The following is a 288,358-nucleotide window of genomic DNA, read 5'->3' on the forward strand; positions in this document are numbered from 1 at the left end:
GAGAGAACCTTTTATAATATTTTGATTAAATAAGCACGACAACTAAAAAATTCACTAAATATTAATCTCAATCTTCACAGAGATATATAACTATAGTAACCTAATAAGATTCAATGTTCACAGGAATTAAAACAATCAGCTGAAGATTCTGCGTAGAAATTAGAGGGTGCATTGGTCTGTGTCTCTTGAGTTAGCAAAAGACTATTCGACACGTTATCTGTGCCACAGAAAATAATGTCCCTTCTTTGAATTCCATATATTATTGGTCGTTTTCGTGTAGATCTAACTCTCTCATTGTAATTTTTGTGACTGCGCCATTTTCTTGTCTTGTATTACCCATGGCAGAAGTTATACAGGTAGAAGAAGCCTAACTATCATTTCCCACCAATTAAAGTTATCGATGGAGAAAATACTCAGCCTTATCCTCCTACAACTACTCACACTCCTCTTCCTCTTCCCTTTGGAAACCAATGGAGAAACCGAAGCGCAAGCCCTTTTGATATGGAAGTATAGATTGAGCAACTCTAGCTCTCTACGCTCATGGTCACTCACCAACTCCACAACCCCATGCAATTGGTTCGGCGTCAGTTGCGACTCTGTTGGCAGTGTCGTGATGCTTAATTTACCCAATTCCCAACTCAATGGTACCCTTGCTGAATTAGATTTCTCTTCTCTATCTAACCTCACCCACCTTGATCTCAGTTTCAATTATCTCTATGGACCTATTCCAGAAGAGATTGGGAGTTTGAACAACTTGGTGGAGATAAACCTCTCGTGGAATTATTTCACAGGCTCGATTCCTCGAGCAATTGGGAATCTAAAGCTCCTTACTTTCCTGGATCTCTCCGACAACAAGCTAATTGGACCTCTTCCACCGGAGATCTGGAACTTGACTAACTTGGTCGAGATGGACCTCTCAGATAACCAACTCACAGGTTCGATTCCTCAAGCCATCGGGAAATTTAAGCAGCTTACTTCCTTGCTGCTCTCCAAAAACAAGCTAACTGGACCAATTCCACAGGAGATTGGTAACTTGACTAACTTGGACGAGATGGACCTCTCAGGTAACCAATTCACAGATTCCATTCCTCGTGAAATCGGCTGTCTCAAGAAACTTACCATCCTGGTTGTAGCCACCAGCAACTTGACGGGTAGAATTCCTACAGAGATAGGAAACATGACAGCATTGCAGTACTTGAGCTTTGACACAAACCAGCTACAAGGGGAGCTACCAACCACCATCTCTCAATTGCCAAACCTCCAGGACATATTTCTACAGTCCAATCAACTCAGTGGCAGCATCACACCAGACCTTGGCAATTATAGCCTCTTATCAAACATTGATTTCTCATATAATTACTTTTCAGGCCCACTCCCAGCTAGCTTGCGGAACTGCACCAGCCTACAAGTAGTTGACTTCTCCGCAAATCACATGAGTGGAGACATATCGAAAGCTTTCAGTGTTCACCCAAATCTTATAGGATTAGATCTCAGCGGTAATCTTTTCACCGGTGAAATTCCGTCAACTTTTGGGAACATGACCAGTTTGTTCTACCTATTCCTCAGTAACAACCGCCTAACTGGAAGGATCCCACAAGAACTAGGTGGATTGGTTTCATTAAAGTACCTAAACTTGTCTAGCAACAGTATTGCAGGATCCATCCCTTCTTTCATCGGCAACCTTTCTCATCTTGAACTGCTTGACTTGTCTGACCTCAAACTCACCGGCCAAATATCAGATATGTTCCTTGATAACACCACCCATCCTTCTTCCAATTTCACTTTCTTGCCCAATATCATATCTCTATCTCTTATGAACAATCTTTTAGTTGGCACCATACCCTCATTCTTCTGTACTATGAATTCTTTGGAAGTTCTCGACTTATCAAACAATCAGTTGTCAGGACAGCTTCCTCAATGCTGGTGGGACATGAATTTTCTCCTATTCATGAATTTGGAGAACAATAATCTTTCCGGAAGGATCCCAAGTTCGAGCGCCACCAGTCCGAATCTCCAATCATTACACTTGGGTAACAATAGTTTTATAGGAGAATTTCCTTCGGCACTAAAAGCCTATAATCAATTAATTGTTCTAGACTTGGGAGAGAACATGTTTTATGGCAAGATCCCAACATGGATAGGTGATAGCTTTCCATCACTCAAGATCCTTCGCCTACGGTCCAATATGTTCAATGGCAGCATTCCTCAACAATTATCTCGTCTCAGTTCCTTACAACTATTGGACCTTGCCAACAATAATTTCATAGGAAGTATACCATATAGCTTCACACAGCTTGCTTCCATGGCCATAAGACAGCAGAAAGTGAGAAAAGAATTCAAGTCAATTCTTCGATACACAGATAGTATTCAAGTAATATGGAAGGGGGGAGACTATTCGTTCCAAAACACACTTGCACTTATGGTAGGCATCGACCTATCTTGTAATCTTCTCTCCAACGAGATCCCTATTGAGTTAACAAATCTTTTCAGTTTGCTATTCCTAAACTTATCGAGTAACTATCTGAATGGTACAATTCCATTGATGATTGGTGCAATGAAGCAGTTAGAATCTCTTGATTTGTCGAACAATTATCTCTCAGGTATAATTCCTTCTACTATCTCTGAGATAACAACTCTTGACATTTTAAATCTATCAAACAACAACTTATGGGGAAGGATACCATCAGGAAGTCAATTACAAACGTTTAGCAACCTAAGTTACATGGATAATGATGGACTTTGTGGCTTTCCATTAACCAAGAATTGTTCAACCGACGAAACTTCTACTCAACCATCAAATAAAGGCAATGGAGATGGCATGATATGGATGTATGTCTTCATTATATTTGGATTTATTTTTGGGTTTTGGTTATTTTTTGGAGTTTTGATTTTCAAAAAATCGTGGAGATTTGCATATTTTTCCTTCATTGATAATATGCAAGTTGAGATCTCCAAAAAATTGAAGATCATGTAATAAGTACCTTGGAATTAGTCATATGTTTGAGTTTCTACTATAAATGCAAGGATTAACCTAATTCCTCAAAGACTCTTTATAATTATATTCTATACAGTATTTTCATGCTTCTTATAGAAAAAAGAAGAAAAATGTTTACCACTGCAAAGCTTGTGATTGAATAATTACTCAAGATAATTATTTCCATTGCAATGCTGGCCATTCCAAGGTTAGTCTTATACGTGAACTGGCTTATTTCACAATCTCAAAATTACCTTTTAATACATATGTAATTTTTATATGGAAGAAACTGTTCAACGATGACAATGGTGTTCCATTTAGTTCCTTACATGATAGATATTACCGAAAATACAGTAGTAAGATGTCAACATACATCTTGCGTAGTCTTACATTGTTCAATTGCAACATAAAAGACTGGCAATCCTTAGCCAAACCTTTTATACCACTATGTTAACATAATAAAGGAGATAAGCCATAAGCATGTGTGTAATGTTGCATCTCAAGCAAGTCATAGATCACAAAATATCAATTAACTTGTGCTAGGAATTATAGAAACACATAAATTCAAATCTTTCTGGTAGCTATCATTCATAGCAAGTATTGAAATCATCAAGAAAACAAATGATTATCCCTTAATTGCATGCGTTTTCATCCATCCAATGAAAAATAACATATACCAAACATTCCGCCAAGCAGCTCCAAGAAACCCCTTAGTATAATCTTCGAATGTGTGACTATATCAGAAGATAACAAAAACTATCACAGAAGACATGTGGAGGCATGAAACTATTAGCTTCCACATATTGTTGAAATGTTAAGCTACCCATTTGACTAATTAATTAAATTAATGGGCTAGTGTAGAATTCAAGAATAATTTAATATTGGTGCTTTGGTTTTAAGTTCTCTATGCCTTAGAATTATGGTAAAATTTTGGTTCTCTAGAAGCTGAAAATTGAAGAGTTATGTGGTATAAATAAGAGTCATGTAATATAACTAAGAGTTGTAAGCTATTGCCTAAGAACAATCTCATCAAATATTTTAAGTTAGACAGCCACAAGCATGTGTGTAGCACTGCATCTCAAACAAGTCATGGATCACAAGATATCAATTAACTGCGATAGAAAGTTTAGAAACACATAGTGATTATATAAACTCAGATCTTGCCAGCAACCATTCACAGCAAGTTCTGAAATCATCAAGAAAACAAACCGTTACTCCTGAATTGCATGCTTTTTCATCCATCTAACAGAAAATGACATATATTAGTCATTCCACCAAGTAAAAGGGACATATGATAGAAACAACATTCCTTATACAAAACAGAAAATAGTGGAAGAAAGAAAAATTTACTCCATAGCCTACCTACGTTAGCCCCCAATTACTCTACGTATTGCAACTGACTATAGAATGTTGCTGAAACAAGATTTACTTCCACAAATCACTATCAAATAATGAAAACTACCATAGAAAATTATCATTATGTATCGTCTATTAGTTTTTTTTCTGAAATTTAGCATATAATATTAATGCATAAATTTAGTTTTATGTTTAGAAAAAAAATTTAAATTATTATTATTTATTATTAATAATGATAATAATTTAAGAAACGTAAGTTTCTTTTAACATGTGAAGCCCGCCGAAACGTAAGTTTCTTTTATAGTAGTCTAGAAAGACTTAAACACTCTTGTTGTGACTAAGATCTCTCCCCGATATCATGTCAATACCTACCAACAAATTTTCAATCCAACTAACATCCGCCCATGCCATGAGAAGAGCAAGATGGAGCAGCTTGGCCGCGGGATTCACATCATTTTCAATCTCCATCGAAGAGGGTCAATCAGCTGGAGAGGGATGAAGCCTAGGGCCCTCTAAAAGAGAGTTGCCCTTTTCACAATGGACAGGGGGCAGACTTCGAGAGACTTGAAGAGCCTTGTCGTTCCTAGTCTTCCAGATACATCACGAGTCCAAAGCGATACATTTGATCCTCTTAAGTCCAGCCACTCACTAATGGTGCAAATCCATGAATAAAGGTCAGAGGGGAGGTTCACCAATCTGCACGGCCAGTTTACTGGCAAACCATACTGCTCTTGCTAGGGGGCAAGAGATGAGCAAGCGGTCTATTGGTTCATGCTCACCCATGCAAAGAGGCACAGCTCATCAATAGAGGAAATTCTATGATGAAGGGCCAACTTAATTGGGATGATACCAAAGATGCACCGCCAGATGAAAACTTTGACACAAGATGGTAAAGATATTCCTCCATATAAGATTCCACAATATTACTGAAGAAGATGAGAAAGCAGAGCTAGTCCAAGCGTCGTTCGAAAGAACATTATAGGTTGATTACATGAGAATGCCCCCGACTTTGATGGCACCCAGACCTAGCAGTCTTGGGAGTTAATGGAAGCTAAATCAATATGCATTATGAGGACCTCCTTGCTTTAGAATCAGGGAAGAGGTTCCTGACAAGAGGCAAGTTCCATGAGGGTTTGCTCATGTCATCCTTTATTCGACTGATGTGAGGTAGGTTGACTTCCGCCAAAGTTCCCAGAAGTAACCAAGGGTTTCTTTAGGATGAATGGAGCGACATTTTCCCACCACCCATCGCACATTGGGTGAGGAGGGACTTTTTGATATGCAAGATTGCTTGCCAAGTCCAAGAAGAGTTTGCCTTAGCCGAGGAGACCCAGAAGGTGAAGTTTTTAAAGTAGATTTTCTTCAGGAGTATCCTAAGGGTTGTTTTAAGTTACTTATGAGTCTTCACGCGAGCTTTAGGATCAAAGATTTGTTTACAAACTAGAGATCCTTTAGACCCAACCTACCCTTATCGAGAAGCTTGCACAAATTGTGTCGGCTCCGAAGGTGGAGGTGGCCATTGTCACCCTCAAAGCCCCCACCTAAAATAATGATGATCGCATTGGGTTCAACAAAGAGGGTCTTGGGGAGAAGAATGGTAGACATAAAATAGACTGGTACGGAAGATAATACATACTTGATCAAAATAAGTCTACCCGCATTAGATAAGAGTCTTGATTTCCAATCGGCAAGCTTCGACCAACTTTGTTGATAAGAAATTTGAAAGCTTCTAACTTAGATTTTGGGAGGGGAGTTCCTAGATACTTTTCACTCTCAAGTTAGCTTTGAGAGTAGTAGAAATTTGAGCCCTTTGGGCAAGACCCGTCACTAAAATGTAAGGCTGATTTGTCAAGGTTGATGACTAGGCCAGAACAATTTGAGTAGAGATTGATAGTGATCGAGATGGTAATGGCTTTACCCTCAATAGCTCTGAGAGTCACAGGTCATCTACAAACATCTGATGACTAAGAGGTTGGGCACTCCAAGCCCTTTTAGATTCCCTTCCCTAAGTTTTTAGCCAAGGAGAGACAAAATATTATAGAAAATGATAAAAGAGAAGGGCGTCAGATAGCAGGCAACCTTGATGGAGACCCCGGGATGGCCGAAAGAACCCCTCAGTGCATCCATCAATCTCAATAGAGAAGCTCAAAGAAGAGATGCACTCAAAGATGACATTGATAAAGTTCGAAGGGAAACCATGAAGGAGAAGGCTATCTCTAATGAACTGACATTCCATTCTATTGAAGGTCTTCGATAGATCTGCCTTGAGTAAGAAAATTCCAGTTTTGCTTCTCAAGTTTTTAAATACCTCATGATCACTAAAGCCATGACATAGTTGTCCACTATTTATTACCCAGGAACGTTAATTTTACTCACAAAATATAGCAACAACATAATATGAATAGTGAAGCTGTTTTAAGAATGATATGGAATTCCAAATGCATTTAGTAAATACATATGCTCACTGCCATCATCACTCATCATCTTGTAACAGAGATGGCAAGAAGCCACTTGCAAATGAGGCTAACAACCACCCTTGCAACATGGGTGATTATAGGAGGTTTTACAAGAAAATTGTCAAAAAGAGTGGAGTGAGAAAAAAAATAGAAATAAGAGAGAGAGTAGGAAGGAAACATAAAACATGGGGCTCGAGATATTAGGACATCAATAATTGATGCCAAGTTAGATCCAACTTATGATGTGATTCACGATGTGGCCTAGGGACGATAAAACATGCTGATACGTCAAAAGATAACTATGTATCTAGATCCAACCCTAGAAGAAAAGATAGATAGGGCCTCTTTGAATATAATTTTCTGCTTCCAAATACCCTTTCCATACTAAAATGGATAGATAAATCGAAAAGATAAAAGATAACCCACCAAGCAATAGAGAAAAAAATATCAAACCTACCTAGTTGTAGGGGAAAAAAGATTAACCCACTTGACTGGTAGAGAAAGAAGAAAGCCCACTTAGATTGTGGGGGAATAAAAAAAGCATGAATGTACCAAAGAGAGAAAGGAGGAAAACAGGGAAGGAGGAGATGAATGTGGAATCCTCCACAAGAATGATAATTTTCAATCTTTCAATATTTTTCTCTTCATTTTCATAATTGCCATTACCTCTAAATATATAGATAAGGAGATTACATCAAAACACAACTTAAAACTTATTTGAATCTTTCATAATCTAATCTATAACAAAACTAGAATTCTTTCAACTAAAAATGAACGAAATTCTAATAAAACTTATCCAAAACCAAAATAAAAATTCAATCTCCTAGATTTTAACAACGATGGCTATACCAGTGGCACGTGCGTACCACCACCACGACACGCCCCTGTGTGCTACTGGTATACATTTAGTATAATTTTAATAAAAAATTTAGGATATTTAGAGATATTTTTGGCTCCTCGGCATGTCAATCTTTAATTTTTAATTTAAATATATATATTAAAACCTACATTATAGTATTTTATCTTTAGATTATTTTTGTAAATGACTTATATTATTAAAGATAAAACAATAGTCAAATACAAATATTATTTAAACACAATATGATTGAATATATTTATTAAAACTAATATTAAGGACTGAACATTCTATAATATGATTGAATACTCTATAATATAATTGACCGTACAATAACACTCAACATATAATATTAAAGTTAATTGATGATGATTGATGAAATTAAGAAAAAGTTTAAAAAAAAATAGACTCTACATGTCATATCATATTTGTTAAGAAAATAACTCAAATTAATTTAATTATGATTAACAAAAATTAAAAAAAAATTAAATGGCTCTACATTGGCACAGAGACCAGCACGCAGCCGCTAGACCGCCACAGCTAGACACGGGAGTATGTCACTAGCACACTACATGCCAAGTGTTATGCCACCACCGACACAACCATCCTTCGATTTTAAGAACTTTAACCAAATATAACACTCAAAAGAACAAACCTAAATTTTAACCAAAAATATATATTCAAAAATAAAAAATAAAAGAAAATTTAATTCTCATTAAATCAAATGTAGTTCACGTAAAAGGAAAACCAAAATTATGTATATAGCTAATGCAGGTAATATTAGGTTGATACGACCAATACTGATAGAGGAATCTTCAGGACAAGCTAATGTCAGAGAATCTCTCTATGGCACAAGAATCCACAACGACAGGGTCCAGTGGAGATTAGGCATTTTATTGAAGTGAAGTCAACTTCAGGTCATCAAGTCTTGAGAGCAAGGTTCTTTAGGTATATGATTCAAATCAAATATCAGAGGTCTTAGGGAAGATAGAGTTATCGTAACGTGGATTAGCAATAAAGAAAGGTTTTCAATGGATAAGATGGCTGCACTCCAGCTCTCTAAAGAATGGGATGGTTGTGGTTCGTCGACAAGCTCGTTCTAATCTTGGACGCGATGACGCCTAGGTTAATGGGATGGTTGGAGGCCCAATCATACCAATAGTGGCTAATATCGATACATAGGTATCTACCAACAGTTGGAACCATGTTTCTGAGGACTTCTGTTGCACATCTAATTACTTGAAAATATAAGATGCTTTTGAGGTCATCACTATGATCAATACGATTCAACATTGAAACCTTTGTACCAAGGATTTTCTGTGATAATCCTACAAGATATGCCATGCTAAGTGAGGGATGAAAACAGATTGTAGGCCTTTTTAGTGCCTAGATATTGATCCAACATATACAATCTGTATAGAAGTAAGAACACAAGTCTATTGACAGGGCATAAAGCATCATGTGGCTAAAAATGGAACATACTTGATTTAAATTAAAAGCCAAATTTGTGGTACTTTGAGGGTGATCAACACTAGAAGGTTGATCTATTTGAATCATACACCAAATTACTCCAATTTGAAAAAAACTTTTCTCCTTCGATAAAATTTAACTGAACTGGATGATTTTTCCCCTATATTCTTTCAGATTTTCAAATTGTAGCAGAAAATTTGGGGAAACTGACATTTTAAGGAATTTCAAACAACAAACTATAGAAGTTTGGCTTAAGATCAACCTATATGAGATAAATCTGCTTGGATTATACACCAATTAGACTCTAAAATTTGATGATTTTCCTACTTTCCTTTTGTATCTTTTTGAAATTGGGCCTAATTCCAATGAGTAATTGCAAAATTTGGATAAAGATGAAGTCAGTCATATGGAGTAGATTTATTTGATCCTATCATAATAAAGCTCCAATTTTATGATGTTTTCTTTAATTTTATATATTAAGCTTGATACCCAGCAAGATAAGGGGATTCCCTGGCATCCCCTCATGACATGTGATGGCTCCCCAAGGCATGTTATGTGCCGGTTGGCACAAGGCCCAAGGCATGTTATGTGCCGGTTGGCACATCGTGCCAACCTATATGACAATCCTTTACTACCCACCTTAGGTAGGAAGAAGAGAACGGTTTTCTAAAGAAAAGTGCCATACAGGACTCCAAATCACATCAGATGTTTGGCAAACCTGATTTTGTTGAAATATTGATTTAACATGCTGCAAATACCAGGAGAAGACAAACAAATTTGACAAGAATTGTCCCTGATACTAAAATGTCTCTAGTGAAGAAGAAACCTAAAAGTGAAGCCAGACTAGACTACTGAACTGAAAAAAACATAAGAATTGCAGACTTCCATCAAATATCTAATAGGCAATTCCAAGTAAGAGCCATTGATTTGCATGTGTTTTCCTATTTCATCATACTTAGAACAATATAGAGCAAATTTCAGATGTGAAAATGGTTTTACAGTACTTTAATTTTGGGACAAAAAGAATATTTTAAATTTGGATCAACCAAGCTGAAATTATAAATTAGACAGGAATGCTGTAAGAGTAGGTTCAAAATTAAATCAGACTTGACAAATTTTCAAAGAGGATTATCAGGTTTGCTATAAGTGCATACCAAGTTTATTTAGCAACCATGTAGCAGGTTCGAATAATTCCTAATAGAGGAGATGAGAATTCTCCATCAAGCAGGGTATCCAAGGATGCAGAGAATTGACAGGTTTACAGTTCTCACACTGGCAAGTTGGGCTTATTACCAATATTACCAGCTTATTCATGTCACATGCATAAGAGAATAAGGCCTAGATTTTCCTTTTATTGAAGCAAGCAGAATACGTCATTCATTCTAAGAAGTAGCAGTCTGAGGCCTTCTTAAGAACCAAGAAACCATAAAATCTATGCAGTGGTAGCAAGACATTCCTTAATATCCAACTACGACACTAATCCACGCATAAGTGACTCTACCGGCTAAGATTAGACAACATAGAGATAGAAATCCTGACTTCTGAAAATTCAATGGGATGAATTACATCCTGAAGATACTGAATAGTCTGAATCATATCAGTATTATGGATAACAATACATGATCAATCATATCCATTCATCATGAAGAATTGAATTCTAACATTTTGAGTATAAACTATCAAGAAAGAACTCATAAGAAACATGACCTCAAGTTTTTCATTGTCTTCCAATTATCAAAGGTTCTCAATTAAGTACCTGGAATCCGATAATCTTTATGTTTTTGGCATGAGACTTCCTCTTCTTGTTGATATTGAGCTTCCAGATAAAGTTTGCAATCTATTCATAATTAAAGACACAAAAGAAGTTGTTAGTGCATTGAAATTCACCACAGAAGTAAATGATATGCATAAATAGAGATGGCCCCACAGAAATAGAATTTTGCATATATATATATATATATATATATATATATTTGGTTAAGCAGGTTGTAGCCCTTGTTTCATTGACACTCAAAAAGGTGGTAATCCAAAGGACTAACCACATCAACCCAAAAGTTACAGATTAACCTGTTATAGTAATTGGACCCTACCACAGGTCCTAGTCTCTAAACACATCTAAAGATCTATCACAGTTAACCTGCTTATAATATCTATCACCAAAACATGCACTAACAGCAAATAAATTCTTCCAGACAACATAAAGTTTTAAACTCATTAACAAAATAACGCCAAAGTCAAAATGAGGGATCTGCTCCATCAGCGCTCTCCAGATTGACGATCTCCTGATCCAACTGAATCCATTGGCAAGCCTTCTTTGTAGCCTCCTCCCCATAAATCCCTGCCCAGCAGAAAAATAAGATAGTTACCTTGTGAGCAAAAGCCTCTCTAGATCTCATACTATTATTGAAAATCCGATTATTTCACTCGAGCCATAACTCCATAAGAAAGCACTAAGCCATATCATCCACCATCTTCTCATCTCTTTTGCCATTTTGAGGTTTAGGCTAAACCATTCTTTCACATGTTAATGTGTTTTTTAACCACAACTTTTCTTCCTCTACCTCAGTAGTTGATGCCCATATTTACATCTCAGGAATAAATGATCTACCAATTCTTCCTTTCCACAAAAAGCACAAGAGAGGCTGCCAGTCCAACCTCTTCTAATTAGATTATCTCTGGTAAGAATCCGATTATTACAAGTCAGTCAAATGAAAGCTCTTACTTTGAGAGATATTTTTATCTTCCAAATCTTCTCCAAGTCCTTAGTAATTCTTCCACCATTGTTAAGGAATCTATACAAGGATCTCACAGTGAAAATACCTCTTTTTTCAAACCAACTTATCAGTCCCCTCTTGATTTTGAAAACAATTTCCAAAAACATAGTTAATCGTTTGCTGCTCTTCCATAATCATATTCTCTGATAAAGCCCTTTTATATTTTAAGTTCCATCTTCTTCTATCAGGCCAAACCTTAGCAACAGTAATCTCTTCATCCCAAGTCACCTAAAATAATTAAGGGAATCTAGTGGCCAAAGAGCAATCACCAACCCAAATATCTTTCCAAAAATTTACTTTCTTTCCATTATGCATCTTCCAAGTTACTCCAATCTTGAACACTGTCCCAGTTTGAAGAATACCTCTCCAGAAATAAGAAATTCTGCCTAAGTTTGTCAGCTTAAACTTATGCGCTTTTAACTTCCGATAATACCGTTGCATAACAATATCTGCCCACATACTCTTCTCAAAGTTCAACAGCCTCCACCACCATTTGGCCATTAAAGACACATTTAATTCCTGAAGATTTACAATTCCCATTCCACCAAAGTCTTTCTTCCTGCAAACTCTGTCACAATTAATCAGAGCATAACCTTTCTTAGCCTCAGCTATGCCATGCCAAGAAGTCTCTACGAAGCTTATCAATTTTCTTTCTAACCTAGGCAGGCATATTGAAGAATGATAAAAAATACAGTGGCACAGCACTCAACACAGAGTTTATCAGTGTAATACGACCCCCCAGAAAAAGCATTTTTCCTTTCTATCCATCCAACCTCTTTTCCACTTTTTCAATTACAGGAGTCCAGTCTTTCCTTCTCAGTTTACTATCTCAGCACTCCACTTTGCAGTTTAATAAAGTTACCACTCCTGACCTTTTCTTTTATTTTTGCCCAGAAAAACTAAGGAGCTCTTATCAAAGTTTTTTTTAATCTAGAAACAGCTTCAAATTCATATAGTAAAAATTTCAAAACCATCACCTCCTTATTATCAGCCTTCAGAAATAGCAAAGTATCATCAGTATAATGAAGATTAATGATACCTTTCTCATAGACATCAGTTCCAAGACCAGTAATCAGTCCAAAGTGTTTTGCTTTATTAATCATCCTATTTAAACCATCCGCAATGAGCACAAAAAGGTAAGGAGACAATGGATCTCCTTATCTCAACCCTTTTTTACACTTAGAATATTTCCCAATCCCCCCATTCAGATTCACAGCAGAAGAGCCTGTTGTGACCGACTGCATCACCCATCCAATCCACTTTTTAGGAAACCCTCTACCTTTTAGAACATCGGTCAGAAATCCCATCTCACCTTATCATAAGCCTTTTCAAATCCAACTTCAAATTATGCCTTCAGTTTTCTATTTTTTTACCCCGAAAATTATTTCATGAACACTTACCATGCTATCAAGGATGAATTTACCTTTAATAAAAGCACTATGTAATTCGTGATTAACTCATTAATCACCTGACATAATCTATTAGTTAACACTTTTGAAATTATCTTATAGCTACAATTTAGTAAACTTATAAGCCTAAAATCCTCCACCTTATCAACCCCACTCTTTTAAGGAATTAGGCAAACCATAACATAATTCAGCCTATGCAAGTAACACTCTCCCTCATAAAAAACATTGAACAAATCAAGAATCTTTTTCTTAATATCATCCCAAAAGTGACGAAAAAATTTCATTCCAAAACTATCAGACCTCGGGGCTTTATTTTCAGCCATCTAGAACACAGCCTAATAAATCTCCTTCTCACTAAACGAAGCTACTAAAGCCTTAGCTTTATTTGCCTCCAATTTGTCTAAAGACCAACTCTCCTCAGTCATTGTTAGCCTCCAGGTGTTCACAGTTCCAAACAAATGCTTGTAGTAATTAGTGATATATATATATATCAAATCTAAATTAAATAACCATAGAAAAAGTAAATAACTCAGATACACCAGAGCCAATATTAGAAAAGAAAAGGGCATTGAAACAGCTTGTCGATTAAATTTAAGGGGCAATCAAATGTAGGAAGGTCTGTTGAGATCCATATGAGATCACAGATTAGGTTAGCTGGATTTGTATATAAAAAGCTGAAGTACAAGGAAAGAAATTTAAGCATAAGAAAACAGAAGTTCCTTGGTTTTGGAAGTTCAAAGAATGCAACCAGCCTCTTGGAATATGGGGTTAGGGCTGGACATATTTTGCCCCATGAAATCAGGATCTCTACAATCGATATTATAGTTCATCTATGAGAATGTCCTCCATTGTAGACTAAGATACCACAAATAAGCGCCCAGACCTAGGGGTGTAAAAGAGCCGAGCTTGAGCAAGCTGAGGTTAGATCGGCTCGGCTCGAAATTGAGAAATGTCTAGCTTGGCTCAGCTCGAGCTAGCTCGATTTTTCAAAAATATATATAATATATATACTTAATAGCTGCAATATTTATACTTTTTAAGAGGTGGGTAGATATAAAGATGATTCTTATTTCTTAGTTTCCCAACATGGGACAAAATCTGATCCAACAAATTAAAAATTAATTTTTTTACATTAAACCTAGGATTCAAGTCCAGATCATTTTATTTGACGTTAAAGCACATAACCAAGTATGCTACAATACATTAATGTATATCATTAAATAAAATATATATATTTATTATATTAAAATATATATATATATATATATATATATCGAGCTAATTCGAGCCAAGCTCAAGGAAGCTGAATCTAGCTCAGCTCAATTATTATTTTGAGTAAAAAATTGAGCTCAGCTCAGCTCATTTAGAGCTCGAGCTAAGGTCACGAGCCAGCCAGCTAGTTTGATAGCCCTACCAAGACCAAGATCACAATAACCCAAAACACTTCAGGAATATTAGGGTCAGAATTGGATATGATCTATTAAGCTTAAAAGACTATAATAAGGAACATTTGCCGGAAGGTATCTTGTAGAAAGTAGACTCCAAGTTAATGCTCTTAAACATTCAAGAGTTTATCTTGGATTCTTACATATAAAGATTAACGATTATGTCTTTTTTAATATTAAGCAAAAAGCAATTAAGTCTCCAAACTTCTATATTTCACAAGTACCTCCTTAACATTACAAATCACATCAAAGTATCAGGTACTTCAGAATTTCAATTTAATTTCTCTAAATTTGAAATTCAAGTTAGCAATTAACTTCAATTCAGCATCAAGAGAGTAACCTCTATGTTTCAGAATTCAGACAACTATAAAGATGCCCCAACAATAGTGTTGCCAATCACATTTGATACTTCCGCTAATATTAAAGCTTGTGACGAAGTTTCAAAAACTTACAAAGATCGCCATAGTTGGCAGAGTATGTTATCTACAAAATTTCAAGAAAACACTAGTTGCTGACAGAAGTATTTAATGATACGGGTTGTTGGACTGTCTGTACATAGCTTATGATTCTTCCGGGGTACTATTCAAACGTAATGTTCTCATGCCTGATAATCAGATGATGTCTGTTGTTGTGAAGTTCTTGAGTTGTTGTCAACTAGAGAAAAGTTGCAGCGGCATATCTCAAGGTATCTAATACTCAAAGGACACCACTTCAGGCATTGACTAATGATCTCTCATAAATATCCTTATGCTTCAGACCATCTGGATATTGATGAGGTAGAAACACTTTAGTATAGATAGAAGTCATTCAATACTATTGGGATTTTAAAATTTTTAATTGCTCAGGCCAAAAATTGAAAGATTTGTCACGCGCTTTAGCAGCATGGATGTAAAGACGACCTAGAAGCTGACAGAAGAATGCAGGTACCTGACATAATAGGAAGCACCAAGCCTAGCTCCAAAAGACATGGTTTTGATCTCATTTTCTACAACTTTCTTCCACATCAAGATTACAGTGAAAGGTGAACATATGCCAATATCTGCAAACATAATTCTCAACCTGCCCACTCTTCTTGAGGAAGATCTTGATAAACACTCTTATGTTTCTTCAGGCGGCTTGTGAAGAGAAAATAAGTCTTCCAAGATTCACCTATAGATCCATGATATGACTGATCTTGAGAATTCTCAAGTTTCAGGTAAGGTGAATGATGAGGATCAATGACTGAATAGAGCCAATACTATGGTTCTCCTCTTTAAGCATTCAAAAGAGTTTGGAACTTCACCCGCCTTTTGATGCTACCAAATCTATCATAACCTATACCGATTTTACTGTGTAGCAGTTTTATAGCCAGGTCAGCATTTCCAGCTTTCCTGAGTGCATTAATCATAACTGTTCTAACTCTTCCAGGAACCTCACGGCCTTTCTGCACAATATCATCAGCTAGCTTGCAAGCATGCTCATATCTATGGGCCTTGCATAATGTATTAATCATATCCTCATGAGCTGTCTCTGGGACTACACCCATAGGAGCCATTTCATCCAAAATCTTACAAGCTCTGTTAAACTTCCCAGAAAGGCAAAGTCCAGTAGAGAGGGCTCTAAAAGCAGCAATGGTAGGAGAGATACCCTTGTCAATCATTGTGTCCCACAATTTCAACGCCTCCTCATTCTTATGTCTCTTAAACAACCCATCAATGAGTATTGTATATGTGTAGACAGTCTGATAGCAACCCTCCCTTTCCATTCTCTTGAACAGAGCACAAGCATCATCAACTCTTCCAGCCTTTGCCAAGGCATCGATGATTGCATTATAACAATAAGAATCAGGAACAAACCCCTTCTCCATCATCTCTTTGAAAAGCTTTTCTGCTTGGTCAACCATTCCGGTTTTGCCAAACCCATCAATAAGGCTAGAATACAAGACGGCATTCACTGTGATGTCTTTCTCTAAACAATATCTAAACCAGTGCATTGCCTGATCCATCTTCCCACACTTGCACAAGCAGTTGATAACCACACCATAAGTAAACTCATCTGGTTCGAGCCCGGCATCATTCATTCTCTTGAAGAGTAGCATTGCCTGCTCCTCGCTACCGCACTTTGCAAATGAATCGATGAGAGCCGTATAGATGGCAACATTGGCGACACTGCCTCTCCTTAGCATGCTTTCAAACACAGTCAATCCCTCGAACGGCATGCCCCCCTTGCAGAGGGCGGCAATGACTAAGGTGTAGGCATGGGGAGGGATCTCCAACTCCCTCTCTTCCATCTCATGATAGAGGGCAAGACACTGGTGGAAGGCATTTTCGGCATAGTGACATTGGATCAGAGTCAGATAGGTGATTTTATCTGGGGCCAAGTTGTTGCTGTTCTCTGTTTGCATCTCCCTGAGCCGGTCGAGGGCCTTCTGGGTTCTGCCCACCTTGCAGTAGCCTTTAATGAGGGTGTTGTAGGAGACCACATCGGGGTGGACGCGTGCGTCGGCGTGCGCTTTCATGACGTCGAAGACCTTCTCGGCGGATTCGACGAAGCCGGACTTGACAAGACCGTCGAGTAAGCAGTTGTAGGTCATGAGGGAGGGCTCAACCCGGCTCTCTTTCATCTGGCGCCAGACCCAGAGCATCTCCTCTACGAAGCCCAGGGCGCCGAGGCTTCGGATCAGAGACGAGTAAGCGGAAGGCGCGAGGAGGACGAGATCCTCTCGGTTTCTAATCTCAGCCAATAGCTCCCGGACGCGATCATTGGCCGGGGAAGTTGAAGTAGACGAGGCGGAGTGGGAAAAGGCATCGATGAGAGAGATGTAGCAATCGAGGGCGCAGTGGTTCGTCTTCAGTTGGTGCTGCTGCCTCGTTAAGGCCCATCGGAAGAAGCGGAGGGCGGACTCCGGGTGGCGGCGGAGGTCGGTGGAGCGAAGGGCGTGGGAGATGAAGGCAGGGGAGGGACGAATGAGGAAGGTGCGGCAAAAGTCGTCGAGTTGGGAATGGAGGGAGTGGGAGGGTGATTGGATGACAAGGGCGACGATCCGAGTGAGCCATGGGGATGGGGACCGCTGCTCTCCTCCTCCTCCACCTCCTCCAGTAGGGTAAGGGTGGGGATGAGGAGTGAGGTCGGAGAGGTCGATGAACGGTTCAACCCATTCGGGAGGAGGAGGAGGAGGAGGGAGGTGAAATGTGGAGGAGGAAGAAGATGAGGTTAAAGGTCGGTCGCCGTAGCAGCAGGAATGAGAAAGGGAGAGGGAAAGAAGGTCAATGATTAGGTGAGGTCGTGGCCGGAGGAGGAGGAGGAGGTTGCTGCGGCGGAGGGCAAGGTCCATCGGCACCGTATCAGTATGTTAGAAATGGGATTTTGGGAATTGGTTGAAAACGTGGCATGATAAAATCTGAATTTTGTTTTTCTTTTATAAAATTAAACGAACATTAATTAAATGGTACTTCAATTACAAAAGGTAGGAGGTCAAAAACTCAAGCAAAAAAAAAGGGGAAAGCTCTAAGTACAACCAAAACCTTAGCTACTTCTAAAGTTTGCAAGAAAGTCAATAGCGAGATTTACATCTTAGTAAGTGTGAGAGATTTTAAAAGACTAGAATCTTCTTAAAGAGTCTAAGATATCACTAATGATTGCTCTAATTTCCTAAGGTGATTTGGATAACTCTATTAAGCACTTTAGTTAAAATCTAAGAGTCGGCTTCTATTCATATTTTGGTAATACTCAAGTAAAAATAATTGAGCCAAATTTGCGATATTTGCAACCACTAAGAATAGGAGAATCATCAAGTAACCTAGCCACAAAAGTGACTCCACTTGACATTTGCAACCAGCAAGAAGTAGTCGTCCGTATTGATTTTGACCCAATCTATTGGTGGGGAAAACCATCAATGTGGGGGGCTAAGTGTGGTTGGTTTTGTGACTATTAACGACTTTTATTTGAAATATTCAAGAGGTAGAGTTGAGAATTATTTTCAAACCTTATATGCAGTCTCTTTGAGGTTGTTAAACAACATATTGTTTCTCCTTCTTCATATCTGCTAGTGAATGATAGCAATAACCACCTTGAAAAAATCTTAATTAACCCAACCAGACTCTCGTCCTTGAAGAGCCAATATTCATTTCCCTATATTTGCACATTGAGCAAGTTAACTTAGAACCTAATAGCATTCCACATATTAGTGGCAAAAGTAAAATCATAAAAAGATAGGAAATAGATTCTCTGAAAAGGCCACAATTTGGGCAGTCTTAGTCAAGGTCAAGGCCTATTTGAAAAATAATATCACGAGTCTGGATTTTGCTCCGGCAAACTTTCCAAAAAAAAATTCGACAGGATACTTAATTTTTAGAGGTAGTTCCACCATTTTCAAGGATGCTCAAAGGTAGATGGATAACACAAAAGAGCATAAACACTTTTGACTATAGCCAACCCACTACGATGGGAGGCCCAACCCTAGATATCCAACTTATTCATCTTAGAACAATAGATGTCAAAAAATTTCTCACTGATATTTTGGTTAAAAGTGGTATAAATTTAATCAACATCTCAAATATCATTCATCATGATGTCACTAACTTTCTTAATATATTGACCTTATCAATTTTCACATAATTGGGCCACCTATTAATAGAAATATAACCCAGTCACGGATCGTCCCATAGATTAGTGGGCTACCATTATGGATCACTTTAAAGAGGCCACCCCTAATAGCCCTCATAGAATCGAAGATTAACTTCCAGCTCTAAGAGCTTTTTTTAGGCTTACTATTCCTCCAATGGTGGAGACAACCATATTTAGCAATGAAAATATTTGTCCAAGGTAAGTTATCCTTATTAAGGATGTTAAGAACATTTTTAGCAACCAAAGACAATATAACAATCTGGAGGTTCCTAATGGCGAGCTCATCTTTTTTTTTAGACTTAGTAATATTGTCCCACTGAATTAAGTTAAGACCTCGAGTATGGTTTGACTTATCCTACAGGAACGTACGAGAAAGCTTAGTAATCCAATCCACCATCTCAAAAAGGTCTAAGAGGAAGAGAGCAAATGCACACGTATAGAATTTAGGCATGGCCTTTTTCCATCTCAAAATTTTGGCATTAATTTTGGCAAGGAACCCCTTATGCTGATTAAGGAACAATTGCTAAGGCGAGATTTTAGCTCCAAAATATTTGAAAGGAAAATTTCTCTTTGCCATATTGAGAATGCACAAAAGGGGATTCTTCTGAGAGACTAGGAGGGAAGAACACCTCTAACTTACTATAATTTATGCACAAATTTATAATACCCTTATACTTTCTAAGAATATTCATAAGATTATTATAAGATAACTAACTGACATTAATGCAAATCAGTAGATCATTGGCATACATAAGATGGCTAACAGCAATATCTTATGAATTTTAAAAGGTTAAATATATAAGTTTAAAATGGCATCATTTATAAGAGCATAAAAAATCTTGAATACTAGGACTAAAAGGTATGGGGATAAAGGATCCCCCTGTCTGATATCTCTATTGTTTTGTATATTTAGATGAAAAATTATTTATCAAAACAGTGAAAGACGGCAATGAAATCCAAGCTGAAATCCAATCAACAAAAACTTTCGGAAAATCCATTCGAGCCATAGTGGTTGTGACAGCCAACTTTAATGACGATGTAATTTTTGGTCATAGAGGCGAGTGGACTACTTTCTAAGCTAAAATAATATTGTTATAGATGTATCTACCAACAATAAAGGCTGTTTGCTCAGGTCCTATCAAAGAGGTAAAGATAAGCTTTATCTTATTTACAAGGATTTTAGCCAACACTCTATGGTTTACATTAAAAGGAAAATGGGTTTATAATTCACAACATTAGTAGGATATATTTTTTTAGGGATAAAAGTAATGTAGGTATGACCCCAAGTCAAAGAAATAGCAGTAGTGTGCTGAATCTGTAACATAGACTTATACAAACCTCACATATGATATTCTAATATTTACCTCACATATGATATTCTAATATTTTAAAAAAAATTCATATGAAAACTATCTAGATCAAGGGCTTTTCTACTAGGCATGGACCACAGAATCGCTTTAACCTCCATAATATCAACATCGTGATTAAAATCATCATTGCAGATAGTCCTAAGATATAGAACTATTGGCTAGTCATTCAAGGATAGATACTCCTCGACCTCCTTGCACTAAATATTCCTATAGAAACCAAGAAATTGATTTTCAATGTCATAGGATCTATTGATTATGTCACCTACTGAATTGGTAATATTTAAGATTTGATTTCTCTGTTGACGAATTTTGGTAGAAGCATGAAATTTTTTTAGATTTAACATCCCCATTTATAAGCCAAGCCAACCTAGACTTGCACTACTAATTTAAACTAATCTATCTAAGCAAGGCAATATACTTACGGTTTAGGATAACAAGATTTGTACCGTCAACCTCAATGAATAGCCCCAGGCCCGCTTTGACCTCAAGCTTAGTGATACTAGCCCTAGTGGATAAGAGATAGGTTTTCAACCTACCAAAACAATGCATATTCTAATTTAACACAGAGTATCTAAGTTTGACTAAATTATTGTTTAAGTTGGAAGAGGGATTAGAGCCCTCATTAGGAGCAGAAAGAACCCAAATTTGCTCAATAATATTTTTAACCTTGAGGTGTTCAACCCAAAATCACTCAAATCTAAAGAGAATATGGTGCATTTAAGATCCATACCAAAATTTATTACCACAGGGGCATGATTAGAAGCAACCCTAGGAAGATGATTAACAAAAAGTTTGGAAAACATATTCATGATAGCATGATTACCAAAAAAAACTCTATTCAACCAAACTAAAGTCCTAGCAGCATTATGATGATTGTTACACCAAGTTAAATCACAAAAATTAAAGTCAATTAAAACAGCTTTAGAAATAAAATTACGTAAAGTCTTAACATAATAAGTCTAAATAACTTGCCACTATATTTGTCTTTGGGAATTAAAATGCAGTTAAAATCACTCATGATTTACCAATGCAGATCACCATAGTCCAGATAACCAAGTTCATGCCAAATCTAATTTCTATCAACCACTATGGTGCTAGCGTAAATAACAAAAAGAAGCTAAGGAGACTTACTTATCTCAGACGCTTTACAATGTGGAGCCTTGAGGGAGAAGCTAACAACAACAATCATAATTTAATCGACATTAAAGCAGATCATAATGTCCCTTATCACACCCAAATCTGCCACAAACAATTCATCCCAAGTAAGCCGCATTCTATAAATTAAACCCAAGAATTTAGTATCATTAGTATGAGTTTCCAATAAAATAAACATATCAAAATTATAATGGTTTTATAAATTGAACAGAGAAGTATGCCCTTCTCTCCTCATGAGCCCCATATAGTTCTAGAATATGACTTATGTTAGAAAACCATAGGGGATGTGTTGCTTACCTCGAGAGCAGCCTTACCACATTTGCTCTTACTTGAATTGGCTAGGCTTGCTAAGACCACTGGTTTTTGGATCTTGATATTGCGAATTATCAAACCTTAGAGTCCTGGATACATATTGTGATCCCAAGTTTTCTCGGGTATATCAATGTCAGTAGAGCTCGCCTGCTAGGAGGCAGTCTGAAGCATAGTTACCATGGTACAAGCGGGCTCCTTGAAGTTAGCGAGAGCCATGGTGGAGATAGAGAAATTAGAATGAACATGATGATACAATCTCCCTTTTAGGCTAAGACTCGATCTATCCAATTTTTCAGATTTGGACAGGATCTGACACGAAATTTGGAAAAGGATCTCAAAAGATGCAATTGTCGGATCGACGTGAAATTTTGATATGTTGTAGCCCTAAAAAAGATTTTTCTAACAAATCTAGTTTTAGGCAAATCAGACGATAGGATCTCAAGATATCCCCCAATAAGTAGACGAACATTTGAGAGTCTGTCTATGGATCCATGAATGGAGGCACGAGATCCTAGGTGATGGTGGGTGGTGGTAGACGGGTGGTAATGGGGTGGCACCGGTGGATAAGTGGTGGTGGAAGGGTTATGAGTGATGGAAGGGATTAGGGCAAGGTGATAGATAGATTGGAAAAAGGGGGAAGAGTGGGCCGCCCCTAAGAGACTAGGATGAGTGGCCGATCGAGGGAGGTTAGAAGCGGCGACGCCGGGGAGCGAGAGAATGAGAGAGAAGAAGATAAAGGAGACTAGGGCAAAATTTAAGTCATTCAATAATGATTCTATGGTTGCCATCCACACCTTTAGAGGCTAATCAAACAATTCAAAATTGACAATTATTAATCCTAAGAATAGTAGATTTTTGCCGACTGCATTCGAACGTGCCCGATCGCGTTCGAATGCACATTTTGCGTTCTCTGTATGTGCGAACTTGATGCAGGCATTCGCAGGCGCGTTCAAATGCACATTTTGCACTTTCTGTATTTGCGAATCTGATGTAGGCATTCGCAAACGCGTTCGAACGCACTCTACCCGCGTTCGAACGCGATATACAGAAAACTTATTTTTCTGTGAATTAAACACTAAAACAAGAATAAAAGACACCCCTAAAGTGTATCCATACTCGAGACGATATTGGTGAACCCGAATCATATACATGAGTGGATTTGGTAGTTATGAAAGGTGTGGAAGAACGAAGAGAAGAATAAGTTAAGGGTGAAGGGTTTAAAACGAATGCAAAAGCTAAGAGGTTACTAGGAGGAAAAAAAATCCAACGACCCCAACATGATTAAGAGGAGTCAAAGTGATAGTATGTCCATCAATAACTATTAATTCTCCCTAACAAGGATTATCACAATCATTAGAAGGGTCAGTAAAAAATTTAGGATAAATGATGATATTGGTAGCAGTGTTAGCCTCATGAAAAGTCATCTACATTAGCATTTACAACTAGCACACGATCCACTCCATTAAAGGCCACATCAAAATGGTTTGGAGTGAGAGGAGCATTTAAATTCCCCTCCCATATGAGGTCACACCTTGAAAGGACGAGTCGCCCATTGACAAGATCTTAGAAGATCTAGCATTTGGGGAAGGGTCCTAAGGCAAGAAATCCTTAGGTACACCCTTGCCCTTAGGCCTCTTTCCCGAGATCTACTATAGTGTAACTATTTAGGCCGATCTAGATTAGATTGAGTGGAATTTGATCTGGTGTGTTTTGGACTAAAGTTGGACCCGATAGGTTTAACCACTTGGACATGGTGCAATTTCAAACCGTCTCTTTGATACGTTTACCGGTGTCTCTTTGACCCATGGTAGGCTTTCCACTTTGGTTAGCAAAGGGTAAGTAAACCACTGGTTGGTAACCTTACCACCCTTATCAGGCTCACTCGCCTTCTTTAACAGCACCACTAATAGATGAAATGGTGGCACCACCTGAGTTGTGAGGTTTTTTCCTTTGTTCTGGATATTTATCCAAAGACCAAAAAAATCTTAACTAGCAGCAGGTGGGTCAGTGTCATTTTCATTATTACCCTTGGATATACCCCCTACTTAGGGCTGAGCCACCCCCTTTCTAGCATATCACTGCTATCCAGCTTTAGACTATCGCATGCGCTAAATTCTGCCCGATCCCCTACACATTAAAAACACATTATGGAGGAGGTTTTCATAAAGCCACGGCTTGAAAAAAGATTCATTTGATGGGCCGACCTTGGTGGATTGCTTTAGAGGGGCGAACATATCTATTTTGATATAAACTCATGCGAAGCATCCCATCACCTTGGTAAAGTATGAGCATCGTCGATCTATAAAGGATGGCTAGAGGCCATCTCCACAAGGAGATACTTTTGGCCAATATTCAATCGGTAAGTCAAAAAATTGAACCTAAGCTAGGGTTGATTTGATCTTCTCCATTAAAGGTTGAAAATTTGGGCGCCAAGGAATTAAATTTAACACTAAACCTCTAAAAGTCCAAGGCTCTCCTGTATGAACATGTCAAGTTCAAAACTAAATTTTAAAATGAAAAAAACCTATTGCCATGTCGAGGACTTATAGGATTCACGGCAATTTCCATCATTTCATTATTTCCTTAATCAAATAGGCCAATGGAATCCGAATGGAGTTACATGTGGAGGTATCAAGTATAAGAAAACTATATATATATTATTTTGTCACTCGAATGCGCACTTGACTTGCTAATATATGAGTATGTATGTGTATGTATGTTAAACTCATGTCATAGTGTGCTCTCCAATGTTTTGATACAAAATCAATAATTAATAACTACGAAATCTAGTGTTAGTATATATATAGAATTTAAAATTAGTATATATATATATATATATATAGAATCCGAAGTAACTAATTATAGAATTATATAGATTGTATGTCAAAATATTTTATCGTTGTACACAAATATTTAAGAAAATATATTAAATGTTCGCCCTTGGTCTACGCAGATCTATGAATTATATATGTTGTATGTTAAATACTCCGGTATTATACACAAAGAAATACATATTGATCTACATTTCAAATATTCTAGTGTTATATGTCAAAATAAAATGTTATCCTTCCACAAGACACCAAAATTCAAATTGTTCAAATACAATTTAATTGTAACAAATCAATATGTGGGCTTGATTTATTTAGTACTCTATGGAAGAGTTGTCAAGTGAGGTATTGGTTGTCTTAGGATGATAGTTGTAGCTAGGGTACTTATGACCACTTAGATTCCCTCCCTTTATTGACCTCTTATGATGATCATTTCTTTTTTTGATTCCATCAATTATAATTTTTACCATGATTTCTACATGTGTCATAATTTGCATCTAATAATTTACAGATTATGTCCGTAGAATATTTATGAGTAACTAATAGATCAGGAATATATACCCATAAATTCCGTTAATATATTTATAGATTACAGAAATAGTATTTATGGATTCCCTAGTTAAATGTATGCTGAAATTATGTACCATAAATAATATTAGGCACCACTTAATGAGTTGTGATGCATTCATATTTCATACCTAATATAAATTATTAGTGATATCACCATTAAGCATTATATTAAAATGTGATTTTACACTCATTACAAATCTTGTTACAAACCGCAAAGAACACAAATATTCACAAGTCAAAAGATATGGAATCTAGTTTATGTACAAAAAAGGAATGCTTTTACATAATTTACCAGCATAAAAGAATAGTAGAATTTAAATACAAGAAAATATTAAAAGAATATTTTGATCACGATCATTGTAGATTACTAAAAATATTTCCAAATAACTAATAACGGAGGCAAGTCATCCACATAAAAGATACCTCAAAAATCTAAGAAAGACTTAATTTTGATTTTTTATCGACCTACATAGTAATAACAAAATTATAAATTGATATATTTGAATAGCAATAAGTGTTAAATCTAAGAACTTTGATCTCTTTGTTCTAATATTTTATTTGGAAGCTACTTTAATACAATAAGATAGGAAAAGATTTTGTTTAGCAAAACCTCTATTTCTTACCGACGATAAAGAAGAACGAAGGAGATCAACGATTAAGAATCGAGCCTTAAAGATCTTAGTGGAGCATGCTTGAAGTTCTTGCCAAATAGAAAGATAGTAAGATTGCGAAAAAATAAGGGGTTTTAGAAAGGTGAAAAATTTTAGTTTTTTGTCATCAAATTAAAAATTTTGATTGGAGAAAATGAGTTAAGAAAAAAAAATCAAGATCTACTAATATTTAATGCTAGAGAAGGAAGAGAAGTAGAAAAAAATTGTTTATACTTTCTAAAGGTTATAAGATCTCTATGCATTAAATAGAAGGAGATATTTTCAAATTTGGTGCAAGGGTAATCTTAGTATTTTGAGAAAAAATTGGGTGAAACTATAAAGTAAAAGTAGAATGAGTATGAGTGCAGAAACCTAAATTATATTGATTTATGATGAAAATTGCTTGTTTTTATCATTTAAACCTATTTTAGATTTTCTTATAAATTAGACTTTTTTATTTCCAAATTTATTCTTTTACCACTTCGTGCAACATATGATAAAATAAGAAAATAAATCATTCGTCACTCTCCGAAATTTACCCTTTTGCTACTTCGTTGCCCAATTTGGGCTACTATAGTAGCTAATCATTATGCGCCCTACTAAGCCATCGGCTCACCAAGAGGCAAGAGGTTGGACGAAACCCCAACCCCAGCGCAATTTTCTCTCTCCCCATTGTCCATTTTTTCTTACGGTGGACATGATTAGAATATAAAATATAAAAATTAATATTATCTAACAGCTTAAGTTTTTAACGTAGTTGATGAGTTAACATAATACTAGAGGTCATGAGTTCAAGTCTTATCCTACCCATATTTGTCTGAAATATAAAACTCTACTAATTTAAATTAAATCTATTTTTTGGGCTCGACAACTTTTTTAATTTAGATTTTATTAACTAATGAGCTGTTGTTCCAGCACCTTTTTAACATACAATTAGTTTACATTTCATTGACTAAACATAGAATAATCCTTATATCAAACAACCCTATTGGTTCAAAGGAGCAAGGGACTATTAATAAAGAGGCTTTTCTTCTTATGATGTTAGGATGCAACAATTCTAGGATAAAAAAAACTTTAATTTAACTTGCCATAACGAGAAGTTCCAATTTCCAATATGATACTTTTTTTAATCGCATAGAGATAATTATTTTTCAATCAGTTTGATGAACTTCTAACGGTTAAGATTCTCAAGGTATAATATGAAAGCAAAAAGTTTAAAAGGTAACTATTATTTTTTAAATATATTACCTTGCATGTTAATTTTTGACAATTATATTATCTTAATAATTTATCAAGTAAAAGATAAATATATCCTTAACTGAGAGTAATATATATATATATATCATAATAAAAGTATTGATGTCCTTTTATAATTAACTTATAAAAGTTTAATTAAATTTTATCTCTTTGATTATTTTTTATTATTTACATATATCTCTCATTAGTTAAGGATTGATTTAAATTAAATTTAATAAAATAGATAGAGATAAAATATCATATTTAAATTGAAGTCTATCTCCAAAGAATCAAATTTAAATTGTTTAGTATTAAATGATATCTCCTATAATTAGGATATAATTATATCAATCACAATCATATTTAAGAGAGAGAAATCTTAACGGTACAAAGAAAGTGTAATTTGAAAGTTAGGCATATGTAATTAAATTTTTTTAACTTATATATTATTTTTTTTACATAATGCGATTTTAGAATAAGTACCAAAAAATTGGTACTGGGTATGAAATTTGGCTATTATATCCATAAAATTATAAATTTTAGACTGGTAGTAAATTATTTGCCATATAATATATATATATATATATATATATATATATATATATATATATAGAAAAAGAAAAGAAAAGAGAAAACTGTCTACAGAGACACCAAATTCCATATATAGAACAAGTATACCAGAGAGGGTGGGAGGAAAGACGAAGCCAAGCAATTAAAGATCGCCGATGAGCGGCACGAGAAGTAACCTCTACAAGACTCCCTCCTCCGCCTACAACAAACACTTGAGCCTCTCCTCCGTCCTCCAAAACCTTCGAGGTCCTCTCCTCTCTCTCTCTCTCTCTCTCTCTCTCTCTCTCTCTCTCTCTCTCTCTCTCTCTCTCTCTCTCTCTCTCTCGGCTTCCAACTCGTTCTCTCTTGGTTCCAGCATACAACGCCGCTGTTGGGAACGCTCCACCCACCACAACCAACGAACGGCCTCTCAAGGAGAACCCAGAAAGTGGGGCCTCATCCCAGTTTCAGCGTCCAAAGAAGAGGAAACATGGAGAAGGAAGCCATCGGAATGCGGGTACCGCAGAAGAAGAAGAAGAATGTTCGAGTTTTTCTCATCAGGGATATATCGAGAAGATAAGGTAAAGCCGTCCTAATTGATCTATCTTCTCCTAGTCTTTCGTTATTTTTGGTAAAAAAGATTGAGTCTTTGGTAGGTAAAGATCTTGCTTCGTGCTTCCATCTGTGATTTATATTTGATTCCGGGTTTCCTGATCCACGGTGTCGAGAACATTTATTGGGTGACAAATGAAGCATCAAGCAGAAATCTGCGATACATTATGAAATAGATGTCCTTAGCTGCTCGGATGAACTATAAGTAAAATATCTTCTGCAATTAGATCGAGGGTACTTGATTGGGTTGGGTTGGCACTTAGTTGCAACTATTAATTTAAATACTTTATCAAGATCGGAGACTTACATGTGACATTGTAGATAGGATGTCAATAAACAAATAGAATGAATGATATATTTAGCAATGAAACTGACATACAATGCCAATAACCAAATATCACATCAATTATCCCAATATGAAATCAGACCTATGTTCCTAACATGTTTTTTTATATAACCCAAGTGCTAGCCCCTTGGTCATGTAAGCTGCGCGGGTCGTCGGAGTGCCCATGTGAAGAACTGACACAGAACCTTTATTTATTGTCTCTTTAACAATATAATACTGGACTTTTGTGAAGCATGAATACGGATAGAAATTCGGAGATATGGAGATGCGGATGGGGGGATACGATAAATTCTTAAAAGTACGATACTTATTCGGCATGGATAGGCCATTAAATAAATAAAGAATATGTTATTAATTTGTTGTCAACAATAACTATTCAAAAAATAATAAGATAAAAGGAAAGAAACTATAGAAATAGTATATACGTGCCTAAAACTTTAGAAGGCATAATGTCAGTGAAACATTGAAACCTTATTTAACTATCAATCTACAATTAATTTGGATCTTTAAATGGCTTTTAAGTTATATGTTTAATTCATTATCAAATAAGCAAAGTCTTAAAGTATCATGAAGGATTAGATAATCACATTTGCATAAAGTATATGTTTTATATCATCTTTTAGCACAAAAAGAAAAAAGAAAAAGTATTGGATGATCAAGAAATGTATGGAAGTTGTATTTCACTGTATACTGCTGTATTGGATCCGTATCGGCGTCATATTGGAAAAGTAATTTTTTAAATTTAAATACTCTTTTAGCCGTAACTGATACGTATTGAGCTGTATCGGTACCGTATCAGTATTTGATGTGTATCAGGTACTAGTATGGAGGGGCAAATAAAGTATCCTTGCTTCATAGCTTGACTTTGATATGTCATAGGCTTTTGTATATCTTTTTGTTGTTAGCAAAGAGGACAACTGCCGAATTATCACAATACATCTTTAGTGGTTTGGAAATGGAATCATTTATTTGAAGTTTCGTGATAAAATATCTCAATGACAGTGCATGAGATGTAGCTTCATGGCAAGCAATATACTCTGCGTGCATTATGGATAAGGTGGTTGATTTTTTGCTTCACACTCATCTAGGAAATTGCATCCTCAGCGAGCATAAATATATATCCCCATCTAGACATCCAGCAAGATCTAAATCTGTGTATCCAATGACTTCAAGATTATATGATCTTCTGTATGTGGGCAGTTAGTCTCTAGTCCCCTAAAGATACCTTATAATCTTTTTAATTGTTTTCCAATGTGCTATGCTTGGGTTATTTTGAAATCTACTGAGTGCTCCCACTACATAAGTGATATCTGGACGAGTACATGCTTGAGTATATATTAGGCTACGAATAGCAAAAGCATATGGAATATATCAATCATATTCCTTAGACACTGTGATTCATTGAGTTTGTCACCTTTTTGAATAGGAGCTATACCAAATTTACATGTACTCATACCAAATCTTTCAAGAACTGCAAAGATGTAAGTCCATTGGAATAGTCTAAGCATATTAGACCTATCACTATGAATCTTTATGCCTAAACCTAGGACGCTTCACCTATATTCTTCATCTCAAAGTTTTTATTAAGAAATAACTTGGTGTCTTGTAAAAGCCCTAGATCATTATTAGCAAGCAGATGCCATCAACATATGTAAGTAAAATAATGAATTAAGCAATTAGTCCCCACTGACCTTTATGTATATACATTGATCAACAATATTTTCCTTAAAACTAGAGGTCATGATTACTTTATTGAATATGAGATATTATTGGGCGGCTTATATAAGCCGTATATTGATTTCTTTAGTCTGTATACAAAATGCTCTTTATTTTTATGTGGAAATCCTTTTGATTGATTCGCATAAACTTGTTCATCAAGATCACCATTGAGATAAATTATTTTCACGTCCATCTGGTATAGCTCTAAGTCAAAATGAGCTACTAATGTCATGACTATTCTGAGTGAGTCCTTTTGAAAAACTAGAGAGAAGGTCTCATTGTAATCAATGCCTTCTATTTGAGTGAATTCTTTTGCCAAAAGCCTTGTTTGATGCCTCTCTATGTTTTCTTTAGAGTCTCTTTTTGTCTTACGGACTCATTTGCACCTTAGGGGTTTGACTCCTTTAGGTAATTCAACAAGTTTCCGGGCATTGTTTTTTTGCATAGAATTCATCTCTTCTAATATGACATTGTATTACTCAGATGAATTTCTACTATTCATGGCTTGAGAAAAAGTTACGAGATCTTCCAATATGAGCACTTCTTTTGTACCGTAGAGGTATGTTTGTCAATCGGTTTGATGAAAATCTAATAGTTAAGATTCTTAAGGATATAATAGGAATAAAAAAATTTAAAAGATATTATTGGTTTAATAGGTAATTATTAATTTTTAAATATATTATCTTGCTCATTATTTTTTGATAATTATGTTATCTTAATAATTTATCAAGTAAAAGATATATATCCTTAATTGGGAGTAATGTATAGATATCATAATAAGGGTATTGATGTCTTTTTATAATTAACTTGATGAAAGTTTAATTAAATTTTATATTTTGATTATTTTTTATTATTTACATATATCTCTCGTTAGTTTAAGACTAATTTAAATTAAATTTAATAACATATAGAGATAGAGAATCATATTTAAATTGAAGTCTATCTCCAAAGAATCAAATTTAAATGGTTTAATATTAAATAATATCTTCTATAATTAAGGCATAATCATATCTAAGAGAGAAATCTTAAGAACGTGTAGTCCGAAAGTTAGATACACGTAATCAAATCTTCTTGACTAATATGTCTTTTTTTTACGTAATGTGGTTTTGGAACCGGTACCGAGGAACTGGTACCGGGTATAAAAACTGGCTATTATAGCCGTTAGATTAAGATTATAAATTTTAAAGGGGTATTGAAATATTTGCTTTGTTCTTTTGCATAGAATTCATCTCTTCTAATATGATATTGTATTACTCAGATGAATTTCTACTATTTAAGACTTGAGAAGAAGTTATGAGATCTTCTAATTGGTGGCCCTCATGTAGATTCACCAAGTATTCATCTAATATAGCAGGCCTTCTGTCTCTTGAGAATGTTGTTAATGTCATTTGACCTTCATCCTGACTAAAGTAGGAAGAGGATCAATTACTTGATCTCCTAGTGTAGTTGCATCTTCACCCTAATTAAGGGGATTGGTGTCAGTAACTTCTTAATCAAATTGGCTAAGATAGGTTCATATATTGGGAGATGAGTCTCTATATGTGAAATTATTAAATTATCAAAAGGTACTATTGGTTCCACGATTTCCTCGAAAGTTATGTTTTGAGGTTCAATACTCCCACTGTCTAAGCCATCCTCAATAAATTTAGCTATATCAGTTTCTGCAATTCGGATTAGGAGTGAAGGACAATAGAATGCATACTCTTTGGGTATTCGAATCTCTCTGAATATCTAATAAAATATGCGTTTGCTGTGCTAGGGTCCAACTTCTTCTCATGTGGATTATATAGCTTAGCCTTTGCTAGATACCCCTATGCATGCATGAAGGTAGTATAAACTATGTTCCTTCCTATCCATTACTCATAAGGAGTTTTAGGTACAACCTTAGAAGGAATCTGGTTTAACAAATAAATAGCAATTTTTAAGGCTTCGCTCCCCAAATACAAAGGAAGTGAATTACTTATCATACTCCTAACCATGTCTATTAGGATTCTGTTCATTCTTTCAACAACACTATTTGGATTTAGTTTGCCAAGCATGGAATACTAGGCTTTAATGTCATACTCCTCTAGGAATTTCCCAAAAGGACCTGTAGCTCTACCTCTATTGGTGTGTCTACCATAAATTTCACCGCCTCAATTTGATCTGACTACTTTGATCCTTTTACCTAGTTGGTTTTCAACACTCCCTTTGAAAACTTTAAAGGCTCTAAGAGCGTTTGATTTTTCAGAGAGTAAATATATGCAACCATATTTGGAGTAGTCATCTGTAAATGTGATGAAATATCTTTCCCCACTTATACAACAAGGAAATGGGCACAAGTATCTGTGTGAATCAACTCGAATGTTCTATTACTCTGTTTTTGCACTTCTCTTGAATGCTTTGTGTTGCTTATCATTATGCGATCTACACATGTCCTAAAATCAGAGAAGTCAAAAGGTCAAATTCCCTCTTTGACCAATCACTGCATTCTTTTTTCTGAGACATGGCCTAAGCCTTCTTTGCCATATCATGAAAGTTTTCTCATTTATTCTTCCATGCTTAGCATTTCTATGCAGGGTTAAATAGGTTTGGTGATAGGAACTATCAAGATGCAATCCATAAAGGCCATAAATCATAATGGAGAGTAAAACCATAACTATTGAAATTAAATGAGTAACCAACTTGGTCCAATTTTGGCAATAGAAATTAGGTTTTTGGAATACTTGAGAATATAAAAGGTGTTCTCAAGATCTAAATGAAAGCTTGTGTCCAAAATAAGTCTAAGCGACCTTACAAACTCCACATGCGAACGCATTCCATTTCCAGATTTAATGCATTAGTTACTTTCTGTTGGAGTTCTTTGGGACAAAAAAATTCCTACATAGTTATAGAAACGTGGATTGTTGCTCCTCAATCAATCTACTAAGGGTACTATGGAATATATACCATATTTAGTTTACACACGAGATCTATTGACTATATGATCTCTTAATGCCACTTTAGGTTTAGGGATATTTGAGACATTAACATTAGGAATATCGTTATTAGTACCAGGGGAAAAGGTTGAAAGAAAAATAAATTAAAGATCAGATAATCATTACCTATTATAATTAGCCACATATGTATGCAATTTTATTCATTCATTTTAAAATCTCAGGTCATGTATTGACAAACATTCCAAAGAAATCCAATTATACATAAGAAAACTTTATTTATTTAGGTTTGGTGAGTAGCTAGATAACGACATTCTATACCCCTTATTTCAGACTAAGTAGTAAACGATATTAAGCCTATTCAACTTGATGGTATGGTTCTACTTGTAGAAATTAGTAACAAATCCCACGTCTTTGGCTAAAGAGAATGACACTTTTGGTTCACCTAATTCTCTTAGGGCAAAGAATGTCGAACTATTATTATAGTACTCTACCCTAAGCCTAAATCACGTTAGTTTTCTTATGAGACAAACCTTTGTGTTGTTCATATAGTTTGAAAATTATCAATGCCATTGTTATTTGATATAATTCTATATTTTGACACTTGAGGCCACTTTGGTGCACACACAAATATCAAAATATGAATAAAATTCAACTTTATGCAATGATAATAATTTTCCAACGTTACTAGATATGGAAAATTAAAATTTATATTTGATACACAAAATTGTATGCAATTAGATATGGAAATCACTTCATGTTTATAAATAATTCTCTATGTACACATGTTTTATAATCACCATTAACTGTCATGATCAATTATGCTAATCATATATACATATTATAACAATACTCAAAATTGTAATTATATTAAATATACTGCATGCGAATAAATTACATTAAGAAACAAAACTTATGTTTGCAGTAATTTCCTTTTGTATGCATAATACCCAAAGCTAGATGATTTTCTTAATATCATGCTAAAAATTTAGCATAATGATCTTATCTTATGTCTTACGGTAAACCATAACAAAATTTACATGTATACGATATTTTAATGCAGACAGAACATGTAACACATTTTAAAAAAAAATTACTGTCTAAATAATTTGTAGACAGTCCATTTACGCATGCATTAATTTAATTTTATAATCAGTAATTAGCTTAATGATTAATGATGCATTAAAGTCCACATTGATGTCATGGATCAAAAAATTGAATAGGACAAAAGCATGAAGATAATGCAATAAGCTAAATCATATTAACAAAAAATCATATGATATTATGATAATAGATTATGCATCAAGGAAAAAATTTGTTGCGAGTAAGACAACATGCCTCAAGCTTACTAATGCAATAACTATGCCAAATATAATTATGCATCTACTATTTAAAAAACATTCACGGTAGAGATTCCTAGATTTAATTCTTATTCACAAATATATTACTTAGATCTCCTCAAAATAATTCTTCACATAACCCAGAATAGTTGACTGAAAATTATGAAGTCCATATAAGGAGATGTGCACAATTGGGAAAACAAGAACCCATAATAAATAAATTCAATATAAACAAAATAGCTTGAAATAAAATTAAGAATCCTTGTTTGTGATAACTCTATAAAATGAGATGAAGGAAATCCCAAAAAGAAATATACCGCAAGGAAATCCAAATTTTTCTACAAACAAATTTAAGAAACTAAGCAACTACCAAAATCTTTAAACAAGAGACTGAGAACTCAAAACTCTAATGCTAATTGTTAATTTAAATACTTTATTAGGGTTGGAGACTTATGTGTCAACATGGTAAATAATATATCGATCCACACTAACTCTTTAGGCAGAGCCACGGAGGTCATTGTCTCCATGTTTTGGATCTCCACGTACTAGGGATTGTTGAGCTTCCTTCCTCTCATTTTTACCTAATCGGATATGATTAATAATGATGGGATATGGGCTCTCTATTTATTGGTGAGGGAGAGGTTAGATTTTTTATCATCACAACCTTTTATATTTATCGTATCCTACCCATCATAGATACGTAGGAAATCCTTAACCAAATAGGAATATCCTTAATAGATTAGGAAACTATAACTAACTCAAATGGATTGAGTTTAATGAACGTGGGATAATAGGCCACCAAAGGGATAAGTTGATTAGATAGCAATTATGTTGTATACTAAATGAAAATTATTCAACTAACAAATATTATGTACGTGAATTTCTCAAATAAATCTCACTTAATGTGGGAACCACGGCAAAAATAATACCCACTTCACTTGTAGCAATGAATAAAGCTAGACTTGTAGCAAAATGATTCACTCAAATAGAAGACATTAATTACAATGAGACCTACTCTCTAGTCTTTCAGAATGACTCACTCAGAATAGTCATGGCATAGTACCTCATTTTAATGATGGCCGTGCCGACTAGCACGAGGCGTGCTGGTTAGCATTTGCCGTGTTGGCAGCGTACCGGCACGTGGCACGAGGGGTGCTGCATGACACCCTTTCTAGCAGTGCTTCACTGAAGACTCTTTGTTATTGTTCGCTGCTCGCCGTTGCTGCTGATCTCATCGTCGCCGTCGTGCTCGAGGTCGCCGATCACCACGCAGATGCCCTAGCCTTTGCTGGCTCGAGGAAGAAGATGACTCGAGTGGGTCAGGTTGTTGGGTCAATTTCGAATAAAAAGTAAGTTGCGGATCCAGCAAAGGCTAGGGCATCAGTGTCGCGATCGGTGACCTCAAGCACGATAGGAGTGCGAGGTCGGCGGTAGCGACGACAATGATGAAAAAGCTCTACTAGTCTCCCTCATCTTTTTCTCTCCTTTTCTTGCGGCACGATTACCAAGTGTCGCAGCACGTGTCCTATCGACCACCGGTCGGCACGAGCCGTGCCACGGCATGGCCATCCATGGCTTATTTTGACTCAGAGCTATATTAGATGGATGTGAAAACAACTTTTCTCAACGGTAATGAAGAAGTTATGTGAATCAATCAAAAGGGTTTCCACATAAAGATAAAGAGCATCTTGTATACAGACTAAAGAAATTGATATATGACTTATATGGGCCTCTCAACAATGATATCTCATATTCAATAAAATAAACATGACCTTTGGTTTTAAGGAAAACATTGTTGATCAATGTATATACTTAAAAGTCGGTGGAAGCTGATTCATAATTTTAGTTATGTATGTTAATGACATTCTGCTTGCTAGTAACGATCTGGGGCTTTTACAGGATAACAAATTATTTCTTGATAAGAACTTTGAGATAAAGGATATGGGTGAAGTCTCCTATATTTAGGTATAAAGACTCATAGCAACATGTCTAAGTATATGTTTAGACTATTTCAGTGGACTTACATCTCTGTAGTTCCTATTAAGAAAGGTGACAAACTCAATGAATCACAAGGAATATGATTGAATTAGTAGAAATGACAATATATTTCATATGCTTCTACTAACAACAAGAAAATATGTCAAAGAAAGTGACTCATGATTTTCTAAAATCGTGCACATATTCTGTTTTCAAAATAAATCAGGTTCAATGAATAAAGTTTTTCTTTATATATAAGTATACAAAATCTATAGCAATATTTTGAAAATTTACACAACGTGTGATTATGGGCCATGTGGGAGAATGTTGGACGTAGATATTATATTTGCTGTGGGTCCCACATTAAGTGGATTTATTTGAGAAACTTACGTATATAATATTTGTTAGTTGAATGATTTTCATTTGGTATATTAGATAATCGCTAAATAAGTCACGTATCCTTTTAGTGGCCTAATATCCCACGTTTATTGTACCTGATTGATTTGAGTCAGTTACAGTTTCCTAATTTATTGGGAATATTCCTATTTATTTAATGAATTCTCTACGTATCTGTGAAGGGTAGGATTTGATTAGGATAAATAGTTGTGATGATAAAGGAATCTGAACTCGCCCTTATCTATAAATAGAGAGCCCATATCCCATTAGTGGTAACCTCATCTGATAAGATAGGTGAGATAGAGGAAGCTTAGCAATCCTTATTGAGTGGAGATCTAAGATGAGAAGATGATCACTTCTGCCTAAAGAGTTAGTGTGGATCAACATCCTATTTACCATGTCAACATGTAAGTCTTCGACCCTGATAAAGTATTTAAATTAACAGTAACTCTATACAAACAAGATGGAGGAAATCCAAAATATTATACCGTAAGGAAATCCAACTTTTTTGACAAATGTATCCAAGAAACTAAACATCTGTACGAGATAGATTGAAACCCCAAAATCTATCCACAAGAGATTAGGAACACAAAGATCCTGTTTTGATACCAATTGTTAATTTAAATACTTTATTAGGATCAAAGACTTACATATTGACATGGTAGATAATATGTTGATTCACGCTAACCTTTTAAGCGGAAGTGATCTCCACGTCTTGGATCTCCACGCACTAGGGATTGTTGAGCTTCTTCCCTCTCACTTACCTAATCGAATGCAATTAACATTGATGGGATATTGGCTCTCTATTTATTGGTGAAGGAGAAGCCAGATCTTTTTATCATCATAGCTCTTTATATTTATCGTATTCTACCCATCATATATACGTAGGGAATCCTTAACCAAATAGAAATATTCCTAATATATTAGAAAACTATAATTGACTTAAATTGATCAGGTTTAATGAACGTGGGATTGTGGACCACTAAAAGGATAAGTGGATTGCTTAGCGATTATCTCATATATTAGATAAGAATTATTCAACTAATTATATGTATGTGAGTTTCTCAAATACATTGCACTTGATGTGGAACCTACAATAAAAATAATATCCGTGTCCAATATTTATCACAAAGATGGATTCCGTTTTTTTTTACGCATGATATCAATGTGGAGTTTAATGCATTGTTAAGTTAATTACTAATTATGTAATTAAATTAATACGTGTGTAGATGGACTGTATTACAGATTAATTAGAAAGTCATTTTTAAAAAAAAAACATGCTACATATTCTATCTGCATTAAAATATCATTTGTATGTAAATTTTGTTATGGTTTACCATAAAGCATAATATTAGATCATCATGCTAAATATTTCAAGTATGATATTAAGGAAATCATCTAGTTTTTTAGTTTCGTGCATACATGTGGAAATTATTGCAAACATAAAGCTTTGTTTATTATTGTAAATTATTGGCATGCAGTATATTTTATATGATTGCAATCTTGAATATTGCTTATAATATGGATAATCGTATGCATGTATATATGATTAGCATAATTGATCATGATAGCTAATGGTGGTTATAAAACATGCATACATAGAGAATTATTTATAGAGATAATTTCACTTAGATCCCTTGAACTTTTTTATTACCCACATACCCCCCCCATAAATTAAGAAAATTATTTATATATATCCCTTTGAACTAAGAAAAAAAGTTACTATACGGACCTCTAAACCAAAAAACTATTTGGATCTGACTAAGAAAAAAAGTAACTATACGGACCTCTAAACCAAAAAAACTATTTGGATCTGGGGTATATGTGGTAAAAAAAATTTGAGGAGTGTATGCAGAAAATAGTGATAGTTCAGTGTGTCTAAGTGAAATTATCTCTTATTTATAAATATAGAGTTACTTGTTTCCATCTCAATTGCATACAATTTTGTATATTAAGTATAAGTTTTAATTTTTCATATCTAGTTAAGTTGGAAAATCATTATCATTGCATAAAGTTGATTTTAATATTTTGAAATTTGTGTGTATGTCAAAGCAACCTCAAGTGTCAGAATGTAGAATTATATCAAATAAGGGTTACATTGATAATTTTTACACTCTAAAACGACACATATATTTGCCCCAAGAGTACCAATGTTATTTATGCTTAAGGTGGAGTAGGATGGTGGCAGTCCTACATTTTTTGCTCTAAGAGAATTAAGCGACCTAAAGGTGTCATTCTCTTTGGCTAAAGACGTAAGATTTGTTACTATTCTCTATAGGTGGAACCATATCACCAAGTTGGGTATGCTTAATATTAGTTGTAACTCAGTCCTAATGGAGGGGTATACAATGTGTTACTTAGCTACTTACCAAATATAAATAATTAAAGTTTTCTTATATATATTTGGACTCACTTGGGATGTCTATTTATACATAACCTGAGATTTTAGAATGAATAAATAAAGTTGCTTACATATGTGGCTAGTTATAATTCATAATGATTATCTGATTTTTAGTTTATTTTTCTTTCAACCTTTTTTCCTGATACCGGTAACGATATTCCTAATGTTAATTGCTCAAATTTCACTGAACCTAAAGTGGCACTAAGAGATCATACGGATCTCTTGTGAACTAAATATAGTATATTTGTATATGTTCCATATTGCTCTTGATAGATTGATTTAGGAGCAACAATCTACATTTCTACAACTATGCAGGGAGTTTTGTCCCAAAAAACTCCAACAGAAAGTGAGTGATGCATTATATCTGAAAACGAAATGCGTTCGCATATGGAGTTTGTAGGGACGTTTAGACTTATTTTAGACACCGACTTTCATTTGAATCTTGAGAACACCTTTTATATTCCCAAGTATTTGAGGAACTTAATTTCTGTTGCCAAATTGGACCAAGTTGGTTATTCATTTAATTTCAAACATACGTGATAACTGTCACCTAGCAGCCATGTAATTGTTTCTCTTGTCTACTCTACACGAGCTTCTGAAAATTGTCTTGATTAAAAATTCTTCTTTCTTTTTCTTATTGGTACATGAATTCCTGGTTACTTTTCAGGCAGGACCTTGATCCACAAATTTAAAGGAAAAAGTTAATAATCTGATCTACTTGGATTTTTTTTCCTGTTTTAAATAGTTCCATTCTATATGCAGTTCATGGAATAGGCTGGCACATATGCATTTGCTGTCCCTAGGCGCTTTGCATAAGGCTACCTGGCATAGGACTCGAATATGACATATTGAAGCCTTAGGAATTAGGATATATATATATAAACTACAACAGACATACACAACAAGTCGTTGTCAAATGCGACATTTTATCACTACCTTTTGTGGACTACATGTTGCTTCAAAAGCAATATGACAGAGTTTATTTGCAGCAGAATATATTTCCATCTTTTTCCACCTCGGTTTTAGCATATTTCTTGATATGAATTCTATGCTTCATTGTAAGCTTTCTCTTGTAAGTTTTATTGTGTTACTGTTTTATTTATTTGTTTAGTTTTGCTTGTTATTGCAGGAAGGCGGGAGGAAATCAGTTAGATGTCAATGTGTTCCAAAATTTAGGGGTTTGTTTTCATTTGCATTTCCAGTACTAATTAACTACAGAGTCACATTATTCAAAATTCAAACTGTATATTGTATTTTTGACTTCCTGGCACTTTTTAACAGGTGATCTCAAACAAGGAGTCTGGACTTATTAGGGCTTGTAAAGGTTGGTTATCTGGAAGCATGCATGTATTTTGGGCAATGGCAAGCATTTGTAGAATGAGTTTTACATTAATGTCTTCTGCAGGTCACGTTACGTTATATCAAATATTTGATGAAATTTGCATGCTCTTTGATTTAGTTGTTTAATAGCTGATACGAGAAATATCCATTAAGAAGGTTTTCTCTTTCCTATAGTTCTATTCTTTTTGGTCTGCATGCTCTTGTTTCACTATTGAAATAAGTTAGGAATTGTTAATAAGCACCGAGCTCCTGACACTGTTTGTTATTTCTTAATTGCATTAATCCATAGCAATTGTATGTTAACCTAGCAAAAATACCTGTTACTTGTCTTTCAGTTGGTGAATACTAGCATCTCCCACTAGATATGGCCATGGAACCAGATAACTTTTAGTTTTCTACTTTGATGCCAATCCTCTAGCTGTTGGTGTTATATTCCTAGCCCAGGTGAATTTTGAGAAGAGAGGGGCCTAAAGGGAGACCTATATGGGCAGTTGGCACGTAGGAAGATTCTGCCTCATTGTTCATCACTAAGTTTATGATACCATCTATTGGTTTTCCTCAAGACACTGATAGTTTCTGATAGATAGAAGTTGATAAGTTGTGATATAGGGAATAAGGAATTGTTTTCATCTGTTGGAAATATATAAAACAAAGAGTAGGAGAAAAGCAAGCTCCAATGTAGATTGTGAATATGTGCTTTTCTGAAATTCTGTTTATCAGTGAAGACTTACATCATGACCTTCAGTTTCTCTCTTACACCTTGTTTGGATGTAGAAAATAGAAGAGAAGAGAAAAGAAAGTCGAGAGAGAAAATGTTTTTCTCTTATTTGGATTGAATTTTAAGGAGAGAAAGGAAGAGAAAGGGAGAGAAAAATATAGTCTCTAACTGTCACTTTTTTTCTCTCCAAAAATGAAGAGAAAGGGAGGGAAAGAAAGAGAAGAAAACATACTCTTTTTGTATTTGCATATTCCAAGTATGCCCCAATTTTATTATGTTATTTACCTAAATCTTTTAGATTCTATTAACAAATTTATAGGAGAATGATTAAATATTAGATATTATATCTTCTGGATGATATAGCTTGTATATATTATTTTTTAATTTTTTTATCATAACTTTATTTATTAAATAGGGTAATCTTATGGATCTTATAGCTTGTGCTCATTTATTTCAATGACTAAATTTAGATGAAGGTTATAATGGTAAACATATTATTTTCTCTTCTTTTATCTTCTCTTCTCTTCTCTTCTCTCAATTACATCTAAATAAAATGAGAGACTTTTTTTCTTCGAAAACAAGGATTCCAGTTTCGGCCGATCCCGAGTGGGATTGGCCGAAACGGATCGGGATTGGCTATCCCGATCCAGGCCGAAACCATACAGGTGGCTGTAAGCAGCCACCTACAGCAGCAGCAGACAGCTGCCTGCTGCAAGCGGCTACAACAGGCAACTGTCTGTTGACAGCAGCAGTTGACAGCTACTGCTGTCAGCAGCAGCTAAAGAGAGAGAGAGAGGGAGAGAGAGAGAAAGAGGAAGAGAGAGTGAGGGAGAGAAAGGGAGAGAGAGAGAGGGAAAAAGGAAGAGAGAGTGAGGGAGAGGGAAAGATTAAAAAAAAAAAGAGTATGAGAGAGAGAGGGAAAAAGGAAGAGAGTGAGGGATAGGGAAAGATAAAAAAAAGAGGGTGAGAAAGAGAGAGAAAAAGATAGAAAAAAATGAGTGTGGGAGAGAATTGATACTTTAGACTAACAGTTAGAGGGATAGAAAAGAAGAGAGGGAGAAAAAGAGATTTTTACTTTTTAGGCTTTATATGTGAGTAATTATTATTTCTTATTTTCTTATAATTTTTTCTAAATTTTTAAAAATTTCTCAACATTTTTAATAATATTTAGAATTTATTTAATTAAAATAGTCTGATCTGATCCGATACAGGCGGCCGATACGTATCGTTTTTCCGGACGGCCGATCCCGATTCCGATACCGATTTTTGGAACCTTGCTGTTTTCTTCTCTTCTCTCATATTTTCTCCATCCAAACATAGTTTTAGGGATTTAATGATACTTTACTTTCAGAAAAAGCAGAACTCGTTCATCTGGTTGCTGAATGTGATGTAGCTGTAGCATTAATGTCGTGCAGCATGTGGTAGTCCAAGGAAGTAGTTTACTTAAAAGATTCCTGCTGCATGACATTCTTGTTTCTTGACAACGAAGACCCATAGATGGAGAAATCTTTAATCTAATCTTTATTCTAGTTGGTCTGAAATGAACAATATCCTAATTTTCAACTAAATGATTACCTTTGCTAACCATTTCAGAGAGCCTTCACTTTTGAATCCAACTCTTTCAACTTCATAATACATTCAATTTACAAAGGCATTGACAAGAATTTGTTTTTCACCATTAAATAGCAATTGGACCTAATACTTTGGAGCAAGGATGGCCGTGTCGACTGGCACGGGGCGTACCGGTCGGCACTTGTTGTGCCGGTGGCGTACTGTCACGACCCAAAATAGGAATCATGACCGGCCATGCATCTCAATATGCTTGAGATGCACGAAGCCTTATTAATACTCTCTACGTGTACGATGACAAAATAAATAAATAAAATGAGAATGTGCTTTATTAAATTTTATAACTAATTGCAATGAAGATAAAAACAATGTTAATATTTTTGAGTCTCTAAATTAAATAAATAAAACTTCTAATCTAAAGCACAAAATCTAAAAGAGCGGAAAGTTAAATAGGTGAATCCTAAGTAGAGGTGGAGTCCGGGTACATCTCGCTCAGTCGCCCCGCTGACTATTACCTGAAATAAATAACAATACAAAAACAATAGAACTCGTGAGCCAACAATTATAGCTCAGTGAGTGGAATCCACTCGAAAACCAAATAAATTTTAATTCATATTAATGCTGAATAAATTAAACTAAAAGCAATAATATCTATCACAATATGCAATAAGCATGCTCTCTAAATAATAGCGATGATAACAATAGAGAGATGTCACAACTTGTAACCTTGCACGTTTTCAACATATTAACATCTTTTGATATTTATACTGTCATATGTCTCAATGGGTTTAAACCCTGTGGATCCACATCAATTAGAAGTCACCTCGAGATGACGCTCGGGACTTTTCTTCATAGCTGATCCGATTAACACACTCTGTCTTTTCCTCTAACCGTTGAGAGAAGTTAGAGTCACCTAGGAAATTTTCTCATTCATCCTAGGACTGTTCCCTAACCTCGCCAGAGTCACCTAAGAAAGTCACCGCAGTGATCTAATTTAGGACTTTCCCCGGACTTTCCAGATAGACTTGAGTCACACGGAAAATCGCAAACGATTTATATCGGGACTGTTTTCTAAGTCGTATCAATACTAGTCTCATTTTTCTTTTCACAAATTTCAATATTTGCACGAAGTATGGTGATGCACTGAATATAATAATTAAATGCACACAGAAAATAAAACAATTAAATTTTTGCACGTACGGATGAAATAAATAGATTTGTACACAGAAATTGCAACAATTTAATTTTTACATATAAGGGTGAAATAAATAATTTGCACACAAAAAATTTACATGGTTTGACAAAAATACAAAATACAATAAAATAAACATGTGAGTGAACCTACTCACCTGAGTCTAGGCAAGACAACCGAAATCTCAAGTCTCTAGCTCACGTACTAAAAATCACCACCTTAAATAATAAATAACAATAACATTTTTAATTAAAACAATTATTAAAAATCTTTCTACAATTTAACCCAAGAATAATTGATTTGGGCTAAAATAAGCTCAAATCAGTTGGGCTGGGCTGCAGTTGGCCCGCAGCCCACCCAACTATTACTTAAATGGATTGGGCCAAGGCCCAATCCAATTAGCTAATGGAACCGGGTCGGGTTCCTTGGATTCGGATCCAACCCGACCCGAATCCAAATACTAAAAGGGAGAAGATCAGACTCGGGCAACCCGAGTCTGTCTTCTCCAAGCCGAAGAGAGAGAGGGAGAGAAAAAGAGAGGAAAAGAGAGAGAAAGGAAAAGAGAGAGAGAGAGAGAGAGAGAGAGAGAGAGAGAGAAAGAAAAGGAGAGTCCATCGGCGACCGCCGCCGTCAGCGGTCGCTAGCCAACTCTAGCTCTCCCCCCCACCCATACGCTGCCGCCATCATCGCGAGGTGGGGGAAAACCCGCATACAGCGGTCGATCCCATGACCGACGGCGACCGGAGCCACGAGGGCTCCAACGGTGAATGCCCACGGCATGAGGCCAACGGCAAGATACTTCAAGACGGAGCGGCTGCAACCCGAAGTCGCCGGCCGGCCAGATTTTCTGGTGGAGCCGAAATCCCAAATTAGGTATTTTCGATCTACCCTATTAAACTTTAATTAAATTTTATGGGTGGGAGAGGGCTTACCGACGAGTCGCGTGGTGGTCTCTGATGGCTTCGGCGGCGCTCCGGCCGACCGATCCTACAGCGACGACTCCAACGGTGAGGAAGAAGCGGAAGAAGGGAGGAAGAAGAGAGAGAAGAGAGTTGAGATGGTTTTTCAGAGAGAGAAAGAAGAGATTATGGTTCTAATTTATAGATTAGGAAAGGATCAAATCTAATCCGATTCGGATTAGACGAAATCCACCCGTATTTGCCCTTCGTCGCTGACCGGAGAGGGAGAGGGGAGGGGCTGCACGTGCAGCGCACGTACACCCTCCTCTCTTAGAGAGAGAGAGAGAGAGAGAGAGAGAGAGAGAGAGAGAGAGAGAGAGAGAGAGAGAGAGAGAGAGATCGGGAGAGGGTTTAAAATTTAAGTTGCGGGTCCGGATCCGGCGACTACAATGGCAAAGGTGAGTATCCCTTACCTCTTTCTCTCATTCTCTTACAGCACGGCCGACAAGTGCCGCGGCATGTGCTATGCCGGCCGGTGGTCGGCACGGTCCGTGCTTGTGGCATGGCCATCATTGCTTTGGAGACTGAAGATGCATTACTAACTCCTAGGTCTAACTACGTTAGTTTGTATGGTACACAACAATAGATTTAATGAACTTCATTGCTCAATTTTATTTTTTGTTTTCTTTTCTGGGCTTCTTCTGAGTTCTCCATTGGTTGCTTTTCCTATCAATTAATATAAATTGCCTTTTCTTTGTTTTCTCTCCTTGTGTTTCAGGCATGAATATGGCACATGCAAAAGATTTTATTACCATATCTAAATAAAAAGCTTAACTAGCCCTTCTATGAATTCTTTCATTTTACTCATAGAGTTCAGCCTTTATATGCAAGCTGCATTTTCGAATTGTCATATTGAACTTCATCTTGATAATAGAAGGAACAATCCTGTTAGGAACTTGTCGTTTTAGTCATTCAGTGATAGTGGTAATTGCTCCAATTGTTTCTTTTCACTTATTTCTAGATCTGGAAAGGAATCCAAGTTTGTTAAAGAAAGCTTTGCAGCCAAAATAGTTAAGTTCACTTTGAACTTGGACTTCCCAAAATTTAAAATTTAAAAATAATAAAAGAAAACCTTGGACCTTCCATCAACCTTTGAATTTCCCCTGCCCTTTATTTCTTCCATACGGGCCCTAGAAAGGGAACTTTGAGGGCTGTTGACCTCTCTTTCTTATCTTCAAAATCTCTCTTTTCCCTCCTTCCAGATTTCTCTTTATTTCTTCTTTTGTACATTATTATCTCTCATGATCTTTTGTGGGTACTTATCTTTATCTTCTTCCTAGAAATCACGTGTTCTCTCAATTCCTACACTTCATTTCCAATATTTTGGTTCTATCTTAAGGGGTTCCTACTATATGATGAGAGTATCCTGAATTGAAGACAAAGACAAGGTTCTAGAGCTAAGGAACTATCGCATCGGTTAAGATTCAACCTTACAAGCCCACAGTGTTGCATATTTTCTTGATATTTTTCTGTCCTTCTTGGACTTTACAAAGTTACCTATATCTTCTAGAAACCTAGGCCAATTTTTGGCCCTTTCTTGGTTGTCCTTTGCCCCCCAATCGGTCTGTGGTTGGTTGATTGCTGATCAAATTGCATAATGACAACTAGTGAAGAAAATATCCATGTGCAACCAGCAGATCATGACCACCAACCTTCTTGTGTCTGTACATCAGATGGAGAAGCTGCCTCAAATGGGGGAACAACAGTGATTAATGCTATCATTAGGAGACATGGGCAATCCAATGATAGGAATCCTGGACAAAGATCGGTGGGACCATGAGCTTTTTTTCCTTTTTTCTTCTGTTTTGGTTCCCCTTCTCTCTTCTTCTTGGCCATGGGATTCAGCTTGGCCTCCTCCCTGCCTTCCTCAGTTCAAGAAATTTCTCCATCTGCTATCAACTTAATTGCTTCTGTTCTCAATCTCTACTACTGTACGGCTACAAGCTGGTACTGAATGTAGTCTGGATAATATATTGCCACTGCCCTCTCTTGTCACAGATAGACACTTTCTTTCATGAATGGCTACATTGCCTTTCATGGGCTGCTATTGGTCTCCTAGTTTTTGCCATTGGTGACTGCAGATTTGATGGGAAATCCTGCAGAAACTAAGACCGTTGATTCCTAGGTTCCTCCCTAACAAGTGGAATGATTTTCTTTGTCTAGAAGCTGATCATAGATATTTAACGCGATAGTCTTTATTTCGTGTTAAATTTCAGATTTTTGTCTTTATTTGAGTGTGAATAAAGAGATGCATGTTTCCTTTTTGATCCCTTAATTTTCTTTGTTCTTTAATAAAGAATTATGTGAAGAATATAGATTTGGTACTTCAGATAAAAAGGAAATACCAGTATTGGAAACTGGGATGTCCCAATCCATCATTTATACATTGCATTTCTGTACACGCAGTAGCAAAATAAATATTAAATATTGGAAATAAATGTTTTGGACCTTCTGGTCCATCATTTTTCTCATTGTATTTATGAGATGCATGTACTCTATAAATAGCCAAAAGAAACTTTATTGGAGTTGGAATTTAGTGTGTTATGAGTTTTGAGTTTTGTACTTGTTTACAACCTTTTTTACCTATATGACTGAAAAACTTCCATTGCCTAAGGTGACGGAAGAACTTTATCTGAAGAATGCAAAAGAAACCAGGATGCATCACATGTTGATAGAAAACAGGATACACAAAGTGTTGGTGAGTCAATTGATTCAGAAGCTTTTCCCCCTTCGCTCAGTCTATTAATGGACTATTATTATTTTGAGAAGTTCTCTTTATTTACTCATGGATGTTTTACTTGCATCAGAAGCGTAGCTTGGGCATGAAGTATCTTTCAGATTTGAGTATAACCTAACAATTTATGTTCTAAACTAGCATCATGATCTCATGTAAGAAGCCTAGGCTGTAAATTTGCATCAAATCTAGGATGTAGCATTCAATTTGCATCAAGTCAAGTGTTTTGCTTATTATATCACAAACTAAAACGTTAAAATCCTATTGATGGTATTAGCTTGAAAAAAACAGCTGAACAACACAATTATGAAAAAGCCCGCTTTCATTGGAAACTACAAAAAACAATTGAAAAAAGGTGGATGCGATAACAAATATGTGACATGAGAGTAGATTGTTTACATATGAAGATAAATCTGAAAACAAACAGAAATGTAAATTTTTTGCAGTCATTATAAATGATTTAATAGAACACTCGATTCTGAAGGTTATGGGCTGACATACTTTTTAGATGTTGCTGGCACTTCTTCAAACTTACAATCTCAGTCATGGATTGCTGTGACAATTAACACAGTTTGCATAGGTTGATATTCACATGCATGTGAATTACCAGCATCCGTATAGCTAGAGTATCTCGATTTTCCTTCATGCCATCCGTATAGCTAGATATTGAGCAAGGCGGCCAGTTTTGGCCTATCCTGTCCTATAGGGGTACCGGTGGTCGGATATGGCTTGGATCCGATCTATATTCAACCAAGAATTCCAGTTTCGGCCAATCCGGAGTGGGATCGGCTGAAACGGATCGGGATCGGCAGTCGATCCTGATCCAGGCCGAAACCACGGCCTGTACACCTGCAACAGCCACCTGCAGCAGCAGCAGACAGCTGCTGCTGCAGGCGGCTGCAGAGAGAGAGAGAAAGAGGAAGAGAGAGTGAGGGAGAGAAAGGGAGAGAGAGAGGGAAAAAGGAAGAGAGAGTGAGGGAGAGGGAAAGATTAAAAAAAGAGGGTATGAGAGCGAGAGAAAGGGAAAAAGGAAGAGAGAGTGAGGGAGAGGGAAAGATAAAAAATAAGAGGGTATGAGAGAGAGAGAGGGGGGGAAAAAGGAAGAGAGAGTGAGGGAGAGGGAAAGATAAAAAAAAGAAAGAGGGTGAGAAAGAGAGAAAAAGATAGAAAAAAAGAAGTGTAGGAGAGAATGGATACTTTAGATTAACAGTTAGAGGGATAGGAAAGAAGAGAGGGAGGAAAAGAGATTTTTACTTTTTAGGTTTTATATATGAGTAATTATTATTTCTTATTTTTTTATAATTTTTTCTAAATTTTTAGAAATTTCTCAACATTTTTAATAATATTTAGAATTTAATTTAATTAAAATAGTCCGATCCGATATAGGCGGCGATACAGCCGATACGTATCATTTTTTCGGATGGCCGATCCCGATCCCGATACCGATTTTTGGAACCTTGTATTCAACCTGGGGACATCAATAATTGATGTCGCCGACCTATCCGTTCTCTTTTCTCTCTTTTCTCTCTCATTCTCTACTCTCCCATCAAATCTATCGGCGCTCGAGTAGATCCCTAGTGACCTTGACGTCTGATGACGTCCTTCAACCAAGTTTGACGATCTCGACCTCTAATGACCTCGGGTGAGTAGTTTTTTTATTTTTTGTTTTCTCTCTTTTTCTCCTCTCTTACTTCCTCTTTCTTTTGACAACCGCCTGCAAGCCTCCTCTCTCTTCTCTCTTTATCTCTCTATCTGTCACTATTACTACAGTAGAAAAATCCTCTGTAGTAGTAGTGAGAGAGGAGGAAGAGAGAAAAGAGAGGAGGAGAGAGCTTGTGGAGTTGGGGCCTGCAACAGTAAGAGGGAGAGGGAAGAAGAAAGAGAAAGAGAAGGGGGAGAAAAGAAATGGAAAAAAAACTATGCTTGTGGCTGCGGTAGTAAGAGGGAGAGGGAAGAAGAGAGAGAGAGGTAAGAAAAGGGAGAGAAGAAATGGAGAAAAAAACGATGCTTGGGGGCTGTGGCAATAATAAGAAGGAAGAAGAGAGAGGGTTTTATTTTTTAAAATTTTAAATTATTTTATCTTCATAATAGTATGAAAGATAAGGTTGCTGGAGAATCACATATGATGAAGAGAGATCATTTTTATTGGATACCATATGCTACACATTATATTGATCTTATGTTAGAGGATATTATTAACTATCCTGAAATTAACATAATCAAACACTAAGGTCAAAGATTGACAAACTTTATATATAACTATAGTTAGATTCTTAATTTACTTAGATAAATGACTAGTGGTAGGGAGATTATCAGACCTGCCCTCACTAGATTTGCTACTCATTTTTTAGCATTGGAGAGTATTATACGCTAAAATGATGTAAAAATTATGAACATAAAACTTAAAGATCAAATTCTAGGTGAAACTTTAAAGAACTTAGACTTTGTTTGGTTTGAGGCTAAGCTTTGAACTTGATTAGATGATCTTATTTTTTAGTTTTAATCTTTTGAAGAGTGAACTTGGTTAGTTATAAAAATGATAAAAAAATGTTTAGTTACTGAACTAGGTTAGGGATCCCTAAACTAGTTCGGAGGGATCCCTGAACTCAAAGCAAATAAGGCCGTAGCTTTTAGAAATACATTTCGGGATAGTACTATAATTGTTACCACAGTATTGAGCCTCTTGTCAAGATATTACGATTTGTAGGTAGGGACGGTAAATCTGAAATGAGTTTTTTATATGAGGTTATAGATATAACAAAGGAATTAATAAAAGAAATATGGGCAAAAATTACAAAAAGTGGTAAAAGATGAATGATTCTAGATAGAATAGACATCTACATAGAGATATACACGTTGTTGGTATGCATATTTTTAATTTACTAATTTACTTTTATTTATGACTATTTAGAAATTTAAATGCTTACAAATTTTAGATTTTAAATTTCTACAAGATATTTTCTTAATCTAAGATTTCAATTCTCTACAAATGTCAGTAATAATACTGAAAGTCTTGTTGGGAGTTAGGAATGTAATCAGTAGGCTAGAGCCTGACATTCATAAACAAATTCTTTGCGATAAAAAAGTGAACTATGATTCAATTAAATAATTTTATTATCAATTGGTTCATATTGTAATTTTCAAGATAATCAATTCTTATAAAATGCATGAAACAATATATTTAGATGAAGAGATATAGATTGAGAGTTGGACAATTCGGTACTGTTAAAATTGTTGCAGCTATATCTCATAATAGTCCAACTGAATAATGGTCTATTTATGGATAGGAGGAGGTACTAAATTTGACACCAATAGCAAAAAGATATTAAGTCAAATTGTGTCTTCATCATAGTATGAAAGAAATTGGACTATTGTCTCTTTAATTCACAGCAAAACACGCAATTGATTGACAATGAAAAAATTGAAGAAATTAGTTTTTTGTCATTATAATATGAGATTGAGGGAGAAAAATTTAAGAAGGAAGATAGAAAATGATCAGTTGATTGATTTAAATTATGTTTTTGATGAAGAAGATTACTCCACTGCATGGTTCAGAGAAGTGGAGGGCAGATTATTAGATAAAAGAGATAATTTATGCTTAGATGAGATATTAGTGGAGACCATAACAAGGATAGAAGCTGGTATAAGTTATTCTATAGCGAGAGATAGTACACCTACTAGTACCAATATTAACCTTGATGATCCTGATGATACATTTAGTGGTGAGATCGTTCTTTTTACATTTACTGAGAGAAGCTAATAAGACATAGGGATTGAATACAAAAAAAACTAAGGATGTACATCCATATTAGCGACGATGTCATGAGGATGTTGCTTCCTATGATTATGGTACATCGACTATTTATTATTTAGAGTCGTTATAAGATTCAAATACTAGTTATTATCTTTAGTATCCTCAGACATAAGATCCATATGGTGATTTTTTTTTTTTTAGACATAACAAGATCCATATGATATGACTAGTATGATGTAATCACTTTTTAGAGCACTAGGCTCTAGACATCATAATTACAAACTCATGGTGGTTATGATGATGAAGAGCACATGAATTTATAAGAGCTAACTCGGTATTCATCAAAATTTTGACGTTCGAGTAAGGTAATAAATTTTAAAAAAAATTTAGGCTTCATATTTGAGTAAGTTTTTTTTTCTTATTTTCTTACTATTTTTTCTCAATTTGTAAAAAAATTTCTGCATTATTAAATAATATTTAGAATTTTACGTAATTAAAAAATAGTCTATCCCGGTATGCATTATTTTTTCAGACAGCCGATTCCGATACCAACACTGAGTTTCGGAACCTTGGTATTGAGCATATCTTACTTCAAAAAAAAAAAAAAGATTTGGGATGTCTTTCATCTAATCTTGATATCCTTTTGCCTTTTGGTGGTTGATCTATGCAAATTATGCTTCAAGTTTGAAAAATCAAAGGAAAATTTTAGTTTTTGACTTTTTGCCTAATATGCTCCTCTTTTGAAAAGTTGGGGAATAATCATCAAATTAGAATCTAATTGGGGTATGATTTAAGTATACCTACCAATTTCTATGAGAAATTGCATGTGCTACAGCAACATCTAGTGCTAAAAGACTTCAATTTAGCTCATAAAATGTATTTTAAGGTTTTGACAAGGTTTGTAGATTGTTTTCTGGGTATATTAGGGCCATCTGGTTATATAACAGGCAACATTTCTTTGTTTTCACCTTGATGTAAGTGATCTTTTCAGCTACTATGGATGAAAGTAATCAAGTTAAGGGGAGACATGAACAACGTTTCCCTATACCAGGAGAGCCAGTTTGTGTCATATGTGGACGATTTGGGGAGTATATCTGTGACAAGGTCAGCTTGAAAAGGCTCAGTATATTTTTTTTCCATTTTCTTTTACCTGTGCACAATCCTGTGTGTATGCGATGATTGTTGTTTTACTCCAGACTGGTGATGACATCTGCAGCATGGATTGCAAAATTGAACTACTGAAACTCCAAGATCTTGCACTAGTTGAGGTATCTTATCCATAGCTTCCCCTGCATCCTACCTTTTATGAATGGAATAGAGTTCTTCAACTAAAAGATGAAACTTTCTGTATCTTTTGCTAACAGGGAAGTGGTCCTTGTAGCTTCACTGGATCAAGAGATGTGCTAGTGATGCCTGAAGTAGAGAAGGATGGTAGGTACTATAGTAGGCACCAAGGGACCAAGGACTCTAATCTGCTTGCATATAAATGGTACTTTCAGGATGCCATCTTTTCTTGATGCTTAGTATAATTAGACTTTTGAAGAATATTGATTATCTTGGTTATATTGCCTATAGTTAAGTAAATAAGGTAGCCATCTAATTGTTGTAACAGTTCTGCATAGGTTCTTAGGCAGTTAACTGATTAACCTCCCAATAAATATATAAGCTCCAGGATGTAAGGTATATATTATGCTTTAATGTCATAGAAGTTTTTGTGACATGAGAAAGTGTGTCTTAATTTCATGCTACATCCATGTTAGTTTTGTCATGGAAAATACTTCCTTACTAATTGGAGTTAGGCTGGATAGACCTTCCCTCGCTAGACTTGATATTGGTATTTGTGTTATTTTTCCCTTGAGTAGTTAAGTGGCACATGGAGACAACAAGTTGAGTTATTCACGATCAATAATTTGATACTTTATTATATGCTATTCTTATTTGATGATGTAACCTTCTTATCTGTTTATCCTTATGCTTGATAGAGATTGATTCTTATATCCACTCTACTAGTTGAAGAGAATGAATAATTAACGAAGACTTGATTTCTACATAATAGGTCAGGATGTAGACATATTCTATGATAAACGTACAATAGAACTTTATTTTCATTTGCCCAAATGAGATGTTTCAAATAAAAACAGAAAAGAGAATAACAAGAGTTGGACTCAGTATTCTGATAGAAATTACTAATCAATCCTTATGATGATCTGTATGAATAATAATTATTTTCGATGTAATGTGGCATGAAGTTTGTAAGCAATTGATTTTTACACTTGCTATAATACCAATGAGAATGATCCAAATAAGTCAAATAAGAGGAACACAAGTAACTCTTTATTTATTGTTGCCATTTTGTGGCACCTAGGTTCAACTTTACTACTGTTGTTTGGAAGCACTTCACCATATAAGATGAGCTTATTTTACAGAAAGCACATATATATATACCAGGAGTCAGGAGAGCACTACCGAGGGTCAAAAGTGGAAGCAAATACTATGTCGACAGAAAGTTCCCGCACATCAGTCTTAAGATAAGATAAAGGAGTTCATTTTGAAATTTTGGCGGGGAGGTAGAAATCCTGGTTCAACTAGGTTTTGAGATATGAAAAAAAAATTCCAAATCAAAGTCAAATGTTAAGTTTGATTTAGACTAGAAAAGCTGCATCCTACTAGGGTTAGAAAATCATACTTTAAAAACCAAAACCAAGTAGGAATATTAATCCTATTCAAACTATTCAAACTTAGCTCAAGTCAGAGAATTAAAACTGAGTAAGAGTAGGAAACATAAAGCCAAGGAAAAATAAGAAAAATAAACACAACAAACACACAACCATAATTTTTTTAACGTGGAAAACCTTAGCCCGTTGAGTGGAAAACACCATAGATCCATATAAACTAGATTAACCTATATCATATCATTTGTAGAAATAAGAAGCATTCACAACCCTTTAAATAATCCTTCATTTAAGTGTTGAAGTTCACATCTCTTGTTTGAAGTCTGTTTTGATTAACTACTCCTCAATTAGATTGCCTCAATGTAATTACTCCCGTAGAAGACAGCTTCATTTCCAGTATCAGATATTGCTTGCCAAACTATTTCCCCTGTATATCTATCAATCAGTGGGAAAACATCTCTATCCACAGGTGGCCACTTTTGATCCAATTACCATGACTATTGATGGACTTGCTTATGCAAAAATCGAATCAGCCTTTTTTCTGCTACGAGCTGTGAGTTGGTCAAGTCCACCTGAAAAGAAAAGTTTATATCTCATTATTTTACCATATATCATTAAATGGATATAAAGGCCCCGATGCAATTCCAATGGTAGGGGAGTTCCAGGCCAGGCTCCTTATGCTTATGAAAACCATGGCATGAGTTGGATAGAGTCCCTTAGCCTCTCGTCCTCTTTTATAGGCATGGGAACCACATCCTATTAGGACTAGATGCAACTCTTATTAGGAATACAAAGAATCTCCTATTAGGAATAGGAGACTTAGAAAAAGAAAGGTCCAAGTCCTAATCTCACTCTCCAAAGCCTTTTTTCAGCTCCAGTTCAGATTAGGTAAATTATAATAGGAAAATCCAAGTTCTAAATCAAGTCTGAAATTCACTGTTTATCTGCAATTGTTCACCATACTGTTCACTGTTACTGTTAGCAGCTTCTGATTTCACTGTGACAAATGCTGAAAATAACTTTTTTGATATACATAAATTGAATCCTGTTTGGATTCTCTTTACACGTACACTTCTTCCATAGGTAATGTGACTTGATCATATATTATTTCTAATTTTCTATATTTTACATCATTTTTCTAAGTGTTTTATATCTACAAACATGTCATTACATAAAATTGGACTAACAATTTTACTTTTATATTAGTATTTAGATATTTTGAAACTTCTTCTGCTTTTACAGTACTTTGCTATGTTTTTGCTTTGAAGTAGATTTGTTATAATAGAACTTGTATATTTCTCAGTTCCAAAGCAATTGGTCATTGTTATTGTAAGTCGGAAGAACTTGTACATCAGCAATTTAGGTGTCTATTACTTCAAATATCAGGATTTCTATTGTTTTAATAATTTTCTTTACTTATGAAGGAAAATAATTCATCTGACTTTTTTCTTGTTCCTATTTCTCCTTGGGTTCAAGGAATTGCATTTTCCTTTGTTAGGAAATTGCCCTATTATTGCTTGAAAAGTAAGCACTCTTAGATTGGACATTTAAGATAATGTCTTTGATGCAATAGAGGGTAAAACCACCTTCCTGTACTTTGTACTCATTCTGATTGTTGCTTCATTGCTTCTAAATTCTTACATAAAGACAATAACTTGATTTGGAAAAAGTCTTGTAGCATGTGAAATTTAGGGAAAATTATATTTTACCCTAATATGGGTAGGCCTGCATTCACCTCAACCTCCTATAGTGTATTTGTATCACTTTACCCTCATATGATTATATCCAAATTGAAACCGTTATTTTTTTCATTATATCTTACTATACTATAGGTCGAGTTTGAAGATATTTATTAGAGATAGTTGTAGAAGATTGATTAAGCTTTCTAGCACATCTAAAATAATATCGATCGAAATATATGACAAAAATATATATGTTAAATGTATTTGTCATATTTTTATTATCTAAATTCTGATTGATATTATTCTGAAAATATGTATGTTGATGATTGTGCGGACCGGCCGGGAGCCGAGTCAAACAAGGCCCCTCGTGATGTCATGACGATCAATAAGTCCAAAAGAGATTTAAGATGTGCTCGAAAGCTTATTTAATTTTCTACAACTTTGTTTCCAATGAGGATTTATAAATTTGATCTATAGTTTGGTTAAATATGTTGAAACAAGTAACTGTTACATTTTACTCTAGACCACAATAGAGTAAATTGACGCAAATAAAAGCAAGGCATAAAGTGAATTTAGGCCTAATCACAGGGGGTAAATGCGTTTTTGAACTTCTGTTTATGTCACTCAACCCCTTGTAGTTTTAATCTTTATGTAACTGCTTGATAGACATGAATTTTAATATGAAAATACCAACATGCCCTTTATGTTTACACAACTAATTAGAAAATATTTCTGTGAAAATCCATTTGTCTTATACTTATTTCATCTCAATCTTTCTTACTTTTACATTTTAGACATTGCAAATATTCCAAAAGAGATAATATAAAGGGAAAAATGGTAAAAAAAGTGTTTTTTTCTTAATGGGAAATTATGTTCACTAATTAATATTGAACAGAAAAACTAATAGTTGCACATATATATGTTATATCACCGGTAGACCTAAAAAATTAAGCTGTTAGGTAACAAACTAATAGTATATATCATATCCTTTAATATGTTTTCTCACATGAGCCCCTCCCTATACACCGCATGTAAATAGATGAAAAATAATGAGCGTGTGACCCTCTACACCGCATAAGAATAGATAACAGAAATTAGGAACTAAATGGGGCCAAACAACGTTTTAACTCTAGTCCTTTAGAAAAACCAAGCTGATTCCATGTTAAATAAGGTTGACCTAAAAACTAAAGTTGTTAGCAACAATATATATTATATAATAAGATTAGAACTACAAAATGGTTAAGTAACAAACATGAAGTTCAAGGAGGCAAGTTTGGATTTTGGCCTTTCTACCATGGGTTAAAATGTATTTTCCCCTAAAATTAAAGAAGAAAAAACAGTACATCATAAAGCAGCTCATAGATGTTCTTTCTTTTTGCACTCCTCATTTCACAAATATGATTTGCATATTTTAATCTGATTGCTCTCTATCTTCTTATTTTTTTGGGCTAAACTTTGCACTTTCTTATTAGTTGGAAATGTCAAAAACCTGGACACCTTGCCGAGGACTGTTTGGTGAAAGTAGGGTTTTCCAGACAATGCAACCAGGTTTAGCATCTTTGTTTTTCAATAGTTTAGGCTTCGTATTCAATTGCTTACAATTATTGGAGATTGATCATACATAGAGAAGTACGTGACTATATTTGTTTCATTCTTAGGAACAACTTTCCAACTACCGGTCTAGTTCAATATCTGGAGATCTACGTGCTTTATACAAAAGGTTGTTTGATTTTTTTATTGCTTTCATTTTCTTTGCTATAACAACTTGCATTAACTTGGAGAATGCTAATGTTAGCTAATATTTACCAGCTCGAGCATGGCTCATAACTACTCTCGGTTGGTTTATTTGTCTACTTATATCCTTCTAGCCATACTTCCTAGTTCCTACTTCTTGTCAAGGATCATGCAAGGATCTTTTTAAATAAAGTCATTTGGTCTAGTCAGAACCCTAATAATAATTTTAGCCTTCGTTCACTTCGGGAATAACTTTTTTCTTATTCTGAAATATAATTTCTTATTTTAGAATAATAGTTAAATATTATAATAACCCTATTTTAGAATACAAACACTATTAATCAAAATTATATTTTATACAACACACCAACATAATTACGAATTTACTCTTCATATCTATTCCCTTAACCTACTTTATATCAAATCAAAGGGTATTTATAGTTTTTTTATAAAATACCTTTACCCCATTTTTTCCTTCACTTTATTTACATTAAAGTTAGTTATTACACCCTTATTTCAAAATACAAGTAAACATAATAATAGTTATTTTAATAATAATGACCCCATTTTAGAAATAACAAAGAAGAATACATATTCTAGAATTGACTTTATTCCTAAAGTAAATGAGACCTTAGAGTATAAAAGATTAATGTATCTTTTTTTATTAGTTCAAGTTTTTAGAGTAGTAGATGAATTAATATGACATCTAAGTAGGAGGTGCTGAGTTTGAACCTCACCAGACCTACTTGTGAAAAAAAGTATAAAACTCCACTTGTTTAATCTAAAATTCGTATCTTGGGTATCTTAAAAATGTCTCGAGTTGACATGAGGAGGATACTATTTGACATGTGGTCTAACATTTTTCTTGCATTGATGCTATTTGAATTTATTTGAGCTCTTCTTTTCAATAGATGTCAAGGAATTGGAAAAGGTTCATCTACTGCAATGTGCAATACATGTCATGGCTCATCAAGTTTGGCATTATGCCTTGATTGTAGCATGGTCTTCTGCGACAGGTTTAAGTTCCTGTCCTCAAAAGATTTTTGATATTTTATATTTCATTCGATTTGTAAACTGATATCCAGAATTTCAGATAGTGTATTCATATGTATGACTTACAATATCTGAAAATATTCATGCTCAATGGTTCTCTTTCTTTACTTCTTGCTGACTCTTTTGTAGATATGAGGAAAGTTTTTCACTTATTTGTCAATCTGTTGATTTGGGGTCTGGAGTATAGAACGAGAAAACCACCAAAATGAATATATCAGCTCTAATGTTGTAATGCCAACTTGATCTGAACAACAATGAGAAAGCAATTCTTTTATTTCATTAATTTAAATTAGTGAAGGAAAAAATGGAAATATAACCAGAGTGAATCAGTTTATGGTGGGAAAATAGATTGCAGTTTGAGGCCTGTAGTTATGCTTGTATGGTTCACCCCAAATAATTGGATTCCTCATACAAGTGAAAGGCAGTTAAAATAATCCTGAAGATAGTAAAGAATGCAATAATATCTAGGAGGTTTGAACATCTTGAATGATCCTCAAAAGTGAGTCCTCTACTGATTAGATCTTATAATAAATGAATTGAAATGAATTTTTTAAGGTTCCCAATATCGGGATTGGGATCGGTATCGGCCGTCCAGAAAAACGATACGTATCAGCCATATCAGCCGTTCGTATCGGATTGGACTATTTTTTAATTATATAAAATTCTAAATATTACTTAAAAATGCAGAAAAATGTAGAAAAATTTAGAAAAAATGACAAAATATAAGAAAACAAAATTACTCACATATGAAGTCTAAAAACTTAAAAAAATGTATTAACTTACTCAAAATTTAAAACTTTGTTGAATACCGAGCTGGTTCTCGTAAATTTTTATAGTCTTCATCATCATAATCACCATAAGTTTGTAAATATTGATGTCTAGGACATGATACTCTAAAAAGTGATTCCATCATATTAGTCATATTGTATAAATCTCGTTGTTTGACTTGCGTTTGAGGAGGATAATACTGAGGATAATAACTAGCATATGGATCTTGTGATGGCTCCAAACAATAAATATTCGATGTACCATAATTATAGGAATCAAAATGCATCTCATGACGACGTCGCTGATATGTATATATATCCTCAGTTTCTCTGTCTTCACTCCTTATGCCTCCTTGACTTTCCTCAACAAATGTAGATGGAACGATCTCACCACCATATGTATCATCAGGACTATGACTGGTACTAGTAGGTATACTATCTCTCGCTATTGAATGACTCGTACTAGCCTCTGCCCTCGTCGTGGTCTCTTCTAATATTTGATTTAACCATGGGTTATCTCTGTCATCTAATAACCTATCCTCTATTTCTCTGATCTATGGAGTCAAGGGGTCTTCTTTATCAAAAACATGATTTAAATCAATTAGTTGTTCATTTTCTGCCTTTCTTCTTAAATTTCTCTCCCTTAATCTTATATTATAATGACAAAAAACTAACTTCTCCAATCTTTCCATTGTCAATCGGTTGCGTATTTTTGTGTGGATTAAGGAGAAAGTAGTTCAATTTCTTTCACACTGTGATGAAGACACAGTTTGACTTAAAATTTTCTTTGCTATTGGCGTCAAATTTGGTGTCTTCTCTTATCCATAAATAGACCACCATTCAGTTGGAGTGTTATGAGATATATAGGCAAAGAACTTTAGCAAGATCTTGAATTGCCCTTGACTCTCAATCTATATCTCTCCATCTGAAGTCAGAAATATATTATTAACTTATTGATTATATTGAAAGTTAAAACTTGAAACAAATAATAATAAAATTATTTAATTGAATCATAACTCATTTCTTTATGGCATAGGATTTGTTTATGAATATCGGGCTAAGCTTGCTAATTACTTTTCTAACCCCCAACAAGACTTCACTATCATTATTGACATTTTTAGAGAATTGAAATCTTGAATTAAGAAAATACCCTGTAAAAATTTAAAATTTGTAAGCATTCAAATTTTTAAATATTCATAAATAAAAGTAAATTAAAACTTAAAACTTAAAAGCATGCTTACCAGCAGCAGCGTCTATATCTCTATGTAGTTGTTTGTTCTATCTAGAATCAATCATCTTTCACCACTTCCTATAACTTTGGCCTACATTTTTTTTATTGATTGTTTAGTTATGTCCATTGCCTCATATAAGAAACCCATCTCAAACTTGTCATCACTGTCTACAAGTCTTAATACTTTGACAAGAGGTTCAAATACTGCGGTGACAATTGTAATATTATCCCAAAATGTATTTTCAAGAGCCATATTTTTCAAAATTTTACCTAAAGATTTATCTTTAGGTTTCATATTCTTAATTTTCATAGACCACTCATGTGATGTAAACATCCGCATAATATCATCCTTGTAGCACATGATGCTCTCCAAGGCTAAAAAGTGAGTGGCAAATATAGTGACGCCTGGTCTGATGATCTCCCTACCATCAGTCATCTGCCTGAGTAAATTAAGAACCAAACCATGGTTATATATAAAATTTGTTAACCTCTGACCTTCACATATGATCATGTCAATTTTAGGCTCTTTTGCATTATCCTCTAACATCAGATCAATACAATGTGCAGCACATGGCGTCCAATATAAATGAGGTCTTTTAATTATCAGTAAATTTTCAGCAAATTTATAATTTGCCCCATTATCATTAACCACTTGGACTACTCTTTTTTTATTATCCTCTAACATCAGATCAATACAATGTGCAACACATGGCATCCAATATAAATGGCATCCACTTGGACTACTCTTTTTGCATTATCCTCTAACATCAGATCAATATAATGTGCAGCACATGGCGTCCAATATAAATGAGGTCTTTTAATCATCAGTAAATTTTCAGCAGATTTATAATTTGCCCCATTATCATTAACCACTTGGACTACTCTTTTTTCACCGGTTTCTTGTACCATCTCATCCATCAACTAACAAATATAATCTGCATTTTTGAAATGAGCAGTAGCATCCACAGACTTCAAAAATATTATCTCCATGCTAGAGTACACCAAGAAATTAATTATATTTCTTCTGTTTTGTGTACTCCACTCATCACGCATCAATGTACAACCAAATTCATCCTAATACCATTCAAATGTCTCAATATAAGTATGAAGTTTATCTACCTCTGAGTCAAGATATTTAATAGCAATATCATTTGAACTATGAGGAGGAATACCGGGCCCTACTGATTGTATAGCATCCACCATAGTGTGATAGTAAGGGTTATCAGCTACATTAAAAGGAATATGGTTGTAGAAGAAAAATTTAGAGATAGCTCTACCAATGTGTTTCTTTGCATTTTTAATTCTTTTGAGAGCTGTCTTGATGGAAGTATGCGTACGATGTGCTGCTACTGCACAATGAAAAAAAAACTTACCCAAGGTCGCTGGAGATTGAGGTCGTCGAATCTTCGTCGATGAACGTTGCCGAAGGTCGAGGCCACCGGAGAGACGGAGACCTACTCACTACTCAGTCGTCGGTGAGAAAGAGAGTAAGAGATCCGTGAGGAAAAGAGAAAGAAAGAAAAGAGAGGAAAAGAGAGAAAGAGAAAGAGAGAAAGGGGAAAGATGCAGGTGGGGGGTGGGGACATTAATTATTGATATCCCCCGGGTCGGATCCAGGTCGGATCCGACCCGTTCCCACCCGTTTCGGTCGGCCGAAACCCTGGGATCGGGATCGGGATCGGTTGAAACTGGGAACCTTGGAATTTTCACTATGAGAAGAAACTCAAGTCTCTCTGCCCTCTAATTGAGTATTTGTGAATCACAGTCGGTAACTTCTTTATGGAGACCTTATAATATATGCAGCATAAAAATGTGTTTTTGTCTTCTTAGTTCCTTTGTTGAGCAATTGATTGCCTCTAGAAAACAACATATTCTGTCATAAAAAATGACCAATGCTAATGCTCAAAAGTAAGTATGAGTGGCTATGTCACGAAAAAGCTATTCTGTAGGTTTGTCACTTATTTCCTCCAATGTCCATCAAATATCAGTTCATGGGCCAAATTCTGCTATTTGTACAGAAGAATCGTGATCTCTTCTCTTGGCTTAATTATATTTTCAAAAATAAACAAATATCATGATTCTGAACAGCTCTCCAAACTGATAAAAAATATCATTGTACTGTTACTATAGAAAGGTGCATCTGACTCACCAAAGTACTTCACATTTCTATTAGGACTTTTTTTTTCTCTTCTACACGTCTCTATTGTGCTAGCATCCTTCTCATCCCCAAATAATATGAGTGAAATAGAAAGGTAGTTTTACAAAATCTCAGTAACATTAAGGGCACTTTCATTATCTTAGTTACATGACAAAATCACATACTCAGAATACAATTTACTTGCTTTGTACTGATCTCTACTTCTATCCTTGTTTAGAAGCTGTACCCGGTTTACTTTTTATACTAATCATCAATTTTGTTTGAATATTTCATCCAGTGCAGGTCATTTGAATGCACATATATGTGCACACTCTTCCCATCAGAGATTCTACTCATACAAGCTGCGACGTTTGGTAAGAATCATGGTGTTCTCTGCATGTGCAATACGGGAACTGTTTTTATTATTGATTTTGATATCTATTTGAGAACTAGAGTTCAGTCATTGAATTCCCTGACGTGCCTTTTTTTCTAGTCTAGGCCCAACAGGAATTCCTTTTTAAGTGGGAGCAAATTCCAACATTTATCATAACCTACAAATTCTTAGTGAAGAATTAATAGTATTCTTACTAGCTATTATGACCTGCCGCAGTCAAGAGATAATTGGTGGCTAAGAATAGGCTTTTGGTGCATGTTATTTGAGGCCTTAGGCAAATCACTATAATTAGAGGTGATCACTGAGCGAGTGGGGCCAAGTTTGGACCAAATTTTTAGGTTGATCGAGCTTATATTTTTTCACAACCCGACTTACCAATCACTCGGGCCGGGCTGGGTCTAGGTTGGGCTAAAATACTATAGTCCATTACTGCTCACTAGCCCATGAGATGTTGGGCCTGAATCGGGCGTAACAAGCCTATCATAATGGGCCAAATTTAAAAAATTTATATCTAATCGGGCTAAGCATAATGGGTCACCATGAAGATATTTTAGTTTTCTTTTATAAGAATATACTTATATATTGATATCTTGTTTATAATATAACTAATGTGAGATTAAAATACAATGAGAATAGACAGACATAATGGGTTAGGCCACGGGTGAGCTTAGTGGGTTGGGCTTCCGGGCTGAGCTGAGTGAGTAAAGACTTAACTATGTTGCCCATTACCATTTCAGGCTCGGCCTGAGCTAGGCTTAGTCTAGTTAAAATCAGGCGGGTTTGCGCCAGATTTGGGCAGGTCTGGCCCAATAATCAACTCTTACTGTGTTCCTACGAGGACTCTTCATGTTATAGTTGACCTCAATGATAATCTCATTCCTTGTATAGTTGTCTGAGCAAGCTTCTGAAAGTGTTATACTGACACAAAAGCCTTTAATAGCTGCATTACCACAAGATACCTGAATGTGTTGTTATACATCATTCCGGATATATGTGTGTTCTTAGCATGATGTAAGATTCTGACACCATTGTATTTTAATATTGATTTGTGGTTATTGAGTACTGTGGTAAAAGAACCTTCATTACCAATAGATTCCAGATATGGTATATTTTATTGCAGTAAATAACTTAATATAGAACAATTTAATTAACCTACATTGAGTCGAAGATGAAGTAACTGAGATCTATTTGGCCTCATGCTGTAATTGAGCTTGAACATGTATCCACATTCAGACAACTTAGTTTGGAGCAGGCTCAACAGGAGATAAACTTGAATTGCGCTTGAACTCCATTTTTCACAAACTGGCTCATCCTTCTCTATTATATGCAGAATTACTGAATACTGATGATGATAAGTGGTCCAGAATATAGGACTAGGTTCACTGCTGCTTTATTATTCTATTTATAGGTTTTACTGATTATAATTAGTGTTATTAGTTATTGCATTACTATTTATACACAAGATGGTGGATTTGTGAAACACTTTTCAGTTTCTTCTAGCTATTGTTTTGTCTCACTATATTTTTTTGGTTCACTTTTCTTCAACGATGGCCGTGCCACAGGCACGGACCGTGCTGACCACCGGCCGTACCATAAGAGAATGAGAGAAAACCGCTGATCGCCGCCCGTTTCGTGCCCTAGCCCCCGAGAGAAGAGAGAGAGAGAGAGAGAGGGGGGGCACGAAACGGGCGGCGATCGGCGATCGGCGATCAGCGACGAGGTCGATAGTGAGCGGCAATGTATTAGGAGGGGCGCCGTGCGGCACCCTCGTGCCACGTGCCGGTACGCCGCCGGCACGGCCATCCTTGCTTTTCTTCTTGTAGTCATATGTCCATTTGAGAATCTATTCCTTGTAAATTCATCATTCTGGTACTTTGGATAATCTCAATTCTCAATTAGTTAGCTGCTTAAATAGATGTCTATTTGTTGATTTTCATTAAGGATTCCATAGTACAGTTAGTTTAACTAGAAACCTTTTTGGAGCTTTAATATATTGGTTAGTGCAGCAATTCTTCCGTATTGCGAAGATTTTCTCCTTCCCATTTGGGAGAGGAAAATTTAAGGGGCTCATTTTGTTGGACATAAACATTTTAACCATATGTCTTCTGTTTATTTTTCCATTTGCCAAGTTTGTGCATTAATCAACTGAATTGTTGCGCTTGTTCAGGTGAAATGTTGTAAATCAACATGCAATGTTACGGATATAAGGGATCTTCTAGTTTGCCATCATTGTCTTGATAAGGCATTTGACAAGTTCTACAATATGTACACTGCCACATGGTATGCAGTCTCTTATCTGATACTGGCTATCATTTCTAAGAAACATCAAGTACACTGTTAGTGTCAGATGCTTTAAAATGTTTTTCTGCAATCAAGTTTTATACTTAAGACATAAAACATAATTTTCTCTAATAAAAAATGATCGAAATTTTATAGCATCATAAAAATCATATCTTGGATCTAAGTTTATACTTTTGCTTGTCCTTTTCCATTTACTGGCATTTTCTCCTCTAGGAAGGAAGCTGGGCTCTCTATCATCTGGGGCTCCATCTGCTGTGAAGATCATTTCACATGGTAGCTTCATAAAATACTTACTCTAAATAAAGAAAAATGTCTTGAAGGGCATTTGAGCAAATGGCATTTTGTGCAGGCACCTGATGAATTGCACTAGTGCTGATGTAGAAGGCAGTGCATATATAATTAGCAGAAGCAGTCAAAGAACACGCATCGGACAGCTCAGTGACTTCATTTTCTGGTGAGTTATTGTAGCCATTTCAACTTTCATATTAAAACTTGGTAAGTTACGTCTGTTTTGATTTCTAATGCTTCCCTCTCTATGCTACTTTCTTGAGCATAAGGCAGTGTGCACCAGTCTTGTTCATTTTTTGTTACTTATAGTAGTGGGATATCTCTAAGTGAACTCCTTATATCCATCTCCAAATCTTTTGCATAAATCATCTGCCAAAAGACGGATTGTTTATGCATCTCTTTATACAACTTAGAGGTTTGCATGTATGTCCCTCTCAATTTGGTGGAATTATATATATGACGTGTCTATGTTTAACTGTCATTTTACAACGAATGTGTATTTATACTTATGGAATAAGGTCAATTTTAAAAAAAGTATTCTAATTTTTAATACTAGAAGAAAAGAGCTAATGCCATTATAAGCTATTTTATTATTTAGTTGAATACTTGTATAAGAAATAGTAATTATATTTGATATGACATAAAGTCAATATTAATATAATAAAGAATAACAAATTTGTAGTAGGAATTAGTGATATATTAAGCTAAATGACCAAAATATCCTTAATTGGATGTAAAGTAGCAGTAATAATTAGGTGTTGTCTAATCTAGGAGCAAAATAATAATTTTGGATTATTATTAAATTGATTTTTAAAAGTTATATGAAATAAAAGGAGAGAATGATGAAGTAATATACTAGAAAAAACTAACTTATTTAATTACTATATCAGACCAAAAAGACTTATTCCAAAAGAAGATTATTCATATTCCACGAGTAAATAAGGACTTATGCATTTTATAAATATATCTATCCTATCTTTTACTTATCTTAATTTATTCTCTATTTTGCTATTTTTGAAATGTAGTCAAACTTCTTTTGTCCCGTAAGTTCGAAAATATCTGAGTTAGAGCTTTATTGAAAATGAATTTACATAAGAAGAATAATGCTTAACACTGTATACTTCAACAAAAGCCTAAAGATTAGCAACAAAAGACAAAAAAAAAATGAGAACCAATCTATTGTAGACACTGTGTTGTCTAGTAACATCTCCTAGAGTTGGCAGGGGCCTCGTCCATTTGGATGCCCTTTTGCTGATGCCAAATAGTTGAAACTAAAGACTTTGTTGTTGTTTGTTGTTATTGCTTTCAAGTGTATAATAACCTTTTCTAAATCTTCTCAAAGAACTTGAAGTACTCATGCTTCCATCTGCATTGCTGACTACAGAATCTCATCTCTTCTTCACCCCACCATGCCTCCGGGCCTCCCATCTTTACCACCTTCCCACAAAAATGATCTGCGCACGGAACTCGAGGCTCTAGTGGCCATCTCTCCATGGTTACTTTCCTCATCATAGATGCTCTGCCTTCTTCCTCAATGCCCTGATCTTATGCATGTTGAAGCTTTCAGATTCCATGGTTGCAGATGCATCAGAAGCATCGTTAGCTGTTGCAATCCTCTCTAATATTTTCATGCCGAGAGACTGCGTCTGAGGGTTGTGGAGCAAGATGATGCTCATCATGTACGCCGCAACACAGTGACCGCCAGCCATTGCTCGATAAAGGTGGCGAACTCCAGAGCTCTTCCTTCTTCTGTTGTAGAATTCTTCCTGGAGAAATAGCACAATATAAGTGTAACCAATGTTACACAGGAGTATGTGGTAGTATCTAATGGTTGTTACTATATATATATATACACACGTATATATAAGTACAATGGAGGAAAGAAATATCTCAAGTTCTTCTATTCCTGTGGGACTCTATGTGCTTGTTAATTTCATATATAACATGGTGTGATAGAGAATCAATTCTCTCCACACACATGGATTCAGATCAATTGATTCTAAGAACCCAACTTACGCTCTACCTTTTCACTATTTTCAATTCGACCCCTCCATTTTTTTATACTATAATTTAGACGCCAAAAGAGAGGTCATAAACCAAAATAAACACAATGTAGGGTGTGAAATAAATAAAAAAAATCATGTATGCGTTCATGCATGTGCATGCATTGTTGTTGGCTTAATAACTACCAATCCAAGTATGTAGCTAGCTTCGAGATTCCCACTCTCGGCGCAGCTCCGTAGCAAATCCAAGAACCTCTCTTTGTTCCACCAATGCAGCATCCACTCCTTCGTCACCGCCAGCCGCCGGCCGACCTCCCTCGACTTGGACGCCTCGTACATCATCTTGCACCTAAATGGATCGTGCATGCATGCAGACATGAACGAAGCTTAAAAAAAAGGAAAGGAAAACGAAGAAGAACTAAAAACAAACTATAAACTCAATTCGATCGATCTCGTACGATGATCTTAGATTAACGATGTCGCGTAGAGGAGCCGGCGAAGCCGTCGCGATTTTTACGAAGACTTCGACGATGAGATCTTGAGGGAGGAGGTTGATGTGAGCTGCTGCAGCTTCGGTGCAACGTTTTATTCTCATCTTCTTCTTGTTGATCTTGAGAGAGAGATGGAAAAGAGAGAAGAAAAAGAAAAAGGTGGCGAAGAAGAATAGAAGTTGCTATTCCTTGTGCGAATAGGCTTTGTTATCGGAATAATTGGATAAGAGAAATAGAAGGTCGTGGTTTGATATATAGATATGTCGATAGTGTCGAAGAATAGAAAGCAGAATAAGAATCGAAATCCGAGTAGGAATAGGAATTGGCTATTCGAAAAAAGGATTAATCATTAGTTGTCATTGGCGGTGGGGCGGTGTCACTAACGGATAGACAATCTTTGGTTTTGTCGTGCATAATAATAATTAGAATTAAAATTTTTTTTAATCTTATTGGAATTCGGAGATGTGCTTTAATTGGATCGAATATTTATATGATCTTATCGGATCTTTTAAAGGGGTAGTCGGAATCCGAATAAAACTGATCCTAAGAAGGTTCAAATACTCGAGATTGAGTTTCTCTCTCAAAAGAAAAAAAAAAGAGATTATAACAACTCTAGGAGAATACTAAGCTTTAATGAGTCGATTGTTAAGAATAATTTGAGATAAATTCAAATCAAATATGAAGCATAAAAGTATGTTTATTTAACTTTGATCGATCTCTCTCTCTCTCTATATATATATATATAGACACGAGGGTTTCTTCCCTGCAATAGAGTTAATTCTTTATCTATCAATTTGATAAAAATTTAACGGCTAAGATCTTTAAGGGTATAATAGGAATAAAAGATATTAACGGTTCAGTAGGTAATTGTTTTTAGATATATAATTTTGCATATTATTTTTTGACAATTATATTATCTTAATATTTTATCAAGTAAAAGACATATATCATTAACTGAGAGTAATGTATATATATCAAAATAAGGGTATTGATATCTTTTATAATTAACTCGATGAAAATTTAATTATATTTTATCTTTTTGATTATTTTTTTATTATTTACATATATCTCTCATTAGTTTAAGATTGATTTAAATTAAATTTTAATAGATAGAGATAGAGAATTATATTTAAATTGAAGTTTATCTCCAAATAATTAAATTTAAATTATTTAATATTAAATAATATCTTCTATAATTAAGGTATAATTATATTTAAGAGAGAAATCTTAATGGAAGAAAAAAAATATGTAGAGCACTTCTTACGTACCGTAAATGATAAACAGTTTAATAGAGATCTAATGGTTAAGATCTTCAAGGCTATAATAAAAAATTAGAAAGTTAGGCGTAATTAAATCTTCTTAATTAATATTTTTTTTTTCTTATGTAATATAATTTTGGAACCGGTATCGGAAAATTGGTACCGCGTATGAAAACTGGCTATTATAGCCGTTGGATTAAGATTATAATTTTTAAAAGTGCATTCAAGTATTTGCCTATATATATATATATATATATATTCTCATTTAAACTTGATTTCAGTCAAGCTTGAGTTTGTTATTTATTTACTTTTGGTCGAGAAGAAATTCATAGATAGATCTTTTATTTCAGCAAACAACGTAGTAGGAAAGAAAACACCAAGGAAGACATCCCAAACTTAATAATAAAGGATAGGGACCAAATCAATTAAAGCTACAAAAATGTTAAAAGTAATAGCTGAGAGTAAACATATTAGACCACCTAAAAAGCTAGAGAAATATATGAAAAACACTCTCCATTTTTCTTTTATTATCATTCACACGCTACTATATGGATGATTATTTATTATCGATCTTGTATTTTATTTAAAATGACTCAAAAACACTATGCTGATTTTTTTTTTTTAAAAGGTTGGATACTATATGATGAGTTAAAATAATTATAAATGCAAAATGATTTTAATACTCCTAAATGAGCTTTTTAGATTAAAGTAAAAATAAATGAAAAACTAAAATTTAAAGTCAAATGAAATGTATTTTAGAATTTTTTTTTTCAGAAGAAAAAAATATTCTCTATTCCATTAACCGTTGTTATGATAAAATTAAGTCAAGGATACTTTTTAGTAAAATGCAAGGATATTAAAATAATTTTTTAATTTAAAAGAGCAAAATGGTGCTTATATTATCTGAACTAGGATAGCTTACTATTGATCAAACTTAATAAAATCCAACAAAGGTTAAACAATAGAATTTACAATCTCTCTAATTCTCTAAGGGGTCTGTATCGAGTTATTTAGTATTAGATTTTTAGTGTTGGCAAATGTATACAAAATATTATAAGTATTTTTATACATATATATGAGTTTGGTAAGATTTGATATATAGATTTTCAAGATTTGAAACATTTAAGTCAGCAAGTTTGAAGTGCGTCCTAAGGTGTTCGAACGCACTGTTCGCACATACAGAGAAGCACTTTTGGCCGTTCGAACGCACTTTGTACCGTTCGAAAGTGTTCACACATACAGATGAGTGTTTTTGGTCGTTTGAACACATTTGGAGGCCGTTCGAATAGGGTCGCAAAACTTTGCAAAATCTGAGATTCCGTGAGACATTATTTGATTTAGATTTAATCTTATCTTTATAGGTATATAAGAGTTATGATACTCTAACCCTAGAGCGTATCGGTCATTGATTACAAGAGAAGTTTTTGAAGAAACAATAGCATTTACAATCTCTTTAGTTCTTCAAAGGGCCTCTATTGGGTCACTTAGCATCCTAACCACACCTCCAGTGCATGTATCTCCATGATATTCTATAGGCCTAGCCATTGTGCCTTCTTGACCACATGCCATGCTCCAAGTAGTTTAGCTTTTACCAAAAAATTGCAATTGGAATTTGACTATTTCTACACAAAGCGAATACTCATTAGTACCCCTAAGAGTGAATCATGCTCCCCCTAACTGGATTAAAAGATCAAAGCCATCTGCAATTGAACATAGACATAGGCTGTGGCCTACTCTTCCCTCCCTAGGGAGAAATAAGTTATTGGCCTGATGCATCCTATTTCGATTAAAGAAATCAAGACTTTGGGCCATGCAGAATGGTAGGTCTCTAGGCCCTAATGGGTTTCTGGTGGAAGTTTACAAGGCCCATTGGGGCATCTTGGGCCTAAAAAGCTCCAGGCTAGTAAAGTTTCCTAGTTTAGGCATATTGCTTTATGTAATGTCAATGTTATTTCTAAAATTTTGGTCAACTATCTAAGCCTCTGCTTAATTTACTTATTGAGCTTGAGCAAGCTACCTTTATGGTAGGTAAGACTATTGGAGACAATATATTCTGACTGCCTATGGGTTGGCTCACTCTATGGCTAACCAAAAATGTGATCCCTGGAGAAGGCCTATAGGTTATTCTTAAAACCTTTTCTCTCTTAGGGTTTCTGGTTAAGTGGTGTGAGTGGATCTCGGTGTGAATCTCTTCTCCCAAGTATGTGATTTAGTGAATGGCAAACCGTCTGAGTGGAATTATCCCAAGAGCAGTATCAGGATGGGGAGTCCTCTATCTCTCTACCTTTCATGTTGGTTTCCCAAGTCCTTTCGTCCCTGCTTAATGAAGCATCTATTAGTCAGGTTGTTTGTAGTTTTTCTATCTAATGGCAGGTGGTTTATTTTACTCTCATTGCCTCCACCCATTCAAGTTAGGATCTATAGGAAGCTTTGGTTGTCGGAAGGTAGCTTCCTTTTTATTTACCTTTGGCACCAAAATTTTCTTTAATTGTATTAAAGTTGATGCCCACAAAGAGCTGATTAACAGAGTTAGACATGATCATCGGGCGGGCCGGGTTCAAGCCAGGCTTTTCGGGCCAACCGAACTTAAGTATTTGTTCATGGCCCGACCCACCAATTACTCAGGTCGGGCCGGGTTCGAGCTGGGCTAGAATAGTCCAGCCCGTTACCGCCCGTCGGCCCGTCAGCCCGTGAGAGATCGGGCTAGCTGGTCAAGCCGGGCCGGCCCGACCCACCAATCATTCGGCCCAACCCACATTTTCTCTATTTTTAGAATTTTTTTTTCTATTAGCTTATTTTTAAAAAAAATATTTATATTCCTCTATTTAAAATAATAATAATACTAAATTAAAAAAAATTTAATGTGTGCTTAAAAAAATGTAAAATGGTACAATACCAAAATTTTAATTGGTTTTTACTGTAGCATAATGGGTAAATACTGTAGCAGAACGGGCGGGCCTAGTTGCGGGCCAAATGGGCAGGCCTAGTTGCGGACTAAACGGGCGGACTTCCGGGCCTAGTTGCGGGCCAAAGGGTTGGCCCGTGCCGCCCATGGGTAATTCGGGCTCGGGCCGGGCCGAGTCTAAACCGGGTCTGGGCCAGGCTTAGCCCGGTCCAAACTGGGTTGGGCATGAGCGAGCTGGGCCGTTTGATCATGTCTAAACAGAGTGGAGCAAAAGCCAGGCTTCCACAAAGTTGAGTGTTATTCCTACTTCTTGGATTCTTGATTCTGTCCTTGATCACTCTCTAGCCTAGCCATAGGCTTCTATGGGAGAAGAGTGCTTCCAAGCTAGGCTAACACTTGATTAACTAGGAGACTCTCCTTACATGTAAATCTGAGGGGCCCCTAGCTATTAGGGGCTTAGGAATGGGTAAGGTTACTCATATGGGTAAGAATGTATTTAATAGTGAGGACATTACATAGGTGCACATAATGAAATCAAAATATGGTAACCTTGATCCTTGGGTTGCTAAGGCCCGGCCTCACTCTTCATGGGCATGAAGGGTTATTTGAGATATGGCTAGTGCATCAACTCTATTATTAGCTAAGGGGACTCCATATGAATCATCGAGGATTCCTAGTTTGAGACCACTTCTTTGTGTTGCTAACTTATTCTTTGTTATTCTTAGATGTTGAGCAATTTTTCTATGATTTTCAAATTTGATTATAGAAGGATGTTGTAACATTCGTACTCTCTCAGTCCCATTTCACCATCAGCTTGTTTCTTAAATCTTGTAGGTGGCAATTTGGGTTAATAGGATGGGTGCGATTGGTGGTGGAGGCTTAACTTTGATAAGCAGGCCAAAGCTAAAGATTTATGATTTCCTTAACAAGTCTACCAAGTCTTTTTTAAGGGGTCTCTTTGGCAGTTGCTCAAGGTCAACCCTAGAGTAGGAGTGTAAATGAGCCGAGCTTGAACAAGCTGAGTCCAACTCAGCTTGGCTTGATTACTAGATTTTTCCAGCTCGAGCTTAGCTCAAACTCAATTCGAGCTGAAAAGGCTTAGCATGGCTTGACTCTTCTCCAACTCGATGAGGCTCGAGCTCGGCTCAACAGCTCAATGGGAGAGAGAATTTTGACAAATATCATGAGGATAAAGGAGAAGCAGAAAAAATCAAACAAAAAGAATGAAGCGTGCACCTAAGCCAAACATCGTGAGGATCTTGCTCTGGTAGGGTGTTTTGATCCAGCCCTACCCTAGAGTCAAGATCTTTTTATAGACATTATTCCATGGCAAGCTCCATACTAACTCTTATCTTTATCTTTGTAAAGTGTGTTTTGATCCAACCTGACCCATATATAGGTTAGAGCATGTTCCATGGGGTTATATGATATTCTAAAAAGCGTGGATTGTAGTTAGTGAGTTGTTCAAGTTTCAGATTGGGGAGGTTATCACTTCTAATAGGGCCTCCATCATTAAATTAAATTTAAGAATGTGAGCTCTACGAGTTGCACTAGAAGACAATGACCCACCTACTTTACCACTGTAGATTTGCAATAGAGGTTTGAGAGTGGTCTAAGAGGTCGGCGAACCTAGAAGGTGTCGATGGGGGTCAGCTGGACCAGGAGTTGGTCACTATATCTTAGGGCAATGACTTGAACGAGGATGCCTGGACTAAAGCAGTAATAGCTGCATCGCTTTGGGGAATATGGAAAGAGCGCAACAATAGAGTATTCAAAGCAACGAAGTCTACTCCAAGGATGGTGACCATCCAAGCAATTAATCTGACCCAAGAGTATAGGTGCCAGCTAGTGAAGGACCATCGTCGGGGTGGCTCGAGGGTGGAGACGAAATGGCGCACTCCACCAAGAGGTTGGGTCAAAATAAATACTAATGGTTCTTACGTGGAGAGCCAAGGGGGCGTAGGGTTCATTACGAGAGACGAGTCGTGCCAAGTGAGACTAGCAGGGACAGAACCTATCCACAAAATCTCTGCTAAATTCTGCGAGGCCAAAGCCATACATGTTGAAAAACCTTAGACACGTGTATGTATCTAAACTCTAGACAATGATTTCAACCCTTTGTTTTAAATATATGAAATAAAAACCAAAGAGTAAAGCAAAGATGAACACCAAGATTTTTACGTGAAAAAATTCAAACAGAAAAAAATCACTGATCCAAACTCGGATCAAAACCAATCATTAAACTTATAACAGTTACAAGACTGACTTACAAAATAATCCGTCGATCACTACAACTTTGTTTTCCTCAATCTTATCGCTAGAGCCCACGATTCACTACTTTCCATGATTGCTCTTCAATCTCAGTAACCCTCGAAATTGATCATTCGTGTAGATAACCCTTAAGATGAAAGCTTGGTACGTTGTAGAAGAGACGGATCTTGTTGGTGGAAGAACATTGTAACTCCAAGAACACCTTATCAAAGGCAATCACCAACCTCTTTAGGGTTAGGGCATCCCAACCCTTATATAGGATTATAAGATAAGGCCAAATCCAAGTCAAACCAAAACTCACATAACTTCATAAATTCGAACGCAGTCCGAGTGCATTTGAAAGTGCTTACTTGTTCTCCAAGGTGCATTCGAACGCGACCCAAGTGCGTTCAAATGTGTTGACTTAACTTTCGAAGAATGCGTTCGAACAAGCAAATACACTCCTCTATATGTGTGAACGTGTTGTGAACATATGCAGGGTGCATTAGAACGGCTCGGCAGTGCATTCGAACGGCCAATACGCATTCTTTGTATTTGCAAATGCTTGATCCCGCATTCAAACAGACAAAATGCATTCTCTGTATTCGCGAACGCCTGATCCCGCATTCAAATGGCCGAAACCCATTCTCTGTCAATGTGACGCCTGAGTCCGCGTTCGAACACGGTCTAGGTGCGTTCGAACGCTGTGCGAACGTAGAGACTTTTCTCCTCTCGATCTTGAAATTCTTTAATCCAAATACTTTCAAAACTTGTATAAATGCTCATGTACATGTATAGAAGCACTTAGATTATTTTGTACATAATTGCCAACACTAAAATTTTAACACATGTAGCACTCTTAGAAGCTCAAGGAAGATGGGACAAAATTGTAGTGGAGATGGATAAATAAGCCATGGTTAGTATTTTCCAGGGCGGGAAAGGCGTGTCGTGGCACCTTAGGGCATTGTGAAAGATTGCCTACAAATTTTAGCATCCTTCACAAGTGTGAAACTCTCACACGTACAGGGAAGGCAACAACGCTACAAACTGGCTAGCCAAGACTAGATGGTCGGTAGTGACTAGTCGTCAGTGGGGTCTGATGGACCCTTGGCCCAGTGAGCTTGAAGATATTATTGTTTGTGATAGCCAAAAGAAAGATATGAATTGATGTATACACTAGCTAAATTTCAGCTCTCTGCAAGTGTGAAACTCTCACACACGTACAGGGAAGGCAACAACGCTACAAACTGGCTAGCCAAGACTAGATGGTCGGTAGTGACTAGTCGTTAGTGTGGTCTAATGGACCCTTGGCCCAGTGAGCTTGAAGATATTATTGTTTGTGATAGCCAAAAGAAAGATATGAATTGATGTATACACTAGCTAAATTTCAGCTCTCTACAATTAAAAAAAAAAAGCGATGGTAGTTGTTACTCTACGACTCATTTGGAAAGAATAAGACATGATCATTAGGCCCAACCCGCCCAAACCCAGCCCAAACCCGCCCGATTTTAACCGGGCTAAGCTTGGCCCGAGCCCGATATGATAGTGGGCGGCATGGGTTAAGCCTTTGCCCACCCGGCCCGGCCCGAAAGCCCGATCCACTACTCTCATCTATAACCCAACCCATAATGTATACATATTCATATAATTATTTTAGTCCCACATTGGATATTTCGTAAACTATATATCAATATATATATGTATGTTTCCATAAAAGATAACTAAAATATCTTCATATAAGCCCATTAAACTCAGCCTAATAAAATATAATAATTTTTATATTTAATGCATTATGTTAGAGCCATTATACCCAACCAAAGCCCAATATGTAATGGGCTAGTGGGCGGTAATGGGCTAGAATATTTTAGCCCAGCTCGAACCCAGCCCGGCCCGAGTGATTAGTGGGTCGAGTCGTGAACAAATATTTAAGCCCGGTTGGCCCGAAAAGCCCGACCCGCCCGATCATCACGTCTAGAAAGAACGATGTAAATATATGTAAGAAGGCACTAGGCTGATACTACTTTGGCTCAACGGATTAGTTCCACATAGCAGGATAATAATTCATAAATGCATTGTAAATAATAGGAAAATTTGTATATAACACATAAAACGTAATTATGGTTTACATCCTATATTTTCACTATTTGTAAATTAAGCCCTATAATTGAGCGAATATATGCAAAAAAATACCCTATGTTAGATTTGAACTAACACCGTGAGAATATTCCGCTAAGTAGAGATATAAAATGACTAAAATGTCCTTATTTCTAAAATGACTTAAATGCCCTTAGTATGACTTGGTTGAGGGTATTTTTGTAATTTTTTAGTATAGTTAACTTAACTTAGAGATTTTGTTAAGTTTAACTAACTGATCTATATAATACAATTGTGGTTTACACCCTACATTTTCACTATTTACAAATTTGAGCCCTCGATTTAGTGAATATATGTAGAAAATACCTTGGGTTATATTTGAACTAATATCGTCAAAATATTTTATTAAATAGAGATATTTATTTTTAAAATGACTAAAATACCCTTAGCATGACTTGATTGATGATATTTTCATAATTTTTTTAGTTTAGTTAACTTAACTCAAAGATTTAGTTAAGTTCAACTAATTGATAGTAATTTTTATACATATTTACTAAATCATGGAACTCAATTTATAAATAGTGAAAATATAAGATATAAACATAATTATATTAAAAGATAGGGTGTTATATGCAAATTTTCCTAAATAGAAATAAAAATAAAATGTTTAAATTTCTCAAGAATCTATCTAACAAAGCTGACAGAAAATTTGTTCAATATGTAAAATTTTCTTTTTTCATAAATATATTTATAGTAGTTACTATCACCCTTTTTCAAATTTACCATTCTACTCCTCATTATTTCATATTTACAAATAATAACCAACTTCATTTATGAAAAAAAAAATTAGTTGAAGGTACTGGGCTCCAACAAATAAATGCTGATAGTAACTACTATAAATATGTCTGACTTTTCCTCAACTTATACACTATATATAAACAAGAGATGGGCTCCATTTATTCCTCTACTTTCTCATATAGAAAGCAGTAGATCAGCAGTACACTTGCCCAAAGAACCTTACAACAAAGAATAATTACAACAATGTGCACCAATTCTGTCATTCTGTTGCACTGAAAGATGAAACAAGTGTGTGATTGAAACATAAAAGGATAGAGATGAATATGTGCATGAATTCATGATTAGATTGCAAGATCACCATGCAGCACAAATCAAACAAAAACTGATCCTGCCCACATGATGAACAAACAAGATCAAATAGGCGGCGAAAAGAATCATGCTGAATCTATCAATCCCTGCAAATTCCAAACCATGCATATCATGTAAGATACCTTCATATTTCCTGAACTGTCCTTGTGTCACCATTTACAACTTGCGACTCCATAGATGACATCTTGATCTTCATTTCAGCCACCACGAGCTTCGTCAATAGAAGCCCTGCCATGAGTGCCGCAGCCATCAGCATGGTGAACACTCCACTCCAGCTCTTAGCTGAGATGTATCCAGTCAAGAGTGGCCCGATGGCTGCACCGACTGATCCTGTACCGTCGATGATTGCTGTCACTGTGGCCAGAGCTCGAGAATTACCATTTAGAGAGCTGTGAGTGCCAAGGTCAGCAGAAACCGCAGTGGTTATTAGAGCATACGGTCCGTTGACGAACATTCCAGTAATGAACATGAGAGAGATGTTCCAAATCAAGGAGATGCTCCCGTATATGCGGTATAAAAAGAGAGCAGGGATCGCACAATACATGAAGCTTGCAGCGGTGACTGCTCGAGCATCTAGGTGATCAGAAATGTGACCGGCAAGGATTCCTCCAAGTACTCCGCCAACATCAAAGAATGTTGATAGAGTGCCAGCTGTCGAATCAGATAAATATTGTCCACCAATAGCTGAAAGGTAGGGAATCTATCAGGTACACAATGACAATCAACTACTGATATATGCAATGGAGGAAGGTATACTGAAGGATGCACAGGAAAGTGAATCTGAATCAACATTTAAAGCACCAATTAAGGTTAAAGGATGTGCATTGTCCTTTTGGATATTAACTTAGAGATGAATGAAAAATTAAAAGACTGATCAGTTTCTCCTTTCACGAGGCATTCAAGAGGTGTATGGCAGTGGCAGAACATGAGTATATAAGGAAAGAACACAGATTCAAGCAAGATATCCTAAGGTAAGGATTACAAGACATCCTCTAAGGTTGCTTGGAAGCTGTAAATAGGATTTATGGGGGATGACGAATTAGATTAAAAGGTTCCTGAAAATAAAATGAGCAGTCAAGCACCTGTTCCTTCTAAGGTCTGAACACTAACTATCAGCTGAGTATCTAACTTCTATGTTCCCTTTTCTCTTTATCTCCAAATATGAACAAAAGAATCCCGAAATACTTAAGAAAGCCCCTTATTTTTTATCTTCATCCCAAAATCAATGATGAGATGACATTTTTAGCTTACCTTGTGATCACAATCTCTGGATATCTGAGGTTACATGAGTTATGTTTTAGAATATTCTTATAAGAGATAATCTTACATAAGATAAATGGAGTCTTTCTGCAGGTGAACAAGAGAAAAGTTCCTTGAACTAAAAATTTAAAAGCACCATAAGTATCATAATGACATTGTCTGCTGGATCCACAGTTCGTAAAGGTTGAAAAAAGAAAGTAATTGGCATAGAAGACAGGATAAAAGAGAATGTTACAAATTTTACATCTGGTTAGTTTCAAGTGGTACAAATACATGATGCAGTAAAATTGAGTAAGCCGGAACGGAAAAGGAAAACCAGAAGAAATCATATGCTAATATGGTCAGTAGTACATACATAGATACACAAATTTGTATGTGTGTGTGTGTGTTACTGCAATTTTTGCCATCGATTCATTCATATAGGTTGTAACTTAGAAGCAGGAATCGTTATTAATTAGCTGAAGCAGTTCTCAAGATCTTCCACAACAGACCCCTCCTCCTTAAGATTTACTTGCAAGAGTTTACTATCAAACTTGTTTCTCTGTTATGTTCTCCTATGTAACATCCATGAGTCTTGTCTTGGTGGAAACGAATGGTAGCTTGCAAGGACAAAAGAGGAAGCGACGAGCTTTTGGTTCAATTGGAAAAATAGATTTATTTGCATAATGGCTGAGGAAAAACTATGTTGAATAATTTAGCAAACCTAGGAGAGAGAATAACACACAATATGTACAAAAGAGGTGGGAAAATTCTTCAAGAAGAAAAAGATCAAAAGAACTCGTAGAACTAATAAGTTTCAGAGAAACTGTAATTGAGACAATATCTGGGTTTCTGTTTTGAGAAGTTGCTACGAGTTCTGTGAGCAGCTAGAGATTTTAATTTCTTACATTTATGTCTTACGACTTTGTGTCACATAAAAGCAAAATATGTACAAGAGGAACTTTCATTAGTTTTTGGTTCAACCAAAATGCCTTTTGCCTTATGATGATGCAAGGAATTTTATCATGTGATAAAAAAGAGCTCAAAATACCATATGATCTTTCAACATGAGTGGATGAGATTAACCAGAAAATGATAGTACCCGGAAATTTTTTTTATCTATAAACAGAAAATAAGTATAAATAGGGGCTCTTTTATGTGGTACAGTTGAATTTTGGATGTACATTTCTTGTGTCCTTGCTTGATGAAAGGAAAAGATGGAGGATGGTTCTTAGAGTGATGAAGAGCTGAGGAAAATATAAAATTAGAGAGAAAACTGAGAGAAGGATGGAAAAATGATTAAACAAGAAAAAATCTGACTCTGGTGAGGGATTTCTGAAAAAGGAGAGCTTGGAAACTGATAAAGAAGATCAAACAAAGATATATGGAACAATGTAAACATTCTAATTTAGGAGATTTGCATGAGATCATCTTTTATGATAACTTTTGCGAAATATTAAATAAGAATCTTACACAATCTAGATGCAGTTTCAATCAGATAACATGAAAGTATTGCCCCAGGGGACTTACGTGTATGGCTGATGTAGAACGGTAGCCAGTAGAGGAAGGTATAAGCAACCAACTTGGAGAAGAAGAGGCAAAGAGCGAATGGCGCAACACCAGGTATTCTCCACGCCTCCAAGAAGCCGACTGCTTTCTCCCGTACCTCCTTTTCTGATCCTAAAAGAGGCTCTTGCATACCATCTTTGTCTCGCGATTTTGATAGCCCGTCATCTTTCTCTATCCCCATTGTCTCAGGACAAACCGGCAAAAACAAAAAGACTACCAATCCAACTACACTCATAAGAAGGCCAGGGACAACAAAGGACCAGCCCCACCCATATTTCAATAAAATAGAAGCAATTAGAGAACCAGATATGTTTCCAACTGAGGTATGTGCATTCCAGATACCCATAATTAGCCCTCTTTTTCGCTTTCCAAACCAGTTGCCAACAACTGCTACAACCGACGGCCAGCCTGTGGACTGAAACATACCAGCTAACATCTGAACAAGCAAATAGTAGTAAAAGCTGTGAATGTTGAGCCAATATCCCAGACCAAAAAGTGAAGTGAACATTGCAGCGCCCATCATTCCCACTGTCAAAAGAATTCGCAGATCAAAACGATCGCCCAAATGCCCTGCAAAGTACATCCCAAAAGAGTACACTGAGAGGAAGGCGACATCAATTATCCCGAGCAATGCTGTACCATCTGAGCTATTAAATGGAGCCCATCCGCTTCCGAGTCCTGGTTTGTGGAGCCCATCATTCATCGTGTTAAGGAAGTATGATCGTGGCCATGGAGAGAATCCCAACGTCGATGTTTGTGGATCAAGAACACTTTTCACAACACTTGTGGTTTTCCTAGTGGCGTGGTAACTCGCATACGCAAAGAATGTCAGGATCAAAACGATATTTTGATATGCTCTGACGGTAAGACGAGTGTTGGTTATAGATTCAAGGAAGCGGAAACCAAGAGGTTTCCTGCTTTCTAGTTCACCAAGCAGAGCCATGAGTTATCTCCTGAGGTGCTTATTCAATACTACAAATGCATCCAATATGGTAAAGGACTATATACACTGCCATACAAAGAGGGATTGCATCTGAAAGCAACAAAATATATTAGAGAGAACTCTCAATGACCCAATATTCTTCAAGATTTATACAAGCAAACATTATTGTTCTCAGTCCTAACACTTCAAGAAATATGTGATCTGGCACACTGCAGTCATTCATCCAGTAGTCGAAAAATGCAACAGTTCAGAAGTAAAAGGTTTATCTAATGAAAAGAAGATGACCCACAAAAACAATTTTCAGATGCACAAAGGGAAAGAAGATGCTTAAAGCCAATTGTATCAGCTAGAAATATTACCAGTAAAACCAAACAAAAGTACCAATTTTGACATAAAAGCATCTTTATCTTTTCTTGCAGCATTTCAACATACCTGTACGATTTTTCGTAAGAATTGAGATACAGAAAAGTGAGAACCAAGATCACAGCTTTAATTTAGTGATAAATTATTGAAATGAAGTAAAATACCATCATGATAATTGATAGAGAAATCTTGGCATCAGTAGCAAAAGGACTTTATCTTTTTCTTTTATCCTGATAAAACCCAATTCACCACGAAAGGAAGCAATAGAACCAGTCAATACAAACTGAAGCAATCAATGACTCTCCTGACAAAATCTAACCCACTTCCTATCTCTCTCTAAAAGGCCGTCTCAAACTCAAAAACACATGAAAACCAGAAGAAATTAATCCAAAAATACATTAAAAAAAATGGCTCTAGTCATGCTTGCAGGACACAGAGAAGGATGAAGACGAAAGCAAAGAAATCTATACCAAGAAAAAGGGAAACAAAACTTGGTCGAATCTATCGTGTCATCACCTGATAAGCGGAGATTGCTGAATTCGAAGGCTTCTGAGCTATGATCTTCGTCTCTCTTTGCCTTCCCCCCTTTGTGGTTGATGGAAACACGAAAGTTCCAAGGAGTCTTCTAACCGAGAGAGACCGGGAGTTATTTATGAGATGACATGCCACGTTCCTGTACGCAATTCTATAAATTTTTTAAAATTTACATGAATACCCTTATATCTTTTCAACCTTCTAGTTTAGTTTAATCACCATCCTGCCATTATTTTTAAAATGTTTTCATATTACATTTTACCGTCAGTGATTTGGGCTTAAATTTACTTCCCTCTCTATAATTTTATTTAATGGGGTCTAAATTAAAGTGCACCCGTACTTGATCAATTTAAAAAGTCTAATTTAAAGATACTCATTAAATATAAAATTATACAAAATTGGATAAGTTTTGAAATGTATTTAAAATAATATTGATTAGAATTTAAATAACAAAAATATTAACCAGATATATATTTTTGTCGTATCTTTATTATTTAAAATTCAATCGATACTATTTTAAATGTATTGAAAAGTTTATTCAATCTTCTACAACCTGTCTCTATTGAGTATCTTCATACTTGATCTATGATTTAGTTAAATATGATAGAAAAGATAATGGTTTCAGTTTGGATGTAACTACAAGGGAGATAAAATGATACAAATAAAACTATAGAGGATGAAATGAATTTAGACCTTACCACAAATAGGTAAAGGTAACTCTTCGTATCGAAATGTAGAGAGAACCTATTTTTCTTAACTCGCAAGAGAAAGACCAATGTGGACATTTATCCTTACAAATATTACTAAATAGATAAGATATCTACTAAGCGACGAAGAGTTATAGACAATTTGAAATAGGGCTTATGCAAATCTTCTAATTCTACACTTTTCGATCTCTACGTCAATTCTACTCTATTTGAGTGTAATCGAGTTGTCACGCTAATCTTGCATTTACAAGTCAAATCCTAGTTTTTAAAACCATATTTAGCTATACTAATCGCATCACATTATAACTATCATATTACTATAACATCTCTAAAAAAATGATACTAGTTTAATCGCATTACATTGCATTAGAGTAGTTTAAGAAAGTGAAAAGGAGCGAAAACTCATTGTGGAATAAGGTCAATTCTAGAATAAGTATTCCAATTTTTAATACTAAAAAAAAAGAATTGATATCAGTATAAACTATTCGATTATTTAGTTAAATATCAGTATAAGCTATTCTAGAATAAAGCTATTCATATTCTATAAATGAGCGGGGCATACTATTATTCTCAAAACCCTACATTTTTCTTTATGAAGGCCCATTTGTTTTCGCTTTTATTGCTTCATAAAGCACACTAAAGCTAACTCAATCAATAGACACTTTGTTGTATTGTTATTATAGATAAGTTAGATTTATGATCCACTTATGTAGTCAACTTTTGTTACGACATATTTTTGATATACTAGATTTTTAGTTTCAAACGAAATATAATTTTTTAACTCTCGAGTATTTTTATATAATTCTCACTGAAAACTTTTAAAATATCATAGTTACTACTATATTCTTTAAAATATTATAATTGCCATCTAAATTATTGTTGTCTTTTAAAAATATTATTTTAAATCTCAAAATGTAGATTTTATATAAATTTCTCTATATTCCATATAAAATTATGATAATTACACCTAAACCCCCCCTCATTTATTTATCACAGCACATTGACTCCCTCGACTATCTAATCATGATCGTATTAATAAAATAAATAAATAATTATTTTACCTTAAAGTAAGGGTAAAATAGTTCCTAAAACATCTAATTGATGATATTCTTTAACCTAAAAATCAAACGGACAACTAAAGAAAGAGACATTTTGAATAAATAAATAAGAAATTATATATAAAAATGGGCAATAAGTTCTGAGAGCTACTTGCTATTATCTTATATAAAAAAAGGGTAGAAAAATAAATCCTATGCAAAGATTTAAGCACAGATAGTTGAAAGTATTAAGTATACACAGAATGGCATGATTGTAATAATGAGACGAGTAAAGGGTAAAATGGGAACACGAGCGAATTTACTGTTTCCTGATTCCTCCTCAAAGTCGGAGGCCGAATATTCCGATCCCCTTGAAGAATTATACCTCGCGTCTCCGGATATTCTTCTCCGCCGGATCCGCGAATCTACGTGGGGTCCGGTGGACCCTGAAGTACGGTGAACTCGTACATCCGAGGAGCCCATCCTATTGATCGCTCTAGGACAGCGAAGCAGCTCACCAACCAGCAACCGTTGCTCCATCCGAACCGCTTGCTTCCGAGCCCGAGGGATCGCCTGCAAATGCCGGAATACGAAATGTGTGCATATTAATCGCGTGGTTGGTTGTTTCTGTTGTGCATGAGTTGTCGACGATGGCTCTGTTCGTACGGTAACAAGAAAGAGCAAATAATTCACTATCCATTTAAAATTTAGCGTATTTTATAATTCATACCCTATATTTTACTTATTTTATAATTTACACATACTTTTAACGATTTTATAACATGAAATCCTGATATCGACCAAATTAATAAAATACTCTCATAATTATTTTTCCTTCTCTCTACCCATCCTTTGATGAAGGCATAGATAATATAAGTATATATAAATTATTTCATATATTATAACGGAGTAGTCCATTGCACCGTTTAAATTAATGGGAGTTGTTAAATGAAAATTATAATGAAAAAAAATAGGGATCAAGTTATAAAAACTTCAAATATAGAGTGTGAATCATAAAATAGATAAAATATAAGGTGTGATTTATAAAATTTTCAAATAAATAAATAAAAGAGCCTTATATTCTTTGTATATATGTTTCCATATTGGTAGATCAATTGGTTCTATTTTAGTAAAAAATAATAATTTTAATGTGCATTATAATTTTTATAATTTTAATATTACTTATTTTAGAAAGGGCCCTATTTAGAATTTTTGCCAGTGCCCCTACAAATATTAAGTAGACCATGTTTGTTTATATGGCTTTCCAGAGTTTATATTTATATGTATATCGCTCAAAATACACAAACTTTTAAATGTATACCTTTTAAAATATCTATTTATATGAATACTAATTTGATTAAACTACTATAAAATTTGAATAATTTAAATATAAAAATTAAAATATTTTTATTTTATTTTTTAAGTATTTCTCTTATTCGAGGGTATTTTTAATTTTTTCTATTAACTTAAAAAGTTACTATGAGGATATCTATACAAATAAGCGTATATTTGTGGAGGATACATATATACAAATAAGCGTATATTCTGTAGATATCAATGATAAATTAGCAATTGGGTTAGTGTGTGGTATAAGATATAATTTTGATGAATAATATTTATATTCTAGAATAGCGTTATTATGATGTTTACTTGTTATTATGAGATAAGGAGTTGTATTTTAAAATAAGAAAAAAAATTATTCCTAAAGTGAACGGGGCTAAGTGAGAAGATAAAGTGGATCAGGTTTAACTTCGAGTTACCTATGTTGCACCTTCATGGCCATCCTCGCCAATTCTAGATGAATCTGAGGACAGTTCCAGAATCATAAAATGAAAATCTAACTACTAAAGAATTTGTGAGATTGAAGGATTATTTTCTGCAACTTATCTTTAGAGGTCAGTTATTTTGGAATTTTTATCTTTCATCTTGACTAATTAAGATATAAGCTGCATTACTTTAGAAATTAGGAAGTTAGATTTAGTATGACAATGACTCAATGAGGCTTGCCCCTTCTACTAGTACAGAGGATGTTTTCATGTCTTAAACGACCAGCCAAATGTAAGGGTCAAACTTTTTGTCATACTAAATATATGCCCTTAATAACACTTGCTTATTAATTTCTAAGGAATTTTTCACGCTCTATTTTGTGATTCACACTCCGTGTTTGAGATTTTTATAACCTGACTCTTACTTTTTTTTTTATAATTTTGATTTAACACCCTCCGTTAATTTAAATGGTACCAACAAAGGAATATTCTGTTATAACATATAAGATGATTATATATACCTAAATTACTCATGTCTTTTTCAGATGAGGGACAAAGAGGAGGAAAAATAATGATGAGGGTATTTTAGTAATTTGGTTAATATCGATTAGTCAAAATAATGTCAGAGTGTTAAATTAGAATTATAGAGAAAAAGAAAGAGTCGAGTTACAAACTGGTCAAAAATAAATGTGAATTATAAAATAGGTAAAATATAGGGTGTGATTTGTAAAATATCCTATTATTTTTATATAAAAGTATATCTACATATATAATATATTATATGTATTTGGAAAATAGGGGCCATCTTAGCTATTGAGCCTACCCTCCAAGCAAATTTTAAGTGTATATATTCCAAAAAAAAACCTAATTTTAAAACATAAATATTTAAATTAAACAGTTTCAAAATTTTAAGACTAAAATATGCTTAGGATAAATATTATAATAATTAAATAATAAAAATAACTAAGTAATTTTGCACAAGTGATTGACTTTAGGGGCACCAATTCACCTTGTCTAATCTTATTCAAATAACATATAAACTAACATGGCCCTTAAACTAATTATAGAAGGAATACTTACAATTTAATCATTAAAATATTGTCTATTTTCACATTAGACCTTTTCTTTTCTTTTTCTTTTTTTCTTTGCACATTGAACCCTGTAACTCTATAAAATCTGATCCCTTAGATTAATTTTCATTAAAAAGTATAATATAAATATCACATGATCAAGTTTATGACTATTTTATCATGAATAAAGCATAGTTGTAACAACCGGACAAGATTTCCTAGTCAAAAGCTCAAAGTTAGTTGAACTACTAGTTTATTTAATAATATTTAAATAATATTTTTGTAGTACTAACTAATTATAAACACAAGAAAAAAAAATCTATTATTTAGCCATTTTTTAACTAATATTTAGGTTTAACTATGTCAAAAATCATGACTCGTAGAAAATCTTATCTTAATTACACTTTTTAAATTTTAAAAAATATATATATTTTCTTATAATTTGTGAACTAAATTACTCTTAGAATAATAAGATAATTAAATATTAAAGGCAATCAGATAAATTTTAAAATAATGAGTAGAATCAGTTCGCACTATTTCTCTCTTTTTATTTTCTAAAATAAGAGTAAAATGCTCCTAAAATTCATCACGTAATCATTTTCAATAAAAAATGAAGGGAGATTCTGAAGGTTTTACATGGGTTAAGGAGTCAATTTGCTATAAAATATAAATTAGGGATCTTTGAGAAAATACGAAATTAGGAGGAGGAGGGGGGGGGGACTCCATTTCATATTAGAAAACTCCCTTTTACTTATCTAGAAATATCTAAAGCCTGATCCGAATAAATTGGGATATTTACGAAATCGAATAATCTTATATTTTCGTGAATCTCCACTGCCCATTCTGATCACTCCCTCCCTATAAATAGAGACCACCACCCTTCTTCGAGTACACAAAAATTCTCATCTTTGCGCAAGCTCTCTCTCTCTTGTTCTTCCATTTTGATCTCTTTCTTCTTCTTCTCTCACTAAGGTACATTTCTCTCCCTATGATCCCAACTAAGGTTTCATAAATTTAGTAGGTCCCATCGTTAGGTTTTGATTCATCTAGGGATTATGGAAGGACGTGCGAGATCGTTCTTATAGTGTTTCCATGTTCTATTGATGTGTGATCTTTACTCGATGATTGGATCATCTTCTGTTGTCGTGATTGTGTAAGATATGTAGTTGGTTTTCTTGATGAGATAACTTCGATTACTTTTCCTTTGTTTCGAGAATTCTTGAATGTTTGTTTGATCTGATCAAAGGTTTCGTTGATACAATCGATTTATTTTATTATTTTTTTCACCCACATGCATTTCACCTGGTATTGAGTTTTTGTTGTGATAGGTATAGGTTTATTAAAATATTTTAAAACTATTATATCATGCTCTATAAGCGGTTGTATTGTTAGGCACTTCTATTAAGATATTAGGTTTTCATCACTAAATTGATACAATTTACTATCTCAAGGGTCATCGAGATAAGTTCGTTTGATCTCAAAGGTCCTACAGATCGGTTTAATAATCAACAACGAGAAGCAATCTAGACTTCCACCACTCTAAAACATTATTGTGAACTTCTACTACTGTAAAACATAGCCTTCTATATTTCAAACGTTGTTGGGAATGTTTGCTACTCCAAAAAATAGTCTTCTATATTTTCAAACATTCTCTGGCATGTTCGAACTTCTTCTACTCTAATAAATACAATCTTCTGTGCTTTCGAACATGCCCAGGAATGTTTAAACTTTTTCACTTGAGAAAGACCTTTTAACTTGAAATTCTTAAATAATGAAACCTTTATTCAAGTAATTGCATATATGCTCATGTTACAAAATCTGGACACTTAAGCATAAACACAATAAATCTTACACATCTTCCAATTACAATAAAATCATACACAATCCATTGCAGACACCAATAGTGTAACGCGCTCACAAGGCATCACGTGACAGGTCGGGCAAACGCCCACACGCCCACAAGGCATCACGTGACAGGTCGGGTGGAGTCCGTCACGCACAGATACATCATGTGCTCACACAATCCATCACAAAATAAATCATAACATCATTAAGACAAACATGTCAACATATCTATATCTAAATTCATAACAATAGACAACTACATAATCTGGCAAGGCCCACAAAGGTCACGACAAACTATCAAGATACAACTAAAATAATTAATACATGTGCACACTATAATTCGACCTACATTATATAAATCATCATCTAATATAATAGAGTACAAATATCAAATAAAGGTACAACTCAATTTCTATAAAAACTATTATCTATATCGTCTCGCATCTATAGCTCATCTCATCATCGCTCTAAATATATTTTCAAGATATTTTAAGTCGCTATCACATACCACATATTTGAAAGGACTAGAAAAAAAGTAAAGATAGTAATAAGCTAAAGACTTAGTGAATAGACCTTACCCTAAATTAGTGATGCCAAATAGAGAGTAAATCATGTGCTAGATAATATAAATCAGAAAGAGAATTATGTCATGAATGAGTATGTAAATATATCCTCAATCATATATAAATGTATAATGGATATCATGTCCTAACTAATCAAATATAATTCTCAATAATATATAAACAAATCTCCATGTTATATCATCATCATAACTCTCTCAAATATGATATATATAATTCATACCGATCATGACCATGTTATGATATCAAATGCAACCACATATATACGATGCATAATAACCACTCGATAATCAGGTATACTAGATAATAATGAAATCATATGAATTTCTTAATATCTCAGTCATTAATATCGACTTTAAGTAATATCATCATATTATACCACTATCATCTATATTGTCTCGCATCTATAGCTCATCTCATCATTGCTATAAATATCTTCTCAAGATATTTTTCAGTCGATATCACGTACCACATATCTGAAAGGGTTAGAAAAAAAAAATAAAGATAGTCATGAGCTAAAAACTTAGTGAATAGACCTTACCTCAAATCAGTGATGCCAAATAGAGAGTAAATCATGTACTAGATAATATAAATCAGAAAGAGAATTATGTCATGAATGAGTATGTAAATATATCCTCAATCATATATAAATGTATAGTGGATATCATGTCCTAACTAATCAAATATAATTCTCAATAATATATAAACAAATCTCCATGTTATATTATCATCATAACTCTCTCAAATATGATATATATGATGCATACCAATCATGACCATATTATGATATCAAATGCAACCACATATATATGATACATAATGACCACTCGATAATCAAGTATATTAGATAATAATAAAATCATATGCATTTCTCAATATCTTAGTCATCAATATCGACTTTAAGTAACATCATCATATTATACTACTATGCACAGTCAATATCTGATACCCGATCTCATCATCATGCACATAGGCTCAAAGTCATACGATAAAGGTATCTCAATCATAATCATACCCTACCAATACTCTAAGGGTATATTAAAATCTATCTAGATCGGGTACCCTAGTAATTAATAAAAATCACATGAAAGTAACTCGCTACACGCATGCCTTGGCAAATGGCAAGTGTCTGATTATTTGTCCGCATAGACTCAATTGACCTCGAACATGGGCCACGAGATATTGCATATCAGCGACCATAATTATTACATCATACACCCCTAACCCTAGTGCCTACTCGGGTACACTCATACTTTTTCTATCAACTTTCTTATCAATGAGATTTATACATTTTCTTCTATATGATAGATCACGTGCATATATCTAGTAGTATAACAAGTCATGCATATAAGAAATCTAGGTGGTAAGGAAGTCAAGAGAAAAATGATATAATGCAGTCTCTCTAATTATATATCTAACACATGCATATTTATGCTAGTCTATCATATGCATACTCATACTAGAGATCATTTCGACATAAAATCATAACAGTATAATCATCTCCAATCATCTCTATATATCATTAGCATACTCCTATCCAAGATCAGTCTAATCAAATGTATGATAAAATATGCTCGACCGAAATCATCTCTTGATAATGTCATATAATATACATAATTATATAATAGATCCTAATTTGAGAAATGCGTCTAAAAGATAAAACTACTCACCTCAGATTAGAAGACCTAACACATATATCCCTCACGTCCACCAATCAACCGTCACTCATCGTTAATAAGATCCATGGGGTCTCATATAAGAGGTTTAGGATCTGAAAATATTTAAGTAACATGAAAGTAGCCGTTTATTTAATTGAAATCCGTTTATATAAAATATAATAATCTATTAGGTTTTAGAATTTCTACTTATCTTTATAACTAATTAGATTTATAATTATAAATAAAAACATAAATATAGATAAAAATATAATTATAATTAAGTTGTGATTCTCACTCTATCTTGAGTAATTAGGGACTATGTGGTCTTACTTTATAAAATAATAAATATATAAATAAATAAGCCTAGTATTTTATTTGTTACAAGATAATAATATATAATAATTATTAGAATTACTTAAAATGTATATCATAAAAATATTAGTATATAAATCTAATAATTATAATTTACAAATCTATCTATTAATCTAATAGAAATATAAATAAATAAATAAGTATTACCTATATTTATGTGTAATAGTTTATAACCAAATTAATCATTAATTATACTAATTATAATTAATAATAATCATATTGAAGAATATATATTACTATTAAAATAATTAAGATCTAAATAATCTATCTGCATTAATTAAGAAAGATATACCTAAATAAATAAAACTAAATTTTAAAAAATAAACACTGCCACTAGTGCTGGGCCGAGCCCAGCACTGTTGCAGAAAGAGAAGGAGAAGAAGCTGAGGAAGAAGAAGAGGAAAGGAAGAAGAAAGAAGAAGAAGAAGAGAAGAAAGAGAGGAGGGGAGGGAGGAGAGCTGGGCCGGCGGGGAGGGGCACGGCCGCTGCTGGTCAGCCAGCGGCCGGCCTCTTCCCGGCGGCTCTGTTCCGCGAACCCGAGAGAGAGAGAGAGAGAGAGAGAGAGAGAGAGAGAGAGAGAGAGAGACGGGCTCACCTTGGCCACCGTGGCGACGGCAGCAGTGGCGGGTCGGCAGCGGTAGCAGTGAGAGAGAGAGAGAGAGAGAGAGAGAGAGAGAGAGAGAGAGAGAGAGAAAGGGAGTTTGAGAGAGAGAAGGGAGTGTTGCAAAGTGATCATGTACGTCAAACAAAGGACATGATTTTGGATGAGTTTCTGTTTACTTTTGTTAGATAATTGCCGGGTTGATCCAGAAATGAAAACTGTTAAGAGTTTTAATTTTGCTATATGGATATATGATCATTGCACAGTACTAGCATATCAGATCACCAGTACAGCAGTACTGCAGATGAACCGATGTTTTTTTAGTATATATATGTATGAAACATTAAGATACCGCTGGTACATTGATACATGAAGCTTTATTCTAATATATATCATGACCTAGCTTCCCAATACACATAGTGATCAAATAGCTTGATTCATGACTTAATTCATCTGCACTCCTTCTCTAGTTCTTAAAGAAAGTCGATCGGGTAGACGTGCTGCTTGTTGGGGTAAAACAGCCCAAAGTGTTTCTCGACATTAATATTTCCCGTCTTCTTCTGGTTCTCATCGAACATTGCATATATGTAGGCCTCTATTGCCTTTCCAGATCTCCTTCTGATTGTAAGTTTGTGCGTTACCAAGGGTCGCTGCTTTGCCGCCGTACGATGGCCACCCGGTCTCCGAGACGACGATGTCCACCTTCTTCCCGCCGACCCCGTCGATCGCCGCGTAGAATCCGTCGATAACCGCGTCAAATAAATTCTGATACTCATAGTTTCCGTCAGTGAGAACAGTCTCAGGTGAGGTGAACAAGGCATAGTTGATGTCCATATAGGGTGTGTCAATATAAGTGAAGTAGGGGTACACATTTGCTAGCAGTGGTGCACCATGGATAGCCAAGAATTGCACTATTTGTTTCATGTACGGTTCTGCCTCAGGAGAGAATGCAGTCATAGAGGGGGGGAAAGATGGCTTAAGAACAACTCGAGAAACTGCTGTTGTAACCTTGATCTTGTCTTGTAGGCTGACCGACGAGAGCGCGTTATATATGTTCTGCATGGCAGGGAGTATGTACAGCATGCTTTCGCCGGTTACCTCGTTGCCCACGGCGATGTACCGGAAGGAAACACCTGCAGCGTGATAAGTTTGAATATGTGTATTCACCCACGCAGTGGCGGCAGATTGATTGCCTCCGATAGACTGGAGATCATCGTTGGCGACGCCGATGATGAGTTCGATGCCGGTGCCTCGTAAGGAGTTGAGAACATCGGCGTTTGGAGAGTAGATCCCCATTGCTTTAACGCCCTTAGATTGGTAGAGTTTTATAACTTCACTAGGTTGAGGAAGGTTGTTGCCAAGCATTCCATAGCAGACACCAACTGATGATCAGTGCACATGTCCAAGCAAACATATCATGGTATATATTAGCTAGTTATTAATTGGTACATAAAATAAGCAGATATGAACATTATATTGCAGAAGAAGAATTTAACAAGTAGAGAGAGATCTAGAGAGAGAGATGGACCCGTCGTGATTGCCATTGGAGAAAGGTTTACGAAAGATGTGCTTGATGCGAGATATAACTAGTAATGAACTCCTTATATAGAGGTCTCGAGATAGATCTATCCATCGATGCATTAGTTTGGTTGGCATTAGCTTTTCAGTATTGACCTTGTTCTAGTCTTATGTATTCATATTCTAAACATTTTTGTGCAAATGTAAGGGGAAAATAATACAATCTCATTGTTTAAAATGAAAGAAAAAGAACCTTCATTCATTCTACAAATTAAGATTACTTTACATTTCGCAGCCTGTCTAATAGAGAAAGAATAACTTTCTGATTTAATTAAATTTCCACTTGAGCATTTAAAAAGCAGCAAATCATTCGTGTTGATGTGCAACACTGATCTATGCGGTGGACTTATGATTGAAGTCTTTAGTCCACGGTGGCAAACATTTAGTCATGTTGTTCGTTGGGTGATAGGTTAGCGATTATATTGCTAGAATCTACCATCCCTTGGGCATATGCGTGTGATCGAGTGTGATATGATGATGTGGCTTAGAGGCGTAGCTCTACAAGAGCCTAAGTTACAGACTTGGTAGTTTGAAAGAATGCATGTTATGCGGTGTAGCATTGACATGGTCTCTAGGCAGAGCTCGATGTGAGCTCGAGTTTGAGGACTTGATAGTCCGGATGATGTGTGATAGGTTATCAATTACTAATGCATATGCTCATTAGATGAGTATAACGAGTATGTGGTACTAATGCATTCATGATGCGTAAATTTATATTTAATTATTGTTGCATCTTTCATCGCATTATTTTTAGACTATAGCAGGGGATACTTGTTAGATTTTATGCTCACCACCGTTCGGTGAAATTATTTTCAGATTAGTAGATGAACCCCGGGCCCGTGGAAGATCTGGCGAAGACTGGCTTGAGTCTTCTAGTTCTTATCCTCATTTTGTTTTTGTAAATTAAACTAAATAATTTGTAGCTCCTTTGTGGGCTTCATCTTATTTTTATTTGGATATGTATGTTGGGCTTATTGTGGCCTTAGTGTTATGGGCTTCTTTATTTGTATTATTTATAGAAATGTGGACTTTTCGCTTATATATTGTGTTAAAATATTGACCAGCAGGTCGCATGGCAATCACGTGGGTTCTACCCACGTGAAGGGCACGTATTTGGTGACAGGTGTTACAAATATCTCTTAAATAGATCAACAGATCATATTTTAATATGGATCCTTTGAATAGACCAAAATTACCATTTTTCTTCTCCGTCTAAATCACAAATGAATCTCTTTTGGATCTACTCAATAATGATGATGTTGTAGTATTATGTGTAAGATTTTTAATGATGATGTTGTAGTATTATATGTTCACATTTTATAGTTTTAATGATGATGTTGTAGTATTATGCGTTCACATTCTAATAGTCCACCGTGCTTCATCCATATTGTCCTCAATGTGTAAAGTCTATAAAACATTTTGCAGTATCATACTTGCACTCCCAAGTCGACTCGTTTGAATGCTTGCCGAGCCATTCAACCAAAATCTCGGTCTCATGCCTTGACCCATAGTGTCGCCGCCACCTAACCAAGACTCAAACCTGCTCCACGACCTTGATCTCATCGATAGGCTCGATCATGTGGATCCCCACAACATGATCAGCTCCAATCCGCACCCCCAAGACTGACATATAGAAATCAGGTGCATGCGTGATCCCTCTAGAAGATCCAATTAATACGTTATCGTTCCTAGCCACTCTACCACTCGGAATGGACCAAAATAATAGTTTGCTGATTTCTGGTTGCACACCGGTCGAAGTGTGACTTGTCTATATGGTTGAATTGCACGTAAACAAGCTCCTCGACCTCAACTAAGTTTGCGATCGTAACTCTGTTTAATCCGATTTTGACCAACCACCATATAAGTCATCAACCTTATAATGTCACATCTCTATCCATCAAGTACAGATTTGTCGCCATTAGTATTCCTCTTTGTTATTCTAGAAATAATTATTCTTATGTTCACTTGTACTTTAAAATAAGAGTATAATAATTACCTTTTAAATAAAAGAAAAAATTATAAAAATTATAAAATTACGATGAATACTCTTTGATTTTATATAAAGTAGGTTGATGGATGGATAAAATTACCGTGAATACTCCGCGTGAGCATTTAAAACGGCAGCAAATCATTCGATGCAGGAAAATTTCTACAGTCAGGATACCCAGCAGCGTGCGATTCATTCTCTCTTTTATTTTGATTATATTCAAATTCATTTAAAATTTGATTCATATCCAATTTATATACATTTCTATTTAGAATTTGGTTCCTATACGTTCTATATATGTATCTATTTAAAGTCTGACTTGATATCATATTTATATTTATATCCATATAGCCACGACATAATTTTAAATTTTACTATCCATCTAATTAACTTTATCTGAATTTGTATCTAGAGCAAAAATAAGAATCTAGATGCTGGTTGAGCACTATTGATTCGTATCCCTAATCCATTTTCACCCCTAAGTGCGTATATAGGATTGCACTTATTCTTGAAACTTCGTTCTTTGCCTTTTATTGTCATACCAAATATTGTTCAAATCCCAACTCGTCAACATCTTGCCTTCCTATTCAAAGTACAATATTCCCATTCCTTTCGACATATAATCTTCAGAATATTTAATTTCTGATTAATATCTCATGAATAGATCAGTAGATTAGATTTCAATATGGATCCTTTGGATAGGCTAAAAATTACTATTTTTCTTCCTCCATCAAAATCACAAACGAATCTCATTAGGATCTACTTAATAATGGTGATGTTGTAGTATTATGTCTTTGGTAAATGTGGGAAAACAATACCGTCTCATTGTCTAATATGAAAGCAAAATAACTTTCATTGATTTTACTAAGATCTCACAGTTCACACCCAGTATAATAATCGCACCTGACCTATATACATATATATCCGTTTAAAATCTGGTATGTATCTAATCTACATCTGTGTTCGTTTAAAATTTAATTCACATCCGATTTATATTTGTATTCGATCATTTGGCAATAATATGGTATTATGTTTTTCTATCTCTCTTGTACCCATAGATCGTCTAAATTATGAGTCTTGTCACACTCCGCCTATCCCAAAAGACACATGAAGCCCAAAATGTAATGCCCCCGCCCGGCACGGGCACGTGCACGCACACGCGGCACGCGCGGCGCACGCGACAAGTCGGGTGGGGCCCGTCATGCACAGATAGTCTTTTGCGCATATATAATCATGACATCATCAAATAAAACTACTAACCTATCCATGATCACATAATCCATCACAAAATAAACCATACTATTAACTAAATAAACTTGTTAGCATATAAATATCTCAGTCCACAATAATATACATTATACCACTATATAATCTGGTAGGACTCAACAAGCCACAACAAACTGTCAAGGTACAACTAAAATAACTAATACAAGAGTACACTATGATTCGACATGTAATATCCAAATCATCGTCTAATACAAAAGAATACAAATATTAAATACTGGTACAACTCAATATCTGGTTAAATTATCATCTATACCGTCTCGCATTTATAGCTCACATCATCATCATTCTAAAATATCTTCTCAAGATATCTCAAGTTGCTATCACGTACCACATATCTGAGATGGTTAGAAAAAAAAAATAAAGAGAGTCATGAGCAAAAGGCTCAATGAATAGACCTTACCCCGAATCAGTAATGTCAAATAGAGAGTAAATCGTGTACTGGATAATATGAATTAGAAAGAGTATCATGCTATGAATGAGTATATAAATGTTCATCAATAATACATAAGTGAAAAATAAATAACATGTCATGTCATAACTGATAAAATACATAATCCTCGACAATGTACAAATAAATCTCTAAGTCATATCATCATCATAACTCTCTCTCTAATATGACAAATGATGCATGCCGACAATGATCATACTATAATATCAAATACAACCATATATGATGCATATTGATCACTCGATAATCAGGTAACCAAATGATAATAAAATCATATGCATTTCTCAACATCACAATCATCACCGACATCTCAGTATCATATCATCATACTAGACCACTCTGCACAGTCAACACCCGGTACCCAGTCTCAACATCATGTCCAAAGGCTCAGAGCATACTCCGCCACCCACAAAAGTATCTCAAATATAATTATACCCCGCCACCTGCTAGGGTATCAACATCCATCTAGACTGGGCACCCATATAGTTGATAGAAACCTCGTGAGGATAACTCCCCACATATGCCCTGGCGAACGGCATGTGTCCGAATATCTGCTGCGCACACAGACTAACGACCTCGGACGTAAGGCCAATAGGATCGCGACTATGTCGAGAGATCAATCATCCAACAAGCGCGTCTTAACCCTCGCGCCCACTCGGGTATCCTCACGCTTTCTATCAACTATCCTATCAATTATATTTTATGCTTTCCTTCTAAATGACAGATCATATGCATATATCCATTACGATAACAAGTCACTGCATAACAGGAATTTAGGTGGAATAGGAATCAAGAGAAAAATGATACAATATAGTCTCCAACTATGTAGTCAACACATGTATACTCATGCTATTCTATTGCATGCACACTCATGCTGGAGGCCAAAACATGCATGTACATAATATATAATATAATCTAATTTGAGAAAGGCGTCTAGGAGATAAGACTACTCGCAATCTAATCAGAAGACACCAACCACGCATCTCTCACGTCCGTCAGATAACTGAGTGACACTCATCGCTAGCAAGATCTACGGAGTCTCAAATAAGGGGGTTCGGGATTTGAAAATATTCAAGTAATATTAATTAGTCGTTTATCCAATTAAAATTAATTCAAGTAGAATATAAAAGTTTATTTGGTTTAAAATCACTTCTTTTACTTTGTACATAATTAGATTCACATTATTGGTATTTTCAAATATTATGACATACTATTATTATAAAATGCTAGTTATAATATACGGAGAAAGGTTCGTTTCTTTTTATTTAATATTCTAAATATATAATTATAAAGTAAAAGCTAAATAATTATAAATGGGATATAAGTATAAATAAGATCTATAATAAATTTATATTTCTTAGTCTATTTTGATTAGTTAGAAGTTATATAGTATTTACTTAATTATGCAAAATAATTAATTAATTAATAAGACTAGTATCTTATTCTACACGCGATAGTATATAATAAATTGTTAAGATTACTTAAATTGCATATATTATGAATATCAGTACTTAAATCTAATAATTATAATTTACAACACTATTGATTAATCTAATAGAAATATAAATACATAGTTACATCAAAATAAGTATTATCTATATTTATGCATAATATTTTATAACCTAGTTAATCCTTAATTATACTAATTATAATTAATCATCATTATATTGAAGAATATATATTATTATTAAAATAATTCATGTCTAAATAATTTATCTACATTAATTAAGGAAGTAATACCTAATTAAATAAATAAGTAAATATAAAATAGAGTAGATAATAAAATAATGTCACTAGTGCTGGGCTCGGCCCAGCACTGTGCAGAAAAAGAAATTAGTAGAAGCTGAGGAGGAAGAAGAAAAAGGAAGAAAGCAGAAGAAGATGGAGGAGGAGGAGGAGAAGAAGAAGGGAGGAGAAGGAGAAGAAGAAGAGAGAAGGGGAGCTTAGGGAAAAGAAAGGAGAACGGAAGAAGAAGTAAGAAAGAAGAAGAAAGAAGAAAGAAGAAGAAGAAGAAGAAGAAGAAGAAGAAGAAGAAGAAGAGAAGAGGAAGAGAAGAAGGAGAGGAGGTGAGGGAGGAGCTTGCGGACCCGGGCCGGCGGGGAGGGCACCGGCCGCTGCTGGCTAGCCGGCGGCTCGGCTCCGACGAGCCCGAGCTCGGGCGAGAGAGAGAGAGAGAGAGAGAGAGAGAGAGAGAGAGAGGGAGAGAGCTTCTCACCGGTCACGGCGGCTTCGGGAAGGTGGCGGTGGGCCGACGTCGGCAACGAGGAGTGCGAAAGAGGGTGGATCTAGGCACAAATCAGTCAATCTTATGCAATCCGAGTTGCACCGCATTTTTAACCGAAAGAATTTCTTGAGCAATTCATGCATTTCCGTTTTTGTAAGACATTATATAAGACTTATAATAACAAAAAAAAATAAATAAAGACAAACATATAAAAACAATAAGGATGATGATGAAGTTATCCTTAATCAGTATTTGAATCTTATTAGGAAAAAAAATTTCTCTAAACCTTTGTCTTTTTAGGATTTATCATCTTATATATATAAGCTAGGAAAAAAAAAAGAAAGAAAAGAATACAGAGAAGAAAAAGACCCTAAACTTTAGAGAAAGAGAGTGCGGACTTTGGACCCTAAACTTTAGAGAAAGAGAGTGTGGACTTCGGCAACGGTGAACTTAACGTCGGCCGCAAGGGAGTGCACTAAAGGAAGAAGAAGAAAGGAAGAGGAAAGAAGTAGGTTTTAATAAAAAAATAAATAGAACAGTTAAAGCCAGTAGAATGAAGAAAAAAGGACGGCTTCAGTAACAGTGATTTAAAAAACAATTCAAAATCAGAATTTATTTGGATAAGGAAAGTTTTTCTCATTCATATTTTGTTTCATTAATGCAGAATTCTTTTATTAGATGTTTGAATGTTTATCTCTTCTATAGGTATATTTTATTGGGTTATTAAAAACAGTGATAAATTAGAGATTGAAATCCTCCACGTAAGGAGTTTAATGGATTAGTTCAGGTTAATTAGATTTTCTTTCAGTAGTTGTTGAACTTTATGAATGATTCAGATATTATTTTAGATAGATTAATTTTTGAATTAAAATTTTTGACTTTATTCTAATTATAATAAATTTTACTCTTTTTTGTGTGTAAACACCCAATCTTAAAAAAAAAAAAAAATAGGCACGATGCGACCGGCCACACTGTGGCCAGCTGGCCGCAGCGGGCCCCGACGCTGCCGCAACCCCCCTCTACCGCCACCTCTCTACCGCCACCTCTCTACCGCCACCTCTCTCTCTCTCTCTCTTTAAATCTCTCTCTCTATATCTATCTATCTCTCTCAGTCTCTCTCTCATGGTGTGCTTAAATGGGCTCAGAGTGCGTTCGAATGCTCTGTTCAAACGACAGACTGAACGGTTGAATATAGAGCGACTGTTCATATGTTTTTATATAAAATTTCATACTTCTTCAACCATCGTAACATGATTTAAGCACTTTAATAACGATTCTAAAATCGTTTCAAATATTTTGACTTCAAAATTAATATTCTATTTCAATATTCTTTATCAAATATCTTATAACTTATGTATATATTCGTACATAAAATCTAAACAAATTATATGAATATAAATTATATTTTAAAATATAATTTATTAATTGCATAAGTATAAATAAACTTAACATAACTCACACCGAATCTCAATCATTTACCAACCTTTGCCGATGAACACAATTGTCTAGCCAACAATAAACTCTTAAATTATAAAAACAAAGATTCTTTTTGTTAAATAATTTGAAATTAATAACCTATACCCAGTTGTTAATTTGCCATGGTAACATTATTTTTGATAAATAATAATATGCACCGTCATTTCTCTTCTATTTTCAAATGCTACAAATATAACCATTCGATCTCTTTTTCCATATAAAAACATGATTAATACTAGTTGATGGAAATGAGAAACACAAGTTGAAAGATTGAGAAAACTCAACCCTCCTTTCACTTGTAGAATAAGAATAAGCTTATTCTAGAATAAGACTTAAGTCTTGACCCACAGTTGAGATTCCTTTTGAACTCTTCTTTTTGAAAAACGATCATATCACATAAATATTCATACTATCACGTACTGCATTGTCACGCACTGCAGTGTATTACTACGCACTACAACGCATTGTCACGCACTGAATTGCCACTACATAACCAATGCATTGTCATACACTGCTACGCACTGATACACATTTGTAAGTTTATATTTATACTTAATGTAGATATATGAAGCAATTTAAGCCCATATTTATAACAAAAAATAATATTATTTTAGGAAAATACTATTTACTACCTATACTGTAATATATACTGAATGATATTTTTGTCATTTAGTTTAAAATATCACCAATTCCCAATACAATTTCATTATTCTTTAATACTTTATGTCACATTAAATATAATTATTATTTCTTATATTAATATTGAACTAAATATTAGAATAACTTATACTAAAAAGTAAAATAGTTATGTTTATTATATTAATATTATTTCTTGTATTAGCTTTCTTCTTCTGGTATTAAAAAGTAAAATAGTTATGTTTATTCTACCGTTATTCCACAACCATGTTTACTTTAAGAATAACAAAAATTCTTATTTCACAATATAACCTCTTATTCTATTAAATATCAAAATGATCATATTTTAGAATATAAACATTATCTATCAAAATTATATCAAATCAAAGGGTATTTTAGTAATTTTCTCTTCTTTATCCTCACTTTCTATCACATCAAACATAATTATTACACATTTATTCCAAAATTTAGATAATTATTCCTAAAGTAAATCTCTTATTTTAATAATTATAATTTTTATTTGTTATTCTTATTTTACCTCTATTCGTAATATGTTAAAAAATAAATAAACTGAAACTGCTTCTATAAATATGATTATTATGACTAACTATTAAACAGATTACATTTATTGATACGGGTTGATTTTGAAACAATAGCTAGCCCAATAGATGAAGCAGCTGCAAGAGCTATAATAAAAGTTGAGAAAATGTCTCCTTTTAATTGGCAACTATTAAATATATTAGAAATTATTGCGATATTAAAACGTAAATAAGAAAATATAATAAATTAGTTTATTTACTTATTCAGAAATATCTAAAACCTAATTCATATAAGTTGTGATGTTTGCGACCGAATAATCTTAGGCAAATGATTCAATAAGAATTATTAATTTATTTTTCATAATTGAAAGTTGAGATTAAATGATACTAAAGTACCGGTTATATAAACCGGAAGTACCGATCATTTTTTTTAAATTATAAGAGTAAATTAATTATATTTTATTTTTTCTCTAAAAATAATAATAAATTAAAAAAAGTTAACACTCGTAGGATAAGTAATAAGAAAATACTTAAATTCTAATTTTTTATCCATTAATTTAGTGGTATATGTAAAATGTCTTATATACCCTTTAATTTATCAAAAGATAAAAATTATTTTTAATAACTAATTGGATAGTATCGAATCTATGCATCTTCGCGAATCTTCACCGTCCATTCCGATCACTCTCTCCCTATAAATAGAGACCACCACCCTTCTTCGAGTACAAAAAAAATATTCTCGTCTTTGCGTGGGCTCTCTTCTTCGTCCATTCCGATCTCTTCTTCGTCTCTCTCTAAGGTACATTTCTCTCTTTATGGTCTCATCTAGGGTTTCGTTGATCTAGTAGGTCCCATCGTGAGGTTTCGATTCATCTAGGGTTTGTGGAAGGACGTGCGAGATTGTTCTTGTAGTGTTTCCATGTTCTATTGATGTAAGATCTTCACTCGATGATTGGATCATCTTCTGTTGTCTTGATTTTTTAAGATATGTAGTCGGTTTTCTTGATGAGATGACCTCGATTTCTTTTCCTTTGTTGCGGAAATTCTTGAATGTTTGTTTGATATGATTGCGGGTTTTGCTGATTCAATCGGTTTATTTTCTTGTTTGTTTATCTGGGGTTTGCTGAAGGACGAGATTATTTATTTTCTTTTATTTTAAGAACTTTCTACTGTTTTCTTTATCTGGTCTAGGGTTTCGGATCCATGGTGTTTGGATCATGTTGTTGTGAGAAATTATGCGATATTGCTGATCTGTAATCCGATTGATTGGGTTTTCTTGATTTGATCCATGATTATTGTTTCTTCTCTTTTTCTTTTTTTAGTTTCGTTTATCTCTTAGTTTCCTTATAGTTGAAGAGCGAGATTCTTTCCTTTTTCTCCCTTTTATGTTTTGAGGACCCTAAATGTTTGTTTGATCTAATCTAGACTTTTGTGCATGTATATTAATCTGTGGCCATGCATTATTATCCTTAGGATCGGATTGATTTTTCTTTTTGTTACTAATCCTTTTTTCCATGAACCTTAGTTGTTTTCTGAATTAAGTTCTATCCTTGTTTTTTAGTTTGATCTGTCTATGGTTTTAACCCTGTAGATTTCCATGGCTCATGGTTGAATGAACTGTTTTCCTTTACTTTTTATTGAAATTAATGGTCTAGTTTCTTTGATCTGAACTATTATGTGTTGCTTATTTCTAGCATTTGTCAATTGTGTGATTTCAACATACATAGGGTTTGTTGATCAACTTATGCATATCACAGGGAATTTCTTCCTTGTAGACAAAATAATCTACTAACTTTTCTGATTTCAACTTATGATTTTTTTCATTCCGATTTCAGTTGTTTGTAGTCTCCACATATCTCACAGTCCGTACAGAAACAAAATACTACTTTATATTATCTGATCTAGGGTTTTCCATAGTGCTCGCTGGTCCTGGGCCATGATAATTTTGATTGCATTGTTACCCACATGATTTGTGGATCCATGATTTTTTCTTGTGAAATCTGTGGTTCTTCTATATATGTTTTTTATAGTTTAATATCTTCAGTAGTTTCTTTGTGTTTCGTGATAAAATGTATGACATTGGACATCTAGGAATTTTCATTTTGTGGCCTTTCCTTTATACAGAAATTAACTTACTCATTAATCTGACCTAGTTTAATAATATGTCTCTGCTTGCACCGGGGTCAATTATGTGATTTTTTTTTCTTTTGGTACATCTCTTTGCACTTGTCAATTACAAAGTGAAGGACAAGTATTTGCCTTAGAAAAAATTGTTTCAAAATTTTCAATGCTCTGATCAGTGGGACTTATATTGAGCTTTGCTTATTTTTATTGCTTTCACTGATAGAAAATGGTATGCTAGTTAATTCAGTCTGGTCTAATCTTTCCATATCAATGGTTGATGATGCGCTCTGATGATTTAAAATTTTTTAATCTATATTATTTCTGATCTGTATATATCTTATGCCCTACTTTCAAAACATAAACACCCCTTTGTTCTTGTGTATTTCATCGGTATCAACTTTTGGAGTTTCAGTTCTTGCTGCACATAGAACCTTACCAATAGTTTGGTACCTATTTGCTGCCAATCTATCTGTGGAAACATTTCTACCTGTATTTTTGTGCTGGCATTTTTTCTGGATACATAGTGGCGATTGATTGACCCAAGACCCAAGTGCCATTTTATTGTGTCTTTGTCATTTATACCTTTATTTTGGATACAGTATATTTACTTGCTAAACCACCTTCTTGATCTACCTTTTTTCTCCAATTTATTTTTCCGACACTATTGAGTTTTCCTGTTTTGCTTGTCTCTGTGGATTGAGATTTCTGTTGTTGAAAGGAAGTACAGCCCAATTGGAAACATTGTTAATTATATTCTTCTAGCAATCATCTGATCTGTAATTATCTTTCAGTTTGCTTAATTCCTGTTATTTTCTGCGTTGCTCTGCTAAATTCTGGAGTAATTTCTTCCTTGTTATTCTAAACTGTTTCTCCAATTTATACTCCTCCTTTCATGGGGATTTCCTCCTTTTCTTGTTTCCATGTATACAGTTTCTTTTATTATGAAGAATTCTTTGCCTTTCCTAACCCTCCTTCAATGACATGATTAAACTTCCAGCTGTCATGTAGTTTGTTTTATTAGTTTTTCCCATTTGTGCTAAATTAGCTTGTTATTAGTCTCAGCTGTACATATGAATGTATCAATGGCTCTCTCTTTATATTACAGATGCAGCTCTTTGTGAAGACTCTCACTGGCAAGACCATCACCATTGAGGTTGAAAGCTCTGACACCATCCAAAATGTTAAGTCCAAGATCCAAGACAAAGAGGGCATTCCCCCGGCCCAGCAGAGGCTCATCTTCGCTGGTAAGCAGCTCGAGGATGACCGTACATTAGCTGATTACAACATCCAGAAGGAGTCCACACTGCACCTTGTTCTCCGCCTGAGAGGAGGCATGCAGATCTTTGTGAAGACCCTGACTGGAAAGACCATCACCCTTGATGTCGAGAGCTCCGATACTATTGAACATGTCAAGTCCAAGATCCAGGACAAGGATGGCGTCCCCCCGACCAAACAGAGGCTAATCTTCGCTGGTAAGCAGCTCGAGGATGACCGTACTTTGGCTGATTACAACATCCAGAAGGAGTCCACACTGCACCTTGTTCTCCGCCTGAGAGGAGGCATGCAGATCTTTGTCAAGACCCTGACCGGTAAGACCATCACCCTTGAGGTGGATAGTTCGGACACCATACAAAATGTCAAGTCGAAAATTCAGGACAAGGAGGGGATCCCTCCGGACCAGCAGAGGCTGATCTTTGCTGGTAAGCAGCTTGAGGATGACCGTACTTTAGCTGATTACAACATCCAGAAGGAGTCTACCCTTCATCTTGTCCTTCGCCTCCGGGGTGGTGTTGCTGATGAGTGATTAATGGTGTTGCTGTAGTTTGGCCTGAATAGACATTGGTTTTCCTGTAGGACCTTGTTCCAATAATCTTCTTCTTTTCAATAGCTTAGCATCTATTATAGTCTTTCCTTTTTGTTGCTGGTTGACAGCATTAATCTGTTTTTCGTGTTGTTTCTCCTCTGGTGACTAGTAAGTCTTCTTTGAGCAATTTGATCGTATTACGCTTAATGATGAGAGGATACTTAACTGGTAATTCTGTGTACTGAAATAATTGGACATTTTGTCATCTAATTCCTCATGATCTCTGTGAACAAATGAATCATGTCACTTCAAATTCATTCCCTTATGATCGATCACTTGCACTTGCTAGTAGTTTTTGTTTCTGGTTATATTTCCTACACTGTCACACGCGTGGATTGCAGGAATCAGAAACATCGTGTCAAAAGCTATATCATTATGCTACATTAATGAGATTGATTTTCCACTTCCACCAGAAATAGGAAACAATTTGACTATTAAACGGATTTTAAATGGATAATTAAATCAAGTACATACTAAGCTTAGTATGCGTGTAGATTATGAAGCTTCTTAAGCAGTCCAACAAATCTATGTTGAGTGTGAGATAATGTTCTCAATAATATTTGTCTAACAGATACAAATTGCAAGCACAAAAATAACATTCCCCTTGTAGAGGTTTATGATATGATAAAATCATATCTTTCTAACAAGAAATTTCCATCATGGTTTCTTATGTGATAATGTTTCTGGGTGACATGTTACTACAAGTCATTTACCTTGTTTGAATGTATTTATGCAAAACTTTAAACTATCACTAAATTGGTTTAGTATCCAAACAGTAATTTAACTCAATGAACTTATATTCACTATGCCGCAACACTCGAACCTTAATTATAACTCCCGCCCAAGAGAAGACCTATTCGCCTCGTCTCCGCTTTCCACGCCCCAGTGCACCGCTGCCGTCAAGGCAATGACCACCTCTGCCCACACCTTTTTCACCCATAGCTAGTCTCGTTGGAGTCATGCCATCTTTCTTAGTTGTTGTAGATGGAAGCTCCTCCTCAAGATTTTGATAAGATCTGATACCAATTGTTAAGCTCTGATACTAATTATTAAGCTCTAATACAAATTGTTAAGCTCTGATACCAATTGTTAAGCTCTAATACCACTTTAATAGGCTTTGGCACTAATTTGTTAGGCTCTGATACAAAATTGTTAAGCTCTGATACCACTTTGGTAAGCTCTGATACTAATTTGATAAGATCTAGAACAAAAGATAATCTACGCAACTATTCATTTAAGATATGAATGTATTACATGAATCAGTCCACGCAACCGTGGAAAAATATTCGTCAGATATTCTCATTTAGTCAGAAAATTACGAAACTAATTGGGTTAGATCTGTAACTTCTTGATCTACAACTTTTATATTTATGCTCTTCACATATTCAAATTTTAGTAGGGACGAAAACACGGAATAACGTGGGTGATGGTGGTGGTGATGGGTGAAGTGGATGTTAGGGTTATGGATGGATATGAGGATGAAGGTGGATTGTGAATGTGGTTAAAGGATATAGACAAAGGGATCGAAGTAGTCGAGATCTTAAATAAGATGGGTGGCTCGATAGTCGAGTGAGATTAGAAGTTAGGAGAAACCTTGCCAACAGTAGAGGTGGAAGAATGGTGAAGAGATGGAGGGAGAAGTCTAGAGAGAAGATAGGAGGCAAAAAATTAATAATCCAATAGCATAATGAAGTTGGCTGCCATCCACATATTTATAGAGGCTAGCTAATAAGTTCTAAAATAATATGAAATATTAATTCTAGAGGATTCTCGTCGATCGCGTTCGAATGCGCCCGATCGCGTTCGAATGCACCAAAAGACGTTATCTATATGTGTGAACGCGATGCAGGCGTTCGAATGCAGATCGCCCGACCGCATTTGAACGCACAATATGCGTTCTCTGTATTTGCGAATCTGATGCAGGCGTTCGTAAGGGCATTCGAACGCGACCTACAGAAATTTTATTTTAATAAAAATAAACTCCTAATGTAATAAGAAAAGATCCTAACTAAGTGTATCAACCTTGCAAAAGGATCTATCACCGGTGCTGCCTCTCAAGATTTGTATAGCCATAGATGTTGTCGATGGTGAGGCAGGGGGAAGGGGGATGCACATGCTCGCTAAGGTGGGGGAAGAAAGATCCATACAGCCACCGACAAATCTGTTGGCATTGCCCCTCAAGATCTGTGCAGCCGTCAATGCTGATGACTGTGAGGCGACGGAAGAAGAATGTGCGTGCTCGCTAAGGCAGAATAAAGGATATTTGTGCATGAACTAATGCCGCCAACAATGAGGCAGTGAACCTAAAGAAGTATGTGAGGGCGATGCGCACACTCATCAAGGCGATGCCGGCGTTGCAAACTTTCAGGGGAGAAGTCGGTGATAGGGAAAAGGAGGAGATGGAGCATTGAGTTTCTTCGAACGAGAGATGATAATTTTTACTTTTATTATTTTTTCTTTTCATTTTATCAATTTGATTAAAATGACAATGAGTCTCGAGGGTTCTAATTACGGTCTCCCTGTATTTTAATTTGAGGGTTTATAAGAATAAATTAGAGGGAAGGAAGAAAGTGGAAGGGTATTTTCCTCCATTACTATTGGACCAAAATAAAATTGAGTTTTTTCCCCTCTAACGAGGGCATCTAGGTCATTTTGTATCTAATGTAGTCATGACATGGCTACCACATAAGCTGACTTGCCCAATTTATCTAAAGGTACACTAAAAAATAGTGACATTAAAATTTCTTAAATAAAAGTTTGGGGGCATTGTAACAAAAAAAAGTTTAGGGAGTATAGACCTAATTTAAAACTCAATTGAAGAATACTACTATCTATATGTAATTTATGAATCAATCACTACTATCTATATGTAATTTATGAATCAATCAATGGACTCATGGCCTATAAAAGAAACCCTATCCAATTATAACGTCCCTATCCAAATTATGATCAGTTCAACTGCTAAAATGTCAATTATACCCTTCGTCATCACAAAGTGTTAAACGTGTACGAAATCAAGGCTCCAAAAAGAACGCTAACGAAGACCGAGGAGAAACGATTTATCACCGTCCGATGTGATGAATCTAATCCGTCCGATCTAGGTCATATCAGGTACCAACTCCATTTATAGCCGCTCTACTTCTCCGCGGAGAGGTTTATAGCCGCCAAGTCTGCGGAGTAGAGAGTAGTAGAAGAAAGCGACGATGGTGCAGCGATTAACCTACCGAAAACGGCACAGTTATGCCACCAAATCCAACCAAACTAGGGTTGTCAAAACCCCAGGTAAAGATCCCATCTTGCCTCTCCTCTCTCTCTCTCTCTCTCTTCCTCGAGGGTTTATCACATATTCTCGAGCTTTCGGTGCTTGATCGATCGAATCCCATTTCGTTGTGTTTCATTCGGATCGATCCTTTTCTTGCGTTTTTGTCGAGATGCTTCGGTTGGATTCGTGAAAGTTTGGGTTTTTATCGTTATTTTTATGTGAATCGGTAGTTGTAAACGGGAATGGATTGAGGTTTGCGATGTATTAGGTGGGAAGCACGTTTACCAGTACACCAAGAAGAGGGCCAGTGGACCCAAATGCCCTGTGACCGGAAAGAGAATCCAAGGAGTACGTCTGCTATCTTAAAACTTTCTTTTAATTTATGGAAGTACTTAGGATGTTATTGTACATATATGTGATTTGCGAAGAGATCTGGCATGACCAAGATATTTGGATCTTGAAGAAAGACAATTTAGTGAAGGAAGAAGTTTCTTTAGATTCTGTGTCATAAATTGGTAAAAATCTTCTTTCATTTGAGGCTGCATTGCTCTTCTAGTGCTTATTTTAGGATTCCTAGAGGAAATTGTAATGATTTCTTAGTGATATGAGTTGTTATTTTGCTCAACATGCAGTTCTTTGTATTTAAATATTGTGCTCATTTAGTGTTCTGTTGCTCGTGCACTCCGGTGTTAGTTGTTACTCACTTGGCAACCTGACTTCTCTTGATCTAATTTTTCAGCCCTTACTTTAGGAAACTGTATTACATACTTACTTTGCTAATTCTTGTTCTATGATTTAACGTTTTGGAAATAATTGATTGTATTTTTGTTGCTTTGTGTTCGTACATCAGTTTTTTGTGACCTGTTGGTAATTTCCTATCAGCTAATAATAAATATGCAAGCTTATTTCTATGGGGGTGTGTCTATTTATTTATTTATGTACTTTTGTTTTGGTGATCAAAGAAAGTAAATTGGTGGAGATGCTTAATGACAGTCCGACCTTCTGCAAGAACTTAGGTAGCTTTCTACTAGTTTTAGAAGTATTTCCTTTCTGTTTGTCCCAACATATTGTAATATGGCGGCAGATTCATTAGCTTGGGAAGGAATTCGCATGGTTTATACTCACGTCTTCTTGGTGCTATGATTTTGTCTGCATAATATTTCATTCAGAAATATCAGCTCTTTAGCCGAACTAAAAATAAAATAAAAAAAGAAGAAGAAATAAAGTAAACTGCTGGGGTTGTCTTGAGAGAAATCCTTCCTGATTTGACCCACTTATGCAACATGCATGTACATTTGTGTGTGCTTTAGCACAGGCAGTGTAATGTACTTGCTAGTGTTGGGGTTGTGATAGATCCCAGATGGCTTCAAGCCGAGAAAGTGTAACAGTATTCTTATAGCGTGTCCTGATATTTTGAAACTTGGTTTTATCATCCTGTTTTGAGTAGGTACCATATTATTGTCTTTGAACCAAAATTTAGTGTCATCGGTGGAATTTTTTTTTACTCTTTAGAATTTCTTCTTGAAAAATTTTAGTGTTTAATAATATCTAAGCACTTTGATATGTCTATCTTTCCTATCTTATGTATGTTATTCTGTAGCCATTAAATCATTCTTTTTGTCATAGATTTCTGTGAGATCTTGATTATTCTTGCCAGTGAACTTCAATTTTAAATGTTTGCATAGTGAGTCAAAATTTCAAATCATCACTCTGCTCGTATCATGGGTCATTCCATAATCTGTGTAAATAGTCAAGTCAGAACTCAGAAGTGCTTCCCTTCTTTATTAATGTTGCCAACTTTTCTTGATAAATGTAATCCTTACAAACTCTGTTCTTGTTCATATATGTTGATTTTGTGTATATCAATTTTACTGGGATTTGTTTATTTTATCTACGTTTTCCTGTATCATTGGTGGTTTTTGGCACCTCCTTTTGATTGCTAGTGTTCCCTATTTTCACTCATTTTGTTATCGCTGTTGCCTTAAAGTTCAAAAGTTTATAAATATTACACACTTTTTGGTATGTAGTATTTATGCCAAAGGCTGGACGAGGAGTTTTTCTGTCATAAAGAGTGAGCTGGTCTTTTATGAAAGTAATTAGCGATGCAGGATCTAATTTACTGGGCACATTTTTGTCCAATTATTTTTTTTTCTATCATGATATCATCTTTGACATAAATACTAGATATTAAAAAAATTGTAAAATGTACTTTGGGAAGCATATTTTCTCATATTTTATCTGTATGCTGCTTCATCTGGCTGTAGTTTCCATAATTTCCATCTTTTTGAGGCCTACTACACAAGAAACCATATTTTAGTTACAGCTATGTTAGCTGAAGCATGGTTAATATGGGAACGTAGAATAGGGTATTTTATACAGGGATAGTTATTTAGGCGGACTTAATATTGTATCAATGCTGGAGGTTCAGTGGACAATCATAATATCTAATTTCTACTTAACAAACATGTATCTGTTACTTATTGTCATGTGAGACTAAGTCTTTCCATACAAAGCTGGGTTGGTTAGTGTAAATGGGTGTATAGTTTGCCGGACATTGACCATCACCAGGATTTGCTTTTGTCTACATTGTAAAGGGGCCCTTGCTGCATTTACTACAGGAGAGAAATTCTTATCCCCAGTTTGGTGATACCAAAATTACTTACATATTCAGTTTTATTGTTGTTTGATGATACCTATGAAGTGCAAAAGTGCCTAGGCTTGTAATACTAAATGTGGTTGAGTGGGTATAATGTATTTCTACTGCATTAGAATTCTGCGTTCATTCAAATGACCTGTTAGGCATCCTTATAATTACAAAATCATATTAATTCCTTTACAGATTCCTCACCTGAGGCCTGCTGAATACAAAAGGTCCAGATTATCCAGGAACCGAAGGACCGTAAACCGTGCCTATGGTGGGGTTTTATCTGGAAGTGCCATTAGGGAAAGGTAAATATTAAATAGTCATAGTTGCTGCAGAACTTGTATCATTTCTTTCCTTCTCTTTCCTGTTCCAGCAGGCTAAGTCTATTTGTTTGCCCATAGGATTATTCGAGCATTTTTGGTAGAAGAACAAAAGATCGTAAAGAAGGTGTTAAAGATCCAGAAGTCCAAGGAAAAGCAAGCCTTGAAGAGCTAAGCTGCGAGTTATAATATCAAAAAGCTTTCGAGTTTTGTTAGTCTGAAGAGAATTTTTAGTGATAGAGAAGTTGTAAGGAATTTGGTGTGATGGCACACGTTCCAAGGCATCAAATTCCTTCAGTGTCTTGTTTTTGATTCATTTTGATGTTTGAACTAGCACTTCATTTCTTAGAATTACTGTTGAAAATACTTATTAATGTGCTTTTTTTGTTGTTCCAGCTTTGCACTGTTGGAATGTCAATTTTGTTGTTGATGATTAATATTGTGCCCACCTGAGCGCTCATCTAGATGGGTAGCCTCTATATGAATCCTTCTGCTTCTCTACTCTTTTTTACTCTTATCACAATTCGTGCTGCTTTACACTTCAGTAAACATACGAAGCAGGTTGAGAAAACCTTTAAGATTTGCCTGGATCTATGCTATCTTTTGTATTGTTTTTTTCTATAACAAAAATGATTCAGCCCCATTTTTGTGAATTGGGTCTGTCTAAGCGCGGACTTTTTGTTTATTAATTTTCTGAAAGGAATAAGTTCTTCCCTTGTGTTCTCTTAACACTGTAAAATATAAGATAAAAAAAGAACTGTTGACCGACCGCTTATTGGTGGTCAGTGGTAAGTATCCATGGGTTTTTTTAACACAGCCAAAGGATCTTTTGTGACTTTTTTTCTCTTTAATTTATGGTGTTTGATACTTTAGGAAAATTTTGGAGGAAAATAAAAATAAAAATAAGAGAGATAAGAGAAGGGGGAGGGGGTGATGGTGTTGGGTTGAAGAGATGGAGGAGACAAAAGAGCACTGATAGTGGAGATTGGAAAGGAAGAGAAGAGAATGTAGGAAAAAAAAAAATATTCATTTCTGAAACAACGGAATACTTTCTTATCCGTTTAAATTTTCCTAAAGAAAGCCAAATTTTGCTAAAAAAGATTTAGGAATTCATTTAAAATGAGTTTGGGTAGCAATTGGATTTACAAGATTACTAACCAAACCAACAAAAGAAAATTCACACAATTAACACAAATCATCAATGGTAGAGGCATTGCTGGAGTTGGCAAAGCAACAACGGAGATCGCGGTATCGGTTACGGCAAGGCTTTAGGAGAACCTTTGTGGCGATGGAGTCCCAACTCTGGCTCCCATAGTGGCGAGCTCCGAATCTGTCGAGGAAGACGAGGCAAGAGAGGCAGTTGATGCAGCCGAAGACGAAGATCAAGACTGAGAGGCAGGGAGGGCTCGGATGATGCCAGAGAGGAGGTTGCTCCTCTAATGTCCCACAAATCTTGGATTTGTCGAGGAAGATGAAGCAAGGAAGGATTCGGTTAGTGCAACCAAAGAGGCGAGTAGAGGAAAGTGAAAGGTAGCGGAGGGAGGAGGGGAGGTGGGATGTTGCTAGAGAGGAGTTTAAAAAAAAAAAAACTATGAATTATTGTCAGAATTTCATACTTAAACTACGAATTTCATATTTAAACTACAAATTTCATACTTAAACTATGATTTTTTTTGTCAAATTCTTTATTTCATTATAGATAAATTTCAAATATAAAGAAACTCTAAATACAAAAGTTATAGTTCATGATGTCATGGATTTTATTCAATTAGTTTCTTATTTTTTAGATGTCAGATGCATATCTTTTGAATATTTTGCTAAAATTATGTAAAATTAAAATTTCGTAGTTTAAGTATGAAATTTATATTTAAGTACAAATTTCATACTTAAATTATAAAATTTAATTATGCATAGTTTTGAAAATATTCATAAGATAATCATTTGAAGTCCAAAAATTATTAAACCAATTGGATAAAATTTGTGACATCATGATCTAGAACTTTTTTATTCGGAGTTTCTTCAAATTCGAAATATATCTATAGTGGAATGAAGAATTCATAGTTTTAGTATAAAATTCATAGTTTAAATATAAAATTCCGACAAAAATTCATAGTTTAAACTATCTTTGATTAATCTTTTATTTTATTAATTAAAGACCGATTAGAAACTTGTATAAAAAAAGATTAAGAGGTAGAAAAAGGAGAGTAGTAGAAGAAGATGCAGAAGAAGAATCTGCAGCAACATATGAAGTAGAAGAATTGAAGAAGATGAAGAAGATGAAAAATAAGATGAGTACGGGTCATTTTTTTCTCTTGTGGTTTCTTGTCAACATTTAACGAGACACTAAATGATAGAAATGATAAAGTTGGAAAAAAAGTTAGAAAAAATTCTGAAGTGTAAGAGAAACCTAAAATTACCTTGGTCTGCCAAATTAAAAATTAAGTGAGTTTTTTATGCAAATAACTTTATTTTGACAACTCGAAATATAACCATAAAAAGAATCAATCTGCAGATATCGAAAATGGAGGAGGCTTTTCGCAAATAAAACCAAAGAATAATAATTAAAAAGACCAAGAGAAATGCCCGTGATATCTTCTTATCTCCGTTGTGGGGACGGCGACATCCACGTAGCCTCATCGGCAGCCGTCAAGCAACCCCTGGTCTAAACTCTTTACTTCTCTCTCTCTCCTCTTCCCCCCTCCCCTCTACTTAAACCCCTTCTCCTCCTCTCCCCATTCTCCTTCTTTGCTGCGGTCCCCTCCTTATCCCTCGACGGTGAGTTCTCTTAGTCCTCCTCTTCTTCCCGTCGATCCATCGGGTTACGTGGTAGATATACCCGTGAAATGAAATAGTCTTTTTCTCGGGCTTCCTTCCTGCCAAGAAAGTATCTTTTTGTCGATATAACCCTTTCTGCTCACTTCTGGTGCTAATTAGGATTGTTATAAATTTTGAATATAGAGATTTACTGAAATTATCAGATAATATGCGTGGTATTATGTTGGTATGGTTAAATTTTCGTAGCGTATGTTGTGACAATTAAGACGGGCTGCATTTGATTTAAGTTAATTTTGTAACTCTTTTCAAGTTGAGCTAGGTATTTTAGTCATATAGTAGATCTGAGCAAGTGAAAGTTTCCCTTAAATTTAACCCTAGTGGTCTTAATATCTTGAGAAGTGGTGGGTGATCTATGTGAAATATAGAGAAGTTTGTTGCTATAGAAGGTTGATTCAGTAATCCAAATCAGTTGAGGCTATATAATACTCTTTTAGCCTACCTAAGTTATTTCTACAAGAAATAATGCTTTAATGAGTTTTACAAAATTAACCGCACCTCATATTCATAAGTAAAGCCTACCCCAAGTTAATGGAGGTGACTAGTATGTTGAGGTAAAAGATATATGTGTTTCTTTGTCAAACAAGATATAACTATATGACATCATGTCCTCACAAATTTAGTCTCCTCATTGAAGGCACTACCTAAGTGTTGTAACTTCTTTTACCAATTATGGAAGCTTGTCACTTGGGGAGAAATCAAAATCTGTAAATTGTCACATTTTAATATTTTGTAACAGAAAAAACATGATCATGGATCATAAGGTACAGCTAAGTTGAATTGATATTTCATCAAAGGAAGGCATTATAAGTTTGTGACGGTGCAAAATATTGGTAACAATCAGAATGGCGATTTTCTATCTAAGCTGTTGAATTATTAGCATTTTTCAGTTATTATTTAATTGTTGAAATATAACTATCTGAATATAGAAATTGTGTAATCCTCTCATCAGAACGAAATATGGAACTTGTACCTAGCAACATAGCGAGAGCATTAACTCTAGCAAGCAAGGTTTTGGTTGTGCATCATAAAGAATAAAGTTTTCTATGATATCTCTGATGTTCATCATTTCATGGGGACTAGAAGGTGGCCCTCTATTATTTACCTACAAGGCAAAAAGTATTTGTCAATTGATAGAAACTCTTATTTTTCATATATATATAGCAGTTTGTTTTGTTACCTTATCTTTTAATGTTTTTCCATTTTTTTTCCTTGTATTTTGATCAGTGTCTCATACATGTTGTACAACTGCCCTTATGCAAGCGGAAAAATCTTTCTTTTTTTCTGGGTTAGTTCTGTCTTGAACAGTCTTAGAAAGAAGAATTGATATGGCAATTCTCTTTCTGTACTGCCTGAAAGGTAGTGCAATGATTATGTTAGTTTGTGACTGTTAATGACTTAATGCATGCCTCATGAGAAAGATGCTCCCATCTCTTTGGAATTTGTATAAATTTTGATATCTAAAGGGAAGATCTTGGATGATGGTGGTGTTAATAATGAACTATGAAGAATGTATACTAAATTCAAATACGATTGGAGGAGTTTATAATAAGGTTTCATTTTTATGGTGCCAGAACTAAATAGGAAATGTAGTTCAGAGAACTTTTTAGCTAGGCCCAGTGACATTATACACCACTGCACTTCATAGAATTGTGAATCTGAACCCCACAGTGTGGGGCAAGTAATGCATAGAGATTTTTCAAAATTTCAAGGTTGCATCATTGCATGCAATCTTGTTTTACAATCAGCAGATGACTTCCTCTAATTCTTCCATTTTTGTTTTCTTTCTCAGATATTCACATTTAATTTTCTGCTGTTAACAATAGCTACAAAGAGACTCAGATATTCATACATTTGATCTTCGGATATTTGTTTACATAACGATGTCCTTTGAGGTTTTATGCCTTCATTTTTGCTGGGTTGTTTTTTTAAGTCTGTAAGTACTAGCAGCATAAGTACTCTAGCAGCAAGAACATTTACTGGACACAGAATAGTTGCGTATCATACAATTCTCTTGGGTACCTTAGTGACTAACTTCTTACATATATCTGAAATAGAGATGCTACCTTTTTTTTAACATTTTCTTAGTTTTTGTTTATGTGCAGTTTTGATTTCCTTGCTGAATTGAATCTTCTGTGCTATAGTATGCATTTGTACAAATATATTCCATTTATAACTCGTAAATCTGTTTCGATGTTCCTTTCACCTACTTGACATTGTAATTTCAAAACAAATTATATTAAGCAATGTTATAAAAGTTGTAAATCCTATAGTTTTCCTTTTTAAGTGAGACAAACATGTTTATTCTCAGAACTGTTCTACAGTACAAGAATTAGATCCTGCTCATCTTTATTTTGTTACTTTTTTTTGTACAAATGTTGTGCTATTTACATCCTCTTCTGTGGAAGTTCTACCATTGACATTTTATCCTTATTGTTCAGCTAGCAACATGGCTTCTCCATCAGTATGTGCAACTGCAAATGGGACATCTAGATTCTGTGGTATGCCGAGTTTGACAAAGGAAATCTATGGAAAGCGTATAACTCGGTTGGCAGGGCTTCCTTCATGTCGTATAGTACCCAGGCTAGTTTCTGTGGCTGCTTCTTTAGAGAAGAAGGAGCACAATGACAGAAGAAATTTTCTAAAGCTTTTATTCGGAAATGTTGGACTTGCATTGCCTGCTTTAGTGGGAACAAGAAAGGCTTATGCTGATGAGGAAGGTGTATCTTCTTCAAGAATGTCATATTCAAGATTTCTAGAGTATTTGGACAAGGATAGGGTAACTAGGGTGGATTTGTTTGAAAATGGAACCATTGCTATTGTTGAGGCTATTTCCCCTGAGTTAGGTAATCGTGTCCAGAGAGTACGTGTTCAACTTCCAGGTTTAAGTCAAGAGCTTCTTAAGAAGTTAAGGGAGAAGAATATTGATTTTGCAGCACACAATGCACAGGAAGATTCAGGCTCTCTTTTGTTCAACTTGATTGGAAACTTAGCATTCCCTCTTCTACTTATTGGAGGTTTGTTCCTTTTATCAAGAAGGTCATCTGGTGGTCTTGGTGGACCTGGAGGCCCTGGTAATCCCCTTGCTTTTGGTCAGTCCAAAGCCAAGTTCCAAATGGAACCCAACACTGGTGTGACATTTGATGATGTTGCTGGTGTAGACGAGGCAAAACAGGATTTCATGGAAGTGGTGGAGTTTCTGAAGAAACCAGAAAGGTTTACTGCAGTCGGTGCTCGTATTCCTAAAGGTGTTCTTCTTATTGGCCCTCCGGGGACCGGGAAGACTTTGCTAGCTAAGGCAATTGCTGGTGAAGCAGGTGTTCCGTTTTTCTCAATTTCAGGGTCCGAGTTTGTCGAGATGTTTGTTGGTGTTGGTGCTTCCCGGGTGCGTGATCTTTTCAAGAAGGCAAAAGAGAATGCTCCTTGCATAGTTTTTGTCGATGAGATTGATGCTGTAGGGAGGCAAAGAGGGACAGGTATTGGTGGAGGGAATGACGAAAGAGAACAGACGTTGAATCAGCTTTTGACTGAGATGGATGGTTTTGAAGGAAATACTGGTATCATTGTCATTGCAGCCACCAATCGTGCAGACATACTTGATTCTGCTTTGCTAAGGCCTGGGCGCTTTGACAGACAGGTTATTTGCATATTTTTACTTCTAAGTGACATTGATCTTACTGAAATTTTCCTTCCTAAGGCTGGTAATCATTAGAAATGATGATAAAGTTATAGTCATATATTCATGGTAAAGATGAAAATTAGATCCTTAAATAAATAAAAACGATCATCTTTTTCTTCATCTAGACTATTTCCATGTCTATGAAATATTGGAGGGTTCCACTTGGTCTGCATGAGCTTGCACTGCAATCACAAGTTAATCATTCTCACCCAAGTGGCCTACATATTTAATGGCAAGATCCTTGTTTTGCTGATCTTAATTTGACTAGAAGTTCAACACTAATTTCAGGAGGTTTGATATCAGGTTGCATGCTGATTGAAAATATTTCAATAATCTCAAAGTTCTCATTTTCCACTAGTGCTCTAGTTGAACCCTTATTGTTTGTAGAGGATGTGAATGATGATGAATTCATAATGTTATTTCTTAATTTTTGAGATAACTACGATCATTTTCCTTTTTATTGTGACTATTTTCATTTTATCAGTTTGAAGCTGCTATATGACAATAAGCTCGTTAATCAAATTTATTGGATTTTAGTTTTTTTTTATCGTGACTAAACTTTTTTCCTCTTTTTGCTTCACTTGACAGGTTAGTGTTGATGTTCCAGATGTCCGTGGAAGAACCGATATACTGAAGGTGCATGCAAGCAATAAAAAGTTTGATAATGATGTTTCTCTTGATATTGTAGCAATGAGAACACCGGGTTTTAGTGGAGCTGACCTTGCTAATCTTTTAAATGAGGCAGCCATATTGGCTGGTCGTCGAGGAAAGACGGCAATTTCATCAAAAGAGATAGATGATTCAATTGACAGGATTGTTGCTGGAATGGAAGGAACAGTGATGACCGATGGGAAAAGTAAAAGCTTGGTGGCATATCATGAAGTTGGTCATGCAATTTGTGGGTAAGAGATTATCAGCATTCTTCAATCATCAGTTCTTGGTTTAGTGTTTCATTGTCAATAATGAGATTGAAGTATGATATTATTTTGAAATTGCTATTTAATCTTCTCCATTTCCAGAGTCAAACTAATAATATGGGCTGTCTTCATTTGGACTGGGTTCTTGACATCTTAGTATTGCAGGCCAATGTGAATTGTTCTTTGGCTTGCCCACATAAATATCTAATATATCGAAAATATGTGGTAGGAATCTCTAAAATCCAAATTTCATATTCAAAAGTTAGTAGCTAGTTTTGATCAATGACTTTATTGTCCAATCCACCAAGAAGTACATGTAATAACCTATGAACTAAGGATATATATTATATATTCTTCTTAGATGGTTGAGTGATAGAAAATTAGAAATTCAAAGCACTTCTCTGAGGCTTCTTTTACCTGGTATTTTGCAATCTCCATGAATGGTGGGTTTTCATTAGTGATTTTTTTTCTTCTTTTTTCGTTATCGATCATCATCATTTTCTCAGTCTGGGATCTATATTTTCGTGATACTTTGTTGCCCCTGAAAGTTTTCCAGTTCTCCTTGGTGATGGAAGCTTATTGAGTATGATTAGAAATTTCATCATCATTTTCCCAAAATTTTCATATTCTAGAAGTCTTTCCTAACACTTGGTTCTTCCAAGTGTAATACTTCTATTTAAATATATGCATGTTATATCATAGAGTTTGATCTGATTACTTGGTCTTTTAGCCTGTCTTTGATCTGAGAAGCCTTCATTTGGTAGGAAGATGCTTGAGATAGTTAGCTACCATGAAGTTTCATATCTTAGGCATGTGCTTGTTCCAGCTAGGGATAGTTCAGTGAATAATTGAAGTTTGAAAGGTAAAGCTCTTTGCAAAATTTAGATCTTTTAGCCATCAAGAGTTCTTTACCTCATAAATTGCAAATATAAATGTAAAGGATGCCATAAGCTGTTTGAACTAAAATTTTGCTGCATATTAGTTACATTGGATCATTTTGTTAATTGTTTGATTAATTCAAAATAGCCAGACCCTTATCAAAAAAGGCACAAGGATTCATAACACATATACTTTCGGTTCGTGAAAATATTAACTAATATGTTCAGATGTTTAAGTGCATTTCATGGAATCCATGGACCTATAATATGCTCCCAGCATTATTTTTCCTTCAGTTATATTCTTTCTTTGTTCTTTATCTCTGGTGCTCCTTGTAGTTGACAGTTTTGTACTTCAGTTACATTTCTTCATCTTATGAACTCCCTTTAGTTGACAGTATTGTTCTTCATTTACATTTTAAGCAGTCTATGTCTGAGCTGATAAGCATTTCCTTTCTGCAGAACTTTGACTCCTGGTCATGATGCCGTCCAAAAGGTTACACTAGTCCCACGTGGCCAAGCGCGAGGGCTTACTTGGTTCATTCCTGCCGATGATCCAACTTTGATATCTAAGCAGCAGCTTTTTGCAAGAATTGTTGGTGGTCTCGGAGGCAGAGCTGCTGAGGAGGTTATATTTGGGGAGCCTGAGGTGACTACTGGCGCTGCTGGTGACTTGCAGCAGATCACTGGCTTAGCAAAACAGGTAATTGCACTAACAAAGCTTTCAAGAACCTACCGTGAACGTTTAGTCAGTTTGTAAACAGTGTCTTTCCTACTGTAATGCACTTTACCTTCATTAACTATTATATAATGCTGTAAGGGGCACTTAGTAATTTATTGTGACGGCACACATCTTGGCGCACACGACTCTCTGTAGTCATTCTAAAATGGAGAGAAGGCACGAGTTACTCATGGTTCATTGAGGATAACCTATGCAACAACCAATTATTGTGGTTTGCACATATCCAACAAACATCACATAATGCACCAATATGAGGAACGTAATATATAATTCCTTGAGGGAGAGGAGACAACTTATGTGATAGTACTAAGAACTTGACTTGACATAGGCCCTTGTTCTAAATAGTAGTATCTGTGAGAAATGACATGACTGACATGAAAATATAACTTGCAATGCAAATGATAATGCTGTCCTCTGTATTCCTATAAAATTTTAGCCTAGAAGATATTATTATTAGCTACTATGTATTTGCCATGACACAGGAAGATTATACTTGAAAATGGCAACAATTTTATGATTTTATCTGATCCTTATCTTTTTTGCAGATGGTGGTCACGTTTGGTATGTCTGACATTGGCCCATGGTCACTTATGGACTCCTCAGCACAGAGCGCTGATGTTTTCATGAGAATGATGGCAAGGAACTCGATGTCAGAGAAACTCGCTGAAGACATAGATACTGCCGTGAAGCGGATATCGGACAGTGCATATGAGATTGCACTGGTTCATATTAGAAACAACCGGGAAGCCATGGACAAAATTGTGGAGATACTCCTCGAGAAGGAAACAATGAGCGGTGATGAATTCCGTGCCATTCTTTCTGAATTCACTGAGATTCCTGTTGAGAACAGGGTCCCTCCCACCCCAACTGCGGTTGCTGCTTAACTTCTTTGAGACAATTATTATTGTGAAGCAATACAATGATGTCAATATCTCAATTCTTGCATCCGCAATCTGTTCACAAGAATGTATATTTGATATACAATCTGTGTGTTGTATACTTGTATTAAGCAGCCAATGTAGTTATACTGATCTTTGAAACCCAAATCATAGTTATGTGAGTTTGTGGACTGTAGATCCTGCCTACTTGTGATCACTTTTTCTTTTTTGAAGAAAAAAAAAAAAGAATGACATTCCTGCTCTTGTGATCACTCTTATATTCTAATGGTTCACTCTTGAACAAAAATGAATGACATTCTTGCACAAGTATCACACTTCAAAATACCCTGGAGTTATCCAAACATACTGATAATGGTGAATAAGGAATTGCAATTTCTCTCAATTTTTGTTAGGAATTGCAAGGATGCATCAGATTAAATAGAAACACAAGAATAACTTGCCATAGGATCTCAAAGCAAGCAAAGTCTGGAAGTGTCATCTAATGAAAGCACAAGGTTCAGTAAGAATAGTTAGACCCCTTTTTCTCAAAAAACAAAAAAAACTCAGGACAATATTACTCGAAAAACTATGAAGAATTCAGGTGAAAAAACAAAGTAAAATCTCGGATGGTCACTTTGATTTCCAATCAAACTCAACTAAATTGCAGACTAAGCAGATTCAAGATAGTCAAGCCAAGTTTCACTTTTTCCAATCAAACTCAACAAACTCTTAGAAGTCCTTCAAAATATTATTGTTTGATGGCCAAAAATTTTCTGCTAATATCAATCATTTCCTTGTATTCCATTCCTATTCTTAGGTTTAATTATATTTTTACCCTATTGAACTATGACCAAGTATCACAGTACAAGTAAAGTTTCATCTCATTTTTGGATCTAAAACTAAACCATAACAGAATATTTATTGCATATCTCTAAAAAGGGAATGATGTGTTATCCCAAATAGTAAATAATTGTTGTAGTTATCTCTCAAGTTTTTGACCAAATTAGCCCTGTTCTAATTTATATTTACCGAAGTAGACTACCTCTCAAACTTATTACCAAATAAAGTTTAATTTACTGTAGCCATAATAAAAATGCTGAACTAATAAAGTGTTTTATCTCTAAGCAAAAACGCTAATTAATTCAGCAATTTTGTTTTGTCCTAAAACCTTGATTAGTTTAGCGTTATATATATATATAAATCCTTTTAACTTAGTCTTTCAACGGTTAAGAAAAAAATTACATGAGGATAAAAACGCTGAATTGACTAACATTTTTAAAAACGCTAATTAGTTTAATATTTTTATTAGGGCTACAGTAAATTAGATCCTATTTAATAATAAGTTTGAGAAATAATCTCTTTCGGTGAAAAAAAAGAAAAAGAAAGAAAAGGAATAGTTCGGTCAAAAACTCGCTATCTCTCTACAACTAAAATTAAGACCGAATATTACCAAGATCGTCAAAAATAAACGAGCAGCTTGAGCTTAGCTTAAATATAAATAAGTTGAGCCTAAACCAAATTTTAAGGTGCCAGACCGAGTATAAGTTAGCATGCTCAGACTCAGCTCGATAAAACTCTAATTACTATTTATTAATATATATATTATATAATTTATAATTATTTCATCTTTGATGGCTCGACTTGAAATTAAGCTCGGCTCGTTACCCTTGCACTGCTTGAGCTCAAAATGGGGGTAAATGTAATTAATTAATTTTTATTTTTATGTTTTTAAACATCCGGTTTGGCTGCCAAGTACGCAGACTGCAGTAAATTCCTGCATTTTGCTCTGTATACGATCTTCTCCCCCAGCAGAGGCAGGACCTGACCAGCTGTCCACGCGTCAATAACCCACCAACGTTTCTCTCTCCTCTCTCTCTCTCTCTCTCTCTCTCTCTCTCTCTCTCTCTCTCTCCTTTTCCTTTTCTTTTCTCCTGACTCGAAACCGATCGTCTTCGACCACCAGCAATGGAATCCACCCACCAACTCCTCGATTCCCTCACCTCCCACATCGCCCTCTACCACTCCTCCTCCTCAAACCCTAACCCTAACGTTAACACCATCTCCGCCCCCCGCACCGCGGTGCTCCGGTGGTTCTCCTCCCTCTCCGCCGCCCACCGCCAGTCCTCCCTCACCGTCCTCGACCCCGACTTCATCTCCCTCCTCCTCCAGATGCTCTCCCGCCTCCGCCGCCTCGGAGCTCACGCCCTCTTCTTCATACTCCCTGACCTTCCTTCCACCTCCTCCTCATCTTCCCTCCCCTCCCTCCTCTCCCGCCGCTCCAGCGGCCTCCTCTCCCGCGCAGCCTCTTCAGATTGCTCCGCCGCTGCTATCTCAGACTCCCTCCTCCTCTTCTCCTCCCGCGATGGTGACCCTGGCGAAGACCCCAAACGCTTGCCCCCTCTTGATGCGGCGACGGTGGCGGAGGAGTTCGTGTCTGACGTGGATCGTTTTGTTGAGGTGATGGATGGAATCTCCGGGGGAAAGTTCTTGAGAGGGGAGGAGGGTGGGATTGGAACTGCGCAGTGGCCAGAATTGTCGTGGTTGAAGGATAAGGGATATTATAGCTTGGAGGCATTCGTGGCGAATAGGTTGGAGGTCGCTTTGAGGCTTTCATGGCTTAGTTCTGCGAATGGGGGTAGGAAGGGGAAGGGTGGGAAGGGCGGGAGGGAGAAGCTTGGGGATGCTGGCATTGCGGCGAATGCATTTTGGAGGAAGAAAGGGTGTTTGGATTGGTGGGCTGGGTTAGATCCTGGACAGAAAGAGAGGATTTTGGATGCTTTTCTCGGGAAGGCTGCGAAATCCCTGGTACCACTCTTACCGCATTGGATGTTATCTGGCTAGATTCTGTGTATTTAAAATGGAATGCTAGCCTATCTAAGGAGAGTGAGAAGTTCTTTTTTTTTTTTTTTTTCTTCCTTTCCACCTTTGGATGGTTACTAGTGCTCACTTAATTGTTGTGATTATTGAAAGTTGTTACTTTTGTTGAGAAATGAAACTATAGCCGGCCTCTAATTGATTATGAATCTGGCTTCATAATGGTGAAACATGCTTGTATCTTATTGTAGTTTATTGAAAGGCCCTCAAGGACACTTATACTTCTAAACTACCAAATTTGTCTCACACTATCTGAATAGCTCCATAATATAAGCATGCAAGTCCTAGTCAAAACTGGAAGACATTGATGAAAGGTGAACATTTTATGAATTTCTTTATGGGATAGTTTCTATATTAAAAAAGAATATAATTGAAGCCATAAATTGCTACTTGGACTGCCATTTTAGAGTGAACTCCATGGTTTATACCATGTTGTGTTCTGAAGCTGATTGGTGATCTAAGATTCTATTTTTTAAGTATGTAGAATAAACTTTTGTTGAGACTGTTTGCTTGCGAGTTGCAACCAGTCAAAGGTTTATACTTTCAATATTTTACTAACGAATATTAGTACTGTTAATGTAAGTACTATTTTTTAAAGTCTACTTTTATTGTCATGAATTGAGTAAATAGATAGAGAAACTTTATTTTTTTACTTGTGCTTATTTTGTACTCTTTCCTATATAGTATACATTATATCAAGAACAAGAAGAACTAAATTTGTATCTATCAATTGAGGTTCAGCTGAATTCTAAGTTTCTAACATCCTGGCGAACTGAGAAGAATAAGAGTCGATAATTATTATCATTTGTAGAAAAAACTTACCTTTTATGTGTGAAGAAATTGTAATGTATGGGCACCCTCAAATTTTCAGGCAAATGAGCTTATGAAGGGACCGGGCATTACTTTGAGGAGTGAATTTTATTTTTCAACCCTTGATGTAGAAAAAACTTACCTTTTATGTGAAGAAATTGTAATGTATGGGCACCCTCAAATTTTCAGGCAAACGAGATTATGAAGGGACCGGACATTACTTTGAGGAATGAATTTTATTTTTCAACCCTTGAAGATGGATTGACACTACAAAGCAATTCTAGTATGTCTTGTCAAGGATCAAAGAAATACTTCAGACGGAACCTGGAATCTCACTTTGATTCTATCAGCATCCCATCTTCTGGAACACATCCAAACTTACCCAGATATTTGAAACGATTGCTAGTGATTCAGGAGATTTCTGCTTTTTTCACATGCAACCATGGTCACTATGAAGGCAAGACACTTTTTTTTAGTACACTAGGATCTGCTGAAACAGTATCTGATTATGTACTACGGAAGCTGCGAGGGCTCCTAGTGGTTGTTTCAGTAAATTACATAAATCTTGAGCTTATGGGAGATATGGAGTCAACGGTTATTCCTAAGAATGAAGGGAAGTCCTGTGTAGGCTCTCACAAAGGAAAAAATAAATGTCGCAATTCAAGAAAGTTAGATTCTGGCCCTATGTTATCCAAGGTTGATTCTTTCTTGCTGAAGTCACATTCTTGGGACCATCAACTTTCTTTTTTAATTTTTTTTTTCTTTCTTTCGTTATTAGGCAAACTAAATTGTATTTGGACCTTACTTTCCAGGATCGTGGTAGTGGAAGAAACAATAAAAAAGGTAGCAGCTCTAGGAAGGGCCCCCAAAATATTCCCTTGTTTGTGGAGGATAATCAGAAGAAAGGCACTGTCGTTCCTGTTACACTGCAAAGAAGTTCTGAAAAACAGTCTGTATCGGCCAAAAATAAGGTGGTAACTCATTTATTTTATCTTCATATAAATGTGTGTGTATTATATGTTAAAGTAAAAATACACATTATTATTTGTAGGAGAATGCTATTGGGCTTAGTGACTGCAAAGGTCATGCTGCTAAGAAGAAAAACAGAAAGAAAGGAGCTAAAAATAAAACACCCAGTTCCATAAGAGTCAAAAATTCTGAAACTGAAGACTGTAAAAGTGATGTCCCATCTGTTGCTGATGAAAGAATACAGGAAAAGCTGGTCAAAGTTTCTGCTCCAATACCTCTTAACATTGTACCAAGTAATACTGCAGCCAAGGGTAACCTGTCACCATTTTCAATGTCCTATGAAACATTTAGTGAGCCTAATTTGGTGGATGAAAATCAAATGGTTAAAGAGGCCCGAACAGATGAAGACATTGGCTTTGTTGTGGGAAATGGTTTCACCGGAGCGGAATGTTTTAACAGTTCAAAGATATCCGATAACTGTAACATGCTTGAGCACGTTTTACCATCTACTACAGTAGGTAAAGGGACCTCACTAACAACTTCAGATTCTCTAATGATAGACGATAGTGATCGTTGCAATAAAACAGTTGTAAATGGTGCTGATTCATTGGTAAGATATTCAGGAAACATAAGTAGATCTGAGGTGACAAACGGTATGTTGCCTATGTTTGATCTTGGGACTGGTTTAGTTAACAAGGAACAAGAATATCATGGCATTGAGAAAAGTGACACTGCCCCATTGTCTCTGGGTACTTCAAAGTTGCTTCAATGTGACAATAATTCAGTAGTTCAAAATGAGGGTACTGAATGCTATATTTACAACCACAAAGATCCTACAGGAGGAACATCATATGAGTGGCCTAGCTTAATGCCACTTAGTTTCACATCTATTAATTCACGACATCTTCCTGCTGCCACGGACAGATTACATTTGGATGTTGGTGAGAAAGGGCCCACTCAATTCCATCAGTCTTTCCTTCCTTCAAACAATCATGTAAGAAATTCATCAGTTGAAGGTGGACACAACCAATTGTTACCATCACTAGTGTTGCCCATGAGTTTCGATTGGCCTCCTATGGTTAGAAATTATACTAGATTGTGTCAGAATGTAGCTGGAAGCTATGATTTGCACACTCCATGGAAACAATCTTCACTCTTTTCAGGTTTTCCTGCTCATGGAATTCATATAAATGGAACTTCTATTGATAATGATAAGAAGCATCCTGATGATGCTTTTGACATTTATGATTTGAAAAACACATCAGATTTTGCTGATGATACTGAAAGCTATGGGCTCTCTGAAGAAGAATCTGAGCCGCATGCATTTTCTGGTAGGGACTATAATCAGTTTTTCGGTGGCGGAGTAATGTATTGGAGTCCTGCTGAATATGGTGGAACAGGCTTTTCCAGACCACCATCTCATAGTTCTGATGATAGTGCTTGGGCTTGGCATGAAGCAGATATGAATCGAGCTATTGATGACATGGTTGGTGTTCCTGGATTAGCTTCTCCATATGGTACGAATGATCTTGGTGTTCCTGGATTGGCTTCTCCATTTGAGTCTTTGGGAACTGCACAACAGTCTGTTGGATATGCTATCGGCGGAAATGACATTAATGGGAAGGTTTTGAACTCCTCGTTGGCAGTTTCAGATGGTTCAGAAGAGAAAGCATCAATACCTGTAAACAACTCATCAAGTATTGTTGAAGGATTAAAAGGAGATACACTTCCATACTCGATGCTGCGTCCTATAATTGTTCCAAGAATACCAAGGAGGGGATCAAGATCTGAGTTTAAACTTGGTCTTGATCACAAAAGCCCATGTGTACCTTCTACTAGGAGGGACCTTCCTCACATAAAGAGACCTCCATCACCAGTGGTACTTTGTGTCCCTCGCGTGCCTCGTCCTCCTCCACCTTCTCCTGTTGGAGAATATAGAAAGCGAGGTTTTCCAATTGTTAGGTCTGGTAGCTCTAGTCCTAAACATTGGGGTTTGAGAAGTGTGTACTCTGATGAGAAGAATTCCGAGATAACTCAACTCTGTTTGGATGGTCCTGAAGTTGTTTGGCCTTCTTGGGGGAAAAAAGGGCTTTCTACTACTACAATGGTGCAATCAATTCAGAGTTCTTTGCTGCAGGACCACCTGATCACAATTTCCCAGTTATCTCGTGATAAAGAACACGTGAGCGCATTATCTATTAACTTCCTAATTTTTATTTTAAATTTCAATAGGTGTTGATTTCTATATAACAACTGCTTTTGCAGCCAGATGTTGCATTACCTTTGCAGCCTCCTGATTCTTTGAATTGTCCTTCTTATAATACACCTCTCTCTTTGATGCACAATCTTCTTCATGAAGAAATTGATCTTTTTTGCAAGAAGGTATGCTGCTTTTGAATTTTTTTTCCTGTGTTTTTTCTTTATTATTTGGTAAATCCAAGATGGAGGGAAACCTTAATTTTTCTGTTACCCATATTAAACTTCGCTTAACCGCGTTTTCCTTATTATTAAACTATTGATCTTCTTAGATTGTTAAAGTTGACATGATGTCTTTGCTTTATATTTTTTAAAGAAATTTAGAACACTAAAGCGAAAGGATTACACAGTGGCTTGTTAATCAGATCCAAAGCTTCATACATATGTATTAATTTCAAGTTTTCAACACCTTATGTCATCTTTGAGTTTGTCTAGTTTATTATGGACTCCAAGATAATTGGTTGTTTATCATTGATGGAAAATTTAAGGTCGCTGCTGAGAATTTGATCAGGAAGCCCTATTTTACATGGGCTATCAAGAGAGTCACTCGATCTCTGCAGGTCCTTTGGCCTCGTTCTCGAACAAATATTTTTGGATCCAATGCAACTGGTTTAGCACTTCCAACTAGCGATGTAGATCTTGTAGTATCTCTTCCACCAGTACGAAATCTGGTGAGAACCAAATGATGATTTGCTATTTTTCTTTTCATTGCTGTGATCAGTTAGTTTCTTCATTTGTGCTAATATTCACAGGTGGAATTGTTTGTCAGGAACCAATCAAAGAAGCTGGAATCTTGGAAGGTCGTAATGGTATTAAAGAGACATGCCTTCAGGTAATTTAGTTTGTTTTGCTTTCCGCTTACAAGTTCATTCTTGCATGCCATCTAAATCGTGGCCAGTTAAGTCATTCTACGTATCCATTTATTGGCAATTCACTTGGAAAGAGAAGAACATAAACTGCTGAACACACAATGTATCAAACTAGCTGATGGGTGTTTCTGTTGATTTGTGTTTTTATTAGAAAGTTGTGTTTAATATGTGCTTTCGTCTTTGCTTTGCATTGCCAATCTAATTTGTGAAGATGGAAAAACATTTTCAACTCCTAGTATGTAACTATATAAATTGTTTTAGCATTTCCTTTTGTCTCCATGCATGGTTCACCATATCAGCTGATCCCGATCTAAGTCCGATCTGAACTCTTTATCTCTTTCACTTTTTCTTTTCACTCTCTCTTACTTTTTTTCTTTCTTTTACTCTTTCTATCTTTTTTTCTCTTCTTACATATAATGATTGTTTCTCTAACGGAAAGATCTAGCTCGGTGAACTCCGACGAACTCTAGCGAACTCTGGTATATAATTTTTTAATTAATTTTTTTTATTTCTCTCAGTTTTTCCATTTTTTTCCACTCTCCCTTTTTCTTCTCTTTTCTTCTTCTTCACTGCAGCATGTTTTTTTTTTAATTTTCTTCCACTCATGCTCTTTCTAATCTCTTCTTCTTTTCAATTTTTACTGCACCATAGTTTTTCCTTTTTTCTTTTCTTATTTTTGGTAATTTGTTTTTCTAAATTTTTAGAAATTCTCCTGCATATTTGAATAATATTTAAAATTTTATGTAATTAAAAAGTCCGATCCGATTCAAGCGGCCGATCCGGCCGATATGTATCATTTTTTTGGAAGACCAATCCCAATTTTTCGAACCTTGTCTCCATGTCTCTCCCCTTCTATTCCTGGAAAAAAAAACATCTTTCATTGATCCAGTCATATTCTTGATTGACTATTGTCTACATTTGCTGAAACCTTTTTAAGGACTTCATTTTGACTGTAAGTCTACTCAACATTATGTCTCATTTGACACCTTATGATATCTGCAAATCCCTGATCCACACCCTTCTTTTTTTACCAAAATGCTGTGAGATGAAGAAACATTAATATGGAGTCAAAGTTGTATCCAATCATCATTCATCCAAGTGTATACACCAGAATCGTTCAGATCTCTATCTATCCATCTAAATAGGTACCATTAGTTGGTTCTTCTTTCAATGGGTTGTGTATACTGATTCTTCTTCTAAAAAGTAGGATATGCTAATTTAATGATTGACAAATAAAAAGGAAGCTACTGTGTTTTTGTCTTATCCTGAATGCTTGAAACTTCTCTTATTCTCTTCCCAGAACAAGATGGGATTTCAGACCTACCTGCTGTTGGTCCATCGCTCCTTGGATCAAAGTGTAAATGACATGTTAAAGAAATGTTATTAATATAATAGCTTTTATATTGTGTCTCCTCAAAGTGATGCTACCTTCTTAAAAATATTCTGTGAGGACTGAGTCTGAGATTACAGTGGTTTTTGTTCCAGCACGCAGCAAGGTATCTTGCTAACCAGGAATGGGTTCGAAGTGATTCACTTAAAACAATTGAGAACACTGCAGTAAGCCTTTTCTTATCTTCTACTTTTTTTCTCCTATTCTCTATTGTCACTCTTCTGTATATGTTTTTAATGAAAAGCTTTTTCCAGATACCTGTCATCATGCTTGTGGCAGAAGTTCCTTGTGACATTAATTTCTCGAGTGAGAACTCTTCTATAATGGATACCTTGCAAGTGCCTTCAACCAATATGCCTGGGGAACAAGGCAACCTTTCCAATCCTGTTTTCTCTAGTTCCGAGTGTAGCTCTTTACCTGTGTGTTCAAGAATGAAAGATGCGGCGGAGGTGAAGTCAATACGGCTTGACATAAGCTTCAAGTCACCATCACACACAGGACTTCAGACATCAGAGCTGGTAATTTATAATCTTTATCTATGTAAAAACTTTCTACAGGTATGCAAAGTATTTGTGGATGGATGTTTTTTTTCTAAATATGAGGATTGAAAGTCTTCTAATATGCTCAGTGGTAGAGCACTTTATTCTCCTATACTTCTTGTTATAGGGAATAGTTAGCAGATCAGTGGTTTTCTTTTGTTTAATGCAATCTTACTTTAGAAATTTAGTATCATTAAGATGAGTGAATTTTAGTTTTACAAATTTATGTTATATGGTTGTCATGCTTCGTGAAACTAATGTTTCTTACTCCCACACTAATATTATTTTGTGGCCATAAGAAATGAAACTTTCTCCGAGGGATACATCTATTTTAGTCTTGCCTATTATTAGTCTCATCCATGTAGGATTATAGGGATATAGTAGTGGTGCGAAATTTTACTGGTTGTTTTATCAACTCCAATCTTATTCGTCTTTTATCTTTATTTGTGTAATCGCACAGGTTAGAGAGCTCACTCAGCAATTTCCGGCTTCTATACCCCTTGCATTGGTGCTTAAGAAGTTCTTATCTGATCGTAGTTTGGACCACTCATACTCAGGTGGTTTAAGTTCTTATTGTATGGTGAGTACTGCTTCACCTTCGTGGCCATTGCACCTAGAAATTATTTTCCAAAGAAAAATGGAATAATTTAATGGAGTTGTCGCAATTTCTGATATCATTTTTTTTCATTGAATGACTATTTTCTAGTGTTATGGCTTATATTCCTTGGTGGAATAAGAAATGTGTAAAATTCTAACATAATTCTGTTTCCTCAGTTATTTTGTTCTTGGTTTCTTATAGAAAGGCGAGAGAAACTTTTAGGTAGTTGGTGATAATTTCTTATTAATTTGGTTGTCTGTATATGAATCTACAATTAACACTATGTGGGCTCATAAACTGAATGCATCTTTTACTCCCTAAGTGCATCGTTGAATTAGTCAACAAGGTAAAGGATTTTTATGTCTTTCAAGTTGTATAGAATATTAATGTCTCGCATGTCAGAAAGGGTATTGAGGTCCTTGGCTTATCTCAAATGTCCAGCTTAGTCCAGCCTTCCAACTAGAGGTCAATTGCACAACATCCACAGCTTAATTATCTTTTACAATTGATATAATAGAAACGTGTTAAGAATTATAACTATAACTATTATTAGAGTAGTATGTGAAATGCACATCGCGACTTTGGATAAAGGTTCAGCATTAAAAGGTTGTAGAGAGAAACTGTTAGGCTTAGTACTGGTTCTCAACTTGATTGACTAAATTGCATAAAGTTCAAGTATCAAATTAAATTTTAAATCATGAGAAACAGTGCAGAGAGCAAGTGCCAAGAACTTTGAATTCTCTAGGAGCATCCAATTTTATGTTTCCAAGATCTTGATGCGTTATTGGACATTTAGATATTCTGTGATATTTAGTCTTGTAGCAATAAGCTGCTATCATCATATACTATCTGAACTTGGGTTTTTGCACTTTACTTTCTAGAAGGAAACTTCTAATTCCCTTGGTGAGACAAAAATTGCTCTAGGACATAGTATGAAGACCTTTCATCTGAAGAAAATGGTTTCATGTGTGGTAACCAATATACAATGATATGTCCTCACCTGTAAGTTAGAATGAGTTCCCTCAATATTCTACTAAGACTAATCTCTAAGTATGTGCACATGGACTCCCTTAGAGGTGTGAAGTGGTTTGTAGGTCCTTGAGCGGCAAACAACCTTGAGCTACTATATCTGAAGAAAATAGTTTCATGTGTGGTAACCAATATACAATGATATGCCCTCACCTGTAGGTTAGAATGAGTTCCCTCAAGATTCTACTAGACTAATCTCCAAGTATGTGCACATGGACTCCCTTAGAGGTGTGAAGTGATTTGTAGGTCCTTGAGTGGCAAACAACCTTGAGATATTTGAAGAAAATGGTTTCATCTGTGGTAACCAATATACAATGATATGTCCTCACCTATAGGTTAGAATGAGTTCCCTCAAGATTCTTCTAGACTAATCTCCAAGTATGTGCACATGGACTCCCTTAGAGGTGTGAAGTGTTTTGTAGGTCCTTTAGTGGCAAACAACTTTTAATATGTAGAAATGCCTGAGCTCAAAAAATGGCCTTATGCTTGCCTAACCGTTGCTTCTAGACTCATGTCAAATAGTTTCTCAATATTAAACCCAGCACTTTGACTCTAAATACCTACCTTAGGTAATTTAGGTAATTAGGTCTCCTAGACCAAGTTGAGAAGTAGAAGGACAAACTATTAGGGTACCGAACATGATTAGTTCAAGGAATTGCAAGAAGGTTGTAGAAGAGAGTTTATACCAATTTAAGCTATTATGGTGTTTAATTATTAGTCGGTATACTGTTATTAGTTAATTTGAGGAAGATTTAAACCACCCTTTTTGGAAGCATTGAAATCCCGACCAACCCTTCTCTTCTTTTCTTTCCCTTAAAAATAATATTTGAACAAATTACTAAAATACCATTTATAATGGATGAATGAGAAGAGAGAGAATGATTGGAATGATAGCTGATTGTAGTGATGCCTTTTTATTTTACTTACTATACTAATATAAAGAGGCTTATACTGAAGTAAGCTTATGCTTGTTCCACAAGTGAATTAGGCCATAGGGTTTAACTGAGTAGGTCCCGCATGTAGGGCATGAATCATAATGAACATAAAATATGAGGCGTTAAATATATTTTCCCTAGATTTGAATTTTTATTTTTTTATGACTGCAGGTTTTGTTGATTACACGTTTTCTTCAGCATGAACACCATGTTGGGCGGCCTATCAGTCAAGTAAGTCTTGATGTTTGTCATTTGAAATAGTAACAAGTGTTTTTGTCAATTATACTTTTATTTCAATGTTTTGTTTGTTTATTTTATCAATATGTATTGATTAGTTTTCGTGTACAAAAACCAAAGATAGTTGTGCCGAAGGCATGCACCATGCCAGTCGACAAGGGTGTCCCAACCAGTGCACTCTCAGCATGCCCGGCGTGCCTGCGGATGCCTTTAAGATATTTTTAATAAAAAATCTAGGATATTTAAAGATGTTTTTGGGTCTTCAACATGTCAATCTTTAGGTTTTGGTTTAAATATATGTATTAAAACTTACACTATAGTCTTTTATTTTTAGATTATTTTTGTAAATGACCTATTTTATTAAAGGTATAGCAATAGTTAATTATTTAGCATATAATATGATTGAATATATTTATTAAAATTAATATTAATGAATGAACATTCCATAATATAATTAAAAGTATAATAATATTCAAAACATAATATTAATTAATAATAGTTCAATAGTTAAAATTCATATTTAGTTAAACGTAAATTGACAGGAAGGATTAAAGACTTCATTTGTCGGCATAAAAATAACACGAGAATATTGTGTTAAAGACTATTGATAATATTCAAAGCTCATTCATTATAGTGTTCATTGTAACGTTTCACAGTCTTTATGCAAATACGAATTTTACAATTCTTCTATGATATGATATGGATATTGAATATGCATAGAAATGACCAACATTGCACTAACACACCATAAGTATATGCCGGTTGTGGATATGGAGTATAATAAGTTTGTTGTGGCTCTGATAAGTGTGATTGACATAATGATAATGATGAACTCATATCATTATGTGAAGCTGATAAATTCTATTTCGTGATTGATTGTTGAATAAAGTTGTTATTCTAATAAGAATATACGTAATAAGAAAATGATTAAAGTTGATTAATGAAAACAAGAAAAAAAAATTTCTAAAAAAAAGGCTCCACATTGACACGGGTCTCGTGCCAGGTGCCTTGCCCCATCGATACAGCAAGTGCTGGACGGCCGTGCTAGACGGCCATTGTTGATAGGAACTATTTGATTTATATTAACTTGTATCTAATTGTGAACTATTCTTTGAGCTAATGTAACACATATTGAAGTCTACTATTATATCTAATCATTAAGTCTATTGCATTGATTTCTATCTGTTATTTGGACTAAGTTTATGTTGAATTTTTGACTTTGTATTTTAACTATTTCAATAGCAATAGAAACTTATTGAAGATCATTAATTATTGTTTCAACCTTTACATATGAGTTTAAATGCTCACATCACTAATTTAATAATAATAAGAGAAACTTGATGTAGATCATTAATTATTGTTTCAACTTTTACATGAGTTTAAATGCTCACTTTACTAATTTATTATTAATAATAATGATAATAGGTATTATTATTATTATTTTTTATTTTTTGTGACATCGTGGCAACAAAGCTTTTCTACTGGAAGTCTGGAACTCAAGAATGACCATTAAATTGAAGATACAAGACCATTCACTGTGACCATGAGATGATCATCTTAGAGCGATCAATGTTTAAACATTTGACCTAAAATATTTAAATCTCTACATTGCAAATTATTTTCTCTTCTAGCTACAATTCTAGTCCTTATCTTGGGAAAATAAGCAGTAAGCTACTAAAGTCCTCGCTTGCTGAAACTTATTTTTCTTGCATCTTTTCTCTGTTGCCAATGAAATATCTGGAAGCATTATGAAGCAATGGGAAATGGCTATAGATAGAGCTAAATCATGTAATTGACTTCAGATGGTAAGAAAATGAGGCTTTTTTGATGTTTTTCTTCAAAGTTCTTTACTGTAATTTAAACATACTTAGAAATACGTAAAAATGAAACAGTGAAGGCTGCCGTTCCGACATAATCAAGAGATAAATGATATATACTTTTGCTTTCTTTTATCACATGGAGCTTTGTTGCTTAAATATCTAGGCAAACACCTTAGTTATCTAACAATTTACATTATTCCATCACACCTAAATGCAGAGGGTGAGATTGGTTGCTCAATTGTCCATATGTATGCCCATCTACTATCCTTTTTTCTCATTTTTACTTTACTGGAATTCTGCTAATGCTGACAACAATATGTCGTTTCATGTAATGCTTTTAGCACTGAATCCAGCATCTTCTCTAAAAGTTATTAACTTTTTCTTTTTTGCTTTGGGCAGAATCTGGGTAGCCTTTTGATGGATTTTCTTTACTTCTTTGGGTGAGGATATATTTTATTTAATTAAAATTAGTGATGTGTCTTCAATCTCTTGTTACATGGCAAGATTGCTATGTTTAGTGGTAGGAAATCTTAAGGTAAGAGTTGGTTTGGTAATCAATTAGTGTAAGTCATGATTCTCTTCTTAATATTAATTTCAGGAATGTTTTTGACCCACGCCATATGCGTGTATCTATTCAAGGTAGTGGGGTTTATATGAACCGAGAAAGAGGGCACAGGTGAGAGGGATACTGTATTCGTGCCATAGAGTATTTGTCCATTTTGATGGGCTTTCCTGATCATTTCACTGTTTAAAATTTGCAGCATTGACCCAATTCATATTGATGATCCTCTTTATCCAGCTAATAATGTTGGTAGGAACTGCTTTCGTATTCATCAGTGTATCAAGGTAAGTTGCAAGTTTTCATTCAGCATTTATGTCCTATTCACCAGCTTTGTTATATATAGTACATGATCGTGGGCTTAATTTTCTGAGATAATTTTCTAGAGATCATTACATTATTGTTCAGCTCTAAGCAGTGTTGCTGCAAGCATTTTGCGAGAATCTGGTGTTATTTAGTGAGCTCCTGCATATATGGATTACATGGAGGAATGACAACTAAAATTTTCTTCTCCATCCTCTTATCTATACTCTCCTTTGTTTGCTAAAACTATGTCTGAAATGCTTGCCTGTTTATATCTTTTATATCATTCACAGCTACATCAGTGCAATTATTTTCTTATTTTCGGAAGCTGAAAACCATTGTTGTAGATTTTCATCTAACATCTATATACGCCTTTCGCCACTGAGTCTGAAAGTTCTAGTTTGCTTTGGCTTAGTTAATTCATAGGCTCCCTCTGTGATATTAGTTTTAAACTTGTAATTGGCCAACTGCCTAACCCTGCATTGTTCTATTTCAAAAGGGGTCATGTGTTGTAGTCTTCCAGAAATGGTAAGATGTTCGTAAATCATCTAAGTAGATAATTCACTTGCGTAATGTTGATTTAATGCATAAATATTGATTATAGTTGGAACACTTAATTATGCCTCACAGCATCTATGAAACATGGATATGACAGGCTTTTGCTGATGCCTACTCTGTGCTGGAAAATGAGCTACCACAGTTTTCTGGAGATTGTGTACCAACTTCGGCACCAACTTTCAGGTTGCTTCGGAAAATAATTACCAGCATTGACTGTGAAGACTGAAGAGTAAACTTTGATCATGATTAATGCCCCCGGAGGTACAGGTATTGTACTTTTTAAATTCAAATGCAAATAAAATATGGATATTGCCTTATCAACATATTCTATGTTTTGGTGGACTTAAGTTATTTATTACAGGAAGTCGCCCTCAGACAGCCTCTTTTTTTTATTATTTTTATAGGGAGTTGTTATGCTCTTCAAACATGCAATATCTCTCATTCATCTGCCTTTATTTTGGATTTTGCCATCTCAATTTTTTCTCCCTGATAGCTGGTGATTATGTTCTTGTACATCTATTCATATTTGCGGTTCTTATTTTGGAAAATAATCTGCAGGAGTGAACTGAAGCTGAAGATTTAACTGCTATTTCATTTACCTGGATGGTACTTGAGTTCATTATTGCAGGTGATTTCACACATGACATCTACCACCTCTTGATTTCCCTAAATTGTATTTTTGGATAACTAAAGAGAAGATCAAGGCTTAATGCAGGAAACAGCATAGTAAACCATATATATGGGCTGGCAGGCTATTATGGATTAAGATATGTGCACATGGGACATGTATGGCTGCTGTTCCTAGTATGCTTATTTGCTCATGAAGTTTCTGATCCAACCTTTCTATAACTTTCCTAGTAAGTACAGGCCCACCAAATTTTATATTGAGTTTATTGAGCGGATTATTATTTTAGGAACTTGAGAGCTAAATTTCTGATGGTGCTATGTTCCTGTTTATTGAATAATAGCTGTTGCATAGGTTTATTTCATTTTCAATTATGTGGTCCCGTAGGGTTTGCTATCAGGTTAAAGTTTTTAGTCATTTGAATGTGATGATGATTTGAAATTAAGTTTATACTTCTCCATGTCAGCATTCCGCGTTAATCCCACCTAAAGTCTTCGTCCGTTTATTTTTGCCAATCTTGTTTGATTACACTTAATAGAGTGACAAATTAGTTTGTGACCTGCTTGAAAAATTTTTAAGACTTTGTCGTCTTGAAGGAATTGAGTGGACCAACATAATCCAGATGATTGATAATTACATTGTCTCCACGTACATGAGGATCTTGCTGATTGGGATCTTGGGATGGCAGCATTCGGAAGTATGCATCCTTGCAGTTGTTACTCATGTGACCTCTCTTGGCTCAAACTTATTATCAGCATGCACGGGGCAAGCCTTAAGTAAGTGTCACTCACTGTTTCTGATAATTTATGCAAGATTTAAAGCCATCTTTTGTCCTTGTAGGAGTAAATTCTTATATTTGTCCTTCCAATGATATGTTCCTGAAAGAGCATCTGTAGACGGCAAAAGTTACAACCAGCAGTATGCACATTCAAGTGATAAATTCTTATATTTGTCCTTCCACTGACTTCTGCAGCATGCACACTCAAAGTGATAGAAATGGTTATCTTCAGGTCAGTAGACTTTCCCATGCATGCTTGTTTGTCCTTTATTTTTATTTTTGCTGTCCGTGCTCATTTGCTTGTGTTGATGCATATTATTATATGTGCGAAAGAAGGCAAGCAGAATACAATGTTTCATGCAATATTATACTGATGTTCATTTTCTGATTCATTGATTGTTATTAATGATGCAGAATTCCAGAATCTGTAAATGCAATGAGTTCTCGGAAAAAGATCATGCTCTGTTCAGCTGAAATTGCTTGCAGCACTTCCATACCATGTGTATTGGAAGCTGAATTCTATGAGATTGCAGAGACTTAAAAGTGTTTCTATTAGAACTTGTCTCTCTCCCCGGTGATGCTCTTTGGTTCCACAAATTTGGAGTACCTATGTGATGCTCATGAAGCCCCCTCTACCCTTTTTGGTGTTGCTTCGAGAAAGATCTGCCCTGTTGTATTGTGCATAATATATTATATCAGTCCATTGTTCTCATTGAAGTTTCTTCCCAGACTTCATCTGTTGCGTAATATCACTGTTTCAATTGAACAATATTTGCATCTTATTGACATTTATAACATTTATATCATATTTATAGTGCCCATTTTTTTTTTATGCTGGTGGATTTTAGGAAGTGGTGCTTTTGCATTATTATCCTTTACGCCTCTGTTATCTGTCATATATAAACTACTGGTTTTGGTGTTCCCTTCATCACTCCCTCTGTGTAGGTAGTAGCCCATAAACATCCAGTCTGGCTCTGTTGAATGAAATATCTCCACTTTTGATCTCAAGTATTATTAATCATAATAGATGAGTTGCCAAGAATCTGCTATTATGATTATTATTATCATCTCAGCGATTAATGCAGAATAATATTCCGGATAAAAATCTTATCAACAATTTTTCTGACAAAAAGAATCTGCTAATTTGAGAGAATAAGACATCCATTATTACACAATGTGAAAGTAACGTATGAACCTATTAATCCCAGGTCTGCTGACCACAAGCATAGAGAGAACACAGAAGATTGCAGAGTTGAGGAGACAAAATAGCTTAATAAAAATAACATTTCAAGATTTTTCTCAGAAAAAAGAAAACATTTCAAGAAAGAAGTGAAAAAAAAATACGGGAACCAGTAAGCACTGCCACTCTGTTACTGCTTTAATATAATTACCATACAAGCAAGCACTATTATAGGAGTAATCGCAGTAGGCAAAATATGAAAATAATTCAGAGAAGCTAAGTGCCAATTAATGATGGATATGGTAAATTCCAGAGTTCCTGTATACCCTTTTTAAAAATCAATATGGGACATTTGCCTTCAATAAATCAACAAATTATCTGTACAACGGCATCCACATGATTTTTCATGTAAATGGATACCAGCTTTGAGATTGGAACTTAAGCCTCCTGGACTGTGACACAGGAATCACCTTGAATTAGTGCATTTTATCAAACAAAATTTCTTCAAACAGTGCTGACGTACCCAACTCCTGTTTTACCCACTAGATTTCTTTTGAGAGGATGGTTCGATCCCGGATGCAATTGTAACATAAGACGAAACCAACTTTCAGAGCTCTACCTCATGAAGGTCATCCCCTGTCGAGCCACCAAGGACCTGCAGAGATGAGCTACTGCTTGATCGTGTCCGAGAGGGGTAATTAGGCATAAATGGCGATAGGACTGCTTGTCCATCACCCACGGGTTTCGTTCCGCTCCAGGATGCAGCTCGTGTTCGTGATAGTGGAGCATTTCCACTTGGTAATGCCGGCCCTGGTGTCTTGCTTCCGTAAGGAGTAGTGTTGCCCATGTTCGGGAAGCATTCGATGGAAGACGAAGGTGACATGGATGGTGAGGTAGATGGTGTTTCTTTTTGCACTGATATAGAAGGATTTTCTGCAGTGATCTCATGATGGCTTTCACCTGATTGATCAGACTTCAGCTCCTCACCACCAGAAGGTGCAGTGGGAACAAAGAACTTAGCTCCTGCTGCCAGCTTCACAGATGGAGCAGCAGCAGGAGACTGGAATAAGCTTGGCGAAGATCCACCTCCTTTATTAAATGTATCAACATATCTGAGAAGAAAGAAATCATTGCTATGTGATCAATCCAGTCTGGCAATATAACAAGTTAACCCTTTGAGCTACTATAAACTAAAAATCAGGATTCAGGAAGGGCAAGCTGGTGATCACCTTGATCGGACTCCCATTCTTCCGCGAGCTGAGAATTGATTCTGGCTGGGTGGAATTGGCGGGATCCCTGAACTATGCTCTGAATGATTTGGTGGTTTTGCTTCTGGTACTCCATTAGAGGTAAGGCTTTCATTGACAAAGGCACTGTTTATGTTGTGCTCTAGAGTACCATTCTGGAATGATGTTGTCGGAGGCGGTGGTAGGGCAGGTTCTGCTGCTGGAATCTCAGCACCTTCCTCCACCCATCTCTTTAGTTTCTCATCATAGTAAAACTTGTTTTGTTCACCCAACTTTGCCTTCAGCCATGAATAAGCAGGTGTACTATTTAACTAGACAGGAGGGAAAAAATATATTCGTAGAAGCACTAGACAAGCCAATACTGCAAGAGAAGTACCTGACGATGGGATCTTGACACCCAGCCCATGGTCTTTTGAAGAAACTGAGACCCTAACCGTCCAAACCGTGAACCTCCTGATGCTGCTTTGGTTTGTGCACCATCTGAGCCTGCATCCTGAGGAAATGGACGTAAAGTCAGCAAAGAGCAAGAAGTTTCTTTTGCTTTTCTTAAAATGGACTTGGGAGACATAAAGAATAACATTGGACTGTATTCAACTGAACAGAAAGAAGCACCTGTTTTGGGCTTCTCCCAAAATCTGGCTCTGAAACACTTCTATTATGCATGATCTTCTTGCTGCTATCGCCTGTCCACTCACTTATAGACTCCACTGAAGCTGACGGAATTAAAGTTGACATGGCCATAGTCGATTGGCTATTCACAACTTTTGGGGCAACAAAATTGTTACCATTGCTATTTAAACTTCCCTGTGGTAATGGGGGCAGAGGTGCCGGTGGCACACCAATCATGCGGTGGATAGATCTATCAATTGAGGTGAATAACTTTCCTACAAATTTAGATGGGGCAAGATTTGTACCGTATCCACCCTGGAGAATTAACAGCAAAGAAAATCTGAGATAAGACTAACTACAGAAAGGACGAAAAAAGAAGAAACATGCCTGCTGGTGGGTACGCAACCGCTCCTCCAGGGATGAAAACAATGATTTCCAAGTTTCTACTTCAGGAGCACGACCAGAGGATTTCAACAACTTTAAAGATGCTTGGCAGTACCTATACCAAATAAGTTACCATGAGTTAAAAGGATACAATAAGAAGAAGGAAAATAAAAATATCTAAACCGACCTAAGTGAATCTGGAACCTTCCCCACTTCAGCCAGCATGTGAGCATAAATTAGCTTGTATGGCTGTAATGGAAGCAATATATACTGAGAATTACCTAGCACCTTTGAATATTCATACAACTCTGTCCTCTGTAGCGATGTTTCAAATGAAGAGTCAGTTCATGATTGAACATAACACAAAAAGAATTAAAAAATTATAGGAAGAAAACTATGCATCATTACACAATGAAAAATAGAACCATATCACAGCTTCAATAAGAGATAAATTATAGTTAAGAGATTCCTGAGGATGCAGTGAATTTAGGCATTACCCTTATCCCTTCATACAGCTATCTTTAAACCTCATTGTACAGAACTTATATCAATTAAGTTCAAAAATGTTTCACAATGAGTTCTCAAAGTCATCAATCCACTACAGTTGGTGATAGATTCCATTCATATCAACCGTGGGCAAGATAGAAGACCATTAAAAAGCATGGAAAGCCACTCTGGATAAAACTATAGTTCAAGCTTATGAAATCAGGAGAACTCAAGAGGCAAACTTGATCAAGAGAACCATATCCCTTTTGGAACAATATAAAAAGGCGAGTATGATAACATCCCTTACTTTTGTCAGAGCAACCATCCTCTATTGGCCTCTTCATATGCCTCAAAGAAACAAGCCAAGTAGATGATGCATATTATATATGACATAAATTAAAAAATAATGCCTGTTATAGAAAATTAGCTTCTTCAACTTAGATATTCCTTTTTTGTATGGGGCATCAGCATAAAGTAAAACAGATAGCTAAATTATCATTCTCATGCAATTTCCTTTAGAATCAGAGTAACAGCTCGGTTCCTGTTTTTCATAATATTGCACCCTCGAATAGGTATGTCTCTGATCTGCATAAGAAAAGGAAAGAATCCCAGGCAAATCCTTGTCTGGATTTGTGTAATTTTGAGTCATGTCAACTTATTTGAGGGCGTCTACCAATCATTAATCTTTTAAAATCTTGCTTACAGTTTCCAGTTTACAACTTTACATGGATACAAACAAAAAAAGAAAGCTTATTTTCAACACTAGTGCAACTGCAACAACAAAGTGGACAAGAAACAATTTTATGTTGAGAATAAAGACAACAAATGAAAGAAAAGGGGATAGGACCTGAATAGCTTCAGGGCTGGCATATGTTCGAGGATATTTCCAGTGATCTGCACCAATGAGACAGAGTCTTGCACTATCAGAGTATGATTCAAAATTTGCTTCAGCAACCAAGTAGCAGGTGTGTGCAGCAGTTACCTGTATCAAATTGAATAAGGACCATTAAATTAGCTTCTTCAGTATAAGATAATAAGTAAAAGGGCAACAAACAAACAAACCTCCCCTCTCTCTCGCCAAAGGCAATCTCCAAGATGTATCATTACTAATTCATCATCCTTCGTTCTATTTGCAGTTATGATAGCTAAATTCTCTTCCCAGTCATCTAACATGCCATTAGCTTTTACCTACTTGCCACAAAAATATCAAAATAGTTCACCGCACAAGATATTGAAAAGCTTTATAAACTGATTCCAGATAAACCAGAACCTAAGAAATTAGTAATAGATTTATCAAGGAAGTGAAAAGAACAAACTAATGCAAGATAGATCATTAACTCTTTGTCTAGAAAAAAAAAAACTTTGGTAGATCAATCACCTCAGTGGGTCGTTGTGATGCATTTGCAGCACCATATAAGCTGTTGGTGGAGCTGTCAGAAAATACATCTGCAGGTTGCCCAGCAATAAGAAGGCATAGTGTTCTTAAAGGTGATCCAGATATGAATTGGTGATGAGCCATTTTCTTCACAGTCTCAACATAAAACTGCATCGAAGTTAACCAGAGACAAAATTATAGCTTCAAAAATTGAATAAATAAATAAAAAGCAATTCTGTCCATATATGATAATGTGCATTAAGCACTGGTTTGACGAGAAATAAGAAAGTGGTGTGCATTATCATAAAAGCATGCCCACAATGCAGGTAAGTCATAAAAGTGGATGAACCTTGTCACCGAGCTGTGCTGCAAGAATAAGGGCAGGTCCCCACAGCTGACCTTCCTGTGCATATTGGAGAGCCTCCTTCCTTCTACCCGAGACTAGAAGGTTTTGCACCTCAGCCGCAGTTGCCTAGACATGTTTTGCATATTTAAACTACCAACTCAAAGACTAATGAAATATTTCAGCTGAACTATAAATAGAACAAGACTTACCCGGATTTGTCCTTCGGAAGGAAGATTTTGCATACAATGAGTGAAAGAATCATACTCTCTCAGACTAGCACTGCTTTTCTTAGCAGATGCAAAGAGCTTAGTTACTGCCATCTCTGGACCGTCAGTTTCCTATTAATGGGGAAGATAAATCAAGGTTGAAATGGTACCAAAATACCAGATAAAGAAGCAAGAATAAGGGAAAATTCATACTTGAAAGATACTTCAGAACTTGATGACTAAGAAAAAGGTTTATTAAAATGCCTTGAAAAATCCAGAAAGATGACAGTTAAATGTAACATATTTATTCAATACAGCATCTTACAATTGTATCTCAATCCATTCCTTAGAAATGTCACATAAAGCATGTCTTCGAGCAATATGCTGAAATAAAATCCAAACCTGCATCTTAAAAGGAAGGATAATTTTCAAATAACACCCTAAAATTTATAACATTGTGATTAGCACACCATCTTTGTGGTTTTTGTCACCTAGCCACTCTATCTTTCCTACAACTTTCATATGAACCTCTTGATTTGATTTAAACCAAACCTCTAACCGAACTGTATCAAAACAGGAAAATTTTGTGAGGATAAAAAGATTGACTACTAAACTACCTAAAATACCCTCGTCTGCCCTTCTCAGTTTTCCTTGACTTCTAAAAGAAAATACCATACAAAAGTCAAACTTCTTCAAGAAGCTTCAAGATACTTTTGTACCTTCAAATATATTCCTACTTCTACATAATTGTTTAACATAAGAACTATATCACCAAAAACTGCAGGTGGTTTCCACTAATGGTGTTTGGCGAGTTAAACACTGATAGCAAAGATCTCACTATAGCAATGCAAAGGGCAAAATATCATAGGTCAACAAATTATACACATCTTGGGTTGTAAGGATTCTTTTCTCATGCGATATTTACTGTTATTGGGCCAAATTTCAACCATCTATCAATATTCTCCATTTATTCATATCTATTATATGTAGAATTGAAAGATGAAGTTTAGCTTTTCTCCATGAAATAAACTGAAAATTCAAGATTTAAGGTTTGGTAATTTTATCCAATAGTAGTGGAACCACCAAAACCAGTGACAAAAACTATCAAAACCTGCAGCTGAAGCCACTGATAACAGTTAGCGAATGGATTCCAAATCGTTCATGGACAAAGGAGATTTTAGCATTCACAATCTCTTTAAAACTGTCTACTACTGACAACAACAGTCCGTTTTACTGAAAATCGTATCTGTAAACCTAGGTTGCTTCTTTGACTCATGTCATGTAGGAGCCTCTTTCACTCCTAAAGACTGATCTCTAGAGGTTTCTTTGTTAAAACAGTTATCTTCTACTTATTTTAATGTGTATTGGTTTTAGTTCATTAATGATGTGGGCATCATCTTCAATTTGACCAAAATAGAATTACTCGAGTCCAATTTTGGTCTAATTGTTGATTTTTAATTCAAATAATCAATTGAATTAGTCAATTGACAAATATGGTAGCCTATATGCGGGGATGTCCGTATTGAGTTATTACCTAAATTGGGTTAGTCAATTTAAATAAGGTTTAATTAATTAGGATCCTATTAGAAAATGAATTCCTATTAGAATCTCAATTGATAGTTATGGTAAGCTTATATGTGGGGGATATCCACATTGATTTATTACCTAAATTTGATCAATCAATTTAGGTAAGAAGATCAATTAGAGTCCTATTAGGAAATAAGTTTCTATTAGAATTAGCTAGAATTAAGGTTGTTAACCTATTTAAGGGTTATTGCATGAGAAACAAGGACAAGTTGGAATAAGATTTATTTGAGATCTCTCACTTTTCTCCCCTATAGTCTTCTTCTCTCTCTCTTTCTTTCTCTCCCTTTCTCCTACTTTGTCTTAAGATTCTTCTCTAATCTCTTCCACTTTCTCTCTAAACCTCTCTTCTTCTTCAACCTCTACTTTTTCGTTGGTTATTGCTGCTGTCCAAAAGATTCCAGTTGTGAAAGAGAATCTTTGGGTGCTCGGACGTGAAGAGGAGGACTTGGTTTCAAACTAAAGCACTACTATTCCATTTATTGGTAAACCTAAACTCTAAAGGCTTTCCTTACACCATATTTTAGGCCTTTCTACTATCAATGTACCTATTTGAGAGTTGAGGAAGCTACTGCCTTATCTGAGTGGTTTTCTCTCCTTCCATCTAGTAGTGATCATTTTAATCAATTAACTTCTTATCAGTTATTACTTACTATATTTTACTTTAGTTACTTGTTGGGTCGATTGTTCTCCAAAACATTGCATTCATACTAGATTTGCATCAATTAATTAGAGATGCAAGTTATTATTGGTTTTCTTCTGATTACTCAATTTGACTTCAAAAGCTCCGGAGGATTTTGCAGTCTCAGGATGTAATGCAGTTTCCATCATAGGATAAATAGTTGCCCTCTTTTTTCTGTGCATTCATCTTAGGATATTAATAGGGAAAGTATACTTGCAAGTGGGGAAGGGGTCTTAGCAATGTCATGCCACCCCCTAACCTGTTAACTCAACTTTCCCTAGAAATAATCTTACAATTTGAGGTTATATTCATTCGGTATCATACTTAAAATCCAATCCCCGCAACCCAACTCAGAGAAAGGTCTGATTCATGGAATCAAACTATAAGGAACTTGAATAGTAAAATCTGAAAATGGAGCAACCAAATGAAGATCATTTTAGACAAAGAATCATAATCTAGCTTTCTTATGATTGAGACTTTGATGTTCCTAGAAATATACAATTCCAACATCTGATTGAAAGCTTTATAATGCATAATCAAGAGGCATGGAAGTCCTCATTAGTTGGTTTAATTGCAAGAAAAGGTTCTACTAGCCATCACCATCAAATTACAGGTGATCATATCATCATACAAGGTGGAAATTTGAGACAAGATTCGCACAACAGGAGAGAATGATGAATAGAGTTTTACATTTTTAAAGATTTCCTTTTTAATATTTGATGAATCCTTGTATATATACTAGGATATCTATAAGGATTAGAGCATAAATACGTAAGAATACAAATAAATAAGAGCTCTTGCAATTCTAAAAAATAGAGAGAGAACAATACCTCTTGCAATAAATCAGACCCAAAAGGAGATCTGAGTTTTCCATAATGCTGACATGATATTTTGAGCAATGAAAGAAGAAGCCTCAGAAGTTCTCCTTTATGAAAGTCTGTACTGGGCGATTCACAGTTCATGATCCTCTCATCAACCCATTTGTTTACATCCTTCGTTGCAGCATTGCCACCAACAAGTGGGCCAGGGAATGGTTGTTGACATAATGCATGGAAGTAACTGACAGCACAACCACTAACAATGCTAGACCCATCAGCTTTATCCATCATAATGTCTGACAAGCTAAGAATTGAGATTGTACCACCAGACATGCCCTTCAAATGTACATACCGGGAAAAATAATCAGTTTTCAAAATGCTAATCGCTAAAAGAAAATTGAAATTAGAAAGGAAACCTTCAGAATTTCATTTTTATTCAAAATGACGGTGAATGAATTTAGAGCTTACTTGGTTACCAAATTCAAACTGACTGGCGGTAGAGGTTGCATCTTTCATGACAATGACCTTACCACCAAATCCAAAAGTAACTAAAGCATGTGCAGGACGTCCATCTGATGACCTCCCTTCATGAGAAGCATAAGAGAACTGAGAAAAAGAGGGATTTGAACTCTGAAACAGATTCTGTGAATTCATAGAGTTCTGATTTTCATAGTAGTTGTTTGAAGAATGTATTTGTGGACTCTTCCCCACATTAGGCTGATTGTATTGATACACACTTTCAGCAGGAACAAACCCTTGAGACCTCATGACACCATTAGCAATGCCATAATTTTGACTTGTAACAGGTTCAAAGGCCTTGTAACCTATCTGTTGTTCTGTGTGACTCCCTGAATGCCCCATGGAACTGTATAAGTTCCCTGTCTGCTGATTTTCCAAAGAACTTCCAATATTTCTATTATTATCTACTTGTTCCGGCTGCCAAATGTTCTGCTGACCATAGTTACCAGTTAAAGCATTCCACCTTTCTGCAAATTCTTGGCCTCCATGACCTTGAATAGTATATGTTTGATCTTGGCTTCCTTCATTATAGATACTGTTCTGTTGCGAGACTCCAGCTGAAGCAGTCATAACTTGACTAGCCTGGTCTTCAACTGTACTTGACGCCATCTGTATTGACTGCATGTAAGACTCAAGAGTATACCACTGCTGGCTGTTTGTATCGTAGTACCATCCTGGGTATTGAGAATCAAATACCATGTTAGGTGGATACTCTGTGCTATCTTGATTCCAGTTAGAAACACTACTAATGGTACTCTCCTCTGTTATGGTCTTCAACACAGACTGAGCTGTCTGTTGCAGATAAGAAACATCTGCTTTCATAGCAAAGGATTCGTCCACAGCAGGATGAACCTTTTCTTCATAGTTCTTCTGAAAATTTAAATTTGCAACATTTCTGCTGTTGTCCCATTGAGCATTCCCAGTAGCATCAGGACTGTCCAATTGATACCACTGACCAGTGCTTGCGTTGTACTTCCAACCTGGGTACAGATTCTCCCAGTAGTGGGCATCATTTGCATCAGGAACTTGTTCAGTTGCAAAGCCGTAAAATTGGGTGTCTTGTTGATCAGAGGACCCCATGTCTGTAATCTGATTATTGTTTTCCTCATAATCCAAATTGGGATTGGTATCATTCATCACAAATTCAGCCGATCTATCAGCCGTCAAGAAATCTGAATAGGAACCAAACCCGCCATGGTTGGATTGCTGAGAGTTGTCACTGAAAGCAGTCCACTGGACCTCCTTGACACTGGTCCCCTTTGATCCGCTGCCCTTTACCATTGACGAACCTGGAGATCCAACATCCATAGCATTTTCTGTGGAACCAACCGATTGAATTGTTGTGGTATCAGAAGCTGCTGCTGATAGGAGAGAATCCTCTGCGGCCAAAGCATCATTTAGCGGAGTCTCCGAGGTAATCAAGCTGCTTGTTTCCTGCTTGGATTCAAGTTCTGAGGCAAACTCAGCATCCCTGGAATCCTCCAAAGAGGTGGAAACATCACCAAGGCTAAGATTGGAGAGATCCTCCACTATTTCCTTCGATACAGAACTAGATCCCTCTATGCCCAACTCATCATCCACAAGCTTGTCAAAGAAATCCTCGTCGGTCTGGTCCTCAATATGGAATGGAAGAGGAGACGCCATTGTCCCGAAATCAAAGTTCAGTTCCTCTCCAACCGATAAAACTTCCCCCAAATTTAGAGAAAATTAGATCTGCCCATCAAAATCGGCGCCAACTCGTGCAAATCTCCTGCGATTCCACCTAGATCCCATCAAGCCATAGGAGATCCCACTCGAATCCAAGAAAAAAAAAATTATGTTCTTGAAGGATTGGGAAACCCTAATACAAGCGAGATCTAAGGTTTCGAACGTCAGGTATAATTCTAGCCAAAAGCGGCAGCAAAAAAGACCAAAAAAAAAAAAACGGTGCAAATTTCGCAGTGATTCGAGCGGAGAAAAGATCTACTCGACCGAATCCGAGACTTACCGAGGGAACGCGTCGGATTGGAAGGGGGGATCGGAGGAGGTATCGATCGATCGTAGAAGGAAGTCGAGACGAGAGGAAGCGGAAACCCTTGCTCTCAAAACACCGACAACAACTCACAATTCATCCTAAGTCGCAAGAAATTTCGTGTGTTTCTCCGGTTTTCCTTTTTATTTCAAATTACTACCTGCTTTAATATTTTATTACGGAAAGCAACCTCAAGATAAAATATTTGCAAATTACCACCTCTCAAATAAAGGGGTGTGCGTTTGCGTTTGCGTTTGCGTGTGCGTGCTTGGATTAGATTAGATAATAGCATTTGAGTCGCGATCTATTTAATTTTTAAAAAAATTTGGATCCAAATAGGATAATCTAATTTAATTGACATCTAGACCCATGATCTATTGTATATTTCATATTAGGTCCCCTCATTAATTTTTCACAACACATATAAATATACTACATAATTTACTATAATTACCTTTTCTATTAATAATTGAATCATTCTAAAGACTAGATGAATTTAATAGGATATTTATACAATGTACCATCATATTAATTTGATGTTAAATAGTCTTATTATATTGTCTAATTTATTACTATTTTTTTAATATATTATTTATTAATAAATAAATCGGATAATTTCCATGTAGATTCGATTTTTTATATAAATAGAAGTGGACATGTGTTGATAATAATAATAAAATTGAGTGAAATGAATCGGAGTTTAGCCAAGTTATTATTTTCGTCATTATCTTCTATCGTAGCCGTTAGATTGCTTTATCTTTGTAGGAGTAGATCATAGTCCAACGCTTCCAAACCCTAGCCACCTTCCTTCTTCAACAGCCACCCTACCCTACGGCCGTCCACTACCCTCTGACGACCGCCGCAACGTCAGATAATTACTATTCTGCCCTCCTTCTACCTTGCTCCACTATTTTAATGTTAATTTTTCATCCCGACATCCGATTTAGATGAAACTGAGGCCATTAGAACCCTAACTCACGAGGCTACCTCCACCTAAATTTTTATAATTTTCTTACATTTGGTTCGTAACAATATAAGTATAATTATCCCTTCCGTTAATAATTAGATCATTTCGGATAAAGACTAAATTATTAATTTGATATTAAATAGTCTTATAAAAATATTATCTAAATCATTGCTAATTTTTTACATATATTATTTATCAACATATACTTTTTAATTATGGGGATGCGTATGATAAAATAATTTTAAAAATATATAAAAAAATCATAATAGTTCATAAGTCTAAGTAAAATTATTTATAAATTAAAATATTAAATCTTTATGGGACCTCTATTTGGATATTTATTTGTAAGCAAATACTTCGCTACTCTCTTTAAATTTTTAAATAACCTGCAGTTATGATAAACCTCTAATCTTTAAATATTTGAAGGTAATGGATAGATAAAGATCGAACTTAATATTATGTTCGAATTAATAAGATATTTTTCTGCAACCAAAAATCAATTTAATCTGAAAAAGAACTTGGAGTATTTGAATTAAACGACAAAAATGAATTAATCACTGATTGAATAGTTAATTAATCTTACAATGTTTCGAGGTGAACTTTAAGCTCCGAACTTGATTAGCTGATTCTATTTCCGAGTCCTAATTTAGGCATCTTGAATTAGGTTAAAATAATGTGGTATTTAATTTCAAAATTAGATTAAGAGTGTATTTATTATTTATGATGTAATGTAAAATAATAAAAAAATATTGGCTTTGGAGAAAAACATATGAAGGAGAAAATATCCTTTTACTTTCAGCATCACACTTTGTGGGGTTAGCTAATAGGCTTGCGGGCTTATAACCCAGCTAACAGGCTTTAAGCCTAGAAGGGACATAATAAATCTTTTCTAAACACTATAAGCCAATGAGCTATTAATTTATATCAATAATTATTTTTTTAATTTATCTGTAAAAAAGTTATTTAATAATTTTAAAAAAAATCTAATCCGTATAAGTTTTTTGCATATTTTTTTACATATTTGGTGAAGTATAATCTCTTTTATAATAAAAAAAATATTTTGCAAGAGAGAGAAAGAACATTCAAAATTGATATATTTAAATAGTACCAAGGATAAAATTGGAATCAATTTGAATTTATATTGTATTTATTTTATTTTATTTTACTTTTAGTTATTGGGGAGTTAATTTGGTTAGATAAAAAAGAAAAAAAAATCTTTGGTAGGATCCGACTAAGTTCAAAGACACCTAGTGAACTCAAACCAAATGATAGCTCAGTTTTGAGTTAATAATAAAGTTGCCTTGTTTACTAAAGAAAAAAAAAAGCCGCAGCAAATTAACACTTCATGTATTTAGGATAAGGTATCAAATGCAATAAGAGAAGAGTAAAAGATCAAGTGCTTAACTTGCTTCTTTCATATTAACTCTTTACATCACCTTGTTTTAGAGGTAACGAAGATGACTCTTTTATCAATTCAGACGATTCCTACATAAGACCACTAGACCTAGGTGGAACTGGTTTTGTTGCCCAACAAGCTAATGGTGGGCCAATTCTTGCAAGAAATTAATATGGTAAATACATCTCTCCTCTTGCTGTTGAAGCCTCGACAATGCTAGATGCTCTTCGTGTTATTACTCAAATTATTGCTGGTAGAATCAGGATCGAGACAAATTCTCTCCTTTTGGTCGACATATTGACTGGACTAACCCCTCATCCCTAAACCATCAAGTCCATTACTGATGACATCTCTATTATGCTACAAAATTACCTCCAAATTAAAATTTCTTATATTTTTCGTGAAGCAAATCGGGTGTCTGATTGGTTAGCTAATTTGGATAGAACCTAAGACTTTTGGTGTACTTGGACTAGATCATTTTCCTCTTTATTTTTACAATTTTGTGCCTCTTTGTACCAACCAACTCTAGTGGTTGGTACCTTCCCTATGCTTAAAGAAGTTATGAGTTCGACTCCAACTTTAGTGGTTTGGCTCAACAGCTCGACTCAGTTGATAATTCAGCAATGTGGCTGGCTTAAAGGAGCAACTCAGCAATGCAATAGCTTAGAGCAGGTCTCGACAATGTTTGGTTTAAAATAATTGTTCAGCGACACACATGGCTTGAAGCCTAAATTAGACGGCTTACTATATTAGTTAAAAGCTTGGTGAGACCTAAGTGTCTTTATATCTAGAAAGGATTGGCCATTTGTGGACCGATGAATAATGAAAAAAAAATGGCATTTTGTAACCTTGGAAGTTAACCCATCTTAATGAATTTTATTTTTTTAACCAAAAAAGATGATCAAGGAAGTTATGTGTTCGACTCTAATTTTGGTGGTTTGGCTAAATAGCTCGACTCAGTTGATAGCTCGGCAATGTGGTTGGCTTAAAGGAGTAACTCAGCAACGCAACAGCTTGGGGCAGGTCTCGACAAAGTTTGGTTTAGAGCAATTGTTCAGTGACACACATGACTTGAAATATAAAATCAGACAGCTTACTATATTAGTTAAAAGCTTAGTAAGACCTAAGTGTTTTTATATCTAGAAAGGGTTTGCTATTTGTGGACCGATGAATAATGAAAAAAAGGCATTTTGTAACCTTAGAAGTTAACCCATCTTAATGAATTTTATTTTTTTAACCAAAAAAGATGACCTTTTTATTTCAAATTACTACCGGCCGTTAATATTTTATTACAGAAAACAACCTCAAGATAAAATATTTGCAAATTACCACCTCTCAAATAAGTGTGTGCACGCTCGGACAGGATTAAGTATTAATATTGAGTCTGTATCTTTAATTCTAAAATTTTTTGGATCCAAATGGGATTAATCTAATTGCAATCTAATTATGTGATCTATCATTAGTTCCATTAAAAACTATTTACATCCAGACCCATGATTTATTATATATTTCATATTAGATCCCTTCTGTTAATAATCGAATCATTTCGGATAAAGACGTAGATGAATGCCAATGGGATATTTTACAATTTACCATCATATATATTTGATATTTAAAAATTCTTATTATATATATAATATGAGTATACCTATCACTATTTTTTATACACATTCATATATATATATATATATATATATATATATAAGAAAAAATTATAATTATATAGATCTCTAAACTATTAAAATACCAAATATTTATGGCAGCTCTATTTGGATATTTATTTATAAGCAAATACTTTGCTACTCTCTTTAAATTTTAAATCACCTGCAGTCATAATAAACCTTTAATCAATTGAAGGTAATGGATAGATAAGATCGAACTTAATATTCTATTTGAATTGATAAGATATTTTTCTGAAACCAAAAGTCAATTTAGGTCCCCTGGGTTTTATGTTTTTTTTAAAATTGATATAGATATTTGCCGTATAGGGCCGTCAATCTAGCTCATTGCTCATGAACAATTCATGTTCGGTTTGAAATTTTGTTAAAATTCAATTTGCTCATCTTATAAATAAGTCGAATATGAGTTAAAATTTGAGCTTAGAATATAAACAAGTTGAACATGAGCGAGGCTTACCTCATTCATGCTCGACTCGATATAACTTGATTATATATATATATATATATATATATATATATATATATATATATATATATATAATTTAATGGTTAAAATTTGATAAGTAATTCATAAGTAATCTAACTATTAGATTGCTATTGGTTCTCAATTTTGCTCTTATTTTATATTTCTGTGTGATATGATAATGTTATGACTTTGAGTTCTATAGCATCTAACTCATTTGATTACTTGTTAAATGAATAAAGCTAGTTGAACTCTAATTGAATTGTGTCTTGAACAAGCTAAACTTAGCTTTTTTTTCAGCTTGGCTCATGTATGAGTTCGATAAATTTAATTTCGAGCCGAACACGAGCAAATATAGAAGTTGAATGATAATAATCAAGTTAAATTGTAGGATGTTTTTTGATAAAATTTCTTGGAGAAAATGAAAGTTTCATCAGGGTATATTTTTAAAAGTTGTTATGATGCTGAAACTTGAAGAAGCCACAGTCAATTACCACTTCATGTGTTCAGGATAAGATATCAGATATAGGAAGAGAAGAGTTAAAAAGATGAAGTGCTCACCTTGTTTTAAAGCTTCTTTCATAGAACTCTTTACATTCTCATTGAGATAAGTGGTGTAACTTGTGGATCAAAGAACTCCTATCAGTGAATTCTACATGCTTTTCAGAATTTTTATGATATATATATAGATATAAACAACATTCTTAAACTCTTTCTCAAAATATAAGTCTGTCTTCAAAAGATCGAAGGAGATATAGTTTTCGCGAGATCTTCGGTTTTGCTTGCTCTCCTCCATCTTTCAATGCTCAGGGGCATAAAACAGAGAACTATACTCACTGTAACAATGAAATCAGGCATCGAAATCTCGTCAAATACTAGAAGTAAAGAATCATTTAGAGAAAAATTTCTTTTCGACAACAAGTTTACGATTTAGAAGAAGTTATACCGTATAACATTAGTAAATTAGGTCAATGATTAACGCAAGAGGGGCTTCTCGATGTCAGCGTTGTCGGCTTCAAGCAGATCAAATCCTTCTTTGTTCTTCGCCCATAGAACGATATAAAGACCGGAAAACATGAGGAGAATTCCTGCTGAACTGCATGATAGCAAAACATTTGAGTTTAGAACTATAGGACTGTAATGTGAACTTATAATGCACAACTAGATGTTCCTAGGGATATACTCATAAAATTGCTATTATATTTTATAGACTTCTGCACATATTAACATAAAAATGTTTGAGTACATAATTCTCAACTAAAACAGAAGTCTCATCTGAGGCTTGAGATTGTTATATAGCATGAGTCAGAAGTTCTGAAAGCAAATCATGAAGTCTGAACTTGATCTAACCTTAGATAATCAATAATTTTCAATAGTGAAGTTGCAAACTTTCTCTGCTACCTAAACACTATTTAAATAACACAAAAATGCCACTGCAAAAAGGAATTTCTAACCTTAATTGGAGAATGTGGACTAAGTAAAACAATGTATGAGTTTACAAAATCATGCATACCTTCCTAGACCAATCATTTGCTTGAGAAGAACAGCTGAAATGATGACTGAGAAGACGGTCTGAATTGGGTTGAAGATGGAGACGAGTACCGGTCCCTTCTTACCAACACACCATGCTTGAAATGCAACACATCCCCCTACCACTGCTCCTCCCTGCAAATTATAACAGCAAAAGAAAAGATCAATAGAGATTATTTGAAACAAACTTTTACTGCATAACAATTCAAATAGATCACCAAAAGAACAGGCGTAAATAATTGCGGTCTTACAATGATCACAATTTCCATGATTCGTCTATTGCTGATATCATGTGATCCAGCATCTAACTTGCCATTCACTATAATTTGCAGAATTGCAGTAAAAAGCGCAGCCATCATAGAGGTTATGACACACAAAGATAATGGTGCTGGAAAGTTGACCAATGTTGCAGCCTATGATATCGAAACAAATCAAAATAGCTGATTATATTCAAAATGTAGAGGATTAATGTTCAGTTTTGCTGTTACCTGCAATACTGTGCTGCAGGAGAGAACAACTATACCAGCTAGAAGATAGAAGCAGCCCAGGATCCATTCATTGTAGCTGCTCTTATCCAAGTTGCCATTCAAAAAGGAGTTCATCCTAGGAGATGTGGGAGGACTTTGTAAGAAGCTCATGGCTATGGCCCCACTCAAGCAAACAAAAGTTCCCAGAATCTTGGCTCTAGTGTACTTGCATTTCCTCTCAAATTTCTCTAGCCTGCAAGGGTGAACAAATAAATAACAGTTACTCCATCTGTGCACTATGAGTGAGAAAGACTTAGGGACACACGTACAAATATTAGTCATAATTTTAGTACCTAAATCAGTTTTATTATGATGGTTCCTTTAAAAGCATTTCTGTAATGGATGAGGCTCATATATAATAGCTAAGCCGAGACTTTCACAAATCTTTCAGCCAAACCTTTTCTTTACAAGAATTGAACTCTAGTATTCTGCTAGTCAGCAGTTAAGTTGGTCATCAAAATTGCCAAAAAATTGGCAAAAGAGTTGGTCATCTTGTTGAGTCAAACTCGAAGAATTGATCGTTCAAAGTGAGTCAGGTGGAATTTTGGTTGAATTTATTTGCTTAGATTTCATATACTACTGAGGCTCTAATTCCAGACTTTTTACTCTCAAATTCGATACTTTTGGTAGCTGTCTTCAGTTAGTCTCTAGAAAAATGGTCATTTCTGCGTATGTATCATTTACTTTTGTACAATAAAAGTCATTATAGTTTCAGGTTGATCTCAGTTTTCCAGTAATTTTCAAGTCTTTTACACAAAGAAGTTGGTTGCTGACAGAACTTGATCTTGAGCCTAGAATGTCCAAGCTGACCAAATAAATGGAATTGAAAGTCTTGTCTTCTTTTGACTAAGGAACTAAAGAGCATGGATGCCAATCTTTTTCAACAACCATTCATAGTTAAAGAAGATGATAAAAGACTACTTATCCTTAAATCTTAAATGACCACCAACCCCTTCTTTGAAAGGATAGATGCTCTCATTAAAGTTGAACATGATCAGGTTCAATTAATCTCCATAGAAGTAGTATCAATATGTAAGCATTGACACTTTTCCCTTGGTAAAACTTAGCATCCAAGGCCTTCTATTTTGTTTTGAAAGAAAAATTATATGTGTATAGATTATAGAATCAACTCCTAGTGATAGAAGAAGAGCAAGACTATGTCTTGATCACCACAATGAACTCTGCAATAAGTACCTGACACAAGCTGCGACGATAAAGATAAGACCAGGAGCAAGATTTGGCATAGCAGAGGCAACAGCAGGAGAAGTCCTTTCAATTCCAAGAAACATAAGAACTTGAAACATAGCCCTGTGCATCAATAGAGACATTTAGTATGAATCAAAGGATGATTCATTGATACACAAAAGTATTTTAAGCTTGTCAATATTGGAATCTGCTGGAGAAAAGAAGAAAAATATCCTGATTACATAGTCTAACATAACTACTACTTTAATGAAACAAAAAAAGGAAAAAAGAAAATCTGCAACTCTGTTATAGAATTCAGAGATCTGCTTTCTAACTCTCCTAGAAATTTAAGGTAAAAAATACTTGAAATTTTTTTGAAAGCAAATTTATGCTTGTTTTATGGTTTATTTTGACTTGCACTCAAAAGGAGTGCATCTTAGAAACATAACTAAATTATCCAGAACTCTTTTATTCTCTCTAAACTATGTAAACGTTATCTAACCAAAAAGGTTTTATAAAATACAACCAGCCAAGCAATACTTCTCTAAACACAGCATCTATAAATACATACACTTCTTAATACATATGCCTCTATAAAGATCCAATTAGTTAGTTATACATATGCCTTAAAAGCTAGTTCTTTTTTCCTCTTTACTCTTTTGTTCCATTTTTTTTTTCTAATCTTGCTTCCAATGGGCATCATCATCTACCTCTAAAGCAAAAAAGCATGATCCCACTAAACATGAATAAATCTTTGTGTGATGCCACTGAAGAAGATTTGCTTGCACACCCAAGAGGACCTCTCTTTCTCTCTCACTGCCCATCTTTGTCAACTTCGCTACCAGTAGGTGTGATAACTTTTTCTACTATTCAAGAACTGTATATATAGTTAGACTGACAAAAATGAGATGATGTAGGATAAAAATAATTCAAGTAATTTATCTGCCTATTGTGAAAGAGACTAGCACCAACTTTCCAATCCTGGCTATATTTTTAAAACCTATGACTCCACTTCCTCTGTCATTCCATAGTTGGTTTGATTATTCTCATATCTAGAGCTATATCATGCCAAGTCCAATTCAAGCTTTTTCTTGAACTAAACTTCAGATTTGGATTCAGATAGAAAACCTGATGTAGAACCTTTGGATCTAATTCCTTTTTTCTTTTTCTTTTCCCCTCTATGGATTTATCAATGAATCTTCATGAAGATTACAACACTATTCCTTTGTGCTGACACATTTGTAGTGCACATTAAGCTATTTGATGCTTTCAAGACAAGAAAGACATCTAAGTACACAGTAGAAAGCAATCATAGATATCATATAATGCTTGTTGAGTAAAGAAACCCCTTCTTCATGAGTGATGCTTTTCGATAATCTATGTGCTAAATTGCTATTGATGACTATGATTTTCTATGTTCTAGAAATAAATACAGCTAAACAATATTTATAGTTTTACGCCTATTATATAGAAATCTGAAGAATTATTCCTATATATATATATATATATATATACTTGTCATAAATATCAAACCATGAGTTCTAACTTTTAAGAAAAAAAAGATAGAAAGAAAGATAAATATCCATTTAATTAAGGAGATGTCTTACCCTCCCAAAGCTAGCAACACAAGCTGAGCCATCATAAGGGGACTCAACCTTGCAGGCCATTTCTTCCTGCATGAATGAAACATATACTACTATCATGATATCAAAACATTATAACAAGAAATATCAAAAGAAGAAGAAGAAGAAGAAGAATTACTTCTCGAAAACGAGGGCGAAAGGGAGGAGGACGACAGCGGAGGCCAGGCTCCCGAATACGATGATGAACAACGAGTTAACTCCCCGAGAGAGGATTTGATTCAAGGCAAGAACATAGATCCCATAGATGCATTGCACTGCAAAGAGTCCAGAGATGATAAGGAGTTCCTCCATGAACCTACCTCTTGATTGGCCCAACATACATATGATACTTGTTATAGTAGTAGCATGCAGTGCAAGTATATAGGAAATATTGTAACAAAGATATCAAAAAACTAGATCTCTACGCAAATTTGATACGATAATTCCACTCTATCTTAAAACTTCTTTATGAGAGAAGAAATTGAGACGAGAGGTAGTAAAACATACCATTCCCCACTACTATATATATATATATATATATATAGGCTCCTTTGCTTTGCCTCAAAGAATAAACTAAAGGGGGCGGTGAATCCACCACCGGTGACTATAAAGCGAGTGCGCGCTGAAGTCACGAGGACGCTTGGAGAGCTGATGAGGAAAGGTGATCGCCGGACAGCCGAAGGATGTAAGAATTTAGTTACATCAGAAACTTGGCAGCCTTTAATTGGCTGCCAGAGTAATTCACACATGAGGGGATGTAGAAGATCCCGAAAAAGAAAGCATCAGTTGGAATGAATGCTACATGAATTCAGGAGGAGTTCAAGGAAGGGGACTAAATAGGAATTTTGGCTGTTTTCTTGGAGGTCAATGGAGAAATCTAGAGTGAGTTTTTTTACATGTATACCCCTCTGAAGTTCCTTATTTATATATATACCATTCTAAATTTTATATTTGCACCTATGTATACCTTAAAAATCCATTCCTCGTTCACTTGCGGAATAAGGTCAATACTAATATAATTATTCTAATTTCTTATTAGCCTAATAGAGCTTATACCGGTATATGTTATTCTAGTATTTAGCCGTACTTGAAATAATTATAGAGTTAAAATAATAGCTTGGCAAATAATTAAATGAGCAGAAACTGAGGAAAGAGAGAGTGATTGAAATGATAGTTAATTAAAATAATACTTTTTCAAGAATAAAATAGTAATTATTAAATATAAAAATATTAGATGAAAGACAAAAGAAGAGAAGCCCAAGTGATTTTTTTTGGCATGGATATCCTAGTTAAAATCTAAGTAATTCAATAGGAAAAAAGACATAGATACCCTTAACTAAAAGATATATATCCAAATAAAAGATAAAGATATTTCTATCCTCTGGACTGTTCAACTTGATGGAATTTTTACTGCTAGTAGTATATCAAGGGTATTCAAGTAAAAGAGACAGGATTTTAAGGGGTATGTCTATAGCTTCTATAACTAAGTTGGTGGAATATTAATGAGGAATTTGGACTTTGCAGATGAGAATAATGTTGACTTGAAGGCAGGCCTTTAAACAATTTAATGTAGAGATTTAAAAAAAGAAAGAGATATTAATATCAAGTTTAGGCTTCACAGTAGAGTAACAACAGATGAGATGAATTTATAAGCATTTTTATCTAAAAATAAAATACTAATTGTTACAGTAAAATAAATCTCGCTTGGAGGTGATCTATTTCGGTAAATAAAATATCAAGACGAAGCTATTTTGATCGGAAACTCGAAAAAAAGTAGTATATCTAAACCCTAGATCCCGTCTGATTAATTACTTTCACAAATGAGATCTTGAATGCCCTAGCTAGGTTCCAGGAACTTCCTAATCCCTAAACAAATGGCATAAGCACATTATGTTATGCGTCGAGAATACAAGAACTTCTTACAGACTAAGCTGTACAGAATCAAAGCCCAAAATATACCTTAAATAAGTGAACAAACTTTGTTGCTTGTGGGAATGGATATCAGTCTATCAGACCATCCTATTCCTCCTTTCTCTCTCTCTCTCTCTCTAGCTAAGGTCAATGCATTGTGTTCCTTTCTCTCTAAGGTCAATGGCATTGTGTTCAAGCAACGTAAGAGCTTAGAATATTCCCAGGTTGCTTGCACTGCTTGTGGTTAAATCCAAGCTCAATTAATATGCTATCCTATGCTATGCTATCACAGATTGATCAATGAGGTAGCTACACGCAAGCAGTAATTGGCCACCACTCCAAGCAACTCCTACATTGAGTAACTCCATGTTCAATCCCATATCTATTCTTGTTTATATACTTATATAGTTGATTTTAAAAGACTCTTTCATAATTGAGATTATGATTGATTTTTAAAGAAATGTTAATGAATATCAATTCCTAACATGCGCGTCGTTAGACTAATGGGCTCATCTTGTATGAGTATTCTTAGAACACCGCTAATTTTTCACTTCTCTCCGCCCAACAAACATGTAGATAATACAATAAATTTAGATGAACTTTTTGAACTATGATATCGAATAATATTAGATAGATAGTTTTTATTTCAAATAATTTATACAAGTGGACTTCAGATAATCTTACATTTTTGAAAGTTGCAATAGAGCAGGGTTAACAGTATAAAACAATGATTGCTATTTCATGAAGTGATAATTATCTATCATAAAGATCCTTATAGATCTTTCAATCCCAGTCTCCTGGTTTAATTTTATCGTATAGATTGATTCATATGAGGAGTGAGTTTCAAATAGTAAAATGGAATGAATCTCAATGGTAGAAATATAAAGATGTAAATCATAAGGAATTACTGAAAATTCTTTCACCTATCATATTGGTATCTTTTCTTTGCTAAGAATTTGTTGCCAAACTTTTTCTCAATTAATGTTGCAATTTTTTGAGGAGCTCTCCATAAAGATTATTACTGTTGAGGTTTAAAGATACAAAGGAAAGTTAGTGAATCCATGGAAGGTGTGATAAATATTACTTGATAAATCCAAAGGTCAACAAAGATGCTTGCTCACATATAAGATGTATGTCATGAGTTGTGGGGAATAACAACACAAAAGGAAGGGAAAAGTTCATATTCATGTATGTAAAGGGTCCTTAATAAGTTGCATAAAATTCTTTCAAGAAGGTAATGAATTATGAATTTAATTTGATTACTCTTTAGATTAAAAACCTTAAACACCACAGAAGTACTATATATCTAACTATTATTTATCCTTTCTTTTTATTTCTTATTCCATAATTCTTATGCTTTCATTGCACATGTTATAATATATCACACCAGCTATATAGTTGTTGAGATATTAAAAACTTTCTTTAGACCCACTTTGAGAAAGAGAAAAAAGAAAACTTAACCTCCATGTACTAGTAGAAGACTATTTTAGAACATTTGGTTTAGGATAGTTTGAAGAGAAATATGTAAAAAAAAAAAAAAGAGTTTGATCATATGTCAAATTTAGACCTTTTTTTTAAATTTAATATTATATAATAAAATAATAATATAAGTTAGTATTGATTTGACTAACTAGACCTAAAATTGAGCTAAATATGGCTCTACATATGTAATCTTCATTCTCATATAAATAAATCAAACTCAAACCTCATTTTTAGCTTATCTTATAATAAATCAAACAGCAAAATTTAAACATGCTAAACTTGATTAGGGCTAGCTGCTTTAAAAAGCCCATGGGCTCGAAGCCTGCCCATGTCCAATCCGGTCGGCCCCAACCCAATCAAACCCATTTGTCTATTAGACTGGCTCGAGTCGGGAGCAATATTTTTAAATATCATGGTAAATTTCAAAAATATTTAAAATATTTTGCGGGGAGAGGGTTATAATAGCTAGATCTTGTCTTTCACAAGCTCGGCCCTTAAAAGTACTAATAAAGTTAACTTTAGTGATTTCTTTATGTTTTCTTCTAATAAGATCGGAAGAAAATATCAAAAATTTCAGCATATTTAATTGAGATCGTCATCATTCGGCATCTAGCTGATTATAACCTAAAAGGCGAAACGTTACCCTCCTGCCTCGCTTCTCCTCCTCTCCTATCTGCGAATAGGGAGGAATGGTGGCAGTAATAGTAGTAATTAATAGGAAGGTGGTTTTTATGAGTGGTGGGTGGTGGTGGAGGTGGTGGTGGTGGTGGTGGTGCAGAGCTGGGGCATAAGGGCTGGTACGGCAGGATACACAGGGAAAGAGACGAAGACAAAGGGATGTCATGAGGGGGATTGATGTGGCCATGCATGTCCCCAAGAAAGCAAATTATGACCCATGCCATGCATGTGGACCCAAGTAGATCCCTCCCTTCCTCCCCACTGCATGCATGCATGTGATCTCCAATCCCATGCAAGGACCAGTAAAAACCAAACACCATGCATGCACATCCATCCATCCATCCTTCGTAGCATATATTGCTTTCTTTGAGTATTTTATGAGCAAATAATAATAATAATAATAATAATAATAATATTATTATTATTATTATTATTATTATTATTATTATTAACAATATCTTGAGAATAATTCTCCAAAAAGAAAAACAAAGAAGTTTATCAAATTAAGGGTTTATTTTTTCTCGCTAGAATCCAACTCTACAAACTAATCTCATTTACTGTAAAGCTAACTATTTTGGCTGCTGATATTAATGGAATAGTTTTGGAATTTGTAGTGATTAATTAATGCAAATTTTATAATATTAACTCATGCTGTCATGCACCTACTAGCTTTTAGTCCTTTAATTTCATTCCAATTATTGGACTTGTAAAATTTTCTTTATTGATTGTTTTGTTACCAAATGTCAATTTAACCTACTAATTAATCAATTCTATTAAAGAAAATCTGATATCATTACCAAATGTCAATTTAAAACTAAATTAAGCAGGTTATGAAATCAAATAGAATCTCATAAGATCAGCATATCCAAAATTATTGCAATTTAATCTTTAAGATCATATTGGATGAGTGAAATAAGAGTAATTTAGAAAAATCTTGATATTATTTAAAAATAACAAAAATATTCTACTTTTAATTCTATTCCATTAGGTGATGGATAAATTAAATTTAGCAAATAGGAGGTTGTACTTGTAAATAATAAAAAGTTATTTGTAAATATAGTCAAAAAATTGTAGGTTGTTATTGGTAATGTTCTCAATTTTTATTAACTATTCTCAAAAAATTTATTTGTCATCATAATTTATGATATGATCCAACCATAAGAGTCGAGTCGGTTAGATTAGAATGAGTCGAGTCTAGTTAAATAATTTTATTTATTATCTTTAAATTTAAATTAAAGCAGTTAATTCACGTATGTAAGTCTAATAGAGCGATGGATCCAATCCGCTATGACTCTACTCCTATAAATAAGAGTGGATAAATAATGGAATGAACCTTAGTTTAAATTAATTTATTATTTTATTTTATTTTTACCATTTAATCATAGTCATTATTTTTTAAGGAATAAATATAATCTAGAAACTCTAACTCTACCTTCAAACTCTAGCCACTGTTTATCTCAATGAGCCACCCACTCTCACGGCCATCCACCACTAGCCGACAATCGCCGCAATATTAGTATTTTTATTTTTATCCAATTTCGACATTCCTCTATGATTTCAATCATATCTTTTTAGATCTAACACTGTGTTAGGCTACCACTCATAAATTTTTTATAGTTTTTCTATAAACAGATTGATCTAGTTCATAACAATCTTATTAATAGGATGGTCCCTCTCCTTCAATCTTCTAAAGAGTTCTCTTGGGCCCTCTCGAGATAAATTATTTTTAGTTGAATTGAGTTTCTTATTTTAATCATTCTAAACTTTCAATAAAGAAAGAGTCATTTCTATGCATATGACTAAAATTTTAAATTCTAAACTTAAAAAAAAATTATAATTATTTTATCAAACATTTGATATTTCTCATCACAATGACAATTATGAAAGAGTCAAAAGATTTATTAAATAAAAAATTCTTCGAGAAAAAGAAGCTTCTCGCAAATACCCATTTACCAAAATACCCATGAATTGTTCTTTCCCTATCAACTTAATAGAGATTAGAGAACAAGCAAAGTAAAACTCTAATCTTATCATCTCAATTCCAACTCCTGATGATTATAAAAGATGAATGTGAACTCTACTCTAAATCTTAGTCCATGTTTCAAGAGGTTTCTTGAAAGGGATAGGACAGGGGAGGGAAGGGGAGGTTTTACTTTGAAAGCAAATTTAAGGGCCATCACCACAACCACCATGAATGAAGTTGATAGGATTGTTTCCTCTCTCCAAACACCAACTTCCTCTGGTTGTGGAGACTGACCTTTCTTGATAATTCGATCCATGCAAAGTCTTGTGATAAGAACAAGTGGTGGAAAAGAAATATGTCTCATTGCTAAGACAAAGGATCTTTGTGATTCCACATATATCACATCCCCTTTATTCAAGCTCGATAACTACATATATATATATACATATATCTTTTGGAATTATATGAGTTGAAGGAGATGGAAAGAGTGAGAGTCGTGTCTCTTTGATTCACCTCACAAAGTTTCATTAGGTTGTCATATGGAAGTCTGCTTCTTGGCTTTCAAATTGCCATGTGTATGCCTAGGATTAGGTCTATAAATTCTTTGATTGAATAGAGACAAATGAATGTCTTAATTTAGATGTTATGGGTGGCTTACATTTAGTAGATTATGACTATGCATTACCATCTCATTAATATGTCGAAGAAAAATCTTGTCTTTTCTAGGAATCAAAAGCTTCTTATGAAGATGTGAGAAGAGAGAGAGAGAGGAAAGGAGAGAGGTCTGGATGTAATGAGAAATAAGAGAACAAAAAACTTATGCCTTAGTTCATTTGTGAAATAAGAATAGATTTTTTTTTCTAGAATAAGTCTACTTATTCTCCTTACGGTGTGTTAGCATGGATGGTGCTAAACCATATGTTGCACCATGCACATCTGGATAGAAATTAGATATTCTCACCAATAGATGGTGATCCGCTTCAGAATCCTACATTATATCATCATATTGTTGGGGCTCTTTAATATTGCACACTCACACGGCCAAAGATATATTTCTTTGTTAACCAGCTGTGTCAGTTTCTTCACTCACCAACCACAGTTCACTTTGTTTTGCGATACCTAAAAAGTACTATTGATTTTAGTCTACATTAAACAAAAAGCAATATTTGTTTTAATGCTTATCGTGATTCTGATTGGGCGCGAGACCCTACTGATCGTCGGTCCACTAATGAATATGGTGTATTTCTCGACTCTTGTCTAATTTCTTGGCAAGCAAAGAAACAATTAGTTGTTTTCAGATCTAGCACAGAGGCAGAGTATAGATCTATGGCTATTGCTACTACTGAGCTTTATTGACTACATATGTTGTTTAAAGAGCTACATGTGCCTCTTCGTGCCATTCCTATTATCTAGTGTGATAATGTGAGTGCTCTTGCTCTAGCTTCAATTCTGGTATCTTATGCGAGAATAAAACACATTGAAATAGATTGTCACTTTATTCGAGAGAAAGTTCTTAATAAGGAGATTCAAACTTGTTACATCTCAACAAAAGATCAAATCGCTAATATCTTTACCAAAGGCTTGTCTTCGATCACATTTTTGTTTTTGAGAAGCAAGCTCATGGTTGTTGACACCCCCTTGAGCTTGAGGGGAGTTGTAGCAACAAACCACATAATACTCAACCACCGGATTGAAATATTATCTCTAACACTAGCTTATGGTTAATTTTGCTATAAAGAAGGAGGGGATAGTTGTAACTAGTCCTATCTTTCTCCGGTGCTATCCTAATGGAAACTATATATATCAATACATTGGTTTGGCAATATAACTAATCAAAAGCCAAAACCATTCACTTCTCAAATTCTTTCTAGAATAACATGGTAGTTAGTAAGACAACAATATTCGTCGAAAGAGAAAGTATTACAGTAGATTAAAATGTCATTCGTAAAACGCAAAACCCACTTAACCCTAGTGCTAATAGCCTCCTCATCAAATAGGAAGGACAAAACCAGATAGCAAATGATGAACATATAGAGCAAAAGAGGATCTCCCTATCGAATGCTAAGCGTGGAGATTGATCCAAACAAAAGGCTTCCTATTAACCAAAATAGAGTACTTAATTGAATTAATGATGTTTAAGAGCTTAAATTGTTCCAAACATTGAAGCAGTCTTCTATACCTTTCCAATGATGTTTAAGAGCTTGGATGGAAATACGTCTCTCTATAACCCCCCTAAAGAGGGTGTTCTTGAACCTAAGACCTGCACTCGTCTAAGATCTCAAGCCTCACAATAATGTAAATCTTTCTTTTGCAACTTAACTCATTCTAGAACATCTTCATGTATAAGTTTAGGTCACAAGCTCTCTATAACCAGCAGCGCGATAGCTTAGAGCTGATCTCAGCGGCGTTTAGTTTGGAACAATTATTCGGCGGTACATATGGTCTGAAATGTAGACTAGATAATTTATTATATTGGCTAAAACTTAGTAAAACCTAAATTTAAAAAGAATTAGTTTTTTATTCTAACCCATATCTAGTTTTTTGGCTCATAAATAATAATAATAATAATAATAATAATAATAATAAAGCTCCACTTGATGCACCTCCGACTCAGTAGCCATTTGCATATCTTGTCTCAATTTAGGTATTACAAAAGAACATGGTATTTTGGCATTTTGTAGATGAAAACAATGATTCCACATTAGATGTAAAAAATAAGAAAACTAGTGTCTAAGTTAAACTATAAGTCAAAGCTGTGAATTCTCACCTACTAATACCCATTGGACTCAGAGAATTTAATACTATTGTATTTTTCTCATTCTGTGGTTTGGTGAGATTTGATTACATTCCAAACATACTTCAAATATCGACATAGAGAAATTTTTTTTTAAAATGGTCTGTCCATATATACCGAAGAAAACCGTTTGAGAATAATAAAAGACAATAGGGAATACAAAAACAAAACAATGCACCCATGATCTCTCTCTCTCTCTCTCTCTCTCTCTCATGCATGCATTCCATTCCATTCATCCCCGTGAGAAATAAAACATAAAACAAAACCAAGGGGAGGCGGATTCGGTTTGTTTTATTGGACCAAAACCCGGGTACGTACATATCGATATACTTTTAAATCATTTTCTTCTTCTCCTCTCTCTCTCTCTCTCTCTCTCTTCTCTCTCGTTTTAATATCTTTTCCTTTGCTGCAGGAAAGAAAGAAAGAAAGAAAGAAAGAAATTAATAAGGCGAGGGTGGCGACGAGGGAACATTTATAAGGTCCAGTCCATTTAATACACCACCCTCCCATGCCGTACACTGCTGCGCTGGACGCCTCAAAAAAGGAGAGCGAGAAAGAAGCAGAGGAGAGAGAGAGAAAGACAAAAGTTATTTAAACAAATAGATCTTGGCCCTTCTCCTCCTCCTAAGAGAGAGAGAGAGAGTGTGTCTGTGTGTGTCTGTGTGTGTATGAGAGATTGAGAGAGTATGAGAGGAAAAAAAAATACTTTTTGTCCTCGTGCATGAGCAATGCCGTGCTCCATTCAATCACTGACGTCACCCTTTTTGTTCTCCAGTGCTCCATGTCCAACTATCAATTATACCATCACACATAATAACAAACTGGATCACAAACCCTCACAATCCCACCGCCACCCTCGCCTTCCTTAAAACAAGGTCTTTCTTCTATCTATTATATAAGATGCAATTTGAATAAATTTTTAATTTAATATAAATTAGATATTAATAGTAAAAATAAGAGGGTTATTATTCTGGATTAATAAGAACTACGGAGACTTAATTTATCTATATTTACCATTTTGATATTTAGTACCTGCATAGTAAAGAAGAGGATTGGAAGAAATCTTAATAAGAGGAATTATTATGACTATGATTAAAAATAAAGTACAGCTTAACAAATAGACATAATTAATTAACGAACCATGGGATGATGGATTGATGGATCTGTGTGCTCCGATGGTTCTTTTATTTAGCTACACCAACTACTACTACTACTACTACTGGATACAAATATCCAAATAAGCATGCTTGAACTAATAATTAATTAATTAATTAATTAATTAATTAACCATGAAGCAGCTACTACTACTACTACTACTACTACCAGCATCACTGGAGGTGTTGAAAGAAGAGCGTGGTGGACTCGTTTCTATGATCTTCATGGTCATGGTCATGGTCGTGGCTCTCTCCTTCTCCTTCCTCTCCATCTCCTCTTCCGCCGCCAATGTTGTCCTGCTCGTCGTCTTCAATCTCCTCGTCATTGTCATTGTCATTGTCATTGTCATTGTCATTGTTGTCGTCGTTGGATGCGAAGCCGAACGAGGCGGCGCCGTTGTGCTGGTTGTCGGCGGTGGCGACGACGATGGCGTCGAGTAGCTCGGAGTTGTCCTTGATGGGATGCTCACCGCCGCCGCTGTTGGAAGAGGATGAGGGTGGGAGTTTGGAGTAGAGCTGATCGAGCTGGTGGAAGTAGGGGCAAGTCTTGGAATGCTGCGGCCGTTTCTTGCCGCTGTCTTTGGTTTTCCTGAAGTACTTGTTGATGTTCTCCCACTTCTCCTTGCATCTCTTGGCGCTCCGGTGGAATCCCACCGCCGCCATTCTCGAGCTCACCTCCTCCCACAGCGGGCCCTTCAGCCCGGGCTCTTGGAATCTCGAATCCAGCCCGCTCCGCACTCGGATCAAAGCCTGCACCTCCGCCTTCGGCCACCTGCTCGTGCTGAACTGCTGCTGCTGCTGCTCATGAGCCGATACGCTCGCGATTATTTCGGTGTTATTATTGTTAATGCCGTCGTTGAGACCCATGTCGGCGGCAGCGGCGGAAGGAGTGTCTTTGTTTTGTAATGAGTCGGTCGGGAATGGGCTGGGGTTGGAAGGGAGGTGGATTTTCTCGCCGGTGAATTTCTCGAGGAAGGCGACGATGGCGGCCTCGCGGGCGGAGGCGATCTCGCGGTCGTGCGCCCGCGCGGCGGCTTCGCGGGTGGACTTCGCGGCCTCCTGCCGCCGCCACGACTCCTCGCGGCTCGACCGCTCGGCGTCGCGCCGCTCCATCGCGTCGAGGAACTGCCGGTGGAGGCCCTCTTGGTGGTCCATCAACTGCTTGACGAGGGTCTCGAAGAAGGCCGCTATCGAGCCGAGCTGCTTCTGCTGCCGCCGCCTCTTCCGCTTCCTCCGCTCACCACCCTTGGAAGATTTGTTCACCGGAGCGTCCTCCCCGGCCGAAGTCTCCGATCCGACCCCGATATGTCGGTCGCCAATTGGGCCCAATTCAACCGCTGCTGCTGCGGCGGCGGTGATGAGAGGGTTGTCGTCGCCGGTGAGTGCGGAGCCCGAGCCAGTCTGATTCGCTCCGCCGCCGCCGCAACTAGCACTGCCGCCCGGCTTATAAATCGCCTCCAGCTCACTGAAGAGCTTGTAGTTGCTGCTGCCTCCGGCGGTCGTAGTATTATGAACATGGTCAGAGACGGCGGCGGCGTCTTTGGTCTTCTTGCAGTATTTGGCGATGGCTACAGGCTCCTTATCCTTGCACCTCTTGTTGTTCCTATTGATGTAATCTATATCCAAAGGCCTCCTGCAATAATGTTATTTTATATATATACATATCTTGGTAAAATTAACTAATTAATTACCCTATATAGAAGCAAAATGGAAGCTCCTAAAGAAATCGTAGATGTTACTAAATTCTTGTTAATTTCCGGTACTACATGCGATGAACTGCAGTAGCCAGCCTTAGTGGCTATATGACTAGAAGGGAGAAAAAAAAGATAAAAATAAATTAGATCTTGATTCAAAAATATACCATGGAGGCTCCTTAATGGCGACCTCCTCCTCGCGGTGCCAGCCGCCCCGGTGGAGGCGGCTCTCCGACGCCTCGTCGTCGCCATGCAAGATGGCGTTATCCTCGTCGCCTCCGCCGCCGCTGTTGTCATTCACGCCGAGCTTAAAATTGGCGGCGGCGGCCAAGAACGAAGGCCCACCCCCGCCGCCGCCGCCTCCACTACCGCCTCCGCTGGAATTCTCGGGGCCGGATTCGTGGTCGAGGCCGAGCTGGTGGTGGAAGAGCTGGAATTGGTGGTGGTGGCCGTGCTGGAAGAGCTGCTGCGTTATGGGAATGGAGTGGAAATGGGCGAAGTGGTGGGGAGGGAAAGGCGGCGGCTGCTGTTGCTGCTGCTGCGGCGGCGGCGGGTGGTGGTGGTGGTGTTGGAGAGGGTGGTGGTACTTGTTGGGGTGGGGGAGATGTCATTAGGAGGAGGAGGATTCGGAGTGGAAGAGATGGAGAAGAGAGAGGAAGGGCCGCAATTGTCCACCATGAATTGCTGGAGCTCCGAAACGCCGCCGTAGCCTGACTGCATCTTTCTTTCCGCTCTGCAGGTCGTCGGTCTTTGAATTGATTCTTGATGGTTTTTGGTTTTTGGTTTTTGGTTTTTGGTTTTTGGGGAGGAGAAAGTTTTGTCTCAGATCTGCATTGGAAAATAGAGGTGGAGAGAGATAGAGAGGGAGGAAAGGAACCCAATTGAGATCTGGTGGATTTGGAGGTGTGACACAACACAACACAACACAACACAACACAACACTACTGCATGCCCATGTGTTTGCTACCTATTCACTTGGGGTTTGAAAGGTGTAGACAGTGCTTGTACTAATATTAGCTACTGTGTGGGCTTCAACTCTCTACCATCTCATCTCATCTCATCTCATCTTATCTCTCTCTCTCTCTCTCTCTCTCTCTCCCTCCTTGCATGGACTTGGCTGACTCTTGTATAAGAAGAGCTAGAGTAGTATATATCTATCTCTACTATACTCTCTTTCTCTCTCTAGAGATGGATATACAGAGGTAGAGAGAGAGAGAGAGGGTGGTGGTGTGGGTGGTAGATGGAAGGGGTTAAAGGGATGGTCCAGTGGGGTGATGACGTCAGCTGGGGGAGGAGGGGGGGGGAGAGAGAGAGAGGGGGATGAGCATCTACTCCCATGGGGCGGCATTAAGCTTGTCTGGCACGTGCGGTGCACGTGCTGATAACCTTACGTCCTATTCATCGAATTAAAGCGTCGCTCCTCCCCCCCCACCCCCCCGCTGAGATTATCTGTGGATGCGGCGGTGTGTGGAAACGGGGAATGGGGATGTTTGTTTATCAAATTAAGGAAGGGCGAGCACTTGAAATTAATTATGTAATTAAGATGGGGGGGGCTTTTTTTTGCAGATTACCACCTATCTATTGATCTTATTGCAGAGAAACTACTACTTTTTTCATACATTCAAGAACTTTCCTCTTTCGATGTAGAATTTTTTTAAATAACACCCTATATTTTTCTTAATTAAGACTCCATCTTTAAGAATTTTATAACTCTAACACTTCCTCCTCTCCTTCTTTTCTCCTATATTTTAGGAACGCGTAATTTAGTTACTTTAGAAATTACTGTTTGTATTCTGAGAAAATAATTTTTGCTTGATATTGTTATGCTTAAAACCGGTTGGATTCAGTTAACTCACGAGATGGGGTGTTTATCGAAAAATGATCAAAATATAGGAGGTTATTTATTTGAAACTTTGCAAAAAAAAACAATATAGGGGGTGATGTGCAAAAAGACGATGAATTCGTTTCGTGGTCACAGGAAAGATGTGCGATGGACAGATGGATGGAAGGATACGACTGATAGGATGATTGGGCACTCGATTACGATTTAAAATGCCCACCTTCGGATCCACTGCAACCAACTGAGGCACCAACCGCCTGTACATACCAACCGACGAAAGAACGCGTGGGGAAAATCGAACGCGTGGCTCCTGAGATATGCACTGGGAGTTGCTGCCGGGTGTTGGGAGGTGGGTAGCGGGAAAGGAGCGCAGCAGCTACGTGAGTCATGTCGTGATGGGTTTGCTGTTAAGGGGGAGGAGTCGGCGACGACAGCGACGAGTCTGTTGGCTTTGGAATTGCGTGATAACCTTTTTTCTTTTTCTTTTTTATTTATTTAAATTACTCTTAAATTCCGTTTTCTTTTTCTTTCTTTTTTTATTTAATTCTTTTCTGTTTTTTTCTCCCAGGGGTGAGTTTAAAGTGGGGCCCATGTGGCCTGGATAGTTTGCGCAGGGTGGCAGGGGGGACACGTGCCGGTGGTCCTGGGAGGCACGACCGGTGGCTGCTAAATTGGCAGAGAGGAGAGAGAGAGGGGCAGGGTTAGGGTTAGGGTTTTTTTTTAGGGTTATCTCCTCAGACTATAGCTCTTAGCTCCTTCTGAGTGCATCTGCATCTCCTCTCCTCTCCTCTCCTCTCTCTCTTTTTTTTTTTCTAACACTTTCTTTTAATTTTTATTTTTGTACATCCATGGTTATCTCTCTGCTAGCATTTTATCAGATGCATTGTAATCTTATAAGAAATAAATTTTTTTATCATATACATCAGTTTATGGAGTTTTTTTTTTCTTTTATAGATTATGAGCCCATAGGCTGGATAAAAAGGCAAGTCGTTTTTGACACGTAGATTAAACATAGGCTAAATCCAATGCACGTGGGACAAACGATTAATTTCTCGGTAGGAGAATTCTTTTTATACAATTCGCTGGATTATTTCTAGTTTTTCTTTTTTATCTTTCGAAAAAAGAGGTATCCTTAATTTAGAAATTTAATAGTACTAGCAAATCAAGAGTTTCTAAGCTAAGATATTCTGCAAACTAAGATGTTCATGTGTCATGTTAGTAGAAAGTGATCAATAGTTTTAGCATCTTATCTTTCAAATAATTATGCATAAGACTTATTAGGTCAATGAGATCATTAAGAGTTTCTGTCAGGATTCTAGGAAATTAAGCAGTGAATGAAGGCTTTGAGCTCCTTTTAGGAAACCTAGTTTGCAGGATTATGGACAGCTACTTAGTTCTTCAGGATTGCTAGATAACAGAGAATCATTGTAGACCAACAGTTTTCTCTGATAATAAGTGATTGAAATGTACTTTAAAAAAAGAAGTTATTCTGACATCATTCCACATAGGAAACCTAGCAAGAAGAAAGCCTACTGGTAGTATTGGTAGAGTCTAATCTAAAATGTCAAGCTTAAATTTATTAGATTCAATTCAAACTTATTTCAAGCTCGAGCGAAGGTAGGGCACTCGATAAGCAGATTCCATTCAAGAATCTATCTTAAACTTAGTTTGAATTGAATCTTGAGTGGTTTACACTTTATAAAATCAAATCAATCATATAACTAGGCGTTGTCGATCTAAGTTTTGTTTTAAGTTTAGCTTGAAATTAGTATTTAGCCTAACATAAAGCTTGAATTGATTAGACTTATTTCGAGTTTATTTCAACCTCAAGTCAATGTCAAGCCATCTGATAAGCAGATTTGAGTTTGAATCAAATTCAATTCAAGTTTGACTTTAATATATCATGACTTAAGTTTGAACTAAATCTCAGGTGGTTTACCCTTTACAAAATCAAATCAATCATATAATCATATATAAAGTCAAATATGAGTAGCAAGACGTGTGAATTTATTTCAGATATTAGGCCCAACCACTAGCATAGACTTCGTGAGTTATACCCTTAACTAAAAGGTGGTATGAAAAAAATTCAACATAACTCTGCTCTGTGGCATATGAATTTATTCCAGTTGTCACTGTTGGAGGTATGATCAGTAATGAGTTTAAATATTTGTTTTTGAACTGTGTTCTTTTTTCTTAATTGAAAGAAGGTCAGGTTCATTCCATTGCTTTACAAAGAATAACCAAGAAGATATATATATATATATATATTAATATGATATCTTGAAACTTTTGTTATGGTAATTTTAAAAGAAAAAAAAAACACACACACAATATAGACTTTGTATGATTTAAATCCTATTATTTTTCTTCTGAAGAAAACCCCAGCCTTTAAAAAAAAATTAATATCCAATTAACACCCTACTGTTACTATTTAGTAACTGATATTACCAAATCAAAAACTCAATAACCAAACTTCTGAAATTATCAGAACAGTTTTGAATACCCATTGACATAAAAATTAATTTAGATATTTTAAAAATATTGGCTTTTATAAAATCTCATATTTCTTTTATAGATTCTTATATTTTGAGGTAAAGTATGTCAATTTAATCTAAAGTGTTAAGTAAATATTTTCTATAAGTAGGGAAGGGTTTGAACCAAAATAATCCTACAATATAGGGAGTCTTTTGCAAATTTCCTTTTTCTTTTTAATGTAGAGTAGAAGAATGAAGTGCAAGTTGAAAGTCTGTGTAAGTCTGTGTGTTTGGTTGCTAGAAAATAAAATTCAATAAGAATTTTTTACTTCAATAAAATTGCTTTCTTTTTTCCAAGAAAATATGTCAAAAAGAAATATAAATAAAGATATTTTTAATAATAAGAAAACTATTTCTTTAATTTATTCTTTACAATCAAACATTAATTTCTTAAAATTGAGTTCTTTCTTTCCTCACATTATAGCAAACAAAACACCCTCTACATGAAAGTGGGTAATCCACGACACATTCAAGTTTAACATAGAAATAAAAGTCATTTACAAGAGAGTATAATCCACATCAGATAGTCAGAAGAGCTATATATAACTCGAACTATTATTATGCAGCTTGATCTCACTACTATCTAACATACAAAAGTTTGAAGCAACTAAAAGTACATGGCATACATATATACATATACACACTACTCGCCAAACTTTCTCTTGGCCAACCACCTAAAATTTTACAAAGAAATCTCAAAACCGACTGTGAACAAGATCAGGGCTAGTCAGTGGCGATACAGATGGATATCGGCGGTATAAAGAACCACCTAATAATCCACTCTCAAACACTGCCACAAAGGTTTTAACCTCAAGAGAAATGATGAGCGCAATGCCGCTAATCTGACTGCTGATTAGTGTTTTATGACAGGAAAAGAGTGCTCTGCAGGACAGCTAGTTTATAGATGAAACCCGGTTGCCGTTGTGATTTATTCACCTTTCACCCTGGAAATTCTAAGATGTAAGCAAGGATATTTGCGATAAGAAAGATAAAAGAACAATGTTTTTGAGCATGCGGAAGAAATATACATGAATGGTGTGTTGAGAGTATCAGTATCTTGAAGCATATCATTGGCGCTGCCAGATTTAACTTTCTCTGGGGCAGAACTGTATGTAGATAGCAACTGTCTCTGGAAATATTACAAATATTAGCCAACCAATATTTATAAATTTAAGAGAAGGTAGACATATGAACAGGCAAATTGAATAACAAGATAGGCACTGGCACACCCATGGGCTGAATAACAAGATACTACCCATACTGGGCTGAAACCATGAGAAACCAGTTTCGCCCCCGGTTTTGGATCGGTAATTGACTGATATTGATACTTCAAACCATGGATGCACCAATCTAACTTTTTTTCTGCAATTCTATTTCTTTGAGTCTCTCTAAATTCTCTAAATTAATACTTTGCCCTCCAACAAGACGAGCTCCCCAAAAGCCCAAACGATGCTTAGCTAGAAATATACCAACCTTTTCCCAACGACCAAGATACAGAAACTATGATTATGCTGTACAAGCAATAAACCAACTTGTCATCCAGACTGTCAATATAAAAACATAACAAATCAAGTTCTATTTTATAAATCAAGTTCTATTCAAAAGAAGTTGGTAATCAAAATGGACAAAATGAAACAGATCCTTCCCTTGGAACCTATGCTGATCCATATCGGGCATGACTTGAGATATATTTATCCGCCTTTATCGCGGTATTGAGAAGAGGATTTGTAGGGGCAGCGCACCAGCCGCCCTGCCAAGGCCAATGGCACAAATGCAAGGTGGCCCAGGCAGCCCGATAACAGGTAAGATTTGATCCATTAAAATTAACCATTAAACTTATATAAAACAAAATCTCTAAAAGCCTAAAACAGTACAACCCTAACACCTCTTCCAGCTCTCCCTTCTATAGCCGGCGGCAGCGAGTGGCAATTAGCGACCAAGCAGCTAAGGCAGCGGCATGCAGCATGTGGCAACAGCAACGAAGAATGACAGTTGGCTACGTAGGTATGGTCCTTCTTCCCTTTCTCTCACTCACACTTCCTCACTCCCTCTCTCCCTTTCTCACTCTCCCTCTCTGTCTCACTCTCTCACACCGAAATATTTTCTTATTTTCAATTGTCTTAATTGTTAATTCTTATTAATATGTAATGCTAGGCAGTTAGAAAAATCAGAAATTAATTACAGTAATTATCGATTGTGTTTTCAGTTTTCACTGTTAATCAATAATCAGTTAATCCGTTGAATTATTTTTTACATTCTTTTTAACTTGTTAATCACTTAATATGGTAATTTGTTATTTCTTGTGAACATTATGGTTGTGAATTGTGATTATATTATTTAGTATTTTGGCGTAGTGTACTATTAAATATTTGTATATACTATATTAGTTACAACTTACATATAAGTGTAAAATATATATTATATATCTGTATTTTATATATTTATTTATTGGGTTTATATTAAAAATGTTAGATTACCTTGTCACCCGCCTTGTCGCTTGCCTTCTGCTTAGGCGCTAGGCGGTTAGGTGAACGTTTGCCACCCACGACCGCCTTTTGAAATATTGGTCTTGATATTCAAATTTACATCTGTATCCAAATAATCTATACAGAGATAGATATAGGTTGAAGAAAAGTATTTAAATAAATATCCATATATTTATATAATTTGAAATATTATGATTTTTTATAAAGATCCTTTTGTATCTTTATCAAGGTTTTCGATTCCAGATGATCCTGATCTAAATAAGCCAAAATAGATCGAGGATCAACAGATCGATTGAGTTTCAGCCGCTTCAACTGAAACTATGTATTTTGAGTTAAATAGGTGGAATTCATAAGGAATCCAACTTGTATTCGAACCAAGGCATTAAATTATTTAATGTCTGTGAAACCCACTCTTATCCCATCTCTTTTTCCTCTCTTTCCCCCTCTTTTTCTCTCTCTTCAAACAAGTTGTTGCTTCAACATTGATCCAACCTCTATTGACTTTTGGTGAACTCTTTCAACGCAACCGGCACCGTTAACCTTAGATGAACTCAAGTATGCAATTTTTTCTCTCTTCTATTTTTTTCTTTCTTCTCTCTTATATCAGACCAGCTCCCATGCTCTCTCTCTCTCATCTCCTCTCTACAGCAATCTCTCACTCTCCTCCCTCTCTCCTTTTCTTCTCTTTATTCTACAACAATCTTTTGCTGCAATACTAGAGTGGGAAGAAGAGAGAAAAACGAAGAGAGAGGGAGAGGCTAAAGAGGAAGAGTAGAGATAGGAGAACTCAATCTCTTTTCTCCATCAATTTGTTAACCGCAGTAACAAAGAGAGAGAGAAAGAGAGGGAGTGGAGAGCGGGAGAGGGAGAGGGAGAGGGAGAAAGAGACTAAGAAATTAATTTGGGGTTTTTCTGAACTTAAAATTTGTCTTTCATTTTTTTGAATTTGATCTATGTTTATGTTTGGTTTATGCTAAAAATGGGAATGACTTCAAGCTACAGGATACCGACATTATATGGCATCATTACAATATTATTGGACAGAATAAAAGACTTGTCAAATGCAATTAGTATAAAAAAAAAATGAGTGGTGATGCTAACCATATAAAAGAACATTTCGTTAAAAGACAAGAAAATGTAGCAGTTTCCATTCAAGTATGTTTGGAAATCTAAAAGCAAATGTTAGCTTATCTAATATGCAAACAAAAGGATAAATAATCTATAAAACAAAGAGGATTAATAGTTATCAAGAATAATGCATGACCTTGAAATAAATAAAAAATTAATGATAATAGCAGTAGGCACAGTGAGGAAGATGATAAAAATAGCAATGAAAGAGAGAAAACATATGTATAAGTAGCAGATGAGAAGAATAGGTGGTGGTAGCTTTGATAGATCTAAATTAGTTTACATACAAAGAGAAAATATGGGAGCAATAATTCTAGGACTCCTAGTGTCACTGGAGAGTCTAGAAATATTCAATCAATAAAAACATATCTTCACAAAAAAAGAGGTCAGATACAAATTACTCTCAAGATAGCTTTCAAAGCAAATTGATAAAGTTATCTTTAAATTTTTCTTCTATACTTATATTTTTTTCAATATAGCTGATAGTCATTATTATCATATTATGGTAAATGTTATACCAATGATGGTTGTGCCTCCGTCGGCATGGCACGCCTTATGCACGACCCTATGTGCCACTAGCACAAATTTAACATAATTTTAAAAAAAATTAGAATGTTTAAAGATGTTTTTGGGTCTTCGGCACATCAATCTTTAGTTTTTTATTTGAATATATTTATTAAAACCTAGATTACAGTCTTTTATCTTTATATTATTTTTATAAATGACCTATTTTATTAAAGATATAGTAATAGTCAAATATAAATATTATTCAACACATAATATAATTGAATACATTCATTAAAATTTGTATTGATGGTTGAACATGTAATAATATTCAACATATAATATTAATTGATAACAGTTCAATAATTAAAACTAATATCTAGTAAAAATGCGAAATGACGAGGAGAATCAAAAACTTCATTTGCCAACAAAGGACTAAGATGAGAATGTTGCATTAAATACTGTTGATAATCTTTAATCATATTAATGATGGTGACTTCATTTGCTGATACAAAAATAACACTAAACTTGTTTGATAATGATTGATTGATATAAATAAGAAAAAGTTAACAAAAAAATGAGCTCTACATCGGCACGGGTCGGCACGCACTCTTGCCGGACTGACACTGCTCGGCACAAGAGTGTGTCATTGGCACATCTTGTGCTAGGTGTCATGCCACAACTAGCATAACAAGTGTCGATCGTCACGTCCCGTGCCAACCAGCACGGCCATCATTATGCTAAACAATGGTAAGGTCTAGTGTTCAGACTCCTAGTTTAAATAATAATGCTATAAAATATCTTGAGTCAAAAGTAGATAAGTTTCATAGTTATATTGAACAATTTAAAAGCTAGTGGGATAAATTTGTTTGTATGTTAATGTGTGATAGGTGGACTACACAAAATTAGAGAAATATAATTAATTTCTTAGTGTACTCATGCATATAAATAGTATTTTGAAGATTGTGAATGTGCTCATTTCAAAAATGGAGATTATATTTTTTAGCTGATAGATGATGTAATGAAAAAATAGGTGAAAAAGGGTAATCAAGTAGTTACTAATAATAGAGCAAATTATAAGTAACTGTTGGACAATTACTTATGTTGAAAAGATAATATTTGTATTGGACATCATATGTTACACATTATTTTGATCTCATGTTAGGATATTATATAAAGACTTGTTTGTTTAGAGTTCAGGGGTAGCCCCGAACTCGGTTAGAGACCCTTAGCCTAGTTTAGTAATCAAACACATTTTTAACTTCTTTTTTCCTAGTCAAGTTCAATCTCCAACAAATAATAATATATAAATTTTAATATTATTTTAAATTGATTCCAATTTTACTCATGACATGATTTAAATCTATCAATTTTATATCTTGTCAATCTTCTCTCTTCCAAACATATATAATTTTTTATTATAAAAGAGCTCTTTTACTATGGCTAAAAAAAATAACACTGAAAAAAAATATTCATACACAGAGTAAAAAAACATCTACAAATTAGATGACACTCCAAATTTGACAACAATAGTAAAAAAGATCTTAATTCAAACTATCTTCATCACAGTGTTTTCTAGATTACTTTCTCCTTGATTCATACCAAAACACATAATAGATTGACAACAGAAAGATTTGACAAGTTAGTGCCCTACCATTATAATATGAGATTGTGGAAGAAAAATTTAAGAAAGCAGATAATGATCAATTGATTAATTGATTTAAATAATTTTTTATTTGAAAACTAACTCCATAAATCAAAGAAGTGAGGGAAAAATATTAGATGATAGAGACAACCCTTAGTTGAATGAGATATTACAAGAGGAGACCGCAACAAGGGTAGAAAACGGTACGACTCGTTTGGCAACAAGATAGTAGAGCTATCAGTACTAGTGATAATTTTGATGATCCTGATGATACACCTTGTGCTGAAATCATCTATTCCACATTTACTAAAGGAAGTCAAGGAGATCAACACATAGGAATTGAAGCCAAAGAAAATAAGGATATATATATATATATATATATATATATATATATATATATATATATATACATATCAACAACGTTGTTATGAGAATGTTGTTTCCTATGATAATGATTCATTGAATATTGATTATTTGGAATGATCACAAACTTCAAATGTTAGTTATTACCTTCCTCAAACACAACAAGAAGGGCAATCATTTGATATTACTAGTTTAATGCAATAACTCGTTGGAGTATAAGGCCTTAAACATCAATACTTACGAATTTATGGTAACAATGATGATGACTATAAAAATTTATTAGATCCAGCTTAGAATTCATCATGGTTTTAAGTGAGTATTTTTAGTTTTTAGAATTCATATATGAGTCATTATTATCTTCTTATATTTCTATCCTTCTCTCTAAAATTTTTTAAAAAATCCTACATTTTTAAAGAAAATTTAGAATTTTACATTATTAAAAAAATTAGCCTAATACTATATTGACCGATATGTATCGTTTTTTCAAACAATTATCCTGATACTTAGAACCTTGATCTTTATATAAATATCTAATATTATTTTAAAATATATTTAGTTATTTACTAACTACACTATAGATTTCAATAATTATATCACAAGTTCTTACAAATTCAGAAAATGAATACAGAAATATTTGATATCCGATCTGCATCCGTAACTATACATAATGGATATGGCAATTAAATTCAATATCTGCTCACTATCTGTATTTAGATCCATATCCAAAGAAAAAGTATGGATATAGATATGATTTTTCCTATCGAATTTGAATCCAATCCATTGATAAAATCATATCCGTATCCGATCCATTTTCACCCCTACTAGGATCACAAGAGCAATTATATGATTATATCAAAGAGCTCGTTTTATTTTGGGAATCAAGATGCAGTTTTGGTGTATATGCTACTTATGGGAATGAAGGAATCATGCATATCTCCGCAACAATCACATCAGAACAAAACCTAATCTAACAAAAAGTAAAAATATTAAAGGAAGAAATATGATGAACTCTGATGAAGATACTTACATGTGCCTCAAAGTCAGGGCTAGTCAGATTGATAGATAAATTCCTCATCAGCAACAATACCTGGACAATATAAGAAATCAATATCTGAGGTAAATTTGTAGCACCTTACCAGATATCTATATATTAGAACTAGAAGAGGTTGATTATCAAGTAGGAAAGTCTTTTCCAGCAAGATGAAATTTTTAAAATCATAAACCAATAATTCCTACATTGACCAAGGTACACAAAAAAGCTGCATCAATGTGCAATGAAAGATAAAGAGTGTCGCATATCATTTTCTGCAACAAATATATTGGATCTAATCTAGACATCATGTAACACTAAATGATGCATCAAAGAATTAACTTTGAAAGCATAAAATTTTCTCTTGTGAAAGCATTCATTTTTCTCCCAAACCAAATCACCACCCATGCTATTCATCATCAGGGTGAGGTTTATAAGTGCTTGCCATTAAAAATAATGAGAAGAATACCAATACCTTTTGATGATGTAGTTCTGGAACTTCGAAATTGGATCAAAAGTTCAAAACAATGAAAGTAATACAGGAAAACTTCATTCTGTACATAAACCAAGCTTAATCAAGCTTATTGAAAAATTATTCTTATTAACATACAACCAATGGCATGATTTAACTGTAAACCACTTTCTCCATTTGGCTATTAAAAAAGCAAATGTTATTAAAAATTTAGCATATTACCATTATCATGATTTAAATGAAAACCACTTTCTCCACATGGCTACTAAACACTCATTTACTAGCCTCGCCTTGAAACAATAGGGAAAAAACCACAAATATTATACACTCAAGTACCCCTCTGGGCAGTAACCAAGGATGTGCAACATTTTACTTCCAAACATCTGATTCAAATAGATACAATTTTCATAAACTAGTGTGCACTGGAAAGCCAAATTAACTATTATACACTACTTTCGCATTTTTAAGAAAAAAATGTCTCTCAGTTAACCGGAACACTACTTTGGTATTTTTTAAGAAATATTTATATCTGAAAACACTAGCAAGATATTATTGTCCAATTGTATTCACAAAGTTCCTTATGTTATACATATCATTACAACATTGAAGGATCCCATGATAAAACAATTTTCTTGCAACATCCTGCAACAACCACATTCTCAACCCTACAGTAGCACTTTTTGTTAACAGAAACTTCATAACAAGATGGAGTCAGCAATGTCATTTTAAACTTATTTAAATAATAATACTTTGGCATTAAAGATCAACCTCATTTCCTACTCATCTACTTTTCAACATTCTTTTATATAAAACTATCAAAGGAACTGTCATTAGAAGTTCAGATAATGTTTTATTACAGAGCGACATTTATACGCATTAACCAATTTACATGATAAGCATATGAACCCCATGCACCATTTAACTGCATGCCACTATTGTTTGCCAGAAAACAGTAATGTGTTCTGCAATATATAAGTAATTGATACTGCTAGATAGATGACATACTGTTTCAACATCAATCGGATCCATCTCTTTTAGCTTCTGCAAATGCCCAGTTGTGTTTGGATCAAACACGCTGCCAAGAAAGCTGTATACCTGAGCGAAGTCTGGCATAACTACATGATATAAAAGAGAGGAAAAAATAAGCAAGGTTACATAATGAATGAAAATGAGAAATCAAACAGTGCTTTTGAGGGCACACATAAGCTTTCTCACCTCTGTGTGGATTGATAAAAAGGTACCATGACAATTGCATCAATAATTGGTGATCAAGCAATAAAACAAATGGCAAGCACAGAAGATATACAAAAAGAGTACGCGCATTGAATGTACTCCACAGTCCACATCTCCATCTTTGTGGCAATATGGAACAAGTATGGGAATTCCTCTGTTGTCATACTAGTGTATGGCCTATATAACTGTGGACTGCCATAGATGTACATACTATTTAAGTATTTATCATTATAGTCTTCTGCCAATTTAGTTAAGGCATTCTAAAGAAGATATGCGCCACTTGTACTGAATACTATGCATAAAAAGCATCTTGAATAAGATTTAGATTAGCCTCAGCCACTCAGAATATATCAAATATCTTCAACACAATATTGAATATGTTAAATATTTTTTGTGTAAAATATTGTGAATTTCCATTTTCCTTGCCCAACATTTTACTCAAATCTTCATGCAAAATTCACCCATGTAAATAGCCTATGAGCTCAGAAATTGATTTGCAAGCTCATAAGCTGATCTCGACTTAATAAACTTCTTGTACTGGTTGATATGGGAAAACAGGGCCTGATTGTGGATACCCTCCCACAGTGACAGATAGAGATTTGCACCGCATTGAGCCCCCATTCCAAGCAGTGCAACAATCATTATTTTAGATTATCATGGCACACCAGAACATACGCCAACTAGAAATGGAGTAAGCTATAACAGCTCAACAATATAAAACTGAAATAGCCCAAAATTTTCTGCTATGCTTCCCCAATATCCTAACCATCGCCAAAAGCAATATGCACGAGCATTCTAAAATATGGTGCGCCATACATGCAATCAAAGTAAATATTTTAAGAAGTGAAACTGATATTCACCATGAAGTGATGGGACTTGATTTTCTTGCTCAGTCGTATCAGAAGTCAACCAAGTTCTAGAAGGGCTTTCAGCACTGCTACAACAGTTATTTCCCACAATAGCTCCAGTAGGCACTGTATCATCTGTAGAACATGTTAGCCTTCTAAAAAAATGACACTATCTATAAAAGGTGAAGAATGATAAATTTAAGAAATGATTCTTTTGAGTCTATGATTAAACCTTTCGTCATATTAGATGCACTAACAGGCGGAAGAGAAGAATTGGTCCATGATGAAACTGTCGCAGCACTTGTCGTAGAGTTCCTAATGACAGCGGAGGTATCTGTAGATAAAAGATAGCCTGGTTCTAGCTGATGAGAAGAAGCCTGAAGTGGTGTGGCAGCTTGAGATAATTGGGAAGCTGCAAAGTTTCCTAAGAAACCCATTAGATGCACTAAAGTCTAAAACACAAAGGTCACAATTTTGTCAAACATTTCATACCACTTTTAGGGGCTTTTTGCGGATATGGATGTGCAGCTTTCCTCTTTGGACGAGGAGGTGGCACATGTTCACTCGTGCCACTTTTTTGAACCTTCAAAAAGTACTTCTGCGCATGACTCCTTATCTATAAAGACTGCTTTTAGATTTTTGCATGAAGGGTCCCGATGTATATTTTAACTTTTAAGGTTACATATCTATCTCCAGGCTAACAGCATGAAATTAACTTCAGAAAAACATTCCCTTTCTTGAGATTTACAAAATTATATGCAGACAACACAACTCAAGAAGTTTATGTATGAAACATACGAAAAAAAAAAAGTTACTCCTCAATGCATCTTTTAGTCTGTGCTCTTGTTACCTTGTTCCAGAATTAATATCCAAAATAGGTGTTGTTCCCTCTAGACAAAGATCATGCAATACTTTGTGTCAAGCAGCATAAGAAAATCGTTGCCAGTTTGCAAACCTTTTCCAGTTCCACTGCTTCAATACTAGAGAAATTACATCTACTGGCTTAGAATATTCAAAACATAGCACTTGCTTGTTTCTCTCATGACATAGTTATTTTTGAACAAAACTTGATTTTCCTACATTGCAAGTCTATAATAATGTTTTACCATAGAAATATTAGGAACAAAAGGGACAAAAAGCAAAAGAGATCAAATTGGTGAAAAGAGGTCTTTCTACACACTGAGGCTCCTGCCAATGTGGGGTCTAGTGAGGGAAGATATGTGCAACACTCATGACTAAGGAGATTGTTTCTGTGACTTGATCTATGATGTATAGCACATAAGGATCGAGTTTAACTGTCACAGCAAGTTACACGGTCATATCTCCAATAGAGATCAACGGTCCTGGTGTTCAATCCAAATATTGAATAAATGATTCTCAGAGTACCAATGAAATACAGAAAAATAGAAACTAGTTCAACAGAACAGTTATGAACCATAGAAACAGAAGAGAGTGTACAAAATCAGGAAGCATAAAAACTTGCACATTGTGTTGCTTGATTGTCTGCTTTTACAATACAGTAGGCTATATTGGTTTTCATGTCAAAATTTGAAGAAAATGATTGCGCTGTAGAAGCCGGAGACTGTATTTCCACTATCATTAATGATTTTTAATAAGAATGCTACATTCAGGGACTCACAACTCCTTATTCTGCATCATTTATGTCCTACAACTAAATTTCCCACTAAAAGGACTTTCCACAAATTGAAATATGACTAAGAAAGAATGTATTATGGTTCAGAAGCTCTTCATGGTTGTACACACATTATATATAACAAATGAGATGGCCCTCCACCAGTAGTATAGGTAGCATAACTACTACTACAATGACATAGATAACTAAAGTTCCAAGTATTGGAATCGAGATCGAGATTGGCCGTCCGAAAGAACGATATGTATCAGCGCTATCGGCCGTTCATATCGGTCTGTATTTTAAAATAATTTTTAAAACATAAAAAAATTCTAAGTTTTTTAGAAAAATAATAAGAAGATATAAATATAAATTATTCATATATAAAGTCTAGAAACTAAAAAAATAAATATTATTTTCTCAATTTCTATCTCTTCCCCTTGCTACCACTCACACACTCTCTCCCTCTCTCACACAATTAAAAAAAATTCTTACCTTCTCTCCAACTAATTATTTCTCTTATCAAACTCTCTCTCTAGCTCTCTTTTATCAAACTCTCTTCCTCACTAATTTTCTCTCCCACTAACTCTCTCTCTTAAGTCTTATCAAACTCTCTCCCCCAAACTTTCTCTCCCACTACCTCTCTCTCTCCCCAGTAACTCTCTCTTATTATCTCTCTCCCTCACCCTCACCAACTATCACCTCCCTTCAACATATTTTTTTATTTTTTATTTGTTCTCCACTTCTCTCTCTCTTCTCTTCCTCTCTCTCTTCTTCCCTCTCCGTCTTATTGCCGCAACTCACAAACTCCCTCTCTTTCTCTCTCTTTCCTTTTCTCTTCTCCCCTCTCTTTCTCTCTCTTTCCCTTTCTCTTCTCCCCTCTCTTTCTCTCTTACCCACACTCATCTCGAGCAGAATCGGCAAAAACTAGGAACCATATAGGTAGCAACTGTCTTGGCATTAGTGGCCAAAAGTTGTCTTATCAAGTCCCCAGAAAACATTATTAAAACTTACTTATGTCAAAAGGTACAGCACAAGGCAACAAATGGCAATGACCTTATAAACCAAGTAAATTAAGATATCACAATGAAGGAGTATATCAAGGTGGGGGCACTTACATAACCATTGATCTATCAATCAGGGTATCCAAGTATATCTTAACATAATTCAAATAACTACAAGACCAAAGACCTATGCCTTGGGCCCAGCAGAAGGCAAATAAAATCACAAATTAGTAGACACATAGCAAAGGTAACTGTTATGAACAACTAACAAGATACCTGTATTACTGTCTTTGAGCCAACAAATGCTTCTATCTTCTTCCAGTCACGATCAAATCTGCAAGAACCAAAATGGAAAAATAAAGATAATTCGATGTTCCAAAAGTCGAGATCTTTTTGGTACTTCTACAATATACTGTAAAAAAAAAGTTGCTACTTGCTAGGTTACATACCATTGTAATTGCACAACCAAATTACAAGAGATCATAATTAAAGATAATATTCTGCTAGTGCAATCTCCTTATCCGATTTAAAAAATTATTGCACATTTTGTAGATTATATTCAGCATGAATATAAAAATATCAAAAACCATCTTGGAGTCTTCTCGGGAGATAATATAACCATGTTCTTTTGGAGAAGATATATGTTCAAAGATGGCCATGCCAATTGGCACCCCGTGTCGACTGGCATTTACAATGCCAATGGAGTATCAGCACCCGGCATGTGCCAGTGGCACAACATCGTGCCAGGGTCTGCTGACTTGTGTCGACCAACCTGCTAACCAGTTGCCAATCGGCACAGATTTTCTATATTAGTTTGTTTTACAATTTAAAACTAATTTAAGGGGTATAAATGATAGATCTAGCTTAATTTTATTAGATATATCATTTGAAATGGCTTTTCAATGAAAACTACTCCTAAAAAAGTAGGAATCAAAGGAAAATTTTGATTCACCCCAAAATTTCCTATATTTAAAAAAATTGAAAATTAATATGTCAAATTCATTCAAATTGGGTCAAAATTGATATAGAAAATATTAGATTAACTCCATATAATTTGATTTGAACACAAATTTTATAAATTTTAGCTAAAATTTCAGCATAATTAAATTTCCCCCAAATTTCAAAAAAAATTTAAAATTAATGTCAAATTCACTCAAATTCGATCAAATTGATATTAAAAAAATGTCATATTAACTATGTTCAATTATGTATTAGTTTTAATTATTGAAATATTGTCAATTAATGAATGTATTCAATCACATCATGTGTTGAATAATGTTTCTATTCAACTATTATATTTTTAATAAAATAGGTCATTTACAAAAAAACCTAAGGATAAAGACATAAATGTAGGCTTTGATGCATATATTCAAACTAAAAACTAAGTGTTGATATGCCAAAGATACCAAAACATCTCTAAATACCATATAATATTTATTAGAAATGTGCCAAAAATGTGCCAATGCGTGCCAGTGACACAAAGGGGCATGTCGACCAAAGATTGGCACGAGACAACCATCCTTGATATGTATTCTTCATTTGGTCAATCTTCTAATCTTCATCGCAACATAGACCAAGGATTCAATATGAGAAAGAATGATAGATCAAGCTAATCTGCTTCTCATGCCATTCTAACTCCCAAAAGAATAGCATCAGTGCATCAATTAAAAAACTAAAAAAAGTCTTCAATCAAAAATTTCCTCCAAACAACTACACTCTTTATTTCTTAAATCCAATAGAATTAAGAAAAGAAATTAAAAGAAAACACCAATGAAGGCCAAAAAAGTTATAATTTAATGGCCGGAAAATAAAAGAACAACCCTGCAGAAAGAAACCATGAAAACCAATACGGAAAATATACTTCGTTCAATCATCAAAGTTAACAACTTTATGCTAATAAATCACCACTCAAAAATGCAATTAATAGGAATATTCAAATCCCAGCTGAATCCATCACTAATAACTTATCACAGAAACCAAAAGATATGATCTAGAACTCTAAACCTAGTTGGCCCGAGGTCCAGTTTTTCGCAGTGAATCTTCTCTCGTTTGACGGTTCTTTGTCTGAATCACGCGAAAGCCAAAACCTTCGGTGCCTTACTTCTTTTCATCGGCGAAGCCAATTACGATCAATTGATGACCCCAAAGCACAAACAGCAAATGAATCTGCTCGAAAAATAAAAGAACAATTTGCAGACAGAAACCGCAAAAGCAAATGAGCATAGTTCGCTCGATCATCGAAATCCAACTTTGAAAGAACATTTCGATTCAAGTTAACAACTTTACCCCAACAAACCCTACCCAAGATGCAATCAATCCCAATTAACCATGGAAATCCCAGATACCAAATCGCATAATTCTACTTAAAACCCAGAACCCAAATCGAATCGATGACTCCAAATCTCAATCACAGAGAGCGAGAGAGAGAGAGAGAGAGAGAGAGAGAGAGAGAGAGAGAGAGAGAGAGAGAGAGAGAGAGAGAGAGAGAGAAAGGCGATTCTTACAGTTGGAGAGCCTCGAGGAACTTGTCGTGCTCCTGCTCCGTCCAGCTCTCCCTCGACTTGGTGATGGTGTAGGGCTTCCGGATCTTCTTGCTGGGGTCCTCGGACGACGAAGTAGCGGCCGCGGCGGCACTGAAGGAGGCGCTTACTGCGGGAAGAGCCATGGGAGGAGGTGGCGGCGGCGGCGGTGGTGGTGGAGGAGGAGGAGGCGAGAAGAAGACGACAGCACCGCCGCCTCCTATTCCGCCTTCCGTTGATGAGTTGGGATTCAAGGCTAACATGTAAAGAAGAATTCACAGAGCGATGGAGATGGATTTCGTAGCTTCTTAGTTTTCTTCTTCCTCTTTGTTGATTTGGGGGGAGAGAGAGAGAGAGAGAGAGAGAGTGGTGGTGGTGGACTTAGAAGGATGGGGTTTAACTATTCCAAACCGACTCCTCCTACTTGGGGACCATTTTCCTTTTTCCTTTTCACAATTTGGCAAATAAAACCTACATTTTAACGATATTACATAATAAACCCTCTCTTTCCATAGTTTACAAATAGAACCCCTAGTTGCTGACAAATACTAAGCTACACCCCACCCACCATCCAATGGATAGAAATAGTTTAACCCAATAATTAGCTTAGAGACAAATCCTACCATTTAACTTAATCATGCATCCAAATCAAATTAAAATTATTATTATTTAATCTCAAAAAGTCATATTTAGAGAGGTGATACGAGAGTAATTTAGATATATAAATAGCACTTAAAATAAATGAGTCTTAAATTAACTCATCTTCAAGTTTTAAAAAAAATTTAAAAATTTAAAAAAAAAAAAGAGCTCTATCTCATCTACAACCTGAAACATAATTAATCAATAAAATAAATTCTAAAGGGATTTCTAATAAACAACGGAAGAGAATAAAGAATAATTGATATAGAGGAAGATTCAAATCAATAATTCTATTGCTCATCCCTTCTCTTCTAGGGTGTGAGATTTGTGGCCAAAGATAATAATAAGAAGGTAACACCATGTCTTAGAGGAAGGAGAAGATAACATAATATCTAGGATTTTTTTATAGAGGGTGTTAATATTAAATTATAGGGTATGTTATTTAAATAAATTTTATAATGTAAGTTGCAATTTAAATATATTAAAAGTATAGGGTGTAAAACCACAAATAAGTGAAAAGGTAGGGCATCAAATATAATTTTTCCTTCTTTTTTAACTAGTAATGCAATGAGAAGTTTTTTTTAACTAACTAGTCATATTTCAAGTTATTTTTATCCAAATAGATTACCCTTCAAACTTAGCTGCTAGTAAAATATTAATAAGATTGATGTTTAGTTTTAGATAGAAACACTAAATTCAGTGTTTTTATTTTATCTGTAAGTTAACAAAATAAAATATTGATTTTATCGGTGGTTTATATATATATAACGCTAAACTTATTAGTAGTTTATTTGAAAATTTTCAGATGAAACGCTGATAAATTTAACTAACTCTATCTTCTTCTTTTTCTTTTTTGACATATATAAAATATTGATCAAATCATGGTCTTATATATAAGAAGAGATGTTGAACTTATTTGTATTTTTTCTTCTTAGATAAAATACCGATAAGTTCAGTGTTGCAACGACGATAGTAAAATAGTCCTATTTTGGTATTAAATTTAAATTTAATGCGTCCTCTACTTCATTAAATAAAAAGTTTGAAAGAGGGCTAATTTGGTCAAAAGTACATACAATGTGTACTTGAAAAAGAGTTTTGATAGTGCTTGATGCATATGATTATACACATAAAGATGACTAGGTTATATATATATATATATTTTTTTTTTTTTGTTACAATTTTACCGAGTAGAAAATCTAACACATCAACTTTATGAAAAACTTAATGAAGTACTCCAATTGTTTTCTTTTGTTAACTAAAATGTTTTTTTTCCTTCCACTTTTCCAATACAACCACCTAAAAGAGATTTCAACAAAAAGATCAATTATATTGTGACTAATTCTGAGGAAAGTTTTTTTGCAAATACACATAGGAAAGGATGTTTCTTAATAGAAGACTTCTAAGTTTAGGTGGTGATATGAAAAAGAATGTACAATCCTATTGTACAATTCATTCAATTTAGTAGTTAAAAATTCCATCCTCCTACTGCTTGACTAGTGGAACTGAACCCTAGTAGAAGCTTTGCTTGAAAGGTGAATATGCATAGTAACCAATGTTTAATTTAAGTTATATTTAGCTGTTTGGGCAAATTAGACTTTACTCCCCAGTGGTTTAGTCCGATTTTAACTTGCCTCTACTTACTTTAAAATTAAGCACTATATTCTTCTCATAGTCTAAGATCAAATTACAATTGTTAGAATTTTTTTTTATCGGAAACTATAATGTTTCATTAGCGCGAATATTTTCCGTCATAAATAAGTTGCAAAATGATTAAGCTACCCATACTGCCTTAAAACAGACAATATTTTTGTATAGGTAATTAAGTCTCATTATGTTACAATTAATGGTAGATTAATAGTTATAATTTAGTTTAGACAACATGGGGTTAATTACTGAAGAAAGTTTAAAGTAACTATTATAACTATTACTTCTTCATTGTAGTGGATGAAACAGTTGCTACGACTAATAATAATAATAATAGTAGTAGTAATAAACTAGCTCGTTCTTTGCCTAAATGCTGCATGCCTTCTCTTATATAATAGTTCATCCAACTAGAGAACATGTACACTTGCCCAGAAAAATACTATCAGGACAAAAAGATATTATCAATCCCTGTCAAAGTATCTCATCAGACAAATTGCTTCCAGGCAAAGATAAATGAAGCCAATGTCATGCCAAATAGAATAGAACGGAATGACAAGAAGATCAAGTCTGATTCATGATTGATTCAGTTTGTATGCCCTTATATAAGTGCTTGCAAAAAGGCTAGCAGAAATTTAGGAAAATTCTTCAAGCCTGATTCCAGGTTCTTTAACTGGGAAAGACGACTAGATCTGCATCAGGATCAAACAGTTGTGCATAATGATTGATTCATGAACTCGACTCATCAATGAAGCGATGCATCTCAATGTGTACAAGAAGCGAGAACATAAGAGCTACTCTCTAGAGTCGAGACAACTTCTATAAGATATTAGATACCCAAAGCTTAAATAAGAAGCCTTCAAAAAGAGTAGTGACCTGCAGGTAGATCATAGGGGTCTCAAGCATAGCATCAAGAGAAAATATATGCTCTTCTCACCATCCATTAGAAACCCTCTCCAAGTAATGTCGAAGTGAAAAGAAAATTTTATGCTCACTTCATTCTGATAAGCTATCAATGGCTGAAACGCAAGACCTTTTCTTCCTTTGGTTTTTGCTAGTTTTGGTGTTTAGATCTCAGTAAATTACGTATATGATAAATGAAAAGTAACCCAGAGCTTGTCAAGAAGTTATCTGAATTAATAGCAAATTTAGCAGCACAACATGCACAAGAAATTCACCCTCCCCAAAAGCAATGGGTTCCACAAACCACTAGAATCCAAAGATAGAGCTCTTCTTTAGTCATCCGTATCTGAAGTTCATGTTAAATTCAGGACCATAGATACTAGGAACATGGTCAACTGCTGCAGGGTGGATATGCTTGGATTTAGCGCGTAGCTCCATCTCGATCAGCCTTTGCAATGCTTCAGGGTGAGTGCCTCCATCATCCACAAAGGCAGGTCCTGAAAACAAAACAGAAAATCTTTCATTTCGTTCAAACATTACAAAACCAAACCTAGTCAATTATTAGTCAGCAAAATTTTACCTGGCATTGCTGGCTGCCGATGGTGCAAGATACTATGTACATTATTCATCTCAGGTATGTAGCCAGGCATTTGATGAATCGTGTGAGATAGAGATCCACCTCTTGGCATACCTTGATGTGCGTATTGTGGTGGAAAATTTCCTGGAAGGGGCATTTGCTGTAACATAAGATGATGGCCAGTAGGATCAAATTGTGGGCCAACACCACTACTGAAGGCATGATGAGGAATAATATTTGGAAGAGGATGGTGAGGATCACGATGAATGAACTTTGCTTGTTGATTCCTACTATGATGATCCAACTGGGAGAAAGTAGGCCTCGTGTGACCCATAGGATGAGATATATCTGAAGATGGCCTGCCCTGTAAATGATGATACAGATAATTAGAATCAACCAAGTCATGCATGACACGGGAACGGGACAAACCATCTGGACCCATTGCTCGTTCTTCCTCTCTTACAAAAAGATTAAGTAACTTATCATTGAGTACTTCAATGGTCTTCCCAGTTGGGAGCTCCTCAGGTTTGTTAAGATTTGCATAGGGCAAAAGATCAGGTGTTAATGCATTCAGAGAATCACTCACTGTAATGAGACTTTCTTCTTCTGGCAGGTGAACATCCAGAGCTCCTGCATTGAAACTAGCACCTCCAGGGTTTGAGCCCTGAACTGGAGCGTCCTCATACTCCAACCCAAGCCCTAGAACATTACATGCACCTCGTTGTTGACCATGGTTTAAATGTGCCACCTGCCCTCCAGGATTAGGTTTCTCAGATTGATAATAATCAGGGTGAGCAGGAAAGAAACTGTTATCTTCATGTGAAAATGGTGATCCATTTGAGAATGGAATATTGTTGTCATAAAGGTCACCAGCTGCTCTCTGAACAGACACTGGAGCTTCCAACGAATGGAGCTCATTCATAAATGCCGCTCCAAATAAGGCTTCGAGTGTCGAGCTCTTCTCCGAACTATTACCTGTTTCAGATTTACTACCAGTGGCATTCTCCACAGTATTTAACCCGGTATTCAGATCAGAAATCACCGCTTTATCAACGGATCCCACTTGTAGATTGGAAGATGATGGCCTTCCCTTCTGCAACAAAGAAAGAATGTGTTGTGATGCATGATTATCCACATCAACTTTCGGCTCTTCAGATTTACCATCCACTGTCCAAGGTGCCTGTGCAGGATGCTGCACACTGGAACTGCTATTCTCAGCCTCAGCAAGCATGAACTGCTCAAGATCCTCACATGTAAGTATAGCAGGACTTGTATCTGACTTGTCACCTTGATGATGATGTTCAGATATCCCAATAACAGAGGTAGATACGGGAGGCAAGAGGAGCTCTAGCGCAACGTCAAAATTTTCAGAAGGTAAGATTTGTGACATGTTATCAGGATTTCTGTCATTAGATACAGATGTCACTGAAACTGCTTTTTCAGTAGCAATCAATGAGAGCAAGTCCTTCGATGGAAGATCTTCAACAGTCTCTTTTTCTAGAAAAGAAACAAAAAAAAAGTCAAAAAGGAAATCTGTAAGTTCAACAGAAGTCATAGGGAGTATATTATAGCTGAAGAAACTAAACAATCCTCAGAAAAACTATTGACGTGCACCCATGCCAATATAGACATGTGGATTGCTGACTATATGCATCTATACAGAGAGATCAAAATCTTGAACATGCATGTCCCCACTTGAACATGCATGTCCCCACTTCACTTATCGTCCTTGCACCACTTATGTTCACATAACTAAGTGACTAGATCAATTTAATAATCTAGGAGAAAAGAGTGTAACCAGAAAACAAGTTTGAAGAATAATTGGTTTACCTTCTTCAAGGAACCAACGAGCAAATTTGGATGATTCCGCATCTGCAGTGACTACCGTCTCCTCATTTGCTTTAGGTGCCTTATTCTGTAATTGAGAAAGAATGAGGGTCACCTATACACTTCATCAGTCATAAAAAATCATCATAAATACATAATCTGATAAAGAATCCATCAGATAAGAGAACACAACACAAGATGGCAACATAAAGCTCAACCAATTTGACAAATTGAGGGGGGGAAGGGAAAGGAACACACAAGATTGTCAAAGAACTGTCTGGTAACACGGTGCTGAAACTGTTAAGGTATCAGCATGTTGCACTTCAGCTGCATAAGTTTCTGATGCAAAGACAAAGAAAACTAATTCCAATGCAGCAACAGTCTGTTACAAAATGGAAACTGTATATACATGTGTCTGTAACATCGTGGGTTGAAGTCTCCGTCATGATTATGACTGAATGTGCATTGCAATTATCTAGAGCTCAGGTGCCTAAAATATAGTGAAGCAGCTTTTGCAATTATGCCAGAACAATCGAACATCAAAAGAAAACCTAAAAACCTAAAAAATAATTGACAGAATATGTAAATCAACAGTAATATTTCAAAAGAAAAAGGATGTGCAATAGTATCAGCACACTCATAAAAGAATTGACAAAAATTAGCATTGAAGTTTGAACAACCAATAATTAGAAGAAAATTAGTTGAAAAACTGAATTGCTCTGATGCTAGCAAGTCGACTAATCATAAACAACTTCTTTTCTGAAGCACACATTCCTTTACCACATGTCAAAGAGCAGGAATAGTAAAAAGCAAACACAAGAACAGATGTCAGTATACCAACATCTCTCCAACAGTTCTGCCTACTAGTGTTACAGACCACCTTTTAGAAACTGAGATTGAAGTCCATCTAAACTTTTTACATCCTGGGTGAAGAGCAATTTTTAAGTGAACTGGCCACAGATCAAATAGTGAGAGGCTTACATTTTCTTCTTTTCATTGGTTTCCAGCTTTGGACATCTTTTACATCGAGCTAAATAAGAAAGTCAACCAAGAGCTACGACACTAGCCTAATAATTAGTAAGACTATAGACGAACAAATTTAAACTGAACTCTTCATCATACCTCAATATAGGTTGGCAAATTGCCAGTATTTTTTGACAAAGCAGTGCTAAACAATTTTTCCAGGATTGATGTAGAGTTGTCCTGGCTAGCTGGGTTAGTAATTTGAGACCTCGGCTCTTTTTTGTTAGAGCAATCATCTATTACACAATCATCCCAAACTTGTTTAGCTTTCAGAGGACCAGTCGTCATATAATCTGCACTTTGAATTGAAGTAACAACTCCAGGTGATGATGATGATGATGGGCTAGCAAGGTGTGCAGCTTCCTCTTTAATGAGAATAGAAGCACTCTTGGCTTCACTTGTATTGAAATCCATGGTCGCAGCTGACAGATTCCTCTTCTCTTGACAAGTCTCTGTGCCACTAACAGGGACATTTTCCTCAAAAGTAGAATTCCTAGCCTGAAAGGGTAGGGTAAAAAGAGCACACAAACTTGAGTTAATTGATGATAGTTAACAGAGAAAAGGCTAACATGATCAAAACATAGTTGGTTCAGATATGCTGTAACCTTAAGGTTCTTCAATAAGCATCATAATTGTTTCTTATACTGAAATTTGCACGAATAGTAAGCATACAAAATTAAGGTTGATAAACTTCATAGTTTTATCAATACAGAAACCTAATTGTTCACCATCTGATCCATAGCTGTGTAATAGTATGTAGTATGTAGGACATACATAGACCTCAGCAAAAACTAACAATGCCTGTATTTCAGGTTAAACAATATAAATGTAATGCAACAGATTGATGATTTTTAGCTAAACAAATGAAGCCATGACAAAAGCAATATGTACTCATAATAGTCATAACTTCAAGGAACTCTTTCAATACAGCTAACATTTTATCAGCAGCGTAATAATGCCATGCTATTCCTTTGCATGTTAGTAATCGATGGCAGTAGATGCTCTTCCTTATTTAAGAGCACATAGTAACATCCTACAACATCAGTAGCCCAAAACTGATGGCCCAAGAGCAAATATAGTGTGGTACATCACAAGAACTTATTTGCACATAACTAGCATAAAGCATTTGAATGAACGTCACTCTATCAAAGAAAAAATTAGTCCATGGCAATACTGCTGTTTAGCTTTCTTCCTAGAAGTATTATTATACCACTCAAGTGTCTGCTAGAACTATAGATTCCTATCCTTGATTTAAAAGAAACATTAGTCTGATATTTGTTTTATCAAACAACTCTCATTGTTCACGTTTGCTATACATTGATGCAACTTCATGGACCTCAGTTGTTGAAGGACATCGACTAGGTCAAAAGAAGATGATCTGGATCGCATCTCTGAAAGTCTGTACATCCCTGATTTATGTATCTCATGTAGTGACCATAGGCATTCTCCCAGCCGCCTCACAAATAGATCACTACAGTACTCAGTGATAGAGCCAAAGTTTCCATTCCATCAGTTCATACATGTCAATAGATGAAACAAGAAAATCTTAATTTTAAGTATATACTATATAGTTTAATAAGAATGTTTCATAAGCATACTGATAATCTTAAGATAGTGAGTTTACAGTACCAAAAATCAATACCTAAAATTATCTCATCAACATAAAGTTAAACTCATCAAACATGTTAAAGTGAATGAAATCGATCAACTGATCTTATATTATTATCACCAGTAGTAGGAGCATATTGATTTGCCAGTTCAAATTGAAACAAGAATGTACTTTTTCTATTTTAAACTACTAAATACTGATGAAAAGTATTAAGCCTGAAAAAAATACACAAGCTAAATGAAAATATGTCCACAAAAATCATAAAAGAATAACTGGGTTATTTAGATTCACTGGCAATAATATTTTTCTAACTAACAATGTAGCATGTTGTTGACTTCATGACTTGTTTCCGCTATTTAAGTTCCATATTTAATGGTTGTTAAATTGTCACCAAATACACTACCTCTGATTCAAGGAAGTTTCTAGAAGGCTGCACATATGAGGTTTTGTCCATGTTTGCATATGTAAAGCCAGGCGGTATGAGTGGCCTGGATGGAGGAGCTGGAGTTATAAAAGAAGGCCTAGAAACGTCATTTTGGGAAAAAGAAGATGACGTAGTGTCGTCTGACTTCTCATTTCTATTTGCCATGCTTTTCTTATCAACAGAATTCTGTAATAACTTCATAATATCATCACCAAGATTTTCTTTATCATTTTCAGGAATTTGCTTTTGCTTCTCTCGCAATGCTTTATGTTGCTCCTTCCTCATTGACTCAAAGGATGCTGCAGATAAGGTTAAATAAAAAAGATGGTGAATCTCAACAAACAAAAGAAAAATACACCTGATTCTAGACATGGAGATCATTCTATTACCTCTTCTTTTTCTTTCTTCTTCTTCTCTGTCCTGACTTGCACATTCAGCAGAGCCAAATGTTTCATCATTAAATGAATCATGACCATCTTTCCGTGAGAAGGGTGCAGCCTAAAGTAAATTTGCAAACCATATTAGTAGGACGTTTTTCTACACAATAAAGTTAATTTGCTAACATAGAGATGGTTAACACCTATTAGTTTAGAGAGAAAGAAAGTACTCATGGAAAAAGAATCAAATGACAAATCAAGAACTGCAAAGAGAAAGCATGAAAGTAGCAACAAAAAAAGTCTAAAACCTACTAAAACTTCTAGCCATAGGTTGAAACACTTAAACCTTATAGGGACGTGGGGGCTGATAAGGTTCTGTAGTCCTGCTCAGTTGATAATTTCCACTAGCTCGATCCTTGGGCGCCGAAGCTCCTGCATGTCCAGTGGATCTTGCAAAAGCACCACTACCCAAAAGCCCATCATGCTCCGTACGTTGCCAGAAACGTTTAGATTGATTACCAAAATTCTTATCTGCATGAGTGAAATTATTTAACTCCAGACATAAAACCAGTAAAGTTCATAAAGAAAATATGCACATAGATGAAGAAAACTGCTGACTGAGATAAGAACTTCAAATATGTCAATCAAGAAAAGTAGGCTATAGCATGTCAGTCAAACTACTGCACATGTGATGCAAAGGTGAAAGGAGATAAGGGGGAGGTAGAGATAGAAGATCCTAGATAACTTATATCATTTCTATTTGTTGAATATGATTATTTGCTTCTCCATGGAAAAGTTAATCATTAGTCTAACTCAAGTTTGTGATTCAACTTCAGAATTATAATCATCAGGTGTCCACCCAGTTGAACATGCAACCAGCTAGGCACCAAGAGTCCAAGACAAGAGACTGCCTAGCTTTTAGGCAACAATTGTCTGCTCAACTAGGCTAACAAGCAATTTCCCAGCTATATAGGTGGCCTCTTAAGCGTCATGTAGGAAACTCATCATGCTAGGTTGTCTGTGCAATGCAACAATAAAAATATAACTTTAATAAAAGTTAACCCACAAAAGGAGCATTCTGTCAAATACATGACTCTATTATGAGAGGCGTTCTCTTTGATTCCCCTCTGCACGCTTTTTATTTTCTACAGATGACCAAGCTTGCTTGCAACCACCTATTGCACCAACCTGCTTTCCCCTGTGCACAATCACTACCTACAGCCCCATTTTGTAGCCCGCCTCTCCTGTTCTGCACCCAGAAATTAGAAAGCTCCTTGTGCAACCACAGATTGCAGCCACCTCAGTGAAGCCAGCCATCCTATGATGCAAAACATTGCGCCAACACCAACTATGCAGTCTCAGCTCCTTCAATTGCCACTAAGCAGACTTCCATGGCATGTCCTGTTGACAGTGTCTTGGCCCTTTGCTCAGTCAAGCATAGGAGGATACACATCCGAACCACTTCCATCAAGCTCTGCAGCCTAGAAAGGCCCTCTACTTATCCACCTTCCAATTGAATAATCTATTCTGCTGAGGGTTTGTTGATATATTCATTTTACTTGAGTCATTTCTCTACTGATATTTTTTGTAGTTGTATGAATTGCAAAGAACACCTTAAGGTTTCATGCTTCTAGTTATTATGTCTAGGTGTTAGATTGTTTAGATGTAATCATGCAAATAATGTTTGATACAGAGTCCGTATCTGGTCAATGTCAATTTCTATTAATTTCTTCAGCGGGGTTTCTCAAGGACATTTTAGCCAGCAAGTACAAGTCCTTGAAAATAACACTCCAGATGATACTGGTTAGAGAGCAACTAGTTGGCAGAGTATGTTACTAACATGAATATCATCATTCAGAGTACTGCCATTGGTTCTAACATGTCTAACAAAAATCATATAGTGAACAACATAAGATGTGTTGGTCCAGGTCAAGTAATAGAAGTCGCATGAGGAAGAGGAAGGCCAAAATGGGCTACGATAGTACCAATAAGGAAATAATTGATCATAATTGAAACAACTAGAAGGGTTGATGGTAGACAATACTTGGGATAGAAATGAAAGAATGTCGAGCAAGTTGTGCACAAATCGGCTCAAGCCGGAAAGGATGCCAAAATGAGCTCTAGCTCCACTTGAAATGGAGTCATTGTTCCAAACTCAACTCACCATAATACCAAGCTGGCTTGCAAGCTTGATAAGAGGGATAGTCAGATAGAAGGGTTTTAGCCTTTTTTGTATTATTATTCTTTTACTTTTTTAAAGAAAGAGAGGCGAGAACTATCACATGGTTGGATTCAAATTCCCAACTTGGAAAATTAAAGGAGAGTGCTCAACCAACTAATCCAAGAAATCTGAAATGGAGAAAAATATGTATCTTTATAAATGTATAGGAGCATAGGAGATCATTCGAGCCAAACTTGAGTGAGCCAAAGTCAGTTTGAGCTTGGTTTACTCTAACTGTACATTGAATATTTGGACTAAGCTCAGTTTCTACCTATTGCATTGTGCTAAACCAAGATTCTGAATGTTGCATTATCCTAAGCCAAACTTCCCATTAGAGTAATCCAAGCTTTAGGTTAAGATTAGTTTGAAGTCCATAAAATAAGTCTGTACATGTCAATACAATGAATTGCCCTAAAACTATCATGTTGACTACCATCACAATAGTTTGCAACAAGACTATGAAAGAAAAGAAAGTTCTAATGGACAAAATCAAAAGAATATGATAAAAGGGAAAAAAAAAATGGATTCATCAGTATCTTTGATGATGTACGTTTCGATTCAAGCAAGGAGCCAGAGTGGCCATCAATATGTCCTAGTGCACACACATTTGAGCATAGAAATTTTGCAGTAGTATCAATTGAGAAGTGATAAAAGAGCCCAACGATATATTACTTTTGTTAGAGATATGGTCGAAGGATGCATTCGGCATGCTTATCACATGAATGACAACAATAGATAGAAGTTATTGAGTTCTACGGTTATCTTTGCCACTTGGATGATTAGAGGATGAAATATAAAAAATTAAAAAAATGTATAAAATCATAGGAGAAAAGTTTGTGTGAGAATTTAAGTTCCATGATCCTCATGATATCTTCATAGAAAATTGGTTCACACCAAGATTGATGTGAAATAAAAAAAACCTGGCATAGTGGACTCGTCACGTTCAGAAAGCAAATCTCCATCTTTATCACTCGATCCAGAAGAACGAGTGTCCCACCTCCCAGAGCTTCCTCGAGAAAAGTTACCTGATACTTCCAACCTACTCTGGGGCATTCCATAGTCACCTCTCTTGGAATGCAAAGACAATCCTCCTAAACCTCTTTGCCTTTCAAACACACCATTAGAAGCAGCATCTTCAAATACACTGTTTCCACAGTAGAAAATCACATTAGGACAAATTTCATACAGCCAATTGGAAGAAAGAACAAACAGTTCATTTTCCCAACCAAATGTAAAGCACCATACCTCAGAACTGAATCATCAAATCCACTGGGTAACTTCTTGCAGATATTTAAGTTGCTGAAAGACAAAAGGAACTCCCTTGTATATGATATTCTTGACTTCCTGAGACCCATCCGGAAAGAGACATAAATCACCTCATTTAAGAACAAAACAATTTAATCCAAGAGAACAAAATCTTTCTAGCAAAATGCACTTACTTTCGAGATCCGGGCTCAGACTCGCATGGAGATCCGGGCAGTGATTGATCCTCACTATCCAAACTCATCCCCAAGAGAGAAATGCACAAGAAATCTACGGTAGCAACAAGCTGCAGCTACAGAACACTTTACACCTATCTCAACTCCCCACAACAAACCAACCTATAAATCCAGGCATCTACAAATGCATAAATTGCAAAATCCTGCCTAAAATCTACAAAACAAAGTCATAAAGAAGCATCCCCTTGTACCCAAACCCTAACAAGTCATAGCCAGAGTCCTCTACAGTTCCCTATTCGAAATATCCCAATCAAACGATGCCCTGATGGCAGGAATGCAGCTCCAGTACCAAGTGCCAATTAAATATGAAAATCGAAATTTTCCAGCGACATAAGAGAGAAAGGATACATATGAGGTGGGGAATGGAAAGATAAGAGCTTGGATTGAGACGAGCGGAGGTGATTTTAGCTGATCCACATGTTAAGAGGTAAGAGATATTACAGGCGCTGACCTAGATTGGAATCGGCTCGATGGATTCGACGAACTTCCAGGGTAGAAGTCAAAGATCGATCAATCAAATCTCGCCTCTCTACCGATCGAACCCGAGAGAGAGAGAGAGAGAGAGGGAGAGAGAGGGAGAGAGATGACGATGGAAATGGGAACCAAAAAAAGCAATGGGTCGTATTTGGATCGGATTGTATAGTACAGTAGTAGTGCCCGCATCCAAACGAATATACTAGCCATTTTCCAGTTAACACCCTATATTATGTGTTTATGACAGGCTTATACTTAGTAATTGTAGGGGCGTAATTATCAAAAGACATAATAAAGGGTGTTAAATGGGAAATAGCTAGTTTATTCTTTCCGACACAGGGGAGTAATCTAGTTAAGCTTACAAAAACGAGTTCACGACCAAACTAGCTCTATTTTAAATTTCATTTTATTAACATAAGTAACACTTAAACTTAAATATCAAAATAGGTCTATTTTACTATAGTTATAACTGTTACTGTTAAGCCACCCGTTCACTAGGCTGTGTTCACTTGCGGAATAAGGGTGGGGTAGGTATAGCTATTCTAATTTTTTATACTAGAAGAAGAGAGCCAATGCTAGTATAAATTATTCTAATGTTTAGTTCAATACTAGTATAAGGAGTAATAATTGCGTTCAATGTGACATAAAATTAATATAAAAATATTAGAAATTAGTGATGTTTTATACCAATTGATAAAAATACCCTTGCCCCACATTGCGCAGATAAACGGGGTTATAACTCCCGCAATCGGATGTGAAGGATAATACTCAGCACTATGCCGGGATTATAACCCTGCACTCGGGTGTGCAGAACTGCTTTACAGAGGAGAGAGAGAAGAAATAAAAATGTGGTTAATATGATTAGTAATTATGTGTTGTCATCTCAAAAAGTAAAATAGTAATCTTGAGTTATTAATAAATAGTTTTCAAAGAATTATATTGAATAAGATGAAAGAGAATGTTGAATTAGTTAACTAGAATAAGATAAGATGTTGTTTAGTTAATACACCAAAATAAAGAGGCTTATTTTATAATAAGTCTATTCCTATTCCACAAATGAACGGGGACTGTGGAATAAGGATGGAATAAGCATAATTATTCTAATTTTTAATACCAGAAGGAGAGAGCTAATACTACTATAAATTATCACTATCTCTTAGGCTTAGTACAATACTTTCTAGTCATGTTCTCTCACAACCCAAACAAGCAAAGAAAGAAGTGAAAAAGCTCAAAACAGCATCCAAGCAACAAATAAATGACTATTCCTCTTAATAAATCATCAGCATCTAAATGATTCATCCCCCACATTTGCAACACAATTAAAAGAATATAGAAAGAAAAAAAAGGCAATCCCAATCCCCAATTAATCTACTCAGAGAACTATCCCCATGACAATAAGAGAACTCAAGAGCCCATTCTTCCAACTATCTCATGACCACCTCCACTAGAGCGAGCAACAGCAGGGCCATCGTAGGCCCCTAGAGTTGGCGCCAGTGCCCACGAGAACCCACTAAGCCCGTGCTTCTCCGACATCACAACCACAACCATCTTCTACCCCTTTTAGCATGCCCTGTCGGTCCCGCTGATGAAATAGTATGCTCTGGAGCAGCAAAGCTTGTCCTTGTGCGTAGCAATCGAGCTCGACGTGTTGCAGCTCAAGTAATCCTTTTTAGAGACTTGTATAATCGTGTCTTTTACGCTGTCATTTCTCCATACTAATTGAGAGGAAAAGATTAAGTAGGTGATGTGACCTTTGTGAAGAAGAGAGGAAATTGGAGAAGTATAGTATGTTTACGGAGGGAGTCGTGTATTTGGAAATGACTTGCCTCTACTCATTAGTTGAGAGTGTCTGAGGTTGACGAAGTGATTGTCGAGACATTAATGCTGCCTCCGAACAAAAAGTCCTTGGCTTCAAACCGATGATGGTGATAAGGAGAAAGATGAGGAAGAAGAGGGAAGAGGGAGATTTTGACACTATGAGACTATGAGAGAGAGAAGCTGTCATCTCAAGAGGGTAAAATAGTAATTTTAAGTTATTAATAAATTTATTTTTAAAAGTTGTATGAAATAAGGTGAGGCAGAATGTTGAATTAGTATGCTAGAATAGGGTAAGTTGTTATTTAGTTACTATACCAAAATAATGAGTTTTATTCTATAATAAGCCTATTCCTATTCCTATTCTATAAGCGAACGGGGTAACGTTTTATAAATAAAAATCTCATAGCTAAGGGATATAAACTATTATCTAAAGCGTTTTAATAAAAATGCCGATAAGATTAGCATTTTTGTAACAACCCAACCTTAAAATTAAAAAAAATTAAAAAAAAACATTTTTGCATGGCACGACGTGACCGACCTCATGCCATACTGCTAGCGCGGGCTGGGGGTGCCACGCACTCCCAGCCGCTGGCTCGACCAACCAGGCTAGGTTAGCTAGCTCCGGTGGACCCGCCGCGCCGCAGCCACAGCGCGTCGTCGTCACCGCCTCTCTCCCCCCTTTATATATATATATATATATATATATATATATATATATATATATATATATATATATATATATATCTCTCTCATTCTCTTCTCTCTCTCTCTCAAACTCTCTTTCTCTCTCTTCCCCTGTTATCACCGCTGTCGCCGTCCTTGGAAACCACCGCTGTCACCTCCATAAGTGTCGATCATGAACCCCTTATTTGAGACCTCGTGGACCTTGCTAGTGATGTGTGACAGTTGATTGATGGACGTGAGGGATACGTGTGTTGAATTTTCTGATTAGAGGTGAGTAGTCTTATCCCCTAGACGCCTTTCTTAAATTAGGATATATTATATATATTATGTATATGCATATTTTCGCCTCCAGTATGATTATATGACTTTATATAGAGATGATTTTAGTCAAGCATATTTTATCATACATTTTGATTAGTCTAATCTGGGATATGAGTACATTGGTGATATATAGAGATGATTGGAGATGATTATACTGTTATGATTTTATGTCGGGATGATCTCTATCATAAATGTGCATGTGACAGACTAACAGGAGTATGCATGTGTTAGATACATCATACATGGTTGGAGTCTGCATTGCATCATTTTTCTCTTGGTTTTTTTACTACCTAAATTCCTGAGTTGCATAATCTGTAACAGTACTAGATATATGCATATGATTTATCATGTATAGAAAAATCATAAAAATATATGTGTATGTGATGTGATATGATATGATGGCGGGAACAGTATCTGGTCCGGACTGGTACTGGACATACTCTTAGCGTATGGTAGAGTATGGTGATGGCTGATGGTTATACTCTTAGCATATGACAGGGTACAATTATCATTGATATACCCATAGCGTATGGCAGGGTATAGTTACTTTCTTTTGAGATACCCTTAGTGTATGGTAGGGTATGATTTATCTACAGAGATACCATTAACGTATGACAGAGTATGATTTATCTATAGAGATACTCTTAGCGTATGACATGATATGCTCTGAGCTTATGGTATGATGATTATCAAGTTTGGGGCCGGGTACCGTAGTCCAGCATGGTGGATGATATTCAGAGTTAAGACGGATGATTGTGATAGTGAGATATATGTGGATTATATCTGGCTCTGACATATACGATTATCTAGTGGTTGGCATGCATCATGCATCATCATTGATGTGACTAGTATCATTGAATCATAATTGTTATATATGATATGTTGTTATATTCGGTGATGTTATATGGTAATTTTATTGTGTGATATATTTTTGGTTGAGGATATAATATGCTCATTCATGAGAATTGATTTCATTCATATATATGTCATTGAGGATACATATATACATGCTCATACATTGCATCATACTGCTTTCTGATTCATATTATCCAGTACATGATTTACTCTTTATTTGGCATCACTGATTCGGGGTAAGGTCTATTCACTGAGCCTTTTGCTCATGACTCTCTTTATTTTTTTTCTAACCCCCACAGATATTACGGTACATGACACCGACTTGAGATATCCTGATGAGATATTTTAGAGCAAAGATAAGGTGAGCTATATACGTGAGGTGATATAGAAGCTAGTTTAACTAGATATTGAGCTGTATCATTGTTTGTTATATTTGTACTTTATTGTATCAGACGATGATTTGTATAGTACATATCAGATTATAGTGCACTCATGTATCAGTTGTTTAGTTGTATCTTGATGGTTTGTTATGGCCTGTGTGAGTCCTGCTAGATTAGGTAGTGGTCTAGTATATATTATTGTGGACTTAGATATTCATATATTAACAGATTTATTTAGTTGATAATATGATTCATTTGGTGTTGGATTATGTGAGTATGAATATGTTAGCAGATATTATTTGATGACGTCATGATTATATGTACACAGGAGTGTATCTGTGCGTGACGGGCCCCGCTCGTCATGTCGCGTGCCGTGTGGGTGCGTGGGCGTGCACGTGCCTATGCCGGGTGGAGGCGTTACAATTTTACTCAAGAAAACACCGATCTTATCAGCATTTTACTCAAGAAAACACCAATCTTATCAGCATTTTAAGTAAAATACTTAATAGTTAAACATTTTACTTAGGACTGTAGTAAAATGGTCATATTTTAGTATTTAAGTTTGGTTGTAATCTACACGAGCCACTTTTGTTAATTGAACACTTGCTTTTCTCATAACCCTTGCCATTCTTAAATTAAATTTTATTTTTATGGGAGGTAATTAATTGTAAGTTAGTATGTATTACAAACCAGCTTGATCCGATGTGTAACAGTTCTAGACTAATTTGAGCAAGTAATTTTTGAAGGAAATTGTGGAGGATCTAGACGTTTGATCTTGCTGAATTTTGGATATATTGTCGCCCTTGAAGAGAGCTTTCTAACGAATCCAAGATCGTAGAGTTTGGTTCTTGCGATATTGGTCGAATAGTGATCGATAGTCGGATGAATCATAGCTTGTTAGCCATTCAATGGCTAAATAGGTGCTAAGAGAGCATTTTTGGTGTAAATGGGGAAAAGTTATTGTAGAAAAGAGGGACTAGGAGTTAGAGGAAACTGACCAAGGACTTGGGCGGTGGAAGAAAGGAGGTGGGAAAGGACGTTAATGGCTAGAGCAAGAAGGAGGAAGATAAGGGCAACAATGCTTGTTTCAATTATCGATAAACTCTAATTATGATTTCCTCTACATATTTATAGAGGCTCACTCTTGTGACTCAAACAACCAAATTAAAACCCTAATAAACCAACAATTCTCACCACGGTGCATTCGAATATGCCCGATTGCGTTCGAACGCACAAATACCGTTCTTTGTCGTTGCGAACGCGTGCAGGTGCTCGAACAGTCACGTTCGAATGGGCATGTGGCTGTTCAAATGCGCAAATCGCGTTCTCTATTTTTGTTAACGCATGCAGCTGCTCGCATGACCTGTTCGAACGCGGTCCTTGGCGTTCGAACGCCTCGCCGGCAAAAAACTTTATTTTCTCAAGCAAAAATTAAAGTAGATAAATAGACTCATCTCAATAAACCCAATGTCGCGAGTAGATCTAATCTAACCGAGTGGTATCAGTATGGCCCGGCGTTAAGTGCTTAAATCTAAAGTATTTAAAATTAAATTAAAATCTGGCCAAACTACTAAGGATATATTGTAATTTATATAAGATGTGAAATGGTCGAACTAAGAAAATCATGATGTCGTAAACCATAATATAGTCAATGTTTGTTTAGAGGGGACTAGATTTGGAGTACACAAACTATAGTTAATTAAAAAAAAACAAAAAAGAGGATCAGATTAGGATTAGATTGGTAGTTAGCATGACCCAGTTTTATCGCCTATCGTGTTGACCATCACGTTAATCACGTACAGTAAACAAAAAAGAATCATGATCCTAATAAAAGTGATTGCAATTTTCCCCAATGTGTGACTTCTGCTTGAATAGAACTGCGATTACAAATGAGTATAATTTGCATACTAATATGATCCATTTACATAGACTAACTGTTAGTCAACTCAAGTTGACCTCATAGAATCTTCTCAGAAAAAATAAATTTAAATAAAAGTGGTTTTATCATGGAAATTTGGCTCATAACTTGATCCTATAAGCCTTTAAGGGTGATTTTGCTTATGAAACCAACTAAATGTGAACCAAAATTTTCAGCACGAAATATAAATTAAGTTAGAACAAAATTAAGACCAAGTTTTAGCAGTTGCAACAGGAGCAATATTGCCCAAATGTTGTAGTTTTCTAACAGAACTGAATGCTGCTGCAGAGATGGGCATTGCTAAAATTCAAAAGAAGGCACTGAACAGGTAGGTTTTAGCAACTCTTTTATTACAAACAAACAAAAAAAGACAGAATATAGCCAGAATATAGCATAGAGTTAGCTACTATATATATATATAATAGAAAGAAAGAGAATAATGAAAGGGAAAACAGCAGATGTGTAAACATGCAATCCTTGCGCTTCAAGAAAAGAAAGAGAATGTACCTACTGAGCATAGCTCTCAGCTCAACGTCCTAAGAGTTAAAAGAGGGGGGAAGAGACAAAGAGTAGTTTCAGATCTTATGAAACTCAAATAGAACAGCTGACATTGTGTTCTGGTATCATGAGATTCTTGCATGCAGCCTCAGAGGTTGGACACGATCAAATATAATCCAACTGCACTATCTTTCTTGCAATATATTTTCCCAAATAGTCGAACCCATGGCAGTATAGAGCTTCAATCTCTGTCCGATGGCCCATCTCAATCATCAATGTCAACTCAGCTCTGTACACCTCCTTAAACCAAAAAAGAGAACATAATTATAAAGCGATATCAGATTTTTCTTTTAGATCCATAGCAATAAATTTTACGACTAATCTATTAGGTACTTCATCCATTAGCACAGCAATCACCTAAATGTTATGAAGATACTTCATTCATATTATCAGGTTGAACTACATCAGTCAGATTATATTTCAATGAGTTTCATCTAAATTGCAGCTGGTTATACTAGTAAATCACTATATCATTATGCTCCGATAGGAGGACAAATCACCCAATCCATTTTACACCTCCAAATAAAGCGGGTGTTGTCGATTAAGAGGGAAAAGCAGGATCCATGACAAATGCATTTCCTGAACCATTCAAAGATATAACCCTTCTCCTATCCTTTAGCTTCTCCATCTTCCATCCTCCTAGATAGGGAGATACTTGAAAATCATGACCCGCCACCCAAACAAGCCTAAAAGGTCCAACAATTTGTTTTTTGGCAACCTAAACATTTTAATAATATTACAATAAAATGACAAAGTGAAGTCAAAAAGCAAAAGCCATGTGATTTCTTGACAGGATTTTCTTCTAAAACTACATGTAGTTATTTTTTCTCAGCCTAAATGGTTTCGCTTTTACCTAAGCCATTTTCTTTATGCTAAGAGATCATAAATAGATGCAATAGTATTTATGTAATAATTGCTAAAAGTACCTGCAGCAATTTAGATGACAATAAACTCTTAGCTATCTGGAGATCACGTGGTTTCAGCTCAAGCAATGAACTTTGAGGAATAAGTTGCAGATCATCTCCTCGTAATCCGAGCCATTTAACATTGCAAGCTGAAAAAAAAATCAGATTAACCAGTCAAATGTATTTGATAGTGTTGACATTTTCAAAAAAGATTTAAGGCAGAAAGTACCATATCTGTATGATTCCAAGCCCATACTTATGCTTCCATACTTATAGGTACATATTATAGCAAGTCCTGCAGGATTCCTGCAAAAACTTTATAATATATCTAACATGGTTGACTGTCTAATCAATAGAACAGGGCAGAGTTCTAAGGGCTCCACCAGTCCACCAAACCGAAGATTGGAATGTCAGGAAAATTCTGACTCAATCGGTGCAAGACAAACCTGTTCCAGATCATTGAAGACAAAATATGATCATAAATTAGAATAATAACTTTAAAGTAGCACTTGGACTCGTACCATCATAGCTTATACTTTAATAGTTATATTACATCCATAGTTGCAAACTTGTCTTTTTGCACCTGTAAAATATTAAGCCCTACTTGCCCACAATATAAGTTGGATCAATAAAAGGTATAATATACCACTATATCAGGAAAATTCTCGTGAGCATTCATTAATCATAAGGCCGCTTAACCCCTTCACCCATATGCCATTTCTTGAAGTTGGATTTTGTACAAAATATGCTATTTAAACTGAACTGCTAAGCATTAAGATGCCAACCTGACAGAGAGAAAAGGATGGTATCCTGAACATTTAGGATCATAGGTTTGCTATATCTGAAAATTGACTGAATTCAGGTGTTTGGGTAGAGACAAAAGTTTAAGAAAGTAGCAATCAAATCAGAACAAATATGACTATTTGGTCCTTCAGTAAGTATTGTTAGATGTCAAGATCTTGGGAAATAGCAATTTTCTACACTGATTTATATTGGCATGCCAATTATGCAGTGAACATGGATAATTGCAATAATGTGATTTAGTTGGATTTAACCACTACAAGGAAGGATCTTATATCTCACAATTATGCTTGTAACTACTATCATAGGAACAATATTCATTTTTAGAGCTACTCTTTTCAGCCCAGCTGTTCAGGAAATGACTATAGCACACTAATCTTCAAATTAGCATGCCAATTTTATAGGTTACAAGATACCTTCATGGAATCATCTCTATATTATCGTTATTTGACAAAGTCAATCTGATTGCATATTATTCATGCTCTCGGATCTTTATATCATAAATTCAAGATGACTAATTATTATCCATGCTTCCATACAGCAGTCGCTGTCCAGATAAAATCCTGATCTGACAGTCATGTCATCAAAGGAATTTGGAATACCAACCGTGGCCAATGGGAAGTCGGGTAAATTTAAATATACGTAATACAAGTGCATAATCTGCTTATTATTATATGTGAGAGCTGGAGTATGGAGTAAGAGTAAATAAATTTGCTTTTGAGGACTAGCACCTTGTTGCAATATCAGGATACCCTTTTGCTGTGATCAGAATGCACGGAATGTGGTTGAATAAACAGTCTTCAGTCAGCCTTTGAAATATAGCATCCTGGTTTAAGCATAACTACCAATCATCTAGGAAGGTAAGAAAGGAAACTGCAGACAAGTACATAATGAGAAAAAAAAATTACCTTCTCTACTATGATTATATATCGAGCATCTGAATGGAAAACTAGTTTGCTCAACAAGTTTAGGTCTCCAGTTATAGCATGTCCAGCAGATCCAAGTTTAGAACAATCAATGCTCTCTTCTCCTGGCTCCTGGATAACATTTTCTTTGGATTAACTAGTGAGAAATCAACTAATCCCAGACTTTGAAAAGCAAACAAGTTCTTCTTGTCAAGACATTCTTACACAAGGTTATGAATTGTTTTGCATGTATGAAAAGGCTTTCTTGTATTGTACTTATTGAGAAGAAACATTATTAAGCATGACAGTGAGAGAAAAAGTCCACCCGTAGAACCAGGCGTCCCGCAATTGCTCCTCTGCTCGATGCCATGACTCCTAAACTCTGCCGAGTACAACGGAGCAAAGAAACAACATCTGCAAAAAGTTAGTTGCAAAGAGTTGAGAACTTATTCCAATATTCCATCATTCCATGAACAGAGCAAAAAGGGATAACAATAGTTTGGAACAACTAACTGACCTTGAATAGTTCTATTAACCTGACGTTGAGAAGTAAAATACTCAGGGGAATCAGATATGAGTTTATAGAAGAGCTCCCTCTGTGTGACTAGCTTTCCCTCACTTAGAATCAGAAAGCAGATCTGCATTACCTTCCATACTGTAAAATAGGAAGACAGAGTTAACTAGATAAACCATGCACAAAAAGAAATAGAAGAGGCAAGATACTAAAGAAAGACTCCCAGTTCCATCTCTGACCTCTGACGAAGGCTTTGGCATCGTTGGCTCTCATAAGAGACCTTCTACAACAGGAATAGGAGAGAAAGACTGACGAAACATCACTCAACAACCCACAACGTAGCCCGCAATTATCAGATCTCCGGCTGATCTATTGTTTCAAAGGGTTAATCAGAGAGGAAATGATGCACCATATCATGAGTTCATGACTAAATAATTAGAGAGGTAATAATGCACCTACTATATCATGTAAAAATGGAGGATAAGATGTCAAAAAAAAAATTATCTCAAGAAAGTAAGTTTAAAATCAATAATTGTTTTGGTAAGTGGATTCAGGAGGGTTGAAACAAAGAAAAGAAGAGAGAGATATACACTGAAGCCATCAAAGTAAGAGAAAGTTTCAGCTATAAAAGATAGTATACTATCGAGCCATCTACTATTCTTGGAGCAGTGGGCCTTCAAACAGAAGCGAGGAGGGAAACATTTAAAATAATACACAACTACCAAAAATTTAACTAGTGATTCAACTCACATGTGAATATGAAGCTTGCAAGAATGACATAGTCATTGAGACAGTGAGAATACTTTTAATTAAAACTGAGTAATTACAGATCATTGTAATCAAGATGTTCAATGCCGCCAGCATGCGCTGTGCTTGTTGCATCTTGAATGTAAAGACATGGACCATGCTGCTCGGCATTTAAGTCTTACCATTGAAACAATTTCCAACTAATCTTACAATGTAGTTCAACTTTCTTGTACTACAGACAATGATAAAAGCCTGCCGTTGATCCAATGGAACATTTTATCATTAAATGCGGCTCCTACAATTGTATTATACAACAACAAATGAACAATTATGCAAAGATATTCACAATTCAACTCACATCAAAATTAGGTTGAACTACCAACATTTATAACTCAGACAAAAAATCAAGATAAAGTTCTCTACATAGAAAAAAAAAGGGAGAGAGAGAAACCAGGGGGAGATGGGAAATGGCGGGAGTTGGGGAAGAGAGGGCAGTGAGGAAATTGAGCACAGCAACCTCGATTCTTGCTCGAACCTGCAAATGGATTCGAAGAGAATGGAAGCTAGGCATGATCGGAAGTGGATCGAAGTAGAAGACGACGAAAAGGACAGTAGAGATTATAATCCATAGATAGGAACCGAATAAGTGATTAGAATAGGAATGGATCGAATACCTGGGAAGGAGGGAGGATCTCGGCGGAGCAGAGGCGTTGATCGGCGTAGAAGAGTGACGATTTGATGAGATCCAATTCCATGGCGGCGGAAGTAAAAGCGCGGGGTCGAGTATAGCACTAGAAATAAATAGACTAGCCATTTTTCTAAGGATTTTTTACATAATGGCCCTCAAAAACTTTCAAAATATCATAAATACCACTATATCATAAATATAATTGCAAATTAAAGTTTAAAGTCTTTATAATTTGGCTTGATTTTAACTTACTCTTTTTTATCCACCCTAATTTATAACTATTAAATGGTGGAATCAATATAGTTCATTGATCATCTTCCACCATAAGTAAGTTGCTAAATGACTAAATTACCCTTGCCAATCTAAAATCAAAATTTTGTTTGAGACACGTGTACGATAACTTTAAAGTGCAGTTCGAATTAAAATTATTGTGAGATAGGCTATGGATGACACCCAGGAAATTTGAGTAACATTTAGAGATGTTCAAATAGTTGGAACCTAAGGGCAAAGCTAAAGAAGATTTCAACTTGATTGTGAACAAAATCACATTTCGCTTCAAAGAGCAGATGTAATTATCGATTAATTTTACCGGTATTCGGATATCCGATATTCAAATTCGTACCTGAAAAAAAAAGATTTACCCATATATGAAACCGAATCCGAATATTTTTAATAAATTGCTATATGTATTCATATCCGTATCCGAATCTGAACCGAGTAAAATATCTGATCCAAGGCGAATTAGGTAGCGAGTCAGATCAGATAAAATTCGATCCATTTTCACCCCTTGAGAGAACTCTCAAGTCCTAACATCAGTACCTCAACCAACAATATTAGCAACACCTTAAGCTCCAACATTATCATCTAATACACCTTTTAAGGGATTCCATATACTAGTGTTTTATTTTATTTTTATTTGTTTGGTCCTTATTTTTTTATTGTTATTAATACTATATGTATTTGTAGCCTCCTCTTAGTATATGATCAAAATTTTAAAAATTGCCAACATCTAGTGGCTTGACTATTAGTACAAAAGAAAAATAATCTCAAAAAATATGAAATGCAAAATCTAACTTTATGATTTATTGGAGAGTTACTTGAATGTTTATGAAACTATGAAATATAATATTTGTAATATTTAGTGTGGCCATTAATAATTGTGTGGGAGACATATTTTTATTTTTATTTTTTTGCATAGTATCTCTCGATCTTGTGACACTATTGGTTATATGCTTTAAATGATTTATATTTAATAGTAATGCAATCGGTTGTTCTAATATTATTATGTTAGTATATAATTATAAGATTATTATGCAATATTTATGTTGCAAGCGTAGAGCTCTATGATCCACAAATAATATATATATAGAATAATTCTCTTTTCACCCCTTGAACTACCACTCATTTTCACAATGACCTCGTAAACTTTTTTTGGTACACTATGACTCCCTGAAATATTAGAAATATCCCACCCCCCTAACGTCGTTGAGAGAATCGGTGAATTGAGCAAGTTACCCCTCCACTCAATATAGCATGTTAATTATGTGACAAAACTAAAATTAAATATAAAATTTATTTTTTGAAATACCTTTATTGCCCTCTGCCCTAATACCCTTTTGCCCCAATTTTTTTTCATTCTCCTCTCTTGCACGTCGACTTCTCTCGCACCCCAACAAATAAAGGATCAATCCAACACAAAAATTCACAACCTGATATCTACACATATTTATAATTTAGGTGAAAATCTAACTTAAAAATCAAACTATAGAACTGAAATTTAACTTTGAAATAGGCACATCCAAAGAATCTCCTACTATGATTGTTCTCCATGAAGCTTGTTTGAAGTGCAGCGATCATTCCAAAGTGGCATACCACTTCGATTGAAGGGTGTGGCTTTCTTTGACTATCAATGCTACTAGTTAGATAGCATGAAGGTGCCATGAAGGTGGAAATTGATGATACCGGTAGGGAGAGAAGCTTCATTATGTAGGGTGTGAAGGTAGGAGGTTGGAGCTTGAAGAACGAAAAAATAAATTTAATGGAGGTGGGAGGTGGGGAGTTGGAAAGATTAGAGAAGAATATGAGATGCAACAGACTTTAGAAGAAAAATAATGGGGAATCCGGCTCAGCTGGAGAAGAAGAGGGTTTTAATTGGCTATCTAAGGGTATTTTGGTCATTATAAAAATAGGTAACTGAACCCTAACGGAATGGATCAAGTTGGATATTTATAATAGTTCAAGGGGTCATAGTGTACCAAAAAAAGTTTAAGGGGTCATTGTGAAAATTGGTGATAGTTCAGGGGATGAAAAGGAAATTATCCCTATATATATATATATATGCAGTCTTATGTTACAATAATTTGTTTAGAACGTTGCTTCATAATTTTATACTTGTTTATTTTTAAGAAAATTTGCATATAATACCTTGTCTCTTAACGAAATTGTGGTTTACACCTTATATTTTTACTATTTACAAATCGAACCTTATAATTTAGAGAATACGTACTATTAGATATATTAGTTAAAGTTAACTAAATCTCTAGGTTACGTTAACTATACTAAAAAAAATTATGAAAATACCTTCAGCTAAGTCACACTAAGGACATTTTGGTTATTTTATAAATAAAAGTATTTTACTCACTTTAGAAATAAAATATCTTTACTTAACAAAATATTTTTACGATGTTAGTTTAAATATAACCTAGGGTATTTTCTACACATTTGCAAATAGTGAAAATATAAATTGTAAAGCATAATTTTGTTAAAAAGTAAGGTGTTATATATAGATTTTCCTTTATTTTATTATTATTACTTACGAAAATATGATATAGGGATGAAACCTCAGGATATAGTCACAAAAGATATGATTTGATTGAAATAGTTTGATCATCCTTGCGTTAATTTTAGATAATTTTTTTACTAATTATTAATGTTCATTGTTTATATTATGTCATTATTAGTTGACATAAATATCCTATCAATTCTTTGAATAATGTGTTACTTTTTTATCGAAAGTTTTTCTCATTTCTTTCATTTTATTATGCAGATTAACTAATTTAACATATTTAGCATCAATAACAAAATAACATAAATAAAGCAACATCAATTATCAATTATAAACATGTTAGTGTTGGTGTCCCAGACATAAATCATATGAATGATATGTTTAGTTTGTTAATGAATGATTTGATCGTTTTGTACCTTGAATACTTATATTAGTGGATTATTTGAATTGATGACTTAAATTGTAGAATTTCACAATGGATAAATTTGTTTACTCTTAAATATTTTTTATCAATTACACACTTTTTAACTAGGAGTTATATATGCAGTTACTATAGTACGTATAATTTAAACAAAATAAAAATACATATCAAGAAACCATTGCCCTTTATATGTGAATATAAACGATGATATCTCTAGGCACCTTAATAAAGTTTGTATTATGTGCATGCAATATGATTATATGATAATCATATCATAATTAAACTTTAAGAAATTAAGAAAAAATAATTGGTCAGGATGATACATTCCTATTAGGATTATTTGGATATCATGTGGTAAAGAATTGACACAACAACATTTTAATGTCACAGGGATCGTGATTTTGTATTGTGCTTTTTCATCCACATAATTTGGGTAATCAATATACAATGGCTAGTTGTATCATTGATTTATGGAATTAAAGTGTAATTCTATTGCCATAATGATGGGATCCCAAAAAGTCACATGGATATGAAAGATTAAAAGAAAATATATTAATAAAGCATATGTGATATGCATATAATATGTGTTGTGTTAATTATAATGAGTTATAATTAATTTGTACAAATTATGTGTTATTAATACATGAATAATTTTATGATATGGAGATGTTGTAAAATAATCCCCGTAATATTTAAAAAATGTGTGACATATTAAATGACTTTTGACACATGAGAGATGCATATAAATTAATATTCTAGCTTTTTAATATATGAGATTATGAACTTAATTAAATATTAATAGAGAAATATGTTTAAGTCCAAAGCCCAAATATAGGCTATTAAAATTTTGACAGATAAATTAACTGAAATTGGAGAGAGAATTAGGTAAGAATAGAATATTTGATTGTAAAGGAAGCTAATTAATTTTCTACTCAAATTAATTATTGTTGCCCTAATCTTATGCCTATATAAATACCTCACATTAATAGCCAAAATTATCAATTTTTAGAGTTTTCTAAAAAAATATTTTCTCTCCTCCTCCTCTCATGTGTTGAGAAATAACTTTAATTAAAATTCTAGAAAATTTAAAAAATAGTTTAAACTAGGATTAAGGTTGTACTTGTTAATACTTTACTAGTCTTAGAGATACAAGTATTTTTTTTAATCTTTTGGTAGATAACTAAGACCACTCGTTATTTGAAGGGCTAAATCACAAGAACCGTTGGAAGAGAAGGGAATAAGAAGTTATTAAGCAAAACAACCCTTCTTGATTTGAAGATCAAATCTAAGATATTATGTTATTCTTTTTGTTATTAAGCTAATTAAGATTATTTCTTGCACTTACGATAACTAGATCATATGTTTTGGGTAGAATAAAATTTTGTTTTATTCCTTATTTTTTTCTTAGCACCAAAACCTTCAAAATACTAATACTACTGTTATAAGGACATTATTGTTCAAAATGATAAACATAGCGACCCGTCCCAACTAAAGCTTTGAAATAAATTGTCTGTATTTTCTTAATTGTAGCTACTTTCATGTCCGATTTGATAATTTTTTATATCATTCTTAGTAGTACTATTGCCTCATGTTAGCATAAAGGTAGATTAAATCATTATAAGTTGCATCATTAGATATACCATCTTTATTAAACTCTCTCTACATAACAATATAGCCTTGGAATAATATCATAAATTATTGTGAAAAGTCAAAATACAAAAATAAAAAGTATAACACAAAGAGTTGAGAAATATTTTTTTTTATAGTAGCATAACATAAACAGATAGTTATTTGTACTATTATTTATTTAAGATGTTTTAGACTTCAATAATAAATAGTTATATATATAAATATTTGATAAAAATTTTAATATAAAAATTTAAGAGCTACCACTACTTCTCTAGAAAAACAAGAGCAAATCTAAGTATATTAACATAACAAAAATATTACTAGTTAAACTATTTTACTAAAAAAATTTAATTTTCATTGACATACGTACTAAGATGAGAAGATTTGAACAATTTATTATATTAACTAATTTAGTATTTTACCCAATTAAGATGATAGACTATTTAATATGTTAAAAAATAGCTATATTACAAAAGATAAACCAAATTTCATATCAAAATCATAACTTAAATTTATTTAGTGTATAAATAAATGGATATAAATTTTATTTATTTCATGATAGAAATATAAAGTCAAATAATTTTCTACTTATAATGGTATCTCTACCAATAAGATAATCTATTAAAATTTTATATTATATAATATTTATCTCTTATATTTAAGAGATCTATTTAAGTAAAATTCTCATGAATTTGACACTTTTTTATGATAGTATAACATAAATAGATAATTATTTATACTACAGTTTATTTAAGATGTTTAAACTTCAATAATAAAAAATTATATATATATATATATATTGTTAATAGAAAAATTAAAATGCAAAATATTAAGTGTCATTACTGCCTACTGGTTCTCTAAAAAAACACTGGCAAATTTAAGTATATTAACATAACAAATACAAGATATTACTAGTTATACTATACCATTAAAAAATTAATTTTCCTACATATACATAGTAAGATGAGAGGATATGAATAATTAACAACATTAACTAATTTAGTACTTTGTTCAATTGAGATGATAGATTATTTAATGTGTTGAACAATAATTGTATTACAAAAGATAAACTAAAATCCATATCAAAATCATCAAGACCTAAATTTATTTAACATATGAATAATCAAATATAATTTTACTTACATTATGGTAGGAACGTAAAGTCAAATAATTTGTAGCTTACTATGATATCTCTACCACTAAGATAATCTATTAAAAATTTTATGTTATATAATATTTGTCACTTGCATTTAAGAATCTTGAATTCAAATCTTAGAAACAATCTCATTTTAAAATGAGGGTAAGGCTGCATACATCTCCCTTCCTAGACCCACTTAGGTAGGATTCTCATAGATTTGTGACATTTTTTTATATGATAGTATAACACAAATAGATAGTTATTTATATTGTAGTTTATTTAAAATATTTTAAAATTTATTAATAAAATATATATATATATATATGTCATCGATAAGAAAAACTTAAATGCAAAAAATTAAGAGTTACTACTAGTTATCTAAAAAAGCTCTAGCAAATCTAAGTTTATTGACATAATAAAGATAAAATATTATTAGTTAGACTATTTCAGTAAAAAATGCACATACATATTAAGATGAGAGGATATAAATAATTCATTACATTAAGTATTTTATTTAATTGAGATGATAAACTATTTAATGTGTTGAACAATAGCTATATTACAAAACATAAAATAAATTTCATACCAAAATCATCAAAACCTAAATTTATTTAATATATTAATAATCAAATATAAATTTTATTTTCATACGAATGTAAAGTCAAACAAATTTTACTTACGACGGTGTCTCTACCATTAAGATAATCTATTGAAAACTTATGGTATATAATGTTTGTCACTTGTATTTAAGAGATCATGAATTTAAATCTTAGAAACAAAGGGTAATAGTGTATACATCTCCTCTTCCTACACCGTACTGGGTAGAATTCTCATAGATATGAGACACATTTTATTTTATGGTAGTATAATACAAAGAGATAGTCATTTATACTACACTTTATTTAAGATATTTTAAACTTAAATAACAAAAAGTTATATATATGTTCATGATTAAAAAAAGTAAAATGCAAAAATCAAAAGTTACTATTAGTATACTCTAAAAAAAAGTCGCAAATCTAAGTTTAGTGATATAACAAAGATAAAATATTAATAGTAGTTTCACTAAAAAAAATTAATTTCAATACACATACATACTAAGATGAGAGGATATGAATAATTTACTAAATCATTAGATAATAGACTATTTAATATATTGAACAATGATTATATTATAAAAGATAAACTAAATTCCATATCAAAATCATCAAGACCTAAATTTGCTTAGTATATTAAAGGCATGCATACTATAATTCATGTATAGTCATTTGAAAACGTTTATTATAAGGAGAGATGCAAATCTATAATTAGTGCTTGAAAATTAGTAAGATATTTTTTTCTTAAATATAATAAAGACAGCAAGTATGTAGGATAAAATTTTTAAGAAAAAGGTAAATTTTAAACCGTAAAACTCAAACTAAAGTATTAATAGCAGAAAATTTATAAATCTTTAGTTTAATTCCACTTTGCTTGTAATTGAAGAAGAGAGGATTGCAACTCATATTTAGTAACATATATCAATAAGAGTGCTTCAAAAATAATCCCCTCCCTCTAGAAATTCAATATTTATAAACTTAATTTGCATTTTAAATATAAGATTTTATTCACTCTATCTTGAAGATATGATTTTCATGAGCACATAATTATTTGTAATTTTTAGTAAGAAAATTAATATCTTAAAAGAATATAAGAATTTGCATCTTACCTTAGTCGTTATTTTAATAGATTGCATCTTATTCTTCATTGTAAATTAATAGATCTCTCAAATAGCTTTTATAATTGTGAGCTTTATTTTTATGAAAGTTTGCGTTTAAATTTTATTCTTTTCACATTTCTTTTTATTTACACCCTATCATTCAACATTTACAAATCGGGTCACATATGTCACCAAATATTTACAAGAAACACTATATTGTTAAATTCTTAAATTTAGTTTAACAAAACCCTAAGATTAGATTAACAATACTACGAGGATTACCAAAAATTTTCAACTAAATAAAAACATCTTATCTAACCTTTTTCTTTTTTATATCTTATCAAATTTAGATTATTCAATGACATAAATTGATGCATTGTAGGTGGAGGAATAGACATCAGAGGGGATTAGAGTGTTAAAGGAATTCACTTTTATTTTTAGTTAGTTCAAATTAATCTCTCTTGCAGGCTTTAGCTAAGAAAGTCTCATCATGCCATAAAATAAAGTGAAAGATATAAACATTTAGATAATTTAAAAAAGAATAGTTAGTAGACAAAATAATCTCTTTTTTTATGTCATATTCCCAAACTATGTTAATGTTAATATAACCTAGGGTGACTTTTGTAAATATTTAGTAAAATATATGGTTCAATTTGTAAATATTAAAAATACTAGGTATAATCACAAATAGGTGAAAAGGCAAGATGTTAAATATAAATTTTCTTATTCTTAATTAGCTTGATTATTGAGACTCCAAATATATCATCTTTTTGATAAACCTATTGTTGAGATTATCACTATAAAATAGTAAATAAATACTCCATATTCTAATTGTTATGTTATGATATAATAATATATATTGATAATTTGATAAAAGCCAAAGAATTTATGCATAATCTCAAATAAAAATTAATTCATAGGTCAGTAAGTAACGAACTCAACAAATTAGTAAAATTAAATTATAAAAAAATAGAGAGATAAGTACCCAAAAGAGAAGATAAATAAAAACCACAAGAGAACATATAAGATTTCATCCGACTATTAAAAATATATAAATATAGAAAGTTTAACAAAATCTTAATTTAATATAATATTAATCTCTAAAAGTGTCTTGACCACGATCATGGTGTTATACAATCAAGCAAAAATGATACCAATAATAGTGCAAAAAATTGTTAATTCCAATATACACTTAATAATATTTTTAATAGCTTGTGCAAAAAATAAGGTAAAAATAGAAATTATGTTCGACCCTCATACTTGAGGTTTACTTAAAACTCATGCAATGCTAGGCTATTGCGAACGAACAAAGAAACTAAACCACAGTTTCAGTTAATCAATTTATGATTAAGATTTCAAATCCTATTACTCATAAATTCAAAATATAATATTTAGAGGTCAATGGACAAAATATAACGTAATAATTGAGCAAATTAGAAACTGGATCGTGATTTTCTTGCATTGAAAATGAGCCAAATTTTAATGTACGTATTATGTACTCACATTAGATATTCTCCACTAAACGACCTTGTGAGTCAATAATTAGATATAAATTTTATTTAAATTATGTTAGGGATGTAAAATTAAATAATATTATATTCATAATGGTATCTCTACTATACAATATTTGTTGTTGTATCCAAGATATTATGGATTTAAATTTTGAAAGAAACTAAACCACATTTTTAATTAATCATTTTATGATTAAGATTTTAAATACTATTACTTATAAAGTCAAAATATCATATTTAAAGTTCAATGGACAAAATCTAGCATAGTAATTGATCCAATTAGAAACTAGATTGTGATTTTCTTGCACTGAAAACGAGTCAAATTTTAATATACGTATATATGTACTTACGTTAGATATTCTCCACTAAACGACCTTATGAGTCAATAATTAGATATAAATTTTATTTAAATTATATTATGGATGTAAAATTAAATAATGTTATATTCATAATAGTATCCATATTATACAATATTTGTTGTTGCATAGAAGAAATTATGGATTTAAATTCTGAAAAAAAACACCATTAGAAATGAACGTAAGATTGCATACAATTTTCTTTGAAAAAAAATACTACTAGCAAATCTAAATTTATTAACATAAAGAAGAAAATATGCTAAATATACTGTTTTCATATTTTGTCTAATTAAGATGATAGACTATTTAATGGGCTAAATAGTAATTATATTAAAAAGAGGCCGTAAAATTTATACATATGTTGTTTAATGGATTGAATAATAACTATATTACAAAAGAGACATTGAAGTTCATATTAAAATTATCAAGCATTAAATTTATTTAGCTTATGTAACACATAGATACTATAATTCATGTATAGACATCTACATATGCTTATTATAAAAAAAATACAAATCCATGATTCGAAAAGTTTGTAAAATATTTTCTTAAATATAATAAAAACAATAAAATATATGATAAATACATGTGAAAGAGAGCAAATATTTACAATTCGAGTCTTCTATAGCCATAAGTGATAGAATAAAAAAAAAGGTTATACAGTATTAAAATTATACAGGCGTATCTTTTCTTATCTCAATAAAATGGTAATTTTTTTATCTACCGCTCAATGAATTTGACACTTCGAGGGGTTGCACCAATCTTTTATCACATATAAGATTGGAAGGAAAAAAAGAAAGAAAAAAGCCTAAAATGAAAAAAAAAATGTAAAATAAGCATCTCATATAATCTTAAAAATAAAGTGAGTTTTTATGCAAATCATCCTTTTAAGGCTAATTCTAGGTTAGAATGCTAACCAAACAGTTATATTCTAGTTAATAGATTATGATATAATAATTATTTAATTAAAAGCCAAAAAGTTTATGCATTGTTGGAAGCACTCGTTGATACTAACTCATAAATGCTGTCACAAATAACATTACAAATTGACATCTCATATCAAAATATTTTCACTACAAATATATTCTAGTATATGATATTATAGTTGTATTATAATTCAGTAATTATATCATAGTTATATTATAATTTAGTAATATATTCTAATATTTTAAATGTATTATTATAGAGAGGGCAAATTGGTTATCTTTTGGGAAAAATGTGGAATAACTCTTTTTTTTTTTTAGTTTCAACTAAAACTCTGAGATGAAGATAATACATTGATCTAATTTTTTTTTATCCCAATAACTTACCACCTATTTAACAGCCAATTTATGGGATAACTCCTAAGGTGCTAAATAAAGTTTTACCTATTCAACATAAATAATGTGAAAAGGGAAATTATATTCTACCCTTACATTTGGAGTCCAGTCTAGAAGTTTAAATGCTAGGCCATCGTGAATAAAGAAATTAGACATTATTTCTAATTAGTTAGTTTACTAATACGACTCTAAATATTATTCCTCGTAAAATTAAAATATAATATGCAAAGCTCAACGGAGAATAAACAAACTGATCAAATTAGGAATTAGAGCATAATTTTTATCAACATTTGTATGTGCGTACATGCTACATATTCTCAACGAAATAATCTTGTGAGTTTAAATGAGCTAGGAAATATAAAGAAGCTCATTAGCATTAAACAAACTCGAACAAACTAAACACGAGTTTCTAACTTAATTATCAACTTAGTTTAAGATTGAGTTTTGTAAATTATAATCCTATTAAACAGGATGTTTAGTTGCTAAAAAGTAATAGACAAAACTATTTATTTTAAAATTTTTATCTATTTTTAATATTTAATTACAAAAATAATTTAAAGAAGTGGGCTTATTTAACCAACCAAGAAATAATTTCACTTTTCCCTTTTGATTTCCTTCCTTAAAAAAATAGTCTTCATTAGAGTGAATCACTCACTCTAGGCTTAAGTAATGCTTAAGCTAAAAAGAAAAAGAAAAAAAGAAAGAAAAGAAATTAAAAAAAAAGAAAAGAAAAGAAAAGAAAAGAAAAGAAAAAGTAATGCTTAAGCTTATAGCTTGACCCCATATCCTATCATCTCCAAACCTCGCATTGATGAAAGTCGTCGCTCTCTAGTTCTATAAACATTCTATCATCCTGTTCAATTTTTTTTGTTCTTATTCAAATTTTAATTATATAGTGGGTGATTTTCTGGGTCTAAATTATTAGGTCCACATTTTTCTCACTCCTCTTTATTTGGTGCGAGATCCAAGCCGCCATAACTTTGACCATTCCAGTCCTCTGTCTCTCTCTCTCTCTCTCTCTCTCTCTCTCTCTCCTCTTCTCTTCTCTTCGAGTCAAAATCTCAATCTCTTTTCTCTCTCCTCTCCGTGGAGTCAAAATCATTTTTTTTGTGTCACCGACCGCGCCAGCGAGTGCGATAGAGACGAGGAGGCCAGCAAAAGCGAACAACACCAGAGTTTTTTAAAAAAAGAGCAGCAAAAAGAGAGATCGATCCAATCGATCTATCCATCCATCGATTCCCAACTCCCTTTTCACGGGCTTCCATACTCCAAAGCTCCCTCCTTTTCCCCTCTTTTCCCCTCTTTTCCCCACCTTCTCTACTCCCGATCCACCTACCCAAGTCTCCGGTCTCTTCTGCTTCTTATCCCGAGAAAGAGAAGAGAGAGGAGAGAGAAGGGGTTACATGGAGCCGGGGTCTGCATCAGGGGAGGGCCATATTAGGGGTATTCCTACCCACGGCGGCCGCTATGTGCAGTACAATGTGTACGGCAATCTCTTTGAGGTCTCCGCGAAGTATGTCCCTCCGATCCGGCCGGTTGGTCGGGGAGCCTATGGCATTGTCTGGTGAGAGAAACCCAACTCGAATTTGCCCTTCAATTTGCTCAATTTGTTGTATTTGTAAGAAATTTTGCTTAGTGCTTGTGGGGTGTTTTAGGTCTTGGGCTATTAACTTTAATTCTTTGTTAAGTTTTCTTTCTATTGTAGCTTGGACTTGTTCCCAGTTGTGTTGCTTTTTTTTTTTAAGAGTTTCCCCCTACTGGCATCAAAGGGAATTAAAAAAGATTGCAACTTTGTTTATATATACTCTGTTGAGGTAGGTATGCTTAAAATATGTAGACAATTCACATCGGTGTAGACAATTCACATCGGTGCATAAGCTCTGGACTTTCAGCTTTAACTGGGTTGTAGGCTTGTAGCTTGCCTTCTTGTTATTTAGAGTTGTTCCCAGTTGGGTTACTTTGTTTGAGACTTCCCAATTAATAGCGCCAAAAGAAATTAGGAAAGGTTGCACCTTTATTGCTATAGATCAATTGGATTTGAGGTATGTGGATTTATCTCTAGATTAGATAGAAGTTGTGCAACAAGAAATTATGGTTAGATAGGTCCTAATGGTCTTAGGTGGATGGTTAGTGTTATTAATAGTATTGGATATCTCGGATCAAGTCTCAAAGTAAGTTAATATATATGCACATAATATGTTTCTTCAATAAAGATGAATGAGTTTTTCTAGGTTAGTATATTTCATTCCTTAAGCTGCTATGTGGATACATGGGCTGATCCTTCTCTTGTTCAGCCACACTACATGAAGTCCAATGATAAACTACCTGAGAAGCATGCTATTACAGCAGCCAGCTGGATTAACATGTAGCCCTAGAGAGGAAATAAACAATATAGAGAAAGGGTTTCGCTCCTTTTCATTTAAGTTTCAAACTTCTAATGGATGCAGAGGATTGTTTCTTCCTCAATTTTGATTTTTATAGTTTCATCTGGATATACTTTATTCTCTTATGGTATAAGAGTTTTCTTACTAGTACCTACTTATGATTCTAGTTTTTCTTTTTGATTAATCTGGGTAATTTTTTTTCAATTCAGAAATTTTGCCATGTCATTTTAACAATTTGTTAGAAGAGCCAAAAGGATAAATCTATTTCTTTGTTTGTTTAGAACTCCCGTAGTTAATAAGGATAAGACAGCTTACTAGATGTAGTGGAACAACATTGTGCAGCTGGTTAAATTTTTTTGATCTCATTGCTTTTCAGATATGGGGAATAAGATATGTGATGATTATAAAACTTATATCACATGGATGGGGTACAATTTAAGCGGTCAGGATGATATCTTTGGAAGGATAAAGTCTGAGAACTATTTATTCAAAAGAACTTCTTGACAAGTCAATTGAATTTTCTAAAAAATTGAAGTTAAAACTTAAAACATGTTGGTCTAGGATGATTCTTTATCGTAAAACATCTTCTTTATTTACTTGTCACCTGATATTAGTTGGCATGGCTGGCACATGCTGCATTGCTCAGTAATATGTTACTAAGCCTTTTAAGTTATCTCTATAGGGTCGATTGTCCTGTAATCAATTTATTGGAGACTACATTTTCTGTGGGTTGAACCTCTTAACAAATACCTGTTGGTTGTTGACCTGAATTACTGTTAGTTTAATCTTTCTTTTTTCTATGCTTTTGTGTTTTGCCCATTATATGATACTGTGTTTTACTGTCTAATAAATTTTACCTTTAGAAATATATCCAACTGTTCGAAAAAATTAGAATATTCTTGCTCCATTTCCAGCTCCTTGAAGATTTGTTTTGGTATCCTAGTTTTTTAATGGTTAAACCATTGTTTGATTACTTGTGCTTAAATATTTAATGAAGACTAACATAAAAGTTATGCTTTTCCTCCACTTTTTCTCCAGTGCTGCTATGAATTCACAGACACGTGAAGAGGTTGCTATTAAGAAGATTGGCAATGCATTTGACAACCGAATTGATGCCAAACGAACTTTGAGGGAAATAAAGCTGTTGCGACATATGGACCATGAAAATGTAAATCTACTTACTAGTTTTAGTTACTTCATCTTCTTCTAATACTCAAAAGAATTCTTTATCTAGGCATATGTTTGATTATTTTTACATGGTAATCATGAAAAGTTCCTTGCTTAAGCATATTATCTAATTGCTTCTTAATTCCTGCATAACAGACTTGCTAATGTTTTTGTGTATTTGACATTTGACCAGGGTTAGACACTTATTATATTGATGAGCTCTTCCATGAAATTCATGATGGATGCTTTTATTAAAACAGTTAATTTTTCCTTTTCTACGAAAAACATCTCCTACAACAAATTGTCCTCCTAGTCATAAATATGACTAATGTTTTACTACCTTATTAATAATTCTACATGACATTTGATTTTAAATTGTGTGTAGTATGAGTGGATGACTGAATTTGCATTGCCTCATGGTTTTGGTTTATGGGAATGGATCTGGTAAGCCTTTACCATTGCAGCTTTTAAATGATGGCTGGGAGATGTAAGTTTTAAATATCGTCATAGTTTTAGGTTCAACGAATTGTCCTCCTAGCCATTAATATTGTTCTCTTAGTTTTTGATTTACAATTGGAACTATTTAATGATGGCTAGGAGTTGTAAGTTATGCTGCTCCTTTAATTGATCTTCCTTTTGGATTAATTGTTGAAAAGTTCATTCTTAGGGCATGTTTGAATGCTCTGAATTTAAAATCTATAATATCTCGAAATAGGAGAATTGAGATGACCATCCAAGTGATTACTATAGAAATTAGTCCCAAGTAATTATATTATTTTTGGTGTTTGGTCTACGAATTACTCCACATGTAATTACTGGGTTCTCTCTTCTCCCTCTTTCATCCTACCCACCGCACCACTAAAACCAAGCCACGACAATCGTGTCGCTTGGAACATCGTCAAATTTGTATGTTCGATGGTCGGTGGTCGTAGATTTGTCCTTATAGAAGACAATCAAAGATTCCTCATGGAGTAGAGACCAAAGCCTCTCACACTAGTCCTTATGGTGACTGCTCCCGCTCCCACTTCTTCCATTGGAAGCAAGGTGGAGAAAGATTGAAGTATGCAACAGAAGAGATGATGCTTAATTTTGTAGTATTGAGGGCTGGATAGGCATGAAGCACGAGACAAACGAAAAAGAGCGACATATGGAGGAAGAGGATGAGGAGGAGTAGGAGGAGAGGAGGGGACTGGGCATGGCTGTGGAGAAGGCAGTGAAGAGAGGGAGGTAAAGAGGTGGTGACCTATAAGGTGGGTGTTATAAGAGGAAGCCTGTTGGGTTTTTGCTATGAGGGAGGAGGGCTCACATACTTTGTGACAGCTTTTCACCAAAATTATATGAGTCTTAGTGGTTGTACATTTTACCCCAAAAACTTAGTAATTTGGTCTAATACTAAGGTAATTGAAACCTCTAAAATAGGTATCCAAATGCCCTTCTGGAAATTTTTTTTTCTGGATTATAAGTTTTAGAGTTTTCCTAAATTACTATGATAATATAGAGGTCATTAAACACCCCCTTAATGATTTTCAAGCTGGTAAGTTTTTAGAATTGATCTGAAATTGGCCAGTCTTTGTTAGCCATTTTTCATTTATGAAAGATTGGACAACTTTCTACTAAAGAAACTTTGAATTTTAATATCTTCCTTTAGCATCTTGATTTCTAAGATGGATGCCATTTTATGCTTCTTAAGTTAGCCATGTTAAAGCTGTCAAATACACAGTTCTAGTTAATATGTTTGAACATTGATTTGGTGATTTCCTACCTAGGCAGTTTATAGAAAAATACAGACTGTTTACCTTTCTGCTGCTTCACTCTTGCTATGCCCTTTCTACAAATCTTAGATATTAGATCAGGGACATGCTGCAACAAGTGAAAGCTTGATTTATCTCTTGCTCTTTAAGGTGGTCTAGAAAGAACTCAGAGATTGTTACTTTGTATAAATACGTATAGGTAAAGGTATCCACCACTAGTACTTTGAATAGTTCTAAAGATTTCTGTTGTCGAGTAAATGTTGATTTTTGTGTTCACATGATAGGCTACGGAACGATTCTTTCAAGATCTGGATTTATTGCAGGAAGAAGTCCGCCCAACCGAGGAAAAATATTCACCAAATATTCTTCCGTAGTAAAAAAATTACGAAACCAAGTGGGATCGATCCGTAACTCTCTGATCTATGTTTTTCGTATTTATGCCCTTCGCAGATTTGAACTGCAATTGGAACGAAAACACAATATAGTTTGGGTGATGGTGGTGGTGACGGGTGGAGTGGATGTTAGGGCTATGGATGATAATAGAGATGATGGTGGATGGTTGATTTTGTTTAAGGGATAAAGACGAATGGGAAAAAGTGGTCGAGATCCCAAGGAAGAGAGAGGATTCGACAGACAAGGGAGATTAGAAGTTAAGAGAGATCTTGCTAACGGTAAAAGTGGTAGGTTGGTGAAGAGGGAGGAGGGAGATTAGAGTAGAGAGACTAGAGAGAAGATAGAGAGGCAAGAAACTAATATTCCAATAGCATTATGATTTTGACTGTCATCCACACTTTTATAGAAGCTAGCCAACAAACCAAAATAATAATTATTAACCCTAATTCTAGTGGATTCCTGTCGATCGCGTTCGACTGCGCCCGACCGTGTTCGAACGTGTATTTTACGTTCTATGTTTTTGTGAATCTGATGTAGGCGTTCGCAAAGCCGTTCGAAGGCGTCCCCAACCGCGTTCGAACGCGACCTACAGAAAATTTATTTTAATGAAAATAATTAACTAATGCTATAAGAAAAGACTTTAACTAAGTGTATTATCATATTGCAGTGGACGAAGTTTTATTTGGTTTGCCTTCTCCAAGCTCTTTTGATATGATGAGTTACTTGCTGCTGGAGTTTTTTTTTTGTTCTTTGACTTTCTTTAGTTATAGAATTACCAACAGAGTACTTCTTGTTGTAATGATTAGTTTTTTTCTTTTCCAGGTTATTGCAGTAAAGGACATTATACGTCCTCCTAGGAGGGAGAACTTCAATGATGTCTATATCGTCTATGAGTTAATGGACACGGATCTTCATCAGATAATACGCTCCAACCAACCATTGACTGATGACCATTGCCAGGTTTAGCATCTTCTTTTACTAGTTATTCTTGTGGAAGTGATACTTCAAAGATGCGTAAGAACATTTACTATCTTAGTTACTTCCTGTCCTCGTATATTATGTTTCTAATCTTCTATAGAAATTGGGTTCTTCTACCATGACTAGAATTTAAGTAACCAATAAACCTACTTTTCTTGATTCATAGGGCTTGCTATGTCATATGGTGCATTAGAGTAAATACTGTGCAGAATCTGTTTTCTTTCCCCCTCCAGTAAATGTATACACCCTACAGTTCTATACTAATCTTTCTTGTATGATATGAACATACGGGGCTATATAATTTTATAAGGAAAAAGAAAGACCTGTCCTATTTTTCATGCTGCTTGTGCCCTGTCAACTTAACCAGAAGGTCCAGAAAGGAGGAAGGTAGGATCCAAAATGGAGAAGCTTTAAACAAAGAAGCGAGTCTATTTGCTCTACATCACAAACTTTATATATATATATATTAGAATATCTATTCTAATGAGCTTCCAACAGAATTTTGAGAAGTTATATTTACTGAACTGGTTAGTATATCTAAGGTTTTGGCCTGTAATAATTTTAAATAATTTAAAAGTAGTAAAAAATTAATAGGAAAACAAAATTTTATGACTAATGTTTTACTACCTTTATTAATAATCCTACATGACATTTGGTTATTAAATAATATATAGTATGAGTGGATGACTGAATTTGCATCGCCTCATGGTTTTGGTTTATGGGAAGGGATCTGGTAAGCCTAGAAAGACTTTTGATTTACATTGTGTCAACTAGGTATGGAGAATGGTGAAGTTTTGGTAGCATAGATGGTATGAAGAGAGAAATATAGGAGGCCTTCCTGACAATCTAACCGTTAGTAATGAATCAACATACCACCATTGTAGTCTATTTTCAAAGATAAATGTGAGATAACTTGAACGGTTGAACCTCTCTGAAGCATATGCAGAATTTATCGAGTTGTTGCTGACTATGTATGGGCATTTGATATGTAGCTGCATAAAGAAAGAGTTATTCTAGAGCACAAAGCTTCTGCCTTACGTGTAGCTGCATATGATGGGAAATTTAGTCATATGATGGGAAATTTAGTGCAAAGTCCTTCTGTGATATTGATGGAGGGAGAAGTATAAACTTTCAATGGAAGAGGATATTTACATTGTGGAACACCCACAAAAGTGGTCTTATATGTCATGCAGAGTGCAGCATAAAATGTATCTTATATTCTACTTCGTTGATGTGAAAGGGCTTTGAGCCTTGAAATTGACCATTTCTGTGATATTCCTGGGTGATTCAAAAGGGTGGCATAGACTCAAGTCCTCAACATAGCTAGTGCAGGGCGAAGTGGGGAAGTGAGGAAAACTTGGGACTTGGCACCTTTGTGTATAATTTGGTTGATTTGGTGGCGATGAATTGAACATTTTTAAGGTGTCAGACATGGGATTTATAGCTTGACATTTGTATCAAACCATTATAACTTAGAAGGGGTTAATCTTAATCTAATTTCTTATTGGAGTAGAGAATATCAAGGTGGACCTTATATTCAACCCAAAATACTCAGGTTAACATGACATGATGACTTGATGATTATTGATGATAACATTTTGGTATTAGTCACCAATAGGATTCTTCTGGATCTAAAGTTTCTAGTCGTGTAACACATACCATGCTCAATAACAGTAATCAAGATTCATACACAATTCCACAATTTGAAATTAATATTTCTTTCGTCTTGTGCCAATGTAGAACTAGGATCTGAAACCTAAGGTTCTTTGTCTTGGTCAGAATCTGTTGGAAACAGAGTTTAGTGTTAAAGCTTCACTGTTACCTAAATGATGATGCTGTAATTTTAGAAACTCTCTGACTCACCGAACCATTGGCCCTTAGTATAATATGAAATAGACAATGACACAATGTAACAAAATGCTGACCGAAGTGCATAATTAGACATATTGTGAAATACAAAGAAGGTTATATAGTTCATTTTCTAGTTTAGACTAATTCTTCATTACCTTCAGGATATCATATATGCAACATTTAAAATGGAAAGAAGGACGTGCCCTTTTACTTTCTTACTTTGTAGGAGTGTATTTGTTAACTCATCAACTACTTTAAATGTTTAAGTTAGAAAGAAATGGTTTTTATTTTTTGTATTCAAACACTGTCCCTCACCTTTGGGCTTGAGACATTTTGTCAAGTCAAAAATTGAACTTGTTAATGGGAGGAGGTTTATTAATTTGATTGACTTGGGAGCTCGTGCTCTAACATCATGATAATTCACTAACTATTCTAAAGCTTAAGTTAGAGAACGATTTTTTTATTTTTTATATTCTAACACTCCCCATATTTTCGTAGGGGAATCCGACTGATCTTAGGTTAATATAACAAATTGGAAGTGCGTGTTTGGGGCTTTCTTTCTCCTCTCCAATTTTTTCCTGTAGGACTTGACACCATCTCTACCAAGCAAATGTGGCTACGACCACTGCTAGAAGCAGTGGTGATTGCATCCACCAACTAACTTTCTCCACAAACTCACTATTTTAAGTGAGTAATTTAAAATCTCTTATTTTCTATCATATTTACTAATTTTTTCAAAATTATCCTGCATTTATATTTTCTTTTTAGAATTTTATATAATTAAAAATAGCCTTATACCGAAATGGTTGATATGAGGAATGACTAGATACGGTTAATACGCATTGTTTTTTTTTCACTGGTTGATACCAATATCAACAATCAGAAGCTTACTATTATGGTTTGCATGTGGACGCTAGAAGCCTAGAACTACAGCTATCTTTCCCTATATTGTATGTAAGTGAAGGAAAATATGATTTGGCATCTCTTGTGAAGTTGAATCACACACTGGCTGCTGGGTGGGATGAAGACAAAAAGAGACATTTAAATACTCAACCAACTGAACATGATCATCACCTATCTAATGTAGGAGAAGGGCCTGAATAAGTGAGTAGCTGAAAGGGGTTCTTGTAGCCATCACTAAGGATATTTTTTTAGAAAAACACAATATTAGGGACAACAAGGATCCTTTAAAATCTCTTATGATATTTCCGAAGTACATAAGATAATCTATTTTGAGCTGTTAGTTCATAATTAAGTTTTTCTTTTAGCTTAGGGTATCCATGTTGAGCTGCTAAAACGTAATTAATTTTCTTTTTGTTTGTTAGTTCTGATTATATTTGGTGGAACTTTTATGTGAATCATGCTTTTACCAAATATCCTCTGCAGTATTTTCTCTATCAATTACTACGAGGGCTGAAATATGTGCACTCAGCAAATGTCTTGCACCGCGATCTTAAGCCAAGCAATTTGCTGTTAAATGCAAACTGTGACCTTAAGATTGGAGATTTTGGGCTGGCAAGGACTACTTCTGAAACTGATTTCATGACGGAGTATGTCGTCACTCGTTGGTACCGGGCTCCTGAACTTCTCCTTAATTGCTCAGAGTATACTGCTGCTATTGACATTTGGTCAGTAGGCTGCATACTTGGTGAAATTGTTACACGAGAACCTCTATTTCCCGGAAAAGATTATGTCCATCAGTTAAGGCTAATAACTGAGGTATGATTGGGTTGTATATGTTTCAAGTTTAAATTTTTTTAATTTTTTAAGTTGCTGCTCAGGTTATGAAATGTTTTTGAGAAGTGTTTGAAAAACCTTTTCTCATATCTTTCCAGTATTGCTTGTATGCCATTTTGATTTTGATTCAAAAGCACATTTCCTGCCTTTCTTTGACTAATTATGTGGGGGCATTAATTACTATCAAGGAGAGAGGAAAATCGTATGTGGTCTAAGACTCCAAACTTTATGTTAAATATTCAAAAATGATTCAGCCCTTTTATAGCTATTGAATGCACCTTGATATTTTCAAGGCTCACTTTGGGATGAAATACAATGTGAACACTTTAGTTCTCTATACCTCAAGTTTAGCTTTATACTAAGGTTCTAAGTATCGATATCAGTGTTGGTCGTCAAAGAAAATGATATATACTGGCAGTACGAACCATTTTGGCCATTGTATCTGCCATTTCGTTTTAGACTATTTTTTAATTAATTTACTTCAAAAAGTGATATGAAATATAGAAAAATCTTATAAGTTAAGGAAAATAAAGCTAAGAAAATTTAGATTGTTGGCATAAGATAGTAACAGCATAATAAAAAGAGTAAAGTACTAAGAACAATTTCAATTTTGGATGCATTCAATAAATATCTGTGCTCATCACCATCATCACCTTTAAAATAAAAATGGTAGGAAGCCTCAGGTAGATGAGGCTAACAACTACCTTTGCAACATAAGTGAGGATAATGGTGTTATAAGAGAAAACTAAAATAAAGTAGAGTAAAGGAAGAATAAAATAGCAATAAAAAGGAAAAAAGAGAAAAATAGGAAAGAAATGTAACATGTGGCACTCAAGACATTAAGAGATCAATAATTGATGCTTCAAGTTGTATTCAGGTTAAATGTAATTTACGATGTGTTCCGCATATAGTCCGCATAAAGAAAAAAAAAATCAAAATTTGTCTATGACTAATGTGACTGGTACGACTGATAGCCGATACTGGATCAATACAGCAGATATTGAGCAGGAACCAAGGAATCCTGGTTTTGGATCTATGAAGGCACAACAAATGGTAGACAAGTGTTAAAGGTTTTTCCAAATTTTTACCTGAAGTTTCTATATACATATGTGTGTGTGTGTGTATATATATGCAAGGGCAGAAAAACAATGGTATGGTGCTGAATGATTGTTTCTTTGTGCATGGCATGGTAGTCCTCCTAAACAGCAGGATATATACAAGGTAGATAGTAAACCAGTACCATGGACCATACATGACATATCTATCCATGAAATTATATAATATAAAAGCTGTTCACTGTAATAATTCTGTTGAATTTCATGCTGAATATTATAGTTACTGATTCTGAAACAGTTTTCCTTTTCTATTCCATCTTATTTGTTTATACTGCTCTCATTCTCAGAACTCTGTTCCAATATCCTTTTCATTCAACTGTACTTCATTTCCTTGGTATATATGTATACTAGCTTATTTAGAAGTGAAAATCAGCTAGTCAAAGTGCCATGCATTTGGTTTTAGTTTCTTAAAATTGTTTAACTTTTCCAACATTAGATATTTTGGTAAACAGCTTCATTGCATCGCTTCATCTAGTTTCTAGATGCTAGTTATTTGAATTTGAAGGTCACTGTGGAACCAAAGAAAAAGAATTTGCTGATTGACTGAGGCTGACAAAATGATCACCTAATCGGCCACTATGATTGGAAGTTTGGAACATGTGAACGTGGAACTGTCCAAGAGCAGATCATCTGACCTTAAATATTTGCATCAAACTATAGTGATGTCCTCATATTTTATGATATTCCTACTGCTAAACTTAAAGTCTTGTTCATCCACTATTGAATCTCATTGTTGCAATCATTATGAGAGTGCCACTTGCCCATGCATGACTCTTAAGTCACAACATCCTCAGAGACTGCATACATTTCCCTTCTCTAAACCATGCACAGGCAGAAACTAGCACACTAGGACACCCTTCTTTTGCTGTTGCAATCATTATATGGGTCAGCTCTTATCACTGTTGTGGGAAGATCAGCACTTATTGATAGTCCTCGTATGATTTTAATGTTAGTTCTGTGTATCTCCAATATCAATTGAAAGTTCAATCTATACTCCAATAAAAGTTAGTTTCTACAGTATTATCCTACATTCTGCATGCATGATATATATTGCATTATTCCATGTAAGGATTTTTAGGATGCATCGTGCTAGAGACTAGTATCTCTATCTGTATGAGTAGGAATAGCTTAACAAATTCTAGTATAGAAATAAAAGTTCTCACATAGTTGGACAAAGCTTGACAGCTATGGTTATATCATTCTTCTTGTTTTCTTTGTTTACTTATGCATATCAAATTTGGCCGACCAGATGCTTAAATCATGGCGCTCAAGTTTCCCTCTTAGCTTTTCTTTAGCAGTTCTCTTTCTGAAACCATGAGTAGAGATGAATTCTTGTAATTTTGTGTTTTATAACTCTGCTTCCTGTTTTCTCTTGTCAAAAGCTAATAGGTTCACCAGATGACTCAAGCCTTGGGTTTCTCCGAAGTGATAATGCCAGAAGATATGTGAGACAGCTTCCTCAATACCCAAAACAACAATTCCGTTCTAGATTTCCTAACATGTCTACTGGAGCTATTGATTTGCTTGAGAAAATGCTTGTATTTGACCCAAGCAGGCGAATTACAGGTAATTTGACCTTTTAATATTTCCTGCTAAATTTTCTAATAAAGTCCTAGGGAATTTTATTTAGCATCTCGCATTTACCTTGTTCACTTCAAGCTTTATAATTTCATTTAATCATCAGAAGGGATTCTGTTTCTAAACAGACCTTGACAACACATACTCAAATAGAATATTCTTTTTGTTTCAGAAGTTAAGTTATGAAATCTCAAAACACTCTTATTAGATCAATTTAAGTTAATGCCATAAGTGTAATTTCACTTGCATGGTTAAAGTATTCTGGAGTTATGGTTAGGCTCTCTGAGACCAACTGAAGGGATGGTATTTTCTTGGTGAGTAAAATGAAGGTATAAGGCTCAGATCAGACCAAATGAAGATATAGGGTGTAAAAAGTAATGGACTTAAAATGCATGATGATGAATACAATCCATTTTAGAGGTTAATATTCGAATTAATTGATCATTTCCTGCAGTTGATGAAGCTCTTCGTCACCCATATTTGGCATCCCTGCATGATATAAATGAAGAACCAGTTTGTCCAGCTCCTTTTGTTTTCGACTTTGAGCAGCCATCATTTACTGAAGAAGATATCAAGGAACTAATCTGGAGGGAGTCTTTGAATTTCAACCCAGACCCGCTTCACTAGAAAATTTTCATGTACATGCTATATATTGCCGGAGATAATTGACAGGATTTCTTGCTAAGGTCTGCTCTTTGAATCAAAAAATTTGTTCCTCTTGGTAACAGGATGACCGAGTGCCTCAGGTCACTATCTTCTTCTTATCATGTTTCTATACACTATGATTTGATAAGTTAAGGAGTTTAGTCAGATATTAGAACAATAAGGTTGTCTAGATATTCTGATACCACACCCATGATGTGTATGTTTTTACTTTTTAGGTTCTGTTTCCTCGAGAAGATTGTTGCTGTTTGTCTTGTTATTATTATAATGTAGCATCTTCAGAGTTCTCATGGGAAGATATTATCTGATTGAAAAGCTTGGTAATTGCCTACAATATATATCTTTCTTTTTCATTCTTCTTGTCTTTGTTTAATGACAGATAAAATTATACCAAAAAAAAGTTGGTAAAGACTAAAGATATGTCTTCCTATTTGTCCATGTCTCACTTCATCGAATAGTCTGCATTGATAATTACTGCAAGCATTGCTACCATGTGCAGCATATTCAATAAGTTAATCTAATTTTTAGATTTTATCATAAGACTTAATTTATGCGATATTCCTCTTATTAAACTATGAAAATCATCATCCTATTCTGATTTTTAGATTTCGTTTTTTGATGACTTGAGATTTGTTCTATTGGTGAGTCATTTAGAGCTTGTGGCATTACTTTCATTATAGAGTTATTGGAGCAGGAGCTAAGAATGATTGTTTTGTTCTACTTTTGGTTTTCTTTGCAGCTGACATTTTCAACTATAACATTAATATAGTATTTTTCAGAAAGAAATATATTTAATCAATCCCTACAGTTTACTCTTGTTTATTTACATTTTTTTTCCCTTAAATTGCACACAAGAAATCCATTTGTCTACTACATTGTGTGTCAAATAAGTCTATCAGGCTGGTCAGAAAACCACAAAAAAAAACACTCAAATCCATATAGGCTTTGTTTTATGATTGGGACTATTACCTACATGTGTGATTACTCCAGTATTTATTAGGATTGTTCAACTTTCTATTTGAAGATTCTATTTTTAAGTCAAACTTAAGATGAGATATAAGCGAAGCTTGAACAAGCTATTTTTATTTTGAGTGAGCTGGCTCCGGCTCAGTTGGAGCCTAAAAATTTGTTTAGGCTCATCTCAAGCCGAGCTGAACTCGAAATGAAGCCATTTGTTTGTTTATTTTGAGGCCGCTATCTATGGGGTGCTTCAAATAGATACTTATTGGAATTTCAAGGTAAGTATATCTTCTTCTTTTCCTTTTGTTAGTCGAGATAATTTGTGTGTAAATAAAATAATCTCGTAACTTTTTATGTTTATTTAATACTACTTGATAGGGATATTATGAAGGGTTTATTTGCATTTGATGGAATATAAGATGAAATATGGAAGAAATATTTTTCAAAATTGACGAATTTCAAGGAAAAAATAAGCATATATTAAGTATTTTGGTTGGCACAGTATATTAGTTTTCTTATACTTCATATTTTATCTTATTCAAAATTTGTTCGGCTTATATGATTAATGACATGGAAAAGATTAACAACTTAGTGAAATGATTAATAGATTAGGAAATATCCAGGTTTTCTTATATATCTTTCTTTTTCTTGGAATAATACTATTATATGTGATTAGAGTAAATTATTTTTATTTATTAAACTGTTTTGACAGTTCATATGCTCTTAAGCATCCAACACTATAGATAAAGAGAAAAATATATTTGTAAATACAAGTGTTTCTAAGTTTTTAATCTCTCATTAATACAATAGAAGTGTGCATTCTCAAAAGCCCTCTTCTCTTGCTAGAAAATTCTCCGGTTTCTATGTCCTAAAAACTATTATAATAGTATTTATAAGTGTGACTTATGTAGAAGAAAAGAGAGATAGAAATCCTCTCGGGCTAGGGTGTTTGAACATCCTAGAGCCTGTTCGAACGCCTGCGGCGAGCAGTCAAACTTCAACTCTTCCTAGACTCGAGCGTTTGAACTGCCGAAACCCATTCTAATGCCCTTAACCCTTTTTTTTCATTTTGAGCCAAAACAACAATTCTCCATCGTGGACTTTAAACAAAACTATCTCCACTACTGCAAAGTGATTGCAAATTCTAAAATGCATCACTTGCAAATTTGCATTTAAAGTCATCAAATCTAAACAATCAAATACTACGAGACTTCTAAAGAACTTCAAATGGTGCGCGCACCGTTCCAAATTTGAAGGCAACCAACTATCATGACCCGAAGTCGAAATCATGATCGACCATGTACCTCAATACATTTGAGATATATGATGCCTTACGAATACTTTTTAAGTACACAATGACAAGAATTTTAATGAAAACAAAATTAATTTATATATAATTTAACCCAATAATAATAAAAATAACCAATGTCATCACTAATGTGTCTCTAAGCAAATTGAGTTAACAAATAGTCTAAAACATAGAGACCAAAATAACCAAAATAACTAAAAGGTAGCTCCTAAGTGGAGGTGGAGTCTCGGTGCATCTCGCTTAGTTGCCATTACATGAAATATTAAAGAGGAAATTTTATATAGCTGAGGAAGTAGAATTTACTCAAAAGCTAATTAAATTCAAATTTTATAACTTAAATAAAATCTAAATCCAATGATATAGAATGACAATTCAACTAAGCATGCTCTTAAAGTAATAAAAATGCAACAATAATAATAATAGAAAGTCATATCTCATAACATGCTCAGTTCCAACATATTAAAATTTTTCTCAATAATAATAATACCATTTGTCTCAATTAGGCCTATACCCTATGGATCCACATCAACTAGAAATCACCTTGAGATGATGCTCGGGTCTTTTTCTCATAGCCGATCCAGTTAGGGTCATCAAGAAATGTGACTACGTGATAAACGCATCTTATCTCTTTCACTAACCGTTGAGAGAGATTAGAGTCACCTTAGAAAGTATTTCGATTTAACCTGAGACTATCTCTAACCCTATTAGAGTCACCTAAGAAAATCACCGTAGTGATTTAAACTATGACTTTTCCATAGACTTTCAGTTAGATTTGAGTTACCACGAAAAATCCCAAGCGATCTATACCAAGATTGTTCTCTAAGTCATACCAAATACCAGTTATGTTTTTCTCCACTAAAATTGCAATTTGCACGAAGTATAGGATGCACTGAATTGTAAATTTTGCATATAGAATTATAATGATTAAATTAGACATAAAAATGTAATAAATAAATTTGCACATAGAGAAATACGTGGTCTGATAAAAGGCACGAAATAAAATGTAAATAAATATATGAGTGAACTAACTCACCTGAGTTTAGGCAAACTAACTGAAATCTCCGATCTCTATTCCATTCACTAAAAGACACTACCTTTAAATAATAAAGAATAACATAAATTTTAATTTAATCCCTAATATTACTTCTAAATTTTAAACTAAATAAATGGCTAAAATGGGCTAATTTAAGCTCAAAAGTTTTAGGTTGGGCTGTAGTTGCTATAGCCTAGTCAAACCAACTAACTTGTATCAGCCCATGATTAAAAACCCATTTATTTACCCACGAGTTGGTAGCTGCATCTCACAAATTCAAAAGATGAATTGGGCTAAAGGTCCAATACAATTAACTTATCAATTCGAGTCGGGTTTATTGGGTCTAAATCCAAGAGAGAGAGAGAGAATGACATAATGGAAAATAATAGGGTTAGGGTTTTGATTTATAGGGTGGTTTTTTTAATCTTTATTTGGGATTAGACTCCGATTCGTAGTGGCCGATGGAGTACATGAGCAAGGCATTATCAATGAAGAACCAAATGATGTCTACCTATGAGCGAGAGATGCTAGCCATTATCCACATCGTCACTAAAAGGAGACCATACCTCGTCGGTCAGCGATTCGTGGTGCGTACCGACTAGCGAAGTCTTCCTTACTCCCTTGGGCAAGGGATTCACACTTCGGCACAGTAGTGGTGGGTAACAAAGTTGTTGGCTTCGACTACAAATTGGTGTACAAGAAGGGAACTAAAAATCGGGTCGCCAATGCACTATTGTGGCAACCCGAATCAGTCGACCTAGCCATGATTTCTATTTCGGTCTTCCCCTTCCTTTCAGAGATTAGAGCGGCATGTGTGGAAGATCCAAAGATGAGGGAGCTCATGAAGAAGGTAGAGGAAGAACCATCTAGCTATCCTAGGTTAGAAGTGAAGGATGGTCTACTACTAGACCGGGAGCGAGTATGAGTACCGGCCAAACCCGAAATACGGGTGACTTTGATTCGCCACTTCCACCTCCTATGGCGAGGCATGAGGGAACCTTTAGAACCTATAAGAGGTTGACACAAAATTGTGTATGGGAAGGGATGAGAAAGGAAGTGCTGTCCTATGTTTGAGCATATGAAATCTGTCAACGCGCCAAGGCGGACTCGACCAAGCCGACGGGGCTGCTGCAACCCCTATCCATTTCGGAGCAAATTTGGGAAGATGTGATGATGGACATCATTGAAGGACTGCCCCAGATCAGAGGACATACGGTGGTATTGGTGGTGGTCAACCAGGTGATGAAGAGTGTGCACTTTTTAGCTCTAGCGCACCCGTACACTACAAGGAAGGTAACATAAACTTTTGTGAAGGAAATAGCCCGGTTGCTTGGAATGTCAAGGTCAATAGTTTCAGACCTTGATCTGATCTTTCATGAGTCACTTTTGGCAAGAGAGTACTTCAAATAACAAGGTACTGAATTGAAAATGAGCTCGACATATCATCCACAAACCGATGGGCAACCCGAAGTTGTTAATCACTGCCTCAAGCAATATTTGCGATGCTTCACTGGGGAGCAACTGAAGAGATGGTTAGCTTACCTACCCTGGGCGGAGTACTCATACAACACGGCTCATTAGTCATCACACCGCTATTGGGATGACATCTTTTGAGGCTGTCTATGGGTGCGTGCCCCCATCATTGCGATTATATGACCAGTCGAGCGCACTTGACCGTACTGACATAGATGAGGTACTAGTGGAACGGGATGAAGTACTCAATAGGCTCAAACTTCATCTAGCAGCGGCACAGAACTGAATGAAGCAAGTGTATGATCGCAAACACTAGGAAAGAAGCTATAAAGTTGGCGATTTGGTCTATGTTCGACTCCAACCGTACCGGCAAATCTCAGTACGAACTATTCATAACCAAAAGCCAGCACATCGCTTCTTTGGTCCATTCTAGATCCTAGAGAAGGTGGGAGCGATTGCATATAAGCTGGACCTACTTGAGTCATCTCGAGTTCACCCAGTTTTCCATGTATCCAACTTGAGAGCCCGAGTTGGACTAGTTGAGCAAGTTGCAGCACAACAACCCGAGCCCGAATCAGAGGCAGTTGAGCCCGTTCCTGAGAAGGTCCTAGCACGAAGGAGGGTCAGACGTGAAGGACGAATAGTCACAGAGGTGCTGGTAAGTTAGATTGGACAGACACAAGAGCAAGCTACATGGGAACCCGAGGCAACCTTGATAGAGAGATATCCTGAATTTGCACTTTGAGGACAAAATGAGCAGAAGCATGGTGGAATGATGTGATTCTAACCTTACCGAGTCGTCGCGAGCATGGATACACCCTATATAAGTCTACTCTTATTGTGTTTTAGTTGTTTCTTTCAAAAAATAAGGATTCTATATGTCACGTTTGAACGGGGGAGGGTCGTGTTCGAACGCCCCTTACGAATGCCTGTAGGCACTATTCACATCAACAGAGAACGCAATTTGTGTGTTTGAACGCACAAATTCTATTCGAATGCCCGCGTGCGAATGCCTGCATACATTCACATCGACAAAGAATGCGATCAGCGAGAATTCATTATTTCTAGGTTTATTATTTATTATTTTTTGGCTTATTTGGTTAGCCTCTTAAGTTGTGGATGGCAACCAAAAATATTATAATGATGATAGGCTACGGAACGATCCCTTCAAGATCTAGATTGATTGTAGAAAGCAATTCGCGTAACTGAGGAAAACTATTCACCAATTATTCTCCCGTAATTAGAAAATTATGAAACAAAGTTGGATCGATCCGTAACTTTCAGATCTATGATTTTCGTATTTATGCCCTTTGCATATTCGAAATGCAACTGGGACAAAAACACGATAGAGTGGGGATGAAGGTGGTGGTGATGGGTGGAGTGGATGTTAGGGTTATGAAAGATAATAGAGATGAAGGTGGTGGTGATGGGTGGAGTGGATGTTAGGGTTATGAAAGATAATAGAGATGAGGGTGGATGGGTGATGTTGTTTAAGGGATAAAGACGAAGGGGAAGAAGTGGTCGAGATCCCAAGGAAGAGGGAGGACTCGAAAGACGAGGGAGATTAGAAGATAAATGAGACATTGCCAATGGTAGAGGTTGGTTGGTGAAAAGGGAGGAGGGAGATTAGGGTAGAGAGACTAGAGAGATGATAGAGGAGGCAAGAAACCAATATTCATTAAGCATAATATTTTTGGCTGCCATCTACACCTTTATAGAGGCTAGCTAGCAAGCCAAAATAATAATTATTAACCGTAATTCTAGTGGACTCCCACCGATCCGCGTTCGAACGCACAAAACACGTTCTTTGTCAATGCGAACCTGATGTAGACGTTCGAACGCGCATTTCATATTCTCTATTTTTCCGAACCTGATGCAGGCGTTTGCAAAGGTGTTCGAACGTGCCCCCTTATGCGTTCGAACGTGACCTACATAAAATTTATTTTAATAAAAATAAATAACTAATGCAATAAAAAAAGACTCTAACAAGGTGTATTAGCTCATGACGCTTCCCCAACCTTGTCCTCAATGTGTAAAGTTAGGGAAACGCTCTAAGATGTCCGTCTCCGACTCCCATGTTGCCTCATCGGATGGTTTGCTAAGCCACTCGACTAGGACTTCCATCTCTAATCTGGTACCATGACGTCGTCGACGTGTAGCAAGTACATGAACTGGCTCGACAATCTTTGTCTCCTCCAATGGCTTCGGCAGAACTGATCCAACGACTTTATGATCACCAATTCGCTGTCTCAACAATGAAACATGGAAGACAGAATGCACTCTCGACCCCTCAGGCAGCTTCGAATGATATGCAACCAGACCAATACGTTCCAACACCCAAAACAGATCGAAGTAGTGATATGCTAACTTCTGATTTTGCAATGGATGCAAGTAGCGATGTGCTAACTTTTGGTTATGCATCCGACACAAGGTCACCTGTAGATATGGTTGCTCCATTACAAACACCTAACTGCTGATATCGAACTCCTGCTCTCGATGGTTGCGATCATAAACTTGCTTCATGCGATTTTGAGCAAGTTTAAGATGGGCATGCAACCTCCTCAATGTGGCGTCTCTATCCATCAAAGCTAAGTCCACCTCCGTCCGGTCCGCAGATGCCACAGGGTCATAGGCGTGTAATGTCGGAGCAGTGCACTCATACACCATCTCGAATGGAGTCATGCCAATACTACTGTGGTGGACAGTGTTATAAGACCACTCCGCCCATGGTAAGAACTTCAACCATCGTCTCAACATCTCTCCAACAAAGCACCGCAAGTACTGCTTAATGTCTTGATTGACTACCTCAGTTTGGCTGTCCGTCTGTGGATGGTAGGCCGAACTGAATTTCAATCGAGTCCCCTGCAATATAAAAAACTCTATCCAAAAGTCGCTCATAAATACACGATCACGATCCGAGGCAATCGTGCGCGGCATGCCATGTAACCGAGCAACCTCTCTAACAAAAAATTCAGCCACTGACTTGGCTGACAATAGATGTGACAATACAAAAAAGTGTGCATACTTGTTCAATCTGTCAACCACTACAAAAATAACGGAATAACCACATACTAATGGAAGATCTTATATGAAATCCACAAAAATGTCTTCCCAAACACGGTCTGGTATCAGTAGAGGCTGTAGTAATCCGACCAATTTTAATGTGGCTGCCTTAGCCCTTTGATAGACTTCGCAAGCACGGACAAAACTCCTCATATCCCGCCTCAATCTTGGCCATGCGAAGCTCTGTGATATCCTCCTATAAGTCCTTAAGACACCCTCATGACTAGCCTCTAGAGTTTGGTGGAAGTGCTCTTATAATTTCTACTGCAATTCATCATTTGCGGGCATCCGAATGCATCTGCGGTCCAACAGCAAATTGCCTCGGTTCTCCAACTCTCGATGGCGCTCTAATGGGTTTTTGTACCAAAAGATCGGCTATGGAACGATTCTTTCAAGATCTGAATGTAGTACAGGAATTAATCTGCACAACCATAGGAAAATATTCGTCAAATATTCTCCTGTAGTTAGAAAATTATGAAACTAAGTGGATTCGATTCATAACTTCGCAGATCAAACTGCAACTCGGACGAAAATATGGAATAACGTGGGTGATGGTGGTGGTAACGGGAGGAGTGGATGTTAGGGTTATGGATAGGTGTGGAGATGGAGGTGGATGGTGGATGTGATTAAGGGATATAGACGAAGAGAACGAAGTGGTAGAAATCCCAAAGAAGAGGAGGGGTGACTCGACAGTCGAGGGAGATTAGAAGTTAGGAGAAACCTTGCCAACGGTAGAGGTGGAAGGATGGTGAAGAGGGAGGAGGGAGATTAGGGTAGATAGATGATAGAGAGGCAAGAAATCAATATTCCAATAGTATAATGAATTTGGCTACCATCCACATATTTATAGATACTAGCCAACAAGTCCTAATAACAATAAGTAACCATAAACATAGAGGATTCCCGCCGATCGTATTCGAACGCGCCCGATCGCGTTTGAACGCACAAAAGACGTTCTCTATATGTGCGAACGTGATGCAGGCATTTGAACGCGAGCGTTTGAATGCGCCCGAATGCGTTTGAACGCGCATTACGCATTCTCTGTATTTGCGAACTTGATGCAGGCATTCGCAAGGGCGTTTAAACGCGACCCCTCCTGCGTTCGAACGCGACCTATAAGAATTTTATTTTAATAATAATAAATAACTGATGCAGTAAGAAAAAATTCTAACTAAATGTATCAGCCCACCACGCTTCCCCCACCTTGCCCTCAAGGTGTAAAGTCAGGGAAATGCTCCAAAATGTTAGTCTCCAACTCCTATGTCGCCTCATCGGATGGCTTACTAAGCCACTCAACTAGAATCTCCATCTCTCATCTGGTACCATGTTGTCGTCGACGCCTAGCAAGTACACAAATTGGCTCTATGATCTCTGTCTCCTCTAATGGCTCCGGTAGAACTGATCTAACGACCTCATGATCTCCAATTCGCTCCCTCAGCAATGAAACATGGAAGACAGGATGCACTCTTGACCCCTCTGACAGCTCTAAACGATATGCAACCGGACTAATACGCTCTAACACCTGAAATGGACCAAAGTAGCTATGAGCTAACTTTTGGTTATGCATCGGACGTAAGGTCACCTGTCGATACGGCTGTACCCTCATAAACACCCAACTGCCGATGTCGAACTTCTGCTCCCAATGGCTATGATCATAAAGATGCTTCATATAGTTTTGAGCAAGTTTAAGATGGGCGCGCAACCTCCTCAATGTGGCGTCTCTATCCATCAAGGCTAAGTCTACCTCCGTCCGATCTGCATATACCACTAGATCATAAGTGTGTAACGTTAGAGCCGTGCGTCCATACACCACCTCAAATGGAGTCATGCCAATGCTGCTATGGTAAGCGGTGTTATAAGACCCGTCCACCCACGGTAAGAACTTCAACCATCATCTCGGCATCTCTCCAACAAAGCACCTCAAGTACTGCTCAATGCCTCGATTGACCACCTCGATTTGGTCGTCCGTCTGTGATGGTAGGCTGAACTGAAGTTCAATTAAGTCTCCTGCAATTTAAAAAACTTCATCCAAAAGTCGCTCAAAATACACGATCACGATCTGAGACAATTGTGCGTGGCATGCCATGTAATCGAGCAATATCTCTAACAAAAATTTTAGCCACCTACTTGGCTGAAAACGAATGTGACAATGCCGAAAAGTGTGTATACTTGTTCAATCTATCAACCACCACCAAGATAGCGGAATAACCACGTACCAGCGGAAGACCCTCTATGAACATGGTCCGGTATAGGTAAAGATTGAAGTAATCCGGCCAGTTTCAATGTGGTTGCCTTAGCCTTTTGACAGACTTTGCAAGCACGGACAAAACTCCTCACATCCCGCCTCAATCCTAGCCACGTACAACTCTGAGATATCCTCCTATTAGTCCTCAAGACACCCTCATGACCAGCCTCTGGAATTTGATGGAAGTGCTCCAATAATTTCTGCCGGAATCCATTATTTGCGGGCACCCGAATGCATCCGCGGTCCAGTAGCAAACTGCCTTAATTCTCCAACTTTGGATGGCGCTCCGGATCATCCAACACCTCCTAAAATAATCTCAAAATATTTGGATCAGATGTACATGCATATCTCAGCTCGTCAAGGAAGGAAAAGGTAGGAGAAGAATATGTTGCAAGTTTGGCGATATTAGGTTAGCGCGATAGTGCATCCGCCACTCTATTTTCCATTCCCTTCTTGTATTGTATTTATAATCATACCCCAATAATTTTGTTACCCATCTTTTCTGTGCCAGAGTGTGTATACGCTGTCCCATAAATCATGGAAGACTCCTTTGATTGGTTCATATAATGAATTGTCTACTGATTAAATAAGGCCTCCACTTTATCACCGTATACAAAATCGCCAACATTTCTCTCTCTCTCATAAGTCGATAATTGCTAAATTTTTTATGATAAAGCCTTGCTAACATAGGCAATAGGACATCCTCCTTGCATTAGTACAGCTCGTATGCCAACTCTCGACGCATCACATTACATAATGAACTCTTTGATGAAGTCCAATAGCGCTAAAATATGTGCCGTCGTCATTGTTGTTTTCAGTTTTTGAAAGGCTGTAGTGGCTTCATCCGTCCATCTAAAAGAGTCATTCTTCAACAAAGAAGTGAGAGGAGCAGTGATCTTGCCATATCCGGTGATGAAATGGTAATAGTATCCGGTTAGCCCTAAAAATCCTCTCAATCTGGTGGTAGTAACTTTTTTGGACTATTTGAGGAGCCATAAGAGTTGCCACCGAGGCAAACGGCATACCATCGCATAGAGATTGTACCCGGGGATGCACCGGCAAATGTGAGGCCATATCGATATCCACATGTGCAAAAAGAAGTTATTTTCAAGATGGTAGCCGAGATGTTGGAGCAAGGCCTCATACAACCAAGTCATAGCTCATACTCATCCCCCGTGTTATTGGTGCGAAAAAAGGACGGGACATGGCATTTTTGTGTCGAGAATTAGGCACTAAATGTTATTACTGTCAAGGACCGGTATCCTATTCCGGTTATAAAGGAGCTGCTGGACGAGCTTACAGGGGCAACTATATTTAGTAAGCTTGACTTGAGGGCCCGGTATCATCAAATTAGAGTTCACCCAGCAAATGTGCACAAAACTGCATTTCAGACTCCGAACGAGCATTACGAGTTCCAGATGATGCATTTTGGTCTCACCAATGCTACAGCTACCTTTTAAGGCCTCATGAATAATATATTTCAGCCTCTCTTGCAAATGTATGTCTTGGTATTTTTTGACGACATTTTGGTGTATAGTAGGATTGAATTGGAGCATTGGCGATATTTGGAGAATGTGATGAATTTGTTGAAGTAAAACCAATTGAAGATCAATAAGTCCAAGTGCCTATGGGGAGTACCACAAGTGGAGTATTTAGGCCACATCATCTCAGCGGAAGGTGTAGCGGCGGATCCTCAAAAGGTTGCATGCATGACCCCTTGGCCTATTCAACTTGTGGTACTCTCCATAGGCACTTGGACTTCTTAATCTTCAGCTGATTTTGTTTCAACAAATTTAGCACATCCTCCAAATGACACCAATGCTCCATTTCAGTCCCTACGTACACCAAAATGTCGTCAAAGAATACCAAGACATACCTTCGCAGTCGAGGCCAAAAATATCATTCATGAGGCCTTGAAAAGTAGCTGGAGAATTAGTGAGACCAAAGGCATAAACTCGTAGTGTCCGTCCGGAGTCCTAAATGCAGCTTTATGCACATCCACCGAATGAACTTTAATTTGATGATACCTGGCCCTCAAGTTAAGCTTACTGAATATAATTGCCCTTGCAAGCTCGTCTAGTAGCTCCTCTATGTTGGCGTTTAGTGCCTGATAGTCGACACAAAAATGTTATATCCCGTCCTTTCGCATAAATAGCACGGGCGATGAGTAAGAGCTATCACTTGGTTGTATGAGGCCTTGCTCCAACATATCGGCTACCATCTTGGAGATAACTTCCTTTTGCACATGTGGATACCGATATGGTCTCACGTTCGCCGGTGCACCCCTCGGCACAATCCCTATGCGATGGTCCGCCATTCTCTTTGGTGGCAACTCTTTTAGCTTCTCAAACAGTCCAACAAATTTATCTAATAAATTAGACAAATCAATTATGGTACTTGGTCTCATCATGGGCTCATCTCCTGCTGGTCCACCATTGGCTGCATCGCTAGAATCGGCGGAGACTGAACGCCATCCAGCCACACATCTTTGTTTCCTTGCTTAAATTTCATCTACATGCTCCAAAAGTCAAAAGTGATAGGTGATGGGTACTTGTATCAAAAGATCGTCTATGAAACGATTCCTTTAAGATCTGGATGTAGTACATGAATCAGTCCACGCAACAATGGGAAAATATTTTTCAAATATTCTCCGGTAGTTAAAAAATTACGAAACAAAGCGAATTCGATTTATAACTTCTTGAAAATTTTTGTATTTATGCCCTTCACAGATTCGAACTACAACTGGGATGCAAATATGAAATAACGTGGGTGATGGTGGTGATAACGGGTGGAGTGGATGTTAGGGTTATGGATGGGTATGGAGATGGAGGTGGATGGTGGATGGTGGATGTGATTAAGGGATATAGATGAATGAAACAAAGTGGTCGAGATCCCAAAATAGAGGGGTGGCTCGACAGTTGAGGGAGATTAGAAGTTAGAAGAAACCTTACCAATGGTAGAGGTGAAAGGATAGTGAATAGGGAGGAGAAAGATTAGGGTAGATAGATGATAGAGAGGCAAGAAATCAATATTCCAATAGCATTATGAATTTGACTGCCATCCACATATATATAGAGGCTAGCCAACAAGTCCTAAAATAATAAGTAACCCTAATTCTAGAGGTTTCTCGCCGATCGCGTTCAAACGCTCCCGATCACGTTTGAATACACAAAAAGGCGTTCTCGTATGTGCGAACGCGATGCAGGCGTTCAAATGCACATTACGCGTTCTCTATATTTGCGAACCTAATGCAGGCGTTTGCAAGGGCATTCGAATGCGACCCCTCCTGCGTTCAACCGCCCATCTCGGTTGCCCCAACTTGCTTTTGCTGCGATCTTGAGAGCCTTGTGCTTTTGCTCCATCCTCATGGCCTTCTCAAAGGCCTCCTCAAGAGTGGTAGCAGAGAGCACGAACATCCGCCTAGATCTCCTCCCGTAGTCTTGAAATGAATGTGTTCATCAATGTCGATTCAGGCCAAAGTGGCTCGCAGCAACTATTAACTCTTTCAAATTCTGCTTGGTACTCCAATACGATTATACTCTGAACAATCTTGCTTAATGTGAAAGCAAAATCTTCATAAGCTGCTGTCCCAAATCTGCGTGTAATTCTCCTACAAAAGTCTGCCTAACTAGTAAATCCTCTACCATAAATAGCTAATCGATACCAATGTAATGCCGTTCCTTGGAGGTAAAAGCTTGCCATTTGGACCTTTGCATATTCCGCGGTCCCTTGGCAATCAAAGTATTGTTCTACTTTAAATACCCAATCCATCGGATCATTGCTTTCGAATTTTGGAAAGTCCAAACGTGTGGTTCTCTTTCGGATAGCATTGTCGGGTTCGCGAAAGATCCTTGGTTCAGGTCTGAACCTTTGTGCTTGTTGATCTCTTTCTCTGAATCTTCGAGCACGCCCATCACCATCTCCAAAGGGATCAACTTCATCCTCTAAGTGCCAATCCTCTTCATCGACGAAGCGCACCGGTGCCGCACGCCTCTCGGGTTCTATCATCACCGGTCTTGGGTTGTGTATTAGAGGTGGGGGATGATGTGTAGTAATAGATAAAAGAGGATCATTAACATTAACATATCGTACTTGGACCTGTGGGGTATCAATTCAGTGTGGGCCCATAATCCATAGGTCCCAGAATCGAAACCTAGCTCTGATACCAATGATAGGCTACAGAACGATCACTTCAAAATCTAGATTGATTGTAGAAAACAGTCCGCGTAATCGAGGAAAAATATTCACCAATTATTCTCCCGTAGTTAGAAAATTACGAAATCAAGTTGGATCGATCCGTAACTTCCTAATCTATAATTTTTTATTTAAGACCTTCGTAGATTTGAACTTCAATTGGGACGAAAACACGATAGAATGGGGATGAAGGTGGTGGTGATGGGTGAAGTGGATGTTAGGGTTATAGAAGATAATAGAGATGAGGGTGGATGGGTGATGTTATTTAAGGGATAAAGATGAAGGGGAAGAAGTGGTCAAGATCCCAAGGAAGAGGGAGGACTCGACAGATAAGGGAGATTAGAAGATAGATGAGACCTTGCCAACGGTAGAGGTTGGTTGGTGAAGAAAGATGAAGGAGATTAGGGTAGAGAGACTAGAGAGAGGATAGAGGAGGCAAGAAACCAATATTCATTAAGCATAATGTTTTTGGCTGCCATCCACATATTTATAGAGGCTAGCCAACAAGCCAAAATAAAAATTATTAACTCTAATTCTAGTGGACTCCTGCCGATCGAGTTCGAACGCGCTCGACCATGTTCGAATGCACAAAAAACATTCTCTGTCAATGCAAACCTGATGTAGACGTTTGAACACAGCGTTTGAATGCGCTCGATCGCGCTTGAACGCACATTTCACGTTCTCTATTTTTGCGAACCTAATGCAGGCATTAGCAAAGGCATTCGAACGTGCCCCATTTCGCGTTTGAACGTGACTTACAAAAAATTTATTTTAATAAAAATAAATAACTAATGCAATAAGAAAAGACTCTAACAAGGTGTATCACATGAATAAATATTGAGTTCTATCCTATTCCTTCCTCTCTATCCTAAACTTCCTTCCCCTTTGTTCAAGCCCTAGCTGTGAGCCATCTCGACGCCGGTGGTCCTCTAATTTCCCTCGTTTGTCGAGTCCTCCATCCTCCTTGGGATCTCGACCTCTTCTCCTATTTATCATTTCGTCATAGTTGCAATCAGAATCTATAAGGGGCGTAAATACCAAAAACGTAGATTAGGAAGATAAGGATCGACCACCATTGTTTCATAATTTTTCGTCTTCGGTATAATATCTGGTGATTATTTTTCTCCGACTACGCGGGCTGCTTTCCTACAATCGATCCAGAACGAGAAACGGACGTTCGATTTGTACCAATTAATAATCCCATGTTCTCTCACATCATCTCCTAGCCACTTAAGAGCCCATTTACTCTTGCCTATTCAATCACCCTATTCAACCTATCAACCACCATTAGAAATAGATAGGGGGAGAAAGGATTCCCTTGCTGTAGCCCTTTTCTGCATCTGAATTATTTCCCAATCTCCCCATTCAATAGAACCACAAAATAACCAGTTGTCATTTATTGCATGACCCAATTAATCTACTTATCTAGGAAATCTCTCCATCTTAAGACATCAGCCAAGAAATCCCATCTCATTTTATCATAAGCTTTTTCAAAATCAAGCTTCAAGATGATCCCTTTTTCTTTTTTCTTTGTAATCCCAAAACTAATCTTATGTGCACACACCATACTATTATAAATATATCTCTTCTTAATAAAAACACTTTAATAGTCATCTATTAATTTCCTAATCACCGTGCACAACCTATTTGTTAGGAAGACTAATAGGTCTAAATTCTTCAAATATCTTAGCCGCCTACTTTTTTGGAGTCAACATAGTATGACATAATTCTATCTATCCAAGGATTCAGTCCCCTCATATAGTTCCTGTAAAATATTAAGCAACTCATGCTTACGCAAAAATAATGATAAAATTTCATACTGAATCCATCAAGGCTATGTTACGCATCAGATCTGGACTGATCAATACGTAAGAAAATTATAAAAAATTTAGGTGATAATTACCTCAAAAAATAAGGTTCTAATGGATCTGTTTCACCTAAATTAGAAGTTTATATGAATAGATATAAATAAAATAGTGGATCTTTTCTACCACACCAAAAACACTCAATTGATCGCCAAGCTTTCATCGCAAATGATGAAACCTTAGCTGAAGACACCTCCACCGACTTAGTTTTCTTACCAAACCCTAATATGATATCTTTGTATAGCGGTTTGCTACTTTTCACCTCCCAAACTTTAGGGTTCACAAATCAGTGGAGTACATCACCTTGAAATGTCTCCACTTTGATTCCATCTAGGGTGAGAATATTCGACGCCACTTTTGAGGATTTCCTACTCATATCGCTCTTAGATTGCCGCCTTTCCAATCTCTCTAATTAACCCGAACTCGATTTGCTAAGGTTTTGAGCCAATCATTGGGTGGGATCCTGGCCCAGGCTATTGTTTCAACCATCGGAGCTCAAACCTCTGAGATTCTTCCACTTCGCCATTACTTCTCTCGCAGCGGCAAGCTTAAGCTATTACGTGAACTTAAGGGATCATAATCTGGCCCAACTCGCTCATGCCCGGCCCAAGCCCAAATTGCCCATGGGTGGTATGGGCCAACCCTTTTCCCGCCTTGCCAATCCCAAAAGCCTGCGCCCGTACGCCTGACCGAGAAGCCCAGCCTAATTCCCGAAGCCCACTTTCTTGTTTAACTATTTGTTTAATTTGAAAACATCTCTCCATTCATATTTTTTTTTGTATGACTGCTCGTTGGAATTCTGACATAGCCTAGAGGTGCATTCTTGTCAATTGTCATAGGCTCATAGGCTCCTGCGGATGGTTGACCAAGTTGAAACTTGTAAGCCACATAAGTTCATAAGCTAGTCAAATCCACAAAGAGATGAATATTACTAACAGGACTAGCATTAGTAGAAGCTTTTTAGGTATTAATGGCTTAGTGCGATCTCCCATCAAAGTTAATCCCAGTGAGTAGCGCAGGCTAACAGTGCGAGGAATGGAAGCAAGGGGAGGCCCAAGCTGGGTTGGCTTCGAAATGGGCCAGTTTAATGGCCTAGCAAATAAAAAAAGTCTTGGAGTATTATCCCCCTACACTTCCTCATGCACGTATGTTTGAGTGGTGTTTCAACACTCATCACCTTCGGCCCGACGGAGGATGGCTCATTCAGATCTTTGCCTAACGCAACATTAAGCCTGGCCAGGCCCGCTCAGTCCGAGCCTACTCTCTCATGAGCCGATGAGCGATAATGGGTTAGAATATTTTAGCCCGACCTGACTCATTCACGAGCAGACCGGCGAACAGACTGCTCAACCCGATTAACTCAGCCCGAATAGACATGATCATTAGGCCCGATCCGCCCAAACCCGGCCCAAACCCGCCTAGATTTAATCAGGCTAAGCTCGGCCCAAGCCCGATTTAGGCCTAGCTCGACCCGAGCCCGATATCGTAGTGAGTGGCATGGGCTAAGCCTTTGCCTGCCCGGCTCGGCCCGAAAGCCCAATCAACTACTCTCATTTATAGCCCAACCCATAATGTATACATATTTATATAATTATTTTAGTCCCACATTAGATATCTAGTAAATTATATATTAATATATATGTATGTTTTCACGAAAGATAATTAAGATATCTTCATATAAGCCCATTAAATTCGGCCCAATAAAATATAATAATTTTTATATTTAACGTATTATGTTAAAGCCATTATACTCAATCCAAGCCCAATATGTAATGGGTTAGTGGGTGGTAACGAGCTAGAATATTCTAGCTCGGTCCGAGTGATTGACGGGTCAGATCGTGAACAAATATTTAAGCTCGGTTAGCCCAAAAAGTCCGGTCTGAACCAGCCCGGCCCGCCCAATGATTATATCTGAGCCCGAACGTAGCCCCGCAATGATCACCCCTCCCTGAATCCGAGGAATCTAGAATGAATTCAACAGCGTTCAAGGACCATCCACATTTTAGCCTTATACTCCAAACGACGAACCAAAAAGAGTAGCATCAAATTAATTTAATCCAAAAAAAAAAAAAAAAAAAATGGAACCGCCACATCCACCCGCCACCTCCACCTCCACCTCCACCTCCACTTCCACTTCCACCACTCTCTTCTTCTCTCTCCTCCTCCTCCTCCTCTTCTTCCCACTTCCCTCTCTCTCCTCCTTCCTCCCCTCCGACTCCTTCCTCTTCTCCTGCGGCTCCTCCTCCCCTTCTCTCCTCCTCCCTTCCAACCGCCGCTTCCTCCCCGACTCCTCCTTCCACATCCCACCCCACTCCACTTCCCTTGCCAACCCCTCCCCATCCCCGCCCTCCCCTCTCCATCGCACGGCGAGGGTCTTCCTCTCCCCTTCCTCCTACTCCTTCCCCCTCCTCTCGCCCTCCTCCCCCCACTTCCTCCGCCTCCACTTCCTCCCCTTCCTCTCACTCTCCTCCGCCCTCTTCAACGTCTCCCTCGCCTCCACTCCTCTCCTCTCTCTCTTCTCCGCCTTCCAAGACGCCACTTTTGAGTTCTTCCTCGTGCCCAACTCCCATCTCCTCCACCTCTCCTTCCTCCCCGCCGATTCCTCCTCCTTCGCCTTCGTCAACGCCATCGAGCTCTTCTCCCTCCCCGACGACCTCATCTCCGACGCCTTCGTCTCCCTCGTGCCCTCCTCCGCTGCCCCTTTGACCTCCCATTTGCTCGAGACGCTCCACCGGGTCAATGTCGGCGGCCCGGTCGTCACCCCGGCCAATGACACTCTCTGGCGGATCTGGATTCCCGACACCAACTTCGTAATTTTGCCGTCTGATGGCAAAGCTATCGCCTTTCCGGGAATCCTCAAGTACCCAGATGGCGGAGCCACCAGGGAGACCGCCCCCGAGAGCGTCTACGGCACTGCCCGCGTGATGAACAGGGGTAACTTCTCGAATTCTTCGTCTCCTGCAAACAAGTTTAACATCTCTTGGGTCTTCCCTGTTTCGAGTTCAGTCCATGGGTATCTTGTGAGGTTGCATTTTTGTGATATAGTTAGCATAGCTCTGAATGAGCTGTACTTTGATGTTTATATCAATGGCCACTCAGCTTATCAGGATCTAGATCTCTCTGCCCAGGCGAGTTATTCATTGGCTTCGCCTTACTACGTAGACTTTGTCGTCGGGCAGTTTAATAATTCATCAGGAAGCATTCGGGTCAGTATTGGGCCATCAGAACGAAGTCTTCCGTGGAAGATCAATGCCATACTAAATGGGGTGGAAATTATGAAAATTAGAGGGGTGTTCTCTTCCACGAATATAAACAGAAGAAAGAAGGATGTTGGAATTGTTGTTGGATTAATTATGGGAAGCTTATTCCTAATATTTGGGTTAGTTGGGTTGGTACTGACTTGGTACAGATGGAAAAGGTGGAGAAATACGAGAACTCAGTTGCAACAGGTTGTGACTTGCTCACCGTTGCCTGCATTCACTGGCAATTCATATAGCAGAACGACAGAGTTAACCATTGTTTCGCAAGTTAGCAATCAAAATCTTCTGCTCAGGATATCATTTTCCGAAATTCTCTTGGCTACAAACAATTTCAATGAAAATGCTCAGATTGGTTCAGGTGGTTTTGGGAAGGTTTATAGAGGAATGCTCAGAGATGGCACCAAGGTTGCAGTGAAAAGAAGTGTTCGAGGATCTCAACAGGGGCATGGGGAATTTCGCACCGAGATTGAGGTCCTATCTAAGATCCGCCATCGGCACCTTGTTTCTCTGATTGGGTTCTGCGATGAGCAGTCAGAGATGATCTTAGTCTATGAGTTCATGGATAAGGGCCCCCTGAGAGAGCATCTTTATGGCTCGAACTGTCCTCCTTTGTCTTGGAAGCAGCGGCTTGAGATTTGCGTAGGTGCTGCCAGAGGCCTTCATTACCTCCACACAGGTTCTGCTGAAGGTATCATCCATCGTGATGTTAAATCTTCTAATATACTGTTAGATGAGAATTATACTGCCAAGGTTGCAGATTTTGGTCTCTCAAAGTTAGGCTGTCAGAATAGTCAGAGTAACGTGAGCACAGGTGTTAAAGGAAGCTTCGGTTATCTGGATCCGGAATACTTTAAGACACAGCAACTCACAGATAAGTCTGACGTTTACTCCTTTGGCGTTGTGCTTCTTGAAGTCCTGTGTGCAAGACCTGTCATTGATCAATCGCTTCCGTGGGAGCAAGTGAACTTAGCTGAGTGGGCAATGCAGTGGCAAAAGAAGGGGCTTATTGAGCGAATTATTGATCCTTTGCTGAAAGGTAACATCCGTAGGAGTTTGCTGAGGAAATTTGGAGAGACCGTCGAGAAATGTTTGGCTCAGTATGGAATTGATCGGCCAACAATGGGTGATGTGCTTTGGAAGTTGGAATATATCTTGCAACTACAAGAGAAAGCAGTTCATCAGGAATCATATGGATCCAGCAGTAGTAGCGTACCATTGGTTGTTTCAAGTTCTGTCATAAATGGTAGCAATGGTAGTACGTCAGAATCAAATGTTGGAACTTCAGAGGTTAAAGCAAGCTAGATCTTAATCTTTTGCATACAAAAGATCTTCCAGCCAGAACTCTTTCGAGCAGATAATGAAGGTATCAGAATTTGCCTTTCAATGAGTTGTCTGTTTAAGAATTCTGCTATTATTTTTTGATTTATTGTTGATCTGCAAGAAACCTTGCGAGATCAACTCTATATCTTATTTTATAAATATGTCAGCACAATGTTTAGTGCAATTATAGTATTTTGAACTTCAAGATGTTACTCACTTTTGTAATTTGAAAAACATTCTCTTACCAAATATCCTAGTTGTGATTTGCAACTTTATTCATACTGTTTTGTATCAGCAAAGGTGATGTGCTTATTTATACCTTGTTATACTAAACGGCTTTGAACCTAGGGAATGAAGAGTAGCGAACAAACTGATGCTTGCAATTTACGTGGGTTGACTAACAACATTTATCTGTCTGTAACGACAATCTGAGAAATATATTTAAAAGATGGCTTTCGTCCAATGCAAGTAACACATGAAACCGTGTCTCAAGTTTCTCCAGAACACCAAGACTATCAGAAAGTATCAATTATACATGTAACGTATACCCAGGTATATTTGCAGTGGAACTATGGTTCTGTGGTGCTGGAAGTTCTCTGGTTTCCTTGTCCATTTCACCAGGACTCCAGTGGAGATGAATTGTGTTGAACTGTTGGCCCAAATGATGTATAGCAGTTTATGTAGTAAACAATGGTTCTCCACTGAAAGGATACAGCTGATAATTAGGTAATGGTAAAAATAACATTAGTAGCAATCCGATGATACCTATTTAAGTCACCATTTTCTCTAAAAGGTTGAGATGATAGAGAACTATGTGTTTAATATTTATATTCTAACTTCAAGGCATTATAACAGGCCCAAGATGTGGAATTGAGTTAAATTAGTGTAGGTTTTACATGTATTCAAACCAAGGACCTCATATGATTGTACCATACTAATTCACTATCTTCTCTGAAAGCTTGTGATAGATAATGGTGTATTTAATTTTCTCTTTTCTAACTTATAGGGTAACTGTAGGAAGACTTTTACAATTATTTGTATACAAATGAAGGACTATCCTTTTTCTCTCTTGGCCTGGATTGCAATGTCTGCTGGAACATATTGATTGTCCGCACTAAACTTTTTCTTCAAAAGCTATGTGAGGTAGATTGTCCATTAAAAGTGTGCCTTGCTATTATTTATTTGAGCTTACATCAACTTCCATATAATCAGATTTTTTTTCTTGGTGATGTTGCTAGGAAATTCTGGACCAGATGAGTAACAATTTTTGGAGAAACCCTGATGAGCACTACTGTTCCAGGTCAATTTATGATGACTTCAATTCTTGGCATGAAAGTGATTGGCTTCTTTGAGGGCAAGAGCACCAAGGGAGTCAGAGAGTCGTTCGATAATTTATCGTTTCAGAAATTTTTGGATTTGAATGACGAAAATTGGAGGTATTTTTGACAGTAGAAAGGTACTGCTGGTGTAATCTTCAGATAGTGATCCTTTTGATGATGGAATACATCAATTGCTTTATGGCAAAGTAGTCCCAGGGTGAGGACTCTCCTGCATGTGATAGTTGGGACCCTCCCCACTTGGCTTTGTGAAGATGAACACTGATGGCACATAAGAGCATGCTTCTTGTGAGGCTCTATACCTCTTTAGAAAACTAATTGCAGTGTCATATATTTTTGCAGGCTCTTAGTATGTAGATTGTGAGGATGCTCTCCAATCTGAGTGATGGCGCTAAGAACGGCGCTGGCTTATGATAGATTGAACATCTTGGATGAAAAAATATCTGCAATTGGCAACAAATTGAGTGATGGTTACATTCTTCTTAAACAACTTTTGTATTCAAAGATGAGTACATGTAATTATATTGGTATTCTAGAATCTAGAAGACTTCATATGATGATTATCCAAAACAGTGGTGGATTTGCTTCAGAAGCTAATTGTTGCTTTCCAAGAACCGACTCTTGAGAACATTGACTCGCAAAAGCATCTGTATCTTTCTTTCTTTCTTTCTTTTTTATTGCATCAAACTATAGCATCTGTGTTTCTTTCAATGTCATGCTTTTCTTGAGTTTTTGGACAATCTATTTTATTGATAAAAAAATTACTCTTTTTCTGTAATTTTGAAACTATTTTTGAAACTATTATAACTGATGCTATGCAAATGCTACATCAACAACATAAATCGTCCTCATAAAATGATTTAATATATAATTTTTTGAGAGAGCGATTTATATAGTAATGTCTTAAAAGAAAAGTCAGCTTTTTATGGAGGTATTCATTGTTCTAAGAAATTATTGTCTTGAATTAATAACAGTTGTTCATTGAGAGCGATTTTATGAGCAGAAAGTGATTCAAAAACTCGACTTTTCTTCTGCTGAAATTCCGTGCTGTTTTTGGAATCTCAATCATTGAAAAGAAGATTGCTGTCAAGGTTTTTTTAGTGCCATCTGTCGTCCATTATTGTCCATTGCTGGATACCACTCGTCTCTTCAAAGCTTGTTTAAGCTTACTTGATTCCAGCTCGCACTTTCATGCTTCACATCACACATCACAGGAAGAGGCAAAACTCCTTCATAAAGGTGGTTGGATCTCAAAGTACCTTAATTGCATTCAATACATTTCCCAAAAATGACCCTAAACCCATTTGGGCATTTCGGAGGTTTTTATTTTAATAATTAAGGAGGCTAGTATGTGATGAAAAATAAATTAGAGGATCCAAAATTCTAGATATAATCATCACTAAATATTATTATGACTTCACTCATATCATTATAAATCATACACATCCTACCAAGATTTGAAACTGGGGCAAGAGCTTAAATAGCACCCATTTTTTTAGTAGTAAGAACATCCGAGTATCTCGCTGCAACAAATGCTTGCAATAGGGTTGCATAGGATCTGATGCCATAAATTTTAGGGATAATTATACTTAAAACCCTCAATTATCACCGAAAAGAGGAAGGATTGCATGATATATACTCCAGTTTTAATGATTAGGTCTATCATCTGAAATTGTAGGGGGGCGCTCAAGAAAGATGTCCTTGATAGATGTAGGGATTTGAATAGAGAACATAATCTCGATTTCCTTATTCTCTTAGAATCGCATGTGAATTGGATTAAGGCTATGAGGGTGGCCAAAGCCATGGATAGGGCTTGAAACCACTTCAACGTGCTAGCAATGGGAGACTCTAGTGGGATGGTCATCATATGGAAAAATAGATTGGGCTGGGTTGATGTAGTTTTAGTATCAGGTTAGGTTGCACACCCGGTCGTGTCTCCAATAGGCGGAAGGATATGGCTAATGACGGTAGTATTGCAAGTAACCATTTCCATGAACAAGAAGACCTATGGAGTGAGCTGCGGGCAATTAGTCTGCATGGGTGCTATGGATGGTGGTGGGTGATTTTAACACATACCTCTCAGTGGATGACAAGAAGAGTGTAATGTCGGTGACGTTGGATGACAAGGCTAAAGCATTTAGAGAGCTGGTTGATCAGTTGGGACTTTGCGATATGGGATTCCAAGGGCTGCCTTTCACTTGGTGCAATAACTATGCTAAGCCAAAGAGGATCTTGGAGAGGTTAGACAGGGTTCTCATGAACCCGACCTGTCTCAGCCTTGTCCAAAATCACTCGGTGGTGCACCTAGATTGGACAGCTTCGGATCATAAAGGTATCGATAGCATATCACGTGGGAAGAAACCTTTTAGATTTGAAAGGTTGTGGATGGAGTACAAGGAGTGCAGCCAGGTCATGGAAAACATTTGGATGAAGGCGAATCAAGGAGGGCCCAAGCATGCTTTCTCCCACAAGGCCATTGCTACTCAACGACTTGTCCAATTGGAGTAGGAGCTGCATTGGTGATATCGAAGGCAAGTTGGTCATAATCAAGGAACAGGTGGAGCTTCAGAGGATTGATGCTGAGGAGGGGCTCATTCTGGAGGAAGCTGGAAAGCTAAGAGGATTATATATTCTAAAGATTGCACTCAGTAGGTAGCTAAACCTCAAATGGTTAAAGTGGTCGCGAGTACAATGGGTTAAGGAAAGTGGCCATAATATTAGGTTTTTTCACCTGACTAGATCTATTCGGAACAGACGCAATAGAATAGTGGATGGTGGAGGACTCATCGACTATCGCAAACTGTTTCCAAGATTTCTATCACTAACTATGGGGTCTAAGTTCTTCTTTGAAGGAGTTGACCAATGAGTGGGATTCTCTTCCACCACTTTTGTGTTACAATCCAACCACATGGGTTAAGTCGAGTCAAGTCAAGTTAGTTAGTTAACTTTATCTTATTATTTTGAATTTCAAATAAATCGGATAATCTGCATATAGATCCGATCCTCTAGGACTCGAGGGGGGGTGGGTCGTGGAATGAAGATTTATTATTTTAATATTTTATCGTAGTCATTAGATCGTCTTTATCTTTCTACGAGTAGATCATAGCTGTAAAAATATTCTAATCTTCCAAACTCTAGCAATCTTCCTCCACCAGCAGCCACCCTACCTTATGGTCGTCTACCACCACCCTTGGCCATCTGCCACTCTTCGACGACCGCAGCAACATCGGTTAATTACCATTATATCCTATTTGACCTTGCTCTATTATTTTATTAATATCTTTCCATCTTGACGTCGAATTCTTGTGAAATAGAACCATTGAAATCCCGGGACTACCGCCCCATAAAATATTATAATTTTCTTATGTCTGGATCTGGTGCGTAACATTGGTATCAGGGCGATATTCCTCGGACGATGGTTAACACGCAATCCAGAACGAACAAAAAATAGCGACCATGGAGGATTAGGAACTCATCTCCGTTCTTATGGGAGTATCTCCGACACCCTTGACGATGAGTTGCCGGTGTGGGAAAAGGCATTTTTTAAAGAATTTTTGATCGAATCAAAGGAGAGCTCTAAAAGGATCGAGAAGGCTCTCGAAGCCTTGACGGCACCTATCCTGGCTCGTTATGGCTACCCTGCACCAAAAGCACTGCCAGCCATAGCAGAAATAGCCCAATCATAGCCATCAACTTCAAACCATGAGGGAGGTGGAGAGGAGACCCAACCATTGGCCAAAACCCCTCCTCTAGTCGAGGAGGAGCACCAATCCCGCCATCGCAGCGACGTCAAAGAAGTTGAAAGAGACAACCCCCCGAGTCGTCTCCCCACCTGCGGTGGAAGCTAGGGCCAAAAACCCAAGCTTCCCATTGGTGGCCATCCAGCCGCTCCCGAACCTCGTCGCCACGTCCGATTCCTTCCACGGGATCCCCACACTCGAGCTAGGCCGACGACAGCCATAACAAAAGGTCGAAAGAGCGTCGTCGACGACCCTTCTCACTACAACAAAACTGCGGTAGATGGCCATCCACCACCAGCAGCCACCCTACCTTACAACCGTCCACCACCACCCTTGGTCGTCGCCACCCTCTGATGACCGTCGCAACATCGGTTATCTACTATTCTATTCTATTTTGACCTTGCTTCATTATTTTATTAATATCTTTTCATTCGAATGTCAAATTCTTGTGATTTCATAACCATTAAAACTCTAACTCATGAGGCTACCACTAGATAAAATATCATAATTTTCTTACGTCCAAATCGATCCAGATCTGGTGCGTAATATTGGTATCAAAGCCAACGTTCCTCGGACGATGGTTAACATGCGATCCAAGATGAACGAGGAAAGAGCGACTATAGAGGATCAAGAACTCATCTCCGTTCTTGTGGGAGTATCTTCGGCACCCCCTCTACTACCAACAACTGTCGACGATGAATCGCCGATCTGGGCTAAGGCATTTTTAAAGAATTTTCAACCTAATTGAAGGAGAGCTCTGAAAGAATCGAGAAGTCTCTCCAAGACTTGACGACAGCTATCCCAGCTCGTTATGGCCACCCCGCACTGCCAGCAGCGTCGACCATGGAGAAAATAGCCTAGCCACAGCCATCAACTTCAAACCATAAGAGAGGTGGAGAGGAGACCCAACCGTCAGCCAAAACCCCTCCTCCAGTCGAGGAGGAGCGCCTTCCATCCCTGCAGGCCAATCCTGCCACCGCAGCAATGTTGGAGTAGTCGACAGAGATGGGCCCGAGTCATTTTCCCAATCCGTAGTGGGAGCTAGGGCCGAAAACCCTAGCTTCCCACTAATAGCCATCCAGCAGCTCCTAGACCCCGCCGCCACATCCACGCCATGGCAATAGCCACAGTAGAAAGCCAGAAGAGCGCCATCAACAACCCTTCTCGCTACAGCAAAACTACGGCAGGTGGCCGCTGGATTAGCGTTCTAGCGATAACCGATGACCACAGTCAGCCTCCTCGGGTCAACTGCCACCCAATGGTGACCACTACAGCCACCAGAGACTATTGCATGGATGAACCCAACGACCACGCTCGCAGCATTATTGCCCAAGCGAGGCCATATCAGGGTGGCTTTCATAGGCCTCATCGTCGCCAAAGTTCCACGGCAGTGGGACCACAACCACCAGCAGTAGCCACAGGGGGCCGAGGGACCCGTCGGCGATGTGCCATGGCCGTCGTTGCTTCAACCCAAGCCCGAGCTCAATAAAGGGCTTCCACCACCGCTTGTTGCCTTTTCGCCGTCGCATGGACCCGCCGGATGCCGACTGCCACTGGCCAGCACCCTTTCCCAGTTCGATCAACTTTCATGAACCAGTTGGGAGGCCATGAGCACGACTTGGAGCTCGAGGACAATTGGTGGAATGAACCAGTGGGCCCGCGCTATCGGAGTGAGTCGTATCTGCATACGAGCTTGACTCAAACTAGAAGATCCAGCTCGCGTACTAGTCACCTTGAGGATAAGATGTTGAAAGCGTGGTGGATTGTTACTATCCGACCACATGGGTTAAGTTGAGTCGAGTCAAGTTAGTTAGTTATCTTTATCTTATTATTTTGAATTTTAAATTAATTAGATAATTTGCATATGGATCTAATCCGCTAGGACTCTACTCATATAAATAAGAGTAGTCATGTGTTGATTGGGGGCGTCATGGAATAAAAATTTAATCAAGTTATTTTATTATCTCGTCTTTATCTTTTACTGTAGTCATTAGATCGTCCTTATTTTTCTAGGAATATATCATAGCCGTAGAAATATTTTGATCTTTCAAACCCTAGCCATCTTCCTCCACCAGTAGCCACCCTACCTTACGGCAGTCCATCACCACTCCTGGCCATCCGCCACCCTCCGACGACCGTCACAACGTCGATTATTTATTGTTTTGCCCTATTTTGATCTTGCTCTATTATTTTATTAATATATTTTTATCTCGATGTTGGATTCTCATGAAACTAAAACTATTGGAATTTTAACTCATGAGGCTACTACCACATAAAATATCATAATTTTTTTATATTCGGATCGGTTCAGATCTAGTATATAACATTCTGGCTTTGCGAATGAAGGATGCAGTGGCATTAATAGTGTTAGTCACAATGGAAGAAATCAAGGCCTCCCTATAGAGTATGCTGAGAGAAAAGGCCCCGGGGCTAGCTAGGCTTCAGAATGAGGTGTTTGTCAAATACTGAAGCTCTATGGGTCAGAGTCTCTATGAGGCCGTAAAGACGTATCTCTTCCAACTAGATGGGGATATACTTTTGTCACCTTAATACCAAAGAAAGATAATTCATTGTTGGTGAAAATTTTTGACCAATTGCTCTATGTAATGCGGCTTATAAGGTCATAGAAAAAGTACTGGTGGGAAGATTAAAGCTAGTCTTGTCAGACCTAGTGGGAGAAGAGAAAGTGGCATTTGTTGCTGGTTGAAGTATCCAAGATAATATCCTCGCAGTCCTGGAGCTTGCACACTCAATAGTCAATGAGCGGCAACCAATGATGATGGCGAAGGTAGATATGGAGAAAGCCTATGATTGGGTTTCATGGGATGCTATGATGCAGACATTAACTTGGATGAGGTTTCCAAAAAGATGGTGTTGTTGGATCTGAGCTTGCATCCAATCACCGAAATGTAGGGTACTTATCAATGGAACCCCATTGGAGTGGATCATGCCAATGAGTGGGTTACGACAGGGGGACCCGCTGTCCCCCTACCTTTTCATCTTGATATCTCAACTCCTAACCACACTACTGAATGAGGAGGTGACAAAGGGAAGACTGAGTAGGTACTAAGTGGACAAAGGCCAAATCTCGTATCTCTTATATGCGGACGACCTCCTTCTGGTGGCTAAAGTGGAAAGGAGTAATGCCGATGCATGGCTTCGGGTGATGAAAAGCTATGCATAGCTCACTAATTAGAAGATCAAGATGGAGAAGTCTGATGTGTTTCTCCTAACATGGATGCATGAGGAAACCAAAGCTAAACTAAGAAACCAACTCAGACTCCAGGTAGCCCTCGCTTTTTCAAGCATTGTATAACTATACTAGGGCATTGAGACCTAGTTGAAAGGGTTCAGGGCAAGCTAGCAAGATGGAAGAGGAGCTTGCTATCCATGGCTGGCAAAATCACCTTGATTAAAGCCACCCTTATGTCGATCCCTTACTACTGGATGGGTTCAACATGGATACTGAACACGATTTTGGACTCTATCACCAAAACTACATGCAACTTTCTGTGGGAGAAGAAGAAGGATAGGCATGACCTAATTAGTTCGGAAATATTAACAAGACCTAAATATAAAGGCAGAGTTGGTGTGCACGACCTCCAAGTGGCTAAATAGACGTTGTTAGGTAAACACATGGAGGATCTTCTGAATGGGAGGGAGGTGCCTTGGGTAAAAATCATGAAGGGCAAGTATGGTGATCTTTGGCTGTGGTCTGCCAAGGCGCCACCAAAATGCTCTTGGCTCTGGAGGGTCTTATGTCAATCTGCAGAGACTCTGAATATGGGATTCTGCAAGGTCGGTCATTGGCAATGGTAAACAAACTTACGTCCTAGGAGATGCCTAGGTGAAAGATCTTCCAATGGAATGTCTCCCTTAATTGCGTAACATGAGCCTAGTGCACCATGAAAGCAAGGTGGCGAACCTTATTGAAAATGGGGTGTGGAACCAGTCGCGCCTAACGCATTGGTTTGGGATAGACTTGGCTTTCGAGATTGCATCACTCTCGCTGGGGGATCAAGACATCGATGATGTCTGGATTTGGGCACCATGCAACACCGGGACAGCCCAAACGAGGTCCATCACAATTTCCTTATGGAAAAGAAGGTGCGATGCTAGAAAGGGTGACGAACTTTGTGGAAGCTTCCAACAGCACATAGGATAAAACTCTTTCTCTAGAAGTTAATATGGTATAGAATTCCTTTTAGTGCCTTCTTGCATGGGCTAAGAATAGGGCTTGAGGTAAACTGTGCATTATGTGGACTATTCCAAGAAACGGTGGTTCACCTATTCTATTGCTGTAGGTTTGCTCTGGAGACTTGGAAATTTTTTGCAGAGCTTGCTGGAGTGGAAAATGCCTTCAGACCTAAGGAGGACTACAAGGCTAACCAAGGATTGGGGGAGCAGTCATAAAAAATAATATTAGCATTAAGGCCCTCATAGCCACAAATATGTGGTGCTTGTGGAAAGAGCATAATGCTTGATTTTTTTTAGGAGGAGGTTGGTGTGCTAAGAGAGATTGCTCACTATACCAAGCGGTTAGCCATCAAATACTAGGGAGATGAGCGACTAGAGGATGCAAGGAAGGATAGACCTTAATTGACCTAAATCTAAATAAGATGGGAGCCTCCCATGGCAGGTTGGATAAAGGTGAATACGGATGGCTCATTCTTTGAATGAGACTACTAGGGGCAGGTTTCATCATAACGGATGATGAAAGGAAGATCCTACTAGGAAGATGTGGACTTGTGCCAAAGTTTTCCCTATATTCTCAGCATCATGGGCAATTAGATATGGGCTAAAGGAAGCAATGGTGGTGCACGACCTGATCATCTTGGAATCAAACTCGAAGGAATTAGTAAGAATTTTAAAAGGCCAAGTTGTTTGCCCATGGCAAATTAGAGAAATAATATATGGATGCCTTGTTATGCTGGGCATCTTAAAGGGAGCCATCTTTGTATAGTCGTATAGAGAAGGGAACTTAGCAGCCAATTAGATCACCAAGATAGGTAGAAGAGCAAGTAGGGAAGTGGTTTGGGAAGATCCCAACCCATTACCGATTGAACTATAATCCATTGTCAGTCAAGATAGTTTGAGCTTTTTCGTAAACTTGTAAACTTAGCAAATTAATAAGCTCCATCAATATATAAAAAAATCACTTAGCACACACTACTGCTATAGTTGATGCAGACTTTATAAAAGGAATGACTCCCTCAGCACTGGTTGGGAGAGAAGATATGCTTTTACGAAAAGAAAGGTTGTCCAAGAAGGTGGATCTGGAGGAGGGTGGAAAGGAGACTACCCCTCCCCCTCCTAAAGTTAGCTTCTCTTAGGCATTTGTGGTAGCTGGTAGGAGTCAACGAGGGAGATCGGGCGAGAAAATACCTGAGGAGATTCTTAGCAAGCTAAAGAACCAACTAAAAGACTATATGATGGTGGATTCGACAGTGCTAGTGAGATGTCAAACCAAGTGCTAGCGAGATGGAAGCAGCACCTTATCTCTGGCAGGTCGGATCACTTTGGTTAAAGCCACCCTCATGACGATCCTTTATTATTGGATAGGTGCCATCTGGATTTCAAACACTACTCTAGACTCCAGTATTAAAGTTGCACGGAGTTTCCTTTAGGAGAAGACGAAGGACAAGAAGGGACTATGCTTAATAAGTTAGGAGACGATTACGAGATCTAAAGATGATGGCAGACAATTGGCCAAGCGATCTTTACTTAGGAAGCATGTCACTAGCATCTTGAATGAGAGAGGAGTACTATGGATAAAGCTCATGAAAGCCAAATATGGTAGCCTCCGACCTTGGTCATCCACTGCTCTTAGCTGTGGAGGACACTTTGTCAAGCAGCAACAACTCTGAAGGAGAGATTTTAGAAGGTCATTGGCAATGAGAAACACATGTCGGTGTTGGGTGAGGCCTAGGTGAAGGAACTACCACTAGAACAACTACCTTGCTTCTACGGTGTGAATATGGTGCAACATGACAGCATGGTGGCTGAACTTATTAATGATGGGATGTGGAACCATTCACACTTAAGCCAATGGCTTGGGTCAGACCTTGCCTTTGAGATATAGAAGATCTCGTTAGTTGGTCATAATGCCAAGAATATTTGGATCTAGGCCCAAAGTAACACTATTCAGGCCAAAACGAGATACATCTATAATTTTCTCACATTGAAAGATGATACTGGCTGGAAGGGGTGGCGAGTAATGTGGAAATACCAATTGCTCCTCAGATCAAATCCTTTCTTTGGAAACTCCTATGGAATAGGATCCCTATAAGAGTTTTTCTTATGGCTTAAGATCTGGACTCGAGGATAAGTGTGCTCTTTGTGGGTTGTTTCCAGAAACAATGGCCCATCTATTCTACTATTGCATGTTTGCTTTAGAAACTTGGGAGAAGGTAGCTGAGATAGCAGAAATGGATGGTGGACTTAGACCAATTGAAGACCATGAATGTCTAAACAAAGACTAGGGGAACAGTCTAGTAGAAAATTTTGAACATCAAAGCTCTCATTGCAGCTACCATGTGTAGCCTTTGGAAGGAACATAATGCTCGCGACTTTTGAAATGAGATTGGAACATTAGAGGTGATAGCCTACAGAGTCGATTAGCCTATAAGTATCAGTATGAAGCCGAGAAGGAAGACTCCAAGAAGGGAGTTAGATTGCCTACCTAGGTCATGATCAAATGGAACCACCGATTGAAGGTTGAATCAAGGTGAATACGAACGGATTTTTTGTGAATGATGAATATCTAGGGTGAGCTGGATACATAATTAGAGACGATAACGAGAAGACGATTCTGGTTAGTTGTGAACCCTGTAGCTAAGATGCCCCCTATCTACTCGAAAGCTTGGGCAGTCAGGTGTGGCCTCAAGGGTGCTACTAGCATACAAGATCTACTCATCATCGAAATAAATTCAGAGGAGCTAGTTAGAATTTTTAGGGGACAATCAAGTTACCCTTGGCAAATTAGGAACATAGTTTTGGAATGTATCTTGATGATAGAAAAATTTAGAAGAGTCAAGTTGAAATGTAGTAACTAATTGGGCTACTAAGAATAGTGGGTCATGAGTCATAATGCAGTTTGGAGAGAATCTAGCCCATTATCGATTGAGCTAAGATCCATCGTAGATAGCTCAAGTATCTTTACAAGTCGTTTGTAATTTTAGCTGATTAATCAACTCTTATCATTCCAAAAAAAATTATCACTTAAGCACTACCAACCAACTCTACACCCTTCACTATAATCAAAGAGGTCATGAGATAAACTTCAACACCAAATAATTATTATGGAGAACATTATTTGGTGATTGGTAGGTTGATTTCGATAAACAACTCTGTAGTACAATAGCTTAGAGCTGATCTCGACAGCATTTAGTTCGAATAAATAGTTCAAGGATACATATAACTTAAAACCTAGACTAAGTAGTTTATTATATTGACTAAAACTTAGTGGGGGCATAAATGCCATTATATCTAAAATAATGTTGGCCCTTTGTCTAGCTCATTTCTATTCTTCAGATTCTTAAATGATAATAAAAAATTATCACTCGGCACTCATTTTTGAGTATTAAGAACAGCGTGGCTCGAGCACAAATTTTACTGCAAGAAAGAATTGTATAGGACCTGACACCACAAATTTTAGAAATTATTTACACATACTGAACTAGTAAAATATATCAAAGACTACGAGCACTGTTCCATTAGCACCATGCATGGCTCGCTTTGTTCTTGCTTATATACGTCATCTTCCAAAATTCTTGAAATTAGATTTTTTTTTCCTTTTCTTTTACACGATTGTTGGCTTATGTTTGTTAGTGTGATTATAAAGTGGAATCATTTTGCAAATCACTTAATATAGCCCAGTATTTAGAATATCGCATCAAATGAAAAGTAAATAAATTTTCAACTAACAGCCACCTGATCCCTATAGGATCCTACATTTGCCATGATATTCTCATACACACATAAGGATTGGAATGGCAAGCACATAAAAGGGTAGGTCCCCAATAGTAGAATACCTGAAAACTTTTCCTGCAGCCTATGAACAGATCAAGAGATCATATATGTGAATTCCTAGCTTACCAACTTCTAGCAATTAGATGCAAAACAAGCATTTTCTCAACAAAAAAAAAAGAGATGAGGTAAAACAAGCTAAAATATCATGTTATGGAAACAATAGCAATGCAATGCGACAGTAACTTTTCAGCATCGCACTGATGCTCCAAATGCAACCATGACATTTGTAAATCCAAGATATAAAAACAATTTTAAGATCATGCAAGTCATATATCTTTATGGAACTCTTCCAAGCCAACAACAGTAATGGTAAATTGAAGTTGTCTAAGGAAACAACATTTTTAATCATTTGGAATCAACTTCAAGAAATGACTGGAGACAAATAGCTCCTTTTATACAATTTTATGAGATAGTTCCTAAGAACATAAGATGACCTTGCGCTAATACAACCAAAACATAGTTCCAGGTCAACATAATAAATACATAACAAGTTACAATAAATCTTTCTCAACAAAAAGATTCCTTGCATCCGTTATCCTGAAGAGTTGTTCAAAAGTTTGTATTACTATAAAAAATAATATTAAAGTGATGAGATCCCATCCAACAAAATATTGTACGACAACAAATCTCTGTAGAGGTAAATGTATGCTTTATTCAATATTTCAGTATAAATAATATATACAAAGGTAGCGCATCTAAGATATGTGCTGTTGCAAAATCAATCATTATGAAGTACAGATACAAGGTTATTTTGACCAAGGTATCGCTGTAAGCATCAAAATTGCTCGTGCCTATCAATAAGAAAAATCCATGCAAGAACTGCTTAGATACCTTTAAATTAGTTGCAGAAATAACCATGTTCAATATTATTAGACCATTTCTCTGCTAATTCCATTTCAAATGACTCCACATTATTTTATCAACCCATGTAAGAACATAATTTGTTCTTCACATACTTGACCAAAGAATCTTTCTAACAAGATTTCCTACAACAGGTATTCAAAGACTCTCCGAGGGATCACCAAGACAACCAGCAAATAATAAATTGTGCATACTGCAGAGATTCATTGTTTTTCCTTCCATGACACTATGCCAGTACAGAACTTTACAAAGTTACCTCACTCATTCCGGCATCTGCATTCTTGCAGGTAGTTCAAATACAGATATTGGACTAGCGCGTAGCAACCATTTATTTTGTCGTTGTTATATTAATCTTCAAATTAGAAAAGCTATCTGTGAGTGACATGTATTTCTCTGAAGCTCGTGTCTCACTACCAGGCTCACAATTGCATTCTCCAAAGTATAAATAAGTACCTAATAAATTCATAGGTCCTTTTTTTCCAATAGATTCAGAATATGAGGTTCACCCATCATATCCTACTCAAAGCTGCACTGCCAAAGAATAATTCAGCTGCATAAATATCACCAAATATTTCTTGAAAAGCTAACACTATAAAGCACCAAGAGTACACAAGAAGCCTCCATTGGCACCCCACATGGACACAAGAAAGCACTTGTTTGCATACTCATGTACCAGTTAGTCTAGTCTAACTCAAATATTTTCTGAGGCAAAAAAATAAAAGCATTCATCAGTATCTTTTTTTTTTTAAAGAAAGCCCCTAGGCATTCATCAGTAATCTATCAATTCACACATTAATATTTTGAAGAGTAGGAACTCCCTGCTATATTTTATTAAGGATTTAAAATCTTAAAACTCAATATATGTGGAAAAAATGACAAATGCAACAAATTCATTTTTCACATTAACTAGCTAAACACTAGAACAACAGTACAACTTTTCATATCATAGCAACCTTGAAAACCTAAAGCATGCTGGTGACAGATAAACATCGCTACTAGTTTCTCTATACCTTCTTCTACCATGCAAAATTGAGCTTAACACTTCAATCAATGACTAAAGCCATGTGCAAAATTTTGGCTTCCATCACACAATATAAATCATCTAATGGAGCAATTTAGGAAACAATGAGCATAACAATGTGATGCTTGCTCTATAAAGTTCAACTGCAGGAAGGTAATTTTTGAAGTCCATTCTCGCTATGCCAAAAAAGAAATAAAATGGCTCTGTAACATGGTTCAGATTTTGGTTTCAGTTTCAGATTTGGTTCTTCCAAAAAGCAGAAAGTTTCGATCTGTTTTGGCCATTCCGGTTCTAGTTCGTTTGTCAGTTTCAGACTTGAAAATAAATGATTTCTAAACAACAAAAAATTTAGAAAGCATTAGAAAATTAACAATGGGGGAAAAAATTAGAAACATGATGAAGCTAGTCAAAACATTGTTGGCCATAAGCACTGTGAAATGAAATGGATCAAATTCTTGTCAGATATAACCTGAAAACTGTGTAAATAAATAATAGTCTTCTTTATTATTTTTCAATGCATTACGCAAGATCCAATAGCATTTAAGAATGGGGTAGATATTTGGGTGCATATAAGTTGGATTCAAGCCAAATCCATCTCAAGCTTCTAAAATAATTTTTAGAAAAATATCACTAGGGTCATTTTGGTTGAATGTTGATTTCTGGGGCACTTTCAGATTGAATAGGACTAAATCCCAAAACTTTTCTGCAAAATGTTTTGATTTTGAATGAAACTTCAAAACATGTTTTGTACTAGAGAAAAATGGCCTTGTACAGGGGAAAAGAAGAAAATGATATTTATATATGACAATAACAGATCATTTTGTATAACTATAATCCACACTGCCAAGTATGATAACGGATGTGACAGCATATAGCTGCACAAAACATAAGATACTTCTGGAAGCTGACATAATAATGACTTATATAGCTATGTATCAAATCTCATGCAAAACAAATAAGTATAATGAATACTAACTGTGCATGTAAGTAGCTTAGTTGTATAATGTCTTACTTGTAGTAGTCCGCTTTGGTGCAACTTTCACACTTTATTTTAACTTCATGTTAAGCTCAAACAACACCACCAACAATCCAACTTCTCTCCAAGGGAGAAAAGCTCGAAGTCATCTGTCATAGAACTTACTAGACTCCAAGTATTGCAAAGAAACAAAGACATTAGAACTCTTACCAAATGACCAATAAAACATATGAGCCCTCTATGGAAGAAGAAAGAGCTGCAGAAAATAAAAATGGCACCCCTAATCTCCTAAATCAAAATATTAACATATGTAATCTTCCACCAACATGGACCTCTGCTGCATAAAGCAACTCGTAGAGGACTTAACATAAACTCTATCATCAATGGACTTTGCACGCTTTTACTTGATAATTATACCAAATGAAGCATGACCAGGAACAAAATGAATAAAATAAAGAAAAGAAGGAAATCAGTACAATTGAACAAATTGACTATATGAGGGTCCAGAGTTTCCATTTTGGTTCCCAAGAAATTGAAACTTTTTTCCCGTTTCAGTTGTCTGCTGTTGGTTTGAGGGTTACATTTTTCATACTTTTAATATCAAAATTAATAAACAAATAAAATCCTCAAACAAAAGCTCAAAATATTTGGGAAATATTTTGATAGAAAAAATGAGAAGTTACTAATAAGTTGGTTTCATCATGTCACATTATGGCATTATACCTGCAATGCTCGTATATGAACACATTTTACTCATTCTTAAGCAAGTCAGTTTGGAATGCTATATAATATATATAAAACCATGATATAGCATTATTAGATATATAAATCTGTATCTAACCCCATAAAAAGGGATGCATGGAACCCTCTCATGCCATGAGAGCCAAGTGATAGGTGGAGTGCCAAATCAATGGGGTTTTCAACCTAGTGAACTGAATGCTTAATGATCTAAATGATCATAAAGATGGTTGCATAAAAATGAACCAACCTAACAGAATAGAAGAGTTAATCAAACCATAAAGTAAATTGGCTAAATATGATAAAGAAAAAGAAACAAAGTTGTCATTATAGATATTGATATTGATTTATATTTTAAATGCTTGTCAGCATTCAATTTGAATAATCTTCAATTTGATTATCATTCGACCAGATATAGATTGTAATCAACAAATCTGATTTGAATAAAACGTCCAACAAAATTATTCCAGAACTCATTTCATGCTTTCAGCACATAACACACAAAAAAAAACCATTTCTAGACATGATAATCATTTCAAATTCACTGGGAAACCAACTCCATAAACTCTTAGTGTGGTTCATTCACTCACCAATTTTGCAAAAAAAGAAAAATAATTGCAAAAATGACTAGAAAGATGCTTAAGCGAAATGCCTCAAAAGTCGTCAATGTACCCTTCCCTTGTGGCACAAGTTGCATATATGCTAGGAAGGCTAGGACCTATAACTATTGGTTATTGATGTAGGCATGATTGCCCATCTTTTGAAAGGAGGGTAAGGCTACGTTCTTCCTTCCCAAACTCAGCCTGGGTGAGATGCTTGTGCATTTGGACACCCTTTCATTATTTGAGCTAATTTACAAAAATAAACTTACCCAGACATCCAAAGAATCCTTCTAATTAGATTCTGGTTGGCCCCCTAATGGAACTACTATTCACTTCCTAACAGGGCATAATGGTTTTCAATTGGGATTCCAAGTTGTTTTCAAATAGATCAAATTAAAATCCATCCCAATGGGAATGACATCCTTATTTGGAAGCTTTTCATGACAATGGGCACTAGTATTGAGTCCTAAGCTGACTAAAGTCTAGTCACAATTTACCATTACATTGTGAAATGATCTAGCTAATGAATGTCAATTAGCCTAGTCACAATGAATTATCACATTCAGAAGGGGATCGATGCACAGAAAAAATTAGTTATGCACGGTAAACAGCCGAAAATGCCAAAATCATTAGTTAGATGGGGTTGTGAATGGTAACTTCAACTACTTATCAATGATAAAACTAGAACTTGTTGAGAATCGTCAAAAAATCACAAGATTTAGATGGTCCTAGAAGTCTGCTATTTCTAATAAGATGAATACTTCTTGGCATAAGTTGCATTACATTGCACTCCTAAACTATCATGTTAACACCTTTTACAGTTTTATACTTTCATAACTTGATTAGACAGCTGTTGCCATTCACTATCTCAAGAAAGTGAACAGTATATATTTGCACTTGTTGGTTATGACAATACTCAAGTCATCATACTAAAGTTCTACAAGTTGAAATGTACACTTTGCATCTCTGCATGAGACTATATAGATATAATCCTAACTGAATATCCCTGTAAAATATATCGCTAAATCCTCGGATATGTACTCAAATAAAGCATATTTGGTGTTATATTCTTATATGATTAATCATAACATTTCTAAATGCTAAATTTATTAAATACAGGAACTTACAAGTAACAAAATTTGGAACACTCAAATTGAGACAAAGTGATTGTCTATAACTTTAGGTGCCAAAAATTTGTCACATTTACATGTATCAAATAAAATAAACAAAACTAAGGGTAATTATCATTAGGGAATAAACTAATATGTGAAATACAGCTTTATATTTTAGCAAGATTAGAAAGGCATTTCATTGATGCCAAGTCAACCATCACCAGTAAGCATAAGACTGGTTATTTGGACATACAGATGGAGAGATACCAACCACATGACATTATGTAAATTCCGCATTTCAACCACCACATTTGTTGGTAGTAATCCAGCATACCTTTGGGCATCCGAAACTTCCGAGGAAATCTGTGTAAATCACATAAATAGAGCCCATGCATTGCCGTTGACTAATCAGACATCTCTTCATCTTCACTGAACTGATCTATATCATCCCTCCGTGTAAGCTTATTCCGTCCTTCAAGTTCCTCGTCAGCAAAGGATCTTCCTCTCTTTGAATTCATAGTATCTATCCTCACCTGAAAGATATCATATATTATTGAAAGTTCATGGATAGAATAATAAAGCTGCATGAAAGAATTTAGCTTCCAAAAAAACACTCCTGATTTATTAGAATCAAAGTCAATTATAAAGAATGAAGCTGTCAATTCCATTAAATAAGCAAAATTAAAAAACACACACATACAAAGTAAAGGAGCTCATATTCTATCTTAAAGCTATTTATATCCATTTCCCTGCAAGCTAAAGCAGATAGATGAAGGAAATAGAGTACTACTCGAGAATGCATTTCATAGAAAGAATTATCACAATCAGCAGACAACAAGAAGAACAAGAATAAATCAATACAAGACAGAGCACTAGACTGAGTTCCGCAAATGTACTTTTTCAAGACCACAGCCACAACTTCAGCTTTCAGGAATAAGTCAACTAATAGAAGATGATTATACAGTAAAATAATACCACAATATATAAAAAGCTCAGAAATAGCTCCTATTAATAATTTCTATTAGTATAAAAGCATTAAAAAAAGAGTACAACTGCTATAACACATGTCACCAACATTATCATTAGGGAATAAATTCTGTATGCAATTGAAGAGTTCTTGAGGATTAGCTCTTATGGTAGGAAAATCTGTAAGAAGGCTATCATGCAGACAAGAAAGAAAACAGGGCAAGCAGAAAAGGACCAAAGTATACTAAAGAATGTCTCAAAAAGGCTTTGCGCTCATCATCAGCCTGAGAAAGGGGAAGGGTTCAGAAAAAATAGAAGAGTATTTTATGGTTGTGCAATAAATATTAACTACCTGCCAACTATCTTCAAAGACTTAATCAACATCCTCTACATTTTCCATTCAGACAAATCAGATGCAGAAAGAATTGAGGTAGTAAGTCAGAGTGACCTTAACGAGTAATAAAAAACTTGGCAGTAGGAGCAATAGAGCATAGATAAGAGGAAAATTACAAAATCACCAATATCAATTATCTAAGTCATGTCTTTCCATATTATATGGTCAAATATAGTCAATTCATAGATGGAACGAAAGCATTAGAAATGGTAAGAAAAGAAGTATCCTTGCTATAGGTACCATACTATCATTTACAACTGGAACAATGGTCACATTGAGATTCATAAGGGCTGTAACAAATCGCTCACAAGGAGGTATTCTAGCAATGGAATTTCTCACAGATCGATGCATTTTAATGCCGATGTCTGACAAATTGGACTCTGAAATACCAAAGAATACCCAAGGAAGACGAAGGCAGCACATTAGAAATGGTTAAAGACAAAGAAGTGATATTCTGAGCCTTTGTTTCAAACCTTTTGAGACCAAACAAAAGCATTTCTACTTCAATACAAACCAAACCAGACCCATGTCCATGTGAATGTTTCAGTCAAATGCGCACATTAGTCATTTGGCAGTTACTTATAGTAAACTGTAGAGATAATTTTGCCTTTTGAGATCAAGGGAAAAGAGATATAGGAGCTTCTCACAAAAAACGAAGTAGAATCCTGAACAATCAATCTTTGAGATTTCAAATTGGAGTTTAAAACTATATTGTCAAGATACTTTCTTTTTATCCCTAAATGATGAATGAAATCTAAAGTTGAACTAGCAAGGTCCATCTAGTCTCCAGGAATAGATGTTACTTTTCCGAACTTCTCTTTTTTAATCCATCACTTTCAAAGCCTGCAGTTCATTCATCGAATTTCAGTCCATAGTTTCTTCTCTCCTTCGAGATTTGTAGATAAGTTCAGGATCTACATCTTTGTAGCATTATATTTGGAAATTCTTATTTTAGTTGCACTACTTGTCATTGGCATTTGTATATGCCAAGACTCACATAATATGTAATGGTAGATATGCGAACCTAATAATGTTTTTTGTTTTATTAACATTATTAGTGAAAGTATCCACCACTCTATCATCAAAACTTCTTAAACTCTACAAGGTTCCAAAAGTCCTAAATCACTCCAAACAAGGATTTCTGTGCCACCCACTGTACATGTGAGGTGGCACATTCTCTGCTAGCAAGCTGCCAAAACAAGTCAGAAACTGCTCTATATGACAATAAAAGATGCGAGGAACATGCAGTTGCAAAAGTGGAGTGAGAGAGGAAAAGATGGAGAAAAGTTTGGTGTACTGGTAGCTAGCATTTGTTAACTTGTGATCAATGGAAATGGATGAAAATGGAAGCAGGCCAGGTCGATCTGATTCAACACAATCCATCCTAACCCAAACTGAGATCTGTTTAACTAAAATAAAATGTATAGCAATGTGGGTTGGCTGGGCACAAAACATGACCTAACCCACAATACGAAGCCATTCACTCAAGTTAAATGAGTTATGACCTGCTGTTCCCACCTTCTTCCTTCTTTCCCTGTCCCGACCTCATTGTCCAAAATATTTAGAACAATACAAGTTAACATATTTGAAAGTTAGAACAAATTCAATAGTTGAATAAACGTCCAAAATATTTAGAACAATACAAGTCAACATGATTTCTCCAATGAATTGGGCTCAAAGCAAAATTAGGAAAATGAGAACTACAAACATTGGGGATAAGTTAGAAAATGATATGCAACCCGTATGTACACCTTCATATGTCCACACAACATTAAATACAACATATATAGATTTATATGCACATGTATAATTTAATATAAATGTATATGTGCAGTGTGTTGGGTCATAATACTTAATAATAAACAATCGCAATCTAATACATGTGGACTTAGTATGAACAAGCAATGAATGTAAGTCATCATACTTACAGTACATAGCATTGCAAACCTAGAATCCCATCTATTAGATATATTCCCAACAAGGAAACGGAAGATGATATAGAGGCATTAGTATGATATGAAAAGTAAAAACTATTGCACGAAAGGAAAGAATGATAAAATGCAGTTCAAAACCAGCTAGATGATATTTTAGACATTAATACTTAATACTGTAACTTTTCAGTAAATAGTTAGTAAATAACAGTTCATCAACAATAAAAGTAGGATATCTTAATAAGTGCTTCCATGATGCCATGCATCTGAAATCCAAAAGGAGAAAACCAATTTATACATGTTTTGTAGAAGTTTCTCCATGCCCTTTTTGTTCTCCAGCAGCAGCAGCTGGTTTCCTCCTCACAGTAATTTTCGAAGGCACAGGAAAATGTTCTACATCATCTCCAGATCTGCCCTCTTTTGCCTTCTTCTTTTGCAACGCAAGCTTTGTGGGGAGAGGCTGCACAAAGAGAGGTCATTTGCATTGCAACCAACGGAGCACCTAAGCTTAGTATGAGAACATCCAGATTTTTACCAAATATTTTGCAGCTTTGTCCTCAAATGTGACAAGGTATGTTGTTGGGTCATCAGCATCATCACCCCTCACCTGCAACACAAGAAAAGGATTCTCCTTTATGTACGTAGCCTTTGATGTGAAGTGTGATACCACAAACACATAGATTAAAGGAGCAAAGCATCATGAAGTATTATGACACTTACATCCCAGTGATACTCTCTCAGCCAAGAGTATGATTTCTCCTCATTTTCATCATAGATGTCTTTGGTTAGCTGTCAGCATAAATAGAGTGAATGCTATCAGAAGGACTGTATAGTTCAACTTGATCATACAGTTAAAAAGATGATGGCAGCAATGCAAATTCTATCAATATTGAATCCACATTTGATAGACAAAGGGCAAGCATATTCCATCTCAATTATCCAGATTTGCATGCAAGTAATTGTAAAATTTAAATTTAATACCTCTTCAGGTTCTGGAACCATGTATGCCAGAAACTTCTCTGGTTTTGCAGGATCTGAACCATTTGCTACAAAACTCTTCATTACAGCCTGTCATAGAAATAAAAAAGAATATAAAAGAGTCTAAGCAAAAATGGGAAGCATAAATAATAACTAGACAAAGATGAAAAAACGCGAAGCTATGTGAGATAACCAATTGATCGCTAACATGTTAGGTAATGCACCAACAAAGCATATCATGCCTTAATACATTCCTCACATGTGATATACTGCACATGGACAAATGATAAATATGAGGATGTGCGGCTCTTCCCGCACCAAAATAAATAGTATAAAATAAGTATAAATGGGGCTAGACAAGGTATGAATTCAAAACCTTTAAAAAATTGACTATAATACCATATTAGATAACCATAAGACCCAAAAGCTTAAGTTGATCAGTACACAACTCTAAGCACAAAATATATCCCAATAAGCCAAACTAAACTACATTCTTGTGACAGAGTCCAGAATGCCTAAAGAATATCCGTTCAATTTAAATGTAAATGCATAAACAAAATGCTGCAGAGAAATGAATATACATCCATTTTCAAAAGAGGGATGTAGCCCACCTGTGATTCATGCTCATCACGAACAGATCTCTCAAGTTTGTTGTATTTCTCTGAATCAGCAGTAGGATCTCCATCAAAGTTTACCATAACAAACCGATCATCATACCTGGTACAGTGATTACAATTCAGCAAGCTGCAAAGGTGACACTACCAGTGGCCATCTCATGCTTGATTAAATTGTCTAATCAGCTTATTCTTCTAGCATGACATCTTTCAACAATTTTATCTTCATGAATTAGAAACGCATAAAAATTGGAAAATGAGAAGCATTTCTCAAGTTCTTTGCTGTTAAAAATTTCAACATGTCTGTGAAAAGCACAATAATATTGTTTCGCTGAAATATAGATTGCACCAACAATGTTAACTTGTTTACATCTTTATACATATAAACTGATCTGGTATCACCATGCTACTTGTGGAACCAGACCAGTTATATCCTCATTCAACTTAGATGTCGTACTCATTTCCATGTCACTGTTCAAGAAATCTAAACTTGTTATAGTAATTGCAAGAACAGCCAATGTTTCTTGTTGTGGTAAACACAAGTATTTTATCCTCAGATAATAATCTTGCTGCACATACAAGTGCACACTCATTAAATGAGTATTGGTAATCAATTACATGTTATATCTCTAGAGAGAGACATACCTTTCAAAGTCAGGTAGCAAAGGCAGAACCCATTCAGCCTCCATAGCAGGTTTCGTTTGATGCACGGGAGGCAATTTGGCCGCTTTAAAAGATTCCTCAATGGCCTGAATTTTCTTCTCCCTAAAATATGTATACAGTTGAGAAAAATAGAAAAACACGTGATAATTTTCTCTTGAAATGATGTGGCAAGAATATATTGTTCTATTAATGTTTATGGTTCTCCAAAATAAATAAAAGAAGGCAAACATTTTCTTGATTTGAAGAACTCATGGAATGTTGTATGGGCCTACCTATTGTTGAGATTCTCCAAGAAAGCATTACGCCCCTCCTTTGTTTCCCGCATTTCTTTTGCTTGTTTTTCAGTTATGGACTGTGACAGAATTCAACTTGGTTAGCTAAATAACTAATGTTTGTGCCATTAGAACCAAATGTGATGGTGAGTTACTTATGTGTACCAGTTTGGCTGCATCCATGCTAAGTGGAGATATGTATTGAGTCTTGACCAGCCATGAAACACCTTTATCAGTAGGTCGTTCCTTTCTTCTTATACCTTCCTGCTTTATAGGGGTTACTTCCTCGTCATCACGCAATAATTCTTCATCTTCTGGAGCAAGAGGAGGCAAGACGGCAGGAGGACTAGAGAAGTATACAGTATGAGTGTCAAAGGGACTAGAAACCTTGCAAAAGGAATAGAAGAAATCAATAACTACATATCTTACTTGTATACACTAATATCAAGAAGGTCAAGAGGTATCCCAAGATCTGGCTCTGGAATAAGTTTGGGCTTGTGCAATTTCTCCAATGACGTTATTGTATATTTTGTATATCTGCAAAGAAGCCAAGAAATTTCTTACCTATAAAATTGGTGCATAATTGACAAACAGTATATCAAACATGATCAATTGATTTAATATTGTATTTTGCAGAATACATAAACCACATTATCTACTTTAAAGATAACTTAATCATCTAGAACACAGACATCATCATCTGCTCTGCCAGAAACTAGTAATTTAGTTTTCCAAGTGAGAGGAAAAAAATGACAACAAGCATTATAGTTATTAGAAATAGATCAAGGAAAACACGCAGTCAAAAACTAACCTTGAAGAAACATTAAATAAGCCATCATTATTGTAAGAATATCACATATCTTTCTACATAAAAGCCCAAGCAAGCATCTTTTATGGAAAACAAGGGATCTTCTTAGTATTTGTGTCTACTGGAAGGTTTTGTTATTTTTTTCTACATAAAACCAACAGATGTACTACCAATGCCACAGGTGATGCCATTCACATTTCGGCAAGTCAAACAACCATTGCTGATGGAGTCCAATACTGATGACAATAGTCAACCCTACAAAACAAATCTAAGCTGACACACCTTATTAATCCAAAATGTCCCACCTAACCACTTGGGCTGTTTCTCAGGTGGTTAGAGCCCAGGCCATGAATGATGGACTAGACATTGCTGGGACAATAAGGATTAGATCAAGGTCAAAAGGCTGGTAATGTTTATTGAAAAAAGCAGCTCAGATCTTATCTAGCTAATTTTTAAGAATGACCCATTTAAATAATCCCCAAAGTGTAAAATGACCCATAAGATTTTACATAACAAAGTTGCTAATTGGTTGGGACAAGTTTGCATCATTTCTACAAGACTTAATATTGGAGGTTGACCTAATGTCAATAAAAAATAAAAAGTTTAAAAAAAACCAATCAAATTGAAAAAATACTAACAAAGAAAGCCATAACACAGATAAATGTAGCATGCTCTTATGACATTTGCCAAACCATGAAATTTCATATGCCATGTTAGTTCTGAGAGAAGCTCTAAGGAGTGTTCATCAAGAATGCTAACCTTTAAAGGAATATGAATCAAATAGAACATGCTAACAGCAGAACAGTGAGAAATTCTAATGATGTAATATTAACTATCACAATAAAATGTGATAAGACTGGCATAAAAACCTTGCATCATAAAACAGTGGTAGTTACTAGTTAATAACACCACCTTGAAAGTGATGTTTGCTAATGACACTATAATCTACTTTAGCCTGTGGAAAATAGCATATCCCACTGTATAATTCCTTGTTATTGAAGAATAAGGAGAGGTGAAGAAACAAAAAGCAGCTAAGTAGCTCACAAGAAGAAACAACAATCTACAACATCACTGGCTAATCAGACTGATCAAGAGAAATAGCTATAGTGGAAGGTAGACAGAATGAACTACAAAGTAGAGGAGACAACCATATGCTTTACTAAACCTACAAACATGAACAGGCGTGGGAACAGGATGCAAGCACATGTTCGTAGGCGAATAACAAAGGATGGTATGAAAAGAAAGGAATTCTCAAAGGTCAAGATGATAGAGATAGAATAGGAATTGAAAAGCTATTTGCTAGAAAAGAAAAAAGCCATCACTTCCAACAGTAGTTTAGCTTGCATAGAATCACTTCAATCTAATGATAAGTTAAGTGAAGGTAGACGTACCAATTAATCAGTCCACAGATAGTTTTATCAACTAATAAGAGGACTATATATTCCAGCATGAGTGCAACATATATCCAAATGCTCAATAGATAAAAATATGAAAAAATTACATTAGAAAAGAACTTAACTATTAAAAGAACATATGGTACATGTGGACTGGTGATGTGATACTAACTGGTACAATAAAACACAGAAGTATAATAGAAGCACAATAAAGACAATAAAGAGAAACAGAGCAAGTAGCCAAACATACCGGTCTTTATCAGTGTTAAGTGGAAGTAATTTTGGTTGTGCTGTTGGATCTGGTAATTCATTCCTAAACCTGAATCAAGGCAATTGGAAGTGAAGATTATAAGTATGTACTCTTCACACAACAAGGTACAGCGAAGGCATATTTGGCAACAAATGGTTTACCAAGATGTAGTAAGATTATATGGATACAAATTACTCTAAAGAAGCACGAACAACATTATTTCGAAATACAAAATCATCAGGGGTGATCTCACAAAGCATCAACTCTAAATAGCAATTCCT

General features: G+C 35.7%; 17 protein-coding genes and 2 pseudogenes across 42 annotated transcripts in view; 9 read left to right on the forward strand and 10 right to left on the reverse strand.

Annotated features, from left to right (window-relative positions):
• Positions 1-331: 331 nt before the first annotated feature.
• On the forward strand, positions 332-3,044 carry LOC140801110 (uncharacterized). 2 transcript variants are annotated; one of them, XM_073156113.1, is made up of 2 exons: positions 332-935; positions 1,065-3,044. In XM_073156113.1, the coding sequence occupies exons 1-2, from the start codon at positions 401-403 to the stop codon at positions 2,972-2,974; spliced, it is 2,445 nt and encodes an 814-aa protein (XP_073012214.1). In that variant the 5' UTR covers positions 332-400; the 3' UTR covers positions 2,975-3,044. The 2 variants fall into 2 exon arrangements, with proteins under 2 accessions (XP_073012214.1, XP_073012213.1); XM_073156112.1 differs by having other exon boundaries at positions 332-644; positions 732-3,044.
• Positions 3,045-10,732: 7,688 nt separating this feature from the next.
• On the reverse strand, positions 10,733-18,170 carry LOC140801111 (uncharacterized). 3 transcript variants are annotated; one of them, XM_073156114.1, is made up of 2 exons: positions 15,668-18,170; positions 10,733-10,949 (listed from the first exon to the last, which is right to left on the reverse strand). In XM_073156114.1, the coding sequence occupies exon 1, from the start codon at positions 18,051-18,053 to the stop codon at positions 15,993-15,995; it is 2,061 nt and encodes a 686-aa protein (XP_073012215.1). In that variant the 5' UTR covers positions 18,054-18,170; the 3' UTR covers positions 10,733-10,949; positions 15,668-15,992. The 3 variants fall into 3 exon arrangements, with proteins under 3 accessions (XP_073012215.1, XP_073012216.1, XP_073012217.1); XM_073156115.1 differs by lacking the exon at positions 10,733-10,949 and adding an exon at positions 11,156-11,450; XM_073156116.1 differs by lacking the exon at positions 10,733-10,949 and adding an exon at positions 15,088-15,501.
• A 9,933-nt stretch (positions 18,171-28,103) lies between these two features.
• On the forward strand, positions 28,104-68,150 carry LOC140800977 (uncharacterized). 7 transcript variants are annotated; one of them, XR_012111341.1, is made up of 17 exons: positions 28,145-28,282; positions 28,392-28,596; positions 40,851-40,899; positions 41,003-41,045; positions 48,115-48,198; positions 52,980-53,092; positions 53,185-53,256; positions 53,353-53,477; positions 57,815-57,890; positions 58,001-58,062; positions 58,988-59,092; positions 63,563-63,638; positions 65,826-65,938; positions 66,173-66,232; positions 66,309-66,413; positions 67,632-67,742; positions 67,830-67,963. XR_012111341.1 is itself a non-coding variant. In XM_073155933.1 (16 exons), coding segments are annotated over exons 1-16 (1,380 nt in total). In that variant the 5' UTR covers positions 28,104-28,191; the 3' UTR covers positions 67,633-68,150. The 7 variants fall into 7 exon arrangements, 4 of the variants coding, with proteins under 4 accessions (XP_073012034.1, XP_073012033.1, XP_073012037.1 ...); XM_073155933.1 differs by having other exon boundaries at positions 28,104-28,282; positions 67,632-68,150; XR_012111342.1 differs by having other exon boundaries at positions 63,568-63,638; positions 67,632-68,150.
• Positions 68,151-78,184: 10,034 nt separating this feature from the next.
• LOC140801307 (putative glycerol-3-phosphate transporter 1) lies at positions 78,185-83,189 on the reverse strand. Its single transcript, XM_073156336.1, has 3 exons — positions 83,047-83,189; positions 81,186-82,257; positions 78,185-79,100 (listed from the first exon to the last, which is right to left on the reverse strand). The coding sequence occupies exons 2-3, from the start codon at positions 82,165-82,167 to the stop codon at positions 78,541-78,543; spliced, it is 1,542 nt and encodes a 513-aa protein (XP_073012437.1). The 5' UTR covers positions 82,168-82,257; positions 83,047-83,189; the 3' UTR covers positions 78,185-78,540.
• Positions 83,190-93,174: 9,985 nt separating this feature from the next.
• Positions 93,175-94,482, reverse strand: LOC140801189 (glucan endo-1,3-beta-glucosidase-like; annotated as a pseudogene).
• An 11,623-nt stretch (positions 94,483-106,105) lies between these two features.
• Positions 106,106-107,897, forward strand: LOC140801190 (ubiquitin-like domain-containing protein). The gene is made up of 2 exons (XM_073156189.1): positions 106,106-106,800; positions 107,822-107,897. Exons 1-2 carry the CDS (start codon positions 106,106-106,108, stop codon positions 107,895-107,897), a joined length of 771 nt encoding a protein of 256 aa, XP_073012290.1.
• A 1,996-nt stretch (positions 107,898-109,893) lies between these two features.
• Positions 109,894-113,508, forward strand: LOC140801004 (large ribosomal subunit protein eL34-like). The gene is made up of 4 exons (XM_073155983.1): positions 109,894-110,146; positions 110,395-110,474; positions 112,966-113,075; positions 113,172-113,508. The coding sequence occupies exons 1-4, from the start codon at positions 110,068-110,070 to the stop codon at positions 113,263-113,265; spliced, it is 363 nt and encodes a 120-aa protein (XP_073012084.1). The 5' UTR covers positions 109,894-110,067; the 3' UTR covers positions 113,266-113,508.
• A 2,286-nt stretch (positions 113,509-115,794) lies between these two features.
• On the forward strand, positions 115,795-123,209 carry LOC140800971 (ATP-dependent zinc metalloprotease FTSH 2, chloroplastic). The gene is made up of 5 exons (XM_073155923.1): positions 115,795-115,865; positions 118,364-119,559; positions 120,190-120,503; positions 121,856-122,096; positions 122,681-123,209. Exons 2-5 carry the CDS (start codon positions 118,372-118,374, stop codon positions 123,017-123,019), a joined length of 2,082 nt encoding a protein of 693 aa, XP_073012024.1. The 5' UTR covers positions 115,795-115,865; positions 118,364-118,371; the 3' UTR covers positions 123,020-123,209.
• A 1,686-nt stretch (positions 123,210-124,895) lies between these two features.
• LOC140800974 (uncharacterized) lies at positions 124,896-139,388 on the forward strand. 2 transcript variants are annotated; one of them, XM_073155927.1, is made up of 16 exons: positions 124,896-125,818; positions 126,887-127,393; positions 127,510-127,668; positions 127,749-129,848; positions 129,932-130,048; positions 130,411-130,593; positions 130,692-130,754; positions 132,277-132,348; positions 132,436-132,699; positions 133,181-133,300; positions 135,454-135,513; positions 137,739-137,779; positions 137,938-138,015; positions 138,101-138,185; positions 138,857-139,026; positions 139,318-139,388. In XM_073155927.1, exons 1-15 carry the CDS (start codon positions 124,979-124,981, stop codon positions 138,983-138,985), a joined length of 4,818 nt encoding a protein of 1,605 aa, XP_073012028.1. In that variant the 5' UTR covers positions 124,896-124,978; the 3' UTR covers positions 138,986-139,026; positions 139,318-139,388. The 2 variants fall into 2 exon arrangements, with proteins under 2 accessions (XP_073012028.1, XP_073012029.1); XM_073155928.1 differs by lacking the exons at positions 133,181-133,300; positions 135,454-135,513; positions 137,739-137,779; ... (2 more) ...; positions 138,857-139,026; positions 139,318-139,388 and having other exon boundaries at positions 130,675-130,754; positions 132,436-132,639.
• Positions 139,315-140,994, forward strand: LOC140800975 (uncharacterized). Of its 2 annotated transcripts, none has more exons than XM_073155930.1 (5): positions 139,315-139,387; positions 139,464-139,616; positions 139,981-140,160; positions 140,358-140,394; positions 140,577-140,994. In XM_073155930.1, exons 2-5 carry the CDS (start codon positions 139,580-139,582, stop codon positions 140,701-140,703), a joined length of 381 nt encoding a protein of 126 aa, XP_073012031.1. In that variant the 5' UTR covers positions 139,315-139,387; positions 139,464-139,579; the 3' UTR covers positions 140,704-140,994. The 2 variants fall into 2 exon arrangements, with proteins under 2 accessions (XP_073012031.1, XP_073012030.1); XM_073155929.1 differs by having other exon boundaries at positions 139,475-139,616.
• A 676-nt stretch (positions 140,995-141,670) lies between these two features.
• LOC140800916 (protein transport protein SEC16A homolog) lies at positions 141,671-151,715 on the reverse strand. 2 transcript variants are annotated; one of them, XM_073155849.1, is made up of 14 exons: positions 151,586-151,715; positions 149,548-151,454; positions 149,092-149,415; positions 145,999-146,127; positions 145,793-145,915; positions 145,447-145,611; positions 145,131-145,256; positions 144,916-145,050; positions 143,770-143,897; positions 143,586-143,697; positions 143,202-143,513; positions 142,966-143,082; positions 142,572-142,867; positions 141,671-142,454 (listed from the first exon to the last, which is right to left on the reverse strand). In XM_073155849.1, the coding sequence occupies exons 2-14, from the start codon at positions 151,240-151,242 to the stop codon at positions 141,950-141,952; spliced, it is 4,167 nt and encodes a 1,388-aa protein (XP_073011950.1). In that variant the 5' UTR covers positions 151,243-151,454; positions 151,586-151,715; the 3' UTR covers positions 141,671-141,949. The 2 variants fall into 2 exon arrangements, with proteins under 2 accessions (XP_073011950.1, XP_073011949.1); XM_073155848.1 differs by having other exon boundaries at positions 149,548-151,348; positions 151,586-151,712.
• A 4,939-nt stretch (positions 151,716-156,654) lies between these two features.
• Positions 156,655-161,494, reverse strand: LOC140800616 (WAT1-related protein At5g47470-like). The gene is made up of 8 exons (XM_073155376.1): positions 161,118-161,494; positions 160,964-161,029; positions 159,366-159,479; positions 158,133-158,364; positions 157,896-158,057; positions 157,628-157,779; positions 157,061-157,210; positions 156,655-156,950 (listed from the first exon to the last, which is right to left on the reverse strand). The coding sequence occupies exons 1-7, from the start codon at positions 161,315-161,317 to the stop codon at positions 157,090-157,092; spliced, it is 1,047 nt and encodes a 348-aa protein (XP_073011477.1). The 5' UTR covers positions 161,318-161,494; the 3' UTR covers positions 156,655-156,950; positions 157,061-157,089.
• Positions 161,495-170,870: 9,376 nt separating this feature from the next.
• On the reverse strand, positions 170,871-173,772 carry LOC140800864 (uncharacterized; annotated as a pseudogene).
• A 3,696-nt stretch (positions 173,773-177,468) lies between these two features.
• Positions 177,469-192,330, reverse strand: LOC140800945 (protein REVEILLE 5-like). 5 transcript variants are annotated; one of them, XM_073155889.1, is made up of 9 exons: positions 191,876-192,330; positions 189,648-189,705; positions 187,230-187,353; positions 186,970-187,149; positions 186,750-186,872; positions 185,662-185,771; positions 184,182-184,241; positions 178,057-178,151; positions 177,469-177,972 (listed from the first exon to the last, which is right to left on the reverse strand). In XM_073155889.1, the coding sequence occupies exons 1-9, from the start codon at positions 192,151-192,153 to the stop codon at positions 177,957-177,959; spliced, it is 1,044 nt and encodes a 347-aa protein (XP_073011990.1). In that variant the 5' UTR covers positions 192,154-192,330; the 3' UTR covers positions 177,469-177,956. The 5 variants fall into 5 exon arrangements, with proteins under 5 accessions (XP_073011990.1, XP_073011989.1, XP_073011988.1 ...); XM_073155888.1 differs by having other exon boundaries at positions 178,057-178,157; positions 191,876-192,308; XM_073155887.1 differs by having other exon boundaries at positions 178,057-178,157; positions 186,750-186,863; positions 186,970-187,161; positions 191,876-192,305.
• Positions 192,331-195,228: 2,898 nt separating this feature from the next.
• On the reverse strand, positions 195,229-205,271 carry LOC140800827 (uncharacterized). Of its 3 annotated transcripts, none has more exons than XM_073155710.1 (11): positions 204,571-205,271; positions 204,377-204,475; positions 204,052-204,275; positions 201,257-201,441; positions 200,923-201,031; positions 200,513-200,832; positions 198,600-198,998; positions 197,481-197,565; positions 196,237-197,147; positions 195,654-196,014; positions 195,229-195,570 (listed from the first exon to the last, which is right to left on the reverse strand). In XM_073155710.1, exons 1-11 carry the CDS (start codon positions 204,636-204,638, stop codon positions 195,410-195,412), a joined length of 2,922 nt encoding a protein of 973 aa, XP_073011811.1. In that variant the 5' UTR covers positions 204,639-205,271; the 3' UTR covers positions 195,229-195,409. The 3 variants fall into 3 exon arrangements, with proteins under 3 accessions (XP_073011811.1, XP_073011810.1, XP_073011809.1); XM_073155709.1 differs by having other exon boundaries at positions 195,654-197,147; positions 204,571-204,732; positions 205,082-205,220; XM_073155708.1 differs by having other exon boundaries at positions 195,654-197,147.
• A 6,138-nt stretch (positions 205,272-211,409) lies between these two features.
• LOC140800605 (meiotic recombination protein SPO11-2) lies at positions 211,410-216,291 on the reverse strand. 2 transcript variants are annotated; one of them, XM_073155358.1, is made up of 11 exons: positions 216,185-216,291; positions 215,962-216,045; positions 215,003-215,132; positions 214,767-214,904; positions 214,575-214,663; positions 214,253-214,381; positions 214,076-214,170; positions 212,927-212,989; positions 212,773-212,849; positions 212,565-212,692; positions 211,410-211,878 (listed from the first exon to the last, which is right to left on the reverse strand). In XM_073155358.1, the coding sequence occupies exons 1-11, from the start codon at positions 216,263-216,265 to the stop codon at positions 211,744-211,746; spliced, it is 1,149 nt and encodes a 382-aa protein (XP_073011459.1). In that variant the 5' UTR covers positions 216,266-216,291; the 3' UTR covers positions 211,410-211,743. The 2 variants fall into 2 exon arrangements, with proteins under 2 accessions (XP_073011459.1, XP_073011460.1); XM_073155359.1 differs by having other exon boundaries at positions 211,542-211,875.
• Positions 216,292-228,026: 11,735 nt separating this feature from the next.
• LOC140800989 (mitogen-activated protein kinase homolog MMK2) lies at positions 228,027-241,020 on the forward strand. The gene is made up of 6 exons (XM_073155962.1): positions 228,027-228,614; positions 230,473-230,602; positions 233,568-233,705; positions 236,961-237,293; positions 239,809-239,992; positions 240,459-241,020. Exons 1-6 carry the CDS (start codon positions 228,454-228,456, stop codon positions 240,629-240,631), a joined length of 1,119 nt encoding a protein of 372 aa, XP_073012063.1. The 5' UTR covers positions 228,027-228,453; the 3' UTR covers positions 240,632-241,020.
• A 17,855-nt stretch (positions 241,021-258,875) lies between these two features.
• LOC140801460 (probable receptor-like protein kinase At5g24010) lies at positions 258,876-263,340 on the forward strand. 5 transcript variants are annotated; one of them, XM_073156595.1, is made up of 3 exons: positions 258,876-261,432; positions 262,396-262,532; positions 262,628-263,340. In XM_073156595.1, exon 1 carries the CDS (start codon positions 258,888-258,890, stop codon positions 261,369-261,371), a length of 2,484 nt encoding a protein of 827 aa, XP_073012696.1. In that variant the 5' UTR covers positions 258,876-258,887; the 3' UTR covers positions 261,372-261,432; positions 262,396-262,532; positions 262,628-263,340. The 5 variants fall into 5 exon arrangements, with proteins under 5 accessions (XP_073012696.1, XP_073012697.1, XP_073012699.1 ...); XM_073156596.1 differs by lacking the exon at positions 262,396-262,532 and having other exon boundaries at positions 262,628-262,925; positions 263,069-263,340; XM_073156598.1 differs by lacking the exon at positions 262,396-262,532 and having other exon boundaries at positions 262,628-262,845; positions 263,069-263,340.
• Positions 263,341-274,772: 11,432 nt separating this feature from the next.
• The window catches only part of LOC140800983 (protein PAF1 homolog), a 15,010-nt gene continuing 1,424 nt past the window's right edge, over positions 274,773-288,358 (reverse strand). The window contains exons 2-14 of one of the 3 annotated variants that reach the window (XR_012111347.1): positions 288,078-288,146; positions 286,055-286,162; positions 285,791-285,971; positions 285,626-285,705; positions 285,336-285,455; positions 284,688-284,793; positions 284,080-284,166; positions 283,819-283,887; positions 283,634-283,705; positions 283,397-283,558; positions 280,142-280,340; positions 277,392-277,519; positions 274,773-275,034 (exon numbers count right to left, since the gene is read on the reverse strand). Coding sequence is in view for 1 of the 3 variants with exons in the window: in XM_073155954.1 (XP_073012055.1) it covers positions 280,212-280,340; positions 283,397-283,558; positions 283,634-283,705; positions 283,819-283,887; positions 284,080-284,166; positions 284,688-284,793; positions 285,336-285,455; positions 285,626-285,705; positions 285,791-285,971; positions 286,055-286,162; positions 288,078-288,146 (1,183 nt within the window). In the remaining 2 variants the exon portion in view is untranslated. Of the gene's footprint in view, positions 275,035-277,391; positions 277,520-279,879; positions 280,341-283,396; positions 283,559-283,633; positions 283,706-283,818; positions 283,888-284,079; positions 284,167-284,687; positions 284,794-285,335; positions 285,456-285,625; positions 285,706-285,790; positions 285,972-286,054; positions 286,163-288,077; positions 288,147-288,358 lie in introns of those variants that run through there. The other 2 variants (XR_012111346.1, XM_073155954.1) reach the window with 2 other exon arrangements.

Source organism: Typha latifolia, chromosome 14, assembly GCF_019914945.1.
Source record: "Typha latifolia isolate L0001 chromosome 14, TyphaL0001v2, whole genome shotgun sequence".
Lineage (NCBI taxonomy): Eukaryota > Viridiplantae > Streptophyta > Magnoliopsida > Poales > Typhaceae > Typha > Typha latifolia.

Coding starts and splice junctions, on each gene's coding strand:
- LOC140801110 (XM_073156112.1), top strand. CDS start 401: ATGGAGAAAATACTCAGCCTTATCCTCCTACAACTACTCACACTCCTC. Junction 645..731: donor ACCCAATTCCCAACTCAATG/GTACCCTTGCTG, acceptor GACCTATTCCAG/AAGAGATTGGGAGTTTGAAC.
- LOC140801111 (XM_073156114.1), bottom strand. CDS start 18,053: ATGGACCTTGCCCTCCGCCGCAGCAACCTCCTCCTCCTCCTCCGGCCA.
- LOC140800977 (XM_073155932.1), top strand. CDS start 28,192: ATGAGCGGCACGAGAAGTAACCTCTACAAGACTCCCTCCTCCGCCTAC. Junction 48,199..52,979: donor ACAGGATACACAAAGTGTTG/GTGAGTCAATTG, acceptor TGATCTTTTCAG/CTACTATGGATGAAAGTAAT. Junction 63,639..65,825: donor CATACAAGCTGCGACGTTTG/GTAAGAATCATG, acceptor GCGCTTGTTCAG/GTGAAATGTTGTAAATCAAC.
- LOC140801307 (XM_073156336.1), bottom strand. CDS start 82,167: ATGGCTCTGCTTGGTGAACTAGAAAGCAGGAAACCTCTTGGTTTCCGC. Junction 79,101..81,185: donor GTTCTACATCAGCCATACAC/GTAAGTCCCCTG, acceptor CCTACCTTTCAG/CTATTGGTGGACAATATTTA.
- LOC140801190 (XM_073156189.1), top strand. CDS start 106,106: ATGCAGCTCTTTGTGAAGACTCTCACTGGCAAGACCATCACCATTGAG. Junction 106,801..107,821: donor CGGGGTGGTGTTGCTGATGA/GTGATTAATGGT, acceptor GTCTCGTTGGAG/TCATGCCATCTTTCTTAGTT.
- LOC140801004 (XM_073155983.1), top strand. CDS start 110,068: ATGGTGCAGCGATTAACCTACCGAAAACGGCACAGTTATGCCACCAAA. Junction 110,475..112,965: donor CCGGAAAGAGAATCCAAGGA/GTACGTCTGCTA, acceptor ATTCCTTTACAG/ATTCCTCACCTGAGGCCTGC. Junction 113,076..113,171: donor GGAAGTGCCATTAGGGAAAG/GTAAATATTAAA, acceptor GTTTGCCCATAG/GATTATTCGAGCATTTTTGG.
- LOC140800971 (XM_073155923.1), top strand. CDS start 118,372: ATGGCTTCTCCATCAGTATGTGCAACTGCAAATGGGACATCTAGATTC. Junction 119,560..120,189: donor CTGGGCGCTTTGACAGACAG/GTTATTTGCATA, acceptor TTCACTTGACAG/GTTAGTGTTGATGTTCCAGA. Junction 122,097..122,680: donor TCACTGGCTTAGCAAAACAG/GTAATTGCACTA, acceptor TCTTTTTTGCAG/ATGGTGGTCACGTTTGGTAT.
- LOC140800974 (XM_073155927.1), top strand. CDS start 124,979: ATGGAATCCACCCACCAACTCCTCGATTCCCTCACCTCCCACATCGCC. Junction 127,669..127,748: donor CTGTATCGGCCAAAAATAAG/GTGGTAACTCAT, acceptor TATTATTTGTAG/GAGAATGCTATTGGGCTTAG. Junction 133,301..135,453: donor GTTTAAGTTCTTATTGTATG/GTGAGTACTGCT, acceptor TTATGACTGCAG/GTTTTGTTGATTACACGTTT.
- LOC140800975 (XM_073155930.1), top strand. CDS start 139,580: ATGAAGTTTCTGATCCAACCTTTCTATAACTTTCCTA. Junction 139,617..139,980: donor ACCTTTCTATAACTTTCCTA/GTAAGTACAGGC, acceptor GTCGTCTTGAAG/GAATTGAGTGGACCAACATA. Junction 140,395..140,576: donor ATAGAAATGGTTATCTTCAG/GTCAGTAGACTT, acceptor TTAATGATGCAG/AATTCCAGAATCTGTAAATG.
- LOC140800916 (XM_073155849.1), bottom strand. CDS start 151,242: ATGGCGTCTCCTCTTCCATTCCATATTGAGGACCAGACCGACGAGGAT. Junction 149,416..149,547: donor AGTTTGAATTTGGTAACCAA/GTAAGCTCTAAA, acceptor GTACATTTGAAG/GGCATGTCTGGTGGTACAAT. Junction 143,083..143,201: donor TTGGGAGAAGCCCAAAACAG/GTGCTTCTTTCT, acceptor CCATTTCCTCAG/GATGCAGGCTCAGATGGTGC.
- LOC140800616 (XM_073155376.1), bottom strand. CDS start 161,317: ATGTTGGGCCAATCAAGAGGTAGGTTCATGGAGGAACTCCTTATCATC. Junction 161,030..161,117: donor TTCGCCCTCGTTTTCGAGAA/GTAATTCTTCTT, acceptor TCATTCATGCAG/GAAGAAATGGCCTGCAAGGT. Junction 159,480..160,963: donor GTGTTGCTAGCTTTGGGAGG/GTAAGACATCTC, acceptor ATTGATGCACAG/GGCTATGTTTCAAGTTCTTA.
- LOC140800945 (XM_073155885.1), bottom strand. CDS start 192,153: ATGTTAGCCTTGAATCCCAACTCATCAACGGAAGGCGGAATAGGAGGC. Junction 187,162..187,229: donor GCAAAAAGCCCCTAAAAGTG/GTATGAAATGTT, acceptor TGGGTTTCTTAG/GAAACTTTGCAGCTTCCCAA. Junction 186,873..186,969: donor TGCATCTAATATGACGAAAG/GTTTAATCATAG, acceptor CATGTTCTACAG/ATGATACAGTGCCTACTGGA.
- LOC140800827 (XM_073155708.1), bottom strand. CDS start 204,638: ATGAGTTTGGATAGTGAGGATCAATCACTGCCCGGATCTCCATGCGAG. Junction 197,566..198,599: donor ATTTGCCAACCTATATTGAG/GTATGATGAAGA, acceptor TCTCAATTACAG/AATAAGGCACCTAAAGCAAA. Junction 195,571..195,653: donor TCGGCAGCCAGCAATGCCAG/GTAAAATTTTGC, acceptor TTTTGTTTTCAG/GACCTGCCTTTGTGGATGAT.
- LOC140800605 (XM_073155358.1), bottom strand. CDS start 216,265: ATGGAATTGGATCTCATCAAATCGTCACTCTTCTACGCCGATCAACGC. Junction 214,382..214,574: donor CGGGACGCCTGGTTCTACGG/GTGGACTTTTTC, acceptor AATGTTATCCAG/GAGCCAGGAGAAGAGAGCAT. Junction 212,850..212,926: donor ATCTTCGGTTTGGTGGACTG/GTGGAGCCCTTA, acceptor AAGTTTTTGCAG/GAATCCTGCAGGACTTGCTA.
- LOC140800989 (XM_073155962.1), top strand. CDS start 228,454: ATGGAGCCGGGGTCTGCATCAGGGGAGGGCCATATTAGGGGTATTCCT. Junction 228,615..230,472: donor GGAGCCTATGGCATTGTCTG/GTGAGAGAAACC, acceptor CTTTTTCTCCAG/TGCTGCTATGAATTCACAGA. Junction 239,993..240,458: donor CCCAAGCAGGCGAATTACAG/GTAATTTGACCT, acceptor CATTTCCTGCAG/TTGATGAAGCTCTTCGTCAC.
- LOC140801460 (XM_073156595.1), top strand. CDS start 258,888: ATGGAACCGCCACATCCACCCGCCACCTCCACCTCCACCTCCACCTCC.